Here is a 282,748-nt window from a genome sequence, read left to right as displayed (position 1 = left end):
CCAGCAGCGTCGAAGATCGGTCCACGTCGAGCCGCCGCGCGCCAAGGATCGAAGCCGCCGCACGCCAAGGATCGAAGCCGCCTTCAGTCGGGAGTCGCAAGCCGAAGCCGAAGCCCATCGCGTCTGCAAGCCGAATCGTGGCGGCCAGCCGAAGCCGAATCGCGTCGCTTCGTTTCGACGCCGAGCAGCCCCCGTCCGCAGCCGCCGAGCGAAGCCGCATTTAAGCCGGACCACCGCAACCCGTCGCGCAACCCGAGTCCGGAAGTCAGCGTCACTCTGCGCGAAGATCAGACCCGACCGAAGACCCGCTCCGCGACCCGAGCCAACGCGCGCCGTATTCCGGAAACCGACCCGCGCCCGCGTGCACCCGCGTGTGAGCCGCGCCGCGCGCTTCTGCGTAGCCGAGCCGCGTCTCCCTCCTGTTGCAAGCCGAGCCGCACGCGTAGTTCCTGTCCAAGCTGAGCCGCGCCTGTCTGCACCGCGAGCCGAGCCGATCTCCAGCCTCCAAGCCGAGCCGGTTCCTGCCCTATTTTCCAGCCGAGCCGCCAAGCTTATTTTGGCTCCTCCCACCTATTTTTGGTAAATTAAGTATTTATTTTGGGCATTTCCCCAATACGACCCAATGTTTTGGGCGCTAAATAATTTAATTTGGACTAAATTAAATTATTTTTCCTAAGGAACGTCTTGGACCGAGTAACTGCTGCAGCGGGAGATTTTCTTCAGTAGGGGCTCAACCACTGCAACCTTTTCTGGGGTAAGTTATTTCAACCGAGTTTTAACCGTTAGCCGTTGGTGACTTATTTACGAACTTTGGCGTTATTAAATATTTAGGATCCCGTTGCTTGGAAAGCACACGTGTCTTGCGGTTAGGACTCGTCGAGTGAATCTCCAGGTAAGAGATTCTACTACTAGTTTCATGTTTGAAGTATGAGACTGTGTATGCCCTATGTTGCATATTGAGGATTTGACAGTATGATGCCTGAAATAAACGCTAGTATGATGCAAATGACGATATAGTTGTGCTATAGCCTGTTATGTGTGGCAAGATCCATTATGCTTACGACGAATGTCGGGACGGAGAATGTAGAAATGATTATGTGACATGTTATATGCTGATGCCATGTGTATGTATACTGCAATTAGGGTACCTGTTAGCTTGATTCTGTTAGAGTCGTACCTGCATGGGTGTCCTTCGGGATCACCACCTATTGAGGACTGTGTGGTCCGACGGGACGCCAGTCTAGCATGATATAGACATGACTCGAGTGACTCGACGGGGTCCTCGCATCCCGACTGTCCTAGGTGTCCCCGGGCACCGAAGACCAGAGTTACGTTCCTACGGGAGCGCATGATTGCACGTGTTCGGGAACGTGCCAGAGATTGGGTACCAGTTATCAGGACTCTAACAGGAAGTTAACAGGCACCTAGTGGGACTAGTAGTGGGTCCCTTACTGAGTATTTTTATACTCATTCTCTCCATTTTATGTTTTCAGGTAGAGGACGAGGCAAGGGCAAGGGCAAACTGGCGAGCGACCCGAAGTGAGACCGAGGAGGGCCATAGGGACTACCGCTTCCGCTTATTTCTTATTTCAGATTTTAGCATTTGAGTTTGAGTATTTTTTTTATTTTTCACTATCTTTTATGTAGATAGGGCCCGAGTAGGATTTCAGAACGTTTTTACATTTTTGCACGACTACCTTGTTTATGCTTTTATAAATGAATTTCTTGAACCGTATGCTCTTAATAAAATTTTATGACTTAAACCACTTGTTCTATATTGAGTAATGACTTCGATTCAGTATAAGGAGTTGGGTCGTTACAGTTGGTATCAGAGCACAGTGTTTTAGGTTCTGTAGACTGACCTACGATGTAAGTCATTTTTGTTTTTGGTTTTACTTCACCCTATGGCTATACGGTCCTTCGGCACTCGCCAGGTATGTCTAAAGCCTTGCTAATGTTAAGATTACAATTTTGCCTGAATAGTCTAAGACCTAGATATAGGGTGTTAAGTTCTTGTGGTGAGAAGTTTGTTGGTGAATTTTAGGGAGAATGCCGCCACGTAGAGGTACACGCCGAGGAGGTGGTAGGGGAGGCAGAGGAGCCGGTCGTGGCCAGCCGGAGGCGCCACCTGTTGCACCGGCAGTCGACCCAAACGCACCGGTCACCCAGGCGGATCTCGCCGCAATGGAGCAGCGTTATCAGGACATGCTGCAAGCTGCTTTGGCGCCTTTCCTTGCCGCCCAGCAGAACCAGGCCGCCCCTGTTCAGGCCGAGGCCGCCCCTGCTCAGGCCCAGGCCGCCCCTGTTCAGGCTCAGGCCGTCGCTCCTCCAGCCCCTGAGGAAGCTCAACCAGTACCAGTTCAACTGTCGGCCGAGGCGAAACACTTACGGGATTTCAGGAAGTATAATCCCAAGACCTTTGACGGATCCATGGACAACCCCACAAAGGCCCAAATGTGGTTGACGTCCATAGAGACTATTTTCCGGTACATGAAGTGCCCAGAAGAACAGAAGGTGCAGTGTGCAGTCTTCTTCTTGGAGGACAGGGGCACCGCCTGGTGGGAGACCGCGGAGAGAATGCTAGGGGGCGATGTAAGCAAAATAACATGGGAGCAGTTCAAGGAGAACTTCTATGCTAAGTTTTTCTCCGCCAATGTGAAGCACGCCAAGCTGCAAGAGTTCCTAAACTTGGAGCAAGGCGACATGACGGTGGAGCAGTACGACGCCGAGTTCGATATGCTGTCCCGCTTTGCTCCCGATATGGTAAGAGATGAGGCTGCCAGGACGGAGAAATTTGTTAGAGGACTCAGGCTAGACCTTCAGGGCATTGTCAGAGCCCTCCGCCCAGCCACGCATGCTGATGCACTACGTATAGCACTGGATTTGAGCCTGCCTGAGAGAGCCGATGCGTCTAAGGCTGCCGGCAGAGGGTCAGCCTTGGGACAGAAGAGAAAGGTTGAGACGCAGCCTGACGTAGCACCGCAGCGAACACTGAGGTCAGGAGGTGTCTTCCAGAGACACCGACGGGAGCTTGCAGCAGCCGGGAGGACTCTGAGAGAGCTACCCGCTTGTACTACCTGCGGGAGAGTCCACGGAGGTCGTTGCTTGGCTGGAAGTGGAGTCTGCTTTAGGTGCAGACAGCCGGGGCACACTGCTGATATGTGTCCTCGGAAACCCTTTGAGACGACACCGCCCCAGCCTTCTGCGGCCCAGCAGGGGAGAGTTTTCGCCACTACCCGGCAGGAGGCCGAGCGAGCTGGCACTGTGGTGACAGGTACGCTCCCAATTTTGGGGCACTATGCTTTTGTGCTATTTGACTCTGGGTCATCCCACTCGTTTATATCCTCCGTTTTCGTTCAGCATGTGGGTTTAGAGGTAGAGCCTTTGGGTAGTGTTTTGTCGGTTTCTACTCCATCTGGGGAGGTCCTGTTGTCCAAAGAACAAATAAAGGCATGTCGGGTAGAGATAGCGAATCGTATGTTAGACGTGACCTTGCTAGTGTTAGACATGCAGGATTTTGATGTGATACTAGGCATGGATTGGCTGTCAGCCAACCATGCCAATATAGACTGTTATGGCAAGGAAGTTGTTTTCAACCCTCCCTCCGAGGCTAGTTTCAAATTCAGGGGGGCAGGTATGGTATGTATACCCAAGGTCATCTCAGCCATGAAGGCCAGTAAACTACTCAGCCAGGGTACTTGGGGTATTTTGGCAAGCGTAGTGGATGTGAGAGAGCCAGAAGTTTCCCTATCCTCCGAACCCGTGGTAAGAGAGTACCCCGACGTTTTCCCAGACGAACTCCCAGGACTTCCGCCCCCCAGAGAGGTAGACTTCGCCATCGAGTTAGAGCCGGGCACTGCTCCTATCTCGAGGGCCCCTTACAGAATGGCTCCAGCCGAACTAAAGGAGTTGAAGGTCCAATTACAGGAGTTGCTGGACAAAGGCTTCATCCGGCCCAGTGTGTCGCCTTGGGGAGCCCCAGTATTGTTCGTGAAGAAGAAGGATGGGTCAATGCGCCTTTGTATTGACTACCGAGAGCTGAACAAGGTGACAGTCAAAAACCGCTACCCCTTGCCCAGGATTGATGACCTGTTCGATCAGTTGCAGGGAGCCACCGTCTTCTCCAAGATCGACCTGCGATCAGGCTATCACCAGTTGAGGATTAGGGACGGTGACATCCCCAAGACGGCCTTTCGATCGAGGTACGGACATTACGAATTCGTTGTGATGTCTTTCGGCTTGACTAACGCTCCTGCAGTATTCATGGATCTGATGAACAGGGTGTTTAAGGAGTTTCTAGACTCGTTCGTCATAGTCTTCATTGACGACATCCTCATTTACTCAAAAACTGAGGCTGAGCACGAGGAGCACTTACACCAAGTTTTGGAGACCCTTCGAGCCAACAAGTTGTATGCCAAGTTCTCCAAGTGTGAATTCTGGTTAAGGAAGGTGACATTTCTTGGCCATGTGGTTTCCAGTGAGGGAGTTTCAGTAGATCCCGCAAAGATTGAAGCGGTGACCAACTGGACTCGACCGTCCACGGTTAGTGAAATTCGAAGTTTTCTGGGCTTGGCGGGTTACTACAGGAGGTTCGTGGAAGACTTCTCACGTATAGCCAGCCCGTTGACCCAGTTGACCAGGAAGGGAACCCCTTTTGTCTGGAGCCCAGCTTGCGAGAAGAGCTTTCAGGAGCTCAAACAGAAGCTAGTGACTGCACCGGTCCTGACAGTGCCCGATGGTTCGGGAAACTTTGTAATCTATAGTGACGCCTCCAAGAAGGGACTAGGTTGTGTCCTGATGCAGCAGGGTAAGGTAGTTGCTTATGCCTCCCGCCAGTTGAAGATCCATGAGCAGAACTACCCTACCCATGACTTGGAATTGGCAGCTGTGGTCTTTGCACTGAAGATATGGAGGCACTATCTGTACGGTGAGAAGATTCAGATTTACACCGATCATAAGAGCCTGAAGTACTTCTTCACCCAGAAGGAGTTGAACATGAGGCAGAGGAGGTGGCTTGAGTTGGTGAAAGACTACGACTGCGAGATCCTATACCACCCAGGTAAAGCGAATGTAGTGGCTGATGCGCTAAGTAGGAAAGTTGCACATTCAGCAGCGCTAATCACCAAGCAGACCCCCTTACTCAGGGACTTTGAGAGGGCAGAGATTGCAGTCTCAGTAGGTGAGGTTACCGCACAGTTGGCTCAGTTGACAGTCCAGCCAACCTTGAGGCAAAAGATCATTGCTGCTCAGCTGAATGATCCTTATCTGGCAGAGAAGCGTCGCGTGGTAGAGACAGAGCAAGGTGAAGGCTTCTCCATATCCTCTGACGATGGCCTTATGTTTGAAGGACGCCTCTGTGTGCCGGAAGACAGCGCAGTTAAGACGGAGCTTTTGACTGAGGCTCACAGTTCCCCGTTTACCATGCACCCTGGGAGTACGAAGATGTACCAGGACTTAAGGAGTGTCTATTGGTGGAGGGGCATGAAGAGGGATGTGGCAGAATTTGTCAGTAGATGCTTGGTGTGCCAGCAGGTGAAGGCACCTAGGCAGCATCCAGCAGGGTTGTTGCAACCCTTGAGTGTGCCAGGGTGGAAGTGGGAGAGTGTGTCGATGGATTTTATTACGGGACTGCCCAAGACCCTAAGGGGCTACACGGTGATCTGGGTCGTGGTCGACAGACTCACGAAGTCGGCCCATTTCGTGCCAGGGAAATCCACTTACACTGCCAGTAAGTGGGGGCAGCTATATATGACAGAGATTGTGAGACTACATGGAGTACCCGTATCCATCATTTCAGACAGAGACGCCCGTTTCACATCGAAGTTCTGGAAAGGACTTCAACTTGCATTAGGTACGAGGTTGGACTTCAGCACGGCATTCCACCCTCAGACTGATGGTCAGACAGAGAGATTGAACCAGATTTTAGAAGACATGCTGCGAGCCTGCGTATTAGAGTTTTCAGGAAGTTGGGACTCCCATCTGCATCTGATGGAGTTTGCCTATAACAACAGCTACCAGGCTACTATCGGTATGGCACCGTTCGAGGCTCTGTATGGCAAGTGCTGTAGATCCCCTGTCTGCTGGGGCGAGGTTGGAGAGCAGAGGATGCTAGGCCCCGAATTAGTGCAGACGACCAACGCAGCCATACAGAAGATCCGAGCTCGTATGCTGACAGCACAGAGCAGACAGAAGAGTTATGCTGATGTACGACGTAAGGATCTCGAGTTCGAAGTAGGAGATATGGTCTTTCTGAAGGTTGCACCCATGAAGGGTGTTCTGAGGTTCGCGAAGAAGGGGAAGCTGAGTCCACGCTTCGTAGGGCCGTTCGAGATACTGGAGCGGATTGGCCCCGTGGCTTATCGCTTGGCGCTACCCCCATCCCTTGCTGCAGTGCACGACGTATTTCATATCTCCATGCTGAGGAAATATGTCGCAGACCCAACACACGTGGTGGACTTCGAGCCACTACAGTTTAGCGAGAACTTGAGCTACGAGGAGCAGCCTGTCGAGGTCTTGGCAAGAGAGGTCAAGAAGCTTCGCAGTCGAGAAATCCCACTGGTCAAGATCCTTTGGCAGAACCATGGAGTGGAAGAGGCCACGTGGGAGAAAGAAGAGGACATGAGAGCCCAGTACCCCGAGCTGTTCGAGGATTAGAACTTTCGAGGACGAAAGTTTTCTAAGGAGGGGAGATTGTAACGCCCCGCCAAATTTGTCTTCCCTTTTTATCGTCTTAAGAGTAAAATTCTTGAAATTTCTTTCGAATTGAGGAAATTTTTACTTGTGATTAATGAAGATTTAGAGATTTTTGTGGGTGATTTAATTTGTTAAGTTGGTTGTTATTTGGACTAAAGTAGGAAGAAAAAAAAAAAGGGGGGATAAAAGAAATAATATTTATGTTTTTTATTTAGTATTAATTCTTTTATAAAAGGGGGCTTTGGAAAGCGTGTAGTTCACCTCTTCCCCAAGAAGTGAAAAAAAAAAAAAAAGAAGAAAACCCTAAATCCCAATCTCCCCCGCCGCCGCCGCCGCCGCCGCCGCTAGTCAACCGCCGTAGGTCACCACGCCGGTCTCCCAGCAGCGTCGAAGATCGGTCCACGTCGAGCCGCCGCGCGCCAAGGATCGAAGCCGCCGCACGCCAAGGATCGAAGCCGCCTTCAGTCGGGAGTCGCAAGCCGAAGCCGAAGCCCATCGCGTCTGCAAGCCGAATCGTGGCGGCCAGCCGAAGCCGAATCGCGTCGCTTCGTTTCGACGCCGAGCAGCCCCCGTCCGCAGCCGCCGAGCGAAGCCGCATTTAAGCCGGACCACCGCAACCCGTCGCGCAACCCGAGTCCGGAAGTCAGCGTCACTCTGCGCGAAGATCAGACCCGACCGAAGACCCGCTCCGCGACCCGAGCCAACGCGCGCCGTATTCCGGAAACCGACCCGCGCCCGCGTGCACCCGCGTGTGAGCCGCGCCGCGCGCTTCTGCGTAGCCGAGCCGCGTCTCCCTCCTGTTGCAAGCCGAGCCGCACGCGTAGTTCCTGTCCAAGCTGAGCCGCGCCTGTCTGCACCGCGAGCCGAGCCGATCTCCAGCCTCCAAGCCGAGCCGGTTCCTGCCCTATTTTCCAGCCGAGCCGCCAAGCTTATTTTGGCTCCTCCCACCTATTTTTGGTAAATTAAGTATTTATTTTGGGCATTTCCCCAATACGACCCAATGTTTTGGGCGCTAAATAATTTAATTTGGACTAAATTAAATTATTTTTCCTAAGGAATGTCTTGGACCGAGTAACTGCTGCAGCGGGAGATTTTCTTCAGTAGGGGCTCAACCACTGCAACCTTTTCTGGGGTAAGTTATTTCAACCGAGTTTTAACCGTTAGCCGTTGGTGACTTATTTACGAACTTTGGCGTTATTAAATATTTAGGATCCCGTTGCTTGGAAAGCACACGTGTCTTGCGGTTAGGACTCGTCGAGTGAATCTCCAGGTAAGAGATTCTACTACTAGTTTCATGTTTGAAGTATGAGACTGTGTATGCCCTATGTTGCATATTGAGGATTTGACAGTATGATGCCTGAAATAAACGCTAGTATGATGCAAATGACGATATAGTTGTGCTATAGCCTGTTATGTGTGGCAAGATCCATTATGCTTACGACGAATGTCGGGACGGAGAATGTAGAAATGATTATGTGACATGTTATATGCTGATGCCATGTGTATGTATACTGCAATTAGGGTACCTGTTAGCTTGATTCTGTTAGAGTCGTACCTGCATGGGTGTCCTTCGGGATCACCACCTATTGAGGACTGTGTGGTCCGACGGGACGCCAGTCTAGCATGATATAGACATGACTCGAGTGACTCGACGGGGTCCTCGCATCCCGACTGTCCTAGGTGTCCCCGGGCACCGAAGACCAGAGTTACGTTCCTACGGGAGCGCATGATTGCACGTGTTCGGGAACGTGCCAGAGATTGGGTACCAGTTATCAGGACTCTAACAGGAAGTTAACAGGCACCTAGTGGGACTAGTAGTGGGTCCCTTACTGAGTATTTTTATACTCATTCTCTCCATTTTATGTTTTCAGGTAGAGGACGAGGCAAGGGCAAGGGCAAACTGGCGAGCGACCCGAAGTGAGACCGAGGAGGGCCATAGGGACTACCGCTTCCGCTTATTTCTTATTTCAGATTTTAGCATTTGAGTTTGAGTATTTTTTTTATTTTTCACTATCTTTTATGTAGATAGGGCCCGAGTAGGATTTCAGAACGTTTTTACATTTTTGCACGACTACCTTGTTTATGCTTTTATAAATGAATTTCTTGAACCGTATGCTCTTAATAAAATTTTATGACTTAAACCACTTGTTCTATATTGAGTAATGACTTCGATTCAGTATAAGGAGTTGGGTCGTTACATTCTGTTTATAACTTACAAATTTTATTTGAAACCTTTGTGAATTTTGGATTTGATGACTTGAGATTTTATTCAAAACTTTTGCAACTGTGATTTGAAACAGGGCCCGATACCGTTTTGTTGTTATATTCCTAACGTTTTAAGAAATTGTAGCTGGTTCATTATAAATTTTGTGTTGTGTGGTCGAGTCGTAGTATTGAGTAATGACCTCAACTTAGTCCGGAAAGTTGGGTCGTTACAGGATATATATCAAATATTATCTTTAGCATAATTTTAGGGATTCAAACTAACAATCTAAAATTAACTTGTAAAATTTTGATTCAAAAATTATGTTAAAAATTTAAATTAAAACTAACAGTTTATGGTGGAAAATAATGTTAAAATATCAAATATATATTATGTATTATTTGTGTCTATTTTTTGATAAATAATTTGAAAAATAAAAAATACAGAATAGTTGAATTTATCTTTGGAGTTATTTAAGGGATACGAGATAAAATTTGAATTCAAATTAACGATTTTAGAGGATGTATAAAATGTAGATTGAAATTGTTATTAAAAATTTGTAATATGTATTATTTAATATATTTTTTTATAAATAATATGAAATATAAAAATCGTGAGTTATTGATTTAAATCCTAATAATTAAGGGATATTGAAACTAAAATCATATATTCAGGGGATGTTGGTTCGATCTTCTGCAACAATAGAATTTTTTTTATTTAGCTAAGATTTACCAAAATTGATTGTGTTTACAAACGTCTATGCTTCGTGATAGTTTGATTAATTTTTGGACCTCAACAAATATAACAATTGTCATTCGTAATCGTAGAGGGTTATACTCGGGATTTTAAAATATTTTTAAAAATTTGAATTAAAAGTAACATCAAAAATTAGATTAGGATTTATATCAAATATTATCTTTGGCATAATTTTAGAGATTCAAACTAAAAATCTAAAATCAACATGTAAAATTTGGATTTAAAAATAATGTTAAAAATTTGAATTAAAACTAATGGTTTAGGGTGATAAATAATGTTAAAATATCAAATATGTATTATGTATTATTTGTCTATTTTTTTTTATATAATTTGAAGTATAAAAAATGCAAAATAGTTGAATTTATCATTGAAGTTATTTTAGTGATACGAGGTAAAATTTGAATTCAAATTGACGATTTTAGGAAATGATATAAAATGTAGATTGAAATTGTTATTAAAAATTTGTAATATGTATTATTTAATATATTTTTATAAATAATGTGAAATATAAAAAATCGTGGGTTACTTGATTTAAATCCTCATAATTAGGGGATGTTAAAATTAAAGCCATATTTTTAGGGATGTTGGTTCAATATTATGCAACAATAGAACATTTTTGTATTCGTGCACCGTGATATTTTGTTTGATTTTTTGACCTCAACAAATATACTTTTATAAGAGCAATTGCCATTCGTAGAGGGGTATACTCGGGCCAAAAAAGATTGGAAAAAATAATCTAGTAGGCGGTTTTGCCATAAATCAAAATAATTTTGGGATTTGTTATTTTTCTTTTTGTTTTTCCTATCTAAGATTTTGCTATTTTGACAGTTTTCTCTTTTTGTTAATTAAGTTTGCAAAACTTAAAAACAGTCGAAAGATACTAAATTTTAATAAGTTTTTTTTTTTTTTTGGTATTTGTTGCAACTATCCCATATAATTTCTACAATTTTAAGATTACAACATTTTATTATAAAATATGGTATATTATTCATTCAAAAAAACACACACACAACAAATACAAATCTTCCAAATCATATAATACTCACCTAACTTGAGATCGGATATGATGATGCCCTCGACAAAGTTCGCTTTCTTGTTCCTTATGTTCTTCATTATATCTTAGGTATATTAATCCATTTTATTGTTTATGGCCAATATTTCTTTTTTCTTTTTGCAATAGTTATCTTATTGTATGACAATTTAACGATTACATTACTACAGAAACAGTATTCGTGTTGGATGCCAGAAATGTTGTAAACATTCCATGCAAAAATCGTATCGATTGTTCTGATTCATGGGATTGTGATTGCAAGCTCAACCTATGCTTTTGCCACCCACATGGATTGGAAAAGAAATTTCTTCATGAAGCCTCTCCCGAATATTTGGAAGAAGAAAAGACAACACCGCTCCTTAAAAATTGAATGGAAAATATTAACATATATTCTCCATTCCCAATTTAGATCATACACCCACATGGATTGGAAAGTTAAATTTCTTACGTCCATTGTCAGATTATGTCAATATCATTTAGCCAAATACACTTTACTCATTCTATTGTATCTGTTTATATCATCTGTCTATGACCGTCACTACAATATAACAAGGAACGCCCTTGAATCGTTTTGAAACAAATTTCAAACATATATAACTCTAAAATTGAAACTGGAATTCAAATTGAAAATTTGAAATTCAATCTCAAATTCAACTTCAACCTCAAGTTTAATCTTACATTCTAATAACACTAAATTCGAATGCAATACTAAAACCTACAACTAAATCAAAATTTTAATACTAAAATAATTTGAAATCTAAAGGCTAAAACTAATTTGAAATCTAAATACTAAAAATAATTAGCTAAAGCAAAGTAAACCACTTATTGGAAAACAGAGCGGAGGTGGCAGATGACGATGAACGAAATGGAGTGTCGACAATTGCTCTCCTTCTTGGACTCTCTCTCAACTCTCTCGACCTTCTCCTTTTTAGTTCTGTGAATTACAGAATGTGAAGTTGTTTTTATAGAGGAACTCTCGACATTTAATGCGTATATTATTATTTAAACTAAATTTTTTCGCGACGTCTCCTTGCTCGATGTTGTGGAAGTCTCATCCTTTATTGGCGTTTTCTATTCGACGTCGTCAGAGCTCGACACTATTCACACCTTCTTCAAGGCATCGCAAAAAGGTCTTTTTATGCTGAACCATTTTTCCGATGCATGTTTCTGCGTTGGCAGAGCTCTAATTTTTTGTAGTGCTTTTTCGTTTGGAGAATAAAGCATATTCTAAGCCTATGGCCCTTAAAACGAGGATGATTTGAGTAAAAAGCCCAAATCAACCTCTTTGGTCTCTATCTTGGCCAAGGATGAAGTTGACCTTAAGCCTCGAAATTTGATGTACAAGGTATGTCAAATGTGTGTCATACCCCATTTAGCTTAAGGGATAATCTAGCTTATATGCGATTAAGAAACTCATATCCAAATCCTAGTTTGATTAAGATAATAAACCCCATATCAAGTCCCCTAAAGCTTTGACTCCATATGATATATATAAGATCTTACTTATTCTCTATTTTGAAGTCTACATTTGTGACTGTAGCATTAGAGTCCATTTTTCTTTGTTTTTCATGTCCTCTTTTATCCAAATTGTAAATTATAGATCTATTTTGTATGTCTACCACCATTCAACAATATAATTCAAGTGTATCATCAATTATATCTTACAACAATCGACATTGAATCAACTGTAACTTACTTTTGAAATAAAGCATACATGTTTCCTTTAATAAACATAATATTTCAAGTGTATAAGTCATACATAAGATATAAAGTGTGAGCGTATCAAACATCAATCGGTAAATACTTAAAGTAAGACATGAATGTATCAACGTTACATGTAACACCCATCAAGCATTTCAAGTGTATCAACAACGTATCTAATACCAATTAACGGTTAATCAAAAGTCATACATTTTAACCATAAGAGAAATTTTGGACCTGTCATTATTTTAGTTCTGTTTTAGTATTTCAAATTTATAGCAATTGATGTATTAAAAGTGTATTGAAAGAAAAATTCTACTTTTAAGCCTGCTCATAAGGAATTTTGTTGCACTTGGTTTTGCTAAGTTTAATTTGCAAAACCTAAAACCTAAAAATGGTAAAACATATACTAAATTTTAATCATTTTTGTTTCGTTATTAATTGTTCCAACTATCCCATATAATTTCTTCCATTTTAAGCTACAACATTTTATTATAAATTATGATATATTATTCATTCAAAAGCACACAAACAAATACAAATCTTCCAAATCACATAATACTCACCCACTAGACATTTGATATGGTGAAGTCCTCAACTAAGTTTGCTCTCTTGTTCTTAATGTTATTTATTATCTCAGGTATATAAATCCATTTCAATTGTTTAATAGTTAATTTTTTTTTCTTTTCGTGAATGTTATCTTATCATATGACAATTAATAATTAAAATATTTTTCAGAAACATTCGTGGTAGATGCTAGAAATGTCGTAAACATTCCATGCAATAGTCGTATTGATTGTTCTGATCCATGGGACTGTGATTGCAAGCTCAACCTATGTTTTTGCCACCCACATGGATTGGAAAAGAAATTGATTCACAAAGACTTTTCCGAATATTTGGGAGAAGAAAAGAGAACACCGCTCCTTAAAAACTGAATGGGAAATATTAACATATATTATCAACTCCCAAAGTAGATCTACCTACATAGCTCATAAATCGATAGAAATGTATTTTTACTACAATACACATAAATAATATATGACTATATTTCTCTACAAGAGCAATAATATATGACGCATAAATAATCAATTTATCAATCTTATGTACACAAAATAAATATCTTTTTTATTTTAATTACAAGAACACTCTCTCAAAGTTTTGTTGTATTATTCACAACCTTTAACTCCGCTTGTAAACTAGATAATACAATAGAGAATTTAGTTAGAGTTACGAAACTCGAACTTAAAAGTGTTTAAAATTGTGACACTTTGAAACTAAATAGAAAAAAATGAAAAGATCTTAAGAAAAATGGTTAATTAGGCTTTGAGCCAAAGTAGCACGATTAGTCGAGACCAACAATTTTTTATTACCAACGAAGGTTTAATCAACAATCAATCATTTTAAACGTAAGAGAATTTTGGACCTTTTTGATTATTTTAGTTTTTTTTTTCTTTTAGTATTTCAAGAGTATAAGCAATTAAAAGTATTTAAAACTTTGACACTTTGAAGCTAAATAGAAAAAAAATGAAAAGATCTTAAGAAAAATGGTTAATTAGACTTTGAGCCAAAGTAGCACGATTAGTCAGAGACCAACCATTTTTTATTACCAACGAAGGTTTACTCAACAATCACACATTTTAAACGTAAGAGAATTTTGGACCTTTTTGATTATTTTAGTTTTTTTTTCTTTTAGTATTTCAAGAGTATAAGCAATTAAAAGTGTTTTGAAAGAGAAATTATACTTTCACGTAGGTCTTCGCATAACGATTGTTGCATTTAGTTTTATAAGTTTCTTAATTTTGGGTTGGACCAACTTTTTTCGGTTTTGCTAATTAGTTTGCAAAACAAACGTTAGACTTTTAATAATTTTGTGTTATTGTTGTAAATATCCCATATAATTTCTACCCTTTTAAGGCTACAAAATTTGATTATAAATATGGTGTATTATTCATTCACAAACACACAAAACAAATACAAATCTTTCAAATCATATAATACTCACCAACTAGAAATAGAATATGGTGAAGGCCTCGACAAAGTTCGCTCTCTTGTTCTTAATGTTTTTCGTTATCTCAGGTATATCAATCAATTTTACCTGTTTATAGCCGACTTTTTTTTCTTTTCGCAACAGTTTATCTTATTGTATGACAATTTAACAATTACATTACTTCAGAAACACTGTTCGTGTCAGATGCCAGAAATGTTGTAAACATTCCATGCAAAAGTCGTATTGATTGTTCTGATCCTTGGGACTGTGATTGCAAGCTCAACTTATGTTTTTGCCAACAAAATGGATCAGAAAAGAAATTTCTTCACAAAGCCTTTCCTGAATATTTGAGAGAGGAAAAGACAACGCTTCTAGAAAATTAACATATGTTCTCCACCCAAATTTAGATCCTAGCTCATAAATCGAAAGAAATGTATTTTACTATGATACACATAAATAGTATATGACTATATAATTTCCCTACAAGAACAGTAATATATGACAGGATAAATAATCAATTCATCGATGTTATGTTTGTATACTCTAATATTAATATCTTCTAGTGATCTCAAGGTTGTGTATTGTTATTAGATGAATTCAAACTCGAAAGGGACCTGGAACTTTAGAAAACAACTTGATTTTCATATTCAAGTCTACGAAGAAAAAATATAATTACACTATATCTATAAAGATTGATAACAACATTTTGGAATTAATCAAATTCGAGATCACATAGATGAATGTATATTTTGGTTCATGGTGCTATATTTGAAAATACCCCTATAAAAAATAGAAAAAAATCGTGATTTTGGGAACTTTCCATTATGATCTTTATCTCTCCCAAATGATTTGTTTTTCTTAAGATATTCAAATTAATTAATTCTACGACATGAACTTGCAAATGAAACTACATTGTAGTTATCTATTTTCTTTCATTTTCCTACTATGATTTGTGTCCTTTAAGTACATAGGTTGAATTTAAGTGTGTTAAATCAATAAGATAACAATAATAATAATAACCTAACAACTCAACATAAAACATTTCCTAAAAAGATAGGTGATGTTAGAAAAACTTCTCACTGCTAATGTAGGAATAATATAGAAATTAAAAGAAATCAATAAAATTAGGAAACACAAAAAATTTCATTGAACACTCTAAAACTATAGAACAACTACGATCCACACGAAAAAAAACTGTTATGTAAGAAATTTTTACAACCACATATAAAATAGTTCTCTTTTTTATTTTAATTACAAGATTAATTTCTCAAAGTTTTTCAATCATTCATCTACGTCCCTTAGTGACTTTGCAATGTCATTCTTGCTTTTCTTGAATGTTTCAAAGAAAAAAAGTTGTCCCCACAAACCAACATGTGTTCTTTCAGCATGTTTTTTTCATCACTCACAACCAATCTTAGAAATAGATATTTGAAGACCACTCAACATAGAATTACTCCAAGTTGAACACACATAACTTTGAAATTTCTATGATTGAACCACCGAAAAGAAAGGTACACCTTGTGAGTATCTGTAACGCTCCGAAAATTTAAGGTAAAAAAATTTTCTCGTTTTATGTAAATTATTCAGAATTCTAAAATGTTGGTAAGTTGATATAATAATAATATAATATTAATTATATTATTATTATTAATATTTATTTTATTTGTTATAATATTAATATTAGAATTATTATTATTATTTAATATTATAGTAATGTTATTAAACAATAACATTATTATTACATAATATTAAAATTATTATTTATTTAATATTAATATTATTAATATATTATTATTATTACTTTATTATTATTATTATTTTTATTTAATATATATATTATTATTTATTTTAAATTATTTAATATTAATAATTTTAATATTTATTAATACTTATTTCGTTTATATATATATATATATATATATATATATATATATATATATATATATTTAAAAAAAAAAAAAAAAAAAAAAAGAGAAACCCTAAAACGCGCGCGCGAGCCCCCCCCCTCCATTTTCGTTTTCTCTCCCTCGCGCCGCCGCCGCTCCTCCTCTTCCTTCTTCTTCTTCCGTCATCGCAACCCCATCGTTTTCTTTCTTTTCTCTTTTCCCTTCCGTTCGCGCACATATCCGTCTCCGTCTCCGTCCGTGTGGTGGTCGTCTGCCTTCGTCTCCGCCTCTGTCCACGAACGTCGAAGCGGATTCCGCCGCGGCCTCCATCTATTTCCGATGCTCTCTCTCTCTCCCTCTTCATCTTGTGCACTCGAACAAACCGTCCTTCCATTTTCGTCGTGTTTTTCCCTTCCGGCCGTCGTCGAGTGAGAACAGAGGGAGGACCGCCATCGCCGTGTTGATTTTGTCCGTCGTCGCGCGCAGCCAAGGTGATCGTGAAGCCGTACCCGAGTCGTGAAGCCGTACCCGAGCCGCGAGCCGTACCCGAGCCGCGAGCCGTACCCGAGCCGCCATCCTTTTCCGAGCCGAGCTCCAAGCCGAGCGAGCCGCGAGCCGAGCCGCGAGCCGAGTGAGCCGAGCCGAGCAAGCCGAGCCGAGCCGAGAACCAAGCCGAGCCGAGCCGAGCCGAGCCGAGCCAAACCGAGCCGAGCCGAGCCGAGCCGAGCCGAGCCAAGCCGAGCCGAACCGAGCCGAGCCGAGAACCAAGCCGAGTCAAGCCGAGCCGAGCCAAGCCGAGCCGAGCCGAGCCGAGCCGAGCCGAGCCGAGCCGAGCCGAGCCGAGCCGAGTCCAAGCCGAGCCGAGCCGAGCCACCTAAGCCTTCCTTCCTCCACTTCGGTTCACGGTGAGTCTTCGGTAAGGGTTGTTTTGATGAATTCCCTAATGTTACCTCGTCCGATTCGAGTTTGAATGTTGGATTAAGATGTGGCCCTACTTTTCTCCCTTGAAGGTAGTACAGAGTTGACGCTTAAGTCCTCGGGTTCCGCGGCAGCCCTGGTTGGAGAAAGCTTCCTTTCCTTGAGTAAGTCAACGGATAACCTTTTTAAAACAACTGCTACTAACGTCATCAACTAAAACCGTTGTGTTTTCGTTTAGGTTGATCTGTTGAGCGTGGATTCAATCGAGAGGCATAACCGAGTATCAGGTAAGGGTTTTCCTACTACTGGACCCCGAGTCCAGGCTGAAAACGTAGTAATTCACAGGGAATTACACGTTAGTGACTGTACTGAATAACTGTATGCGTGTTGGCTGTTAAATACTGATATTATATGCTGTCTGATGTGAATATACTGTGACTGATAATTGTGGATTGAGATTTTATGTTGATGGACCTTGAAGTTATGGTTCAGTATGTAGTAAACACCGGTCTGGATATGGTTCATGGAATTTGGACGGGGATGGACCGTGAGTCCGGTTTTGGTTGGTTAGTCGATTGGACCTAGGGTTTTCCCTATTGGTGTGTGATTCGGTAATGCATATAACAACTGAGGGTGTAGATGTTTAAACTTATACTATCTGACTGATAAAGCCTATGGCGGGACTGTGATATGAATGCCGTTGGGATGTGATTGATGTAGACAGTTTAGTTTGGACTGAGGGGTAACGGTTAGCTTCATCTATGGGGTAGTGTGCCTTACGGATATGTGCATCCTTCGGGAGCACTAGACTGATATGTGCATCCTTCGGGAGCACAAGACTGATATGTGCATCCTTCGGGAGCACTAGACTGATATGTGCGTCCTTCGGGAGCACTAGACTGATATGTGCGTCCTTCGGGAGCACTAGACTGATATGTGCATCCTTCGGGAGCACTAGACTGATATGTGCATCCTTCGGGAGCACTAGACTGATATGTGCATCCTTCGGGAGCACTAGACTGATATGTAGGGTACCCCCGAATAGGAAGTTAACTGTTGTCCCCTAACCGGCCCAGTAGTGGGTCCCTTACTGGGTATGTTTATACTCACCCTTTCTCTTCTTTAACTTTTCAGGTAGGGGTACAGCGAGGGGCAGACCGACGAGAGGCAGGAAGGATGCGTGAAGGCCATATGGACGCGTCCGGTTTTCTTTTCGCTTCCGCTATGTATTTTGTCAGAATATTTTGACTGTGATTTTGGACTGGTGACTTGACATTTTATTTTGTGGTTTTCTTGAATTATTTAAAAATAGGGCCCGAAACTGTCTTTTGTAAGGTTTATACTGTTTTAATGAATCGTATCTGGTCCGTTTTAAAATTTTATGTTGAATGGTCGGGTGTTGGTATTTGGTAGTGACCTCAGCTTAGTCCGGAAAAGTTGGGTCGTTACAGTATCGGTAGTAACTGTCATTTCTTTTAAGCCTTTCTCAACATTTATTTCTTGTTCTCAGAATCTGAACTCTCATTTAGATGTAATATCGATTTATTCACAAACCCTCTTAAACTCGAGGCGTTACCTTACGAGATCGAACTTAAGAGTGTTTACAACTAAGCCACTTTGACATTAAAGCTATAATGTTTTATAACGTTTGGTCCTTGTTATAAGTGAGTTTTTAGTTAAATGGTATAAGCAACACAACAAAGAAGGGAAAACTATCAAGCAAAGAAAATAATAGTAAATAGAAAAGCAACTAGGTTGAGTGGACGAAATAGTCCGAAGGAAATGAAAAATGGTTAATTTGGCTTTGAACTAAAATAGCATGATTAGTCTAGGCATGCCTTCTTCAATCATTTGGTGAATGGAGGGTATTCCATTCGATTTGGACCTCAAAAGGAGGATGATTTGAGTAAAAAGCCTACACCAATCACTTTGGACTCAATCTCGGCCAAGTTTGGAAATTTGATGAACAAAGCATGCAAATGTGTCCCACTTAGCTTAAGAGATAACCTAGACTTATTTGAAACGATTATTTAACTCATATCCTAATCCTAGTTGGACTAAGATAAAATTCATATCAAATCCCCTACAAATACATCATTTTATGACTTTATAGGAGATATCTAAGAACTTCTAACTTCTTCTCTATTTTGTAATTCACGTCTCTGACTAATCAGAGCGCATTTTTCTTTGTCTTGCAGGTCATGTGTTATCCAAATTGAAAATTATAAATTAATTTCGTATATGTCTACTACCACCACCATCATTATATATAACGACAAATCAACATTCAATCAGTTGTAACTTAATTTTGAAATAAAGCATAAATGTTTCCTTTTATAAATATGATATTTCAAGTGTACCAGTCATATATAAAATATAAGAGATGAGTGTATTAAACATCGACATGAACGTACACATCAACATTATATTTAACATCTATCAATATTACAAGTGTATCAACAATATATCTAATACTAATCACTACTTAATCAACCATCACACATTTTAAATTTTTGACCTTTCATTATTTTAGTTTTTTTTTTTTGGTATTTCAAAAGTATAGTAATTAAAAGTAGGGGTATAAACGGGTCAGGTTGGGTTAGGAGACATTCTCAACCCAATCCATATTTTTGGGTTGGTTGGGTTGTTAACCCGAATAACCCGAATTAAGTTTCCAACCCAACCCAACCCATAAAATATGGGTTGTTAGGTTGCATTATTATTATTATTCATTTCTAAATTTTAATGTTTGTAAATGAAAATCATCAAGCATAAATCAAATATGTTTTGCATCAAGTTAAGCAAAAAAAAAAAAAAAAAAAAAAAACTCTCGAAACTGATAAAATTGTTTAACTTTTATTAAATAAATAAATAAGAATAAAATATGATATTGAAAGATTATGTATAAAATAAAATACTTTGTTTTTTTTCCTAAAATGATAAAGATGAATCAAAAGATATTTGTATGAAATATATTATTTTACTTTTTTTCCTAAAATGATAAGTCAAATATGATATTAATAAAATACTTTGTTTTTTTTTCCTAAAATGGATTTTTTTTAAGATAGATACTTTCATAATAAATTATTTTTTTAAAAAAATAATAATAACAACAATTATTATAAGATTTTATATTATTATTAAAAGTATATTGAAAGAGAAATTCTACTTTTACGTCTGGTCGTGAGGAATTTAGTTGCATTTAGTTTTATGACTTTCTTAATTTTGGTTGGGCCAATTGTCCTTTTTATTAAGTTTGCAAAACTTAAAAACGGTAGAAAGATACTAAATTTTAATAAGTTTTTGTTTTGGTATTTGTTGCAACTATCCCATATTATTTCTACCATTTTAAGCTTACAACATTTTATTATAAACTATGGTATATTTTTCATTCAAACACACACACACACAAATCTTCCAAATCATATAATACTCACCCAGCTCGAGATCGGATATGGTGATGCCGTCAACAAAGTTCACTCTCTTGTTCCTTATGTTCTTCATTATCTCAGGTATATGAATCCATTTGATTGTTTATGGCCAATATTTTTTTTTCTTTTTGCAATAGTTATCTTTGTAACGACCCAACTTTCCGGACTAAGCTGAGGTCACTACTCAATACTAAGACTCGACCACACAACACAAAATTCATAACGGACCGGTTACGATTTCTTAAAACGTTAGAAATAATACAAAAAAACAGTATCGGGCCCTATTTCAAATCACAGTCACAAAAGTTTCAAATAAAATCTCAAGTCATCAACTCAAAATCACAAAATCAAATATTCTAACAAAATACATCAGCGGAAGCAATAAGAAAATCAGACGCGTCCATATGGCCTTCACGCATCCTTTCTGCCCCTCGTCGGTCTGCCCCTAGTTGTGCCCTTACCTGAAAAGTTTAAGAAGAGAAAAGAGTGAGTATAAACATATCCAGTAAGGGACCCACTACTGGGCCCGTTAGGGAACAACAGTTAACTTCCTATTCAGGGGTACCCTACATAACAGTCTAGTGGTTCCGTAGAACGCACATATCAGTCTAGCGCTCTTGAAGGATGCACATATCAGTCTAGCGCTCCCGAAGGATGCACACATCAGTCTAGTGCTCCCGAAGGATGCACATATCAGTCTAGTGCCCCCGAAGGATGCACATATCAGTCTAGTGCCCCCGAAGGACGCACATATCAGTCTAGTGTTTCCGAAGGATGCACATATCAGTAAGGTACACTACCCCATAGATGAAGCTAACCGTTACCCCTCAGTCCATACTAAATCGTCTACCACAGTCATACCCCATCAACACTCATATTACAATTTCGCCATAGGCTTTGCCGGTCAGATAGTATAGGTTTAAACAACTACACCCTCAGTTGCTATACGCGTCACCAATTCGTACACCATTATGGTAACCCCTAGACCCAATCAACTAACCAACCAAAACATGATTCACTGTCCTTCCCCGTCCAAACTCCATGATCAACATCCAGACCAATGATTACTACGTACTGAACCGTAACTTCAAGGTCCATCAACAAAAAATCCCAATCTACAATTAGCGATCGCAGTACCTTTACATCAGACAAAAGTATAATAACAGTGCTTAACAGTCAACACACATACAATCATTCAGTACAGTCACTAACGTGTAATCCCCTGTGGATTATTACGTTTCCAGCCTCGATCCGAGATCCAGTAGTAGGAAAACCCTTACCTGATACTCGGTTATGCCCCTCGATCGAGTCCGCGCTCAACGGATCCACCTAAACGAAAACACGAAGGTTTTAATCGATGACACTAGTAGAAGTCATTTTAAAATGGTCCTAAGCACATCCGTTGACTTACCCGAGGAAAGGAAAGCTATCTCCAATTTAACTTGCCGTGGGACCGTAAACTTGAGCGTCAACCCCTATTACCTTCAAGGAACGAAAGATAGGGCCCAGTCTTACTCTAATATTCAAACTCGACACGGTTATGGCAACACTGGGTAAATTACCAAAATGATACTTACCAAAGACTCACCGTGACTCGCAGTAGAGGAAGGAAGGCTTAGGTGGCTCGGTGAACAGGGAGCTCGGCTTGGCTTGGAGGTGATCGGCTCGGCTCGGCTCGGGTCGCGGCTTGGGTTGGTCGGCTCGCGGCTCGGCTCGGCTCGGTTCGGCTCGTTGCTCGGCTCGACTCGGCTCGGCTCGATCCTCGGCTCGGCTCGGTCCTCGGCTCGGCTCGGTCCTCGGCTCGGCTCGGTCCTCGGTTCGGCTCGGTCCTCGGCTCGGCTCGGCTCGGCTCGGTTTTCGGCTCGGGTACGGCTCGCGGCTCACACTCGGCTCGATCTTCAGCTTGGATTCACGGCTCGGGTCGGTTTGAATGAGGGTTCTCGGGTCGGGTCGGCTTGATGGGAAAAATTCGCGACTGATGGAGGTTCGCCGTCGGTTGCTCGACGAACGACGCGGCGAATGGCGGCTTGACGTCGGCAGACGTGGTCGGATGAAGGACGCACGGCGGCGTCCGGTTACGTGAGGCCGAGAGGGATATCGGAAATGGGGCGTCGCGATGGCTGTTCGATTGCGAAGACGGAGACGACGACGGGCGACAACCCCAGAGATGGAAACGGAGATGAAGTCGGAGACGAGGATGGAGGCGGCGGCGTGAGCGGAAGAGAGATGGTGGCGACGGAGCTGAAACGAAAGGAAGGAAAAGTCGGGCTGCAGCGGCGCGAGGAAGAAAACGAAAATGGATGGGGAAGGAGGCGCACGTTCTTAGGGTTTTTTTTAAAAAAAATAATATTATATATATATATATTAAATAATAATAATAACAATATTATTAATTAAAATTTATAATAAAATATTAATATTAAATAATTATAATAATATTAAATAATAATATCAATATTAATATTAAATAAATAAAATAAAAAAATATTAATATTAAAATTATAATGATAATAATACCTAATAATAATAATATAATTAATATTATGTTATTATTTTATCATTTTACAAAATCTCAAATTTCCGAAAAATTCACATAAACTGCTAAAATTTTACCTCGAACTTCGGGGCGTTACAATCTTATTGTTTGAGAATTTAATGATTACATTACTACAGAAACAGTATTTTTGTTGGATGCCAGAAATGTTGTAAACATTCCATGCAAAAGTCGTATCGATTGTTCTGATCCATGGGACTGTGATTGCAAGCTCAACCTATGTTTTTGGCACCCACATGGATTGGAAAAGAAATTTCTTCACAAAGCCTCTCCTGAATATTTGGGAGAAGAAAAGACAACACCGCTCCTAAAAAATTGAATGGAAAATATTAACATATATTCTCCACTCCCAATTTAGATCTACCTACACTGCTCATAAATCGAAAAAAATGTATTTTTACTACAATACACATAAATAATATACTATATTATATTTCTCTACAAGAACAATAACATATGATGCATTAATAATCAATTCATTAATCTCACGTCTAGATACTCTAACATTAATATCTTCTTGTGATCCAAAGATTGTGTATTGCTATTACATAAATTCAAGAATTATAATAACACTATACCTATAAAAATCTGATAACAACATTTTCGAATTAATCATATTCTCGATCACATTGATGAATGAATATTTTAATTCATTATGCTATATTTGAAAATCTCCCTATAAAAAATAAAAACGAAATCAAGAATAATTTTTGGAACTCACCAATATGATCATTCATTATCTCTCCCAAATGATTTGTTCTTTTTTAAGATATTAAAAATTTATCCTAAAATATAAACTTGCAAATGAAACTACTCTGCAATTGTTCATAGATGAAAAAAAACAACAATAACATAACAACTCTACCTAAAACAACACAATTAAGAAAGAGGGAAAATTTTAGGTAGAACACTCTAAAACTATGAAAAAAAAACCACGGCCCAAACCAACCTTAAGAAAAAAAGGGTTAATTAAACTTTTAGCCAAAGTAGCTTGATCGGTCGAATCTAACCTTCTTCATTTAGTGAATAGAGCATATTCCAACCTATTTTGGCCTTAAAAGAAGAGGATGATTTGAGTAAAAAATCCAAACCTCGAAATTTGATAAAAAAAAAAAGGCATGCCAAATCTGTGCCCTAACCCATTTAACATATTTAGGACGATTATAAAATTCATATCCTAATCCTAGTTAGACTAATATAAAACTCATATTAAATCCCCTACAAATACATCATTATGACTTCATACGAGATATCTAAGACATGATATTTTAAATGTATCGGTTTTTATAATATATAAGACATGAGTGTGTATTAAACATCAATCAATAAATACTTGAAACATCAATCAGTGAGTAAATATTTGAAGTAAGACATGGATGTACATATCAACATTATGTTTAACATCGATCAACACTTCAAGTACATCAACAACATATCTAATACCAATCAACGCTTAATGAGCAACCACACATTTTAAATTTTGGACCTTTCATTATTTTAGATTTTTTTTTGGTATTACAAAAGTATAGTAATTAAAAGTGTATTGAAAGAGAAATTCTATTTTACGTCTGCTCACAGGAAATTTTGTTGCATTTAGTTTTATGACTTTCTTAATTTTGGGTTTTGAGCCAACTCCCCTTGGTTTTGCTAAGTTTGCAAAACCTAAAAATGGTAGACATATACTAAATTTTAATCATTTTAGCTTTCTTATTGTTGCAACTATCTCATATAATTTCTTCCACTCTAAGCTACAACATTTTACTATAAATTATGATATATTATTCATTCAAAAGCACACAAACAAATTCAAATCTTCCAAATCATAATAATACTAACCCATAGTCATTTGATATGGTGAAGTCCTCGACAAAGTTCGCTATGTTGTTCTTAATGTTTTTCATTATCTCAGGTATATATATAAATCAATTTCAATCGTTTATGAATAATATTTTTTCCTTTTCGTAATTGTTATCTTATTGTATGACGATTAACAATTAAAATATTTCAGAAATGTTCGTGGCAGATGCTAGAAATGTTGTAAACATTCCATGCAATAGTCGTATTGATTGTTCTGATCCATGGGATTGTGACTGCAAGCTCAACCTATGTTTTTGCCACCCACTTGGATTGGAAAAGAAATTTTTTCATAAAGCCTCTCCTGAATATTTGGGAGAAGAAAAGACAACACCGCTCCTTAAAAGCTGAATGGAAAATATTAACATACTCTACTCCCAAATTAGATCTACTTACACATCTCTAAATCGAAAGAAATGTATTTTTACTACAATACATATCAATAATATATGACGCATCGATAATCAATTCATCAATCTTATATCTATATACTCTAACGTTAATGTCTTCTATTGATTCAAAGGTTGTGCATTGTTATTTGATGAATTCAAGAAATATAGTTGCACTATATCTATATAAAGATTGATAACAATATCTTGGAATTAATCAAAGTTTGGATCTCATGTATGAACATATGTTTTTGGTTCATTATGCTATATTTGAAAATGACCCTATAAAAAGTAGAAAAAAAATCAAGATTTTTGGGAACTTTCAATTATGATCCTTCATTATCCCTCCCAAATGATTTGTTTTTTTAAAGATATTCAAAATTATTGTACAATATAAACTACACTATAATTGTCTATTTCCTTTGATTTTCCTACAATGACTTTTTGGTTTTTCTTTATGTACAAATAGTTGAATTTAAATATGTTATATCAATAAGAAATAAGAAACCATATGTAACCTAACAACTCAACTTAAAGCATCCAATTGGAAAACAAAAGGAAAGATAATTTTAGAAAAACTTCTCACTATTAATGGAGGAATAACTGAGAAATTAAATGAAAACACAAAAATAATGTAGGTAGAACACTCTAGAACTATAGAAAACCCACGACTCATCGGAAAGAAAACTATCATGTAAGAAATTATTACAACCACGTAGAATAAATCTCTTCCTGATTTTAATTACAAGATCACTCTCTTAATATTTTTTTTGTACTATTCACAACCTTTAACTCTGCTCTTAAACTAGATAATACAAAAGAGAATATAGTTAGAGTTTACTAGACTTGGACTTAAAATGTTTACAACTGATACACTTTGAAACCAAAAGCTAGGGGAGATATCCTTTTCATAATGTTTGAATTTTTTTAAATAAAAACAGGGAAAGCAATGTCTTAAATGTTCCTACCTAAGTGATAAATGTGATTCCTAAATACAATTGTTTACTAATCCCCAAATACTCTATAATTAAATATTACTTTGCACCCACAATAGAATATTCTACTTTCCTCCAAAATAGAAAAAAAACCATCAAATCTTCGTCCGTTCGAGCCTTCATCACTTCTCCTTGGCTTCGTCACTTCGTCCGTTCGCATCTTTAAATCTTTATTCGTTAGCTTCGTTCGTTCGCCTTCGTCACTTCACTTCGAGTTCGCTTCCGTCCCTTTCTTTTCGCTTCCCATCACTTCGAGTCTGAAGAACCAACGTTCGTCCGTTCGCTTCCCTTTGTATTTTGCATTCGTTCGTCCGCTTCCATTCGAAACATCTTCAAAGGGGATTTCTACCATTTTCTGCCGTTCGTTCAAAGGCAATTCAATATTTTCTGTCCTTCGTACACAAACCACGACAATCGTATCTTCAACATTTTCTGCCGTTCAACTTTTCCTTCAAAGGGGATTCAAAGTCCTCAAATTTTTGTGAGTTCTTCAAATTTCCTTCAAAGAAAATACAGTGAGTTCCTTTTGTCCCATACCTTCAAATCTTCGGTGATTGAAAATAATTGACAAAATTATTCAAAATGTGTGAAAATAATTAACTAAAAAGTATTGTGCTAAAATATTATTAAATTGGCAAGATTTAATTTCAGCAAATTTGTAGGACAATTGCATAATCAATTTGAATCATCCCTACCATTGTATTTTAAATTATTGTTTCATAAATAATGGAAAATAATGTTTAAAATTTGAATGGAGTGGGATATATATTAGAAATATATCAAATATTATCTTTGGCATAATCTTAGGGATTCAAACTAACGATCTAAAATTTGGATTTAAAAATAATGTTAGAAATTTGAATTTAAATCAACATGTAAAATTAGGGTGGGATATATATCAAATATTATCTTTCAAACTAATAATCTAAAATTAAGGTGTAAAGTTTAGATTTAAAAATAAATTTTAAAACTTTGAATTGAAACTAATGTGAAAAATTAGGGTGGGATATATATCAAATATTATCGTTAGCATAATTTTAGGGATTCAAACTAACAATCTAAAATTAACTTGTAAAATTTTGATTTAAAAATAATGTTAAAAATTTAAATTAAAACTAACGGTTTATGGTGGAAAATAATGTTAAAATATCAAATATATATTATGTATTATTTATGTCTATTTTTTGATAAATAATTTGAAAAATAAAAAATACAGAATAGTTGAATTTATCTTTGGAGTTATTTAAGGGATACGGGATAAAATTTGAATTCAAATTAACGATTTTAGAGGATGTATAAAATGTAGATTGAAATTGTTATTAAAAATTTATAATATGTATTATTTAATATATTTTTTATAAATAATATGAAATATAAAAATCGTGAGTTATTGATTTAAATCCTAATAATTAAGGGATATTGAAACTAAAATCATATATTCAGGGGATGTTGGTTCGATCTTCTGCAACAATAGAATTTTATTTTTTATTTAGCTAAGATTTACCAAAAGTGATTGTGTTTACAAACGTCTATGCTTCGTGATAGTTTGATTAATTTTTGGACCTCAACAAATATAACAATTGTCATTCGTAATCGTAGAGGGTTATACTCGGGATTTTAAAATATTTTTAAAAATTTGAATTAAAAGTAACATCAAAAATTAGATTAGGATTTATATCAAATATTATCTTTGGCATAATTTTAGAGATTCAAACTAAAAATCTAAAATCAACATGTAAAATTTGGATTTAAAAATAATGTTAAAAATTTGAATTAAAACTAATGGTTTAGGGTGATAAATAATGTTAAAATATCAAATATGTATTATGTATTATTTGTCTATTTTTTATATATAATTTGAAGTATAAAAGATGCAAAATAGTTGAATTTATCTTTGAAGTTATTTTAGTGATACGAGGTAAAATTTGAATTCAAATTGACGATTTTAGGAGATGATATATGTAACGACCCAACTTTCCGGACTAAGCTGAGGTCACTACTCAATACCAAAACTCGACCACACAACATAAAATTCATAACGGACCGGTTACGATTTCTTAAAACGTTAGAAATATTACAAAAAACAGTATCGGGCCCTATTTTAAATCACAGTCACAAAAGTTTCAAATAAAAACTCAGGTCATCAACTCAAAATCACAAAACCACATATTCTAACAAAAAAACATCAGCGGAAGCAATAAGAAAACCAGACGCGTCCATATGGCCTTCACGCATCCTTCCTGCCTCTCGTCGGTCTGCCCCTCGCTGTGCCCTTACCTGAAAAGTTAAAGAAGAGAAAAGGGTGAGTATAAACATACCCAGTAAGGGACCCACTACTGGGCCCGTTAGGGGACAACAGTTAACTTCCTATTCGGGGGTACCCTACATAACAGTCTAGTGGTTCCGTAGAACGCACATATCAGTCTAGTGCTCTCGAAGGATGCACATATCACTCTAGTGCTCCCGAAGGATGCACACATCAGTCTAGTGCTCCCGAAGGATGCACACATCAGTCTAGTGCTCCCGAAGGATGCACCTATCAGTCTAGTGCTCCCGAAGGATGCACATATCAGTCTAGTGCTCCCGAAGGATGCACATATCAGTCTAGTGCTCCCGAAGGATGCAAATATCCGTAAGGCACACTACCCCATAGATGAAGCTAACCGTTACCCCTCAGTCCATACTAAACCATCTACAACAGTCACACCCTAACGACATTCACATTACAGTTCCGCCATAGGCTTTGTCAGTCAGATAGTATAGGTTTAAACAACTACACCCTCAGTTGCTATACGCGTCACCAATTCGCACACCATTAGGGAAAACCCTAGACCCAATCAACTAACCAACCAAAACCGGACTCACTGTCCTTCCCCGTCCAAACTCCATGATCAACATCCAGACCAATGATTACTACATACTGAACCGTAACTTCAAGGTCCATCAACATAAAATCCCAATCTACAATTAGCAGTCACAGTACCTTTACATCAGACAAAATATAATAACAGTGCTTAACAGTCAACACACATACAGTTATTCAGTACAGTCACTAACGTGTAATCCCCTGTGGATTACTACGTTTCCAGCCTCGATCTGAGGTCCAGTAGTAGGAAAACCCTTACCTGATACTCGGTTATGCCCCTCGATCGAGTCCACGCTCAACGGATCCACCTAAACGAAAACACGAAGATTTTAATCGATGACACTAGTAGAAGTCATTTTAAATGACCCGAGGAAAGGAAAGCTATCTCCAAACAAGCCTGCCGCGGAAATCCGAGAACTTAAACGTCAACTCCTTAATACCTTCAAGAGATGGAAGATAGGACCAAAGCTTATTCCAATATCCAACTCGAATCGGATATAGCAACCTTATGGAAAATCATCAAAACAATCCTTACCGAAAACTCACCGTGACCCGGAGTGGAGGAAGGAAGGCTTAGGTGGCTCGGTGAACAGGGAGCTCGGCTTGGCTTGGAGGCGTTCGGCTCGGCTCGGCTCGGCTCACCCTCGGCTCGGCTAGGCTTGGCCTCGGCTCGGCTTGGCTCGACTCAACTCGTCTCGCGGCTCGGCTCGACTCGGCTCGCGGCTCGGCTCAACTCGGCTCGCGGCTCGGCTCAACACGGCTTGCGGCTCGGCTCAACTCGGCTCGCGGCTCGGCTCAACTCGGCTCGTGGCTCGGCTCAACTCGGCTCGCAACTTGAAACACGGGTCGAACTGGAAACGGGTTCTCGGGTCGGGTCGGCTGAAATCGGGCAACAACGACAACGAACCTTCGGGCGTTCGACGACGGAGATGCGTCGCGGATGTCCGACGACTGACCCTACTTCCACGCGGCGGAGGGCGACGACTCAACGGCGGATACGGTCGGACGAAGGACGCACGGCGGCGTTCGAGTGTTTGAAACCGAGAGGAGACCCGAAATGGTAGAAAGCCGCGGCGGACGAACACGATGAGCTGACGACGTTGCCGATGCTGGAGGCGGAAATGGAGACGGAACGTGGCGGGGGAGATGGAGACGCGTGCGGAAGAGAAAGATGGAGAGATGGCGGCGGCGGCTTTGTGAAACGCTGAAGACGATGAAGGAGAAGAAGAAGATGAGGCGGCTGGGCTGGGGGTCGCGCGCCTTTAGGGTTCTCTTTAAAAAAAATTATTATTATATATATATATATATATATATTTATATGTAAAACAAAATAATTAAATAATATAACAATATTACTATAAATAATAAAAGATGGTATTAAATAATAAAAATAAAATTTATAACACCAATTTTAATTATAAGTAATTAATACAATATTAATATCACATAATTAATATGATAAATAATAAAAAAATAAAGGCATTAATATTAAGTTTAAAATGATGGAAATTAATAATAATAATACGTTAAATCATATTATATTATTATTTCATCATCTACAAAATTTTAAAATCCCGAAAATTCACATAAAATGATAAAATTTTACCTCGAAATTTGGGGCGTTACAATATAAAATGTAGATTGAAATTGTTATTAAAAATTTGTAATATGTATTATTTAATATATTTTTATAAATAATGTGAAATATAAAAAATCGTGAGTTACTTGATTTAAATCTTAATAATTAGGGGATGTTAAAATTAAAGCCATATTTTTAGGGATGTTGGTTCAATATTATGCAACAATAGAACATTTTTGTATTCGTGCACCGTGATATTTTGTTTGATTTTTTGACCTCAACAAATATACTTTTATAAGAGCAATTGCCATTCGTAGAGGGGTATACTCGGGCCAAAAAAGATTGGAAAAAATAATCTAGTAGGCGGTTTTGCCATAAATCAAAATAATTTTGGGATTTGTTATTTTTCTTTTTGTTTTTCCTATCTAAGATTTTGCTATTTTGACAGTTTTCTCTTTTTGTTAATTAAGTTTGCAAAACTTAAAAACAGTCCAAAGATACTAAATTTTAATAAGTTTTTTTTTGGGTATTTGTTGCAACTATCCCATATAATTTCTACAATTTTAAGATTACAACATTTTATTATAAACTATGGTATATTATTCATTCAAAAACACACACACAACAAATACAAATCTTCCAACTCATATAATACTCACCTAACTTGAGATCGGATATGGTGATGCCCTCGACAAAGTTCGCTTTCTTGTTCCTTATGTTCTTCATTATATCTCAGGTATATTAATCCATTTTATTGTTTATGGCCAATATTTCTTTTTTCTTTTTGCAATAGTTATCTTATTGTATGACAATTTAACGATTACATTACTACAGAAACAGTATTCGTGTTGGATGCCAGAAATGTTGTAAACATTCCATGCAAAAATCGTATCGATTGTTCTGATTCATGGGATTGTGATTGCAAGCTCAACCTATGCTTTTGCCACCGACATGGATTGGAAAAGAAATTTCTTCATGAAGCCTCTCCCGAATATTTGGAAGAAGAAAATACAACACCGCTCCTTAAAAACTAAATGGAAAATATTAACATATATTCTCCATTCCCAATTTAGATCATACATAGCTCATAAATCGAAAGAAATGTATTTTTACTACAATACACATAAATAATATACTATATTATATTTCTCTACAAGAACAATAATTAATATTTGACGCATTAATAATCAATTCATCAATCTCACATCTATATACTCTAACATTAATATCTTCTTATGATCCAAAGGTTGTGTTTGCTATTACATGAATTCAAGAATTATAATAACACTGTGTACCTATAAAGATCTGATAACAACATTTTGGAATTAATCATATTCTCGATCACATAGATGAATGTATATTTTGGTTTTCATTGTGCTATATTTGAAAATATCCTTATAAAAAACAAAAAAGAAATCAAGAATTTTTGGAACTTACCATTACGATCATTCATTATCTCTCCAAAATGATTTGTTTTTCTAAGATATTAAAAACTTATCCTAAAATATAAACTTGCAAATGAAACTACACTGCAATTGTTCATAGATGAAAAAAACAACAATAACCTAACAACTCTACCTAAAACATTGTTGGAAAAAAAAAGAAAGAAAGGTAATGTTTGGAAAAGCCTATCACTACTATTGTAGAAATAATTGAGAAATTAAAAGAAAACAACAAAATTAAGAAATACAAAAATTCACGTATAACACTCTAAAACTATAGAAAAACCACGACCCACTAGAAAGAAAACCATTATGTAAGAGATTGTTATAATCACACAGAATAATTCTCACCTTGATTTTAATTACAAGAGCACTCTCCCAATTTTTTTTTTTTTTATTACTTACTGCCTTTTAGCACTCCACTTTAAAAATAGATAATACAAAAAAAAAATTTAACTAGAATTACGAGACTCAAACTGAAAAGTGGTTACAACTAAGACACTTTGAAACTAAAGCTATAGAGCTCTCTTTTTACAATGTTAGAAACTTGTTACGGGTGATTTTTGCCTAAAGGGTATAAACAATGCAACAAAGACGGAAAAACTAGACAGAGAGAGGTATTTACAGCATCAAATGTGTAAGATTTATGATCGTGAACATAGGGAAGGTTAGCTCTAACCATTGAAATATTTAGTGCCTTGAAGTTGCTAGGATCCAACATTCTTTTTTACAAAGTTACCTTATTAGAATTCTAAAGATTAAATTGTTTATTTTGATATTGCTTGTAGAATGATTGAAGTCATCAGATTGAAAACTAAACGATTGTGTAGATAGCCAGGCAATCATTGAAGGTTGAAGACTGAAAAGACGTTTAAGATTTCATATTTAAGTCTTGTATTAGGATCTTGTTTCATGTACTATTGTAGAATGTATATATAAACACAATATTAAGTTTTCATTTTTTGTATACAAATGTAAAGATAAATATTATAGTTTCTAAAATAATATTAATTTTATTGACTTGTTGGAGTGAGAAAAAAATATTTATCTATATGGATTCAATGTTGGTTTATAAAAAATGGACAATAATACATGTAACGACCCAACTTTCCGGACTAAGCTGAGGTCACTACTCAATACTAAGACTCGACCACACAACACAAAATTCATAATGGACCGGTTACGATTTCTTAAAACGTTAGAAATGTTACAAAAAAAAACAGTATCGGGCCCTATTTCAAATCACAGTCACAAAAGTTTCAAATAAAATCTCAAGTCATCAAATCAAAATCACAAAATCAAATATTCTAACAAAATACATCAGCGGAAGCAATAATAAAATCAGACGCGTCCATATGGCCTTCACGCATCCTTCCTGCCCCTCGTCGGTCTGCCCCTAGCTGTGCCCTTACCTGAAAAGTTTAAGAAGAGAAAAGGGTGAGTATAAACATACCCAGTAAGGGACCCACTACTGGGCCCGTTAGGGAAGAACAGTTAACTTTCTATTCAGGGGTACCCTACATAACAATCTAGTGGTTCCGTAGAACGCACATATCAGTCTAGTGCTCCCGAAGGATACACATATCAGTCTAGTGCTCCCGAAGTATGCACATATCAGTCTAGTGCTCCATCAGTCTAGTGCTCCCGAAGGACGCACACATCAGTCTAGTGCCCCCGAAGGATGCACATGTCAGTCTAGTGCTCCGGAAGGATGCACATATCAGTCTAGTGCTCCCGAAGGATGCACATATCAGTAAGGTACACTACCCCATAGACGAAGCTAACCGTTACCCCTCAGTCCATACTAAACCGTCTACCACAGTCATACCCCATCATCACTCATATTACAATCTCACTATAGGCTTTGTCGGTCAGATAGTATAGGTTTAAACAACTACACCCTCAGTTGCTATACGCGTCACCAATTCGCACACCATTAGGGAAAACCCTAGACCCAATCAACTAACCAACCAAAACCGGACTCACTGTCCTTCCCCGTCCAAACTCCATGATCAACATCCAGACCAATGATTACTACATACTGAACCGTAACTTCAAGGTCCATCAACATAAAATCCCAATCTACAATTAGCAGTCGCAGTACCTTTACATCATACAAAATATAATAACAGTGCTTAACAGTCAACACACATACAGTTATTCAGTACAGTCACTAACGTGTAATCCCCTGTGGATTACTACGTTTCCAGCCTCGATCCGAGGTCCAGTAGTAGGAAAACCCTTACCTGATACTCGGTTATCCCCCTCGATCGAATCCACGCTCAACGGATCAACCTAAACGAAAACACAAAGGTTTTAGTTGATGACTCTAGTAGAAGTCGTTTTAAAAGGTTCGAAGCGACACCCGTTGACTTACCCAAGGAAAGGAAAGCTATCTCCAAACAAGCCTGCCGCGGGACCCGAGAACTTAAGCGTCAACTCCTTACTACCTTCAAGGGAGAAAAGTAGGGCCATATCTTATTCCAATATTCAAACTCGAATCGGATGTAGCAACATTAGGGAATTCATCGAAAACAATCCTTACCGAAGACTCACCGTGGCCCGGAGTGAAGGAAGGGAGGCTTAGGTGGCTCAGTGAAACAAGGAGCTCGGCTTGGCTTGAAGGCGTTCGGTTCGGCTCGGCTCGGCTCGGCTCGGCTTCGGCTTGGCTCGGCTCGGCTTCGACTCAACTCGGCTCGCGGCTCGGCTCACGGCTCGGTCCTCGGCTCAGCTCGGCTCGGCTTCGACTCAACTTGGTTCGCGGCTCGGCTCGCGGCTCGGTCCTCAGCTCGGCTCGCGGCTCGCGGCTCAGCTCGGATCGCTACTCGACTCGGCTCGCGGCTCGCAGCTTGGCTCGAATCGCTACTCGGCTCGGCTCGCGGCTCGCGGCTTGGCTCGGATCGCTACTCGGCTCGGCTCGCGGCTCGCGGCTCGCGGCTTGGGTTGGTTTGATTTTCGGCTCGAAATGGGTTCTCGGGTCGGGTTGGATGAGATCGAGCAGCCACGGTTGGTTTATTATCTTCCGGCGAACGAGGGCGGCGGCGATTCGTAGACGACGCACGAGGCACGACACTGAAAGGAGGGGATACCACCTGCGGTTGGGACAGAGGCGGCCGGCAGGTCTGTTGTTGTGTGAGGCCGAGGAGGGATCGGAAATGGATGGGCGCGGCAGACGAAGGCTGGGGCGGTGAGATTCCGACGATGGAGACGAAGGCGGTAGTACTGGCGCTGTCGGAGAATAAGGAGAAGGTTGAAGAGGACAGTGGTGGCGTTGTCGGATGGAGAAGAGATGAAGAAGAAGGAGAAGGAGGAACAGAGATGGTGGCGGCGCGAACACAGCGAAGGAGAGAATGAACGGAAAAGAGAGGGGGGCCTTCGCGCCTTAGGGTTTCCCTTTAAAAAAAATTATTATTTTATTATATATATATATATATTAAAACAAAATAAATATAATTAATATTAAAATATTAATATTAAATAATTATAAAATAAATAATAATATATATTAAATAAAAAATAATAATAATTTATAATAAAACATTAATACTAATTAGTTATAATAATATTAAATAATAATATTAATATTTATATTAAGTAAATAGTAAAAGGAAAAATATTAACATTAAAATTGAAATGACAATAATACCCAATACTAATAATATAATTAATATTATATTATTAAAATTCACTTAAAATGCTAAAATTTTTACCTCGAGCTTCGGGGCGTTACATTCTTCCCTCCTTAGGGAACTTTCGTCCTCGAAAGTTTTACCCCTCGAACAGCTCGGGATAACGAGACCTCATGTCATCTTCTCGCTCCCATGTAGCCTCTTCCACCCGGTGATTCCGCCATAAGACTTTAACCAAAGGAATTTCTTTATTCCTCAACGTTTTCACCTCTCTAGCCAGCACCTCAACGGGTTGTTCAGTATAGCTCAAGTTTTCATCAATCTCTAGTGGCTCGTAATCCACTACATGGGATGGATCTGGCACGTACTTCCTCAACATAGAGACATGAAACACATCGTGAACTGTCGAGAGTGATGGTGGCAACACCAAGCGATAAGCCACAGGGCCAATCCGCTCCAGAATCTCAAACGGCCCAACAAAACGGGGACTCAGCTTTCCCCTCCTTTCGAATCGCAAGACACCTCTCATAGGTGCTACCTTTAAGAACACCTTGTCCCATACCTCAAACTCAAGGTCCTTCCGCCTCACATCTGCATAACTCTTCTGCCTACTCTGAGCGGTATGCATGCGTGATCTAATCTTCAATATCGCTTCGTTAGTAGACTGAACTAACTCAGGACCCATCAATCTCTACTCACCCACCTCCCCCCAGCAAACCGGGGATCTACAACATTTGCCGTACAAGGCCTCAAATGGTGTCATGCCGATAGTAGCCTGATAACTGTTATTATAGGAAAATTCCATCAAATGTAAGTGGGAGTCCCAGCTACCTGGAAATTCCAATGCACACGCTCACAACATATCCTCTAAAACTTGGTTCAGACGCTCAGTCTGACCGTCAATCTGTGGATGGAAAGCTGTACTAAAGTCCAACCTCGTGCCCATAGCAGTCTGTAAACCCTTCTAGAATTTGAAAGTGAAACGGGCATCTCTATCAGAAACAATCGACACTGGCACTCCATGCAACCTCACTATCTCAGCCATGTACAGTTGTGTCCACTTACTAGCAGTATAGGTGGATTTACCCGGAACGAAGCGTGCTGACTTGGTAAGTCTGTCCACCACAACCCAAATCACTGTAAAACCCCTCAGGGTCCTCGGCAGTCCTGTAATGAAAGCCATGGACACGTTTTCCCACTTCCATTCCGGTATACTCAAGGGTTGTAATAAACCCGCTGGTTTCTGCCTTGGTGCCTTAACCTGCTGACACACCACGCATCTACTAACAAATTCTGCTACCTCCCTCTTCATGTTACGCCACCAATAAACCCGTTTCAGGTCCTGATACATCTTTGTACTACCTGGGTGCATGGAGAATGGGGAACTGTGAGCCTCAGATAATAATTCTGTCTTAACCGCACTATCTGACGGCACACAGAGGCGTCTCTCAAACAAAAGTCCCCCATCAGAGGATATGGAGAACTCAACCGCTTGCCCTACCTCGGCTAGGCCACGTTTCTCAACCAAATAAGGATCGTTACTCTGAGCATCAATGATCCTTTGCCTCAAAGTCGGCTGTACCGTCAACTGGGCTAACTGCATGGTGACTGCCCCCACTGACACTGCAATCTCAGCCCGCTCGAGATCCCGATGCAATGGGGCCTGTCGGGTAATAAGTGCTGCTGAATGTGATACCTTTCTACTAAGAGCATCAGCTACCACATTTGCCTTGCCTGGATGATAAAGTATCTCACAATCGTAATCCTTCACTAACTCAAGCCATCTTCGCTGTCTCATATTCAATTCCTTCTGAGTAAAGAAGTATTTCAAGCTCTTATGATCCGTGAAGATCTGTATCTTTTCACCATATAAGTAATGCCTCCATATTTTCAACGCAAAAACCACTGCTGCCAACTCTAAATCATGTGTAGGGTAGTTCTGCTCATGACTCTTCAACTGACGAGAAGCATAAGCGACCACCTTACCCTGTTGCATCAAAACACAACCCAAACCCTTCTTGGAAGCATCACTATAAATCACAAAACTGCCAGAACCATCAGGTACAGTAAGAACCGGTGCGGTAACTAGCTTCTGTTTAAGGTTCTGGAAACTGTCCTCACATGCCTTGCTCCAAACAAAAGGAGCTTCCTTCCTGGTCAACTGAGTAAGAGGAGTAGCTATACGAGAAAAATTCTCCACAAACCGTCGATAATAACCTGCTAAACCCAGAAAGCTACGAACCTCACTGACTGTGGAAGGTCGGGTCCAACCGGTGACTGCCTCTATCTTAGCTGGATCCACAGAGACTCCAGCCCTAGAAACCACGTGGCCCAGAAAGGACACCTGCTTCAGCCAAAACTCGCATTTCGAGAACTTCGCATACAACTTATTATCTCGAAGTGTTTGCAAAACCATACGTAAATGCTCCTCATGTTCGGCCTCCGTCTTGGAGTATATCAAGATATCATCAATAAACACGATCACAAAAGTATCTAGGAACTCCCTAAACACTCTGTTCATCAAATCCATAAACACTGCCGGAGCATTCGTCAAACCAAAAGACATCACAATAAACTCGTAGTGTCCATACCTGGAACGAAATGCTGTCTTCGGTACATCACCATCCTTAATCCTCAGCTGATGGTATCCCGACCGAAGATCAATCTTAGAGAACACTGTGGCTCCCTGTAACTGGTCATATAGATCGTCGATCCTGGGCAAGGGATATCTATTCTTCACGGTTACCTTGTTCAACTCCCTATAGTCAATGCATAGCCGCATCGATCCATCCTTCTTCGTAACGAATAAAACTGGCGCACCCCAAGGTGACACGCTCGGTCGAATGAATCCCTTATCGAGCAACTCTTGCAACTGCACCTTCAGTTCTTTCAGCTCTGCGGGGGCCATTCTGTAAGGGGCTCTGGATATAGGAACCGTGCCCGGCTCCAACTCTATGGAAAACTCAACCTCCCTGTGCGGAGGTAACCCTGGAAGTTCCTCAGGAAAGACATCCGGATAGTCCCTCACCACCGGTTCTGATGACAGGGATACATCGGCCTCTCTAGTATCCACCACGCTCGCTAAGATACCCCAAGTACCCTGACTGAGTAGTTTACTGGCCCTGATGGCTGAGATTACCTGAGGCAACGACCTTGACCCTTCTCCCTTAAATTTAAAACTGGCCATCGAGGGAGGGTTAAACGTTACCTCCTTACGGGAACAATCTATACTGGCGTGGTTAGCGGCCAACCAATCCATACCCAGGATTACATCAAAGTCGAGCATATCCAGGACTAACAGCGTTACTTCAACTACATGGCCTGCTATCTCAATCTGGCATGCTTTCACTTTTTCATCGACAACATACACTCCCCGGAAGGAGTAGATACTGATAGAACATGGTGTAAGGGCTCTACCTCTAAGCGGGCATGTAACACAAACGCGGAAGAGATAAAAGAATGCGACGATCCCGAATAAAACAAAACTAAGGCGTAATGCCCCAATACTGGAAGCGTACCTGTCACCACCGTGCCTGCCTTCTCAGCCTCAGTCTTGTTGGTAGCAAAGACTCTGCCCTTGTGTGGAGCACCTGCTTCCTGATTCTGTGCGTTCCCCGTGAGTCTCAATGGGCATCTATCAGCTGTATGACCCTCTTGCCTACACTTAAAGCAAGTCCGGGTTTCGAATAAACAGCGGCCCAGATGGTACTTTCCACAAGTGGTACACAACGGCTTCCCTCTGGCAGCTTCCCCTGCCTCAAAAGGTTTCTGCTGGAAGTGGCGAAACTCACCACCTGATCTGAAGTTCCGCTGTGGCACTGGAACAGGCTGCTGCTCAACCTTCCTCTTCTGTCCCGATGTTGAACCTCTACCAGCGGTCTTAGACGAATTAGCCCTCTCCTGTAAGCTGAGATCCACTGCCAGGCGCAGTGCATCCGCATGAGTAGTAGGTCGGAAAGCTCGAACCAAACCCTGAATGTCCAGTCGGAGGCCTCTAACAAACTTATCAGCTCTGGCCGCCTCGGTCGTTATCATCTCGGGAGCGAAGCGGGATAACATGTCAAACTCCGCATCATACTGCTCCACTGTCATGTCACCCTGCTCTAAGTTCAGGAACTCCTGCCGCTTGGCATCTCTCAAACTAGCAGAGAAGAATTTCGCATAGAAACTCTCCTTGAACTGCTGCCACGTGATCTGACTCACATCACCACCTAGCATTCTCTCTGTAGTCTCCCATCATGCAGTACCTCTGTCAGTCAACATGAAAACAGCACACTGAACTTTCTGATCCTCAGGGCATTTCATGTAACGGAATATGGTCTCCAAGGACGATAACCACAGCTGAGCCCTGGTGGGGTCCTCCAAAGACCCATCGAACGTCGTGGGATTATACTTCCTGAAATCCCTCAGGTGCTTAGCCTCTGCTGACAACTGATCCGGCACAAACTGGGGCGCAACTGGTACTGGAGCCGGAGCTGGGGCAGGAGCTGGTACTAGGGCTGGCGCAGGAGCTGGCGGGGCAGGCTGCTCCTGCTCCCGCATCTGCATAATCAAATCTCTAAACCTCTGCTCCATGGAAGCTAAATCCGCATGAGTAACTGGCGCAGCCGGGTCAGTGGCTTGGGCTACAGGCTGCACCTCAGGCTGAACACGTCCTGCTCCCCTTCCTCGGCCTCCTCGGCCACCCCTACGTGCACCTCTCCTTGGCGGCATTTCCCTAACAACCACCATTGATCCCTTTAGTCATAAATGGTAATTAACTTCACATTTTACTTAGGTAAGGTAATGCATATAGAGTTATACATATAGTTTCATGAGAGCGTACCTGACGAGTGGCAAGGATCGTTTTAGCCATACGGACACAAAACACAGACTCACATCCTAAGTCAGTCTACAGAACCTAAAACTTAGGCTCTGATACCAACTGTAACGACCTAACTTTCCGGACTAAGCTGAGGTCACTATAATTTATAATAAAACATTAATACTAATTAGTTATAATAATATTAAATAATAATATTAATATTTATATTAAGTAAATAGTAAAAGGAAAAATATTAACATTAAAATTGAAATGACAATAATACCCAATACTAATAATATAATTAATATTATATTATTAAAATTCACTTAAAATGCTAAAATTTTTACCTCGAGCTTCGGGGCGTTACAATACAACAATTAAATAAATATAAATTTCTAAAAATGGACAAAAATAAGCCTTTAATGTCGGTTTTAAATTGACATTATTGGCCTCTTTAATGTCGGTTTTAAAACGACATCATAGCCCAATCGACATTAAAGGGCTTCAATAACACTATCAAAGATGTCGGCTTAAAACCGACATTAAAGGGCTTCAATAACACTATCAAAGACGGTTGAAAACTGACATTAAAGGCCTTTAATGTCGTTTTTAAACCGACATTAAAGAGGCCTTTAATGTCGTTTTTAAACCGACATTAAAGAGGCCATTAATGTCGTTTTTAAACTGACATTAAAGCCCAACCGACATTAAAGACCTTTAATAACGCTCTCAAAGATGTCGGTTGCCAAGTGACATTAAAGCCCTTGAATGTCGGTTTTAAACCGACATTAATGGTCAGATTGCTTCTAGTGTTGTTACGGGTGATTTTTGCTTAAAGGGTATAAACAATGCAACAAAGACGAAAAAACTATCATGCCAAGAAGACAATAGTTAAATAGAAAACTAACTAGGTTGAGAGGATGAAATGGCATTAAGCAAAAGGGTCTATTAGGCTTTGAGCCAAAGTAGCCCGATCAATCGAAGCTAACCTTCTTCGTTTAGTGAATGGGGTGTATTAATTCCAACCTAATTTGGCCTTAAAAGGAGGATGATCTTAGTAAAAACCCAAAGCAATCATTCTGGTCTTGATCTTGGCCAAGGATGAGGTCGAGGCCAAGCCTCAAAATTTGATGAAAAATGCTTGCCAAATGTGTGTGACCTGGCCCATTTAGCTTAAAAGATAACCTAGGCTTATTTGGGACGATTATGAAACTCATATCCTAATCCTAGTTGGACTAAGATAAAACTCATATCAAATCCCCCACAAATACATCGTTTTATGACTTCATATGAGATATCTAAAAACTTCTAACTTCTTCTTTTTTTTGTAGTTCACGTCTCTAACTAATCAGAGCTCATTTTTCTTTGTCTTACATGTTCTATTTTATCCAAATTGCAAATTATAAATTAATTTTCAATATGTCTACTACCACCACCATCATTATGTATAACGACAAATCAACATTCAATCAGCTGTAACTTACTTTTGAAATAAAGCATAAATGTTTCATTTTATAAACATGATATTTCAAGTGTATCGGTCGTATATAAGATATAAAATTTGAGTGTATTAAACATCGACATGAACGTACATATCAACATTATATTTAACGTCTATCAACATAACAAGTGTAACAACAATATCCAATTACCAATCACTACTTAATCATTGCTTAATCAGCAATCACACATTTTAAATTTTGGACCTTTCATTATTTTAGATTTTTTAGTATTTCAAAAAAGAATAGTAATTAAAATTTAAAAGTATTGAAAGAGAAATTCTACTTTTACGTTTGCTCACAGGGAATTTTGTTGCATTTAGTTTTATGACTATCTTAATTTTTGGTTTTGGGCAAACTCCCTTTAGTTTTGCTAAGTTTGCAAAACCTAAAATCTAAAAATGGTTTTGCTTTGTTATTAATTGTTTGCAACTATCCCATATAATTTCTTCCACTTTAAGCTACAACATTTTACTATAAATTATGATATATTATTCATTCAAAAGCACACAAACAAAATTATATTAACCCACTAGACATTTGAATATGGTGAACTCCTTGACAAAGTTCGCTATGTTGTTCTTACTGTTCTTCATTATCTCAGGTATATATATAAATCCATTCCAATTGTTTATAGATAATATTTTTTTCCTTTTCGCAATGGTTATCTTATCGTATGACAATTAACAATTAAAATATCGTTCGTGGCAGATGCCAGAAATGTCGTAAACATTCCATGCAATAGTCGTATTGATTGTTCTGATCCATGGGACTGTGACTGCAAGCTCAACCTATGTTTTTGCCACCCACATGGATTGGAAAAGGAATTTCTTCATAAAGCCTCTCCCGAATATTTGGGAGAAGAAATGACAACACCGATCCTTTAAAACTGAATGGAAAATATTAACATATATTCTCCACTCTCAAATTAGATCTACTTACACAGCTCATAAATCAAAAGAAATGTATTTTTACTACAATACGTATCAATAATATATGAGTATATTTCTCTACAAGAACAATAATATATGACGCATAAATAATGAATTCATCAATCCTATATCTATATACTCTAACTTTAATATCGTCTATTGATTCAAAGGTTATGCATTGTTATAAGATGAATTCAAGAAATATAGTTAGACTATATCTATATGAAGATTGATAACAATATCTTGGAACTAATCAAAGTTTGGATCTCATATATGAATGTATATTTTTTGTTCATTATGCTATATTTGAAAATACCCCTATAAAAAATAGAAAAAAATCAAGATTCTTGGGTACTTTCCATTATGGTTCTTCATTATCACTCCCAAATGATTTCTTTTTTAAAGATATTCAAAATTATTCGATAATATAAACTAGCAAATGAATGACACTATAATTATCTATTTTTTTTTTTCATTTTCCTACCATGACTTTTGTTTTTTTCTTAACTACAAGAGTTGAATTTAAGTATGTTAAATCAATCATAAAGAAAACTCATATATAACCTAACGTTAGAAGAACTTCTCATACTATTGTATGAATAATTTAAAAATTAAACCAAAACAACAAAATTAAGAAACACAAAAATTTATGTTGAATACTCTAAAACCATAGAAAACTCACAACCCACCATAAAGAAAAGGGGCATTTGCAAATATAGGTTAATATCAAACATACATAAAATATACATTTTGCCAATAAATAATTATGGAGTGGAAAGTTAAATTTCTTACGTCCATTGTCAGATTATGTCAATATCATTTAGCCAAATACACTTTACTCATTCTATTTTATCTGTTTATATCATCTGTCTATGGCCGTCACTACAATATAACAAGGAACGCCCTTGAATCGTTTTGAAACAAATTTCAAACATATATAACTCTAAAATTGAAACTAGAATTCAAATTGAAAATTTGAAATTCAATCTCAAATTCAACTTCAACCTCAAGTTTAATCTTACATTCTAATAACACTAAATTCAAATGCAATACTAAAACCTACAACTAAATCAAAATTTTAATACTAAAATAATTTGAAATCTAAAGCCTAAAACTAATTTGAAATCTAAATACTAAAAATAATTAGCTAAAGCAAAGTAAACCACTTATTGGAATACAGAGCGGAGGTGGCAGATGACGATGAACGAAATGGAGTGTCGACGATTGCTCTCCTTCTTGGACTCTCTCTCAACTCTCTCGACCTTCTCCTTTTTAGCTCTGTGAATTACAGAATGTGAAGTTGTTTTTATAGGGGAATTCCCGACATTTAATGCGTATATTATTATTTAAACTAAATGTTTTCGCGACATCTCCTTGCTCGATATTGTGGAAGTCTCATCCTTTATTGGCGTTTTCTATTCGACGTCGTCAGAGCTCGACACTATTGACGCCTTCTTCAAGGCATCGCAAAAAGGGCTTCTTATGCTGAACCATTTTTCCGATGCATGTTTCTGCATTGGCAGAGCTCTAATTTTTTGTAGTGCTTTTTCGTTTGGAGAATAAAGCATATTCTAAGCCTATGGCCCTTAAAACGAGGATGATTTGAGTAAAAAGCCCAAACCAACCTCTTTGGTCTCTATCTTGGCCAAGGATGAAGTTGAGCTTAAGCCTCGAAATTTGATGTACAAGGTATGTCAAATGTGTGTCATGCCCCATTTAGCTTAAGAGATAATCTAGCTTATATGCGATTAAGAAACTCATATCCAAATCCTAGTTTGATTAAGATAATAAACCCCATATCAAGTCCCCTAAAGCTTTGACTCCACATGATATATATAAGATCTTCTAACTTATTCTCTATTTTGAAGTCTACATTTGTGACTGTAGCATTAAAGTCCATTTTTCTTTGTTTTTCATGTCCTCTTTTATCCAAATTGTAAATTATAGATCTATTTTGTATGTCTACCACCATTCAACAATATAATTCAAGTGTATCATCAATTATATTTTACAACAATCGACATTGAATCAACTGTAACTTACTTTTGAAATAAAGCATACATGTTTCCTTTAATAAACATAATATTTCAAGTGTATAAGTCATACATAAGATATAAAGTGTGAGCGTATCAAACATCAATCGGTAAATACTTAAAGTAAGACATGAATGTATCAACGTTACATGTAACACCCATCAAACATTTCAAGTGTATCAACAACGTATCTAATACCAATTAACGATTAAACAAAAGTCATACATTTTTACCATAAGAGAAATTTTGGACCTGTCATTATTTTAGTTCTGTTTTAGTATTTCAAAACTATAGCAATTGATGTATTAAAAGTGTATTGAAAGAGAAATTCTACTTTTAAGCCTGCTCATAAGGAATTTTGTTGCACTTGGTTTTGCTAAGTTTAATTTGCAAAACCTAAAACCTAAAAATGGTAAAACATATACTAAATTTTAATCATTTTTGTTTCGTTATTAATTGTTCCAACTATCCCATATAATTTCTTCCATTTTAAGCTACAACATTTTATTATAAATTATGATATATTATTCATTCAAAAGCACACAAACAAATACAAATCTTCCAAATCACATAATACTCACCCACTAGACATTTGATATGGTGAAGTCCTCAACTAAGTTTGCTCTCTTGTTCTTAATGTTATTTATTATCTCAGGTATATAAATCCATTTCAATTGTTTAATAGTTAATTTTTTTTTTCTTTTCGTGAATGTTATCTTATCATATGACAATTAATAATTAAAATATTTCTGAAACATTCGTGGCAGATGCTAGAAATGTCGTAAACATTCCATGCAATAGTCGTATTGATTGTTCTGATCCATGGGACTGTGATTGCAAGCTCAACCTATGTTTTTGCCACCCACATGGATTGGAAAAGAAATTGCTTCACGAAGACTTTTCCGAATATTTGGGAAAAGAAAAGACAACACCGCTCCTGAAAAACTGAATGGGAAATATTATCATATATTCTCAACTCCCAAAGTAGATCTACCTATATAGCTCATAAATCGATAGAAATGTATTTTTACTACAATACACATAAATAATATATGACTATATTTCCCTACAAGAACAATAATATATGACACATAAATAATCAATTTATCAATCTTATGTACATAGAATAAGTATCTTTTTTATTTTAATTACAAGAACACTCTCTCAAAGTTTTTTGTATTATTCACAACCTTTAACTCCGCTTGTAAATTAGATAATACAATAGAGAATTTAGTTAGAGTTACGAGACTCGAACTTAAAAGTGTTTAAAACTGTGACACTTTGAAACTAAATAGAAAAAAAATGAAAAGATCTTAAGAAAAATGGTTAATTAGGCTTTGAGCCAAAGTAGCACGATTAGTCAGAGACCAACCATTTTTTATTACCAACGAAGGTTTAATCAACAATCACACATTTTAAACGTAAGAGAATTTTGGACCTTTTTGATTATTTTAGTTTTTTTTTTCTTTTAGTATTTCAAGAGTATAAGCAATTAAAAGTGTTTTGAAAGAGAAATTATACTTTCACGTAGGTCTTCGCATAACGATTGTTGCATTTAGTTTTATAAGTTTCTTAATTTTGGGTTGGACCAACTTTTTTCGGTTTTGCTAATTAGTTTGCAAAACAAACGTTAGACTTTTAATAATTTTGTGTTATTGTTGTAAATATCCCATATAATTTCTACCCTTTTAAGGCTACAAAATTTGATTATAAATATGGTGTATTATTCATTCACAAACACACAAAACAAATACAAATATTTCAAATCATATAATACTCACCAACTAGAAATAGAATATGGTAAAGGCCTCAACATGTGTTCTTTCAGCATGTTTTTCCCTCACTCACAACCAATAGATCTTTGAAGACCACTCAACATAGAATTACTCCAAGTTGAACACACATAACTTTGAAATTTCTATGATTGAACCATCGAAAAGAAAGTTACACCTTGTGAGTATAAGTAGTAACTGCCATTTCTTTTAAGCCTTTCTTAACATTACTTTCTTGTTCTCAGAATCTGAACTCTCATTTAGATGTAATATCGATTTATTCACAAACCCTCCTAAACTCGAGGCGTTACCTTACGAGATCGAATTTAAGAGTGTTTACAACTAAGCCACTTTGACATTAAAGCTATAATGTTTTATAACGTTTGGTCCTTGTTATAAGTGATTTTTTAGTTAAATGGTATAAGCAACACAACAAAGAAGGGAAAACTATCAAGCAAAGAAAATAATAGTAAATAGAAAACCAACTAGTTTGAGTGGACGAAATAGTCTGAATGAAATGAAAAATGGTTAATTTCGCTTTGAACTAAAATAGCATGATTAGTCTAGGCATGCCTTCTTCAATCATTTGGTGAATGGAGGGTATTCCATCCTATTTGGACCTTAAAAGGAGGATGATTTGAGTAAAAAGCCTACACCAATCACTTTGGACTCAATCTCGGCCAAGGCTCGAAATTTGATGAACAAAGCATGCAAATGTGTGCCATTTAGCTTAAGAGATAACCTAGACTTATTTGAGACCATTATGAAACTCATATCCTAATCCTAGTTGGACTAAGATAAAATTTATATCAAAACCCCTACAAATACATCATTTTATGACTTTATAGTAGACATCTAAGAACTTCTAACTTCTTCTCTATTTTGTAGTTCATGTCTCTGACTAATCAGAGCGCATTTTTCTTTCTCTTGTAGGTCATGTGTTATCCAAATTGAAAATTATAAATTAATTTCGTATATGTCTACTACCACCACCATCATTATATATAACGACAAATCAACATTCAATCAGCTGTAATTTAATTTTGAAATAAAGCATAAATGTTTCCTTTTATAAACATGATATTTCAAGTGTACCAGTCATATATAAGATGTAAGAGATGAGTGTATTAAACATCGACATGAACAGTACGTATAACCATTATATTTAACATCTATCAATATTACAAGTGTATCAACAATATATCTAATACTAATCACTACTTAATCAACCATCACACATTTTAAATTTTTTACCTTTCATTATTTTAGTTTTCTTTTTTTTTTCTTTTTTTTTCTTTTTTTTTTTTTTTTTTGTATTTCAAAAGTATAGTAATTAAAAGTAGAGGTGTAAACGGGTCAGGTTGGGTTAGGAGACATTCTCAACCCAATCCATATTTTTGGGTTGGTTGGATTGTTAACCCGAATAACCCGAATTAAGTTTCCAACCCAACCCAGCCCGTAAAATATGGGTTGTTACGTTGCATTATTATTATTATTATTATTATTATTATTATTATTATTATTATTATTATTATTATTATTATTATTATTATTATTATTATTATTCATTTCTAAATTTTAATGTTTGTAAATGAAAATCATCAAGAATAAATTAAATATGTTTTGCATCAAGTTAAGAAAAAAAACTTTCGAAACTGATAAAATTGTTTAACTTTTATTAAATAAACAAATAAGAATAAAATAATATATACTATATTAATTTGGGTTGAGTTAGATTAACCCAATTTTTCAACCCTCCAACCCGAGACTCAACCCAATCCGAAAAAAATTAAAATTTTCAACTCAATCCGACCAACATTTTAAACTAACCCAACCTAACTTAAGTAATATGAGTTGGGTAATCCAAGTTGTCGGGTTACTCAAATTATTCTTATTCTTAAACCCCTAATTAAAAGTGTATTGAAAGAGAAATTATACTTTTACGTTTGCTGACAAGGAATTTTGTTGCATTTAGTTTTATGACTTTCTTAATTTTGGGTTTTGGGCCAACTCCCTTTGGTTTTGCTAAGTTTGCAAAACCTAAAACTTAAAAATGGTAAAACATATACTAAATATTAATCATTCTTGCTTTGTTATTAATTGTTGCAACTATCCCATGTAATTTCTTCCTTTTTAAGCTACAACATTTTGCTATAAATTATGATATATTACTTATTCAAAAGCACACAAACAAATACAAATCTTCCAAATCATATAATACTAACCAAACTTAGACATTTGAATATGGTGAAGTCCTCATCTAAGTTCGCTCTCTTGTTCTTAATGTTCTTTATTATCTCAGGTATATATATAAATCCATTTCAATTGTTTATAGATAATTTTTTTCCTCGTCGTGATTGTTATCCTATCGTGTGAAAGTAACAATTAAAATATTTCAGAAATGCTCATGGCAGATGCCAGAAATGTCGTAAACATTCCATGCAATAGTCGTATTGATTGTTCTGATCCATGGGACTGTGATTGCAAGCTCAACCTATGTTTTTTCCACCCACATGGATTGGAAAAGAAATTGCTTCACAAAGACTTTTCCGAATATGTAACGCCCCAAAAATTAAGATAATTTATTGGGCGTTATTTTGAATCCATTTAATGAGAATTATTTGATTTAGGTGGGAATTTAAATTAATTAAATATTTCTTGGATGAATATTTAATTAATTAGAGGTTTTGGCATGTGGTGTTTGTTAAGTTTTTGTTTAAATGGTAGGTTAAGAGGATTAAGTAAAGTTGTGGATTTTTAGTGTTGTTGAAGTTGAATTTAATTAAATAATTATGGATGTTATTTAATTAAATTGTCGGGTGAAAAGTTTGTTGGAGATTTAATAATTATATGTATATGTGGAAATATATATACAATTATTATGTTAAAGGAAAAGATAATTGTATTTTGGAGAAAGGATATTTATTAAGAGAGAAAAAGTAAAATAATTATATTTTGGGAAAATATAATTATTTGTAAAAGGATAATTACTTTGAAGAAAGATAAATAATAATTAATTATTGTGAAAGATAATTAATTATTTTGGAGGAAGATAAATAATAATTAATTATTGTGGAAGATAATTAATTATTTTGAAGAAAAATAAATAATAATTAGTTATTGTGGATGATAATTAATTATTCTGCAGAAAAATAAATATTGATTCTGGAGTGAAGTTGTTATGGTTGGGTTAAGATAATTCATGTTGGAAGTTATAAGTGATTTATTGGAAAAGATTTGATTGATTAAATTAATTGAGGACTTAAGTTAATTTGAGATTTTGGAGGGAAAAGTTAGTTTTGGTGGAATTGTAATTAATTGAGTATATATATATGGATATATATATTTAATTAATAATATGAAAAAGTGAAGTTAATTACATGATGGAATATAATTATATTTGTTTAGAAAAGAAGATAATCCATAAGGAGAGAGATGATTGATTTTATAGGACGAAAAAGATATATATTTATTTATAAGAGAGAATAATTGTTTAAATAAATATATATTTATTGTAGATTTTGGTGAGAGAAAAATAATAATAATAAAGAAGTATTATTATTATTATTAATGGTTATAAATGCCTAAGATTAAGGCATTTATTTAGGAAAGATAATGGGAATAAAGATATATGTATATTTTTTGGTATTATATATATATATATATATATATATATATATATATATATATATATATATATATATCCTAAAAGGAAAAGGAAAAGGAAATAATAATAATAATAAATATTATCGTTGTTATTTGGATCTATAAATAGCATTGGAATGCTTAAGTTAGAAAGTAAAGGAAAAAAAAAAGGTTCTTCATCTTCTTCTCTAAGATAACCCTCTGTTGTCGTGCCGCCTCATTAGTTGAAGTTAAGATTGGTCTCTTTGGAAGCTTGAGGATTTAAAGTGATGAGTTTTTCCATCAAGGATAAGATGATTTTTCAACCTCCATCTGAGTAACCTTGGTAAGCCAATGAAATTAAATTAATATTTTATTAATTTAATTTTGGATCTATTTGGGGTTTCTGTAAAGGTTCAATTGGCTAAACTTTTTAAGATCTAAATCTTGGATTTTTCCCAATCAACGTTGAATTGGTTTCAACCCCAATTTTTAGAAAGTTAATTAATTTGGGAGGATTTTTGGATGTTAGCCAATTGCTAATTTCATTAATTAAGATACTAAGTTTTCCTTTTATGATTAGGATCAAGTTAATTGGAGAATTTTTACTGTCAACTAGGGAGTACCTTGTTTGGCTAAAATCTCCAAGTAAGAGATTCTCCTACTAGACCTTCGAACTGAATTTAAGAGACCGCATGTAATTATGATTATGCATTGATGGTAGCTAAAATGCATAACTTGATGCTACTGATAATGACTGTCATTGTATTGATGTTGATGATGACGACTGAGATTATTATGTTGATGATTGATGATGATGACTGATGTTATGTTAATGACTGGTAGATTGATGTTGATGATTGTTAATGCATGATATATTAATCACATGATTAAGGACGTTAAGATTAATGCTCATGTCATATTATGATGTTATGCTATGCTACATGCTATGGATAGGGTGTTTTGTTAACTTTTTCTATTAGAGTCGTACCTGCATGGGTGTCCTTCGGGATCACCACCTATTTAGGTCTGTGTGGTCCGATGGGACGCCAGATTAGCATGGATATTGATATGATTCGAGTGATTCGACGGGGTCCTCGCATCCCGATTGTCTTAGTGTTACCCCCGGGTTCACTATGTCCTAGGTGCTCCCTCGGGACACCGAAGACCAGATTTTCGTTCCTAGGGAGCGCATGTTGCACGTGTTCGGGAACGTGCCAGAGATTGGGTACTATTTTCAGAACTCTAATGGGAAGTTAACAGACACCTAGCGGCACTAGTACTGAGTATATGTTTAATATTTCAGGCGAAGGTAAAGGTAGAGGAAAGCTCGCGAGCGACAAAGAAGGATCCGTGACATGCCATATGGGGACTCAGTTTTGCTTCTGCGTTTATGTTTCAGTGTTTTAATATTCCGTTTTTAATGAAAATTTATTCTTCTCTCGTTTCAAAAAGTGTCTCTTGTCATTGTTTCTTTTTAGTAACGACCTCAGCTTAGTATAAAGAGTTGGGTCGTTACAGAATATTTGGGAAAAGAAAAGACAACACCTCTCCTTAAAAATTGAATGGGAAATATTAACATATTTTCTCCACTCCCAAATTAGATCTACCTACATAGCTCATAAATCAAAAGAAATATATTTTTATTACAATACACATAAATAATATATGACTATATTTTTCTACAAGAACAATAATATATGACGCATAAATAATCAATTCATCAATCTTATATCTATATACTCTAACGTTAATATCTTCTATTTATCCTACGGTTGTGTATTGTTATTAGATGAATTCAAGAAATATATTTACACTATATCTCTATAAAGATTGATAACAACATTTTGGAATTAATCAAAGTCAGGATATCATATAATGCATGGATATTCTGGCTGATCATTATGCTATATTTGAAAATACCCATATAAAAAATAGAAAAAAAATCAGAATCCTTGGGAACTTTCAATTATGGTCCTTCATTATCCCTCCCAAATGATTTTTTTTTCTAAAGATATTCAAAATTATTCTACAATATAAACTAGTAAATGAAACGACACTGTAATTGTCTATTTTCTTTCATTTTCCTATAATAACTTCTTTTTCTTAGTACTAGAGTTGAAATTAAGTATGTTAAATCAATAAGAAAAAAGAAACCATATATAACCTAGCAACGCATGTAACGTCCCAAAATGGAGATAATTTTGGAGTTAATTATTTTAGTTTTGTTTAATTAGATTTAATTTATTGGGCATTATTTTTTAATCCATTTAATGAGAATTATTTGATTTTGTGGAAATTGAAATTAATTAAATATTTGTTGGATGAATATTTAATTAATTTAGAGGTTTGGCATGTGTTGTTATTGAGATTGAATTAAATTAAATAATTATGGATGTTATTTAATTAATTGGTAGAGTGGATATTTATTTTGGAGAAAGATAAATAATAATTAATTATTATGTAAGATAATTAATTATTTTGAAGAAAGATAAATAATAATTAATTATTGTGGATGATAATTAATTATTTTGGAGAAAGATAAATAATAATTAATTATTGTGGAAGATAATTAATTATTTTGAAGAAAGATAATGGGAATAAAGATATATGTATATTTTGGTATTATATCTATATCGGAAAAGGAAGTAATAATAATAAATATTATTGTTATTATTTAGATTTATAAATAGTATCGGAATGCTTAAGTTGAAAAGAAAAGAAAAACGAGAAAGGTTCTTCATCTTATTCACTAAAATAACCTTCTGTCGCCGCCGCCTAACTAGTTTGTAACGACCCAACTCCTTATACTAAATCGAAGTCATTACTCAATATAGAACAAGTGGTTTGAGTCATAAAATTTATTAAAATGCATACGGTTTAAGAAATTTCATTTATGAAAAATTAAACAAGGTAGCCATGCAAAAAAAAAAGAGTGTAAATGCGTTCTGAAGTCCTACTCGGGCCCTATCTACATAAAAGATGGTAAGTAATGAAAAGTACTCAAACTCAAATGGAAAGTCTGAAATAAAGATAAGCAGAAGCGGTAGTCCCTATGGCCCTTCACGTTCTCACTTCGGGTCGCTCGCCAGCTTGCCCTTGCCCTTGCCTCGTCCTCTACCTGAAAACATAAAATGGAGAGAGTGAGTATAAAAATACTCAGTAAGGGACCCACTACTAGTCCCACTAGGTGCCTGTTAACTTCCTGTTAGAGTCCTGATAACTGGTACCCAATCTCTGGCACGTTCCCGAACACGTGCAATCATGCGCTCCCGTAGGAACGTAGCTCTGGTCTTCGGTGCCCCGGGGGACACCTAGGACAGTCGGGATGCGAGGACCCCGTCGAGTCACTCGAGTCATATCTATATCCATGCTAGACTGGTGTCCCGTCGGACCACACAGTCCTCAATAGGTGGTGATCCCGAAGGACACCCATGCAGGTACGACTCTAACAGATTAAGCTAACAGGTACCCCAATTGCAGTATACATACACATGGCATCAGCATATAACATGTCACATAAATCATCTCTACACTCTCCGTCCCGACATTCGTCGTGGCCATAACAGCTCTTGCCACACATAACAGGCTATAGTATAACTATATCGTCATTTGCATCATACTAACATTTATCTCAGACAACGTACTGTCTAATTCTTAACATGAAAAGTCGGGGCATACATGGTCTCATACTCCTAAACATGAAGCTAGTAGTAGAATCTCTTACCTGGAGATCTACTTGTCGAGTCCTAACCGCGAGGCAGTACGCTTTCCAAGCGACGAAGTCCTAACTGTTTAATATGCCAAAATTCGTAATTAGGTCGCCAACGACTATCGGTTCAAGACTCATTTGAAATAACTTACCCTAGAGAGGTTGCAGTGCTCGAGCCCCCCCTGCTGAAGAATTCCCGCGCTGCAGCAATTACTGGGTCCAAGACGTCCCTTAAGGAAAATAACTTAATTTTAGTCCCAAATTAATTTAATTGACGTCCGAAGCATGGAGTCTTACTGGGAAATGCCACAATAATTAATTAAATTACCAAAATTTAGGTGGATGGAGCCAATTTGGTCTTGGCGGCTCGGCTAGAAGAAGACAGGGACCGGCTCGGCTTGGCGCAGGCGCAGCTCGGCTCGGTACAGGAAGCTACGCGTGCGGCTCGGCTTGCAACAGGGAGGAGGTGCGGCTCGGCTACGCGGAAACGCTCGGCGCGGCTTCCCACGCGGACGCGGCTCACACGCGGAGAGGGCTGGACGCGGCGCGGCTTCAGTTTCGGCTTCGGGCGCGCGGACGTGGAGCGGCTCCGGGTTCGTTCGTCGGCTGGAGGCACGCGTGGCGGATCGGCTTCGAGTGGCGGCTGCGGGAGACGGCTATGCGCGGATCGAAGCGGCTCCCTTCGGCTCGATCGGAGCGGCGCGGCTGGCTGAACTTCCCAGATCGACGCGGCGCGGCGAGCTTCGGCTGCACGGATCGGCTTGATCGAAGCGACGCGACGCGGCTCGGCTATCCTCCTGATCGGAGCGGCGCGGAGTCGGCTGTCCTCCTTAGGTCGAAGCGGCGCGGCGAGTTCCGGCTCGGCTGGCGGCTGCGGATTCGGCTGCAGACGCGCGGAGGATGGTTCGGCTTCCACTCGGCTTGCAGACGCGCGGTGGATCGGCTTCGGCGCTTGCTTGAAGCTGGCGGCGGCGCGGAGAGTGGCGGCGGCTAGGGTTTTCTCCTTTTTTTTTTCTTCTTTGGGGAGACGAGGAGTCTCACGTCTCCCAATGCCTCTTTTTAAAAGAATTTCCAAAAATAATAAAAGAATTTAATAGCCCCCTTTTTCTCTCTCCACCCTTGACCCTTTCCAAGGCAAATAATTAATTTGCCACTCCATTAATTGACTAATTTACCCCTAACTTCAATAATTAATATAAAAGAAAAAAAACAACTTTAGTTTAATAAGAATAATATTAACCACACTTAATATTGATATTAATGGTCAAAACAACAAAAGAAAACCGAAATTGTTGGGCGTTACATTAGTTATGATTGGTCCCTTTGGCAAAGCTTGAAGATTTAAGTAATGAATTTTCTCATCGAGGTTTAGATGATTTTTCAACCTCCATTTGGTTAAGTTTAGTAAGCTAAGGTAATTAAATTAATAATTTTTTAATTTAATTTTGGATGTAAATGGGGTTTCTTTAAAGATTCAATTGGCTATTTTTTTTATTTAATCTTGGATTTTTTTCAATCAAGGTTGAATTGGTTTCAATCTTAAATTTTGGAAAAGTTAAAATGGGAAATTTTAGATACTAGCCATTGGTAAATTTTATTAATTAAGTTATTGATTTTCTCTTACTGTTTTTACTGTTTAGGATTTGTTTTAATTGAGAAATTACTGTCAGCAAAGAAATATTTTTAGCTAATCTCCAAGTAAGAGATTCTACTATTGGACTTTCGAACTAAATTTAAGAGACTGCATGTACTTACGATTATGCATTGATGGTAGCTAAGATGCATAATGTGATGCTATAGATGATGATTGATGTTATATTGATGATGATGACTGATATTATAATTGATGATGATGACTGATATTATGATTGACGATGATGACTGGTATGTTTATGATGTTTATGATACATGATATATTAATCACATGAATAAGGACATTATGATTAATATTCATGTCATGTTATGATGTTTATGATGATGTTACATGCTTTGGATTGTGGTGTGTCTGTTGAGCTTTTTACCCCACCTTTATTGTGATCCTATCTATGGGGTCACTCGCACGACTAGAGGTGTTCCTACGGAATCACTCACATGATTTAAGGGTGTACCTACGAATCACATACACGGTTACGGGACAGTTATATTGTGTATACGGGGTCACTCGCACGACTAGGGGTGTTCCGACGGGACCACTCGCATGATTAGGGGTGTACCTACGTATTACATATATGTTTATGGAGTGTGTACCTGTGATCACTCGCACGACTAGGGGTGTTTCCACGGGATCACTCGCACGATTTAAGGGTGTTCGTACGGTCTCACTCACTCAGGTGTGCTCCATTGGACACACGACGTTATGATTATATGTTTCTAACGAAAAGTTAACAGATCACCTAGCGGGACTAGTAGTGGGTCCCTTACTGAGTATATTTTTATACTCACTCTTTTTTATGTTAAATATTTCAAGTTAAGGTAGAGAACTTAAGAAGCTAGCGAGCGACAGGAAGGAATCCGTGGCATGCCATATAGGGACACAATTCAACTTTCGTGTCTATTTATACGTTTTTCAATATTTTTAAATGTTAAACATTTTACCTCAAATTCTCCTATTTATTTGATTTTATTTTCTTTAAAAATTGTTAGAACCCGAGGGTTACGTTTCCAAATTATCTTTTTTGTTGGTTTTGGATAAATCTTATATTTTGTGAAGATCTTGATTTTATATAAAAATTTACTCGTTTGTCTCTTCAAGAAAGAGTAAATTGTTATTCGTCTTTTTCAGTAATGATCTTAACTTAACCTAAAAGTTCGGGTCGTTACAACTCAACTTAAAGCATTGTATTGGAAAACAAAAGGAAAGGTAATGTTAGAAAAACATCTCACTATTAATGGAGGAATAATTGAGAAATTAAACGGAAAAAAAAAAAAAAAACCCACAACCCACCGGAAAGAAAACTATTATGTAAGAAATTTTTAAAATACTTTTAATCATAATTGTAGGTGATTTTGAAATCTTTTTTAAAATTTCTCTCTTTAAACCATTTAGAATATATATATATATATATATATATTTTTTTTTTTTTTGCTTTAAAATTATTTCTTTTAAACTCAAAATTAAATATATATTTCATAAGGTTTCCTAATTTACTTTTTTTTATAATAACCCATGTCGATTTCGCTAAAAAAATCCTACGATGTAATTTAGAAATTTCTGAGAGTTCGTTATTTCTAGATTTTTTAGGTGAGGGATCAATATCTTTGGGAGTCCGAGATTTGATCTCGAGAAAAAAATAAATTTAATCAATGTTTTAAAAAAAACTTTATTCGAAGACTAACCTATGATAGAATTTGAGAAATTGTAATAATTTCTCATTCTCTTGAGGTAAGAAATTTTTCCTCAATATAGTCTAATTAATGAGTGTATCCCACTTATTTTATGGGATCATTGCTTCAAGTATTGAAGTGGTGAGCAATGAAATAAGACATAATTTTTTTAAAAAAATGAACATTACTCAAGACATAAAATTTGGCCACCGTTTTCTAAACGGGTGTTATGGGGTGCTAACACCTTTCCCGTACACAAATGACTCTCAAACTCAACTCTAATTTTTTCGTAGACCAGTTTTTTTATTTTATTTAAAATGATTTACTTCATTTCGGTGTTCAATCCTACCATAAAAAAAATTGGTAAAAAAGATTGGTGGCAACTCCCTTTTTTTCTTTTTTAAAATTAAAACCTTTTTAAGTACATCGGTCGCTCCATGTCATCTCGGATACGTGGCGATAGTGTATATATATATTTTCTCAAGGATAATCTCAAAAAGATAACAATATAAGATTCCTAAGGTAAAAGAGGATCTTTTATCTTTTTGGAATTAAATAACTCATTAATAAAAGATAATCTCATAAAATCTTTTTGACAAAATCCCAACAAAATAAAAATAAATTTGTAAAAATGGACCCAAAAACAAGGGTTTAATGTCGGTTTTAAACTGACATTATTGGGGATCTATAATGTCGGTTATAAACCAACATTGTTGGCCTCTTTAATGTCAGTTTTAAAACAACATTGAAGCCCTACCAACATTAAAGGGCTTCAATAACACTACCAAAGATGTTAGTTTAGGCCTTTAATATCATTTTAAAAACGACATTAAAGGCCTTTAATAACGCTAGCAAAGACGTCGGTTGCCAACCGACATTAAAGGTCAAATTTCTTCTAGTGATCATATATAAGATATAAAGCATGAGTGTATCGAACATCAATTGGTAAATATTTGAAGTAAGACATGAATGTATCAACATTACATCTAACACCCATCAACATTCCAAGTGTATCAACAAAAATATCTAATATCAATTAACGCTTAATCAACGATCATAAATTTTAACCATAAGAGAATTTTGAACCTTCGGTTATATTAGTTCTTTTTTAGTATTTCAAATATATAGCAATTAAAAGTGTATTGAAAGAGAAATTCTACTTTTACGTCTGCTCGTGGGGAATTTTGTTACATTTAGTTTTATGACTTTCCTAATTTTGGGTTGGGCCAATTGTCCTTTTAATTAAGTTTGCAAAACTTAAAAACGGTAGAAAGATACTAAATTTTAATAAGTTTTTGTTTTGGTATTTGTTGCAACTATCTCATATTATTTCTACTATTTTAAGTTTACAACATTTTATTATAAACTATGGTATATTATTCATTCAAAAACACACACACACAAATCTTCCAAATAATATAATATTCACCCAACTCGAGATCGGATATGGTGATGCCCTCAACAAAGTTCGCTCTCTTGTTCCTTATGTTCTTCATTATCTCAGGTATATGAATCCATTTGATTGTTTATGGCCAATATTTTTTTTCTTTTTGCAATAGTTATCTTATTGTATGAGAATTTAACGATTACATTACTACTGAAACAGTATTTGTGTTAGATGCCAGAAATGTTGTAAACATTCTATGCAAAAGTCGTATCGATTGTTCTGATCCATGGGACTGTGATTGCAAGCTCAACCTATGTTTTTGCCACCCACATGGATTGGAAAAGAAATTTCTTCACAAAGCCTCTCCCGAATATTTGGGAGAAAAAAAGTGTAACGACCCAACTTTCCGGACTAAGCTGAGGTCACTACCAAATACCAAAACTCGACCATTCAACATAAAATTTAAAACGGACCAGTTACGATTCATTAAAAGCATTAGAAATATTACAAAAAGACGGTTTCGGGCCCTATTTTAAACCAATCATAAAAAGTCTCAAATAAAGATTCAAGTCATCAGTTCAAAAGCACAAGTCAAATATTCTGACAAAATACATAGCGGAAGCGATAAGAAAACCAGACGCGTCCATATGGCCTTCACGCGTCCTTCCTGCCTCTCGTCGATCTGCCCCTCGCTGTGCCCTTACCTGAAAAGTTTAAGAAGAGAAAAGGGTGAGTATAAACATACCCAGTAAGGGACCCACTACTGGGCCCGTTAGGGGTCAACAGTTAACTTCCTATTCAGGGGTACCCTACATAACAGTCTAGTGGTCCCGTAGAACGCACACATCAGTCTAGTGCTCCCGAAGGATGCACATATCAGTCTAGTGCTCCCGAAGGATGCACGCATCAGTCTAGTGCTCCCGAAGGATGCACACATCAGTCTAGTGCTCCCGAAGGATGCACACATCAGTCTAGTGCTCCCGAAGGATGCACACATCAGTCTAGTGCTCCCGAAGGATGCACACATCAGTCTAGTGCTCCCGAAGGATGCACACATCAGTCTAGTGCTCCCGAAGGATGCACATATCCGTAAGGCACACTACCCCATAGATGAAGCTAACCGTTACCCCTCGGTCTATACTAAATCGTCTACCACAGTCATACCACAATCATCAATCATTTTACAATTTCTCTAAAGGCTTTACTGGCCAGGTAGTATAAGCTTAAACCGTTACACCCTCTGTTGTTATACGCGCCAACTATTCGTATACCATTATGGGAGAGCCCCAAGACTCAAACAGCTAAATAACCAACTGAACTCACTGTCCTTCCCCGTCTAATCCCATGATCATCGTCCATCAATCTAAAATTTCAATCTACAATTAGCGGTTGCAGTTCAGTTACATCAGACAGAAACATAATAACAGTGCTTAACAGTCAACACAGATACACTTATTCAGTATAGTCACTAACGTAAAATCCCCCGTGGATTACTACGTTTCCGGCCTCGACCCGAGGTCCAGTAGTAGGAAAACCCTTACCTGATACTCGGTTATGCCCATCGATCGAATCCACGCTCAACAGATCCACCTACGAAACACGAAGGTTTTAGTTGATGACTTTAGTAGAAGTCGTTTTAAAAAGGTCAGAAGCGACATCCGTTGACTTACCCAAGGAAAGGAAAACTACCTCCAAACAAGCCTACTGCGAGACCCGAGAACTCAAACGTCAACCCTGTACTACCTTCAAGGGAGAAAAGTAGGGCCACAACTTATTCCAATATTCAAACTCTAATCGGATGTAGCAACATTAGGGAATTCATCGAAAACAATCCTTACCGAAGACTCACCGTGACCCGGAGCGGAGGAAGGAAGGCTTAAGTGGCTTGGTGAAACAAAGAGCTCGGCTCGGCTTGAAGGCGTTCGGCTCGGCTCGGCTCGGCTCGGCTTGGCCTCGGCTCGGCTCGGCTTGGTCTTGGCTCACAGCTCGGCTTGTGGCTCGGCTCAACTCGGCTCGCGGCTCGGCTCACTCGGCTCGCGGCTCGGCTCGCGGCTCGGCTCGCGGCTCGGCTCGTGGCTCGGCTCCCTCGGCTCACTCGGCTCGGCTTACTCAGCTCGGCTCACCCGGATTTGTGTGTGGCTCGGACTGGAAGCGGGTCTCGGGTTAAAGGCGGGTTCTCGGTCGGGTTGGACGAAAACGGCAGCCACGGTTTGAATGGTTTCTCCTCCGGCGGACGACGGCTGCGGCGGCTTCGCAGACGACATACAAGGACGGCAGCTGACTGCTTCGTGGAGAAGCGACGAGCGGCGGCAGCTCCGTTGTTGTGTGAGGCCGAGAAGGAATCGGAAATGGATGGGGAGCCGCGGCGGACGACGGTGGAGATTTGAAGCTGCCGACGATGGAAACGGAAACGGAGATGGAGATGAAGAGAGATGGTGACGCGTGCGGAAGAGAGAAACGGAGAGAGTCGCGGCGGAAGAGAAAGACGGAGAGGGTGGCGGCGGAAGAGAAAGTCGGAAAAACGGGGGGGGGGGGAGGGGGGGGTGCGTTCGCGCGCGCCTCTCTTAGGGTTTTCTTCTCCTCTCCCTTTTTTTTTATATATAAATATATATATATATATATATATAAATTAAATAATAATAATTATTATTAATAATAAAATATTAATATTAAGTAATTATAATAATAATAATTATTAATATATATATTATATAAAAATAATAATAATTTATAATAAATATTAGTATTAAATAATTAAAATAATATTAAATAATAATATTAGTATTAATATTAAATAAATAAGAAAAAAGTTATTAATATTAAAACTAAAATGATAAAATACCTAATAATAATAATATAATTACTATTATATTATTATTTTATCGTTTTACAAAAATCTTAAATTGCCGAAAATTCACATGATTTACTAAAATTTACCTCGATCTTCGGGGCGTTACAAAAAGATAACACCGCTCCTCAAAAATTGAATGGAAAATATTAACATTTATTCTCCACTCCCAATTTAGATCTACCTACATAGCTCATAAATCGAAAAAATGTATTTTTACTACAATACACATAAATAATATACTATATTATATTTCTCTACAAGAATAATAATATGTGATGCATTAATAATCAATTAATCAATCTCACGTCTATATACTCTAACATTAATATCTTCTTGTGATCCAAAGGTTGTGTATTACTATTACATGAATTCAAGAATTATAATAACACTATACCTATAAAGATCTGATAACAACATTTTCGAATTAATCATATTCTCGATCACATAGATGAATGAATATTTTAATTCGTTATGCTATATTTGAAAATATCCCTATAAAAAATAAAAACGAAATCAAGAATAATTTTTTGAACTTACCAATATGATCATTCATTATCTCTCCCAAATGATTTTTTTTGGTATTTGTTGCAACTATCCCATATAATTTCTACAATTTTAAGTTTACAACATTTTATTATAAACTATGGTATATTATTGTAAGCCTCATTTCGTTCTCTTCTACTTTATCTATTTATTTAATATCTCCTTAAGATTTATTCGTGTGATCAGAAAATTTTAGAACTACAGTTATGGAGTTTCAAAACTTAAATTGTTTTGTATAGGTGTTGAAAAGAATGAAGGAGGGTAAAAAGGAAGTTTAAGTTTGAAGAGATGGGCATTTTTGTCATTCCCTTTTTTTTATTAAGCTTTTATAAAAAAAGAAAGAAAAAAAAACAGACAAGATTTTTCTTCTTCTTCTTCTTCTCCTCCTTCTTTTTCTTCGTCTTCTTCATTCTTCTAGAGAGACCGACGACACCCCCCTCTCTTTCGAAAATCTCTTCGTCGCTGACCAAAGAGCTGCCACCATTTCGTCTCTTCTTGACCATCAAAACCAACGGCCACCCGATGTTCGTTTATGCGCTACCCATTACTAATTTTTGAGCTCCAAACGCCGGGTTCGTTGAGCCACACACCGACCAGCCGCCGCCCAACCATCGAACACCACATTGGTTGCTACTTTGCGTCGTACTGGGCCACCCTCTGTCATCGCTAGCCTCACTGAATTTAGAAGTTGAGGTCAGTTTTAGTTGTTTGACGAGTTTTGTGGTTTGGTTTAATTGAAGATCTATAATACTCAGTAGCTTTTGGCTTCGAATGACTAGTTTTTATCACGTTTGATGTAAGTTTGAAGAGTTGTCGTGTTGATTAGCTGTTGTCCAGCGGGTTCGATAAGGATTTTGTCAAGATTTAAGTAATTAGTAAAGGTGAGATTATTATGTTTGTGAATAGAGTGTTGGATAAGATTCTATGCTTTATGGAGTGGGTCTTGAATACCCATTAAATTTAAGTGTTAAAAATTGAATAGCCCATGATGGTGGATGCTTGTTTTCGAATTAGGAAGTCGATAGGGTGCTGTCCATTAAGATTAAGGCTACTTTGGTAAGTGTTTCGTAAGATTTTGGGTAATTTCGGTAAGTTTTGTGAATACCCATTAGTTTTAACATAAACTTGATATTACCCATAAGGTTATGTATGAAAGATGGGAGGTTCTGTGAAATTGATTAGAAAAGAAACTTCTTCACAAAGCCTTTCCTGAATATTTGAGAGAGGAAAAGACAACGCTCCTAGAAAATTAACATATGTTCTCCACCCAAAATTTAGATCTACATACATAGCTCATAAATCGAAAGAAATGTATTTTACTACGATACACATAAATAGTATATGACTATATAATTTCTCTACAAGAACAGTAATATATGACAGAATAAATAATCAATTCATCGATGTTACGTTTGTATACTCTAATATTAATATCTTCTAGTGATATAAAAGGTTGTGTATTGTTATTAGATGAATTCAAACTCGAAGGGGACCTGGAACTTTAGAAAAGAACTTGATTTTCATATTCAAATCTACGAAGAAGAAATATAATTACAATATATCTATAAAGATCGATAACAACATTTTGGAATTAATAAAATTCTGGATCACATAGATGAATGTATATTTTGGTTCATGGTGCTATATTTGAAAATACCCCTATAAAAAATAGAAAAAAAATCTAGATTTTGGGAACTTTCCATTATGATCATTATCTCTCCCAAATGATTTTTTTCTTAAGATATTCAAATTAATTAATTCTACAACATGAACTTGCAAATGAAACTACATTGTAGTTATCTATTTTCTTTCATTTTCGTACGATGACTTGTGTCGTTAAGTACAAAGGTTGAATTTAAGTGTGTTAAATCAATAAGAGAAAAAATAATAATAATAATAACTAACAACTCAACCTAAAACATTTGAATAGGAAAACAAAAAGATAGGTGATGTTAGAAAAACTTCCCACTACTAATGAATTAAAAGAAACAATAAAATTAGGAAAAACAAAAAAATTCGTAGAACACTCTAAAACTATAGAAAAACTACTAACCATACGAAAAAAAATATTCTATAAGAAATTTTTACAACCACATATAAAATAGTTCTCTTTTTTATTTTAATTACAAGAATAATCTCTCAAAGTTTTTGAATCATTCATCTGCGTCCCTTGTGACTTCGCAACGTCATTCTTGCTTTTCTTGAATGTTTCAAAGAAAAAAAGTTGTCCCCACAAACCAACTTGTGTTCTTTTAGCATGTTTTATCCTCACTCACAGCCAATCTTAGAAATAGATCTTTCAAGACCACTCAACATAGAATTACTCTAGAACACACATAACTTTGAAGTTTCTATGATTGAGCCACCGAAAGGAAAGGTACACCTTATGGGTATAGGTAATAACTTTCATTTCTTTTAAGCCTTTCTCAACATTACTTTCTTGTTCTCAGAATCTGAACTCTCATTTAGATATAATATCGATTTATAAGTGATTTTTTAGTTAAATGGTATAAGCAATACAACAAAGAAGGGAAAACTATCAAGCAAAGAAAAAAATAATAAATAGAAAAGCAACTAGGTCGAGTGGACGAAATAGCCTTTAAGGAAATGGAAAATGGTTAATTTGGCTTTGAACTAAAATAGCCTGATTAGTCTAGGCATGCCTTCTTCGATCATTTGGTGAATGGATGATTTGAGTAAAAAGCTTGCACCAATCACTTTGGACTCAATCTTGGCCAAGCCTCGAAATTTGATGAACAAAGCATGCCAAATGTGTGTCATTTAGCTTAAGAGATAACCTAAGCTTATCCAGGACGATTATGAAACTCATATCCTAATCCTAGTTGGACTAAGATAAAATTCATATCAAATCTCCTACAAATACATCGTTTTATGACTTCATATGAGATATCTAAGAACTTCTAACTTCTTTATTTTGTAGTTCACGTCTCCGACTAATTAGAGCGCATTTTTATTTGTCTTACAAGTCATGTCTTATCCAAATTGCAAATTATAAATTTATTTTGTATTTGTCTACTACCACCACCATCATTATATATAACGACAAATCAACATTCAATCTGCTGTAACTTACTTTTGAAATAAAGCATAAATGTTTCCTTTTATAAACATGATATTTTAAGGGTACCAGTCATATATAAGATATAAGAGATGAGTGTATTAGACATCGACATGAACGTACGTATCAACATTATATTTAACATCTATCAACATTAAAAGTGTATCAACAATATATCTAATACCAACCACTACTTAATCATCCATCACACATTTTAAATTTTGGACCTTTCATTATTTTAGTTTTTTCTTTTTTTTTTCTTTTTTCTTTTTTTTTTTTTTTTTTTTTTTTTTTTGCATTTCAAAAGTATAGTAATTAAAATTATCGATGTAAACGGGTCGGGTTGGATTAGGAGACATTCTCAACCCAATCTATATTTCTAGGTTGGTTGGGTTGCCAACCCGAATTAAGTTTCCAACCCAACCCATAAAATATGGGTTGTTGGGTTGCATTATTATTATTATTATTTTTTTTCGTTTCTAAATTTTAATGTTTGTAAATGGAAATCATCAAGCATAAATCAAATATGTTTCACATCAAGTTAAGCAAAAAAAAAAACTATATATATACATACACATACATATATATTAATTCAGGTTGGGTTGGATTGGGTTAACCCAAATTTTCAACCCTCCAACCCGAGACTCAACCCAACCCGAACAAAATCAAAATTTTTCAACCCAATCAAACCCACATTTTAAACTAACCGAACCTAACTTATATAATGTGAGTTGGTTAGTCGTCCAAGTTGTTCGGTTACTCAGATTATTCTTACACCCCTAATTAAAAGTGTATGGAAAGAGAATTTCTACTTTTACGTTTGCTCACAGAGAATTTTGTTGCATTTAGTTTTATGACTTTCTTAATTTTGGATTTTGGGCCAACTTTCTTTGGTTTTGCTAAGTTTGCAAAACCTAAAATCTAAAAATGGTAAAACATATACTAAATTTAATCAGTTTTGCTTTGTTATTAATCGTTTGCAACTATCCCATATAATTTCTTCCACTTTAAGCTACAACATTTTACTATAAATTATGATATATTATTCATTCAAAAGCACACAAACAAATACAAATCTTCTAAATCATAATTATACTAACCCACTAGACATTTGAACATGGTGAAGTCCTCAACAAAGTTCGCTATGTTGTTCTTAATGTTCTTCATTATCTCAGGTATATATATAAATTCATTCCAACTGTTTATAGATAATATTTTTTTTCTTTTTGCGATGGTTATCTTATATTATGACAATTAACAATTAAAATATTTCAGAAACGTTCGTGGCAGATGCCAGAAATGTCGTAAACATTCCATGCAATAGTCGTATTGATTGTTCTGATCCATGGGACTGTGACTGCAAGCTCAACCTATGTTTTTGCCACCCACATGGATTGGAAAAGGAATTTCTTCATAAAGCCTCTCTCAAATATTTGGGAGAAGAAAAGACAACACCGCTCCTTAAAAATTGAATTGAAATTATTAACATATATTCTCCACTCTCAAATTAGATCTACCTACACAGCTCATATATCGAAAGAAATGTATTTTTACTACAATACACATAAATAATATATGACTATATTTCTCTACAATAACAATAATATATGACGCACATAAATAATCAATTCATCAATCTTATATCTATATACTCTAACGTTAATATCTTCTATTGATCCTAAGGTTGTGTATTGTTATTAGATGAATTCAAGAAATATAGTTAAACTATATCTATATAAAGATTGATAACAACATTTTGGAATTAATCAAAGTCTAGATCTCATATAGTATATTTTGGCTGATCATTATGCTATATTTGAAAATACCCATATAAAAAATAGAAAAAATCAAAATTTTTGGGAACTTTCCATTATGATCCTTCGTTATCCCTCCCAAATGATTTGTTTTTAAAAGATATTCAAAATTATTCTACAATATAAACGAGCAAATGAAACGACACTGAGGGTGTTTGAGTCTTGGGGCTCTTCCATAATGGTATACGAATAGTTGACGCGTACAGCAACTGAGGGTGTAACGGTCTAAGCTTATACTACCTGGCCAGTAAAGCCTTTAGGGAAATTGTAAAATGATTGATGATTGTGGTATGACTGTGGTAGACGATTTAGTATAGACCGAGGGGTAACGGTTAGCTTTATCTATGGGGTAGTGTGCCTTACTTATATGTGCATCCTTCGGGAGCACTAGACTGATGTGTGCATCCTCCGGGAGCACTAGACTGATATGTGCATCCTTCGGGAGCACTAGACTGATATGTGCGTCCTTCGGGAGCACTAGACTGATGTGTGCATCCTTCGGGAGCACTAGACTGATATGTGCAACCTTCGGGAGCACTAGACTGAGATGTGCATCCTTCGGGAGCACTAGACTGAGATGTGCGTTCTACGGGACCACTAGACTGTTATGTAGGGTACCCCTGAATAGGAAGTTAACTGTTGTCCCCTAACGGGCCCAGTAGTGGGTCCCTTACTGGGTATGTTTATATTCACCCTTTTCTCTTCTTAAACTTTTCAGGTAAGGGCACAGCGAGGGGCAGACCGACGAGAGGCAGGAAGGACGCGTGAAGGCCATATGGACGCGTCTGGTTTTCTTATCGCTTCCGCTATGTATTTTGTCAGAATATTTGACTTGTGATTTTGAACTGATGACTTGAGTTTTTATTTGAGACTTTTTATGATTGATTTAAAATAGGGCCCGAAACTGTCTTTTTGTAAGATTTCTAATGCTTTAATGAATCGTAACTGGTCCGTTTTAAATTTTATGTTGAATGGTCGAGTTTTGGTATTTGGTAGTGACCTCAGCTTAGTCCGGAAAGTTGGGTCGTTACACTATTTCCTTTCATTTTCCTATGATAACTTTTATTTTTTCTTAAGTACAGGAATTGAATTTAAGTATGTTAAATCAATAAGAAAAAAGAAACCATATATAACCTAACACCTCAACTTAAAGCATTGTATTGGAAAAAAAAAAGGAAAGGTAATGTTAGAAAAACTTCTCAATATTTATGGAGGAATATTGAGAAATTAGAAAACACAAAAATGTATGAACAATATAAATAATTTGCAAATGAAACTACACTGTAATAATCTATTTTCTTTCATTTTTCCTACGATGACTTGTGTCTTTATTTTAAGTACAAGAGTTTGAATTTAATGTGTTAAATCAATAAGAAAAAAAAACAATAACCTAACAACTTAACCTAAAACATTTGTATAGGAAAAACAAAAAAAACAGGTAATGTTAGAAAAACTCCTCACTACTAATGTAGAATGATTGAGAAATTAAAAGAAAACAATAAAATTAGGATGTAACGACCCAACTCCTTATACTGAGCCAAAGTCATTACTAAATGTAAATAACATGATTTAAGTCATAAAGTTTAGTTAAAATGAACAAAACCTAAGAATTTTATTTATAAAAATCAAATCAGGGTAATGTACGAAATATAAATAAATATTAAAATCCTACTCGGGCCCTATCTACTTTTAAAGAAATGAAATAGTAAATAAAGAAGAAAATAAAACTCAAGTACTAAATGTTTAAAACGGGGTGTAAGCGGAAGCAAAAATCCCTATGGCTTGCCACGGTCACTTCTGGTCGCTCGCCAGCTTGCCCTTGCCCCTACCTCGGCCTCTACCTGAAAAACATGACATGGAGAGAGTGAGTATAAAATACTCAGTAAGGGACCCACTACTAGTCCCACTAGGTGCCTGTTAACTTCCTATTAGAGTCTTGAAAATGGTACCCAATCTCTGGCACGTTCTCGAACACGTGCAACATGCGCTCCCGTAGGAACGAAAATTTGGTCTTCGGTGTCCCAGGGGAGCACCTAGGACATACTGGTTTGTAGTGAACCCGGGGGAAGCACTAAGACAATCGGGCTGCGAGGATTCCGTTGAATCACTCGAATCATATCTATATCCATGCTAGACTGGCGTCCCGTCGGACTACACAGTCCTAAATAGGTGGTGATCCCGAAGGACACCCATGCAGGTACGACTCTAATAGGCTAAGCTAACAGGTACCCTAACCATAGCATACATATACATAATATCATCACGTAATCACATCAGTCTAATCATCATCTCACATCTCATCACAATATCCAACATACAGTCATAACAAGCCACGTCATCACATTACCATGCCATCATATAAAACCACATCATCAGTCACATCATGCTCTCATTAATTTACATGTGTTATACAGTTTAGTCTTTAACATGCATAACTGGAGGTGTATTCGGTCTCATGGTTCTAGTCATAGAGCTAGTAGTAGAAATCTCTTACCTGGAGATTTGATCGACAAGTCCTAACAGCAAGAAAAGTGTGCTTTCCGAGCAGCGAGGCCCTAAATGGTTAGGAACAACAATTAATAACCTATCATTCATGGAAAAGAAGTCCAAGAGTCGTTCGAAGCAACTTACCCAAGATCAAAGTTGCAATAGTTCCCTTTAAGTCGAGAAATCCCATGCTCCAACTTCAAATGGTCCAACCGGCCCTTTCAGAAAAATAATTTAATTTAATCCAAAATAAATTATTTAAAACCAAAATTATTCTTCGTTGGATATGCTAAAAACCCAACCAACTTACCAAAAACTTACCACTGACACTTGGGGAAAGGACCAAAAATTGGGTGGCTCAAAAGGGCTTGGCGGCTCGGCTGGACAAGTAGGGATCGGCTCGGCTTGAAGAAGGCGTCGGCTCAACTTGGGCAGAAGGCGCGGCTCACGCAGGCATGCGACTCGGCTAGTGATAAAGGCGCGGCGCGCGTGCGGTTCGGCGCGGAGAGGGGCGGCTCGGGTCGCGGGTCGGGTTGTCCACACGCGATGATGGAGGAACGGGCACACGGGTCACGATTCCGAGAATCGGACGATGGCTTCGACGGCTGGGCTTTTACAGTGCTCGACAACGGCTTGCAGGCGGCGGAGTTCGGCTGGCGAGATGCGGGTCGACTTCCGATCCGCGAAGGCGATGGCTGGAGAGTGCGGGTCGGCTTCCGATCCGTTAAGGCGACGGCTGGAGAGTGCGATGAGTGGCTGGGCTGCGCGGCTTCGCAACCCTCGACTCGGACGCGACGGTTGGCGGAGAAGCTTCGGCAGCGCGACGGCTGCGATCGGCGGCGAGGGCGGCTGTGCGGCAATTTCTTTTAGGGTTAGCTTCCCTTTTCCTCTTTTTCTTTTGAAGAAGATGATGGATTTTTATGGTGCACGGATCCCAAAGCCTTATTTAAACACCAATTAACCCCACCTTCTCTCTCCTCCTCCAAATCTCACCAAATCCCCATTTTCTCTCCTTTTAAAATAATTCTTTCTTTCTTTTCCCCAATTAAATCCTCACATCTCTCTCCTCAACCAACCAACCTTAATCTTCAACAAATAACTTTACCAAATTTATTTCCAAATAAAACAATTATTATCCAAATCAAAATAATTATAACTCTAAACCTTAATTAATCACAAAGTCAAAAATAATCAAGTTCCTCAAATAAATTCGAAATTTCCATAATTACACTTAAGATAATAAAATGAAAAATCCAATCTGTTGAGGCGTTACATAGGAAACACAAAAAAATTCGTAGAACACTCTAAAACCGTAGAAAAACTACAACCTATAAGAAACAAAACCATTATACATAATAAATTTTTACAACCGCATAGAATAATTCTCTTTTTTATTTTAAATACAAGAATACTCTCTCAAAGTTTTTGGATCATTTCCTTTGTGTCCCCTGACCTCGCAACATAATCCTTGCTTGTCTTGAATGTTTCAAGGATTAAAAGTTGTCCTCACAAACCAACACGTGTTCTTTCAAAATGTTTTGTCCTCACTTACAACCAATCTTAGAAAAAAAAATCTTTGAAGACCATTCAGCATAGATTTGCTCCAAGTTGAACAGACTTAACTTTGAAGTTACTATGATTGAGCCACCAAAAAAAAATAGTGTACATTGTTAGTATAGGTAGTAACTTTCATTTCTTTTAAGCCTTTCTCTACCTTACTTTCTTGTTCTTAGAATCTCTCTCATTTAGATGAGATATCGATTTATTCATGAATCCTCTTAAACTCGAAGCGTTACCTTATGAGATCAAACATAAGAGTGTAGTTACACCTAAGGCACTTTGACACTAAAGCTATAGGCGCTCTCCTTAATTTTATAATGTTTGGTAGTTGTTATGAGTGATTTTTTATTTAAAGGGTATAAGTAACACAACAAAGAAGGGAAAACTATCAAGTAAAGAAAATAATAGTAAATAGAAAAGCAACTAGGGCTAGAGGTAGAAAATGGTCTTAAGGAAAATGGTTAATTTGGCTTTGAACTAAAATAGACTGATTAGTCTAAAGCTGCCTTCTCCATTTGATGAATGGAGGGTATTCCCTCTTCTAAAAAGGAGGATGATTTGAGTAAAAAGTATAAACTAACCTTTTTGGTCTCACTGATGGAAAAGTTCATCACTTTAAATCCTCAAGTTTTCCAAAGGGATTAATCTTAACTAAAACTGGTGAGGCGGTAGCTCTAGAAGGTTATCTTAGTTGAGAAGATAAGAATCTTTTTTTTTTCTTTTTTCTTTTTCTTTCCAACTTAAGCATTTCAATACTATTTATAGACCCAAATAATAACAATAATATTTATTATTATTATTTCCTTTTCCTTCTAGGATATATATATATATATATATATAATACCAAAATATACATATATCTTTATTCTTATTATCTTTCCTCAATAAATGTCTTAAATGCACAAAATCTTAGGCATTTATAACCATTATTAATAATAATAATAATAATAATACTTATTTATTATTATTATTATTTTCTCACCAAAATCTACAATAAACATATATATTTATTTAAACCATTATTCCCTTTTCTAAATAAATATATATCTTTTCTCGTCCAATCAAATCAACAATCTCTCTCCTCATGAATTATCTTATTTTTCAAACAAATATAATTATATTCGATCATATAATTAACTTCACTTTTCCAAATTATTAATTAAATATATATATATATATATACTCAATTAAATCCAATTTCACTAAAACCAATTTTTCCCTCCAAAATCTCAAATTAACTTAAATCCTTAATTATTTTAATCAATCCAATCTTTTTTCCCAATAAATCACTTATGACTTCCACCATGAATTATCTTAACCCAACCATAACAACTCCACTCCATAATCAATATTTATCTTTCTGAAGAATAATTAATTATCTTCCACAATAATTAATTATTATTTATCTTTATCCAAAATAATTAGTTATCTTCCACAATAATTAATTATTATTTATATTTATCCAAAATAATTAGTTATCTTCCATAATAAATAATTATTATTTAACTTTCTCCAAAATAATTAATTATCTTCCACAATAATTAATTATTATTTTTCATTCTCTAAAATAATTATCCTTTTACAAATAATTATTTTTCTAAAAGTTAGGGAGATTAACCATTAAACACAGAAGATTTATTTTTCTAAATGTTGGTCGTAGGTGTTTATCTTAAACTATATTATTTTATAAATTCAGTTTTTCAAAATTTATTTTAGGTGATTGACCAACACATGATCTTTTTTTCAAAACAACTTAATTTTTTCGATCCATCTTGGACGAGATCGATATTGAGATTTAGCTAAAGATTTTATTCTTTCGATTATTTTGGCTTCTTGGTACATCTGACCATATTACACCCACCGAGATTCGGGTGAAAAAAATCCAAATGTTATGTAATCTTTCCAAAATTTAAAAATCACACTATCAAATATTACGCAATTTGAAAAAATTTTAAAAGATAAGTCGTAAATTAATTAGATAATCAATAAATAAATTTAGAAATGACTTGTAAATATAAATTGTAAATAAGATTTGCGAGATTCTATATATAAGATCTGAGGTAGAAATATTATAGCTCTCAGGTTAGGTATGACTTAAAAAAATGTTTTTCTTAAATCATTTTTATTTAAAAAAATTTATAAAAGGTGTTTAAAATACTTCAAAAATTATTTTTTTTACAAAATCACTTATTTTTTAAATTAAACATAGTTTATTAATAAATTTAACTTTTAATCAATCCAGCCTAAAAAGGGTAAATTCATTTTAATAAAAGAAAAAGTGTATAAAAAATTTATATATATTATTGAATGATCATAATTTAATTTGAATAGGACCAGCAAATTCCAAGAACTTAATGAGAAATTATGAAAACTAAAATCAAGAATCACAATTTCCAAAGTAATTTCAAAGTAATTATTTAAGTTCACCTTCAAACGTCCAAAACTCCTAAGAAAAAGTCCCTATAATGTCTATTCAAAATTCATATTTAGTGGATTTAATTATTTATAGTTATTTTCTGTTAGGACTATGGAGTACGTCTCTTCGTTTGCATTATGAAAACATTCTCTCTTTATTCTGCGGATGATGTGTACTTAACACATTGGCAATAAATAACTACGTATGTTTGTATGTTAATCTCCTTTTTACGTTCTTTATATTCTCTACTTGTTGATTTCATAACACACACAATATTTAAAGAGTTGAAACAAATCTAACAATCATCAAAACGTCTTTAAACCTACCAGACAGTCGTTATAACATTTTACCAAAGTAATTTTACGTAAATGTTAACCTAAAAACCTCCAATTAACATTGTGAGTTTTATATTAGACTAGAGGTAACTAATTAAATCATGACTAATAAACTTAGAACAAACTTTAGATCTATCAGATGATGATATAGAGAAATTAATATGCACAAATGCTAAAGCATAGAATCAATCCTTCTATAATAAGAGGATTATTTTTTATTTTATTGAGAAAATTGTAATGGGTAGAGAGAATATTAATTGTTGGAAGAGATCATCAAAAAAAAAATTGGGGGAAAAATGTAGAAATATTAGCATATAATCCAAAAGGAGCAACAAGTGTAATACCACTTGTATCATAGGTTTCAAATAACCATAATCTTTTTGATGTGTAATTAAAGTAAGCTTCTCTTGGATTTAAACTAATTGAACCTCTTAATTCTTCTCCTTCTCTAATACCTCCAATTATACATTCATTCATCTGCATATTATAAACATCTATAATTAAAATTATATCAATCATTTTAAATTAAATTGTTTATTTAGACTCGGTTTCATAACTATTATTTTAAAAACCATTTATACTAAATTATTTATTTTATTAATTTTTTTAAAACGTGATTTCAAAATTTAACCTAATTTTTAAAAACTTGAAAAATTAGACATAAATTGATTTCATAAATGCTTTTTTAACATCTAGATTTTTTTGCTCTTTTTTTTAAATTTTGAAAACTAAAAAATATTTTTAAATTTTATTTATAAATCTTATTATTATTTTAACGTGGGTAAGGATTTAACTCTTCCATCTAGAAAAATATATTAATTATAACAAAAAAATTGAACATTTTTAAATAAATCTAAAAACTGAAATTATTTTTAAAAAATGACAAATTTTTCATAGTTCATTTAAGTTTTTTAGTTTGTAAATAGTTTTTTTTTTTTTTTTTTGTTATTCATAAAAAAATTTCTAAAATCAATAATTGGAAAGAAATAGTGTTAATTTTCAAAAAAAAAAAAAAGGTATTGAACAGAAAAGATGTAGAAAATAAACTTGCTTGTACTAATTCTTAATTAGTATACCAAATATAAAAAGAAATTAAAATAGCCAATATCTTAAAAAAAAAAAAAAACTAAGTCAAATTTTGAAAATAAGTTTAAAAAATTAGTCTTTCAACTTGGTTCAGATTTCAATTCATGTACAAAAGAAAATTATATGTTTGATTAAAAAAAACAAAATTACCATAGTTAAAAAAAAGAAATCATTTTCTTTTTACCATTTGACTAAGAATTCAAATCATAAGAAATTTAGAAGAAAAAATGCAGGTATAGTTATAACATTTCTCTAATTTGCACGATAAATAATATGAAAAGATAAAATACCTCAGTAGTGAAAACAATTTCTCTATCGGGAAGAATGAACTTGATTTTTGAATTGGTAACCCTAAACGGAACTATCACAAATCACATAGAAAAAAAAATAATTAAATAAACATCTTTAATTCAAGAAATACAAGAAGAAAGATTATATATAAAACTTACCATAGATTCTAGTATCGTTAAAGATTACTACAAGACGTCGAAAATCATGTAATTTAAAAGACACAAATGATCCATAATTGATTTTTCGTTTAAGCTCGTGAGGATAATATGGTTGCCATGTATCTAAGTATCGTGGAGAAGGATCAAGTTCAAAACCTATCGGAAAAAAAGAAACAACCAAGAATTATTATTCTTTGATCTTGAAAGTAAAAAGATTATAGTGAACCGATTAAAAAAAACAAACTTAAAAACGACTTACAAGAAGAACAAAATTCCAAAGTCATATGAGAGCGAAGATCAGTAAGACAAAAAGTGAGGAAGTCATAGCCACTTCGTTTGTGGTGCGTGAATTGGGAGTAAAATTCCTCAATGGAGAATTTAACGGAATGGTTTTGGTCACAAAAGAAATGAGTAAAGAATTGGGGTAACATCGTCAAGGTAATGATAGAAGGAGGGCAAAAATGAGGGATAAAGATTGTGAACATGCTGGGATTACAATGGATGTATGCAAAGTAAGCGAATCTATGCATTATTGAAACCATGTCGGCGAATGGTTCGAAAGGATTCATATCAAAGATCAACATCTGGTGATGTGATTCTGAAAACTATGGAAGAAGGAGAAGAAGAAGAAGAACAATGGAAGTACAAAAGAAGTCTTTTCCTTTCACCCTTCTTATACTATTTTTTGTACTTAAACTGACTTTTAAACTAAAATTGTTGTAATGGATTATTTAAAATAAAATAAAGATTTTATGAGTTTCATATTCTTGTTTGTCACATTTTTTAATAACCAAAACAACATATAAGAAATAATCGTAATTAATTTATTTAGGGTCGGTTCGAAATGACTTAAGAAAATGTTTTCATTTAAACATTTTTTTCTAAAAACTTTTTGAAAGAAAAATACATGTGCATTTGGCAATTTTTTTTAAAAGTCTTTTTAAGTAAAAACTTGTTTGATTTGTAATAAAGTAAAAGATTTTATATATATATATATATATATATATATATATATAATTTGTCCATGTAGATTTTGATAAAAGTTTGACAACGATCACCAAGGATGGTGGTTTGAGGTGGTTGGGGATCGTCTTTGTAAAATGATAATTAGAGGTTGGAGACAGTTGGTCAGTGGAAGCCAATCACAAAAAAAAAATGGTTGTTGGTCGTTGGCCGATAACAATCATATAAAAAAATTGACGAAAGTTGACCGGTAATGGTTACCATAAAATATTTGACTAAAATAAGTCAACAACGATCACAAAAAAATGACCAACAAAAATTGATAGGCAACAGCCACGAAAAAATAGTGAAAGAAAGTTGACCGACGACAGTTAAAAGAAATGGTTGTCGAAGGTTGGTTGGTGAAGATAGCTGAAGGTGTTGGTCGGATTGTTTCATATAAATCAGGGAGATTAACTATTAAACACACCAAGTTTATTTTTCTAAAAGTTGATTGTAAGTGTTTATTCTAAACCACGTTATTTTATAAATATATTTTTTTCAAAACGGCTTTTTTTTTTCAATCCATCTCGGACGAGATCGATACCAAGATTTAGTTAAAGATTTTATTTTTCCGATTATTTTAGGTCTTCTTGGTACATTTGACCATATTACACACCACCGAGATTCGGATGAAAAAAATCCAAATGTTATGTAATCTTTCCAAAATTTAAAAATCACATTACCAAGTATTACACAATGTAGAGAAATTTAAAAAGATAACTAGTAAATTATTTAGATGATCAATAAATCAATTCAGAAATGTCTGTAAATATAAATTGTAAATAAGATTTGCAAGATCCTATATAAGATTTGAAGTAGAAATATTATAGCTTTTAAGTTAGGGTATGTTTGAATTGATCTAAAAAAATGTTTTCTTAAATTATTTAAAAAAATTTGATAAAAAGTATTTAAAATATTCAAAAACTATTTCGAGTGTTCTCTCTGATTCTTTTTTCAAGATCACTTATTTTTTAAATTAAACGTCTAAAAAACTGTTTCAAATATATAAACCTTACATATTATTGATAAATATTACTTAAAAATTATAATATTATTTTTTCTGTTTTCCTAGTAACAAAATATTTAGTATAGTTTATTAATAAATTGAACTTTTAATCAATCCAGCCTAAAAAAAAGTGTAAATCCATTTTAAGAAAAAAAAGTGTACAAAGTTATATATATTATTGAATGATCATAATTTAATTTGAATAAGACCAGCAAATTCTAAGAAGTTAATGAGAAATTATGAAAACTAAAATCAAGAATCACAATTTCCGAAGTAATTTGAAAGTAACTATTTGAGTTCACCTTCCCTATAATAGAATGCCTGTTCAAAATTTTGATTTAGTGGATTTAATTATTTATAGTTATTTACTAATAGGACTCTAGAGTACGTTAAGAAAAGTACACTATACAAACTCTCTAACTCAACCACGTCATTTGCTGAACATTCTCTTTTTACTTTGTGGACAATGTATACCTAACACACTGTCAGTAAAACCACGTACATTTGTGTGTTGATCTCCTTTTTACATTTGTTTTTCTTTTTTTAAAAGGTACTAGTGAAGGGAGCTAGAGAAGAGCTACCCTATCACAATTTTTATCGCCATAAAGGAAGTACAAAGGGTTGTCCCTTTACACAGGTAGACTACAGAAAGCATTTATGTTCAATGCAATTGAGGCTTGGCTTTAGTTTTTGAAATTTTTGCTTTTTGAGGACCAGCTCCAGAGAGGGAGCAGATATCTTCCCATGAGTTCCGGTAGGTTGTATCTTTCTCTGTGAAAATAAGTTTGTTTCTCCCTACCCATATTGTCCATAAGGTAGCTATGGCCGCATTGAAACTGATGATGTTCTTCGCACTACTACCTGTTAATCTGCATAAGCTTAGACAGAGGTCTTTGATATTTGTATTAGTCACAGGAATATCCGTTTCAGTACTCCATAGTTGCCAAAGCTTGTGGGCTTTAGGACAGTGTATGAATAGATGATTTATGTCTTCATTTGAGGATCGGCAGGAAATGCACCAGTTTGGACTGAGGCACATGTTCGGGTTCCTTTTTTGGATATTGTCCATTGTATTGAGTTTCTGGTGTATCATGGTCCAGACGAAGAATTTACATTTTTGTGGGATGTGTGACCTCCAAAAGGTGTTTGAATTCATTTTCCCAGTTAATCTCCCATGAGCTTGAGTTTTCCTCGAAAGCTAGATCTTTTGTTGATGCTACTATGTACAAACTGTTGTCGCTTGGTCTCCAAGAAGGTTTGCTTTTTCCTTTGTCGCTACATATCTGAGGCAGACTAATTTTGATGGGTTGTCAAACTTGGTTTTCCCTATCGTTTAATGGTCTTCTTGGATTAATGTTCCACCCGTCTGTACTTTGGTCCCAGACTTCCTTAACTGTGACATTTTGTAGTTTCGAAAGAGCATACAGTCTAGGGACTTGGTGGGAAAGGGGGATATTATTGTACCAGTTGCTGTGCCAAAAGGATAGGAAGGAGCCATCATTGAGAATCCATTTTATTTTTTATTCAAACCAGTCCTTCCATTTTTTAATGACATTCCAAGGCGTCTTTGCACTACAGTTCTCCTTTTTACATTTGTTGTATTCCTTACTTGTTGATTTCGTAACACACGCAATATTTTAAGAGTCAAAACGAAATCTATCAATCATCGAAACATCATCAAAAATGTATTTATTCTACTAGACAGTTGTTTGTAACCTTTCACTAAAACTCCAATATCCCATCCTCAAAATACCTAAAGTAATTTAGTTTAGCCCAACTCCCATATACTATAGAAAATAAAATGTTAACCTAAAAACCAACGATATAACTCCAAAGAAATTTACAAATTGACTTATACCCAAATATCAAACTGTTACAATATTACTACTATTTTTTAGTAACAATTATCATTCATTGCGAGTTTTATATTAGATTAAAGGTAACTAATTAAATCACAATTAGTAAACTTAGAACAAACTTTGAAGATCGTATAGAGAAATTAATATGCACATAAATACATAAATACTAAAGTAGAAATAATATCCTTTTATAAGAGGATTAATTTTCTTTTATTTATTAAGGAAATTTTAATAGGTAGAGAGAATATCAATGGTTCGTAGAGATGATATCAAACTAAAATTTGGGGAAAAAATGTAGAAATATTAACATATAATCCAAAAGGAGCAACAAGTGTGACACCAATTGGATCATAACTTTCAAATAACCATAATCTTTTTGATGTGAAATTAAAGTAACCTTCTATTGGATTTAAACACATTGCACCTCTCCATTCTTCCCCTTCTCTAATACCTCCAATTATACATCCATCCCTCTGCATATTATAAACCCATAATTAATATTGAACCAATCATTTTGCATTAAATTGATTATTTAAACTCGGTTTGATAATTATTTTTTTAAGAACCATTTATTGCTAATTTTATTATCTATTTTTAAGAATCAAACTAAATTTTGAAAACTAAAAAATTATTTTTTAATTTTATTCCTTAATATTATTATTATTATTTTAAGGTGGTAATTAAGGATTCAACTCTTCCATCCAGAAAAATATACTAATTATCATTAAAAATATATATTTCATAGTCGACTTAAATTATTTTCTATAGTTCGTGAATAGTTCAATATTTTTTTTTATTCATACAAAATTTTGTAAAAACAATAATTAGAAAGAAATGGTGTTAATTAATTTTCGAAACAAAGTTATTGAACAGAAAAGAGGTAGAAAATAAACTTGCTTGTACTAGTTCTTAATTAGAATACCAAATATGAAAAGAAAATAGCCAATATTTTCAAAAATTAAACTAAGTCAAGTTTTGAAAATAAATTTAAAAATTTTGTCTTTCAACTTGGCTATGAATTCAATTCATGCATGTACTCAAGAAAAGGATTCAAATCAGTGCAAGAAATTGACAAAAAGGTTATATGTTTGATTGAAAAGAAAAATTACCATAGTTTTGAAAGGCCTTTTTTTTTTTTTTTTTACCATTTGATCACTAAAAATTCAAACCATGAGTAATTTAGGGGAAAAAATGCACATATAATTATAACATTTCTTTAATTTGCATGATAAATAACATGAAAATGAAAAGATAAGATACCTCATTAGTGAAAATAATCTCCTTATCAGGAAGAAAGAACTTGAATTCTGAAATGGTAACCCTAAATGGAACTATCGCAAATCGCAAAAAAAAACAATTAATCAATTAAACATAATCTTTAATTCAAGAAATAAGATAGATTATATATAAAACTTACCATGGGTTTTAGTATTATCAAAGATTAGTACAACATTTCGAAAATCATGTAATTCAAGAGACACAAATGGTCCATAACCGATTTTTCCTGGAAACTCGTAATGATAAGATGGTTGCCATGTTCGTAACAATTGTGGAGAAGGATGTACAAAACCTTTTGAAAAAAACGAAGAGTTATTAATATTCTTTAATCTTGAAAGTAAAACTATTATAGTCGATCGATTAAAGAAGAAGACTTACTAGAAGAATGAAACTCCAAGGCCATATGGAAGCGGAACTCAGCAAGACCAAAAATGAGGGATTCATAGCCAAGTCGCTTGTGGAGCACGAGTTGGGAATAAAATCCATCCATGGAGAATTGAGCGTAATGGTTTTGATCACAAAAGAAACGAGTAAAGAATTGGGGTAACATCGTCAAGGTAATAATAGAAGGAGGGGTAGATTCACGGATAAAGATTGAGAACATGTTGGGATTACAATGAAAATATGCAAAGTAATCGAATCTATGCATTATTGAAACGATGTCGGAGAAAGGTTCGAAAGGATCCATATCAATGATCAACATGGTGATGTGAGATTGTGAAAATTATGGAAGAAGAAGAAGAAGAAGAAGAAGGACAATGGAAGTACAGAAGAAGTATTTTCTTTCTTGGAAACTTTGAATGATAACTTTACTTCCCTTTCATTTCACCCTTCTTATACTATTTTTTTGTACTTAAACTGACTTTTAAACTACAATTGTTGTAATGGATGATTTAAAATAAAATAAACAAAGAACATATAATTAGAAATAATCATATAATTAATATTGGAAACTTATTTAATTTAGATGATTTATGAATATACCAACAAAATATTCTAATTTGAAAAATTCCCATCTGCCTTGGATGAATTTGGCCACATACTTTCCTCATGAGTTTTTCTTCACACATTATCATTGTTAACACATTTGCATGAGTTTTTTCTTAAGAAAAGAGAGAAAATTTTGATTTTTTAAGTTTTAAATTTCATTACTTTTGTATTTAAATTCAAACCCAATTGGAGAGGAAGAGCTCAAGAAATTATATGCAAAATGGGTTCGTTCATTTCCCCAAATCCCCATTTCTTCAAGATCATTCTTCATCAAAATCTCACCCAACAAAAACTCGTAAGTAATCAAACAAACAAAATCTTCAAATCACATTCTCTGGATTACTATTTTTGTTCATCAACTTTTCTTTAATTCAATTATCTCTCTTTTTTCTTCGCATGCAGGATCTTCCAAACAAGTTCGTCAAGAACAATGGCGATTCCCTGTTATTCAACCACGTCGCTCTTTCCCTTCCCGACGGCGCTAAATGGAACTTCCAACTCATGAAACTAGACGGAAAGTTCTGTTTCCTCAGAGGATGGCCGGAGTTTGTAAAGTTTTATTCCATTCAACCTGGATATTTCCTCGTGTTCCAGTTGAAAGGAATTTGTTGTTTCAATGTTCTTATTTTCGATACTTCCGCTACCGAAATCGATTATCCAATGCGTCGACAGCCGGTACTCATTCCCAAAAGCGAAAGCGAAGATGAAGAAGAATCTGTCCATATACTACATGAGGCGGCTTTGAAGAAAAGAAAAAGAATGGAGAAGAAAGAGAAAGAAACATCCGCCTATTGCTCGTTGCGGAAGATGAAGAAGAATATGGAGATAAAGATAATGAAACATCGAGAATTCACACCTCAAGTATTCAGCGATGAAGATGAAGATGAAGATCTAGAAACAAATTACTCACCTAGACAAACTAATTACAGAGGATCAGGTTGTTCCACTTAATTTCTAAGTTTCATTTGAATTTCAAGCAATCAGTACTATATAGTTTGATAAATGATTTCAGCTTATAACGAGAGCGAAGACGGCAGATCCAGTCCGGAATCAATGAGACCAATGAATCCACGGAAGGCGCCGCAGGTATTGACGGAGAATCAATTGGTAGTCCTGAGGAGAGCGAGTTCATTCAAATGTAGAACAAAGAATCCTTCATTCATGGTGACAATGAGGCCTTCCTACATCCAAACAGGAAATTGTCTGGTAAGAACAGAACAACGCTTCGAATGCATCGAGTGTGTGATTTGAGAATAGTTATTGATGAATGCGTGATTTGCAGAGCTTGCCAAGGATCTTTTCGGAGAGATATATAAAGGAATCGATGGACGTGAAGCTGGAGGTGGGAGATGGGCGGATTTGGAGAGTGTGGTGCGGGGTGCGGTGGGCGTTTACACGGCGGCGAACGGAGTTGAAAGGCGGTTGGAAGAGATTCGCCGTTGATAATGAGTTGGAAGAAGGGGATATTTGTGTGTTTGAATTAATGAACAAAACCCCTAAAGTCCATTTCCACGTCACCATTTTCCGTCTTCCAAATCCTCAATGAAATTTCAACACAAACAATGTTTAATGTTTAATCTCTAATTAATCTTATATCTAATTGCACTCTTAAACTTTAGTATTTATATCATAAATTCATATGTTTGTATAGAGAACTTTAAACGATAATACATGACTCAATGTTTCATTAACCAAGAATAGGACACGATAGCGTCCTTTACAAAACTATTAATTATTTTCGCAATCATAATACTATATGAAATATTTTAAGTGACTCAAACTAGAGAGAGATGCGATCTTTGTTGTTATTTGTTCACGAACGTCACAAGTGAAGAGAAGTAGTAGTAATTCTAATTATTCTTAACATCTGTCTTACCTGCAAAAATGAACTTCAACTTTCACTACCTACGAAAAATATATATATATATATATATATATATATATATATATATATATAAGTAAATTATAATAACTCGAATGATTTTACTATCAATCTTAAAAAGACTCAAATGATAATAAATTTTCTAACTTAAAATTTAATCTCTATGATTTAATAAAATCTCTTTAAAGAGTTCGAAAGGATGCTAAACATTAGTTCCACATCTACGACTATCAATATAATGGCTACCTTATAACAATCATGTTTGACATCATATATTATACTTATTTTATATAGTTTGAAGTCATATCGTTGAATAATTTGGATTAAGTATTTGTCTAACCTAACACAAATTATTCTAAATAGGAGCATTTTTTAATATTGAAAAAAAATTAAAACTATTTGCACAACATAACAAAATCTATCCATTTTTTATAATCAATTTACATTTTTCTTTTTCTTTTTTACTATATTTTGTAAATAGTTTTCATCTCTTTTTTCTGACATGTAAACTTTCGGTTTAATCCCTTAATTTGTTGTTATGATGCATTTTTACATCCATTTGCCCCACTCCCAACCTTGGTTTGACCTTCTCCAAGTCTTTTTTCTTATTTTTTTACTTTTAAGAAACAAAAATCATGTATGTTTAGTAACCGTTTTTGTTTTCGATTTTTTAAAAATTTAAAAACCTTGTTTGATAATTTTGTTTGTGTGTTTTTTAAAATCCAAATATATTTTGATGGGTTTTTTAGTTTTATATTTGGGGTTTTCTTAAAAATATAATAAGCCAACAAAATATTTATAACAATTTCAAAAATGGGAAAAATACACCGTCTCAAAATGAGAAATACCAAAAATACTCCAGTCAACAGGCGATTAATCAACTACAAGCGTACGTGCAATTCTTCTTCTAAACGATCATGATATGCAATCATGTAGGAAATTATGACACACAGTCGTATTGGAAATGATACACGATCGTATAGGTAATATCAATATCGACCACACACGCACGTGTAGTTTTTCTTCTAAATAATTGTAAACCAATATCATTTAAATATTGGTACACAATCATGTATCAAGAGCTAAAAGATCATGTACAAACTCTAAAACGATTTTTTGTTCAGGATCGTGTACCAAAAGCTTTTATATTTGGTACACGTTCTTGAACCAATATCGTTTAACTTTGTTACACGATCATTTAGATCTGGAAGATGAAGTATATGAGAGATGACGAAGATCATTTATAAGTAAAAATTTGAAGAAATGAAAAAAGAAAGATATAAAAAGAAAGAATAATAATAATTGTAGAACAATAATCATGATTTCAAAAAAAAATAAAAGGAAAATTGCACTAGAAGAGAAGGAACAAGGAAGAGCTTAGAGCCAAATTCAAAAAAGTGGAGGGCAAACTTGAAATACTTTTTAAAAAATGATTGACTCCATGGGCTTTTCAATTTTGTTACACGACCTTAAATTATTTGTTATTTTATTATATTTATGAAAATTAACCTTTATATTTTTTATAAAAATAAAACCAAACTTTTCATTTGCAATATTATTTTTAATCAAGGATATATAATGGGCATTTTTAAAAATAGCAAAATAAAGTAAAATATTTACAAGTTGTAGCAAAAAAAAATTATTCTATCAATGATAGAAATTGATAGACTTTTATCATTGTCTATCAATGACACTGATAGAAGGATATCAGTGTCTATCAATTGTTTGTTATTGATAGAATTTGAAATTTTGCTATAGCTTATAAATATTTCATCAAATTTGCTATTTTTTACCATTCCCCTATACATAATTTATTTTTCAATGTTTTTAAAATTTGCATATGAAAACGGATTTTCAAAAACTATATTTTTAAAAGGAAAATTTTTATAAATATAGCAAACTACTCAAATATTTACGACCCGTGTAACAAAGTTTATAAAATTAGTCATTTTTTAAATATTTTAGGTTTTCTCTTCCGTTTTTCTTCTCCTCTTCGTTGCGATTTTTGTAATTTTTTTCTATTGTCTTTATTTCTTTCCTCTCTTTTTTTCGCCGCGATTTCTTTCCATGGTCTTCTTTTTTCCTCTTTTTTTACGTCGTTTAGATTTGGATAACCAAATTTGATTTCTATCATCTTTCTTCATCTGTTTTTTTTCGCTACGATTTCTTTCCATCGTTTTTCTTCTTTTCCTCCTCTTTTTTACATGTACAAATCTAAACGACCAAATCTAAACGATCGTGTATCAAATATATTATGTGTGTTATTGACGGCATAGTCGACGGAGCATTTTTTGGTATTTTTCTATAGGCTTTTTCCCTTTTCGAAATTATTCTATACAATGTAAATATTGGGTCGCTTTGTTATATTTTTTAAAAGACCCTTTTACAAACTAAAAGTTAATTAGTTTTAGCTTTTATTATTATTGAATTCCTTCTCCAAAATTTTAAACCAAAACTTTAGCCCACAGCTCATTCCTAAACTATTAATTATTTTGTAGACCATTTAATTTAATTTCCATGTTATTCTCAAATTTGACTTTTAACTCCATCCTTCTTTTTCTTACTAATTTTTTCAAGTCCATTCTTCATGATTATATATTATTTACATTTTTGTATATACTTTCATTCTCTCCTGTTATCCATAGGAATTCTCTTACTTTTTATGTTCTTTTTTGTATTATTACGAAAACGTTTACGTATCTATAGTGAAAAATATAAAAAATATCCCATCAACCATAATCGTTTAGATTTTGGATATATTTTGTACGCGTTCAAATCTAACATTTTTTTCCAGTTCTTTTATATATACTACACGAAACGACTAAATAAATGTTTGAAAAAAAAATAGAGCTCTTAGAATTGATATGCGATTTTAAATTAAATAACAATTAAAAAAAAGTGTCGAAAAAGAAAAAAGGAAGGAATATTTTTTAAAATAGTCAACTTCATGCATTTTTCCATTTTATTATAAGGATCATGAATACTTTAACATTTTCTATATTTATGAAAAAAATTTGTTTACTATGTGTTTGAGATCTCCGGATTCGTCTCCATATAACCAAATTTTATCAACTTTGTTCATCCTTCCTCAAATTCCTCATCTATCCAAGTGAAGAACAACAAGAAAGAAGAAAAAAAGAACTTCCAAAAACAAATTATACAAACGTTTCTAAACCCTATATTTCATTCCAAAATAAAGATGTTATTCAAACAAGTTGTGTAGTTCATATACCAGAAGAGCATACCTGTAGAGACAGATGATGATTGCACGTTCGATGGCTTCAAGCCGGGGACATCTTCCGGTGGCACGACGACACCCGGCCAAGGGCGGCAATGGCAGTGCTTCCCCTTCTCTACGCTCTTGTAGAGACCAGGAAGGTGGCGGCCACACCCCTTCCATGTATATTTGCTGCAATCCTTACAAACCACCAGCATACACATCTCTCTCTCTTTCTCTCTTCTCTCTCTCTCTCTCTCTCCCTCTCTTTTCTTTGTGTTCTAAAGGCTAATCAATTTTCAAAAGCAATTTAACAAAGCAAAAAAGCTTTGGGAATATCGTGAACTTTCCAATGCTTAAGTATTCCTTTTTTTCTTCCTCTAATTTCTTCTAAAAATTGTCAAACACTAAACACTATGTGTGAGGATATGGTTTTAGACTTAATTAGACATTTAATTGCTTTATTTTATTCCCAATGGCCCCTTAGTTTATTCCAATTTTTACAGAATTGCACCTATATGGAATAATAGAATAATGATTTTAGACTTTGTTTGACATTGGGGTATGTCCAAAATTAAGGTTATGAATTAGTGTTGCAATTTATTAATTTGTTTTGTATGAATTTGTTTGATTAAAAAGATTAGAACAAACAACTTTATCCTTATCGATTAAAATTTGTTCCAATTTAAATACAAATATATATAGAGAGAGAGAGAGTAGATAAATAGAAAGGAAATTGATTTGTTCGAGGAGATACAAGTCTTTGGAAAAATGATTTTAATAATTAAGTGAGGAATATCAATTTTGAGATACTGAAATTAAGTAATGGGGATTTGGAATTAGTTTTTAGGTGGATATTTAATATCTATGGTTGATTAGATTATTCATGATAGCTTCCAAATATATATATTATATATACAGACAGACTATTGTATATTTAAATTTAGATTTACTATTGTTTATTTGTAAATTGAGTTTTCATAGTATCCAAAATGTAGATAATTCAATTATCGATAATAAGATAATCTTATAGTATCTCATATATATATATATATATATAAGCTCATATATATATATATATATATATATAAGCTCAGTCATCTCAACTAAATTAATATATTTATAGCCACTCGATGGAATTAGATACTAGAAATTTCACAAATCAAACTTATATGATTTGAAAACCACAATATGCATGATTACTTATTACCAAGAGATTAGTCCTTTGAAATTTATTGATGGAAAAGAAAAATGTACCGATGATGTTAACAATATGGAGGTCAATTCCTCCATAGATATCATGAGGAGAAAAATGAAGAAATATGAGTATACAATCCCATAGGAGCAATCAAAAGCAAACCATTGGGATCATATGAATTGAATAACCAAATCTTTTTCATGTGAAAGCTTTGTAAAATTCCATTGGGTAAAGACTAATTCCACATTTAATTTCATCTCCTTCTTCAATACCTCCAATTATGCATTCTCCTTCCTACCCAAACAATAATACCAAACACAACTCGTTCATACACATATTTTTTTTTAACTTTAATCTATAGATTTGAGAACAAAACAAATATATATATATATATATATATATATACACGCACACACACACATATATACCTTGGTTGTTAGGATATTGAAGAGTGATATCACTTTGGTCATTAGGCATAGAGAAAGTGAGTGAAGAAACTTAAAAAACGATTGACCAAAGACTTGAGAATGCAAACCGTAAAACCCAGATGTATTAATGCTGGAATGATTACTAAATCTATGATTTAAGGAGTCTGGAAAAACATGATGATGATTCAAGTGTAAAATTCTAGTAGAACATAATACAAACATACATGAAAATCATAACACCCAAAGGCAGGAAGATTTTCTTTTTCCTCTTTCTAATCTAGTTTTGTTTTACTGCTCTATGCACTTTGTTCGAATATCTGATTCTCAAGACGAGTTCAAGAACATTCAGGCGGAACTACTGTCGCCTTTATCTTGTGATGATAAATCTTTTGCCAGTTTCTTCGTTGGGTTCGAGTCATTAGACTCTGAATTTGTTGATACTCGTTTCACTCCTCTTCCAACAACACCAAGGTGCGTCACGCCGTTCGTGTGGGCAGTTGAGACTGTTGGAGAGTCGAATCCTCCATTGCTGTTAGCTGAACCCATTTGTGAGGAGTTGAACACTGATGGAACTGGAGGTGTGATCTTTTCGATATTTGGCTTTGCTGATCCAATACCGAGGATCTCTGAGAGAATTGACATTGGGTTTGAGGCCAGCTGTTGAAGATCTTCAAGCTGTACAGAGACAAAAAATTGGTTAGTTTTTTGGCATTCTTTGTCGAAGTTTGTTTCATAAGTTATGGTATACACTCGCCTTCTTTTCTAGCTCAACCAAAAGCCCAGATAGAGTTTCAATCTCAGATTGTTTCTCCGTTGCAGCATTTTCGTTGTCAGTCTGGGAGCCATTGGAGGATAGTGGGATCTCTGGTTCTGACCCTGATGTAGACGAAGCTGTCGTTGGTACAATGAGACTCTTTACTTCGTCAGTGAGCCGCACCACACGTGACTTGCAAATTGATATTGCCTTCTGGCAATATGAAATGGCTTCCTGCGGCTGAGAACCAAACTCCAAACACAAGCATACACGGAAATTTCTGGAATTTTTAGATTAAGGTAGCAAAAGACCTCACGTGAAAGGAAGTAATCATATCAAGTCAAAACAAAAACAGAAAACTCTCTTTTTTTTTTTTAATGAGAAACATGCAATGTGTATAAAACTCACTCGAAATAGTACAATAGGTAAAAGCATAGATTAACAACCTCCCAGAATTTATAAGCTATTTATAAAAACAAATTTTAAGGACGGGTACCTTGAAACAGGGTTTTTTTTTTCCCTTTTTATTCCTTTGTTCTTTTTGAAATTTAGTAAAGAATATTTGAAATCTGCGTTTTAAGAATATATTAGATTCTGTTTACATACTTATATAGCCTTTAGAATCTGAAAGAGGGATACAGTTCAGCAAGCTGTCGATTGTCAGGTTCAACAAGTCTTTCTAAAATTGATAACGCTTTCTGGTAGTCACTGAGGGAAGTTCCAATGTCCTCTAGAAGATGGAGAAAAAAGAAACAAAACTTTAAAATTGATGGATAAACCGCTTACTATTGGAAGAAAAAGAAACACAAACCACTTGAATGCATATCACACCAGAGGAAATACAATGCACGTGTACCTCTTTCTAATGCAACTTCTGCCAAGGCTGAGAGTATGTCCACTTTCTCCATAGTGTCAGCTGAGTCTTTTTCCACGATTGCTCTGGCAACATCTAGCATTTTCCAAGCTAAATCAAGGTCAGATTCATCTTCATCTGCATCTGCCAAGTCCTCAGCATCACTATCATCAGTTTCTTCTTCATCCTGATCCTTCTTACTGACTGTCTCGGAAACTGTCTCAAAAAAAAAAAAAACAAAGGAAAATGGAAGATCAAAAAGTTCCTCACAAGATTATCTTTTAAGACTTCTGTGTTTAAAAACACTTTTCTATAAGATAGTATCTTAAAATGAAAACCAGAAATAGCATAACATCGAAATGAAGCAGAACAATGTTAATACTCAACCCTATCTTTCAGGTCCTTGAAAAAATGTGAGCACATGATAACTCCATTCAAATTTGATGTGCTATACGTGCCTCTTCACTTTTGAAAACCAACTTTGTCGTAGTAGAAACTGTTTGAAACTCAACAGATTCATAGTTCATGCATGTAAATATCATCTATGATAGAAGTACACATTATGCATTACAACATCAAACAAAAACTTTGATAAAGGAGAAATATGCAATTTCTTTTTGATGCATCAGTAGGTATCATCAAATGTACGCAATTGAACTTATGAAAACAAGAAACAAAAAAATCATTCAAATGTTGTCTGCACATCAATGCAGTGAACTACAAGCCCCAAGAAATTTGTTCTACTCAAACTGCAAAAACAGAGTGATTCGAAACAAAGACTTTTTCTTTATAATTAGTAGATATCAATCATCAGTAGGTATCAATCACATGATCTTTAAAATTCATCAGTCTAAAATAATGTATCAGTGATCAGCATTTTCTAAAGCACTAAGTGAAATGACAAAATGAAAATGATGCATCGAGCCACAGTTGAGATGCTAAAAAAGATGCAAGCGTGGATGAGGTCGTGCTTGACATCATGTAGAAAAGTATTCTTTCTAAATATCAAAACATTGAAGACCAAAAAATTTATAAAATGTTCATGTAAACACTTTGTAAATAGGTAAGCAAAGGAATCGATAGAGATACCATCATCTGATATGAAAGTGAAAGGAGGAAACAAGAAACTAAAGTGCAAGGCAATTTTCCATAAAGACATGTATGTTCAAAACACAAAATGTCCACTGCAGTCAATATACAAGTTAAATGATCTCCACAGAAGGCAAGATAACCCATCTACCCAATGTGAGCTGGAAGCCTACCAACCAAATATGTGGGTGTGCGTTTTAAACAAGGAATGATGATAGCCATCGATGATTAACAAGTATATGCTTTCTAACTCTAGAAAAATCCTGCTGTTCACAAGAAGAATAAAGCAAGTCGTCACATCCTAATGTCCATAAGAAAAGCTATAGAGCTTGTAACATCTCAGGATGGAAATACATACTATACATTGAAAGATTTGAAATACCGTTATGAAAAATAATGAATCTTTTCACTTCCAGTTGAAGTGCTTCAATGAAACTTAGACACCATAAAACCAGCAGCACTTTTTTCATGCTCAGTATGCTTAAGCATCACTAAATTCATCACTGAGATTACCAAGAAATACATCACTGATACCAAGATAAAATAAAACCAGAAGCATGTTGCTGTTACTCAATGCTTAAGAATATAAGATCCTCACTCTTCTTTCTTTCTTTTTTTTTTTATTTTTTTTTATTTATTTATTTTTTTTTATGAGAAAAGTAACGACTTTCGTTTAGGAAAAATGAAAGAAGTCAAATTGAAGTGGGAACCTCTTCAAGTAAGTCAAACATTAGAGGGGAATTCATTAGACAAAAAACATGAATGTAAAAACAAAAAAATATCCAAGTAAATGAAAGGGAAAAGCATGATGAAGACACCTACCATCATCTGTAACCCCATCCACCACTTCAGCATTGCTGGAAACAGAAGCTTTTGATGATTCACCATTAACAGCACTCTTTGCAGATTCAGCCTTGTCAGATTGACCTTCCTTCTTTGGGACAGCTCCCAGTGGGTCTGCCTCCTCCTGGGCTTTGTACAATAAAGCACATCCATATTTGTAGTACAATTTGACACATTCTGAAGCCAGTTCACCATAATGCGCAGCTCTGAAATGAAATATTTTCAAGATTATTACAAGTAAAAGAAAAAAAAAAGATTCGATGGTTACAACTTACGACAAGCACTCAAACTAGAAGTATCCAAATGCAAGTGATTTAAGAATCTATTTAGAACCTAACAAGAATGAACAACATCCCAGACCATGATTCTTCAGTGATCCTGACGAGCAGTTGATCTTCAATAGAAAGAAAGATGAAGATTCGTCGAAGTAAAAAAAAAAACAAAAAAGAATCTGGAGCAAGAATATACCCCCCCACCGCTAAAGAAGAGCGAAATAAACCCAGGAGGAAAATCTTGAAATTGAGTAAATGGTAATGGAAAAGAAATGATCCAACAGGGAGGCTTCAAAATTAACAAAACCTCAAGTTTGATCTTCCCTCAAGAATTCAATTCATAATACCAAAAAAGGGAATTGAAGCGATGGTGAAAAATAAGAAAACCCTAACCGAATCTCAAGGGCACGGCTGAAGCAATCGACAGCCTCATTGAAATCATTATCCTTCATGGCCTTGGATCCCTTCTCAAGCAACTCTTCCGCCAGCTCTAACGATTTCTCCCCGCTTCCATCAGAGGTCTGAGCAGTGGGTTCAGTAATGGGCTTCTTTTCATTCGGAGAATTGCAAGACGAGTCGAGGCCTCCTTGAGCAATGGACTCAGTGGTGACCTCACTGACGTTGAGAGTTTCGTCAAGTTTGGGTTTGTCCACCGTCACTGAGACCTCCGATGGTGGATCCTCGTCGGCCATAGGTGTATTAGAGAAAAATGGAGGTTTAAGCAGAGAATTCCACACTTTGAGCTTCAAAATCCTTTTTGGGCGGAAACGCGACACCTAAAATAATAACTCCCCTTTTATAGCTAACTTGTAATTAAAAAAAAAAAAATATATATATATATATATATATCTCATAAAAATTTAAGTATTTATGTATTTTCCTTAAATGAGTATTTATTTATTTTTACTTTTTAAAAAATATTTATGTATTTTTATGTTATGCTCTAAAATTTGGGTAATTTTTATGGATAAAAAATTTAAAACTATTTACCAAATATATTATAGGAAATTAAATAATTTTTTTTGCTATATTTTATAAATAATTTCAAGTTTTTATTATATTTAAAAATGATAAAAAAAAAAACTATAAAAAGTTTTTATGCTATTTCATTTATATCTAATAGATTAATTAATTTTCTCGAAATTTTAGATTTATTTGAAAAGAAAAATTAAAAGTTCAAGAATCTACTAGATACAAAATTGAAAGTTTAAATATCTATTAGATATTTATAAAAATCTAGAGATTAATAAACACAAAGCAATAAATATGAGGCTTTGATCTTTTAGTAATCTTTTTCATTTAGTTCTTTGATTTCCAAGTCATGGTGTATACACGATGAAATTGCATCCTCAAAATTCTAACGAGTTTATTCTTGATTCGGTTAATGGAGATAGTCATGGAGAATATAGTTATGTAATATGTGTTCATGAGTTTAATGGACAGTGTATAGTTCATGCTTATGAAAAATGTGGTATTAAATAGCATTGTTAAGGTTTCGTTTGGATTGAGGGAATCAGAATGGAAATAAAAGAGGCAATGCTTTTGTTTGGTACATTATTTATGTCCATGAACTATACGCTTCCAAAATGACGAGTTTTCTTCTTTGTCCGGTCTCTTTTTTTAATACATGTTTTATTTTTTTATTTAATATATTTTTAAAATTAATTCATTTGAATTAATTACATGAGAATTAAATTTGTGGCTTGTAAAATTAAATTATAGTGTATGCATTTAACTACATGAATTAACATATACTTCCTTCTTATTTTGATTTATAAATTAGTTTATATTTACACATATGGTCATATTTATTTTTAAATAAATGCTACTTTTAAAAAAATGGTAAAGGATTGATGCAGTAAAACTATTAATTAATTAATTATATTATTTGTAGTTAATGAATGATTATTATGGCTGATATAATATGAATTTATTTATTAATAGTTTTATAATTAGTTTATTCATTGATTAGTTAGAATTTATTACTTATTTTATTGATTAATACATCATAATTATATACATTCATCAAATTTATCATATCAAATTACTCATTTTTACTAATAGTTTAATTATATTTTTATTTGATTGTTAAATAATTATCTTTCTCAGATAATTGAATTTTGTTTATTGTTTATCAATTAATATATTAAAAATTTATAATGTTTTTAGGATTAATTTTATAAATAAAATATAAAAGAATTTATTCCCATACACATTCATATGCACAAGCAAATACAGACATGTCTAATTCTTAGCAATCCTATCCTAAGATTTATTATTTTCAGGTATCCTTAAATTATCAGGAATCTTGTTTCCATCCCAATTCCCTCAACCCAAACGGTTCGTAAGAGTCTTATTGTCCATTCTTTATTGAGGTCAATTGGTGTTGACTTTTGTTTTCTATTGTCCTTACAGTGGTGCACCCTGATAGTGTGTGAGTTGTTATGGTTCAACAAAACTAGGTGACATTTAGGTTCTTTAGAAAATTAAACGTATTGTTTTTCACTGATTTCTTTTACTAAACAATCAATATATTTATGGGATATTTTTCAAGATATATATTATTAGGTCGTGGTTCGAGTGGGTTATGTATATGTTTCCAACTTTATGGGAGAATGTGAGTCATTTGGGATGACCTTATTTCAGTATGTACAACTTAGGAGTCTTTTTAGAATTGTGATCGAAGATTTTAACGCAATCCAAACTCTCAAATAATATTGTAGAGGTAGTCATGTGGCTCAAGGGAAGAAATGAAGGATTTTGATATATTTTGATTCAATTTGATTTTTTGGAGGTTTGAGAATAACGCAATTGGTTTACTTCGAACAATGGTTAAAATAAGTTTGATTTAATTCTTAGACAACTAGATCAATTTAATTCTTAGACAACCAGGTCAACTATTCTTAAACGATGCTTGAGACCTCTGTTCCACCTCTCTCATGCCTGGGGCATCTTGCCGTGTGCTAGTAGTTGATGTTGGTGTTCGATTGACTTGTCGTTTGCTCTTAGGATCTCTTTTGACCCGAGAAATATGATAATGCTTATAAAATCACTAGAATTGTATGCTCATTTATCCAAGTTTTAAACTAGCCATATACAAATGCAATTAATTACTTAGGGTTCGATTGAATTGACTTTCAAAATATTTATAACTATTTCTGGCACTTTTAAATATTTAGAATGTCAATTTAAACACACTCTTAGTCTCTTAAAGGTAAGATAGTTGAATAGGCATTGAATTCAATTCACTAAGTAGCAATTACAACTTGGAGTGCAATTTTGATTCATATAATTTAACTTCTTTAAGATTGAGTAGACACATATAGTCACATGATAGATTATGTATAGATTTAGTTGTGCTAAGTAGGTTACCGGCTATGAAGCTCGATATCCAAAAGACTTATGACTATATATCATTGAATTTCCTTTTCATAAATTTGTGAGTTCAATATAGATCACTTCTTATACCACCTTTGTTATATAATCTACTTAAGGATATTTTTTCTAGTGGAGGCTATGAAAACAAGTTGAAATTACAATTATTGTGCTCATTGAGAGTAACATAAATTTTTTGTTCCAAAGTCAAAGAAGAAAATTTTTTAAATTATAGTTCTAAAGCTATGAAATGTGTTACCAATTTATTAGGTTAAATATATATTTGATTCATGTATGTTCAAGTTCATTTTATTTGTATACCTTCAATTATTTTTTCTAATTAAATTTAAAAAATGTCATTGCTATTAGTTACTATTGATTTTTCTATAAAAAAAAAATTAAAGTATTAGCATTATGCTGATAAGTTTTAGAAATATATTCAAGTGATAATTTACCTACACAAAGTTGATTATGATTGAAACGATTTTCATAAAAAGTTGTAGTTTTTTAGTACTATGTTGTAGGAGGATAGACTTTCTTCCTTAGCATTTATCATCCGGTTCTATTGGAGTTTGATTTGTGCTCCTATTCAATAGCTTCACTTCACGCCTTGTCATAGGTTCCTTAGGGTTTCTTTACCTTCCAAATAGTAAGTTAAAGCTTCGCACCCTCATTTCTTACATTCTTCCTTTTCTTTTAGTAGGTTTTGATGATGAAGAAGAAGAAAGATAGACAAAGTTTTTTCTATCTAGAAATTGAATGATGAACCTATGTAATTGAGAAATATAGAATATTTGATATAAGGAATATGAGCTAACGAGTTCTTGGTGAATGAGTGAAATTGTACTAGTTCGATGTGAATCTTTCTTAATTTATGATACATTTGATTGAGAATAGAGAATCTTTTCTTTTGGTTCATCTTTGATTTGTCTGTTAATGCTTTTATCATTAATGAGTTCAACTGAGAACGAAACTGCTCCTTCGAACTTCTCCTATGACTCCGACTACATCTTATTCCTTGCCTCCCTTCTTCTACTTTATTTCCTCTCCTTTACCTTCTCTTCGTGCTTGCTTCCAAATAGTAGGTTCCTTTCGAGGACGCTTTTTCGTTTCGTTAACTCAACTTTTAAAAAGTTACATTTCTTTTATGTTACAAATAAAACTACACAATACATACCATAACTCAACCCAACTAAATTTAGCACTTCCTTCTTATACCAACTGGACTCATCACAAATATATCAATTCTTACACTTGAAAGTTGAAACACAAACACATTTTCTCCCAAACATTTGATTGCTTCCAATAAATTTCCTCCACCATTAAAAGTTACAAATTAATTACATAGAAAACAAATCACAAAATAACAAAAAAGAAAAAAAATGTAACATCTTGAGATTTAAAAGACCAAATCAAAATTACACACAAAAACTAAGTAAAAACTAAATTATGTTGAATGTTTACTCTCATAGTTGCTTTACCTAAGTTAATGGGTAGATTAACATCAAATTTTGACTAAATTTAATAATTATTCATCAAACATTATTACAACATTTAGTTAATTAATAATTATAATCACAAGAAAGCAATTAAAAGAAGAAAAAAAAAACTAAATTTCATAAAAATACACATTTAATTTTAACTCTGCCCTTCGGGACCCAAAATACCGTTAACAATCGACGTAGCAATGAGAACTCCAACGACCTCAGCTCCGGCGACCGCCCCGGCTTGCGACAGCGCTCCGAAACTCACTGCCGTCTCAATTTCTTTCTCCGCCGTCTCAATCTCTCTCTCCGCCGCGATAATCCCCTTCTCTGCCGTCACAATCCCTCGCTCCGCCGTCTCAAGTCCTTTCTCCGCCGCTTCAAATCCTTCTCTCACGATCTCCTCCGCCTCCTCCTCCACTTTCTTCAGCTTCTTCCTTAGCCCGAACAAAGGAATGTCCTCCGCCATTGACGGATTCTCTCTCCCCACGACCGCCGCCGTCGCCGTCGCCGTCAGAAACAATAGTGTCTGTCGCCGCGTTCTGCTAGCTGAGAGAGACTCTGACGGCGGTTTCACTGCGGCGGCGCGGACGGTGTTGCTTAATCGGCATCGTGGTCGGAGGAGTTGGAGAGCGGGTGAGATTGCTGTGGAAGCCATAGCTTTTTTCTGATCCTTTCAACATGATGATGCAATAATAGCGGTTCGTTTTTCCATTACAATTTTAGGTACGATAATACCCTTTCCTTGAACCGCCAAATATCTGCCACGTCAACAAATGGAAGGATAAAAGTGGGATTTAGCAAAAAGCGTATTGGGCCGAAGCCCATTAACATAATTTTGGGAAATTTACTTCCGATTTCAATTTGTTTCTTCGAATATTTTCACGGAAACCCTAAAAGAAGAGTTGGATTTTGATGTCGGACAGAGAAGAAACCGATTCGGACGCTCCCGAGGAGTTCACCGCCGAGCAGGTTGCTTGATTTTAACTTTCTGTACTTCTCTTTGCTTCTTGTCAATGGCTCCTTAACGATTCGGAACTTTTTTTTTCTTTGCAGGGAGTACAACAGGATGAAGAGATTAGAAAAGTTCAAAACGAAAGTAAGGCTAGGTGTGTATTCAATCCGCATTTCCCATTAGTATATTGTATTCGATGTCGAATCTTGTGTTTTCGTCGTTCTTTTATTGATGATTTTACTGAGCTGTCTTTTGTTATATTTGATTATCCGTTGGTGCTATTTGAAGTTGTTTCTTTGAAGTGATTTGCCTTAGGGTCGTTGAGAATACAGAGGAGTTTCTTCTTCAATTGTCGGTTTTGTAAAAAGAAAAAAGGATTGTTTTTGTGTAAGGTTTTATTTTGTAGGTCTTTGTGGTGAGAGGAATAAGGGAGAATCAATAGAGGATTAAGGGAGTTCTTCTAGCTATATTTGGTCCCTTATTAGATTCAATGTTTCCTTTTGGGTGTTGGTAATTAGGCCTTTTTTGTAATGATTTTTTGTAGGTCTTATTTTACTAAATCGGAGCTCCTTTTTGTAGTTTGACTATCTCTCATTTGTGGGTTTTATTTTTGTATGCCATTGCATTCTACCATTTTTCTCCAGGGAAGTTCAATTATTCTTAAAGAGGCAACAATTTGTTGGCTTGCCAATGATATGTTCATAAAGTTGAAGTGGTGTGGGAATGGGGAGTAAGGTGCATAAAATTGACTTGAACATTGATTACCTTATTTTGCTCTGCTCTTATCAGTTGATTAGTTTTATGTATTCTTTCGGCCTTTGGCATATTTTGGCCTTGGGCAGTTCAGCGTTTCCTTAATGGGCTGCCTTCTCTTTTTTCATAGTTTGAATTAATAAGAATCAAACTTTTTTGGTCACACCTGATATGATAATTTTTTTTAATTGAAAACAAACAACGATCATGACAAGTATCCAATGTAGTACATTGCCAGTAGTTGGCTAGGATGGCTTATTGTGTCATGTCCATTGCTCTGGGGTGGACAATTGTTGTTCTTTCTCAGAATCCAGTGTACTTGGAACTCTTACCTGCCCGATATCCTAAACGCTTGTGTCTGGTTATTGTGTTATTTTAACCATATATAACCTTATTTTTGTAGGGTTATTCGTGAAGGAAAAGAACGTCGTAGACTATGGGCTGAAAAGAAAACACCACGCCCATCTAAAAAGGGTGAAATCGTTGAAGATTTAGCAGAACCCCCTAGAAATGACGATAAAGTTAGCAAGTTGGGAACACTTCCTAGTAATATAGTCCAACTGCTTGTAGACCGTGAGAAGTATGTCTCTTCTCCTCTATTCATGTATTGCTGTGTAGATCATGATTTTGCCAAGTGACTAATATGGTATTCTCTCCATCTATAGACAAGTTTTCTCATCAGACCTGGGCGATGAAAAGCCTGCAATTAAGCCAAAACAAAAGAGGAAGAAGACCAAAAGCTCCTCCGGGTAAGGGACCAGACCTGATTTAGAATGTCATACCTATTAATTTTAAAGTACCTTCTGATTTTGAATGGCCTCTTATTTATTTTAATACAGGATTGAAACGGTTCTCTTAAGTGAAAGAACACCATCTCATTGTTTACAGAACTCCTTGGAATTTTTGAAAAAAAGGAAAATGAATGTTGCAAGATCATCAACGGTTCTCAACAATCCTAACCAAGCGTTCCGGCTACTTTCTTCATCTGGCTTACTAACGAAGAAATAACATTTTTGTTTCCTAGTTTATTTATTGCATCCATGTTAGTTTCAACAGCACAATGTAAAATTGTATTCGAGAATTGGTTGGCGAGAGCTACCAAGGTTGTTGAGTTCTTGTAGTGGTCATACCATAGTAGAAATTGAAAATGATGGGAGCACTGATGTTTTGTTAATTAATGATTTTCATTATGTTGGTTCGATTACTAGTGGCTTGTCTTTGTATATGTTTAATTTTTTTTTAAAAGCCCATTTACCTAAGAGTGTCGAAATAACTAAAAAAGAAATGTATACTGTTGACGACAAGCTCTTGACTTTGGTAGGCTATAAAATCATGTTTGCTTTAGGGCGGCCTTTGCATCACGGACTCTACAGAAGGTTTGGCTCTAGAATCGTTATTTTGTTCAACAAATCTACTCCCTTAGGTGGGACTTGATTTCCCATTGCTTGCATGGTGTGGTTCACTCCCACACACAATTGTTTCTTTATGAAGAGATATCCAACTTTTCAACGTTGTAAGATAGCTCACGAGCTATCTCCACACTTTGAAGCTGCCAGTTCTGGTATCTTTTGTCTCTAGGACGTCAATTCTTGTCATCAACTCTAATGAACAGTCTGTCTAAGCAGCTAGCTACGACATCAATTCCTTTGACTTTCTGATAAATTTCTTGTAGTCGAGTTTCCAAGGTGCGAATGCTGTTAAGGATTTTCTTTGGATAGAGAAAGTATCTTCTAGTCCAATAATTTGTCCACTTTGGACCAACTTAGTTGCTATATTGTCAATGTCAATTGTTTTCTCACTTTTATGGGTCGACTTGGCTCTTATACCAATTGTTACAACCATATTCTGATACGCATACTTTGCAACCTCCACTCCCATTTACCACTTTTAGTTATAGAGAAAATGATTTTGAAAACGTAGTTAGACAAAAAGTTTTCATAAACATTTAAAAAGCGACTTGAAAACAACGTTGATAGTATATTATAAGCATTTTTTTTTGTGACCATCACCAATACATAAAAAAATAACGAGGAGTCACTCAGAACAAAAAATACACAAAATGTAAACTAACACAATAAAATACATAAGATAAACAAAAAATACACTAAATGTAAACTAACACAATAAAATACATAAGATAAAAAAGAAAAAAACATGATAAGGTTGTAACTGCAAAGAACTAAACTTGTAAAAATATGACCATCATATTTAGAGCGGTAAATATAGACATGTTAAGGTGGTTGAAATTTTCCAACAACCACAAATAACTAAATTTGTACAAATATGAGTAATTTAGATCCACAAACAACATTTTATATACTATACAAATTAGGCAAATATTAATGGTTATATTCTCATAATATTAAAGTTAAAAGTTCAAGTGTTTCTCTCAAATAACTATTCTATAAACCTAATATTCTTAATTGTTAGTGTGAGTGGCTAAGAAAGAATCCGTTTTTCTTTTCAAAGATGATGAAAAAAGCTCAAAAATCGAATGTTCCTTGTAGAACGAAAGAAAAGAAAACCCTTGGCTCTTGGCGGGAGGTAATGGTCCGTCATCTCTAGTTCATTGCTGGACCCTAGTTTCCACTTCTCTCTTCAATTCCATCTTCTTCCCTCAAATCTGTTTTCCTTTCTCTTCTCTTCATCTCTTTAACTTCCCACAAACTCCACTCCCTTATGCAAACCACCTCCTTCAATCCACTCTCAAGTTCCCTTCAATTTTCACCCCCATGGACTCTCCCCGAAACCCATTTACCTATCGCCACTGGGGTCCCCAATACACTCTGTTTTCGACCTCGAACTGTTACCAGGTCTTTGAGAACTTGCTACAGAGCCGATGATGGCGTCGATGATGGGCCCGGTCCCAGTTCCCCTGTTCGTTTGCCCCTTGTGCTTCGCCGGTCCGGTAGGGTTTCTCAGTACGTGTGGGATGGGTTTTCTCTGCAGTTGGTTGGCTTTGATGGTGGTGCTTCCTCTGTTTCTTTTGATTTCGGCGATGGGTTTCGTACTCTGTATAGAGTCTCTGTTTTGGCTGTTAAAGATTTTTTTATTCCTAAGAATGTCAGTGAGCATTATGTAACTTATGTTAAATGGAAGCTTTTGCATCGGATTTTTAGCTCCGCTCTTCAGGTCATTGCCACTCAGGTCAGTGGAAGGTCCGCTTTTGGTCTAACTCTGTTGTACTGAAAAGTTGAAACTTTTATTAAGTTTTCTGGTTGTGAGGAAGAAATGAGTGATGTTTGATCATTCTCTGTTTTATTTATTTCTTATAGTTGGTTTTAGAATTAAGTAGCATGCTCAATATTGGAATAATACTTCATACTTTTCTTTGTGACAAACAACATTAAAGCTTGAGGCTTTGAGTTTATTCGGATGACAGAAGCTTGAATTGTTTGCTGATGTGTGGGTTGAATTGTTTATCTGAACAATGTTTGTTAGTTTGAAATTTCTGATATTATACATGTCCAACTCCTGTTTTAATGATAACCATTCTGTTCAGATTATAAGGGAAAACTGTTGTTGATAGGCAATGTTTCGGGCTATAGGAGTTGGGCATAGTCGCTCTCTAGCATCTGCGGCAGCCCTTAATTGGGTCCTGAAGGACGGACTTGGACGGTTAAGTAGGTGTCTTTTCACTGCTAGTATAGCATCTGCTTTTGATACAAATTTGAAGGTTTGCTTCTTGTGTTAATTTCTTGTGAACTTGGAATTTTGTTCCAAGATCTTCCTTGGAAGTGTGGTATATGTGTTACTCTTCTACCTCTTTGTTTGATGAACAATTTGTTTTCTGTTTCTCATTTCAAGAGAGTCAGGTTTTCGACAGCTGTTTTATTCAGCTTAGGCATTGGAGTTGAGTTGCTGACTCCGGCATTTCCTCAGTACTTTTTGCTTCTTGCATCCATTGCAAACATCGTGAAGCAAATAAGTCTTGGATGCTACTTATCAACTGCTGTAAGGATTCACAATTTTGTCAGTGATAGGAAATTTAATCTGCTTGTTATGTATTATATATTTAGCATGTTTTTCTAGAAAAATCGACCACCACTCTGTATGGTAATAATTAACATTTCTTTTTCTGTTGTTGCCTGTTGGTACAATGTGTTTGTTGGTTCACTCTATATTTTTCTTTTTTTCGTTGAGAAAAGTTACTCCATGCTGTTGACTACGTGGTTGCATTGTGCTTACAGTTCACCCACAATTATAGTTATCTAGTTTATATATTTTGAAGAAAGTGTGTATCCTTTTTCCTTATTTATCTGTTAGAACCTCTGCCATGGCAACTTGATAGACAATGGGTAATATCCGCTACATTCAACCCTTGTGTTCATCCTTTTTTTTTCAGTCATATTAAAAATATTGGGGCTACTTTATTCATTGCTTTGTTTTTAACTTCTATGTCCGTACTGGATGTTGTCGCCTATATTATTGAATTTGAATCCACATCAACCGAAGTATTTGAACTTAAATGTGTTGAAGTTTGTACAATCTGTATGGATTTGTCTAGAGATATTCATTTGGTTAATTTATGAAGTTTCTGGAAGTCTTTCAGTTTGAAAATGTCTAATTATGTTAGCAAAATGTTCTAGAAAGTTTTGTTCCAATAGATGTTATTCTTCTTGCTTCACCACTTTGGATTTTATCATCTTGCATGTAATCAGTCTGCTGTTCATAGAAGTTTTGCCGTGACAGATAACCTTGGTGAAGTTTCTGCTAAGGCACAGGTCCGCTATATTCCTTACGAAAACACTGATCACAAATTGTTTGCATCCATTACATTTATTCATTCAACTATCCACTTTATGCAGATTCAATCAGTGTGCTTTGACAATCTAGGTCTTGTACTTGCGGCTTTTCTTAACTTCTTGACCAAGAATGACCAAAGGTTTTGTTCATCATTATCTTTTAGATTTCATTTCTATTTTTCTTCATTGAGTTGCAAATACTCGGAAATTATCACTTCATGTCTATTTTACCGTTTGCACTACTTGGTGCAGTTAACTTAATTTTGGAATTTTTCTCTCCATGGTTTTTAACACACCATTTTTGTGTTAGATTGCAGGCAGCTTTACCTTTTGTAGTTTACCCCATTTTTGCTGCAATGGATCTTTTTGGAACATATCAAGGGCTTAAACATGTCCATTTGCAAACACTAACAAAGGTTGGTTTTGTTTTATTCAACTTTCCTGGATATTTGGAGGCTAATTAAGTGTTTGATTTGCATGTTTACATCATGGTATTGTTGAATTCTTTGTTCTCCCTCATAAAATTGTATTCATGAATGTTGATTGAGACTGGAAGGGAGGTCCGAAGTAGATTTTCACTCATTGTCTCGATGACTTGAGTTTTGATAGGGTATTTTTCAAGCGAAACACTTCATGTATAAAAAGTTTCAAAGTCATTTTGAATATAGCAAATATGATTTTATAGCCATTTCAAAATCAATCTCAAAACATGCTCCAATTGCCATGACAATTGTAAAGTACGTCTTTTCCTATTCTAAAAGTATTAGAAACTTAATTAAAGTGGAACTTTGTTTCTCTGACCTTTGATTTCTTCATTTTCAGGATAGACTTGAGATCATATTAAGTAATTGGATCGAGCGAGGATATGTACCTACACCTGCAGAAGTAAGTGAGAGGGAAGGAATTGATTTACTATGCAGACAAGGTGATTCCTTATCTCTTTAATAATTCAGTATACATACATTGTTAACAAATCATAGAGCTACGTTGTGACAAAGAAGCACACTCTAATTTAAGTTTTTAACTACCTGAGTTTGTGTTTGATACATGTTAAACACTTGGATACTCTGACACTTTTGGACAGTTGCTTGCACAATGGATGTGCTTAACTAGACACTAGTTATACAAAGTCAATATAGGTCCAATGTTATCAGTCGCGTATTGAACACTTGGTTTTGTATAAATTTTGAGAGCAAAGTGCATCAAACTTATTTTCTTTATGCATATAAATGCACAAACCTACTGTCTTTAATTTTTCTTATGGTATGAAAATGATATATATTTCTTAACAATGTATATTTAGCACACTCCTTCAATTCATAAATTTTCCTGCTTTGTTATCCTTTTCATCTCATGTTTTAAAAAACCAAGCCAAGTTTTGATTACCCAAAGTAGTTTTAAAAACTTGTTTTTGTTCTTGGGATTTGACTAGGGATTCAAATGTTTCCCTAAGATTGATGGAAACCATAATAGAGAAATTTTGAGGAAACCGACATTAGTTTGAAAAACCGAACAAAACCATTATCACGACTTTACTTGAACTTGATCTATTCTCTAGGTTGTACAACTCCCACTGTTCTAAAGAAAACAAAATTGTTATCAAACACGACCGAAAAGACATTCTTACCATGTCCTAGATTTAAAAAAGAAAAATGTTCATGTGACCATGTCTTTTTCACATCATATTTGTGTCTCGAACCCATAAGTTAATATAATCTCAATATTCAGGCAAGGATTCATGGCCAATCAGAATAGGTTGCTTGAATCTTGAGGCTCATGTACCCAAACTGTCAATCCTGGCAATGAGATCAGTATGTAGCAAAGACTATTATTTTATATGCATGGATGCCTTCTTCAGGGGTTCAACTACAAATACAGTAAGTATATCTACTTCTGAGATTAACCTTTAAAAGCATTCCACATTCATTTTACTGACTTTTTCACTTCTCCTGTTCGCAAACATAGCATGGCATCCTTCTTTGTCTCCGTGAAGGGGCTCGTGCGGCAGATATATGCATCGGGTTATTGCAGGTAATAGAAAATTGATTTGATTAGCATTTTTGCTTTAACACTACTTGTCAAGTTTTAGAACCTTAATATCAAAACGTGATGCCACTGTATTCCTTTACTCAACATGCTTAGTGAGGCTTTGATCTTCGATCCTGATTATCTTAACAAATCTCGATATGAATAGGCATGTTTTATCCGGAAAACAATTGTATCAAACACAAGGATTTGGGAAGAGGAAATTGTGAAGGGTAATGAATTTTCAGATGCAATGGCTAAGGAATGGATTAATTTGGTTGAGGAGAGCAAGAAATATGCCGAAGAAAATGGTTGCTTTGTGCTTCAACAAATGTCGAGCTTAGGATGGGCTGTTAAGAACGTTTTGCTCAGTACAAATGAACAAATAAGATACAGTTTTGTTGATGACCCATGATTATGGAAGAGAGATTCCCTATCATAAGTTATTACTATAAATTTGCTTCATTGATAGTTTATTATTTTGCCCATACAAGGACACTTTTATCTAGGGATAGATTTAGAATTTGTTAGTTACTTTTTCTTTTTAAATGATTGATTTATATCAATTTTGTAATTGTTTACATAAATCTTAAAATGAATAAAATTATAGCTAAAATATGCATTTTGTTCATATCTAAGGCCCTATTCTGTGGCATACGTAGAAGGCTGCATTTCCTCGTAGTAGCCACAAGTGATTGTTAGAGAGAAAACGTTATAAATAGTTTTATTTTACAACTCGAATGAGGCTAGTGAGGAAGAGCTAATGGAGAAAAGTATTCTTGGAAGGAGTCTTGACTTTATTTCTTGTGTGTTTAGTTGATTATACATTCTAACATAGGTTCGATAACACCACATGGGTCGGATGATCTCTTATTGAAAAATGAAAGTAGGCCAGAAAAAGCAAGTTGGAGGTTAAGGTCACAAGGGACGACAATGATGAACTTGTGCAAGATTTGATTGTCAACATGTTGATTGATTTTATATTATATTTTACAATATTTTCAATGAAATCTCAAATAAAGAATTTTAGCCTATTATGGAAATGTACTTTTCTAATGTTTCCATCTTTTTACAAAGTTTACAAAACCAAAATATGAATTAAACAATAAAATATAATTAGACAAATCAAAATTTATGCACAAGTCTAGTACAAGGAAATCAACACCAACATTTAGTACAAGGAAATCAACACCAACATTTCACTCTCACAACCATAATGCAAATAAAAAAAAAGAATTATTGAAGTAAAAAAAGAATGAAATGAATTTAATATTGTAATTTGAGTTTGAAAGTTTCAATTCAAACATGAATTTTTGATTACATTATAATACGTAATAATCTCAGTACGAATACTCAAACATTCATTTCGTAGGTGTTTGTACACCACTAAAAATCTCATTAGCTATCTAACCAAAAAATTAGTAGCAAGAACACAACACTTAACAAATGGGGCCGGAATTTCATGAATTTCTTTCAATTTATTATTATAAGAATTGTTAAGTTAAATTACAATTATTATTCCAAAACTCTTTACAATTTGTGTTCAATATATCTCCTTGTGAAATTAAACTCTCAATTTCAAAAGGGTTAAAGTTGATATTATCATACATAGTTTCTTTAAACGTTTAATGAGTCGCAATTTAAGTCGCATCAAATTAAAAGTTTAAAGACTTTATTACACACTTATAAAACTTTAAAAGACGTAACTGTACAAAGTTTTTTAAAAAAGCCTTTTGATTATTGTTTTTCCGAGTTTAAAAACTTATTAAATACAATATTGGAAAGTTTAGAGAAATTTAATACTAATATAACCTTTTTAAAATAAGAAATATATTCGTATCGAAATTGTAACGTTTTCAAACCTAAAATCCGAGATGATATAGATTCTGTAATGCACCACCAACCGCTTGAGATACTTTCAAGATTGAACAATGCTTTGATAGCAATGTATTGAGATAACTGAAAACCAAAACAAAAAATAAAATTCAAATTTGAGTATGTAAAAAATTTCTCAATCGAAATGAACAACTTTTTGGAATTTGATTATGATTTCTAAAAGAAAAAAAAGGGGGCAAAACGATTTCTTTTCTTAAAATAAATTCCTATCCCTTCGATTTCATTTAATCATAAATCTTGTATTATTTTTGTTAGTGTTTCGTATATGTTATTATGTATTTTTAATTTTTTTTTCATTATATCAACAAAATAATAAGTTTTTTTTCTCTTATAAAAATCGGTAAAATATTTATATTGTATAGAATAATTTCAAAAATGGAAAAAAGGCTACAAACCCATAATGAAAATACAAAAAAAATGTACAAATCAACACACGTACCAATATCTCAACAATTTTTTTTTCAAAATTCTGTACTAAGATCTTTTATATTTAATACACGATCTTGAACCAAATAACACTTTGAAAAAAAATAATATAAGATTTATGATTGATTGAAAACAAATATCATGATTTTAAAAAATATAAAAAAAATTTGTAAAAGAAGAGAAGAAAGAAGATCAAAAGGTATAACAAATCTGGAATATTTAAAAGAAAAATTTGTTTCATAGGTTAGGATTTAAAAATTAATCAAATAATAATTTTCTTTCACACAAATGTTAAGAAATCATAAATCAAATGTAAGAAATGATTTTTTTTAAAAAAAATTACTTTGTCAAATTTAACAATTTTTTTACAATTTCCCATTTCAAAATCTCAAAACTCTCCTCTTTAATTTTTTTTTTATTATTTTAATTAGAAAATTTAAATGCGAATATTTTTAATTTTTAAAATTGAAATTATACAAAAATGACATTCACAAGCTTAGAAAATCAACTACCAAAATTTAGCAATCTATCATTAACACTAAATAATATATATTTTTCACATAAAGTATTACAAAAAATAATTAAAAAAAAAAAGAAGACATTTACATATCCATAAATATTTGTACAGAACGAATAATTTTGTAGCGTTAATTCTAATTTCATCTAATAATAAGTAAATGAGTTTTATCACTAAAAATAGAAAATCCACTACATTTTCATTTCTTTCTTTCTACATTTATCAACAAAACTACTTTTCTTTCCCTCTTAATAAACCCTCTACCACTCAATAATATATAATAGGTCCATCCTTTTTTTTTTTTTTTTTCTATATCAAATTTCTAATTTATTGCAAACTTTGAAATTTGATAACTTTTTTTCAATTTTTGTTTATTAAAAAAATCACATGGTAATTGATTTAAAAATTAATTTTTTTTATAGCAAAAAATAATAAATTTAACAAAATATTTACGAAATATAATAGAATTTTAGGTTCTATCAATGATAAACATGTTTGTTCATATTGATAGACAATTATATAAGTTTATTGATGTTTATCGTTAATGGAATTCAAAAATTTATTATATGTGGTGAATATTTTAGTTTACTTTTTTATATTTAAAAATATCTTTAAACAAATATAAAAAATAGAAAATAGAAGGGTTACCAATGGAGGTTTGAATGTTTAAAAAATTTAATAAATATGGACCTATTAAACATTTTTAAAAATTTTAGAGGCTTAATTGGAGACAGATTTCAAAAGTTTATGAACTAAATGATAATTTTGAACAAAATTATTACTAACCGTAAATTTTGTGTAATGAACATATTTTAATTCTTTTTCTTTTTTGTTACTGTTCTCGAATAACGAAACTGGGAGCATTTACCAAGAGTCCGGCGGTCGGAGAGCATTCCGGCATGAAAGACGGCTGTTTTTGGAAGGCCGCCGGTGGTTGTTCCGATACTCTCCACATCTTCACCGACTTATCCAAACTCCCACTATAAACAATCCACCGCCGTTCACCTTCACCGGCTTCACTGTCCTTCTCTACGGCCAAGCATTTCACCGGCCCGGTGTGGCCCGTCAACACCGACAAACAAATATGTTCTGCAGCCGTCCTCTGCCAAACGCAAATCCCCATATCCGCTGAGCCACTCAACAATAAACGTCCGGCGGTAGCTAAACAGAGTATTGCAAGCTTATGACCCCTCAAAGCACCGCCGTGGGACAACGATTTCTCCCTCTCCCAAAAGTTAACAACCCCGTCGGAGGAACCACAATAAACGAAAGTAGCGTCATCGTTGACAGCTAGAGCAGTAACCGCACATTCCTGTTTAACCAAAGTTTGTGAGAAAAAATGTTTTGTTCCCTTCCCCTGAAGCTCCCTCCGCCACACCTTAACGCTACCGTCGGCTGACCCGGTGTAAACCAATCCATCGATACTTGAAACCAGAGTGTTAACAGCATCGTCATGAGCCTGAATTGACTCCAAGCATTTCGAATCGGAAACTCTCCAGACCTTAAAAGTTTTATCCCATGAAGCAGAGTACAAAAACGATTGATCCTCGCTTAAACTCAGTGACGAAATCGCATCGAAATGTTTAATCCAGAGACTCCTCCGTCGTCTCCCTTCCACATAATTACTGGGTTTCATCGAACATTTGATGTAATCGCCTAAAGTGGGGAGAGTCCCAACTCGTTTATGAACACTTGGGTCACGACTCGAGATTTTCCAGACCCGAACCTTACCGTCTTGATGACCGGTGAAGATCTTTCCCCCGCCGATTACAATGGATTTAACCAAACCGCTATTGGATTTAAAACCGGAAAATTCCTTATGGTTCTTCCAAACACGTATGTTCTTGCTGTCGGATCCGGTATAGAGAAGGTCCCCTACAGCGGCGAGAGAGTAGATATGACCCTCTTCGCGGACGAGAGAACCCATAAGGATATTGGGGAGGAAGGAAGTGTCGTCAGCGGGGGAAGGTAAGGCATCGGAGTTCAAATGGGAGGACCATGGGGATCTGGTGAAAGGAGAAGTAGAAGCGGGTTCGAAGAAGGAATGGTCGGGGTCGGGGTCGGTGTCCATTAAAGGGAAAATGGGTTGGTTGGCGGTGGCGGCGGCAGTGGAGGAGGAGGAGGAGGGAAAAGGGGAGATGTCGGAGTCGTCGAAGGGGGATTTGATGAGCTCGTTGGAACGTGGGATGCTGTTGCTGTTGTTGTGTTCGTAGAAATCTCGGGCACCTCTGAATGAGCCTCCGCCGCCTAGCATTGCGAGATTCTCATAAAAAAGAATGGAGAGAGAGGGAGAGGGGGAGAGAGAGAGAGAGAGAGGGATTTTAGGTTTTGTATAAAGAGGATGAAATCGGAGATGGAGAATGGAATGTGGAAACCATAATTTCTTAACATAGAAACTTCGCCAACTAACATTGTGAAGGACAAAAAGTCAGGACGTTAGGGAAGGAAGGGAAAGGACAACCCATTGTTCATCAAATTCTATTTTTTTGGTCAATTATTTATAATTCTATTTATCTATTTTTAAAATTTTATTATATTTGAATTTTTTTGGGTAAAATTTGAATTTATCCATTTGAACAAATAATAGTTTTATCCATTAAAATTATAATTTTTGATAAATTTATCCTCCTAATTGAATCAATCTATACTATTTATTACGATTACATTCGAAAATTTGAAAATTCAAAATTAGATTGTCTTTTATTGGACGAATAAAATTTTGTATTGTTTGTTTGTTTTTTAAATTATATACATGAGATTGATAGTTCAATCTAAAATACATGTTAAAAGAAAGAAAAGTTATTTCAAAAGATAAAATTTATGAAAATATTTATAAATTTAGTAAATATCATAATCTATTTGCACGATAAATTGCTACCTGTATTGATATAAATAAATACGTATAATAACCTATTTTTGATAAAGTGCGATGTTTAATTATATTATATAAAAATTTTTGTTCTTATTGCTATATTTTAAAAATAGCCTTAAAAAAAGTGTAATTTTGTTTAACACCAACAAATTAAGCATTAGGAAGACGGAAAATGGCGACTTTAAATAAAACGGCGTCGTTTTTCTCCATCAATTCAAACACACAAATATCGCCTTCCTTCAACTCATTATCCACCGCGAATCTCTTCCAACCGCCTTTCAACTCCGTTCGCCGCCGTGTAAACGCCCATCGTACTCCACACCACACTCTCCAACTCCTCCCGTCGCCGACCTCCAGCTTCACATCCACCGACTCCTTTATGTACCTCTCTCCAAATCTCCTCGGTAGGCTCTGCAAATCAAATTCATCAAAATTATTCTGTGTTCACTCTTTTTTCAATCCAAGTATTTTGTTCTTACCAGATAATTTCCTGTTTGGATGTAGGAAGGTCTCATCGTCACCATGAATGAAGGATTATTCCTCCTCGATTTGAACCTGCTCGCTCTCTTCTTAACCGCTAATTGATTCTCCGTCAATGCTGGTGGCGTCTTCCTTGGATTCATCGGTCTCATCGATTCCGGACTGACTCGGCCATCGTCTCCCTCATTATACGCTGAAATCGGTAGGTATTGTTATATTCATCCAATTTTAGATCTGGTTGCTGAAATTCAAATTAAATTTCAAAGAAATTAAGCGCACAAACCTGTTCCTCTGTGATTACTCTGTCTCCGTGAGTTATCCGTTTCCAGGTCTTCTTCATCTTCATCGCTAGTGATTCCTCGATTCTTAGCGATCTTCACTTTCGCATTCTTCCTCATCATCTTCTTGAGTCCTCGCAATGAACGATAAGCCGGTGTTTCCTCCTCTTTCTCCATTCTCCTCTTCTTCAAAACCATCTCATTCAGTATCTGAATAGATTCCTCTTCATCTTCGTTTCTGCTTTTCGGAATAATATCCAGTAAACCACGAATTGGATAATCGATTTCGGTAGCGGAGGTATCGAAAATGAGGACATTAAAACAACAAATTCCTTTCAACTGGAACACAAGGAAATATCCAGGTTGAACAGAATAAAACTGGACGAATTCCGGCCAGCCTCTCCGGAAAAAGATTTTTCCGTCTGATTTTTTGAGTTGTATTTTCCAGTTTGCGCCGTCGGGAAGGAAGAGAGTGACCTTGTTGAATAACATAGAACCGCCATTGTTCTTGACAAACTTGTTTGGAAGCTCCTGAGAAGAAATTAATAGATCTAATTAAGTAAAGAAATGAAGTAATTAGAGAATGTGATTCATCGTTTGTTTGATTGATTACTTACAAGCTTTTGTTGGGTGAGAGTTTGGTGGAGAATGACCTTGAAGAAATGGGGATTTGGGGAACTGAAGAGATTAGCCATTAAGAAGATTTTGGAAATTTTGAGTTTCTTTCTGTGGTATGAATTTGAACAATGGAAATACAACAAACTGTTGGTTTTTAAGTGATCAAAGTCCTGAAGAACTAATTTCAAAATCATGAAGAGAATGAAAATGTGAAGAAAACTCATGAGGAAATTATGTGGTTCTTCATTGAAACTGAATGGGAAATGGGACTCCAACAACTAAATAATAATAATAATAACAATGATAACAATAATAAAAATCACTTTTCATTAGTTTGATTATATTTCCAAATAATTACCTTAACTATCTTATAAACTTATCATCTCTAATGTATTTGTAAATACCATAGTCTCATATTTTAAGATACCATCAAACAAACTTACATGAGATAATTTGTTTCTTGAAAAAGTGTAGATAGTCAAAATCTTGAAAATTATAAATGTCTGACATCTAGATTACCATGTTTGTTTTGTAGGAATATTTTCGTAGATATCTAAGATGTCTGTGTGAAACAATTCCTCACGTTCCTAAGCATAACTCTAGTTCAATCCTTTACATTGGAGTAATATAGAAAGTAATCTTGGTATATTTTTAGATGCATTTCTATGTCATATTTAATTTTGCTTGTGGCTTGAATATTAGAATGAAAACTTAGAGGTGTTACAGAGTTAGGTTGAGGAATGGGTTTAGTAGCTTTCTTTAGATAGACCCAACATATTTGTTTCGATGGAAACATGTTTTTATCCCAAATAAAACAGCCTTTATTAAATAATAAGATTAACCCAACACAATCATGTTAGTAAACTATTATAGTCAGGTTGCCATAGGTTCATGAAGGAATCCCAAAATATCACCTTAAGAGAAAACCCACTAACCTTAAAGTACAATTTTGTTATATTATTAGTCGAAAGATTAGGATAAGAGAGAGCATATATGAGGGTTCAAGAATAAGGAATGGAGGGAGCACGAAAATTAAGGCCTAATTTTTTACTCTCCTTCGTAGCTTATTTTATGAAAGCTATATATATATAAAAGAAAGAAGAGATTTATTCTAGTGAGATATAATGGTTTGTATAGAAGAAAACTGAGTGTGCAATTTATGTATCAACGAGCAATATGGTTGGAGATGGTCATCTTAACCTTATTCGTAGAGAGATGTTTCTAATAGTCACGTAAATTTCTTAGATTAGGTTTTGAATTTGCACTCTCAACATTGAAATTGTAAATTATTTTGTATTATAGAATAAAGTTTCGTACTTTGTAATAATATGCGTATATATACCTAAGACATAGACTTAAAAGTATGTAGGATAGTAAAAGGATTCTTTGTGCAAGCATGTCTTTGGCTTTCATGTTGATAAAAAATAAGATACTTTTCAAGTATTTTTATGTCTAACAATACAAAAAAAAAAAAAAGGGGGAGTGTATACTTGAAATAAAATATCGCTCTTGGTAAGTGATTAAGGAGATTTGGATAATGACAAAATCGCATAATTCATCTAATAATCATTGATTGATTGGATAACAAGGTAGGGTAGCATATACTCAAGTTAGATGTTAAATATATTCGAACTTAAAATATTATATAATTGATGTGCATACACTTTTTTATGTTAAGGTATAAAATAGTGTAACATGTGTTTTATGCCACATGTTCACAATATATGACCACATTGACTAGTAGATTACTACTACTTTGTTATGTGAGAGACTATCGAGATTAAAAATTATCTATGAGTACTTTTATGGCTTTTTATATGGGATAGAAAATATTTGAAGAAACAGAGAATCATTTCTAAGTGTCACATATTGTAGTGTATTCACTAGTGGACTGACAAAAAATGATGCATGGCTAATGATTTCATACATTTCATCTTGGGTAATGAGAAGGATCATTAATATTTAAAAGTTAATAAACTAACCACCTTATAATTATTGAGGAGTTTTTCATTCTCTTTCTTATTCAATTCTTTTGGTTGTGGAGTTTATTTTATCTATCACTTTTCTTTACAAATCTTGAGCCGAGTCTTCTTTTTTTTTTTTTAATTAATCATTTTCTATATTTCCTAATTTGTTTATTTATTTTACAGAAGCAACAACTGAGTACTTAACATTGCATTTAGTTACCATTCAAGATGCATAAGTTTTTTAATTTTGTAACAACTATTTATCCTCATGAGTATAATTTGTAGCATACACATGAGAATTAAATTATTAGAAATTTGAAAGTATATGTACAAATACAAATTGTCCCTGTTATGAAAGTTAGTAAATAAATTTGTTTTAAATATAGCAAAATGAACTAAAATATTTATAAAGATATAACAAAAAAATCTATTTTTAGAATCTATTAATAATAAATATTGTTAGAGTTCTAACTCGGTCTAAACATTGGTAGATTATTAAATCTTTATATCCCTAATCATAATGATACAGATTCAAGCCATTGTAGAAATATGTTCAACTCATACCCTGCCCTCACAGCTAGAGATAGCATGCCCAGCTAACAAATAAGTCGCAACCACAGTCCTTCAACACCATAATCAAAATAAACATACATTAATCGTACCACAAAGTTCCATATATATGATCAAGTTACATAAAAACACAAAACCCTAAGACAAACAAAATACATGATTACCCTATTTCCAAAAAGGCACCCAAACTTGATATATATAGCTGATCAAGAAGCTGTAAAAATTTCAACTTTGAAAGAGATTGTTGTACAGTTTTTTCCAGTCATTTCAAAAACACAAAAATCTCCAACTGTTAAGTAATTGTCTCGAATAGAACTCTTCCAACCATATTTAAAGTAAGTCATCCTTTGCATTTTATAAGGAGTCCAATAAAAGCCACAACCACCACTCCACATTCTTCCATCTGATGCTTTGAGTATAATTTTTGTGGTAGAATCTTCCACATGCATGTCAGCAAAACTTTTTGGTATACTCTTTCCATAAAATGAAAAGAAAAAAAAAAGAAGTTAAAATATGTTATATAAAATATTCAATGCTTTTTATAGCAGAAAAAATGAAGTTAAATTTGCTTACAAGAGATTTTGTGCGATGAATGTGTGAAGGCCAAACCTTGCAGATGAAAGAAGGATTCAAAGTCATGGATTGAAATCTGTTAGCTTTCGCCATCGCCCTTGCTTGCTGGCTCCCCGTCGACGGCGGCTTCCACCTGCTGTTCGTCGGTTTCTTCACCCCAAAGCTAAGATCACCATCCTTGAAATCTATGAAATAAAAGTTAGATAATATAAATAAATAGTGCAAAGCATGCATGGAAAAACATATATACCTTAGGTAAACAATTAATAAAAAAAAAGGTGTTCTTAGGCAAAGAAACATACCTAGGTCAAGATCATCATCAAAATATGTCTCCATTTTTACCCTTTCCTTAGATTTATCGAGACTAATTTTCTTTACGGGATACTCAATTTCCGTGGCAGTACGATCAAAGATGACGACATATAAACTCGAAGATTGGTTTTCATATTTGAACACAAGAAAGTAGCCACTTTTAACAGAATAAAACTCTACAAGCTTTTCCCAACCATAATGAAACCAAACTCTTGTTCCATTATTACTCTTTGTCAACCCAACATTCCATTCTTTGCCATCCCTCACTTTGAGACATACTTGATCCTTTAACAAAGCTTGTAGGCCATATTCTCTCACAAACTTTCTTGGGATTTCCTAGACATAAAAATTAAAGAAACACATTTGTAGAGTTTAACATGGAAGGAGATAATTACAAAAGACATAGATATATATAGATAGAATTTTTTGCTTACAAGTTTTTGTTCCTTGAGAGCATCATCAAGAACAACCTTAAAAAAGTGGGGATTGTGCAATAATGCTTTATCGGGTTGTTTAACTATGCTGTTTGGTTGGTGATGGGAGGAAGAAGCCATGAGTTTGAACTATGCTTGAGGAATAAGAAAAAGTTCAATAATTTTTTCTATCTATATTGACTAAGAAATGAACTTTAAAAAAGTGTGGTTGCATGCAAATTGATTAAATAAACTAATTAAACACTAACAGCTAGATTATATTAAGTTTATTTAATGGAGAATCTTTATTTGTGTGCTGTCAATTTATGGGAATATCAAGAGATTAGGTGAAGTGCAAAAAGGTTGATAAAAATCTTGTTTATTAAATGTTGATTAGAAAGGATATTGAACATGTTATTAATGATGTTGGTCTAAACCTTTTCTTCAATCTCAACACATCTTTTTAGTCAATGAGTCTTCTTCTATAAACAAACAATTACTACTTTTTTTTTCTATTTTTTATATCTTCATGTTATTATTTTTCCTTATTTGTCTTTTGTTTCTACTTCATATCTTCTCCACTAAATTCATTTTCCCTGTTGGTTTGTTTGCTTTTATTTTTTACAATTTTTTTATCTCATCATTAATTCTCAAAATCCACTCTCTCTCTCTCTTACTACGAGAAATTTACCTTTGTCCACGACAAATATGTCGACACCCCTAAAGTTTGTCGGTAGAAGTGGTATACGCCAACGGATTGTGTTAGCATCGGTAATAAGTAGAATCGCCGACGGCAAAAATTATAGCGTTGGCGTAGATAGGTTTTTACTGACGACATATTTTTGTATTGTCAGCATATGTAGACATATGCCGTTGGTGTATTATGGCCGTCGGCTTAGGTGGACAAATGGTGATGGAATTAAAATTACCGTCGCCTGTTCTTTTAAAACGAAAGTAGGGTTTTTCTTCTTTCCAATTCTATTTCTTTCTCCAAATATATGCCGCCGCCGCCGAAGAACTTCTCTATAGACGTTTTTTTTTGCGACCAACCCCCACAAGTCTCCATCAATCGCCGTCGTTGGAGTGCCTTTATTCCTCTCTTTTTTTCTTCTTTCTCCGATTCTTCTTCGTAAGTTCAAATTTCCCTTCTTTTGATTCTTACTTTCTTGTCAATTTATCATTTTTTTTTTCATTCTTCTATAATTCATATGCCTGTTCTTGTTTCAATTTCAACTTCTTAGAGTTTTGTTTGCATTGTGTTCCTTGTCCTTTATTTTATTTAAGAATGCATACATACCTTTCTCTCCTTATTTGGTTATGCTTAAATGGGTTTTTGTTGTTTAAGAATGCGTACATACCTTTCTTTCCTTCTTTGATTTTATTAGAAAAGCAGTGGATTGATGAGTGTAAATGGAATTTATATATTTTTGTTTTAATTCTTAGAGCAAACATTTTAGAACCAATAAATTATAATTTTATTTAACAACTAAGTTCACATAATTACTACTCATAATTGACATACAAATTTAATGATTTTTGCTCTTAAAGATGTTACATAGAAGGTTGAGTACTGCTGAATCCAGTTCATGATCATCATGTTTTAGTTACTTTTCTTTTAGATATAATAAGCATGTGTGGTATAAAATGAATTTTCTTGTAATAAAATTGCATCAAAATTTAAGATCTTGAGAATTTTTCTTTAGAAATTTTGACACTTTCTTCCCGTTTTTAGAATTAGCTACGTTAGCTCAATTCAAAGTTTTCGATTTTATCATCCACACATAATTGTATTTGTTTCACATACTATTGTGATCATTATTTTCTAGTGAAGCTATGTTCTACTACTTTTTTTTTTTTTTTTAATTTTAAGGTTATCTTAAATTAGAAACTCTTTTATTCTCAAAGCAATTGAATTTAAAAAGATTACAAAAGAGAACTTATCACTAACTAAAAAAAGCTTTTATTAAATTTTCTCATTGTTTAATTTTAAAATTAAATTGTTTTGAGTTTATTTTTCTTTCTTTTACCATCTAAATCTTCGATTTTAATATCATTTTACCTCAAAACATATTTCTAAAACTATTTTTAAATTAGTACTAATCTTGCAACAACATTTACAGAAACATCTACAGTAATATAATATACAATCTAAATAGATTTATTTACAATGATGATTAAAAACAATTAATCACTAATTAAGCTAAATTTAAAGTTCATAGATTAAATTGTTATACATTATAGAGACATAAAATGATTATGACCATCTTACGTTTATTATTATTATTATTACTGAGATTTGTAGCTTATGATAAAGAGTACAATTATTCTTTTAGTGGTGTTTGATACTTATTTGGCTACATTTTAAACATTTTGTAATTGAGTTTTAACATTTTTTTTCAAACATTTGAAGCTATAACTTTTATATCTTTTTCTCAATGCCCTTCAATTTGTTGTTTTCAAAGGACAGCAAAATATTTGGTGCACATCTACTCATTGCAAATGTAAGCTTGGTTTTTTACGGTTTGAAAGAATTAATCAAACAATTTATGGCGTCACAAGAAGGAACTTCAAAAAGATTTATGAACATAGGTTTAGATTTTAAGTTTAGATTTGTTTTATTGAATACGGGAAGAAATATAGTTTTCGTTTTGTAAGTTATTGTTGTTTTTATTATTGTTTTGGTTATGTAAAGTTTGATTATTTAGTATGTAGTTGTTATTGTTTTGGTTATAGAGAAAAATACGTAACTTGTTATTCTAAGTTTATTTTTCAAGAAATTAAAGTACGTAAAGTTTTTGTCAAATATGTTTATTTAACAAATTAAAGTTTTTGTTAAAATATGTTTACCATGTAAAATGTAAATTATAATTAGTTTATTAAATATGTTTCTATTGTTTTTTTTTAATTTGTTTTCCGGTTCAACTTTCTATTGGAGATCACTTCAAGTAAATTAGAAGTTTATGTAGTATTTATGTATTGTTGTAATTTTTGTTATTTTGGACAAATTCATTGTTTTGGCTTATATTAATCGTGTAAGAAACAATTTTAACCTCTATTGAAACATTAAATAAATTTTAGTATTATCTATTTCTATAGTTTGAATTGTGTTTAGGTATAAACCAAAAGAATTGTGGAAAAACAATACAAATGTAAAAAGATAAACCAACTATTTTTTGAAGATATGCCAATGATTTTTGTCATCGACAAAAAGTGAATTTCTTGTAGTGTCTTCGTTACCAAATACCCTAAACCATATTACCACCAACTCATGCATAGATGCATGTTGCATTCACCCATGTTTTCTTAAGCTAGAAAATTCTCAATTTTATACACTTAAATTTTGGATTATAGCAATTTTAAATCTTAGAAGCACATCCAGATGTCCATCTAGTAGGAATGTTCGAGTGCACCTATTGATCCAATGTATTTTAAAGAAAAGAAATCTTAAAATGATAATTTTATCGATTAAACTCATGCGCTTTTACAAGTGTATCAATTTAAATCCTCAATTGAGTTATGTTTGGATAAACATACCGAAAACCCTATAATTTTTAATTTTTAATTTAAATTTCTAAACTTTCTTAAATAAATCAATTTACTTTCGATTTAGATTTTCTTTAAAATTCGATCAGGTATAAATTCTAAAGTTCCAATTTGTAAATTGAAATTCGAAGAAATCTATGCATTCACAAATATAATGCATTAATAAATTTCAGATATAATATAATCCTAATAAAGGTCATAAATTGATTATTCCTATAACAATTTAGAAGTATACAAAAGAAATTAAACATCTCATACAATATTTTTCATACTAAATTCAAAGGAGGGAATAATAAATTGATATACATGAATGTCCAAGATTTAAATTCATATAATAATAAAAGAAACCATTGCAAATGAAAAAACTTTTAAAAATATTTATAAATGGAGCAAAGTTTCATAGTTTATTAGTGACATATTATAGAAGTTTATTATTGTCTATTAACCTCTTTGAATGAATATAGTCTCATCTAATCAACATTATTGTTAATTATTTGAAGTATTATATATAGGATTTGTAACGATTAAGATCTAAGGAAAAAATGAAAAGTTGATATGTAATAATTAATTGATGTTAATTACTAGAATATGAAGGGTCAACTTGATACAATTAATTGATATAACTTGTTCATGTAAAATATGAAAAGTTGGTGTGTTGAACATTTATGAAAGAAGATAATTATCTATATACCAACATATGCAACACAAATTAAACCCTATTGAAGACTTTTAGAAAAATAGGGTTTAATATTTACGGCTCAAATAACATACATATATATATATAAATAAGTGTTTATTATTATTAATTAAACTCATGTGATTTTACAAGTGTATCAATTTAAACCCTCAATTGAGTTACGTTTTAATAAACATTATTATGAAAAACTTATAATTTTTTATTATTAATTCTTATTTCTAAACTTTTATAAATAAATCAATTTACTTTTCATTTATATTTTCTTTTAAATTCAGGTATAAATTCTAAAATTCCAATTTGTTAATTGACATTCGAAGAAATGTATGCATTCATGAATGCATTAATAAATTTCAAATATAATCCTAGTAAAGGTAACAAATTGATTCCTATAACAATTTAGAAGTATACTTGCAAAATTAAACACATCTCATGCGATATTTTTAATACTAAATCCAAAAGGGAGGAATTAAATTAATGTTCAAGATTTTTTATTTTGAAAGAGAAACTAACGACGATTAGGAGGTTCACCCAAGCATTTCTAGTAGATGGACACCTTTTTAGCATCCTCATCATCTCCAATAAATATTATTCAATAATTAAAGTGCAAGGGGAACATAGTTCTCAAAGAGTACAAAACAAAAGGCTCGAGAGAAGCCCATAGCAGAGAAAATCAAAGGAAAGCAGATAAATTTAAAGAAATAATAGAAGAAGATAGTTCGAAAAGAGCTTGCTTTTGGAAGTCCACAGGCTAGTGAGATTGCAAATATCTTCTTAAATGTTGAGAGTGCTATAATATCCATTGTTGGACTCTCCAACCAAATGGACCAAATAACTGCCACCAGAAGATTAAGGCAAATCAACCCTTTTTTGGACTTTGTATTTAAGGAGAATATATGGTCACAGAGGCTATTCTAAGTTATCAAACATTTAAGACCAGCCAATCAAAGAGTTGATCCTATTCCAGAAGTATTGTGCTGTGGAACAAGTAAGGAAAAGGTGTTTAGTGAATTCACTATTCGATTTGAACATCACACACCAGTTTGTGTTTGGGTTCAGGCACATAGATTTCAATCTCATTTGGATCAAATTGATAGTAAGGACCCCATTTGCCGTAGAGACCAGAGAAAGACTTTGCATCTCCATGAAATTTTAGAATTTCCAGAGATTTTTGTAGGGAGAGGTATCATCATTCACATTTGGAGAAGCAGGAGCCACATGAAGATGGCAAATTTTAACAGACATAGCCTTCAAGATTTAAATTAATATAATAACAAAAGAAATCGTTGCAAATTACAAAACTTCTAAAAATATTTATATATGTAGCAAAGTTTCATAGTTTATATATTAGTGATAGATAATAACAGTCTATCATTGTCTATCAACATCTTTAATTCATTTAAACTGATAATAGTCTCTCTTCTAATAACCATTATTGTTTATTTGAAGTATTATATATAACGATTTGCAAGGATTAAGATCTAAGGGAAAAATGAAAATTTGATATCTAATACTTAATATATTGATGTTAATTACTAGAATATGAAGGGTGAACTTGATACAATTAATTGATATATAAACTTTGTTCATGTTAAATATGAAAAGTTGGTGTGTTAAAACATTTATGAAAGAAGAAAGATAATTATCTCTATACCAACATAGCCAACAGCACAAAACCCTATTGAAGATTTTTAGAAAAATAGGGTTTGATATCATATTGATCTTAAAGCTGATTTGAATTGAAGGCATATAATTAATGAACCCTTAATCATAATAATTACCTTACCCACACCACTCCAAGTCCAAACCTCTTTGTTAATTATTAATTTAATAGCATAAATATTGTTCTTCTTTTGTCCCTTCACAATCCCAATTTCAAATCAAAAACAAAAAGAAACAACAAATTAAAGCTTCCTATTGCCATGGCTTCCTCGTCTTCCTCAATGCCCCATTTCTTCAAGGTTATTCTTCCTCAAACCCTCACTCAAAAGAAGCTCGTAAGTTTTTTGATTAATCACGAAATACATATTTTGGCTTGGTTTTTGAAAACACAAGTGGAATCATTTTTAAAAACAAAAAGTCCAAATGATTATCTAAAGGAGGAGTTCTTAAGTTTCTGATCTTTTTGTTGTTGTTGCCCTTTTCAATTCAGGAAGTTCCAAAGAAATTTGTGAGAAAATATGGAGAAGCTCTAAAAGCTGAAGAGGTATGGCTTAAGATAATGGTGAGTGGAGCAAAATGGAAAGTTGGATTAAAAAAAAGTAATGAAAAAGTATGGTTTGAAAAAGGGTGGGAAGAGTTTGTAAAGTTTCATTCAATTGATTATGGTCATTTCTTAACATTTAGATATGAAGGCAATTCTTGTTTTCAAGTTGTTATTTTTGATCAAACTGCCACAGAAATTGAATATCCAATTTCTTTCAAAAACCAGTTTGATAACAAAAAAATGTTTGAAGAGAAAAGGAAATCAGTTCAAGAAACATTGCCTATAAAAAGAGAAAGGAAAGAAGTTCATGAAAATGAATGTGTTCCTCAAACTTTGTATAAAAAGATGAAAACAAGTGATGAAGTTGGTGCAAATAAAGTCATATGGAGATCTCATGAGCTTCAAGAAGTGGAGATGAAGAAGAACACAGAAGACTTGAAAAGTTCTGATTTAAAGAAAGGTAAGTGTATTAAAAAAAAAAAATTGTATCAATCCAACTTTCATAACGTACACTTATGTTTAAACATTCATACTCTATTTGGTAACCTTTTTAGTTTTTGATTTTTGAACATTAACTCTACCAATATTTCAAAAGCAAAAACAAAAAAACAAGGTTTTAAAAAAATGTTTTTTTTTTGTTTTTGAATTTTACTTGGATTTTTTAAAATATTGGCAAAACATAAATAATCAGATGAATATTTGTAGGCTTAATTTAAAAAAAAATGAAAGAAAAATCGTTGACAAACTAAGCCTCAATTTTACATTTAATTTGTTTTAGTGTTTACTGTTATTTTTCATTGATTATTTTTGTATAAATGTAACTCTAAGAAGCAATTTTTTCTTATGACAAAATGATAAATAAAGGGAAGATTTGGAGTAAGAGATCATCAACCATTTTTGCAAAAGCTTCAAAGTTCAAAGAAATAACTACAAATCCTTCTTTCATGGTCACTATGGGACGTTCATACCTTCATACAAGTAATTTGGTAAGTTATCTTTCAAAACTTTTGTTTGCCTGTAAAAATTCAATATAAATAAGGTTAGGTTAAAATTACTCCAAAACATGTTTTTAATTGCGAGTATTGAAATTTTCCTTGAATGTTTTGCAGAATATTCCAACAGGGTTTGCAAGTACGTATTTGAAGGAGACCAAAGACTTGATTCTTTATGTTTCATCAGATGATCAAAAGGTTTGGAAGATTTTGTGCGTTGAACGTTGGTTGTATGCTAGATCATGTCAAAGGTTTGAAATGGCTAAGGGTTGGAGGGAATTTGCTAGAGATAATAGCTTGAAAGAAGGTGATATTTGTGTATTTGAGTTGATGAAAAACATTCAAAAAATGTCATTATTTAAAACTACCATTTTTCGATTTGGTTCGTGAGAGGTCAAGGTATATTGACATGACAAGCTTGAATTAATTTGGAGAGACAATCTTTTGTTTAAGGATTAATCAAGTTGAGATGCACCGATGCATGTATCGATCTTACTTATTTTGTGTTTTTATTGTTGTTATAAAGAAAAGAAATTTGGTTCTTCCCTCTTTTGTCAATGGAAATCAAACTACTCCATTCCAATTGATTTTCTTCTTTTATGTATTACTAGTAAACAACAAGTTTGCAATTTACATTGTTAAGATTTTAGTCAAAAAAAAAAAAAAATTAATGAGATTCTTTTTATTATTAAAGGATTATTTAAAAAAGAGACTAAAAAGATATTTTTTTAAAAAAATAAAAATCTTCCTCATAAATAGGAATATTTTATCTATATCTTTTAAATAAGATTTCGAATATTTTATAGAGTGGTTATATATTGAAGCTCTATGCTTGTTCGTGGTGAGCATTACTAAATATTCAATTTGAAAGCATTCTTTCGACAGAAAGGTTTCGAAAATACATCAATTACCTTTTTTTGTGATGACAAATAACTGAATATCTGCCGGTGATCTCACTGTGTACGAGTGGATAAGAAATATGAAAGAATACTAAAATAGTTGAACGATGGTCAATGAATTTTGGGGAGCCTGAATCCTTTAAGTTATATTGTACTTAAAGATAGTCATATACATAAGAAGAATGTTTCTTATTGTATTGATTGACAACTTTGAATCTTAATAATATTTTTTTATCTGAGCTACGAAACTCCCCACGTGGTATTCTAGGCTACCAAAGTTCTTTGTGTTATTTTTCTTCTGTAGTTTACTTAGCTATTCCTATTGTTATTTACTTCAAAAGTAATTAAATGACTTTTAATTATCTCACACCGTTTTCCATATGTGAAAATCACACACGAAAAAATTATAGTTTTACCTTAACTTTATAAAATTGGAACAGTCATTTTAATATTTATATTATTTTTATATTCATATAGTCGAAAATGATCTTGTCAAGTAAAGAGACAATTTTGTCATCTTTCAAATGTATCTTTGGATTTGATTCGTTGGCACAATTCAAATTCCATTTCTTAACATCTTGAGCTTAGACGTTGCAAACTTAACTATATAATCTATATATATCCAAATAAAGTAGAAGATAGAAAGGTTGCTAGTTGTATAAATAACATATAGCATTATGTAATATCAGTTATGGAAGATGGAAAAGTTACATCATGTAATATGGGTTATGGCCCTAATAACATAGAGCATTATGTAATATGGGTTATGGAATCAAAAAAAAAAAAAAAAAAATTTTAAATAAAGAGATGAAAAGTTAGGGAAATGTAACTTCTATCTTGTTGAATGTGAAAATGATCACAAACATTAAATGTATGTGAAAAAATTGAAATCTAAAAAAAGTTATAGTGAAAGGGTAAAACATATACCAAAATCATATTTATTTTGAAATTATGAAATTATAAATGTGAAATCATAATTTTTTTTAATGATTTTGTAGGTAAAAAAAAATTAAAGAAAAGACTTCAATATTTCTTGTTTTACACATTTTATTATCTGTATGTATACTTAATAAATTACAACAATATTTACATTGTTTTAACAAAATCAAAGTATAAGTCACTCAATTACCATTTCATTAATAAAATAGCTTTAATAAAAAAAAATTAAACGAAGAAAAAAACAAGAGCAATATTTCCATGGTTACATTAAAAAAAAGATTCTCAATATATTACACGATTTAAACATAAAAAGCATAGACATATGTATATGTCAACCATGAATTGGTTCAAGTTTCTCCAACTTATATTGTATACTAAAAGAAAACCTATAAATGAAAGAATATACACAACCATACTTCTATATAAAAAAATAGACAACAAAATTAAAAAAACAATTAGAAGATAATAGAAAAACATGATTTGATTTCTTTTTTACCTTTAGCATTTTGTTGTGATTTGTGAACATGAATAGAAAAAAAATGGAATATTTATACCCAAAGATTTGAAAAGGTATAATTTGAAAGGTTGTAAGAGATACAAAATATTTAATATGAGAAGTGAATGTGAATACTTAAAAGGAACGAGACAATAATTACAATAATTAATTTCAAATTGAAAAATAAAGTTAAAAGACAAGAGGAAGAATTTGAAAGATTAAAAAGATATAAAAAAGTTAATACGAGAAGAGAATGTAAATAGTTGAGAGAAATGAGACAATAATTACAATAATTAAATTAATAATTAATTTCAAATTTAAAACTAAAGTTAAAAGGCAAAAATTATAATAAAACCAAAGTAGTAAACAAGTAAATGAATTAAAAGAAAGGACAAAAATGGGAACAAAAAGTTTTTCTACTTTCATCATTTTATATATACTATATATATATATAATAAGAAAAGTTGTTTATATATCCTCTTTATCCATCATATCCAGTCTATCAATTGAATTATATTCATCAAACAACCATCATCCATATTAGTATAATTGATGGGATTCTAGTAAAATTATGCCAATGTACATACAACAAACAATTTGTTAAATCCCTTGTCAAATTAAGCTTAGCACTAGCTTGGATGTAATTGATATGACTTCTATATTAGAGATCGAAGATTTGATTCTCTATCAGCACAGTTGTTATACTAAAAGAATCGTTAAATCTACTAAAAGAATTGTTAAATCTCGTTTATCTTCCCAATAGGGATAGTTTATTATTTAACTTGAGTGTGAATCTTATTCAGTGGGTTAATTCCTTTTGTTTTGAGTTTTTCTTTTAGCCTTTTCTTTTAAAAAAACAAGAACCCTACTAAAAGGAACATGTATACACCAAAAGTTCCACATATGATATCAAATGCATATAAACATCTAATTAGATTACATAAACATTAACATCCCAAAGCTAATCAACCTCCAAAATTATAATAGTAATAGTAATAATGTACAGAAATGGCTTTGGAGATTTTTTGCAGAACAGAAGCCTCTTCGGAAGCAAATATAGCAGCAACAAGGCCCCTTGAATCTCCATAAAAAATGGTGTTAACTGGTTCCTTGCTCAAACAAAATGGAAAATCGACGATGGGAAAAAAAAAACATCTTTTTGGCACGGGCTTTGGTCTGACATTGCTCTTCTGGCTCAATACAAACCAAAATTATATGCCTTAACCACCAAGAAGCATGGAAGCATTAAAGAAATGTGGAATCAGAATAGCCTTGATTGGGATCTACACCCCAGAAGAACTATGAGAAGCGTAACGGTCAATTCAATGTGGCTTCTATAAAAAAATGCTATACAGGATGAAAACAACATTAGCCCCTCGGTCTTCAAAAACATATGCAAATCCAGGCTTCTCAAAAAAATGTAAATTTTTTTATGGTCCCTCCTTCATGCATGAGTATATTAATACGACTGATTTTTCTTTCATAAAAAAGAATATATATATATATACACATATATATATTTCATCCAGCTCATTTTTCACTCATTTTTTTTTTTTTTTTTTTTTTTTGTCATGATTAGAATGTACCAAAAAGGTTTGTAGAGATGCATATAGAAAAGGCCATGGAGAGCATTCTTCAAGTTTCCGATGGAAGAAAGTGGGAAGGTAGTTGTTTCTATATGAATAAAATGATGAAAAAGAGGGCTGAATTGGTAAGCAGTTGGAGGAAGTTTAAGAAGGACAATAACTTGAAAGTTGGTCATTTCTGTGTTTTTGAGATGATCGCAGAAAGTAGTACGAGAATCTCTTTCAAAGTTGAAATGTTTCGAGCTTCTTGATCAACCAAATCTATTCTCGAACAGTATGTGCAATGGCGTGGAGCCAGTAGGAGGTGTACGAGGACATTTAACTAAGTTGGCCCATCTTAACAACCAAATCAACTTGGAAAAGAAAAGGGCCTACTACTGTTATGTTATTTTGGAGGTTGATTAATTATATTTTGGATGTTTTGAGAAATTAGAGAGCAATGCTTTTGTAACTTTAGATTCTGTTTTATAGATGTATTTTTATCCTATCATATGCAAAACCTATGGTATTATATATGTTTCTTTCTGTCGTTGTTTTGAAAAGTGAACATGCAAATCACTCCAGCAAAAGAAATAAAGAGAAAGTTGCAAGAAAGCATCGGGTGAAATAGTAGATTTGAGGAGAGGTTGAATTTTTGGGGATCAAATGGAACCCATGCATGGACCCCAACCACGATTACCAATATGGTATACAATGTGCCAAATTTGAAACGTGGTAGCCATCTAGTGCTTGAAATTAAATTGTGAAATGGGTACATGATTTAGGGTGTTTTGTAATGACATTGCTTTTGGCATTGGGACGGGATGAGAGTGCTATAGATATATCAACCTAGTTATGAATTAGTTAGATTTTGGATGAATTTGTCAAATTGGAGGGAAATGTCAAGTGAACCGGTTTTTGAAAAAACAAATGCGAATGATCATTAGTTGACGTCAAATTTGAGTGAAATTACCAAGATACACTCGTATGAAAGCAAGAAAGCAAGTCTTGCCCTCAATTGTCTCACTCAAAATGTTGTTGCTCTCATGCAAACTAGGTGCCATCTGGTGTTGCTCTCATCCAAAGTCTCGCTATCGTTCATCATGCTCTCTCAAAATGACTCATGGTGTCGCTCTCTCACTTTGTCTCTCTCTCTCACTTTTCCTCATTCTCACTTAAAGTGTTGGATAATTGATGGTCTTTCTTAGGCTTTGTTGGAATGTATCGGATACGTACAACTGTTAATTGAGTTGAGCTTATGTTGACGATAAAAGTAATTTTGACAATAGCAAAAATGATTAGTGTCAAAATCACTCCCAAACACTCCCATTCTTATCGATTGTCCCTTCCCTGTATATGTTTGTAAGTTTTTTTTTTCCACCTCGATGTTCTCCACTTAAATTCATTACATTTTATTTTGTTTGTTTTGCTTTTCTTTCTTCATTATTTCTCTCTGTACAACACTGCCATTTTACCTATTTCGTTCATTTACTCTCTCAACCACATTCACCATCTTCTTCTGATCTCTTCATTAATTCTCATAATCCCCTTTCTTTCTATTTTCGTTAAAAACCCAATACCCTAAACCAACATTATCCCCAACTCATGCATCATTGCATACACCCATAATTTTCTTTTCTTTTCCTTTTTTAGTTTTTGGAAATTCAATTTATATTAAGGAAATTTCTTAAACAAGAGCTTCCCTTCATGGCTTCCTCTAGTCATCCAAAGAATGACGTCATTAGACGACCTTGTAAAGCATCGGACAATCCCCATTTCTTTAAGGTTGTTAGTGCTAGGGCTCTCAAGGAACAAAAACTTGTAAGCAAAATTATATTACTCTTGATATCCAACGTCTCTTAATTGTTACCTTGTTTGACTTATTTGTCTTTCCATTTTAAGTACTATATAATGTTTTTTTAATAGGAAATCCCAAGAAAGTTTGTGAGAGAATATGGTGTAAAAGCTTTTGCAACTAACCAAATATGTCTCAAGGTGGCAGCTGATGGTAGAAAGTGGAATGTACGTTTGACAAAAACTAACGATGGAACAAGAGTGTGGTTTCATGATGATGGTTGGCAAATGTTTGTAGAGTTTTACTCTGTTGGATTGGAGTATTTTCTCGTCTTTAAATACGAACGTCAATCTTCGAGCTTTTACGTTGTTATCTTTGATCGTACGGCTACAGAAGTCGAATATCCAATGAAGATCATAATTTGTATCGATGATGCTGAAGAAAAGGTAAAAAAGGAGACAAACATATCTCAAGGTATGTTTCTTGTTTGAGGTTTGATGTTGATGAAAAACATCAAATGTTTATTCTTTTATAATAATATTTTATAAAACTAGGCTCTTTTAATATTGACTTATAAGATTGTTTTTGGTCTTGGTTATATTAAAGTTAAACGTTTGAAATTTTAATAACTTAACTAATACACTTCAAATAAATACTAATAATTCAAAAGTACTTCTACACATGTCTAACTGATAACCCTTTTAGAAGTGTACTATTTTTTAAGCCAAGAGACGGTCTTTATTCTGTATATTGAACTATTTTTTTCTAATACAAAAGATTTCACTCTATCGTAAACTTGTAGCTAACACACTGTTAGTAAATTACACAAATCAATGTTCTTTTGGTGTGTTGTTTATTTGTACCGATCAATAATCAACAAAGAAAAAGAAACCTTAGATTCCAAAATTGGCAAAGTTAACTTTGGTGCTGTAGAACTGATGGACAACAAGAAGAAGCTACGGTCGACGACAACAAGCCAACGAGAAAAGGCAATGGCAAATGCTACCGCTTTCCAATCTATGACTATAAATCCTTCGTTCTTGTGCAAGATGTCACCTTCACACATTCATCGATCTCTTGTAAGCCAAATTAACTAAGTTTTCTTTCATAAAAAAGAATATATATATACACATATATATTTCATCCAGCTCATTTTTTCACTCTTTTTTTGTCATGATTAGAATGTACCAAAAAGGTTTGTAGAGATGCATATAGAAAAGTCCATGGAGAGCATTCTTCAAGTTTCCGATGGAAGAACTTGGGAAGGTAGTTGTTGTTTCTATATGAATAAAAGGATGAAGAAGAGGGCTGAATTGGCAAGCAGTTGGAGGAAGTTTAAGAAGGACAATAACTTGAAAGTTGGTGATTTTTGTGTTTTTGAGATGATCGGAAAAAGTAGTACGAGAATCTCTTTCAAAGTTGAAATTTTTCGAGCTTCTTGATCGTCCAAATCTATTCTCGAACAGTATAAGCAATGGCATGGAGCCAGTAGGAGGTGTACCAGGACGTTTAACTAAGTTTGGCAGATCTTAGCACCCAAACCAACCAAATCAACTTGGAAAAGAAAAGGGTTTACTACTGTTATGTTATTTTGGAGGTTGATTAATTATATTTTACATGTTTTGAGAAATTGGGGTAATGTTTTTGTAATTTTAGATTCTGTTTTATATATGTATTTTCATCCTCTCACATGCAAACCTTTTGGTATTATGTGTATTTTCATCCTCTCACATGCAAACCTTTTGGTATTATATATATTTTTCTTCCTGTCGTTGTTTTGAAAAGTGAACATGCAAATCACTCCAGCAAAAGAAATAAAGAGAAAGTTGCAAGAAAGCATCGGGTGAAATAGTAGATTTGATGAGAGGTGGAATTTTTAGGGACCGAATGGAACCCATGGACCCAACCACGATTACCAATATGGTATACAATGTGACAAATTTGAAACGTGGTAGTCATGTAGTGTTTGAAATTAAATTGTGAAACTGGATACATGATTTAGGTATTTTGTAATGGCATCGCTTTTGGTATGGGGCGAGATGGGAGTGCGCTAAAAAGATGTCAACTTAGTATTGAACTAGTTAGATTAGGAAAAAATTTGGACAATGTCAAGTGAACCAGTTTTTTAAAAAAAAGTTGTCAAATGACCATTTGCTGACGTCAAATTTGAGTGAAATTACCAAGTTACACTTGCGAACAAATAAAAAAGCAGCCTTGCTCTCAATTGTCTTACTCAATGGTCTTGCTCTCATGCAAACTAGGTGTCTCTCGTCCAAATGGTCTCGCTCTCTCACTTTTCCTCACTCACTCTTGAAGCGTTGGATAATGGATGGTCTTTCGTAGGCATAATTATTGGAAAGCAGTGGGGTTGGCTTTTAATTGTACTTTTGTGACTTTATCTTGCAAGGTCTTACAACTATTTTCCAAATTCTAAATTTGAAACGCAAACTCCAAATTATTATAGGTTGTGCTCATTATTATATTAATAAATGTTTGTTAGAGCATATGCAAACACAATATTTTCATGTAGGGGAAGACATCTGATGACTGTGGTAGTGAATATCGTCCTTCCACCTCCTATACCATTCTCTATAGCATTCTCTAAACTTGTAGTTCATGCATATCTTATTCCAATTATGGATGAATACCTTTGATGATTTGAGACTTCTAATTCATGTATGTATTATTTGAAGAATTCAATGGTAACATGTATACCTTATTCCAAATGATCTTTTATCTTGTCCCTGCTTTGGTATCTTGCAACAATCAAATTCTAAGAATTCACTGTCACACAGATATAGAAAATATAGCATGTTTTGTGCATATTCAATAAAAAAAACACGTTTAAAACTGATTTGGAGTTGAGCGTTTCAAGACTATGGAAAAGTTGTTAGAAAGTGCAAGATGCTCGAGAGATGTTGCGAGATAAAAAAAAACAATACCAAGAAAACTATCTAAAATATGTCTAAACTCACCGTAAATCTCATCAGATGCATATAAAATGATTTGGAGTTGGACACGTTGGAAAGTTACTGCAATATAATTGTAAGATTAAAAAGAAGTAGCTAAAAATTTACTAAAAGATATGTAAACCACTATATAAATCACCTAAATAAGTATATAATTGATTTGGGATTGGACATGTTCAAACAAGTAGTCCCTACGTATCTCTCGGGGCTATGCAAATTCTTTTACTAATTGGTAAGGCCACTCTCAAGAATCCCAAAAGTAACACTTGAAAATTTTCAGCTACCCTTTCTTCAATATGCAACAACATGACAACCTATCCCAAGCTACAAAATGCGGTTGAACAGAAAATTAATATCTACATTATCACATGATTCACATTCCTCTCTATTTTCTTCGTTCCACCTTATATGATATCAAAAATTTAGAATCGAATATCTATCAGAAGTGTTGAGCTCTCCAATCTATTGTATTCACTATCATCATCATCACTTGAAGAGTTGTCAACTTGAGAATCCCTAGTATCATCACAATGTACTGTATAATTTGTAATCGAACTAATATCACAAGTGTTGAGCTCTCCAATCTACTGTATAATTTGTGTCACTATCATCATCATCACTCGAGGAGTCGTCAGCTTGAGAATCTTTAGTAGGAATTTGGGGCTCGGCTCTACTTTGTTCTGCTGATTTTTTGGTCTTTAACTCCATTTTCTTCCTCTTCAACAATTCTACTCTCTCCCTGTAGGCCCTGTCAACAGAAAAAAGTTCGGTCCAATCAAAATGAAGATTAGAATAACAAGAAAATTATCGTGCTTCACTTACTTCTGTTCTAAGGTTTCAGCCTCCTCTATCATTTCGGCAGCATCGATCTGTTGTACATAAAGCAACGAATGTATAATAACTCTAAGCCAATGCCATCAATCAACTTATTGACAGAAAAGGATATAAGTTGGGTATTACCTCCTCCTCTTCCAAACGGTCATCCACCTCTTGCAAATCTTCTTGGATCAACTTTTCAAATTCCTTGTATTCATCTCTGACAATGCACAACAACAATAAATTTCTGTAAAGCTCTTGTAAACACACTCAAGCTCAAGCTCCTATTGAATCCCATGCCATAAACTATAAACTATAAACTATAAACTGTAAAGAGTAAAACATGCACAACAACAATAAATTTCAGAAGAACAAGAAAGTTGCCATTTATCCCATGGATTTGGATTCAATAAGATGAGATCATTCCCTTACAATCTACAGGGAGAACCCCATTTAGTGTTCTCTGATACGTGTAGAAATAGAGGCATACTTATAATTATGGAAATGTAGTAAGATTTAAATGGAAATCATTTCCACAAATGCTCCACCATGCAAATCTGCGACCTAGTCTTTCACTCTTCAAGATTGAGTGGCAGCACAACCAATGGTCAGAGACTCCACAGCAAAATTTAAGAAAATAAATGTTTGTTGGAAAATGCAAAATCAGTGAGAACACCAAGAAATGTCAAACAGAAGAAAGATATACAATTCCTAACAACACAGCCAATCATCAGTAAGCTATTTCCAAATACTCTCCGGTTGAAATTTATACCCAAATAAATATTGGAACAAATGAGACATAAAACCAAATATAATATACCAAGGAATATAAAAACGCTAACCTTATAGCAATTGAACATGATAGAATTGCTAGATATAATAAAAGGATGACAAACACTCAAGATACCAAACTAAGCATAAAAAGTTGAAAGATGCATATATAACAAATGGGATGATGAAGAACCTACTTGACATCAGGCTTAACAAGTTTTATCCCATGTGCACGCAAATCAGCCTCTTTGTCATCAAAGAAACCCTCGGGCAGAGCTCCCTTTATTTGCTTCCCCTCTGAACCAGCATTCATAGAAGATTTCTTATTAAAGTCACTGGCCTTTGGAATCACCTCTGACTGTGCAATGCTACCACTACGTGAATCAGTTACAATATCCTTTCCTGGAAGGTTGCAGATAAGATTAATCAGGCATGTAGGAAAGTGCGCCAATGCAAGACCAAATCGACATGAAAGAATGATGGTGGTGGAAATTTCTCGTTATTTCCATAGAATCATCACTGCTAATCAAAGAAAAAACTTCAGAGTAGAAGCAATTTCAAAAGATGGGGTTCACCTATTAAATGATAGAGACATAGAAGCAAAATTTATGAGTTTCTACCAACAGCTCTTTACTAGAAGCAAGATAGTGGTGCCACAACTATATTAAATTCCTTTGTCACTACCCTCTCTCGTAAGTTCACAAAGGGGATATATATAATAATAATATGCATTCATACATCTAAAGTTTCAAGAATACCATATTTAAACACAAGCAAAGTATCTCGTGCAAGCCTATATCTTTACCAGTTTTAAGCCTTTTGGCATTCTGGTCGAAAAAATCTGAAGGAAGCACAGATGATGACGGACGTTTTGGTAACTCTGACGATGTCCCAGTCATTTCTTTCTTTGAATCTAATGATCTGTTATTAGGAAGTTCAGCATGGGCCTCGGCTTTAATATTTTCAACTCCAGACCTGCCTGCTGCACTGGCTTTGAGATTTTGTATTGCCTGATATTTACAGTAACTTCTATCAATAATAAGTTCGACCACCCTTTCAAAAAAAAAAAAAAAAACAAGTCCGACCAAAAATCGGCTCAAATTTGGCTGGACGAGGATTTAAAACTTTAAGCTCCTTATCAAGAGCAAATAGAGGAAACACAATGGCAACAGGGATAAGTAATAAATAAAATGAATAAACTAAAAAAAAAAAAAGAAGAGGAAACCATCTTATTAGAAGATTCTTGAGAAAAGAAAGAAAGTGAGCCTAATCTTGAATACCATGTAGCAATAACATGAAGTAATAGCAAAAGAAATGCTTGTAACCCATAATGGGACTAAGGCTAGCATGTGTATACTGAAAGGAAAGCCACATCTGACAATACAATAGGATATCCAATAACAGGAAAAATACAGAGGAAAAATGAGAAGGAAAATACAAAAACAAAATACTAAAATGTGTTACGCTAACAGATTGGTTCTATCTCTCCAAGGAATAAGATAATTTGTATGAAAATTCCCAGGTATCAAGAGCTTGTCTATTCTCTTATCGTATTTCATTGCTCCTTGGAGCAGGATTTGTGGGGATACTTCAACTCCCCCTTTTAATATATTTCTCTGTTGCCAATATTATTGAAAAAAATATATATCTAAAAAGAAGAATGAGAGATAGGTGAAGCGTCATCTCATTCATCAACCTCAAAGCTGAATCATCTAATATCCAATCATTCATCATTAGAAACCTAAATGAACAGTTACCCCTTAAACATTGTATTTTCAAATTACAAGCAAAAGGAACCGGTCTTTCTAAATGTAGAAAAACCTATGTGCCCATGAATAATATATTTAAACAAGATTTGAAATGGTAAAGCATCACCTCATGATGTCTGCGAGAAGATTGGTGAGCATCCCAGTAAACTTCTGATTTCAAGACCATGTCGCAAACCCTACAGACAGGTTGGTCCAATTCATTGTACCTGTTTATGAGTTTTAAAATATTAAATGATGAATGGAAAAAATTAGCCGCAAAGATTAACAGCCGTACAGTCTTCCCCAATATAGGTTGGTTGGATTATAGTTAGAGTTAAGCAGCCATTATCATAATGTGTTTTAAAAAGCTCTCTCGGGTGCGCACCTGGGCTAAATGCACAAGTCTTGCGCCTCGAGGCTCACAACATAAGGAGGAACGTCTCATGACCACGGCTGTTGTGAAGCTCCAAGGCACAGGGCTCAAAGTCCTGCACCTTGGGGATTTTTCATTAATTTTAATATAGAGAAATAAAGTCCCTATAAAGAAACACTTCGATCTACTAAAAGAAAAAGAGAACTTTGAACTCAGCTAAATGCAAAACTAATGTGAGAATTGTATTCCATTAGAGCTTGAGATGCCCAAGGGCTGTCCTGATTCCAAGCCTTGTTAGTCTTTGTATATTTCTATTGTACTTTGAGCATTGGTCTTATTTCGTTGAAATAATAGAGACTTGTTTCAGTTTTACAGAAAAAAAAGAAAAAAAGAAGTATTCCATCAGAGCATAATTTCTGATTGGTAACTTCCTCCTATGAAAGTCCAACCAGTCTACTGCACTACACAAATCAAAATCGGAAATAAAAGCAGAGAAAAAGGAATTAGAGGAGAAATCCGTATCAGACCTTGACACTCCCATATTCATCAATATTTACCTGACGAGAGGAGAATCAATGCGCTTATCCTTCTTTTGGGCGTTCAATTTAGCACGAAACAATGCCTTTCTCTTGGCTTGAGCATCCATTTTGGCCTTCTTTCTTCCTTCTTACAGACCTAATTCAGAGTGTAATATAAGTTACATAACATCAAAGCTCATGCCCCATCTTTTTTTCTTCTTTATTTTGGTTCAATAAAACACCTGACAAACAAATTCGAACTCGAATCTTGAAATAACCCACCGCGTTTAACAATAATATTGTCGAGCAAGAAATTCGAGTACAAAAGGCTTTGCTGAAATCATTTCTATTGTTTGTAATGAATTTACAAGATATATAATGAGAATTTGAAGCCAAACGGAGTGTGGGTAACTGTTGAAAGCTTACCCCCAAGCTAAAAACTTTGCTGCAAAACACGCCGAGTCGTCAAAACGTGATGCACAATTTGTTGTTCACGCCGGATGCTCAAACGGAGGAAATACGATACCACGAGAGTCTAGGCAAAGCCGTTCGACGTCGGGCTCACAAAGCAAGTCAGATTCGTGGGTGAACGTGGACCACCGTGGATTTAGGCTACCGTCGTCACTGCCTAACGCCTGTGGCTGCTGAAGTGTCGCCGGAGAAAAAGATTGAGGAAAAGGGTAGGATCGGCGGCAGTTCGAGGGAGAGGGGAAGAAGGTGAAGGCTAGAATTCCTTTTTTTCTCCTCTTTTCACTATTTCCTCTTCTTTATTATGAGTTTTTTTTTTCTCCCAACTACAAATGGGTGAATTCATTTTTGTCAATTATTACATGATATACGAGTTAGTTGAGTTTCGTTCCTGTTTATTAGTCTATGGCTTAAGTAATATAAATCGATTAATCTAAAAAGTTGGTCCTAGTCGATCACTTTTGTCATTGTTCTACTCATGTTATGTAGTCATGATGACTTATGGATCTACCTCCAAATTTGTAATTAAGACATGTAATCTGATTAAGAAACGAAAAGTGGTCAATTCGACTATGGATCGGTCATATTTACTTTAATTTTATCCTTATTTTTTATATTACCATTATTTTGAGACAAACCGGTAAAGGTAAAATGTGACAAATTTATAATTCTAAGTAAATGCAATCTAACTAAGTTTGTGATCTTATTATGACTAATTCATAATGAAATCTTATTGCGATTACACTTGTTTTCATTATGGATTAGTAAACATGTTATTAATTTAGAATCTAGAGAACATGAATTCAAACTCTAACGGGAAAGAAAAAAAACATAAGAGATAAGTTTTGTCGTAAATTGTCTTCACTTTATTGTTTCTATTAGAACAATAAAAATACACATATGTTAAAAGAAACTTTTTCTCAAAATTGTTTCTATATACATTTTTGTTTAGTTTGCTATACATTAAAAATGTTTTAATCAACAACGAATTACTATAAATTACCACTTATAAATTAATGTTATAATAATGACCATTGAAGTTGGTCGTTTGGGTAGTTGTTGGAGTTGGAGGTGGTAGATGTCAGACATGGTCGCGTGGTAGTAGTGGTCAGAGTTAGTCAACAACAATGGCAGAGGTCGTCACCAAAGTTGGGCACCAACAGTGGTAGTCAAAGTCGATCGGCAGAGGTGGCTAACGGAAGTTGATGATACTCATGGCAACATAGTAGAAATGATGTAGATGACTTTAAGGCATTTGATAATTTTAAAGTTATAAAAATTGGATAGATACTAACTATTAAATACATAAAATTGTTTTTTTTTTCAAGGTGTATTTATAACACCTTTTCAACTTATTAAATTAAAAACTGAGTTGTTTTGGAAAAAAAATTCATGTGTTCGATAACCACCTAAATAAATTTTGAAAAAAAAAATTATATAAAACATGTTAATTTAGGATAAACCCTCGAAATAAACTCATAGAAAAAGAAATTTAAAGTGGTTAATGGTCGACCTCTCTTTAATTTTGTTGGAGAAATTTCAACTACATCTCCAACGATTGTCTCTGATCAACCCAGCCACCACACCTACGATGGTCACTCGTGCCAACTTAGGAGAGATCTTTGATTCTGAATCTGACGATTTACGCACGTAGAAGTTCTTGTTCCATCCATGTCCGCCGTTGAAAGCAGTTGTTGAAGGAGAAGTTCTGAAAGCCTTTCTGATCAGCGTGGCACTCTTGTTTTTTAGTGCTACATACATGGTAATTCATGTTCCCATCTTTCTCTTTTTCCGTTAATAGAAAGATGAAATCAAGGGTTTTGAGGTGCATCTCACCATGGGGAAAACCGCGGAGTGGGAAATGTCCATTTTTCCCTAACTAAAGCCAGATCCATTGAGGCGGTTCCAACTTCCATTCAGCCATCCTCAAATTCAAAAAGGATGTTTTCCGATCTTTATTTGACAGACAGGAATGAACCGCTACGTGGGGATGATTGCTGGCCAACTCGAGCCACCATTGTTCATCACGGATTCTACCTAAAAGGCCACCATTGCTGGTTGTTTTTTACATAAATATTGTGGTAAATTTAAAATTCAAGCCTTCTCTATGTTCAAGTGATAACTTCCACGTGTGGTTCCTTTTCTTAAACAAACAACTAGTATTTGGCTAAATTAACATATTATGTTGCAAATGAGATAACTAGTATACTTGTTTCTTCGATTTTCTTTTTCATAAATGTTACACAGGGTAAAAATGTCATTTTGAATTATGTATGAGTCATAATAGTTTTCCAGAAAGTTTGATATTACGTTTAAACTCTCGTCTATTATCTCGTTAATGCTCTCATTGAAAATACACGATTCCGTGGAGTCATCAAAATACACAAGCATATAGCTTTTTGGTTCTTATATGTATGCTCATTTTTAAATCTATATGTTCCTCTACCCAAAACAACTCACATGCAAATTTGTTTGTTGTATAAAAACAGAAAATTTGAAAATGTTTTTTTTTTATATTTAATATGTCCTAGTTGGTTTGATCGAGGTAAAATATGAGCAGATGTTGACAATTGTTCTCTTTATCATCTTGTCTACTAAAACAAACTCACATGCAAATTTGTTTGTTGTATAAAAACTGAAAATTTGAGAATGTTTCTTTTTTATATTTAATATGTCCTAGTTGGTTTGATCTGAGGTAAAATATGAGCAGAAGTTGACAATTGTTCTCTTTATCGTCTTGACTACTAAAACAAACTCACATGCAAATCTATTTATCGGTAATAACTGAAAATTTGTGATTTTTTGATATTCCATATACTCTAGTTGTTTTGATAAAGTGAATGCATATTGCTAATGTTCAACAATATGTCTCTTCGATATAGTTAACGATATATTACAAATCTATTTGCGTTACATATACCTTCAACGACATGAACATTATTGTTAACTATATTAAGTAGTAAATATGTGTAAGTAGATAATAGGGACAATATATGGATTAGTTTATTACCAAAATCCGTTGTAATATATCTTATAAACCTAAACAATTTATTGATATGGTATGGTCTATACATACAGATTGATATTCGAACTTACCAAAGAGGTTTGATAAAATGTCTAAAACAGCCTAAATTGACGCAAAAGATTTGATCTTTTTCCATAAACATTGAAATGGGAAAATAATAGTTCCAAAAATATGACCGTTAAGATTTTAAATAGATCGCACTAAGAAGAAGAAGAAGAAACCGAGAGGAAGAGGAACGCCGTAAGCAGAAATGACAGAACCCTCATGCATTGAGAAATCCCCAATTCCAAAACCCTCATCGGAACCACTCCAAATGGAAATCGACCATCCTTCCGCCCCCCAAATGTCGGAGATTTCTCAGTACGAGCAGTCCAGAGAGTTGAGAATCAGAGAAAACATGGAGCGCATGCAGAAGCTCGGGATCCTTGACCTCTCTCTCAAGCTCAAATCCTCAGCTCCCTCAAAGCAAAATCGCCGAAAATCACTTACCCCTAAAGCTTCTCCACCTTCCTTCGACCTCCCGCCGCCCGGACCCCTCCGCCGATCATCCAGGTTTTCGCCGAATCCTTTAATCTCTCTTTCTAACCCCTTTTCCTTCAATCCTTAATTTGGATACGCATTGGGGGTATTAGTTTTTCTTGCTTTATTCGACTTTCTTTCTTCAGTATTTTTCCAGTTTTCTTTTCTCTTTTTCTCTTAATTTTTTCTATTATAATTTTTAGGTTACAGAATGCGACGCCTGTTACTTACTCTGAACTGCGAATGGAGAGGAAAAACAAGTTCTCTGAGGATGAGGATGCGATTCTTGAAGACGGTTCGAGACCGGAGATATACACGGAAGAGCATGAGAAGATGTTGGGTTGTACAGAGAGGAGTTGGACGCTATTTGTGGATGGTTATGGTAAAGATGGGAAACGAATTTATGATCCAGTAAAGGGAAAGACTTGCCATCAGTGCAGGTTCGTTTAAAAGAAAATTTTCCTAATTTTTCAATGGAAATCTGTTGCTTGTGTGATCTTATTCTTTTTGTGCATCGTTTTCTAATTTTGTCACTGATATGTATATATTGGAATTAGCAGCTTTGTTAGCTAATGAAAATGTATGATACCATTTGTTATGTTTTTATTTAATGGGAAATTGTAAATTTTATATTTGCAGGCAAAAAACATTGGGGCATCGTACTCATTGCAGCAAATGTAACATGGTTCAAGGACAATTTTGTGGTGATTGTCTGTATATGAGGTACTCTCTTGATAACATTCATTTTTACTGTTGTATCTGCAAGTGAGTCTATACTCTCTCCTTTGAATTGTTTGGAGAATATGGTGTATGTTTTTAATCGAAGACTTTTAGAATGTTAGTTCTTTCAACACATGTAGAACTATAACATTGCTTGTAAAGAAGATAAACTTCACTTTTCATAGCGGTGTGCTGTCTCTTATCTTTGGATGCATAAACCTTCTAAACAACTATTTGGTTAGCTTTTTGCGAAAGCAAGAACAACTTTGAGCTCGGCTTTTGAGCATTGAAACTGATACATGGGTGGACTTTGTATTGGTGTTACCATCATAGTATTCCTATTATTTTCCCACTCTTGCAGGTACGGAGAGCACGTTCTTGAAGCCCAACAAAACCCAGATTGGATTTGTCCCGTTTGTCGTGGAATTTGCAACTGCAGTTTATGTCGCCAAGGGAAAGGATGGCTTCCTACTGGGCCTTTGTATAAGAAGGTTGATTTCTTATGATCTTATCTTTAATGTGTATCATCTCCTTGTATTTTTTGTTTTACCTTGCTGCTGAGGTCAATAGTTTGAACTGTATAGATAACGAGGATGGGATTCAAGTCTGTTGCGCACTTTCTCATCCAAACCAAACGTTCACAGCCAAGTTCAGAGGAGAATACTACTGATCTTGCTTCTGCAAAGAGGTCGTTGTCCTTCACAGATTTTGAAGTTAATCCTGATGCCGCTACTAAGGTTAATGATGATCTCCTAGAAACAATGGAGCCTCAAGCAGTGGATGTATCTGAAAATGAGAAGAAGAATATGCTACAGAGTATCTCCAATAACGAGATTAAAGATCATATTTCTGTTAAGAGGTCGCTGAGCTTCTCAGGCCTGGAGCAGCAGGGCTCAAAAGACGCTAATCCTAATCATCTCAACCATGACGAACTATCACAACATCAATCTGCAAACCATGAACTTGGTGAAAACATCATTGATGAGAAAGAGAAGGAAATGGATTGCCACAAGAGAAAGAATGGTGATAACTACTGTCCTGATGAATGTCCATTGACCGAAAAGAAACCAACAATTACTGTAGAATCAAACACCATGGATCTGGGTTGTAGTACAGGCAATGACCACGAGAAAGAATCATCGGGAGTTCAAACAACAACATCGTCAACAGACCAAAGTGTGAAGCCTGATATTAGTACCCACACAAGCTCAGAAAGTATAGCTGAAGAATGTCTCCAAGAAGGCGGGATTCAAGAAAGTAACGGTAAAACATCAGATGAAGAAGGGTCAAATAGTTTGTCAAAGAAAAAAACAAAGGCCGGAGCAAAAATTTCAACCTCTTCAGAGGTAAAATCTTTAAGTAGCAATAGGGTTTTGCGGTCTAGGTTCAAAGCAATATAGTGCTAAATTATGTGTTTTAGTTTTGACACCGAAGTTTTGAGGGTAGTAACTTTTTGGGAACTCAAAAACTTGGTGTGTTTAAGCTAGGGAAGCAAGGAGTACTGTGTGATTTTTGTAAGTTCAATAGTTTTTTTGGAATCTTCCTGTATTTTGGTTTAAGTTTACAAATCACAGCTCCTACGGTTGAATCGGTCCTTTGAATCTGATGCGATTTCCATCTGTAATGTGGCAAGAATGTAAAACAATTTACCTCAAAATTTCAGATGAAATGTTACCATTTCTCAATGAGAATAGCATCAGATTGAATCTGTTACTTATTTGGCTAGCAAATTTCTTTTTAATTTTGCAATTTGATTAGATTTAAAGTTCGTGTTTGTAATTTAAATTCATTATCATCATTTCGTTACCATCCTTTATTATTAATGCGGAAAAAAGTTGGAGAAATTTTCTTGGTCACTTTTATATAGCCTTCCATTTCCTTCTGAAAAAGTCAAACTTCGACTCTAAATTTGTCCTTAAGTTGGAATTTAAATTGTCTTTTAAGTACTATCCTATAGACTAACACGTGCGAGTTTTGTTAACTAACTACACTTGGGAGTTTGTTTGTTTGCCTTGCTCAAGGCTTGACCACTTTATTTGATCTCTTTCTCTCGATCGTTCTTCATCGCCCTCATTGATTGATTGAACGGAATATTGTTGCTTTCTGATTCAAAGTGATAGACTAATGTGATCGAACCACCGTAGATCTTTGTGTTCTCTCTATCTCTTAATCACGTTGCTTCATTTCTTCTTGTTTTTGCTAGTATGCTAATTGTTTGCTGTTGGTATCATATCTCTTGATACAAAAATCAAACAAACAGCTAGGCAAGAATACTAATGAGGACTTTTTCAATAAAGAGAATGCATGATAGGATAACTTGCAATCATTTGCAAGAAAGGTCCCACTAAGTATGAATTTCCAATTTTAAGACATAAAGACAAGCAATCTATGAGAGCTACACCCTAAACGACCAAAATGTACATCAAGGATATGAAATAGTGGTTAGTAGTCCTTATGGTTTCTCCAGAGATTAGAGATTGTTGGTGGATTGATTATGAATTGTACTTTCCATATGACCCTCTCAGAAGGTTTACTTCATTGGAGTAAGGGTTTGATGGAGGAGAAGATATGGTTGGAGGACTCTTTTATATCATCTAATTAATATAACTATTAGTTTAGATCAGTCTTAATTGATACTCATACTATTACTAATGTTTAGAGTATCAATTTAGACTGTTTCTTTTGTCCAACTTTTTATTATGATTCTGACTTTTGAATAAAGCTGATGATATCAAAAGAAAGCTCCATTTTATCATCATTCCACTTTTAGAGAAAGTTGACTATGGAGACTTTTAAAAAGGAAAAAAAAAAGGTTTACTGTGAAAAGCAAATCATTGCAGACATTGTAGGACGATCGGTGGATGTAGTGAACAAAAAGTAAGTACTCTTCTTTTGGTTCTGACAAATCCATGGGACATGAGAGAGGATGAGAGAAAAATGCCCTTCACTGATACCCAAATGCATAAGGGCAAATTTGTCATTCCCTAATTTCATAGACTACTTGTTCAATTGCAGTTGACGTTGGGGTGAAGGGTGAGACAACTAAGAGTGCAATTTTCATCTCCCTCATCCTTGGGATGACGTCGCCTGACCCGAATCGATCTCTAAATGCAAAGGTCTAAGTTCGGTCCAAGCCTAAATTTGTATGAAAAACCTAAGTTGAGAGAGCAAGTACGTTGTTACTAAAAAATTTTCTCACGTATATCTCGTTTGTATATGTCTATTTCTTAAGGACCAATCCTAAAATACTCAAATGCAAAAGTACTAATTGTCGAATCGAATTGTAATGTGTCTGGATGGGCTTCAACGTTCAATGTGCGTATCAAACTCTCGTTAATAAATTCACACATCGAGAATATTTTAGATCGTCGAAGATGTACAAGAAGTCAAAATCATTAAAAAAAAAAAAACAATTCGCGAGTATTGAAAAAATAAATATTTCTCCAATTCACGAATGTTTTTCTTTCTTTGGAACAACCACCTTGGGATATGGACCCAAGCTAAGGAAGCCCCATCACATATGTATATCTCGAACAAGAAGGGGAAAGTCTTGTAGGTCATGATAGTCGAACTTAGATAACTCATTTTGTTACACGAAGGGTAGTATAGGCCTATATAGTCAATTGATATGTTATCAAACTTACCTCAAACGTTTCCCACTAATATGTAAAACCTTATGAGTACAAGTCCTAAGGGAGTGTTGTGATGATACTATAATATATAGGAGAACCACGCTTCTATCACCGGAGGTACATCTTATGTGTTATAAATTCTATATTGCTTTAATTAATACTAACTTAAGTATCAAAGCACATCGAGCATAACACTAACTTGAGTGGATGACCAAGGGTGATTCAACCTAGGACAACAAAAACCATAAAACTGGAGTCACTTGAGTAGAATTACGCAAAAGGGAAAATAGCAACTTAAACCCACAGTTGAAAAAGCATTGGATTGTGTTTGAGTCTATTTAGAATTAGATTAAAATCATAAGGAAATTAAATCTTCTTTTTGGATTTGATTCTGTTATTGGAGTCTTGACAAACACACTATCAAGTTCAAATATATGAATGGCCTAAAAGTAGGTATAAGCCACACTTTTGTATGAGTTTAAGAACAAACTTGATCTATTACACAACTTATTAAATCATATATACTTTGCTCTTTTCTATGAGTTCCCAATGACAACATTGAAAAATCTTTTAAGATCTTTCAAATAAATGTTAAAATCTAAATTCACAAATTTTTTAAAAATAAAAGTTCCCTCAATAAACCAAAATATTTACAAAATTTCATACACTAATAAATTATATTGATGGATTTTAAATATTTTTGTAATTTAAATAATTTTTAAAACATCGGACTTTTTTCTCTTTCTTATTAATTTATAAAAGAAAAAGAAAATTCGAATTAAAGAAGAGGGAAATGTGAAAAGGAGTCTTGATGCCACGTGTCAAAAATGTATTAGTTGCAAACAAAGATGATAAAAAGCGTTTGAAGTTTTATTTATCAATTTGAACCACGTGTTTAACTATTATTGGTCCAACACTTTTGTTGACCGGTCAATTCTTCGCCAAAAACTTTTTGTTAAAACTTCTAATTTCCAAACACTATACTATCGAACACTCCATAATTAATACTAAACTTGTTAATGAGAAAGAATTAAATTAGTTTTATCTATTCAATGATAATATTAGTTAAATAATTTGAGAGTATGAATCTTAAAAACATAAAATACCGAAGAAAAAAAAAAGTAGTTTCTTCTGTTACGTTCTTCAATTATTTCTATTAGTTTTCTTATCCTTTTCCTCAATTATTTTTCTATTGATTTCATTTTCCTTTTCCATTTACCTCTGATTTTATTTTAATAGTAGGAGATTTTATCTCAAAACTAATTTGCTACAAGGAGTAGCTCATCTATATACTATGTAGTGTGTGAGTCTCCTTAATTTTTCTAATATGAGACTCTTAATATCTCCAACTATGCTTTACTATTGTTTAATCTTTTGGTAAAAAAAATTTCTCGACTAATCTTGAGAAATTTTTAGGTTGTTTTTCATTTGCTAAAATTGCATTGGTAAGTGAACCTATACTACAAACACAATGAAAAATTATTTTACGGACAATAAAATGAATGATGTTATATGTATATTCAACGAAAGAAAAAAACAAAATAAAGAGAGATTAAGAAGAAAGAAAGAATTATTAAAGAAACAAAAAGGAAGAACAAGAAGAAAAGAGCAAGGGAAAAACTCCAAGCAATACCGACCTCACGTTTGCTAATATTCTTAGTCATGTTTTGTCCACAAATGGACAAATCATGGAACTTTCTCCTCCTCCAACCCTAACAAAAACAAAAACAAAACAATAATTTCAACTTTTCATAAACAATTTCATCTTTCCACAACCATATAATAATAATAATAATAATAATAATATAATCACTCTTTCTAATGTTTGATTTCAAAATGAGTTTAATCCAAACTTTAGTCTGTAACGATGAAGTTCGTATTATATCAAAATTGTAATACAAATTTAAATCTTAATAATATTTAATTTAGGTAGGGATTAAATCAATTTCTTTTTGTCGAATTTTACAAAAGTTTTTTCTTTAAGTCTCAAATGATTTTTTTTTAAAAAAAAGAATTTTACTACTCTCTACCTAATTTAAAGGTTTTCTATCTTTTCAAGAAAATGTATTATTATGTACGATTTCAAAAATTTAATATTCTTTTGAACTACCTTTTATTAAGCTTAGCTGGCTATAAATTTTAAAATCTTTTGTAAAATATAGATCTTTTTTATCTATCATGATGAAAAAATTGTAATTAGCAAATGTTAATTAATGATTTTATGTTTGATACCAATTTTATTGTTAGATTTATGGTTATCAATAATAATTTTTTGGAGTTCATTTGAGTTTTAAAAAGAATATAAAAAAAAGTATTTTTTTAATCTTTTTAAATTTAACTAAAAATTTTCAAAAAAGGTAGAAAATTTTAGTATAAAATACATATATATATATATATATATATATATATTTTTCTAATTAGATTTATTTTACTATTTTTAAAAATATCTTAAAACGAAATCATTATTGAGTCATTATCAAAAACCACAAAATTTCTTTATTCAAGAAAATTCAAATTAGACTTTTTTTTCCCCTTAGTCCTTATACTTTTCTCATTTTGCAATTGAAAAGGGAATTGAAGTGGATTGCTTTAATCATCACTACCTTAAGAATAATCCCAATTATTGTATACTACATTTACTATCCTTTTCAAAAATAATTATAAATAAATAAAATTACATTACTATCATTATCCTTTCTAGTTTGAAATCTTATGTTCCAAATACTACTTTTTAAGTATTTATGAAGATTCAATAAAAATGGTTACTATTTGACACAAAAAAATTCTTCTTCACGTACTAAATTTATATTTTAACCAAAATATTGCGACACTTTTAAGTTTTTGTCGATGCATTGCATTAGTTAATAGAGATCCAACATTTTTAATTTTAGTCTATAGTATCTTCTCATTATTTGTGTCTACAGATTACTAGTTGGTTTGTATGATAAAAGATAGCTCAAAACAAAACACAGTTCATTCAAATCTAATCTAACGTATCAATCAAGAAAGGAAAGTAGAGAGAACCTTAAATCTATAGACCTTATCGTCGAATTGATGAACACTTTAGAATGAAGTTGTGATATGATGCGATTCAAAATTGATGTTTGGATGAAGTGTTTTGAATTCGATTCATAATATCAAACTTATTACGTTTTCACGATCATCAAAATCATTTCCATTCCACTGTCCATATCTGTTACTTCTAAATTTTTTTGAAAAAAAAGAAAAAATAAAAGAAAAATAAACTTGGAATCAACCAATTAGTGGCATTGGTTGGACAGAAAACAGCTTTTTGTCAATCCTCAGCTGATATTTGACTTTTTTTTTTTAATCTGCCAATTTCAGAGATAAATTTCTTTTTGTTTAAAGAGAAAAAGAAAAGTCACAGTGGGGTCCCTAAATCACATAGCCAAAAATCATTCAATGGGTAGTAATAAAGATAAATAATTCAAACTAAAGTTGATCTTTTTCTTTTTGAACAAAATTAAAGAAAAATCATTTTCTTCTGTCTCTTAAGGCACTGTGTTTTTGTTAACTATGGTTGCTTGAGAGAACACTTGAAGAAATACAGCTCCAATGAGGCTTTTTGTTTTTTTTATGAAATGTTAATGCTCTCTGTTCATCTATTTAATGAAGAGTGGCTCTGAATTGAAAATGGTGTAAATGGGTATTTGATTTTGAGGCTCAATTGAGTTATTTCTGTTCGGTTTGCACTTACTTCGAGTGTTACTGCAATTTTTTTGGGATCCGGGTCCTGTGTTTTTAGGGTTTGACTCTCTAAATAATTAATCTTCTTCTTCTTCTTGGGGTGAGGCTACTTTTGTTTTCACAATTTTTTTCCTGGGTATTGTTTTTTTTTTTTTTCAAATTTCCTTTATGGGGATCTTGGATTTGATGTGGGTTTTCATTTTCTCATCAGAAAGAAGCTTGTTTTAATGGCGGAATAAACCCACATTGCTGTGTTTCATCTCAAGCTTTAACTCTTTCTTCATTAACAAATTGGGTTTGATGCATCATTCACTATGGAAGCCTCTATCTCACTGTGCTGCTTTGATTATGGATAAAAAGAGTAGAAAAAAAGATGGGTCGGATTCAGCGATGGATATCAAGAAACACAAACTGATTCTTCGAAAACTTGAAGAACACAAGCTTAGAGAAGCTCTTGAAGAAGCTTCTGAAGATGGGTCTCTCTCCAAATCGCAAGATGTGGACTCTGAACCATTGCCTAACGATGACAACAATGGCCTGGGCCGATCTCGGTCGCTTGCTAGACTTCAAGCTCAGCGGGAGTTCCTCAAGGCCACAGCTATGGCGGCCGATCGTACATATGAATCTGATGATGACATTCCTGATCTTCATGAAGCTTTCTCTAAGTTCCTCACAATGTACCCAAAGTATCAGTCCTCAGAGAAGATTGATCAGCTTCGGTCGAATGAATATTCTCATTTGGTTAAGGTATGTCTTGATTACTGTGGATTTGGCCTGTTTTCTTATGTTCAGAGTCTTCATTATTGGGAGTCTTGTACATTTAGTTTGTCTGAGATTGCTGCAAATTTGAGTAATCAAGCTCTTTATGGTGGTGCTGAGAGAGGGACTGTAGAACATGATATTAAGAGTAGGATTATGGATCATTTGAACATACCTGAGCATGAATATGGCCTTGTTTTTACTGTTAGTAGAGGTTCTGCTTTTAAATTGTTGGCTGAATCATACCCTTTCAATACCAACAAGAAATTATTGACTATGTTTGATTATGAGAGTCAATCTGTGAATTGGATGGCTCAATGTGCAAGGGATAAGGGTGCTAAGGCATATAGTGCTTGGTTTAAATGGCCAACTTTGAAACTTTGCTCTACCGATTTGCGGAAACAGATAACGAACAAGAGAAGGAAGAAGAAGGATTCTGTTGGTCTGTTTGTGTTTCCTGTTCAGTCTAGAGTGACGGGTGCTAAGTATTCATACCAATGGATGGCTTTGGCACAACAGAACAATTGGCATGTTTTGCTTGATGCTGGGTCTTTAGGTCCAAAGGACATGGATTCACTTGGTTTATCGCTTTTTCGACCAGATTTTATCATAACGTCGTTTTATAGGGTTTTCGGGTACGATCCTACTGGTTTTGGATGTCTTCTGATAAAGAAATCAGTGATGGGAAGTTTACAAACTCGGTCTGGATGTACTGGCTCCGGAATGGTGAAGATAACTCCTGAGTATCCCATGTACCTGAGTGACTCGATGGATGATCTTGATGGGGTGGGCCAATTTGAAGACGACCAAGTTGCTGGGGTTGTGGATAAAACATCCGAAACTCGTCAGGGATCACAACTGCCCGCTTTCTCTGGTGCCTTCACGTCTGCTCAGGTGAGGGATATTTATGAAACAGAGATGGATCACGATAACAGCTCTGACAGAGATGGAACAAGCACCATACTTGAGGAAAGTGAGACTATTTCTCTTGGGGAGGTGATGAAGAGCCCAGTATTCAGTGAAGACGAATCATCAGATTGTTCAATTTGGATTGACTTGGGACAAAGTCCCTTAGGATCTGATAATGGAGGTCAATTGTACAAACAGAAAATTGCTTCTCCCCTGCCTCAGCATTGGTTAAAAGGAAGGAAGAACAAACTACTCTCACCTAAGCCAACTTCTAAGATCCACAGTGAACCAACATACGACAATGAAAAAGAATTTAACTTCAGGCCTTGTGATGAACAACCTGTGCTATCTTTTGATGCTGCTGTTCAGTCAGTCTGCCAGGAACTGGACTGCATCGAGGAGGTTCCCGGAGATTTATTTGCAGAAACAAGTACTATGCCGGCTAATACCAAAATCAACTCCAATAACAGAGTTGATACAGAGATCCATGAAGTAACAGAAGTGAGTAAACCACTTTCCAATGGTTCCTCGAAAAGTTATACGATGAACAATGGATTTCATCTCGACATTTCTACCTCCGATTTTCGTTATCGTGGACTAGAAAATGGTACAACATCAGAAATATGTCCGGAGGTGAAGGAGAGTGCCATTAGAAGGGAAACAGAAGGTGAATTCAGGTTGTTAGGGAGAAGGGAAGGAAGCAAACATGTTGGTGGAAGGTTTTTCGGTTTGGAAGAGAGTAATATGCAAAGCCGAGGAAGACGAGTTTCTTTTAGAATGGAAGAGAATGGTAAGGAGCACTTAAGCCATAACATTGATCCTGGAGAAGTATCGGTGACGAGCTTGGATGATGACGATTACACCAGCAATGGGGAGTATGATGATGAGGAAGAGTGGAACAGGAGGGAGCCTGAGATTATATGTCGACATCTCGATCACATAAATATGTTAGGTCTGAACAAGACAACACTTCGACTTCGATTTTTGATAAATTGGCTTGTGACGTCGTTGCTTCAACTAAAGTTTCCCGGTTCTGAAGGAAGCAACAAAGTGAACCTAGTCCAAATTTATGGACCAAAAATAAAATATGAAAGGGGAGCAGCAGTAGCTTTCAATGTGAGAAACAGAAACAGGGGACTAATCAATCCAGAATTTGTTCAGAAGCTAGCTGAAAGAGACGGCATATCCCTTGGTATTGGATTCCTCAGCCACATTCGGGTTTTGGACAGCTCGAAACGGCAATATGGTGTTTTAAATCTTGAAGAGTCATCCCTGTGCAGGGAAACCAAAAATGGCAGACGTGGGAAGCACGGATTTGCACGGCTTGAGGTCGTAACAGCTTCACTGGGATTCTTAACGAACTTCGAAGATGTTTACAAACTGTGGGGATTTGTAGCCAAGTTCTTAAATCCTTCCTTTATCAGAGAGGGAACACTTGCTCCTGTTGAAGAAGGTTCTGAAACAACTTGAAGCTGCAATTGCTATTGATGATTTGTTCATAGAGTTAAAGGAATCGATCATTTTTTTTTTAATTACTTGTTATATTGTTTGGAGAAGATAGAAATTATTTGAATTTCCATCTGCTAGGATTCTAGGATGCCTCTTGAATGCAAGCAGAAAGCTGTCAATTTATGTTTATAATTGGGTTAGATTTAGATTCTGTCTCCTTTTGAGACTATTGTAGAGAGAGAGGGAGCTTTGGGAATTTGTCATCTTGAAGAGGTTATGTAAACTTTTGGCTATTATTCCACATTTACACATTGGCCATATTTGTTAATTTGAATGAAGCCTTTTCTTGCTTGCTTCAATTTTTCACTTTAATAATGTTCATCATGGCACAATCTAAACAATTATTGGTTTCTATAGATGAGTGTGGGCAATAATTAGTGTAATCACTACTTCCATTTAGAACAAGGGGGAGTTTTTATGGTTGGACTTAACTACTTTTGCAGGTATTCATCATTTCAATTATGTTGGTTGCTATTAATTAGCTATGTTTGAATGTTTTCTTTCTTTTTATCAACCTCATTTTGTGGTAAGGTTTAGGTATTTCATGATTGGAATTGGATATTTATGTGACATGATTTTGAATGTTTTGTTAATTAGTTGAACTATATATATATATATATATATATATATATATATAAAATTTATTTATTGGTTTTTTCGTTGAAATATACTTTCATATATCCATATCGAATAATATAATTTCATCTTTTAATTTCTTGATCGATAATACATGTTTTATGCTAGTTGAATTATGCTTATGTTGACATGTCTATAGTTTCAACATCGTAAACCCTAAACCCTTTGTAAGTCCTTTTTGCAAAAGAAAAGTTGACCTATGTACTTAACCATTCACATTCGATGAAAAATATGACTAGGTTTCTTAACGAATGACACATAACGGTCAAAATGGAGTTGAAGAAAAGTTCTTCGAACGCTTTTCCAACTTTCTCCAAAAGATTTTACCATCGATAAAAGGTCAAAATTCCTACATCTTTGGGTAGCTTGGATTTGTAATTTGTAGTGCAACTTGTTTGTTTTTTTGTCTTGGTTACATTTGCTATAAATAAAGGAAAAGAGAAGGGTGTGATGGTATGGTAGGTTAGCAAATAAAAATGGCATCCAATTAATTACTTAGGAAAGTTATGTCAAATGAACAGCTGAACCAACCTTCCTCTTACTTGAACTTGTTGCCAACTTCTTCATTTGCATATAAAATAAATAATATTGGCTTTTTAACTTTTATAATATCTTTATTAATATATCCAATAGAATCTCTCCACCTAAGTATAAGTTTTATGGTCTAAAATCAATAACCAACAACAAAAAATAATGATAGAATCACTCTAAACCAATGGGAACATATCATTCAAATATTTGTTCAAAATCAATTAATAATAATCATAGAAAGAGAAAAGCAGTTTTTGGTCATTATTTCAAGTTTTGTTTATGCTCTTTTTTTAATTGACCCTATTAATTTCCTCTCATTTTTACGATCGAATTCTTATTCAAAATTTAAAAATATAACAACTTTTTAAGAAACTATTTCTTTTGTTTTAAATTTTGACTTTGTTTGTAGATAATTGATAAAAAGTAGATAAGAAATGAAAAAGATTAAAAGTATAAGTAACGTTTATTGGATTAGTTTTCAAAAACAAAAAAGAAAATTCAAATGATAACAAAATAACGATCTAAATTATCTTTCAAATCTTGGTTTTTCATGTTACCTATGCTCTTGATATCTTCTCTGAGTCACTCATTAGTGCCAATATGTAAAAGAAAAATAAAATAAAACAAATTGTTTATGTCCACCAGCAATAAATAACACCAAGTGAGAGGTTTGGTTTGTCCTCATTGATTGGGAAATAATTCTGATAAACAACCCTATCAAAGTTAAAAACTTTACACCAAAAAGAAAAGTCAAACCCAATATATGACTTTGATTCAAACAATTAACTTGAATAATTTAACTCTTTTTATATATATATATATATACAAATAAATCCTCGTGATCTTTATGGTAGAGATCATGATGAGAGGTTGTAAAATGGGTTTGTTGATTGTTGGTTTGATTTTGATGGAATGTTTGTTGAGTAATAATGGAGTTGATGGGGCTAATAACAACAAGAAGAAGGCTGTGGGAGCTTCATTTATCTTTGGTGATTCATTGGTTGATGCTGGAAACAATAACTATTTGCCCACTTTGTCTAAAGCTAATCTTCGTCCTAATGGTATGGATTATAAGCCTTCTGGAGGCAAACCTACTGGCCGATTCACCAACGGCCGAACCATTGGCGACATCGTCGGTATGTCCCTCTCCCTTACGAAATTTCTGTCTATTTCTAGTTAGATTAGAACTACTTCTCAAATATCGATGATTAAGTCTCTGTTGGGTAACTATTTGAGATTCGGTTTTTAGTCTTTATATGTTTTCTTTAGTATAAAAAAAAAACGAGAGATTCGAAATACATGTCTTGTGGTCCTATACGTTAATTGTTCTATGCTCTCGTTTTATCCAAATTAATAAAAGTAGATTTTATAGGAATATGAATAAAAAGGAATCAAAAAGTATTTATTCATTAGTAATAGTCATCGGTACGCCGTTCAAGTTTATAGATAAAGATAAATTTAACGTTGTATATTGTTTAACAATTATTATTAGAATAATTAGTATTGATATGAGTTGGTTGGTTGTAGGTGAGGAGTTGGGAATACCAAACCATGCAGTGCCATTTCTAGACCCAAATGCCACCGGAAAATCAATATTGTACGGCGTTAACTATGCTTCTGGTGGCGGAGGAATTCTCAATGCTACCGGAAGAATCTTCGTATGGATATTTCTCTAATCCTTTTTCATATTCCTATAACACAATTTCTTTGACATTTTTTGTTTTCACAATCTAGATATATTTGAATATTTACTAAATCGATCCTAGTCGATTAGTACGATAACTTGTGTAAATCGATCTTAATTTTGTTAATGGGTAGGTAAACAGGTTGGGAATGGATGTTCAAGTTGATTTCTTCAATGTAACAAGAAAACAGTTCGATAAAATGATGGGTGCAGAAAAGGCAAAAGAATATATTGGCAAAAGATCCATATTTTCCATAACAATTGGAGCCAATGACTTCTTGAATAATTATCTTCTTCCGGTGCTTTCCGTTGGTGCTAGAATCTCACAAACCCCCGATGCTTTCGTTGATGATATGATCTCTCATCTTAAAAACCACCTCACTGTGAGTTACTCATCTTATTTTTATTTCGTTTCGTAACTATTTGATTTTTTTTTGTTATTGTATTTATATTTTTTTTCTTTTGAATTTTAATTACCATAGCTTTTATGTATTACTCATCAATTTTCATAAATATTTTCTTTTGTTGAGTTTACAAAACATCGGTGTTTAAAAGTAGATAATGAAACAATTAATAAAACATATATAAGATGAGCGTTACGAGCTTAGTTGTCGAAAATCATAAGTCGGGTCTTAGGTTTCATGTGTTTTAGAGAAGATTTGATCAAATAAGAAAACAAAAATACAATTATTATTATTTTTTTTTTTATAAAATTGCTCTTTTTTCTATGTATATGTGAGTGTAAAATTAGAAAAAAGTGTGTTAATGAAAATAGTGTATTTACCAAATAATTGATTTATTTGATCTATTTTAGAAAATTACGTTTGTTTCTTTCCGATGTTTCTTTAAACTTTTCATTTTACCTATAAAGAAAAGGTTCGAATTTTAACTAAGCCAAATTTAAAATAACACAAAATCACATTTCTAAAATTGAGTTGGTTTAAATTTCTAAAAACATTTTAAAAAGTTTAGGCATAATGAAGCAAGAAAATGGTTACCGAATCTAAGTTTAAAGAAAAAATTATAAGTTTACTACTTAAGAAAGGAATAATAAAGCCAAAATGGTTACCAAACATAGTCCATAAACACGAAGGCTCATTCCACTCCTAAATGAAATATTTTTGATTTGTTTTGTTATGTATTGTATTGATGTATGAATTGTTTGGAGTGATGATGGTAGAGACTATATAAAATGGATGCTCGAAAATTCGTAGTGGGAAATGTTGGACCAATAGGATGCATACCATACCAAAAGACCATAAACCAATTGAATGAAGATCAATGTGTTGATTTGGCCAACAAATTAGCCCTTCAATACAATGCCAAATTGAAAGATTTGCTTGCCAATCTTAACAAAGATCTTCCTTCCTCCACTTTTGTCTATGCCAATGTCTATGATCTTGTCATGGACCTCATCGTCAACTATGACAATTATGGTAACTATACTTTTACTATACCACACTCTCTCTCTCTTGATTAATAACATGTCAGTGTATATATATATATATCGTGATTCTATATATTGAAATTTACACGGTTGTATTAGCTAAATATATAATGCCATGACAATGCGTCTAATTACTAAATTATATATTACATACAACCACTGTAAAATTAGTAATCACCATGTATAATTAAGCACGAGAAGCTAAAATAGCTACGCTATTTTCTTTTTTATATCCCGTGAGTGTTCAGGTCAATTTACATGCACATAGACTAATCTCACGAGACAACCCACCTAATCCTACAACATTTTAGTGTTAATAAAACTCGTAGGAAATTAATTCATTTATACCACTAGGTCAAACCATGATTGTTTAAAATAATTAAACTATAAATTTAGGTTTTATTTAGTAAACATTTGGTATTGGTAATTTTGGAATTTAGCTAAAAATTCAATTATTGTACCATTAATAAATATGAAATTAAGCTTAATTTTAATAAATCGATAGCCAAAAAATAGAAAATGAAAAATGTTACCAAAGAGTGTCTTTAAGCATTAATGCATAATTAACCATCATAGGTTTCTGCTAAGATGTGCATAACTCGACTAACATAATATAGTACCTTTTACTATGTCAACCTTAAAACTTGAGGTTCCATTCTCCCAATTCATACATATTTTAATCATATGCAACAAAAAATGTAGGATATAACTCAAGTACTTAGGGATCTATATATGTATACCTTTTCATTATAGTGTGTATATATAAGAAGTCTTGTGTATATATACATATGAAAAATGAAGTTTACAAATTGAAAGAGTGTATATATATATGTATAATTGATAGGATTCAAGACAGCAAGCAGAGCATGTTGTGGAAATGGAGGGCAATTTGCAGGAATAATACCATGTGGACCTCAATCAAGTTTATGCAGTGAGAGATCAAGACATGTCTTTTGGGATCCTTATCATCCAAGTGAAGCTGCCAATCTTATTATTGCCAAGAAATTGCTTGATGGTGATCATAAATTCATTTTCCCTTATAATCTTAGACAGCTTCGTGACCTTTAAGAATAATCTCATATATATATGTTTCAATTCAAGAACAACAAAGGATTAAATTTGACTTTGAGTTTATATATATAGATATATATTCATCATATGTATGGTGTACTATAACATGTTTTTGCATTGCCTTTAAACTTGTTTGACGATTTGCCCCCATGGTAATAATGGGTTGCTTTTCCTTTCATTTTTCTTTTCATATTGCTATCATCTCTTGTTTTCCTTTCGCATCTTTTTTACGATTGAGCTACAACCTATACACATCTTTACAATTTTGTATAATATATATGTGGTGTACTTTAGTCATAGCTCATGTGACTTTATTTTAAGATTCCATAGTGAACACTCATAAGATTTGTACGAGGATTATGTATTCTTCTCATGCTTAATTGATCATTATGTGATAATCTAATATGATTTGATCAACTTAAGTCTCGGTCTGACATGACTGATTTAGGAGTTGTACGTAGCATATTTTCTTAGACCTTAAATTTCCCACTTAAAGTTTAGGGGGACGTTTGGAGCGAAGAGTAACTTATAATAGTCTGAAAACTATAATAGTCTTAGTATTATAATAGTCAGCGTTTGGGTACAAATTATTATCTCAACTTTTGTTGAAGTTGCTTTCTTTTGTGGTGGTTGCTATTGGGAGTTCCGGTTTGGCTTGACCTTCTAGAGGGTGCGAGGAAGAGGAGAAAGTAGAGTGAGAACATGTATTATCATAATACTATATGATTGAAAAATCTCAATTCTAGTATTAGGAGGCCAAACATGAAGTGACAGCTGGTTAAAATAGTTCGCTCCATTCCTCTATAATCTTAGGGCAAACAACCCTAAGAATACTAAAGATATCCTTAGACATTTTGAAACGAATAATTTAGAACAAAGGAAGAGATCTCACACAAACAAACTTTATAAGCTTCACCAAAACTAATAATAACAATTTAAAAGAGGAAGACAGACTATTTGATAACCTAAGACTCTGTACCAAACCCAACATGAACCTCATATAAAACATCAAAACTTGATCTTTTTTTTTCTATTTCTGTATTTACCTTTCTTTAGAAGAGAAGACAGCCATAACCATGACCTTTATGTGCCCCTATTTTTGCAAGTTCTATATGTGTTTCTCATGGAAGCACATGGGTTCAATGGCGTATTCCATCACATGCACACCAGTCACCTTCCTACGGCTGCCGGCAGCCACCCACGGCAACGGTGGCCACGACGGCTGTCCAGTGTGCAAGAGATGGAATATACCACAAACCCATGTAAATAAATCTATAACTAATGAGTATAGATTGGAGAAAGCTCTTCAATTTGATACCCCTTTTATATAGAAGAGAGAAGAGAGAAGAGAGAAGTGAGAGAATGTTGAATATGATAATTTCTTTAGAGGAATAGGTTTGACTTACTGTTTACTTTTTTTTTTTTTTTTCTCTCTTTATGTGAAATCACGTGTTTGAATGAGTACAAATTTGATGAAGCTTTTAATAAGTACTTTAAATATATGAATTTCTTGGTTTTAGTATTCTTCAAAAAATGTGAAACCAATTGAAAGTTTCTAACCATAGTGGAATTATGAGTTGTATTGTTATATTAACGACAACACTAAAGCCATCTGTGAAAGATGAATGTCTTTTTACAAGAATACTTAGTTGATTGTGGAGACTATACTTATCTTTGTATTACTTTTTCGAAAATATTTATGAAATATAGTATAAATCTTTAGGTTATATCGGTGATAGATATCGATAGAATATGAAATTTTGTTACGTTTTTGTAAATTTTTTAGTTCATTTTGTTATATTTTGAAGATATCCCTAATCAAATTTACCATATGATAGATAGATTATTTTTGAAAAAAGTTAATCTCTTTTTTAATATGTGAAACGAAAATGGTAGTTTGAAATATTGGTGTAGGAGAGGCTTCAAGTAGTAGTCTTCACTTATATATTTATTGGTCTTTTGTTTTTTTTGCTTATTGGGTCATTTCACTAATTAACGATGGTTTGTCTTGTATTTAGCTTGATTTTCACGTTTGAATTTTTAGTTAATTTTCAAAAAACTAAAAGTAGTTTTTTATGTATAAAAAACTGATATGTGAAGTGGGAGAGTCTCCAACGTTTGATCTCAATCGAGTTTGATAATATAAGTATTATGTTAGTTAAACTACGTAGGGATAAATTTTAAAGATTAAGAGTAGTGGTAAAATCCATTGCAAAGTTGATAACTTATTTTCAACGATTCAGCAGTTTAAAGTTTTAGATAATATAATATTAATGAATTATCTAAAAAAAAATTAATATAGAGATAGAATCAAATATCGGTAGATTTGGTATTTGGCATGGTTAAAAAGTAAAAAAAAAAAAAAAGAAAGAAAGATTTGGTATTTGGCTATGTTTTGTCTTTTGTAAAGTTGTAATGTGACATTCCATATCGTCCTAGTAATATTCTTTTGGTCGGCCTCTACTTTTTACATATATATACACACGTTTACCTTCATGTTCACTATTGAAAATTATTATAAAGGATAAACATATAGAAATTATTTATAAAATATGGTAAAACTTCAAATTTTATCAGACAACTGCCAATACATTGATAGACATTTATAGACCGATAGATAAATAAGTGGTTTCTAAAATCGTGGTTTTTAGTAAAAATATATTGTTCCAAATATTTGAAGAAGAAGACGTGTTTAATAAGCAAATTATAAGTTTATTTCCCCAAACTCACATGTAACCCTGTTTACATGTAGAACATTGAGTTAATGTATGTTTTTGACTTTGGAAGAATGGAACACATCTCTCTACTATAAACTTAAGGAAGTGAATATAAGTACTACCATCTTTGAAATGTAGTTTTATCGGTAATAAACGATGTGATATCTTCAATAATTCGCTTAATACTTGAGACTCGCCATTTACTCCTTGCTATTTCTGATTGGCCCATTTTCTACTTCATACTCACTCTCCCTCTTGATACTTCATGCACAAACCGATTCTTTCTACTCGTTACTCTATGTACTTCCTTCCACACAAACCTCTTCCTGTTTCACTTATAAGAAGAGAGTCTTGTGCAATATCAAAAAGAGACCCTAAACATTAGACCATATTCCATAAAAACGAAATTGAAATTGAAATAAAAAAGGAAATAATATACATAATCTTACTGATTGAGAGGGACTCCATGAGTGATACGTGTTTGAAAAAAGTGAGGAAGGGAGGAAGAAGCGAGAAGAATTAGGAGAGCAAGTGCAAATTTCGAGAGCAAGTATTGAGCGTCAAGGGTTTGTGCTTCGAAAGAATTGTAATTCACAATAAATTCACCTTGTGATAACACCCATTAAAGATTAAAAACTTTTTATAACGATTTTTATTTTCTTTAGCTAAATTCTAAAAATAAAAACATTATTATAAAAAAAATATAAAGATAGGTTTATAGAGTTAAAAATGAAAATAAAAATCAAATAATTAGCAAAGAAGATTGAGATTAGAAAGAATAAGTAAAAGAGAAGACAAATTGTGAATGGGCCTCTCTTCCTCCTCATGAGCGCCGTGGGCTTCTTCAATCTTCTTACAACTCCGGCGCCCATTTCTGCTTCCAATCCTCCGTTGCGATTCCTCATTTCTCAGCGTCTAAAATCAACTTCATCTAACTGCAACATCTCGGATGCTTTCATTTTTACTACCCTCCAGACTCCATCACTCAGAACCGCAATCTCTTCCATGGCGGACTTCGATTATAGGTTCGATCATCGTGCCTATTCTTCTGTTTTCACCTCAAACTTTTCAATTCTTTTTCTGAGTCTTATAGATTGTCTTAAATTTTATCGCTTGGTGATGTTGATATGCAGCTTTGTGAACCCAGCTGTTGCTGAAATTATTGTTGTAAGGCACGGTGAAACAGCTTGGAATGCCGATGGGAGAATTCAGGTTCTGCGTCATTTGCAAACCTATAAAATTTCCTTTAAATGAGTTTAATTTCTTAATTAGTTCATTAATTAATAACGGACGATCAAGTAGGGATGATGATGTATTGAAGCTTCTGTTATGAGGAACAATTTATCGGGTACAATGGCCTCCAAAGTTTTGGTTTTTCTTTTTTGTGTGGTTTAAAAACCTACAATGGCTGGGTGCAATAAGCTGGGAGGGGGTCGTTTCACAGGACTTATAGAAGGGGGGGATCCTGTCAAGATTTAGCAGCTCGTTAATAGGGAATGTGAGCAGCAAAGATGAGGACAACAATAGAGTCAATCATGACGAGAAATTGGGGGAGTTTAGTTTGAAATCACGGTGGAGCTTTCTCTAGTGAGTGGTGAGTTGTCAAGCGCCATGGCAAGGATAAAATGTTTAAACAAGTTATGGAATTAGCACAGTATTTGAGTGTCAAAGTGGAATTCAATATTAATTAGGAAGGAAATGACTTTACAAAGATTTAAACTCATGACCTCTTGCTTTGATGTCATGTTCAATCATATCAACCCAAAAGCCTAAGCTTATAGGTTTTTGGTAACTTTGATTTTACATCAAAACTCTAACTATAGTATGTATCTTTGACAAAAGATTAGAGGTTTCGAATCTTCACCTCCAAACCATAAACTAAGATCCTTATAAAATTTTTGTTGAATCGAATTCACCTATTATAACTTTTGTCACGCTTGTTATCTTGAATGTAAACTGTGCTTCTGATCATTTTCTCACTTCAATTTCGGAAAACACTTCTTTTCCTATCCGTCATCTGAATTTTATGTTTTAAACAGGGACACCTGGACGTTGAATTAAATGAAGCTGGGCGACAGCAAGCTGTTGCAGTGAGTTAGAACTATCTTATTCTCAACGTGTAACATAAAGGCTGTAGAACTATATATGCATATGCATAAAGTGGTAGTTTGAACTCTTCATTTCTTGGTTTGCAGGTTGCTAATCGGCTGGCCAAGGAGCCTCCACTCTCTGCTGTCTACTCTTCTGACTTAAAAAGAGCTCTTGAAACAGCACAGATAATTGCCACCACTTGTGGTAATCTTGAGGTATGACTTCTATCCAGCCATTTATTAAGTCACGACTCTGCACTCAATTTTTCTGCTCTTTGTTCTCTTTTTTCTTTTCTTCTCTTCCCTTCTCACCTATTAGTAATTGGATATAGCGGCACTCACTTCCTAACAGAAAACAGTTGGTGGTCACTAACACTATGTCCTGAAATCAATGAAATAGCTTTGGAAATTTTTGGGCTTTGAGTCTTCTTCTTAAGTTTTACCCCAGTATACTCATTAATTGGTAATAAGTGAAATTTGACTACTTATTTTTTATTTATTATTATTGGAAATTTACTTGGAGATCACTTTTAGGTTATTACAGATCCTGACTTGAGGGAAAGAAATTTAGGAGATCTTCAGGGTCTTGTGTACCGTGAAGCAGTCCTAACAAACCCTGAAGCTTCTGAGGCTTTGAGGTCTCACAGGTCAGACCAAACAATTCCGGTAAGTAATATTATTTTATGCATTCATCAATAGTAGGTATCTAGAAATCACTGGAGCTATAAACAGGTTATTCATTAAATAAATTACTTTTGGAGATAAAGAACATTATCGAAAGTCTACTCGTAGTAGCACATAAATAATTTTGCTAATAACTGGATTTATCTTTTTGTCTCCAAATTTATCCAGTATGCATACTTTGAAAAAGTATTTAGTTGTGAGTTGCTTTTCTTTTCTTCTAATTTTAGCAGGTTAAAGTACCAGAATTTGACCGCTTATGTTATGATGCGGAGCTAAATTATTTGTACAGGATAACCAAATTCTTTTTGTTACCTTTTTATGTATAGTACCCCTCATGTATAAAAATTCCAGAAATGAGAAACAAAAGTTTCATGGAGAAAATTAAATGAATGCGCTAGGACATAGAAAATGAAAAGCCAACCAAAGGAGTCCAAACTACTACAAGAGTTGAGGCCAAATAGATTAGTACAGAACATGTTAGTAACCGAGTTCCTCAAAAAGGTGTTATATTAATGACCTCTCAAACCTCTCTAAAAAGTCTATTGTCTCTATAGACTTTTGACCCTGGACTGGGGACCGCCATGGATCGGACCTTTTACAGACCCTCAATCTCCCATACCTCTATTACGTGGCTAATGAGGAAATTGACAATACTAGAAAATATGTTCAAGGCTCGTCTCTACACATGGAACACTACAAATAAATCTGTGGAACTCCCAACTTTTGCTTCCAAAATGATTTGTGATGGCAATGTTAGATGGATGTTTAAGTTGATAACTATCGTCCATTACTGGAGCCTTTCTATGCAGCTGAGTATAAAATTAGATCAATAGTGGAGAGATTAGACCGTTAGTAAATGTCTTTAAGATTTTGCATCTACAATATTCTGGTTCTGGCACATAGGATATTTACTGGAATTATTTACTTTACTATTGCTCCTAATGCAGGGTGGTGGAGAAAGCCTTGACCAACTTTATCAGCGTTGCACATCGTCATTGCAAAAGATTGGAAATAAGCATAGAGGTAATCACTCCCGTGGCTGAACATATTACCTCTCGACTAAGAAAAAAATAATCAAGTATAGGAATAAGGAGGACAAACAAGTTGATTCAAGTTCAAGTTCTCTTTGCAGTTGGAAAGTGCTCAATTTGAGGCTGAGCTTCTTTACTAATATTTGCCCGTTTAAAGCACAGGGCAACGAGTAGTTGTGGTCTCTCATGGTGGTACGATCCGAGCGCTGTGGAAACGAGCTCATCCTCACAGGCATGGAGGTGGAGGAAAGATACTGAATACATCCGTGAATGTATTTCACTTGTCTGATGGAGATAAATGGAAGATAAAAACATGGGGTGATGTTAGCCATCTTGACCAGACAGATTATCTGCAATCTGGATTTGGAGGAGATAAAAATTCTGGTTAGGTAGACACGGTTCCACGTTACATTATATTGTGTCATGTCGGTGTCATTTGATTCAAGCACAGGCAAGTGAGAAATCATTTGGCTAGTTTGAGCATTAACATGCTCAGTCCTAGAGAGTTCATGCAAGCCTGCCATTATCATACCATATTCCGACCAAAATTAATTATGTTACATTATTTTTTTTATTGTAATAACTTCTAAAATGTGGAGAAAATTCAGACTAATCTCATATTAAGGAAGAAAAATAGTTACATACAAGTTTGACTTTGAGAAGGGCGTATTACTATGCAGAACAGATCGCGAACGTTTTAATTTGTTCTTTCTTTTGCTAGCATATTTAAAGTTTTGAACTCTAATTATGAACAACTTGTGAATAATTTACCTCCTTGTTGTAATTAAATCCTTGGACACAACTTGTTTTAGTGTATAAGAGTTTGCTCTTGGACTAATGAATTAATTTTTTATCATTCCAACTTATAACAAGTGCTTTATAAAGTCTTATTATACTTAACAAATGAATAATTAAGGATTGATTTCACTTCAAGAAAATTTGACACCTCATATTTTTTTGAGTAATTTTATCTTATTACATCATTGACGAAGTTTGCATATTTATTGAGAAATTTTATCTTCTGTTTTGTACGTTCTATAACTTCAAATATATACTTTCTAACTTCTTCTTCAACATATTAAGTCTAAATTAAAATATCAAAGTGTAATGTTGATATACCTAATAACACTTTAAAGTGGACTTTTGAAGCTCAATGGGATCTGGAATGGCCCATTATGAGTCACATTGACTTAGATATGGGATCCATGAATAGTTCATGAATCAAGAACGAAGAGAAGAGTCAAAGTACAAATGCAGTATTACTTACAAGCCTACTTTGCAACATAGGATCCATGGCGCAATGGTAGCGCGTCTGACTCCAGATCAGAAGGTTGCGTGTTCGATTCACGTTGGGTTCAATAAATAACTTAACTTTTGTCTAGAGTGATGGATGAAATTTAAAATTTTTGGTCCAAATTTATACAACTTTGAGAAATTCATGATGAAAAAATGTATTTCTCAGAAAAAAAAAAAAAATCAAAAGTATAAAAAGAAAATGATAAAATAGAAACATTAGTGTTAGAGAAAATGATGTGTGTGGCATACAATGACACACTGAAAAAAGGGCAGTTGGCAGCATACACAATGATCCAACACCAGATTTTATTGTACCATTAGGGCCACTTGCCCATACACCCAAAATTTAAATTAAATTATATTAAATAAAAAACTATGATGATTTTTTTCCCAACTAAGATTAAAATCCTTATAAAAAGAAAAACATAAATTGTGACAAATTTGAATTTCTAACGATTTAGTTAAATAATAAAAATATGAGTTACATTTTTGACAACAAAATCAAGAGATATGGGAATAAAAGTTAGTGTTTTAACTAAAAGAAAAGAAATTGGAGTAATTTTTGTATAGATAAAAATAAATATATAAAATGATATATAGTGGGGAGCTAAATAATGAAGATGGTGGCTAAGTGGAAATAAGTATGGTGAGCTCTGCCAAAAGCTTTATAGTTTGATTTTTGTTTCTTTTTCTTTTTCTTTTCTTCTTAAAGGAACCATTTGGTTTTATTATTATTACTCTTACTATCATTATTATTCTTACCACTAACCAAACTTTTCTCTTACATAAACTCTCTATACATATAATCTAATCTAACGTAAGCATGACCTATATGTATTGTTCATGAAGTTTTTTCTATATATAGAAAATTTCGGATTCTATTAGCCTAAAGTATCGTTCAACCAGGACCCTTCTCAATACCAAACCAGTTTTGTAAACTCGTACTTTGGCCATCTATTAAGTAGAGTCCTTCTAATGAACCTTGATTATGTAAAAACTATTCACTATATGAAGAATATGTGGTTTCAAACTATTCTTAAAGGTCAAAACGTGGAGGGTTTTGTTCTTGACATACAACCTTAACCTTTCGAGTTTCTTACTAAAGTTGATGGAGAAATTACTTTTGCCTTTATTATCAATTTTGTGTATAAAGAGTGGAACACTATTAAATAAGCTTTATTGCAATGATCACTGGAGTTATCTCTGACACACATATAAGACCAACCAAGATATTTGAGTATGTTAGCTATATAAAAGAAACTTTTGAAAACCTAAAACTAGCAACTAATTAAATCCTAATGAATTTAATGATCTAATGGTATAAAAATATATTCAAACTTGGATATTGAATATTTATAGATTTTGTTTCTTTCATTAAAATAAGAGGAGAATGCATTGATATCTTCTTCGATCTACACTACTTTCATTTCTCTATGCTACGAAATCAACAATTAAGCAATATATAGAAAAACATAAAGATGAACATACAGATATACATGGTTCACTAAAAGTGTTTTAACTACATCCACGGACAAAGGGAGGACAAATATTATTAGAGAGAGTAATATAATACGACGTCACTTGGTTATAAATTTTATATATGCATTTCTCTTAACTCCACAATCAGAATCATAAATAACTACATGTGCACAATTATTACAAAAACTACTGGGTTGTTTGTAGTGCCACGTAACGAATTCAAGTCATTCCAATACTCTACTTTCCATTTCCAATGAGTAAACGTGTAGCTTAAAAAATCAAACAAACTAGTATGCACATGCTTCCAAATATAGTGATGAAAACTCTTTATCCAAAAAAGAAAGGAAAAAAAAAAAGTCAACAAAGTTGTTTTACTTGTTTGAACCCATCCATTAGACCATAGATTCTCCATTCATTATTTTTTCCCCTTTTCTTTTTTAGTTCAAAATTAGAAAACACCATAACATTAATTAATTCAATATAAAAGTATACCTATTAAGCATATACTATAATATGTAACCTTTCTTTTTTTAAAGATACTCAGATACACCTCATCTAAAATAATGAATTTCATGTGGATTATTAGGTTCTGGGTCCCATTCAAGAATAAAAGATGAAAAGAAAATTGTTTCCAAAGCATGACTTCAATTCTTCACACTTTGACAAAAAAAAAAGTGTATAAACAAATAACAATTCTATTTACTATATATATATATAGATAAGTTGTACTTTTAATTAACCTTGGAAGCTCTATTTGATTTTAATTTTTGTTTGAATTTTATAAATATAAATTCTAGGAGACCTTTTTAGGAGGTAGAAATTCTGGATATCAAAGTTCAAATAAGAATAAGAATAAGGCTTTCACTCGACAACAATGATAAATTTGTATAAATAATAATAAAAAAAAAGACCTAAAAATTGATCTGGTGCATTGGTGCTTGTCATGCACATCTCAATATCTAAGGTAGAAAGTGAAAGAATGTATGTGATGTAGGATTTGCGAGTGAGAATTGACTTATCCCTCCCTAAATTGTAACGATGTATCAATAGGAATTCTTGATTTAGGTTATCCTTCATAGGGTTTTAGAGTTTCCTTAAATCATGGCTAGACCGATCTTTGGTTGGTTGGAGTTGAGTAGGTTTCTCCTATGCCCTTTTTGAACTTAGGCAAAATGCTTCAAGCCATATCCCACTAGGTAGTTTATTAGCCTCGACCTCAACTTTAGTCGAGATCAAACATGTTGGTTTGGGTCGAGACTCTAGTAAATGCTCTTTCTAAGCTTACTTTAACTCGAACTTTGTTACTTTCTTAGCTATGTGGCAGATGTCAATAATAGACAAAACCACCCCTATTTGTTTATTGTAAATGATTTTATTAAGGAAAAAATCCAAATTAAGTATTTAAAATAATAGCAAATGGAATTAAAAAAAAAAGGGTAAACTCTGTCTTCGGTCCTTTTCAAAAAAAAAGATAAAAAAAAAGCAAAAAATAAAAATAAAAATAAATGTTTTTTTCCCTTAAAAAATGAAAAAAATCAGAAATGAATGCCACGTGGATGAAATGTGGCAAGCTTATTAGACCTATCACTGGCCCCCACGTAATGAAATGAATTCTACGTCAGATATTGTGGTAATAAGTTTTTTAAAATTTATAATTTTGTGGTACAAAATGAATAATAAAAATAATATTAAATTGGACACCGAAAAGTGAACTCAACGTCGCTTCCTTTTTATCATTTTGTGTGGATCACTCTGTTTGTCTGAGTCTTAAGAACACTTCCAATCATCAGAGACAAATCAAGATTCCGGTTGGTGGGTTTTTTTTTTTTTTTTTCTTTTTTTAAAAACATTTCCTTTGAAAGTTCTTGAGGAGGTTTGTTATTGTTTCTAAAGAATCCTGTTCAAATATCCATTCTTTGTTTTTTGGAGATAATGCTTTGATTCAGTACTACGGGGGACTTTTTGAATTTCAATTTTCTTGTTTCCTTTGATTCTTCTTCTTTCTGTTTGTTTTCTCGGGGAGGTGTCAAATGGGTCTTTGCAACTCTAAACCCTCCCCAAATTCTGATCTGTTTGCTGAGAAATCTGGTTCAAGAACCCCCAATGAAGGGTCTAATTCGACACAACCAAACTCTGTTACCGCCATGGGAGGAGCTTCTCCTTTACCGCCGAGTTCTGAAAATGGTAGAGATGGGAGGAAGACGGGGAATAGGAGGAGCGAGATTCATGAGATGGATAATGTGAAGAAATCTCCGTTTTTTCCGTTTTACAGTCCTAGCCCTGCTCATTACCTGTTTTCTAAGAAGTCTCCGGCGAGATCTCCGGCGAATGCTAGTGCTAATTCGACTCCAAAGCGGTTTTTTAGGAAGCCATTTCCGCCTCCGTCGCCAGCGAAGCACATTCGTGCAGTTTTGGCCAGGCGGCATGGCTCGGTGAAGCCAAATGAGGTGTCGATTCCGGAGGGGAGTGAAGCTGAAGGGGTTACTGGTTTGGATAAGAATTTTGGGTTTTCGAAGCATCTTGGGAGTAAATATGAGCTTGGAGAAGAGGTTGGGAGGGGGCATTTTGGCTATACTTGTGCGGCGAAGTTTAAGAAGGGTGAACTTAAAGGCCAACAAGTAGCTGTTAAAATCATTCCCAAGTCCAAGGTGTTTGATCTTTTTCTTCTTCACTATAGATTTGTGCTCTGTAATCATCTTAGATTTTGTGAAAATGTTGCTTCCTTTCCTCTCAAAATGAGGAAACTGGTTTTATGTTTGGATCAATTGCTTGTTTATCTCTTTGTTCTTGAGATGGTGGTGAGGGATTATGCTAACTTTTCTTTTTCAGATTCCAGCTTGGAGCATTCTTCACCTTGAGCTTAAATCTAGCTGCCTTAAGAGCTTGTTAACATGGTTTATAAAAACTGGCTTATGCTTATGCGTCTTCTGGCTTTCCTTTTATGCTTCAAATATTCTGCTAGTAACCATGTCCATTTCATATATGTATTGTTTTGATAAATTATGTTAACGTACTGAGTAGTTCCATTTTTCTTGGGGTCGTTATTTTAGTTGATTCTGTGGCATCCGGCCTCTCTTTTATGAATTTATGAACTCAAGTGCAGACGCATCTATTCTTTTCTTGTAGTGAGTGTGTCCTAAAGTTGAGAGGAAAAAATAAAATGATGTTTTTTCTTACTTGAAGTGCTTTGGCATGAGATTCTAGCTTCTGAAATGCTCACATAAGTCTTGAACCTTTGCCCGGATTTAAACAAGTAGTCTTTTACGTTTTGCTTTTCAGATTGCAGTATGTGCCATACTGAAGTTATCGTTGATCCTAATTGTTTGACTTGTATTTTTCCTGGTAGATGACTACTGCCATTGCCATTGAAGATGTCAGACGGGAAGTGAAGATATTAAAGTCATTGAGTGGTCACAAGAATCTTGTAAATTTCTATGATGCATATGAGGATCATGACAACGTCTATATAGTAATGGAGTTAGTTTCTTCGCTATCATATTCCTCTGATTGTTGTCGAAATTTCTTTCATTACTTTAAGGTTTGGATGAAGCTAAATCATGCCTTACTCGGGTTTCAATGGGTTAATGCATTTTCAGGTTGTGTGAAGGAGGAGAGCTCTTAGACAGAATTCTAGCAAGGTACTCTTAGTCTTACTCGGGTTTCAAGTGCTATAACGCAAAGCATTTTTGGTTGGACCATAAAGCTTTCATTAATTTACTGATGATCTCTCGAATTTTCTTTCACATTAGGGGTGGTAAATATACAGAGGAGGATGCAAGGGCTGTAATGACGCAAATATTATATGTTGTAGCTTTTTGCCACCTTCAGGGCGTGGTTCATCGGGATCTCAAACCTGAGGTGCGTTATACAGAACACTGTGTGTGTTGTAAACGAAGAATTTCAATATTTCATTTTTATTCTGCAAATGAAGAAAAATAAAAGAAAATATCGTTTTGATTCTCCTAGACTTTGTAGGCAAATGGAATCTCATTTATTTTCTCAGATTTAAGGGATAATCATATATATTCATCTTTAACTTTCACTATATATAGTGAATAAGCTTAATAATGGATGTTTGGTGTACTGGAATTGAATTTGGGTTATTTTATCAGTTTGTCTTAAGTTGCAATTTTATTTTATTTTGAGAAACAGTGGTTTCAATTCTAATTCAACGCATAGTTTCATATGTGACTTCCTTGTTCATTTCTACTTCATGAATTCATGGCTAAGCACACTTTATTGGTGGATCAGAATTTCCTTTTCACTTCGAAGGACGAAAATTCGCCATTGAAGGCAATAGATTTTGGATTGTCGGATTTTGCGAAACCAGGTTTTCCTTTTATTTAGTTACAATATAATTAATTTAGCAACTCCAAGGATTGAAAAGTAGTTTATGTCCTTTAATTCCATTGGCAGATGAAAGGCTCAATGACATTGTTGGTAGTGCTTATTATGTAGCTCCTGAAGTGCTCCATAGATCTTACAGTACTGAGGCAGATGTCTGGAGTATAGGTGTAATTGCATATATTCTTCTATGTGGAAGTCGTCCATTTTGGGCTCGATCAGAGTCCGGCATCTTTAAAGCTGTCCTTAAAGCTGATCCCATCTTTGATGAGCCACCATGGCCTTCTCTATCTTCTGAGGCAAAAGATTTTGTTAAGCGCTTGTTAGTTAAGGATCCGAGAAAAAGGATGTCTGCTGCTCAAGCCCTGAGTACGTGCTTCATAATTGTAGAAAAATATCTTTGTTTTCATAATTTCCTCTCTTATTTATCTTTTCTACACAGGTCATCCATGGATTAAAAATTCTATGGATGTAAAAGCTCCTCTTGATATACTAATATTCAAACTCATGAAGATTTATATGCGGTCATCATATCTTCGAAAAGCTGCTTTGAGGGTTTGTTTTCTTTACTCTTAGGATTTCATGCATATCCGTCTGCTGTTTTCCCATTATTTTGCTAACTTAATATTTCTTTTTTCTTTTGGCAATGTGGTAGGCTGTGTCGAGAACGTTAACTATAGATGAGTTATTCTATTTGAAGATGCAATTTTCGCTCTTGGAGCCAAGCAAAAATGGCACCATAAACATAGAAAACATCAAAGAGGTCTATATCCTTTTCTTTTTCTTTTTTCTTGTCTTTCTTCACCATGATTTTCCGTTGGTTATGTTGATTTCTCTTTTACTTCTGGTCAGGCTTTGATGAAAAACATAACGAATGGAATGAAGGAATCAAGGATACCTGATTTATTGACTTCGGTATTGTGTTCAACTCTATTCCTTGAGTCTATATCCTTCAAGCTCGTGTTGCTTATGCTTTGCTTTTTGTGCAACAGCTTAGTGCATTGCAATATAGGAGAATGGATTTTGAGGAGTTTTGTGCTGCTGCGGTAAGTATCCATCAACTTGAAGCTCTTGATAGGTGGGAGCAACATGCGCGTTATGCTTATGATCTGTTTGAGAAGGACGGAAACAGACCTATTGTTATCGAGGAACTGGCATCGGTATGTTTGATTTGCTTGTGTGATGAAACAGAAATAGTTAAATCTGTCGTAGAAATGCTCCATAGTTCAAGTTTACAGTTTCCTTAGTGTTTTATAAATGGTTTCAAACACGTGGTTATAGAAATCTTGAAAATTTTTCACTATTGAGATTTACGTAGAATTGGTAGACAACTTGTTCTGTAGTTTTACCAATCCAATTGGAACAGGCATTGGTGTCTTTGAAGTTTGATATTGTGAACTATAATCTCTGTATTGCGAACATTTCAGGAACTTGGCCTCAGCCCTTCTGTGCCTGTTCATGCTGTTCTTCATGACTGGATTAGACATACCGACGGAAAATTGAGCTTCCTAGGGTTTGTCAAACTGTTACACGGACCTTCTAGTCGAACTCTGGCAAAACCATCATAATGTCTATGACTCAAATGTTTGAAAAATCATCAAGAGTATTGGTTGCTCTATCAATATTCCATCAGCTATATAGTGGTGAGATCCCAGTTGTAATATGATTTAGGGTAATTTTCCCACCTCTTGAGTGTGGTAATTGAATCAAATGGCCGAGTCGAGAAATACTTCGATTTCCATTTGGCCCTGAGCTTGTGGATACTCACGACAGGGTTGACGATCCGACCTCTCATTGGTATGTGAAGTGAAAATGTAGGAGTTGGAGTTCTTTCTCACTGTATTTGTATAGGTTTGAGTCAAAAAGTGTGTGTTCACTTGCAAGTGACGATACTCCTCAAAGGTTTTCAGAGGATGGCACTTGCATTTCCAGACATTTAACTTCTGGATTGTAATTGTGAGCTCTTCTTCCATTCCACTCAATAGTATGAATAGTGTCTTGATCTATAACAATACCTTCTCTCTCTCTGTTCCCATTTACTTCTAATAACATTCATTTTAACATTTAAATTAATTCGATTATACTCAAGTCTCTAGGTAGATACTTGACTTAACAACCATACTGGAATAGGATTTGCTTTATAAGATTATGCAACTGTCTTTGAGTTCTAAGGTAGATAATTGAACTACTTTTACTAGAAAATATAACGTTTATTCTCTCACCCCTCTTGAATGTATTGTCTGTCTGTCGTCTTCTTTTGTGAATTTCTCCTTTGAGTTTTACCATTTTCTTTGGTCTTTCTTTCTCCATTGTCGGAAAGTGTTTGCTTTTGGTCTTTGCACTTATAGGATCAAAAGTGATTTGTTTTGTGGATAGGGTGCAGATTGAGTTGAAACAAGAAGTAGAAGCCATTCAAGTCAAATCAAAGATGACAAAGTAATGTGATTCTTGTTAAAAGATTGTAATGGCAAATCCTGGGCTATGTTCCTAGATGGGTCATTTCACTAATAGGGTCAAGTTGTATTGTTCAATATTGAAATATAATCAACCAAATTTGTCAAATCAACTTCAATTTGATAGCTGATGAGTTCAAAAATTAACTTCTCACCAGACATTAGTGACCTCTTCTCAAGATTTGAATCAAAAAATTGCCGGTTGGTTGGAATTTGATTTTGTTTTCATTACTTCAACTAGTTTCATAGAATATTTTTTTAGATTGTATTAATTAAAGTAGTAAAGTCAAAGTTATAGTTTTTCTTTTGTTATGACAGTTAGGGTGGGGGATTTTTCAACGAGACCACGAAAACAAGAGATCTCAAAAGCTAAGTGAATGCCTTCGTAAAAGACTGAGAAGTGGTCAGTCAACTTTTTAGTGAACCCATGTTTTCATTTGATTTGGACCAAGGTTTGGCTATTTATTCAAAGGGACAGCATTGACCCCTCTTTTATAGCTTCAAAAGAGTCCCATTGGCCATTTTTAAAAAGTTCCATTCTCTTTTTAATTTTGGAGTAATTGGTCAAAGATTGTTCTAGTGACTCGAAACCCATAATCCCAAATTGGTCAGGGATTGTACCATTGGTCAGAGAAAGGTTGATGACATTTACAAACTTTTCTACTATTGTAATCATGCTGATTTGAACACAGCTTGAACTCGAATACTAATGTTTCTAGTGGATATTAGGTTTGAATTCTATTTTCCTCATCTGTAACATAATATTCTAAAAGAATTGATCATTGATGAATGTCAACCATCCCCTTCTTTACCCCATATTGTTATTCCATTTGCTCTTCTCTCTTTTACCATTTCATTTAGCCCGTGTCACGTGTGGAACGTGGAGGTAACCAGGACCGTCCCTATCTTCTCTTCACATAACAAGGACGTTAGAATGAACTTCAAATTCAAAATCTAATAGGGGGATATGTTGAATGTCTACGTACAGCATTGTTATTGTCCCTTGATGGCATCCTTTGGCGCTTCTCTTTACTCTTAAGAGGCTGTCTTGCAAGATGAACATGTCCTTGATTCTTTGCACATCCTGATAAATGCAATGGAAATATATGGTAATATTCAATCTTTTACTTGATCGCAGTAAGCTCCTTTGCTGTTTTTATGGCGAGTAGAGGCGAGAATTGATACCTTTGGTTTGAATAATTTTTCTTTTCTTTTTCTGCATTGCTCGTAAATCCCGAGCAGCCGCGCCTCTTCTGTGCTTCTCGGCAAGAACTTGAACTCTTTCAGCTTCATCATTCCAAAGCTAAAGAAAACAGAGAAGAAAATGCAAAAATAATGAATAAAACTCTACATTATACGTCACGCGGTTCCATTTATCGTCAATTGGAAAGAAGACGTAAAGGTACAAACTTTTACAATTATATTTTGTAGAACTTTAGCTCTGACATAAATTTGGAAATGGGGCAGGTCTTGAAGTTAACCCACTTCTTGAAAATGTAAGACACAATGAACATTCTTTTGTTAGTAAATTCATATTTACATGCATGCAGCCACGCACTTCACCAATAATGACTGAGTTAAAAATACCAATGTGATTTAAATTTTCATCCACAGGACAAACCTCGATAGCACAGATGCTTTTGAATGTAAATTAAATATATTTATGTAGAGGAGTAGTTACCCGTCTGAAAGTCCTTAGTTTATAGAGATTTCGACCCTTAACAAGCAGAGGATAAAGGGGAGGTAATTTCCTAACTCCCCTGATCCACAAAACTTCAACCTAGCATATTAAAGTCACAAGTGTTGAAAACATGAGTCCCAAATGGAAAGATATATAAGCCAAAGAACATAGAAAAGAAAGAACTTACTGACTGCTACATAATCATTGCAGTGAATATTAGATGCAAACAAATTGACTTTAAACTGCATAAACAATTTGCATCACAGTATGGAGATTGGAGAAAACGATTACTTGAGCAGAAAAGCAGCCTTACAGTAAAAGTATGCTGCTGTTTGCTTGCACCATAGCTCTCCTTTACTACCCTCCCTGCTACAGTTCTCTTCCCTATGAGCCCTCCATGCCTAGTTACTTTATCAAACCTATTAAGAAGTAAACTACAAGAATTAGAAGTATAGTCCAAAATATATAGCCCAAGAATAGTGGTGGAAGAGTGGCTTGTTTGGGTACTTTGCATAAACTTTCTGAGTGAACAGAACAGTATCCCCCCTACAAACATCACCTACATTGATGTTTTAGTTGAATAATTAGAGCCACTAAAAGAGATCAAATATTAAAAAAATAGAAATACTATGACAAATGAACAAGCAATCACCAGTACAATTGACAACGAAGGATGACCTTGGATATTGAACTTCACCATTTCCATCTTTCAACCTGAGATGGAGGGGCGAATAAGCAAATATGTTTTGTCAATAGTAGTTGTACCTGATAATAATTGTATAATTAACTCTTTGTGAAGGATTGAATGGGTGGTATATGATTCTTCCGGACTCCCCACTCTTTTTGCTTAATAAGTTCGATACAATGGTGCAACTTTGCAGAAACCCAAAAAGAATACAACAGAAGAGAATTCATAGGATAGAGATGGATTATCAAGAATTTTCTCAGCAACAGATGGAAATGCGGTATTGGGTCAAAAAAAATGAGGTTGCTGCCTTCTGGTTTGATATGCTTCAACACAGAACACTTGGAAAATAAAAACTCCAAAAACCAGGAAAAAGAAGAAAAGAATCCTTAAATGGATTTGAAAATTCTCCAGATACCATTCGTCTAAAAGTATTCAACTTTCGATCTATGCAAGTCCAAGGAACATAATGGACACTCGACATTTAGGGTATGTTTAAAATACATTTCAAGTGTTCAATTTAAAAGATAAGTCAATTTGAAAAAAATTGAAGTTTTTAGTGACCACTCAAAATAGCTTTAAAAGTATATTTCAAACAATTTTCATCAAAAAGAATTTAAATAAAAATGAGTTCTTTGAGGAACACTTTTTTCTCAAGTTAATCCAAACAAACTCTTACTAAAATACACACCGGTCATTTCACTACATATCATGATATGATCCAATGCTGAGCTCCATCTGATTGGTAGGTAGTGTGCTTCAGTGAAGGGGAGTTGATTTAGATAAGAGGTATACATATAGATAACAATTTGAGGGGAGACTCAACAGTCCTATGTGCGACATAATATTGTTGGGAATCCAACTAAAGTCTTACATCGGCTAAACAAAAGAAAGATCATGAGATACAAGTGAGGGTTTATATCATACCAATGTAGAGAATGTAGAGGTAAATCATCCCTAACAAGTGGTATCATAATAAATCCTCATTCAACCGAAAATCTTAAGCTTATGAGTTACATTATATGTAATTATATCAACAACTCTTACTCAACAATCACCTCACTTGTAAGCTTGGAAATTTATAAAAGGTCCAACAACTAGAATTAACATTAATTGCAGAGGAAATAATGATATCTCGTGTTAATTTTAGAGAATTTTTTTCTCTAATAATCCAAGAATGGGTGAATACAATACAAGAGAAATTAAAAGTAAAGAAATTCAAAGATAAAAGAATTAATAGAAACACAACTATAATCGAAACAAATATACAAAACCTACATAGATGAGTTCATAGCAGTTTCCTACATGAACAAATACTAACAATGGCAATGATTTCTGTATCTTTCTTGAGCTTCAAGATCAAAAATTCGCGTACCTCCAATGTTCCTTGACTCTTTGAATACATACGGCTTTAGTCCCCGCTATTCTCAGCCTATTCTCCCGTAAATAAGCTTTGCAATCATTAAGTGTTAACGAATCCAAATTTTTGTTCTCTGCAAAGGAAGATGTTACAAATTTGATAAATTCATTGCTCTTCTTCTAACAGATCAAATCAAATGTCTGTCCACTTCTTAACCTTTAGTACAAATCATCGTTTTCATTCTTTCAATCGACGTTTCAAACTTCGGCTCAAATTTCAACATAATGGCGAGTGAGTGACCAAAGGAAAAAGAAGAAACGATCTGAAATTACCTTTAAGGAAGCGGATGACTCGCTTGGATAGAACACCTTCATCGCAACCATTGTCACTCTCTTCATCATCAAACTCTTCTCCCGATTCCCCTTCGTCATCGTCCTCTTCCGAATTCACATCGCCATCGTCTTCGTCATGGAACTCCTCTTCCGAATCCCCTACGCCATCGTCTTCATCATCATACTCCACCGATTCCTCTTCGTCGTCGCCACAGAAAATGTCGTCGTCCGACGACGACGAGATACAAATGACTGTCCGTTTGCTACCCCTTTTAGACATTTCCTTGCGAAGTAGACGTAATTTGGTAAAACTAATGAAATATTTTATCACAATCCAAACATCATCCAAATTTCTACCTTTACTCATCTCAATCGTAAACCTACCTGATCCGACAATATTTAAATCCACAAAAACTTACAAGAAATAAATTCTTCAATAATATTTAGATTTAAAAAAATCTTACGACGTTTAAGTTTTTTGAACGAAAAAAATACGTAGTTCAAATATTTGCTTCCTCATCCATATTTTTATGGGTCGAATAAAGTTGATTGAACACCTATATTATGTTAATACTTATTACATATAAAATGTGAATAACTTACCCAAATCTTTGCTTCCTACTTTCCAAACTATAACTAATAATAGTTGTTATATATCATATAAACTAATGTACATTTAATTCTTAGTTTCCATAACTTTTAAAATTTTTTTGGAGGTATCTTTTATAATTCAGCTTAAAAGAACATTTCCCCACGTTTAGTAATTTTTGTTTTTGTTTTTGTTTTTGAAAACCTCGTGGTTGTAAGTACACTCAAATGTAAGTAGAGTTAAATTCTTGTTAGCAATGTGATTCAATTGTTTTCCTCCTTTTTGCAATAAGAAAATTGTACATATTATAATAAACCGGTTGTCATAAGTCTTATAGTAAATATGCATGGTGCCCCTTGAAGAATTATTTTCAAAACTATTCATTTGTGTTACAATTTACACCTAACAAAACTATTATTTGAACACAAAAGACATCAAAAGGCTACTTCCTTTCATATAATTTCCACTGCATTAAATCTCCAAGGAAATATATTTTCAATTTTTAAAAAAATCATAAAAAAAAAAAAAAACACTTTTAAAAGAAAAAAAAAAAACTTTTCTCAAACTGTTTTTGGTAAGCACTCTTGCATTCTTGTTAAGAAGAAAGAAACAAAATCATGTTTTTAAAAACTATTTAGTTTTCAAGATTTTGACTTGATTTTGAAAATGTAGGTAATAAAATACCGAAAGAAACAAAAGTGATGTTTGAAAGATACGTTAGCCATAAATATTATTCTATTAATCTAACACTTCAACTACTTTGTGTGCAATATTAAATATGATAAAGTAATTATTGTATTCAATTAGAAAGTTTCGACAATGATCATAATAGAAAAACAAATAGTCCTATCTTTTTAATGGTAGTATACAAAATTAAAAGAAGTGTAAAAAGTTAAAAAGGTAAGGAAAATAGAAAATGAATACAAATCGAACTCAAAACGTTAAATGCAAAATATCAATAGGTGTCAAGAAGACAATATAAATCGACTCCATTCCTCTAACAAAGAGATCAGGCCCCATGAATTCATTCGTTAGATCATTAATTTCCATCTCTAATAAGATAATATGCATTGAGGAATTAGCAATCTGGAATTTAAAATGGTGACAATGCCTCAGACTCATGCAAAACAATTCACCACAAATTAGAAAAATTAATTAAGAATAAAAGAGAGCACCGTCCACCGACACTCCCGCGTAATTCGAGCATCGATTTAATGGTTAAAATATAATTAACAAATAATGATAATAATAATAATAAAGAAAACAATCTTGAATTTATATAATCAGATTCAGATATAAAAAGTACACATCATTATCATAATTAAATAGCCAACTAACAAAACGACGTCGTTTTCCACACCCTAGATTGCGGAACGAAAAAAAAAGGTAATATTAAAATAAAGAAAACCCCAGAACTACATGTCGTCTCTGTTGTCGAACTTCAAAAGCAGTAAGAAAACGACAAAACAGGCAGAAATTAGGAATGGGGTTTTGGGGGGGGGGGGGGGATACGACGGCGTTTTACAAGAGAGAGAGAGAGAGAGGAGAGATCAGCGTCGGCAGCGAGTGATGGCGGAGCAGCCGCGGGAGTAAGGATTGACAGGGCCACGAGCTTTGTAGCAGTTGTGAGTGTAGTAAGGACGGCCGGAGCGGGGTGGGCAAGGGATCCGGTTGGCGGAGAGGGCACCGTAGGAAATGTAGTAGTGGACTCGCCTCCAGAAGAGAGATCTGCGGGGGTCTTGTTGTAGGTCGAGATCGTCGTCGAGGTCGTCGTCGGTGGGGGATTGGATGAGGGAAGTGGTGGTGGGCCATTCGAGGGCGTCGGCCATGAGTTTAAGGGATGTGTCGACGGAGAGGTGGGCGGAGGAGGAAGAGAGGAAGAGTAGGAGGAGGGTGAAGAGGAGGAAGAGGAGGGATTTGGAAGCCATTGGAGATTTGGGGAGGGGAGAGAAAGAGGAGATGGGGGGGTTTAGAGAGAGAGATGAATGTCACATGAAGATGAGAAGAGAGTGAGAGTGTGATTGGAGTACAGCTGTTGTTAATCAATGCCCACCTCTTCACTCCTTCCCTACGCGTCCCTCCATTTTTTTTCTCTCTCTTTATTTATTTATTGAATTTTTAACGTCGGTTTTCAAATATAACTTAACATCAAAATATTTACGCTAACAAAAACGAACAACTTATTAAGTCCGTAATCTTAATTTTCATTCATAAATTTTAGATTTGTTTTCTATATTTCAAACAATTCACCACTTCCTTTTTTTTTTTTGGTGATTTATTAATTTTCTCTTCTAAATTTTTTCGGCTCATTTTCCATATTCTTTTTTCTTATGTTTTTATTCATCTTTCTTCCTTTTTCTCTTTTATTTTTTTAGCTCATCTTACAGAATATTTAGATCATTTAAATATCATTTTGATATGATCTAAATGATCATTTATCTACTCAATACGACCATTTTGCATTGTCAACTCGATTGTTTTGCATTGTAACACTGTTATTTAGATTTGAAGCTCTTTTCGCATCGTTTAAAGAGAACTATACGATCGTGTGGATATAATCTAAACGATCGCTTACCATAGTCAACACAATCGTTTAACATGGTTAACACGATCGTTTAGATTTGAAACATTTTTTCGTCGTTAAAAAAACTACACAATCTCAATACAATCGTGTATCATTTTCTACACAATTGCGTATTATAAACGTTTAGAATAAGAATTACATACATACTCGTGGCTGATTAATCGCTTGTTGACTGAAGCATTTCTTTTGTATTTCTCAATATGGATCTATGAACTTGTTTCGTTTTCAAAAGTATTCTACATAGTGTAAATATTTTTCCGGTTTGTTATATTTTAAAAAAACCACAAAAATAAACTAAATGTACCACAAAATTTTCAATTTTATTCAATATTTTATATATTTTATTAGTAAATATCGATATCATATTTGAATTTTAATTGGTAGGGACATTGAAATTTATAGAATTTGTTTAGATGAGTAATGAAGTTGTTTTTACTTCAAACCTAAATGGTTAGTATTTTTATTAGACTAGATAGATAGATGGTATATTGTATTTTACGAGTTTGGTCCCTAAATTTTGTACCTCTTATTCTATTTCGGTTGTAACTTTTTGAGTGAAACAAACATAAATTAAAAAACTAATTGTTTTCTTTTCTCCAAAACTGCATTTCCTTCCTGCTCTCGACCCTTTATTTATTTATTTTTTCAAATTGGAATCTTAAATAAAATCACAAAATATGTGAGGCACTAAAAAATTAAATTTGTATGTAGTTAAATTGAATTTAGAATGACAATAAGTCTAAAATGGTGACGATCAAAATCTTGAAGCCAAAGTGACCTTTTGAGTTCTTCACTAAAACATAAATTTACCATTTAGTCTTTAATTAAAAAATTAAAACTTTAGATTATTAAGGAGGATTGCCTTATTTAGTAGTCTAGGTCTACCAAATATAGAAGCTAAGCAAAATAAAATTTAAATCTATAAAAAGTGTTAGATATATTCACGAATACACCAATAGATCTATGGATTTTAATCCTTGCTAATATTAACATTTCAATGAGTTTTGTTAGTTCTTTTTTTTTTTTTTTTGTGTGGGAAATGGTAAAAATCATGTCACTATGAAATTAATATGATGGTTACGTTGAAGAGTAAATGATTCACCCTTCTAAAAAGTCAGTCGTCGTTCCCTTGGCCTCTATTCCCGGCATTCGACACCCAGTTCTGACCACCCTCCCTTCAAACTTTAGCCATCCTCACACGGCCATTCTCCTCTCACGCCAATAGTTTGCTCGACACATTTTGTGTCCCGACAAGTTTTACGCTTTTCTGCACCCTTTTATTACTAGGTTTTTAACCAAAAAAGAAAAAAAAAACAAATAAGAAACTCGGTTGATTGCATCAAACCTTCCTAACCGGTGAAACAGTTCAGCCAGTCGGCTTTGTTGGTTCGTGGGGTTTGATTTTCCAATCTAATAAACCGATTAAATCAGTTTCGAAACTCATCTTAGTTGAAAACCATCTCCAACCGATGCTCACCCTGTAAATTTGTATAATATTCATTTTAAAGATCATTTCACCAAACTTAAAATGCATTTGAATGGACTCTCTAAAAGGAATATCTATTAACAAACAAAAAATCCAAACCGAAGCTAATTCTTTCGTCACGATTTATTGAGATTGAAGTGAGAGAATCAAGGGAGATGAAATTATTTATTTGTATTGAATGTATTTTGAGGCAAATGAGCTGAATAATGCATGTCCCTTAGTTGGAATTTTTTGTTCATTATTCAAAGGGCCAATTTATGATCTTGCCTACCTCCATAATTATTTCTTTCTTTATTTATTTTAAACAATTATTACTAGATTTCATAACTCAATTAAATAATAAAACCTTAATTTCTTTAAATATCTTTTTATTTAGTGGAATTAAATAATTCTATTAGATAATTAGATTTATATATATATATATATATATATATATATCTTAATTAACTTGATCATGGATGTAGTTATGAGTTATAATCTCTAATAAAACTTTTCTTTCTTTACTCGGGTCTGAAAGGAGCTGTCAGACAGAGTAACTACTAAACTAACTATAAATATTAAAAATTATATAGTTTTCTTTATATATAAAGACGATAAGGTTGAGGAGGGCTCGAGCCCCCTAGACCTATACTAAATCCATTGATGTTCGTGTACACGTAGTTAACATAGTGTTTGTGAAACTATATAAATATTTATGTGTCAGTTCTTTATAATTTTTTGTTAATCTTTATTCGACAATTTGATAATAAAAATATTAGTTAAGTGGGAGGCATACATCGTAAAAAATTGGTTTTAATTTACATTGATACAGTACTCTAATTAATGAAAATTGTCCTGAGTGATAAAACTATTAAAAATATTATCAAATATAGTAAAATGTTATTGATAGACGTACGTCAATATTAGACATTGAAATATTTATCATTGTACATTATTGTCTATTACACGTAAACATAAACATTTTATTATATTTATAAACAACTCAACAAATAATATAAAATTAATAAAATAGACATATCATTTAAAATTTGTCAACTTAATATGCCACATCATTTTTTCAACCGACAAGTTAACTCGGGTGACTTGTTTACAAGTATTTTCCAACCTCATGGACTAATTAAAGTATCTTTTAAAACTTCAAAAGACCAAATAAACACCAACTTCCTTGTTATTAATAAATATCATTTGATGGGTAATGATGGTTATGCTAATTGGGTGTCCACCCAGCGGAGATACATTGTCGCACAGTTTTTGACGCCATCTTGTATCTTTTTCTAAAATTAAGCACCAACTTTAGACTGCTATAACCATATTAGGGTATTTTACTCTAAATCTCAAGGTAAAAGAACAAATAAATCGTATCACTGATTTTTCTATCAACATCTTCCAACACACACTTCATATTTATTTATCAAAACTATGTAATTATTTATTCATTTAGGTGCATTATTTGTGCTTGTATTAGTGAAGATTTGGGGATTGAAATAGTGTGTGAGATTGGAGTTAAAAGGTTGGGAAAAGTAACACATTCTCCATCCCATCCCAAAATCAAATCAATGAAAGAATATTCTATCCTACCTCCAACTAATTTGAGAATCTTATTGGCATAGAAAATTTAATACTTATCCACCAAAAAAGAAAATTGATATTTATAAGAAAGGTTTTTGGATATAAAAAAATGATCTAAACTTACATATAAACATAATAAAAGTTTTTTCATATAGACATGTATCACTTGAATATCAATAAATATATATTTGAGTCAATATAGTAATGATATAAAGTAAGATTTTGTTATATCTATAAATATTTTCAAAATTTTATCATTCTTTAAAAAAAGAATAATTAAATTTATGAAACAAAAGAGAGGATACAGTGAATTATGTTTTTCTTTCTTTTTTGATGTATCGGAAAATAATGCTCTTAGAATTCCTAAAGAATGATGCATGATGCATTTTCATGAAACTTTTTTTCTAACAAAAGACTAAAAAACAAAAAACAGCAACTCAACCAAACGCAAAAAATTTCTTTTCAAATCAAAGAATACACAAGAGGAAGCAAAAGTTGCTAAAGCATAGAAAGATTTTACGAGAGGAAGCCAAAGTTGCTTAAGCATAGATAAATTTTTTCTTCTCTACAGACACAACAAAAAAATAATATTCTCCATAAAAATAATATTCTCCATAAAACCACTCGTTTTACTATTCGCAAGAACTCATTTTAACGGAAAACGGTAACAACAAAAGTTTGAAGATTAAACTAATAATTCAATCTAACTATAAATTATTTATTTAATTATGAATCAACCACAAACGTAACATTAATGAATCCACATTAGAAGACAACACCTTTTTGAATGCTTGAAATTATATATTTTGACGATGACAGACAAGAACAAAAGGGCACAAGTGGTTGTAGGGGTTAGGCAGTACTGAGTCTTAATTTTCTTTCTTGATGAAGCAATTTTGCAAACTTGGTGAGAGCATCCTCATTGCTACCTTCTCCATCAACAATCTCATATTTTCCTGTTTCTAAATTAACCCTTGAAACTGGTTTCTTTAGTAGATCCTCTCCAATCTTCACAAGCTTTAGTAAATTTTCTGGAGTTGCTATATCCACTAATGCAGCATCCCCAGTTAATGAGTCCTCCTGTGTTCATATATATATATATACATAAATATCTTTCATCAATCTTTCCCTTTTCAAATCGATCGCGTTATGAATTAATTGGCTTTGAGACAAAAGTAGGAAAGTTAAGTTAATTTTACCTGAATTCGAAGATAGTTTTGTTGAGCATTTGAGGATTGAAAAAGAGTGGAAACATGGTAATCAACCATATCAGAACTAGCATCAGAAAAGAAGTCAATAATTGGGGTTGAACCACCTTGAAAAATCCAACTAAAAGCTCCCCATTTTGATGCTTGTGTTGCATTATATTTCTCTTCATGTTTACCCAATCCAGTCCCTAGAGATAGAACAAGCATCCTTCTTGTATCATTTGCTTTAATTCTTGAGTTCTCTTTCTGATGATGAATTGCTATCTCCCTATTTATGTGTGTTATGGCTGCCAATGTCTGTCAAATTTAATTAGCTATCAGTACTTTTAATTAATTTAGAAATTAAATGATAATCATCATTTTTGTTATGCTAAAATAGAGATATACACTCACTGCATTTTGAGCCATTTATAACACTATCATCAACATAAAAAAAAAAATTGGAATAAAAGAAAATAAATATCACAACATTTTGAGATTAAAATTGTCTATTTTAGCCAAAAACAACTATAAATATATAATGAGAGAAGTTTAGAAAGAAAAAGAAAAAACATATATTTTTTTTTTTATGAATCGAAATATGTTTTTTCTTTTTTATGAATCGAAAAATATTGAAACTATTTAAGCAAAATAACTTAAAATGAACTAAAGAGAATTTGATAAATTTTGCTATATTTTGTAAATAGCTACAACATTTTTGCTATTTTTGAAAATGCCCATTTACAAATTCTTAATCAAGAAATTTTCATATTTTATCTTATCTAAACGCTTGAATTTTTAAATAATAATTTCCAAGTTAATGATAATTAAGTAGTTTCTTTTTTTAAAAAAAAGAGTAATTGCATTGGATAGATAATTAAATGTATAGCAACATTCTTAAGAAATTTCAGATGTATATAGCAAAATCTACCATTAGTAGACTCCGACTACTAATGACAAGGTCTATCATGGTAAGATTTTGAGAACTAAATTTAAATTTTGACATATTTATCATTCATTTTACATTGTGTTATATTCACATGTACTCTTGATTCTTTATTTAAATATTTGCAATGTCCTATATACTACTTTTCTTAATCATTTGAGGGCGTTTAGGGGAAGGATTGATTTATGGAAGAGTTAGTGTTATGACAATTTTAGTCTTATAACAGTCCTGGTACTATGATAGTATGCGTTTAGGGGAAAGATTATGATAAGAAGTGTTATGATAATATGCATTTGGGGAAAAGGGTTATGATAGGTAGGTGTTATGATGTTTAGCATATTTTTTAAAATACTCCATAAGGAAGTAGATCCAAATCATAATTGTGTAGTTTAAACTTCAAGAAACGGTATTATAATTTTTTAAACAAAACATCTTTTTTAAAAAAGAATTCCATAAACCAAACAAAAATTAACAACACATAACGTCCTTATTAAGATAAAATCGAGAATATTTAATTAACATAAACATCCTTCTAATAGATATGGCACATGGGACAATAAGGATAGTGACCCAAATGGGGAAGAAAACAAATCTATTTGCCCTATAGAAGAAATTAAACTAAACAATAGGAAGCATCCTCAAAGCCAAGGGAATAAATAACTAATTAGCTAAGGAAAATTAGCAAAAGGCAACAAAAACTTAATTTAACATTTTGTAGAATAGAGAAAACAAAATATTATTTTTTTTTTTTATCAAAATATGTATATATTATAATGTTAAATGAGCAAAGTGATGGGTTGGAAATTGAAACCTTCCTACCCTTCTTTTATTATCATTACAATTATTAATTGGGGCCAATTCCAATTTCCACAAGATCATCCCATCTAATTAACCTTGATCAATTTGGGAGCATTGTAAACAACTTCATCAACAATAACCTTCTACTTGATCCCCCTCTCATAAACAATAGATTCACTTGGTCAAATCTACGGAATCCTCCTACTTTTTCTCGAATCGATAGATTCCTTTACAATTCTTCTTGGGAAAGTCTCTTCAGTCCCCACACAACAAGGACCCTCCCAAGTTCTACTTCAGACCATTTTCCTCTGGTTTGTGAAGATTCCAACCCCAAGCTCAGTTGGGGTTCAGTCCCTTTCCGTTTAAACTCCATAGCCCTTAATGATCTAGATTTCAAAAGAAACATGGGAAGATGGTGGGAAAATTCGATCCAAGATGGTCACCCTGGATACTCCTTCATACAAAGGCTAAAGTCTTTAGCTAATTTTATCAAACCTTGGCAAAAGGAGAAGCTAAACTCTTTCGCCTATGCTAAAGATAGTATTATAAGGGAAGTGGACTCTATTGACAAGAAGGAATTGGATACTCCTTTGTCTCAAGAAGAAAGTGATCGTCGTCTAGCTCTTAAAGCTGATCTCAGCGAGCTATCTCTCAAGGAGTCCCAATTCTGGTACCAAAGGGCCAAAAAGCTTTGGCTTAGGGAGGGAGATGAAAACTCCTCCTTCTTCCATAGAATTTGCACAGCAAAACAAAAGAGAAATTTTATTCAAGAAATCCAGGATGAAGAAGGTTTGATTCAAAATACAAACAACAGTATATCATCAGCTTTTATAAAATTCTTTTCAAGGCTTTATAGAGGTCCCACAAAAAGTGATCCTTTTTTTATAGACAATCTAGATTGGAATCCGATTGAGCATTCTGAGGGGTTAAACCTTTGTGCCCCTTTTCTGGAAGATGAGATTAAAGGGGTCATAAACTCTTTAGATGGAAAGAAGACCCCTGGTCCAGATGGTTTCCCTATCTCCTTCTTCAAATCCTATTGGTATCTTCTAAAAGAAGATATCATGGACATTTTCAAGGACTTTTATGACAAAGGTGTTATCAACAAGAATATGAACAACACCTACATCGCTTTGATCCCAAAAAAGAAGGATTATTCTAATCCTAAAGACTTTAGACCAATCAGCCTAACAACGTCCATTTATAAGATCATTGCTAAAACCCTTTCAAACAGGTTAAAGACCTCCCTTCCTGATACCATCTCAGGAAACCAGCTAGCTTTTGTCAAGAATCGCCAAATTACTGATGCTATCCTAATGGCAAATGAAGCTGTGGATTTCTGGAAGGTGAAGAAGATTAAGGGTTTTATTTTGAAGCTTGACATTGAAAAGGCTTTTGACAATTTAAATTGGGATTTCATCGATTTTGTCCTGGAGAAAAAGAATTTTCCTATCCTTTGGAGAAAATGGATAAGAGGATGCATAAGCAATGTCACTTACTCAGTTATTGTCAATGGAAGACCCCAAGGTCGTATTAAAGCCAACAGAGGTCTTAGACAAGGTGATCCCCTTTCCCCTTTTCTGTTTGTTATTGCTATGGATTATCTTAGTCGTCTTTTATCTCATCTGGAAATTTCTGGTGCAATTAAAGGGGTCTCGCTCAGTAGCAATTGTAACATCTCCCATATCCTCTTTGCTGATGACATTCTTCTTTTCATAGAAGATAATGATTTTTTCTTGAATAACCTTCGAATGGCCTTATCTTTGTTTGAAAGAGCTTCGGGCCTCAAAATAAACTTATTGAAATCAGCTCTGGTGCCAATGAATGTGTCTGAGACTAGAGCTAAGGAATGTGCTTCGTTTTGGGGTATATCCTGCCATTCTCTCCCCCTCTCCTATTTGGGAGTTCCTCTCAGTGGCAACCCAAAATCCAGACTTTTTTGGAGCAATGTTGAAGAGAAGATCCAAAAAAAGCTCAATAATTGGAAATATGCTCAGATATCAAAAGGAGGAAGACTCACTTTAATAAAGTCTACCCTTAGCAGCCTTCCTATTTATCAACTATCTGTTTTCCAAGCCCCTTCCTTGACGTGCAAAAACATTGAAAAATTCTGGAGAAATTTCCTTTGGAAAGGTAATAACAGATCAGAAGGGTCTCACTTAATCAACTGGACTAAAGTCACGAAATCTAAAGAGGAGGGTGGTCTGGGTATCTCAAGGCTTCATGTGACTAATAAAGCCCTCTTAACTAAGTGGCTCTGGCGTTACCTCTCGGAACCTAAAGCTCTCTGGAGGAGACTGATTCAATGCAAATATAAAGGCAAATACCCAGGAGATATTCCATCAAACATCTCTTCTAGCACTTCTAAAGCCCCATGGAGATCTATCATTGACAATATTGATTGGTTCAGAAGTAACCAAAGTTGGGATCTAAATAATGGAGATCAAATCTCCTTCTGGTACTTTAATTGGTCTCTAGAAGGTCGCCTCTTAACTGCTTATCCGAGACTTTTTGCTCTTTCGCTTGACAAAGAAATCACAGTTAAAGATGCGTGGAACACTCTCGATAGCCAATGGAACATAAGATTCAGAAGAGAGCTGAACGATAGAGAAAGAAGCAAATGGGCAAAAATTTTAGAGATCCTTCCTACTCCGAGATATAATAGTGGATCAAGCAAGCCTACCTGGACCCCAGACAGCAATAACTCCTTTTCCATTGCATCTGCAAAAGTCTTGATCTCTCGGCAGCTGGATCAATCTCCAGGGGACCCTCGATCAAAACTTCTTGAGATTATATGGAAGTCCACCATTCCAATGAAAATCAAATTTTTCATGTGGTGCCTGATACAAAGAAGAATAAATACGATGAAGGTTGTTCAACAAAGAATGCCCAATATTTGCCTTCAACCCAACTGGTGTGTTCTCTGTAAGAAGGATAGTGAATCAGGAACCCACCTCTTTCTCCGTTGCGAAGCTGTGAAACCATTATGGTCCTTTCTCCAGAATGCTTTCAGCTTGGTTCTCAGCACCGACGATCTGGAGGATGTGTTCTCCTTTTTCCGGTCCCCAAATTGCTTCAGCCCGAAACGCAAGGTCGTGTTTTGTGGAATCATAGCCTTATTTTGGGAAATTTGGTGTGAAAGAAATCTTAGAATTTTTGGATCCCCTAGCTCTCATAAAACAACTGCCAATATGTGGGAGGAATGTAAAATCCTTATAGGCAATTGGTGCAGTAGGGACTCTTACTTTAAAAATTATTCGGCTGCTACAATTGCTTTAAATCTTAGCAACTTTTGTAACTCTTAGGCTTTTCTCTAGCCCTTCATTAATAAATTTGTGTGTCTAGAGTGGTCTTAGGTTCATCCCTAAGTACTATCTAGCGGTTTCCTTTCAAAATTTGGGAGCATTGTACACTCATAATTGTGAATACATATTTGTTAACTAAGGAACTTTAAATTACAAATACGGGTATTGTAAAAAATGATAAATTTAACAAAATATTTACAAAATATAGTACAATTTCAGATTCTATCAATGATAGACATGATAGACACTGATATATTCCTATCAATCATATTGATAAACAATAATAGAAGTCTATCATTGATAAAATTTAAAATTTTGCTATATGTTGTTAATATTTTAGTTTATTTTACTATACTTACAATTAATCATCACGGATTTAGTAATTTTATAATTTTCAAATATTAGTTTCCTACTTTATAGTTTATACTCAAATTTAATTGTACCAAGAGATTTATTATCTAGTTTGAAACACAGAAAACCTTTCAAGTTTTTGAAACCTTCATAAGATATGAGAAATTGGTTGAAGTATTTTTTGGAAAAAAAAAAAAAATCTTGGAATCCATTTGTAACGCCTTAGGCCTAGAATTTGGATCTTCGACATTTCCCTTCGACCTGACAACATCGTCTTTATTGTCTTAAAGACTTATTAGGTGAAATGATTCGAATACTTTGTACTCACTCATATGCATCTTATGAAAATTCTCAGGAGGTTATCCAACATAGAATTGTTTCAAGCTAAACACGCTTAACTTTGGAGTTTTTATATGATCGAGCCACCAAATTCTTAACCTTACTTACTTTTATGTCATCAGGATCTCTCTCATTCAGATATGATATCGGTTCGTTTATGTGTCCCTCATAAATTCGGAGCGTTACACCGTTGACACCTTATTATGTATTTGTCATGTGGTTATGGTATTTACGTGACAATTCTACTATATGTATTCCTCCCTAATTAAATACTATTCCCTTTCTTCGTGGACATAGCTAATATACTATCAACAAATCGTATAAATTTGTGTGTGGATTCTTTATTAACCGGATAAGTTTGTGAACTCACAGGATTATTAACTGCAATGGCACCATCAATGACGTCGTAAGTGCGAGTGGCGTTTGTTACATCGTCCTTAGTTTCAAAGAAATGGGGCGGCAAGAACGTGGGCGCCGCCGAGGTGGCCAAGCACACATCCGCCAGCCTTGGATTCCTTAATGCATTTATTTTTGCCTGCAAAATTCACATCCCCACTTATTATTTTCATTTTTTACAAAAAAAAAAAAAAAAAAAAAATTTAAATAGATTTAATTTAGAAAATGTCATGTGAAAAATTTTAAATGATTGGTTACAAAAACCCCATCTAAATTTTCAACTCCATGATTAAGCTTTTTGCAGGGATGTTTATCGTAAACATTTTTAATCATATTTTGTACTCAAGGAAGTTTTATACCCAAACACGAGGTAGAAAAACATGTTACAATTGTAATAGCATGGATCGAGAAATAATCAGTAGAGGTAATTGAAACTAAACTCAACCACGTAAATGTGAGGGCCAAGTAATTTCTCAATGTGTGTTTCTATAAAAAGAAATCACATCTTTTAATGGTTAAAAGAATTTTTGTTAACACTTCAAAATCCTTTTTGAGTTCATGGGAAACTTTAGAAAGCATATAATAACTTAAGAAATATAGACATAGGGTTTTAGTTTTTAAAAACAAACCTAACAAATATATATTTTAAAAAAAACAACTACGGTGTTTATTAATTTAAGTTTAAAAAAAATTAAACGTTTATCACACCGAATTATAAAACTTACATCATTAGTGGTGAAGATGACAGGTTGAAGAATCTTGATATCAAAAGCTGGAATCACAACATTTGTCAATGTTTGTTTCAAAGTCAAATCTCCCACCAAATCATTCACCACTCTTCTCAGCTCCTTCCCATCATACTTAGGCCCTATGGCTTGTCCAAACAAATTGAAAACTCCACCAAGAAAATGCCTTAACACCAAATAAACAAAACACAGAATCAAACTCAATTCCCCTTAAGAAATTACACCTAAAATATGTCTCTAAAACAACACCGACACACCTTCTTTGAGGAAAAATATTTGGAGTCTCTTTCATGTAAAACTCCGAAATCTTGTTCGCTGCAAACAACGGTCGGTTGTTGTTGTTCTTGTCTGGAGCTGTAAGCATAGCTGTTACTAATCCTCCTGTACTTGTCCCCGCAATTACGTCGAAGTAGTCTGCTAATCTCACTTCTGGCCCATCCAATTCCTAACAAAGTCGACTCAAATATTCAAAAAAAAAAAAAAAAAAGAACTTTTAAATCATACGTGTTCGAACAATGGAGAATGTAAAAATTTGCTTGTTTGTTCACACCTGAAGTTTGGATTCTAGAAAAGCAAGGATGGTTCCGGGGATGATGCCTTTGACGCCACCTCCGTCGATGCTTAGAATTGTTATGAACTCCGCTTTCTCAAAATTAGGATTCATCTTTTAGTTCTTTTTTTTTTTTTTCTTATGGAAGATGTTGTGGGAGGTTTGTGTAATGAGGGTTATATGGGTGAGTTCTTCAATTTTAAGCTTATGGAAGAGAATGGGTGTTTGGAAGTGGTGATGTTTAAGATGCCAAGAGGGATGAAGAATAGTTAATTATTAATATGAAGTATTTAATTTCAAAGGAGGGTATGATTCCTTTCGTCAAGATTGGTGACTAGTTGGATAATCAATACTATAATAAATAATGGTTAGATGAGTGTCCTATTTTCTAGGCCATCAATCTCTCTCAAGAGGTCTACCTTCTTTTTCAATTTTAATTAAAAGTTTAGATCTATTCAACTTTTGAACTTTAGTACTTATTTGTTCTAATCATATGTTTTAAAAAAATGTATTTAGATATGACAGAGCTTAAAAAACCAGTTTCCATTAAGAGACAAATGTTTGAATAATCACATCTATCTATGCATGTTATTAAAGAAAAAAAAATTAATCAAAAGATATGTTAACACTAGAAGAAATATGCCCTTTAATGTCGGTTGGAAAAAATGAAAATGGAACTTTAATGTCGCTTTTTGAAATGCGGATGTTTAATGTCGGTTTAAAACCGACATTAAAGAGAGAGCTTTAATGTCGGTTTAAAACCGACATTAAAGGTATAGTTAATTTTTTTTTTTTTTATTTTTAAAAAACTTAAGTACCTTCTCTCTTACTTTACTCTTTTATTTCTCACGATCCCTCGCCACACGATTTCTTCCCTCTCCTTATCAATTTCTTCCATCTCTTCTCAATCTCATTTTCAACCTCTTCTCCGACGAATAGTCACCGCGCACACAATCGTCGTCCCTCGTGTCCAGCCATCGCCGCGTCTGTTACTGTTGTGCTCGTTCGTTGTCTGTTCACAGTCCTCATTCCTCACGTTTGCGCGTTCGTGCCTGCCCTCGCTACCACCGTTCCTAGCCCTTTCGTCGACCACTAGCTGCTAAAAAGCTTTTCCCACTCTTTCACGACTTCATCGATGTTCTTTCTTCTCGTTCTTGCTGTGAAATCTCATTTTCAATACTTCAATCCTTTTTTTTCTTCCGTACAAAATTGGAGAACATAGTTTCATCCCAGGTTAGGGATTTTCTTTTATGTTAAAGCACTTGAGTGTGGTTTTATCCTTTTAGGTTTAATATATACACATATGTTCCCTTAACTCTGGAAATTGCTGAGCTTTCTTTTAGGTTTATTCTTTTATGGAACTGAACGCAACTGCTGAGCTTTCCTATTGGAGACGTTCGTATGGATTGTTTTACGAACGTTTTTCCAACGTTTTACTATTGTTTTTCCAACTTTCCTATTGGAAAAAGCATCATCAGCGCATGAATTGTTTTACATGAGGAACAGAATGTTGAAGGAAGGAGATAGGAGACGTTCGTACCTTTTACCAATTGAATAAAGAACAATTGAATAAACTAGAAACCTGTATCTAATTTTGAATAAACCTTTTACCAATTTTGGCTTTAAAATGTACTTTTTTTTTTAATTATTATTGTTATGTTTGAACTGTAGAAACCTGGTGCTCGAGTGTTATATCTAGGTGCTGCGTCTGGGACTACCGTATCTCATGTCTCTGATGTTGTTGGCCCTGTAAGTAGTTAGTTATAGAGTATATGTAGTAGTATTTTATAAAATGATGGTGCCCTTAACTGTTGCTTTGGTTTGCAGACTGGTATTGTGTATGCCGTGGAATTCTCTCATAGAAGTGGTAGAGATTTGGTCAACATGGCAAAGAAGCGCACTAATGTTATACCCATCATTGAAGATGCCAGACACCCAGCCAAGCTTTTATCTGATTAATCTTCTTGGAAGTGGTAGGTGCGATGCAATTCACTTTTAGTATATTGTTTTCAACTCTGGTTTTTTTTTTTTTTTTTTTATATATAATTGGATTTGTTGTTTATCTTTTGTAATTTTCTTTAGGGTTTTTACTCTTGGCTCGAAGCTTTTTTTTTTTTTTTCCCTTTTGTCTTATTCCCATTGGTATAGTTAGTTGAGTTACTGGGCTGTTGGAAGTTCTTTTCTTCCTCTTCCCTTTTGTCTTCTGTCTTTCATTTCTCTTAAGCTGTTTTTCTTATAAAAAAATACTATATATCTTGGGTTTTTTTTCAAATTCCTTTGGGTTCAAATTATTAAGCATATGACGAAATACTCGGATTCCCCTTCAAGACTTCTTGAATGATGCAACTTTCGAGTGTCCGATGCTTCCAGAAAGCTCACCTCTCTATTTTCTTCATTTTGATTAGTTCTGAAATTATATTTTCCTCATACTTCTCACCGTGTTTTCCTTTACCAATTTTGTTTTCATTGTTTTATAATGTTTTCCAAATAGATGCTATCAAACCAATCAAGCATTCTTTTTTATGTTATAGATCCCTTGCCGCTTCTGATCGGATTGGAGATTTTAAGTTACATTTCATTCTTCCTATTACTTTCATTGAAGTTCTTTTTTTGTTATTCTTTTTTTTTTCATTGCCATGTCATTGTTGGTTGGATTGGAAACATCTGTTTTTTAGTCAGTAATCTTTTCCCCATTTATTGTTCTCTCAGCATTTATAGCAATTGATTCTGAATTTGAGTCTTCAATACTAGTCATAACACCATTATTCTCACCTGTACATTAGGACATTTTCATACTCACATCTGCCATCGTATACCTCTTTTTGGGTATGTTCGAAAGCCATGATCTTTACTAATTATTTTTGGAATCAGATGATGAATCTAATTATATCAACCACTCTGTGGGTTATTCAAGATGTGCTCTCTTTCTATAGAACCTAATCTGTCTAAATCATCCCTCTTTATAAAACATTTCATAGTTTTCCAACTATTATATTGTTCTTACTTTATACATCATTATTTATTTGCGACAGTGATCTACTTTGGATCTTATTATATGGTAAGTTCAGATCTGGAGGCTTAGATTCTCTATGTAGGTTCTTTATTACTTATTTGTTGTTTAGTTATGTGATTGTACTACATACCTATTTATTCATATTTTTGGTCATCCTGCAAGTATTGTTCAAATGGGCATTATGCTATTTATCTGCCCACGTTTTTACATTTTGGGCTCTTTCTATTTGCTAAGCATGTGATGAATTACTCGGATTCCCCTTCAAGACATTTAGAGTGATGCACAACCCGAGTATCTGATGCAACCAAGTACATCTTGTTTTGATATAACCCTTCATTGGTTACCAACAATTGGGTTTTTTTTTGGGTTTCCTAGATATTTCCAACAATTGGGTTTTTTTTTGGTAAATTTGTGTTTTGTTCCTTTATCTTGTGTACATTTTTGCTTTCTATTGTCTCTTTTCAATCACCTTGTTAGCCTGTTTTTACTCTTATCTTGTACTCATTTCTTAATTAATGAGAAATGTTGTTTCCTTTATAAGATATAGATTTTCCATATTATTGCTAAAGCTCATTTCTGTCCTTGATTAATCTAAATCTGGTTTCCCTTTTATAAAATTTCTATGCAGACTAGCACACAAGAATTTTGTGATATATTCCCCTTGCTTTATGATAATGTTTTGACTTAAAGTTAATTCTGTAATGATGCTAAGTACAGTATTTTTGCCTCTATATTATTCTTAAAGGCCATTACTGCTTTGAAGAAAGGAGCCTACTTGCTCAAGTATGGAAGAAGGGGGAAGCCAAAGTTTTGTCCTTTCCGACTTTCCAATGTGAGGGATAAAACTTGGCCGGAAAGTACCTATTGCAAGTATGGACAATAGTGGAAAGATAACATGGGCTAAGCATAATGAAATTCAAACAGTAAACATCAAAAGTGTGGGAGCAGACTTTGAGGTTTGGAATGGTTTTATTTGTAACCTTTTATTGATCATTAAATTGTTTCTGGTGTGGCCTTAGTTGTGTGCTTTTTTTGCTTCATAGGTTACTGATGGAGAGAGATTGCCTTTAGCTGTTAAGGAGATGGGAACTTGTGATCTTTATCCTCAAGTAAGTTATTTTACATCTGCGTTTGAATTCTCTGTATATTTTGTCATGAATTGGCTGGATCTATTCCTTTATCTTATAAAAAACCTTTGATTGTAGCCTCCAGTGATATTTTAATGTTTTCAGTATATATAATGTTTATAGATGTGTATGTCAATATGTTCTTGGCCCCTTTTTCTGCTACTGTTATGTTTTATTCTAAGTCAATGAAGTTGTTGAGTCTGAGTTCAATTCCCAATTATAGTTTCTTGTAGAGTTGTAGTTACTTGATAGTTACATTAATTCATATACCACGGGTAGAATATGTTTGGCTACCAATTCAAGTTACATATCAAAGAAGGGGCAAAAAGGTCAGTGGAGGTGAAACCACACAGTCTACCAATTAATTATTACTATTATTTTTACTGCTGGTCTTATCTCTCTCTCTATATATATATTTAATTGAACTTATTTCTCTATTGTTTCAGAACCATACATGCTGTCTTTTCTGTGACAGACTGTGTGGATGATTTTAAGGTTGCCTGCCTGAAAAACGACTTTTTGGGGCATTTTGATGTTTTTAATCCTTTTCTTCGGTCCCCATTACTACTTCAATAGGCTAAAAAATTTCATATTTTCTTTGTTTTTGATTGGTTGGTACTTGGTTATTGTGGATTACAGAGCCTGAATTAATTTTTATTATTTTAGTGCTGTGAAGTTAACTTCACAGCATTTTTTAACTCTGGAATTATCGTATTGAAGTGCTGTGAAGTGCTGGAAGTGCTGTGAAGTGCTGGAATTATCGTGGGAAGTGCTGTCAATTTCGTGGGAAGTGCTGGAATTATCGTATTGAAGTGCTGTCAATTATTTTTCTTTTTCCGTTAATAAACAGATGTATATATCATTTTTTTTTAAATGTGAAAAACTGAGCTATCATTGCACTAGAAGAAATCTGGTCTTTAATGTCGGGTGGAAAAAATGAAAAATGAGCTTTAATGTCGGTTTTCAAAAGGCGGATGTTTAATGTCGGTTTTAAACCGACATTAAAGATAAAGCTTTAATGTCGGTTTAAAACCGACATTAAACATCATGTTTTTTAGAACCGACATTAAAGGTCTTTTTATTTTATTTTTTATTTTTTTAATTTTGTAAAAAGTTGAATTTTTCTCTCTCTTACTTTACTCTTTTCTCCTTTCTTCTCTACCAAACCCTACGAAAGAAAGGCTTTCTCTCAACATTTCTTCCCTTTCTTCCTTTCTCAATCTCATCAATTTCTTCCCTCTCTTCTCTGATTAGTTGTCGTCCCCACCATCACAGCCATCTCTCATACCCAGCTTGTGCTCGTTCGTCGTCGTATTTCTTGTATCATTTAAAAAATCTTCATTCTCTCACTTTGCATCTAACCATTAGGATGTGGCGCAAAATTTCCTGTTCAATGGCATCGACGAGCTTGAAAGCAAAAGGTTTCTGAATTACTTTCCGGAGTTTCGCTGCGAACATGGTACAATCAACACGAAACGTAGTATGGCAGGAAAGTCTTACGAACATCGACCTTGGGATGAAAGAGGTGAATTTATTGGAGATACTATCAAAAGTTGATGTTAGTTCTCTGCCTTACTAATGTTTTTGGTTAAGTAAATTGATGTAGGTGTAACTTGTACGTTAGACTGAGTTCAGAGTTTGTTAAGTTATTGTTTGCACGCAAGTAGTTGGATGCACTGCCATTGAAGTGATCAATTTTTCAATGAGCCACAACAATTTTTGGTTTGTTCTATGAGCTCATCCAGTATTCAGATTTTATGTTTATTTTGCAGCATGTCTTTATGAACTATTGTACTTTTAGTTGAATATATATATATATATATATATATATATATATATATATCTGCGTCACTGGCCTTATAAGGAGAAGCATCGAAATGGGGAAGAAGAAGAAGAAGAAAAAAAAAATAGTAAAATTGACAGACCCATGTTGCTGGAAAGAGACATGTGGATGCTGGTTTTAACTTAGAAAACAGAAAAGAGGAAATTTTATTATCATCAAATTGAATTTTGGATGAACCAATCATCAGTTGCAATGTAGTGGCCCTACTTTATTTTCGCCCTTTCAATGATCAACAAGTCAAATTGTGTCATTTTCCTTATGATTTTTCTTTAGGAAAAAGAGTTTTTAAATGGAGATAAAGTAGAAAGTTCAGTACTAATTATATTAGAAAAGAAAAGAAGTGCTTAGGACCATGTATATAACATCATCTTTTCAGTGAATAATCATTAGTATTTTAATAATGGATATGAAGTTGCTCAATATAAGAAAAGGGACCAGCTGTAAAACAAACTCCATTTTGCCATAAAATGTATATTATCCTTTTATGTTAAAAGATCCCAAAAAAGTAGTGTTAATCTTTTTATTTGGTGGGATTCCTAGATGTTTGAGCATTTAAATCCTCGTATGTTATAGTGAATGGATGAATAATAGTTGATTACAGCATGAAAAATGACCATTTCTAGATTGTGTGAGCGTTTTGTTTGGTTTTTTAGTATTATTTTTGTGAATGTAGGTTGTTCAAAAGATGCAAACTCCTAAGGAATGTTGGTTTTAACATAGGAAACATTTTGTATCATTGTATTATTTATTTCTTTTGCCATTAAACTAAAAGGTTTTGGTTAATATTTATATTCTTCATCTAAGACTTGCTACTATTCTGGTATATAGGTGATTAAGGGGGTTTCCCATGTACAAAGTAGAAGAATGGGCAGTAAACTGAAGTTTGAACTTGAGAGATTTCTCAATTTTGATTTGTGTTCTTCTCCCTATACTCAAACAAATAAACACAAAGAAGGACGCTGAGCTAGAAACAGAGGCCATGGTAAAAGATAGTATTAGATTCATCAACTTTTGGTGTTATATTATTAATTCTGATTTAAATCTGAATTTGTTATTTGTTTGCAATTGGTATATGTTGCTAAAAAAATCAACATCTTTTAGTCCTTTTTGCTTACTTCTCTTACGCTGTTTGGTACTATCCTGCTTGGACATTGAAATTGCATTTGTATTAGTGCATATTTTTATGTTCTTTGATTGCTAAGTCTTATGAATCAAAATTTACTTATTAATTGTTTTAGGTTTCGTGTCTTAATGTCAGGTTCTGCTGTGATTTCAGTTTTCTGTTGTGTTGGCGCACTTGCTATAATGGGTTCTCCACAACATATTGACAAGGATCTCCTTGTCTAGTGATTATGTGAGCGGCAAGTCAAATCTGGAGGTCCTAGTGGTCGACCCGAGAAACTTCTTGAATGTGGGTTCGAACTCCTATTACATACTCTAACCAATTCTTGGCTTGGAAGTTATTCATACTCTCCCACTCACCAACTTCATTGTGTTGCTTCAGTTTTGCTACTCACGGTGGGTTCTTTGAAACTTGATCATGATTGACAGAGTTTACTGGATTAATAAGGAAAAACTCATTAAGTTCATCTTAGACTGTCAGTTTGTTAAGCCAAATCTTCTTTATCTAGATTGGATTTATGTATAAGGGGTAATTATATTGCTTTTAACGAAGTTAACTTCCATAACATAACATAACTATTGAAAGTTTCAGGACACAGAAAATGATGGTATTTCAGACAGATCGGATGGTGCTGTTGATGTCTACCACACGTGCTTGAACAGAATTTTCTTGAGCAAAAAAATAGTATCCTCCAACGCTATCGATTGAATTAAATTATTATTCTTTCAGAGATTAGACGATGCATGTCATGGAGGGATTTTAAGGAGTACATTGATTTGAACACCAACTTTGTAATTGTTTCACCTTGTTTTTCTTTGTAGATGTCTGTTTCATTTTAAATTTAGTGAATGGCAATACTTTTATGAAGCCTGACAATATCACAGGGATACTTGCTGTAGCTTACTATAGAATGAGTCATTTTATATGTAGCAGTTGAACATAAAGTTCCTTTACAATAAGAAATGAAAACGGGAAGACTTGTGTGGTCTATGAAATCTTCCTTTAGGTGTTAATCGGGATTTTGCCACCTGCTCCTTACAAAAAGAAGTATCATGTCCAAAAATAGACTAAAGTTCCTAGTGTTAGTTCCTAATGTTGGTATTCTAGAGTATCCAGCTTTGTCCTATTGTTTATCCTCATAAAAGATGTAGATCAACACAAAGATAATTTATATTTTTTTCTTGCAGAGACTTGCCTCTGATTTTCTAGACAAGTATATATTTCTGGCTGTTGGAAGAGTGGGTTCGAGCACTGATCTAATTGCTCAAAGAGTTGAGTATGTTCATGAACCTCACAAGAGAAGTCATTTATTGGACCTTCTTCACGCACAGAGGGCAAATGGTGTGCAGGGCAAGGTATATGTTCCATATTTTTACATCATTGTGAGGATTTGGGTTGATCTAGTTTTCGTTTTTAAATAATAATCACTTATTTTATTAATTGATCTCTAATTGACTTGTGCACTCCTGACCTCATATTTCTAGGAAAGGATATTAAATCTTAGGCATTGATCATTTATCTTTTTCCCAAATTGCTAAGGAAAGAAGATTCTTATATAATTTCTGTATTGACAGCAATCTCTTACTCTGGTTTTTGTGGAGACAAAGAAGGGAGCTGATGCTCTTGAACATTGGTTATGCCTCAATGGTTTTCCTGCCACTACCATTCATGGTGATAGAACACAACAGGTTAGTACGTCAGTTTTTGGCATATTTCATTCATCGAGAAATTGTGAATGCTCTGCTCCATCAATACATGGTTTTCTCCCCTTATCTTTAAATGGATCCCTTATTTTTAAGGTGGGTCTATAGGTCAGTGGTAGAGCTATAAACCTCAAAAATAAATGAAAGGAACAGAAAAAGGAAATAAAAAGGAGGAAGGAGGAAGAAGTAGCTTTTAATAGAGGAATTCTTGGTTCTTTTTATGGTTTAATTTGAACTTGGGAAAATTACTAAAGTTTTTTCTTTTATTGGACCTATTGGTAACATCAATGGAAATGTTTAAACCTCTATTTGAACGCTTGTTTCTCATTAAACAAAAAAGAAAGGAAAGAAAAACCTACTCGAACAATTCATTCCACAAAGCTAATTTCAGTTTTGAAACTAGTATTCCATAAGGAAGCTATTAATTAAGTTGATTTGGATTTTGCATTGTAGCCTGTTTTTGGCTAGTTAGTTCAGGGTTAATCTCAACATTTTGGAATCTAACACTTCATAGAAAGTCCTGGTCAGTCTGAGTGATGAGATTTCTTTCTAATCTACACCTGCACCTGCTCTTCTACCTAATTGATTGATTTCTTTGCATAGTTCTTTTTTTTGAACTCTTGGACTCACATGTAGGTTTTGGTTTGTGATATGTGGTTTGCTTGCTTTGAACGACCTTTTTTTCTCTTAAATAAGTTGGTTTCTGTTTTTTACATTTTTGTTTTGTTTGTGATATGGGTACTTAGTTACGTAGGTTTCGGTTGCGAGGACTTGCAATTATAACTAGGTCATAACATTGTTACTTATCAATTCAACCATCTTGATGTCTTTTACAGGGAGCTATCACTAAACAAATGACTACAATAGAAGAAATGGTTGCAAGTGAGTACAATTAGCCAGACCCTCCTCTTTATGACAAGATCTTGAAGATGGTCATTTGTGAAGCGTTCTAGTTTGCTATTAGTTTCAGTTTTAGTTATTGCTCTCTCAATATATTCTTTTTCTTTCTTTCTTTCTTTCTTTTTTCCAAAGGATGATTAGTGTATAATAATTAAGATTCATAATTTCTTTGTCTTTGGAGCCAAGTTGTATATAAATGTACACATTATTAAGATTTCATTTTGTATATGTACAAGTAAAAGATTTTATTTTTAACTATTTGGTGTCATACAAAATGGACAATAATGCAAGGATTTAATAAAAATAAATTTGAAAAAACGATATTAAAGACAGCTTTAATGTCGGTTAAAAAAAAAATTAAAGACATCTTTAATGTCGGTGGAAAAACGACATTAAAGATGTATCATAAGTGACATTAAAGACATATTTAATGTCGGTTATCCACCGACATTAAAGATAAACCGACATTAAAGGCCTTCAATAACACCTTCAAAGATGTCGGTTTATAATCGACATTGAAGGCCTTTAATGTCGGTTTATAACCGACATTAAAGATGTCTTTAATGTCGGTTATAAACCGACATTGAAGCCCAACCGACATTAAAGCCCTTTAATAACGCTCGCAAAGATGTCGGTCGCCAAGTGACATTAAAGGCCTTTAATGTCGGTTTTAAACCGACATTAAAGGCCAGTTTTCTTGTAGTGTTGATATGGCAGATATACGGGGCCCTTCGCATGTTTGTGAAAATGCATTTAATGTGGAATTCCAAAATACTTATAGACGGCGGAGACAATGAAATTGTGGCAACATCTCTGCTTGAGGCCAGTAATTTATTGGTTCTCAAGGTATTTCATACTTCACAGACTTCTTATTCACTGGGTCAGGGATATATTTGTTTACCTATCTGGTGCAATTAGTGCTTCTGGTCTTGGTATGCATTTTTCTTCCAATTATTTTGTTCTTACCTGGCAGGTTCAAGTAGTTTTAATGAAAAATTGTTAATATACCGCAGCTTCATCTCAACTGAAGGTTGAACATATTACATTACACTATTGTAGATAAATTAAAGTTTTCTGTTGTGCTTCGGCTATGTATCGTTTTTCTTCTTCTTCTTTTTTTCCATTTAAATTGGTATCTTAGTTTTATCTTGCATCCTTTGTGGGTTTTCGTTATTGTATGTGATTGCCTCCATCTTTTCTTGATGAAAGTTTGGTTATTCATAAGAGGAAAATTTTCCATTATTGCAACTCACCATGTTTTGTACTTGGTTGTGCAGGCTGCACCGGTGGAGTGGGTAGGGACATTTTTTCTTTGCGCTACTTATGCTTACGTTGGACTACAATAAGCTTTACTTTTCAGCTTATTGTGTTGATGTTGCTTATTTCTTTATAGATTGATATTGGTTTTCAAGCGACCGTTGAAAATTGAAGACTGAGAAGGCATTTAGGTTTTTTAATTATTTAATTCTTGTATTAGAATCTTTTTTCATGTACTATTGTAGAATGTATATATAAACATAATATTAATATTTTATTTTGTGTATTCAAATGTAAAAGACAAATGTTATAGTTTCTAACATAATATGAATTTCATTGATTTGTTGGCGTGTGAAAAACATATTTATCTACATTGACCCAATGTCGGTCTATAGGACAATAATGTAACAATTAAATAAAAATAAATTTGTAAAAATGAAAAAAAAAAACTAGGCTTTAATGTCGGTTTTAAACCGACATATCAGAGTTCAACCGACATTAAAGAGCTTCAATAACACTATCAAAGATGTCGGTTGAAAACTGACAAACCGACATTAAAGAGGGCTTTAATGTCGTTTTTAAACCGACATTAAAGCCCAACCGACATTAAAGGGCTTCAATAACACCATCAAAGATGTCGGTTGAAAACTGACATTAAAGGCCTTTAATGTCGTTTTTAAACCGACATTAAAGAGGCCTTTAATGTCGTTTTTAAACCGACATTAAAGCCCAACCGACATTAAAGACCTTTAATAACGCTCACAAAGATGTCGGTTGCTAAGTGACATTAAAGGCCTTTAATGTCGGTTTTAAACCGACATTAAAGGCCAAAATTCTTGTAGTGTAATTCGTGTAGATGAAAAACTCGTGGGTTGATCCAGCTAATAGAGAATTACAATGCAAGAAACAAGAAATTAAACAATGCAAAAAGAGCTAGAGATAAGCCCAAACCAAATTCCAAGAGTTATACAAAAACTTGAAGATTTAAAGCTATAGAGCTAACACTGTAATTGTTAAAGAGCTGTGATCTGCTACAATATATCCGGGAAGGGCTTGAATGTTTTCCCAAAGCTAGCTCACAACAGAGGATTCATTCTTGTTTTTCAAGATTTTGTTGTTCCTCTCAAGCTAAATAGACGAATGGACCAAACAATGGTGTTGAAAGTAATTAATAACACCTTTCTTGTTTTTTTTCTTTTTGTTTTATGCCACAAATATATGTCCCCGCACAGAGAAAGCAATATTATTATTGTTATTTCGCCAATAAATCACATGCTCAACCTTTTCCCAAAACACTTTCGAAATAGCTCTGAGTGATTTTGGGAAAGAATGCACCAATTTGAGTTGAGATTCCCAATGTGGAAGCTGTCCTTTGAAGTTTTTTAGCTGTGTTTTGAATCTCACATGCACTCATATATCTTAAATTTTCAACAAAGTTGGGTTAAGTTGAGGATTATTATGTTATTTGAACTAATATAAAAATTCAAATTTAATATGGAATTGAGTGAAACTCAATCAAAACTTGTGAACGCTTACTTATGGGGTGAGAGGGTCTCACACTTGAAATCCTAAATATGTTGTATTGAAGAGCTCTCATACATAGTTTAGAGAAGCAGTGTTGTGGAAGAAAGGATTAGATTCACTTTGATTTTCAATCTTAATGTCTAGTATATATCTTTAATTTTCAAACATTTTATTATGTGTAAGAGCTCCTGTTGGATGCAAATTGATATGTTAGAAATCTACAGACACCAAATTGAGAATCTATAAACGTACATATTAGATAGTTTAATTAAAAAATTTAACTTAAGAATTAGGATAGACAAATTTAGAAATCCCATCACCCCAAACTTCGAACTTTATGTAAATTTGCGTCTCATGCGAAGTTTTGAATTCGCTATTGCTCATAAATTACTCTTAAAATACATCAGAAGTACAACGACTACAAGAAGAAGAAAAAGAGAAAAAAGAATCTAACTCCCAAACTCTAATAAAAAATTACTAAGTAATTAAATATCCAACCAATAGCTCAACCGTTAGTAAACAACGTAAATATATGTATGTTTGAGATCGTTAACAAAACCTTCAAACAATGAATCCCAACATCATTTTATTTTCAACACTAACATGACATAAAACTAAAACAAAGTTTGAAATTGATCAGATGATTTTGTTTAAGACAGAAAAATTCGAGAAACAGTGTCAAGATTTTAAAATTAAGGCCTTGAAATGTTCGTATAAAATTGAAAGGATAGGTGTGGTGGTGAAGGGCAGTGAGGGGTCAAAATTTATGAGCCGTGGACTAAACAAAGACCAATTGAAATGAATTTCTGGGTCACAGATCTACCCTACCAAGGAAAACGTCGAAGTCTCAATTAAATGTCTTGTCAAAATAAATCTAGAGAAGCTTTTCATAAACTATGAGGGGGCGTTTGGGGGAAGGGTTGGGTTATGGAGAGTTAGGGTTATGATAAACCTAGGATTATGATAAGATGTGTTTGGAGGAAGAGTTATGGAGGAAGTGTTATGATAAAATGTGTTTGGGGGAAGGGTTATGAAGGAAGTGTTATGATAATGTTTTGATAAGATGTGTTTGGGAGAAGGGTTATGTGGGTAGGGTTATGATAGATTAAGGAAGAGTTAAGGAAAAGTTGAAGAAGGTTTAAGAAGTGTTGAAGAAGGGTTTGAGGAAGGGTTAAGGGGCTAAAACTAGGGTTATATAACCCTTCCCCCAAACGAGGGTTGGATTACATAACCCTAATCCCCATAACCCAACCCTTCCCCAAAACGTCCCCTGAGGGTTAATATCATCGTATACGAATTATATTTTTATTGATATGTCGATATTTACACGTTTCAATGGATTCGATATCAATATGACAGGTGAATTATAGGAAAATCTACAAATAAATCACAAAAAAAATATACATCAAAATATCATTAATATAAATATATAAAGAAAAAAAAATATCAATTTAGATCAAGAACTAGTAATTATATAAATTTAAATTCTAAATTTTGGGAAGTTGTATCAATTCAAATCTCAAACTAATAATTGTATCAATTTACACCTTAAACTTTTATAGGTGTGTCAATTTAAACTCTGAACTTTTATGATTGTATCAATTTAAACCTCTATTATATTTTATTTGGATATATTTATGAAATCAGTTGAGAGTTTAAATTGATACAATTATTAGTTTGAGTTTAAATTTATACAATTCCAAAATTCATTTGATACAGTTAGTTTAGAGTCTAAATTGATATAACTCAGAGTTCAGGTGTCAATTGATATTTTTTCTAAATTTTAATATAAATAATAGTCGTGTTTACTTATTTGATTTTTATTGATTCACTAATTTGAATTTTTTGTTTGTTTTAATTTTTTTCAAATATCCATTGAAATCAGATTTTTATCTATATTTATTTCAAAATTAAACCTTCCTACAATTAAGACTTTGATATTGATAATTGATATTTTATATTTTGCAAATTATTTAATTCATCAAAGTCTTGGAATGAATTACAAATGTTAAATCTTAATCAAGTACTCTCTAATCTCGAAGCAAATTTATTTCTCATTCTTTAATAGGTTGTGACAATTAATTCTCATAATGTGTTTCATCTTTTTAATTTTAGTATAAATGAGTCTAGATAGAAATCTATCATAGATAGACTTTATTATGTTTACATTTTTTAAATGTTGTTATATATTTAATAATTATTCATAAAATTGCTATCCATTGTAATTATTCAACAAAATAAGGAACTGCACATGAGAGACGATGTGTCTCAAAACGAAAAAGTGTATCTTTGAACCGACAAACCAAACTCTAGGGATGATTGACGATCTACAATCTTGAGGGTTACAGTCTTCTTGGCACTATCGATAGATTTTGAAAATATTAATGAAAATAGATAATAAAAGAATTTAGAAAATCAAGGTTGATAATAAAAAAATTTAGAAAATCAAGGTTTTGTTTGGTAACTAATCTATTCTTTGTCTTTTCAATTTTTGAAACTTAAGTCTATTTAGTTTTTTTTAACCCTAACTAGTTGGAGTATTTCTTAATTACACGAGTTGAATTCTAGTAAAACTTTCAAAAACGAAAATAACTTAGTAAAAACAACATCTTTTAGTTTTCAAAAGTTTCCGTGGCTTTTGAAAATATGAATAGAAAGTAAACAAGAAATTTAAAAGTGGATAGGGTTTATTTTATAGGCTTAATTTTGAAAATCTAAAAACCGAAAAGAGAAAATCAAATTGTTATTAAATGAGACTTAAAACAATAGTTTTTAAAAAGATAATCTTGGAATTTGGAATTTAAAGTTCGGCTAGAATTTTAAAATTAGGCTAAAAATTCCACTCTTGTATTTAAAAAAAATGGCCGTAAATCATTGTGAAACGAAGAAACATGCTTAATGATTAGTTTTTTTTTTATAAAAAAAATATAAGATCATGTTTGGTAATCATTTTTTTTATGTAAAAATAAATCTATGTTCTCACACGGCGGTATTGCATTTTTTAAATTATGGATAAAAGTAGACAATAACACGTGAAATTTAGAGATGATAGAGATGTTTGTAAATTTAAACTTTAAAATTTTAAAAAAATGAATTATTATGAAATAACGTCGAAATAGTTACTAAACAAAATTCAAATGATTATCAAATGAGACCGTAAAACTTTTGGATATGCACGACATGTATCTAGCTAGAGTACAAACTTTTTATTTGAAAAGCAACCTTTGGAGCTATTCCCTTGGCACAAAACTGAAATATATATGTATATATAAAACAAATAAAGCTAACATATCAACCCATTAAGCAATTTTAATGCATACAAAAAACCAAAAATGGATTCTTCAACTATTTAATTTATTTATAGGGCAGCCCTTAGCAAAGAACTGAAATATATATGTTATATAAATAACATCATTAAAAAAAAATCACAGTACAAAATCGAGTATACCAGATAGATTTTGAACCCAACAAATTCATACATTATATCGTCTTTACATTATTTTTTTAAGACGGTTTTACACACTCTAGTAATTTGAATTTATTTTCTTGAGTAGTTATTCTTCCGGATAGAACGACAAACTATTTTTTGTTTTTTTTATGGAAGCAACAACCTTGTTCACAAGATCAACAAAACTATATTTTGTGAAAATAAAACGAACTTCTTCAAAGACTTTAATATATAAAGGAAAGAAATTTTTTGAGAAAAATGTTTTTGAAAAATGTTCTTGAAGGCGCGATTTAAAGGAAGAGATGTATTCATAGACTATTCGTGGTCATTCTAATAGTATCCTGAAACTCTTTTTCGAATTAGTTATTTTTGAAAATACATGTTCATTATGACACAACAACACAATTCTTCGTGAAGAGTCACATACCATTTAGTTGATTAACATAATATTAGTGTTAGCTAAAAAAACACTTTCGGTGACTCGATTTTTACGTAAGTAATAAATTGAGACATTTTTAAATATAGCAAAAAGTTAAAACGACTATTTATAAAATATAACAAAATCTATCAAATTTTCCATGGCTCATTTAGTATGATATTTAATATTTTGAAACAATTTAGTCCCTCTAGTTTTCATTTTTTTTAAAAAAGATACATATGGGTCGGTGGGAGCACCCGAGCATCTCCACTAGGTGGACACCCCTTAGCGCCCTCATCATTCCCGTTTCATTAATATCGGAAAAATCGTTACAAAGCAGGAAATAATACAAAAGGACTAGAGTGAAACCTAAAGATGACCCCAAGTTAAACAATAGTTTTCATTTCGTCATGTATGTTTTTCATCCTTCTGGTAAACGACAAATCCTTTCATTAATTAAAGGTTGTGTCCTGTCCTTTATATGAAGAAGAACACATGGAACTTGAGAAACCAAATTAATTTTATTCATATGTCGTTCAACTATGGCGTAAGTAGTTAATGGGAAGGTGCGTGTGAGAGTGGGAGCATCAGCAAATGCATGTGGGTTTTGTACCAAAGAAGAAAGGTTACATCGAAATGGATTGATGGGTCTTTTGGCTGAGATGATGAAATTTACACACATTTGGTTTCAAACCTCAAAAACTTAGATCAAAATCCAATGTAGGTTTAAATTACCGATTGATTTAATAGTATATATCGATGGTTCGAAGAGTTTGAACATAAGACTTTCTAAACCTCTTATTAAAATGATAGTATGACAGTAACTAATTAAAATGGAAAAAAACTTTTCATTTATTTATATTTTTATGTACAATAAGATTGAAACTAAATTTATGAAATAAACCTTGTAATTAACAAGATTTAAAATTTTTGTTTCATATACCGTTAGCATGGAAAAAAAAAATAGTTGGAAAAACCCATTTTTCAAACTAAAATTATTAGAGGGGTCTTTTAAAAAATATTACAAAGTGACAAAATATTTACGATGTATAGAACAATTCTAAAAATGGAAAAAGCCTATAAGTCCACAATGGAAAATACCAAAATGTCCCGTTAACAATGCGCGCAATATATTTGGTAACGTACGTAATATATTTGGTAAACGATCGTTTAGATTTATTCGTTTAGATTTGGCTCGATTTATTTTTTCAATTCTATTGTTTAATTTGGTTACACGATTGTTTAATTAATTGTGTTACAAGATCATTTAGATTTGGCTAAACTATTTTTTTTTCAAGATTCTTGATACACCATCTTTTAGATTTGGTTACCTTAATCCAAACAACATAAAAAAGAGAAAGAAAAAAAGAAAGATGATGCACACAATGAAAAAAAGAAAAAGAAAAAGAAAAAGACGATAGAAAGAAATCAGATTTTGTTACCCAAATCTAAACGACGTACAAAAAGAAAGTCGATAGAAATAAATCAGATTTGGTTACCCAAATTTAAGTAAAAAAAAAGAAGAGAAAAATAAGAAAGATGGAAAGAAATCATAACGTAAAAAAAAAGGAGAGTAAAGGAAGAAAGACGGTAAAAAAAATAGAAGAAAGATGGAAAGACAAACTTGAAATATTTAAAAAATAGCTAACTTGATGAGTTTTGTTACCCAAACCGTAAATATTTCAGTAGTTTGTTATATTTATGAAAAATTTTCATTATTTTAAATGAATATCATAATTAACAAGATTTAATAAAATCTTAAGAAAAATGTGTATTTCATGTATAATATATACGTAGAAAAAAAATAGTAAAAAACGTAGGTTATAATAATTTTCGTTCCAAATGCAGACTATACATTATAATAGTTTACAACTCAAACACTAACATATTATAACCTCATAATGTTATAATCTAACTCCTCGTCCCAAATGTCCTAAAATATTTTTATAGATTATAGATTTTTTATCACAATGGGGAAAACGTGAGAAAAATTATGGACCAAACCCTCACAAAAATGGATGGCCCAAACTTGATCAATAACTTTTTTGTATTTAGTGCTTATCATCACTTTACATTATTTCTCATTTATTTTGTGGGTAATTATTTCATTTTCATTAAATCATCAATTTTGTCTTTTAAATTTCAAATTGGTGTTCATTTTGTTATTCATAATTTTTCAAAATTTTTGGACTTTCAATTATATGTTAATTCAATTTTAAGCTTTTAAAAATATATCAATATATCTTTGGTAATTGTAAATTTTATAAATTTTGAAGAATTCATCTAATCTTTTCAACGGATTATATTTAAATTCACATATCAATTAAATAGAAATTTAAAATTTTAGATTATATAAAATAAAATTGTATATCTAAGAGATGTTTGAATATATTAACTCGGGTATTAAAAAAAAAAGAAAATACAATTTTAAGACGTATTTAAAAAAATTATTATTAGATACAAATTAAAAGTTTAATGATTTATTAGATATTTATTGTTTTCCTCTTTAGTCTAGAATTAATTTTTTTTTTATCTCCATTCCTCCAAATAATTGTTTTTTTCCCTCCCTCTTTCCAACATGTTTAAAAAACCCTATCCTTATTGTCTTCTTTCCATCTCCTCTCCTCCACATGTTTGCTCTTTGTTTTTTTCCTTCTTCACTCTGGGTATGTTTAGGACGGGTTTTAGAGAGAAAATGATTAAGAAATTGGGCCAAACACAGTTTGACTCAAAGATTATAATAAATGGAAATTAGGGTTATCCACACGTTTATTCTACGTCTTTTTACTTCGGGTTGGAAAATATTATAAAAAATGTTTTAGATATAGAAATTTGTATTGATTTGCTGTACAATTGAAATGTTTCTGCTAATGCTAAATTCGAGAAAGGATGACTATTAAGATTATGAACTAAAAATTTCAAACGTGTGTTTAACTCTAGCTGGGAAAACAAATTTAATGATTAGGGGCCATTGGAGATTATTATTGACAAAATTAAAGTAATATGGTTGTTGAAGAAGGTGTACATTTATAGAACTGAGAGGATAAGTTGGTTGCTGGGGTTGGTCAGTAGAGTTGGTTTCTTTGCCTGATAGCTCAAGGTTGTTCATATAAATTGGTGCCTTCACGATTCTCAATTGCACTGTAGATTGAGAGATGAAAATAATTCCTTATTGGCCTTTTTGTGATCTTGAGTTGATCTGCATGCCGTGCATGTCATTCAACTCTGTTCTGATTCTTTGTATAGATTCCTCTTAAATGTCTCCTCAATTTTAGAGTTTAGAGCCACGAGGTTAGATCCCTTGTGTGGGTTGCACGAACTAATAGAACCAAAACAAGACAACGAAAAATAAAAACAACTAAAATTACAGCATAAATTAAAATCAGTGTTACAATCTTCTCAATGAGACCAGTTACCAAAACCCACGGTGAATGATGACCAAAACTAACGATTGAAATCAGGGACAAATAAATTGGTTAGCAATCACCATATACCACCGCAACGCCCATCGATCACTTCCATCGCTAACTGTGATGGAGAAGCGATGGATAATGATCAACAGCAACATCCAATTCAATTCAAGTATAGAGATATAAATGATAGTTTACTAAATTCAAGTAATTTGGTAAGAACACCATCAACCATGACGTTTCCTTTCTTATTTCTTTTTAAATATTGGAACATATTAAATATGAAGCAAATTTTAGTTTAGATAAGTAAGTGGGGAAGATATTATTTTGGCTATGGAGATAACACACATTAGGAGCACGTGAAACATAACAAATAAAAGAAAAATAACTGAGAGTTTCTTTTGGTTATAAAAGACCCCTTTGGGAACACATTATCCCAAACAACTCAAATTGCAAAAGCAACATATTCTCTTTTTCTCTCCTTCCTCTCATAGACCCATCCTTTCGATTTACCAATAAACATAATGGCAGCTAAGTATGAGAAGGGAGAGAAGATAACAATTTTAAGTATAGATGGTGGTGGCATTAGAGGCATCATTCCCGGAACTATTCTAGCTTTTCTTGAGTCTAAACTTCAGGTAATAACGATATATACTTACACAGTTTATTATTTTTCTTTAAAAAAAAGGTTTGACTTAAATTAGTGAAAGTATTACTCATCTATACTAAACTCCTTACGAACTTGTATGAAAATTTTTGGTTTTCATTGATTGGACGATACCATTTGGATAGGAATTGGATGGACCAGATGCAAGAATAGCAGATTACTTTGATGTAATTGCTGGTACAAGCACAGGTGGTCTGGTTACTTCCATGCTTACAGCTCCTAACGAGAATAATCGACCTTTGTACGCTGCGAAAGATTTAACCCGCTTCTACATCGAACATGGACCGAAAATCTTCCCTCAAAGAAAGTTAGTAGTAATTTTCTTCTCTTTTCAACGAATAAGAAGTGAGTTATTTTAGTTTCCTTAATTATTATACTATAATTGAGTTATAATAGTTTATATCGGTAGTGTAAATTACTTTAGTTTAGGGTAGCAAATTGTAAGTTTTTGAAATAGTATCTACCGTAAATAATAGAAATCTTTTAAATAGTATTTACTGTAGCGAGAGAGATAGTTACTGTACTCGTACCGTTTTCGTTTGCTGATATCGATGTTTTATTGGTGTGAAAGCAGTCATTTCTTAAGTTCAATGGTGAATATGTTTGGAAAAGTTATGGGCCCAAAGTACGATGGGAAATACTTGAGATCATTGATAAACAGATTGCTTGGAGATATAACACTTAAGCAAACACTAACGGAAGTCATTATTCCTGCTTTCGACATTAAGCTTCTTCAACCTGTGATTTTCAGCACACTCGATGTAAGAAAATTTAATTATAAACGGTTTGATAAATATAATTTATATTCCTTAAAATTTTTTTTTCAATTATTAACAAATTGGAGGAATTATTAATTATTCAGGCTAAATGGGATGCGTTAAAGAATCCAAAACTGGCTGATGTTTGTATCAGTACCTCCGCCGCTCCCACTTTCTTACCTGGTCATGAATTTCAAACTAAGGACTCTAAGGGAAATACTCGTAACTTCGATATGGTTGATGGTGGAGTCGCTGCAAATAATCCAGTAAGATCGACCTAATTTCCCACATTATATATTTTGTTAAATTTGTAGTTTACTCAAGTTTAAGCTTTTGGATTGAATTATTGGTGATTTTAAGACTCGTTTTGGTGAATGTCTAACTAATATATATATGTGTATTGTGATGGTCGATTGTTTAGACATTGGCTGCATTGACTCATGTGACAAAAGAGATGAGCATCTTGAGAAACAGAAGTGAACTTTTGAAAATAAAACCCATGGAAGCAAAAAGGATGTTGATCCTTTCTTTAGGAACTGGTGTGGCTAAAAATGATGAGAAGTATAGTGCAGCTATAGCTTCCAAATGGGGCATGCTTGGTTGGATCTATCATAGAGGAGCAACACCAATTGTTGATATTTTTAGTGATGCAAGTGCTGATATGGTGGATTATCATATTTCTAGCATCTTCCAGTCTGAACATAATCAAAAAAATTATCTTCGTATTCAGGTATACAATAATTATAATTAAATCAAATCAGAGTATATATTTATTAGTTACATTTTAAAACCAATTTATAAAATTGGAGGAGAAATTAATCCACGTATTTGATAAGGATACTGTGTGGTATCTGCATAAACAGGATGACACATTGAGTGGTGATGTTTCGTCAGTGGATATTGCAACCCAACAAAATTTATTAAAGCTCATTGAAGTTGGAGAGAATTTATTGAAGAAACCATTGTCAAGGGTAAATTTGGAATCTGGAAACTTTGAGCCACTTGATGGAGAAGGAACTAATGAAAAAGCACTTGCAGACTTTGCTCAAATGTTGTCTGATGAGAGGAAACTGCGATTGAGCCCTTGAGGCTATCTAATACCCATTTCATCAATTTATGCCCTTTTTTTCTGTCTTCCATGGATTGAAGCGTCACTTCTTTTAAGCATTTCATACTTCAGTCCAATAAATTGTAAAACTATTTATAATATTTTTTTTACACCATGTTATTGTTTTTATTTTCTGACTATTCAAGAAATGTATTTTATATTTCATCGTTTCTAGTTTTAATCGATTCTATATTGTTGAGTGGTCTCTCAAAACTTTTATACAATGCATGTGAATATATATGGAGATAAGTTTCACTCTTAGAAATATTCATTGACAAGTATAAGACAAGTGAATATGGATTTGGATTCGTGAATCGTGGACCTAGTTTGGTACACAGAGCCCTACCAATCCAGCTAGATGGATAACAACACTCTCTTGAGGGCAAAAAAAAGTTTTAATTTCAATTTTAGAAGTCCAAGTAAAGGTTTTAATATACATGTCCTACAACTTATAAGACATTTTACGTGACAAAGTGCTTTCCACATATTGCAGAAAGAAAGAGACATTTTTTTTTTGATCAAGTTATTTCTTATATCCGTGACAAGTCATTCCCAAGAAATGACAACAATCTGTTTTAATTTCTTTGTGATGTCATCCTTATATTGAGTTGTAAGTTTTGTTTTCTTTAAAAGAGAAAAGATGATAGAGAAGAGTTTGATGGTGAAAGAAGAGAGAGACTAATGTTTTTTTAGATAAAGATACTTTGTTATGGTGTTTTTAAGCAACCATAACAGGATTTCATTAAAACCGAATTAAGAGAGAGACTAATCTTGGGTGGTGAAGTATGGTTGTAAATTAGGTGAAAGGAGATTAAGTCTTCGTTTGGGATTTTGCTTTTCTGGGAGAGTCGAAGGAAAGTTCAGAAAAATTATAACAGTTCTACATGTTTGTTGGTAAAACACAATATTCATTAATTTTTTAAAAATCACTTTTTAGTTTCTTCTTATCTTAAAAATTTCCTCCCATGATTTTTTTTTTTGTAACATAGGCACAATTAGTCTGTAGACATAAAATTTTAGATGATGATATTCAAATCATATAATATTGTTAAGACAAGCAATAGTGACAAATTCAAAATTTCATGTAAAAGGCGCAACTTCTAATTAAAAGTTAAAATTTTAACCATTAATGTCTAAATTTGTTTCATATAAAGTTCTAGAATTTAAAAAAAAATATATGCTAAATCACTAACATTTCTATTTGTGTGTCTAATTTATAGAGTTCTAATTTGATTACATCTCTCTACTCCACATCAGAACCACAGACAAGATACTCCCTTTTGAAAATTAAATTCTAATGGGTCTTTACTGTGTTGCCTAAAAATTTCTATTCATAAAGGGAATCAAAGAGAATACAACAACATTGACCCAAATATTTACAACAATCTTTCGAAGGCTAGTATTTCAAAAGAGTGTAAGTTCTTCATTTGGTCTTTTATTCACGAATGCATCAACACAGTTGAGTTTCTCCAAAAAAAAGACTTCCAAATTGGAGTCTAAAACCAACGTGGTGTGTTCTTTGCAAGCAAGTTGATGAAGATATAAACTATATATTTGTTTACCTCTTCTCTTTCAACTAGTTTCTATGGGGATTTCTAAAATTCACTCTGAATTGGAACATCAATTTACAAAACACTGCTGCCCATTGTAAGTTCTCCATTCAAATCAAAATTCCAAGAAGAAAATTATCTGTTTCAATTTGGCTACTTTCTCTGTTTGGTCTATTTGGAAAGATAGAAAAGTAGGATTTTCAATGACCAAGACAAATCTACTTCAGAAGTGTGGGAAAATATCTGCATGCTCACTGGACTAGCAGATCTCCTCAATCAACATCTACGATGCTAGCACCAATAGCTTTAAATTCACTTTTCATTAATTTGTACATTATTGGATTGTTTGGGCTTCTCTCTAGCCTTTTTTTTTTTTTTTTATTTCTCTTTGTTTCATATATTCTTTTCTTATTATTAATGAAGCGAGAATGATGATTGTGCTAAGAAAATGTCTACCTAATGAAGATGTCGGGATGCACCTATTGACCCATCATATCTTTTTTTTTAAAAATTATAGTACCAAGCATTTTTTTTTAAAAAAAGAGATAACGTAAAGGTTGACTACAAAATTAAATTTTAATGTTCAATTTTTTTAATTTTTTATTTTGAGGTTCAATTAGAAAAAAAAGATTTTTATCTAACATGATGGATGGTTAGTTGTTAAGTATTTTAATATTTACGAGACTTTTAGATATTAAATTGAAAGTTTATATATCTATTAGGCATTTTCAAGAGACTTATTAGAGTTAGAAATAGAAAGTTTCATTAGTCATAATTTTAAAAGGTAAGGACTTGCCTTTAATGTAATTTCTTTACCACAACAAGAAAGAAAAGAAAAGAAAAAGAAAAACTTGAATTATTTAATTTTAAAATAATGGTAAAAGTAAATAATAAAATAAAAAAAATAATATGTGTAAATGATATTTAAGTACTTTGATTTTCAATAACTAAAATTCAATAACCATGAGCCTAAAATTTTAAAAATATTTATACACAAACATAAACGCACATGTGAGAGAAAGTAAAATTGAAATTAAGTTTTCTATGTCCTATATATACGTTAGTAATTTAAAGAAATGATCATTGGTTAAAGTAATGACAAAAATAGTGTAGTATGAAATGGGATAGAAGTGCAAACTATCGTAAAAAATAGAATAGTATGGATTTACGACTTCCTTCAATCGCTGGCAAAATATGGTTTAGTTTTCCAAAAACTTTAATCATGTCCTTATTTTTGTCCTAATCTAACCAAAGTTATTTTGATTATTATGCTCATTTACGGTGAACCCAAATTTTTATGCTAACTTGCATTAAAAATTCCTCCACACATTTTTTTTTAACACAAACATTTTAAATTTCTTCTCCATCCTTTTTTGTTGAGAAAGAAACCAAAGAAGGTCAGCATGTGTGTCTAAACATTCCCACTAGGTGGGCACCCTTTTAACACCCTCATCATCTCCGTCCTTCTTCACCCTAATTCACTTGCATTATATTACTTACTTTTCATCACACTATAAAGTAATTAATTAGGAGGATTTTTATGGTCTAAATTTTGAAACCATACTGATAACTTAATACATAGTTGAAGGATGTGTCTTGGAACATGAAAGCAGTTAATTAGAAGAGTTGCTATCAGATTTGATATAAATTTTTTAAGTTAAAAAAGAAAAAAAAGGAAGGAAAGTTGTGTATTTTTATGTAAAAACCTTTTTCTTTAAGCTTTCAAGGATTATTTTTTCCTCATGTTTGTAATATGACCATGGTTTTGGTACAAATAAAATGCACTTTCGTATAATTTTACATTTAAAATTAAAATTTATATGAATTAAAAATTTGATTTACAAACTGCACATGCCAATACATGACACCCTACATGTCAGACGGATGTGGCAGTCAACTGAAACGTTGATTGCCACAGAGGATAACATGTGAGCGAAGTCGTGTACCCCCTACACGACTGGGTACATATGACTCCAGTCATGAGTCCTCGATCCGGTCCACGATTCCAGCCCATAGATGTGTACCAGGTCCATGATTTCGACTCGTAAAAGTGTACTCGATCCACAATTTATCCTGGTCGTGGATCAGATACACGATTTCGCAATACTATTTTTGTCATTTCTTTTCTGTCTACAATATTTTTGACATTATTTTTAAAAATTACATTATTAAAAAAATCCATATTTTTTATAGAGAAATTGTCAAAAATAACAAAATGGACAAAATATTTAAACTCTATAGTAAAATCAAGTATAATGAATTTTTGTCTTTTAGTGGTTTTTTTTTCAAAGAAATGTAAATAATTTATTTGTTTATATTATTTTTGAAAACCACAAAAAAAAAAAAAAAATCAACCCACTAATTCTATTAGTAGTCTATCAAAAAAAGAAGCATTTTTAAATATAGCAAAAAATTTAAGAAAAATTATAAAAAAATAGCAAATTTAACAAAATATTTACAACATATAGCACAATTACTGATTCTATCGATAATAAACATTAATAGGCACTGATAAGCTTCAATAAACGACATTAATAGATAGTGATAGAAGTCTATCAGTTTCTATCATTGATAGAATCTAAAATTTTGTTATAGTTTGTAAATATTTTAATTTATTTTGCTATTTTTAAAAATGCCCCAAAATTTAAACTATCGACAAAAATAGCAAAATTAATCAAATTCTATAGAGCACATAAAAAAAATGTATATTTCTTTATTTGATAAATATTTTCAGTTTTCTTTTTATCCATGAGAATCTCTCTTAAAAGAATATATATATATATATATATAGAATTATATATTATTAAATGACTTTCAGTCGATTGTAATTTTATAATTACCAGTCCATATTAAAGTACTTATGTACACACATTATTAAATCACTTCCCTCTTCTCTTAGTTGAAGGAAAATAGAAAACACATATTCTATTAAATGTGTGAGTGTGACTTAATAATTATATTATTAAATTTCGAATTGCCTAAGATCAATAAAATTGTGTAATAAATCTCTCATTAATCGAGGAGGCAATCAAGTAACATATGTATATATATATATATATATATATTTTATCTAACTTAGCAAAGCTTCAAAATTAGATTGACTACCTTGAAAGAAACAACCAACACAAGAAAAGAAAAATAATAGAACCAAATAATATTTATAAAATATTGCCAAATTTAATAGAAGTTTATTATTGACATATTTTGAAATTTTACTTTATTTTATAAATATTTTCATCATTTATCATTTTAAATAATTATCCTTTAAAAAAAATCCGAATCAACTGTTATGTTCGGTTGCTCCTATTTCTTTTGTTTATTTGATTAATTGTTTAGTCTTTTTTTTTATCCTAACTAACCGGAAGATTTATTGTTTTGGCTTGTTTGGGGTTGGATTTTCTGAAGTTGTTGGTTTTGCGCTTTGTTGTAGGTCTTTATGTGTACACTAGAAGAAATCTGGGCTTTAATGTCAGGTGGAAAAAATGAAAAATGAACTTTAATGTCGCTTTTCAAAAAGCGGATGTTTAATGTCGGTTTAAAACCGACATTAAAGCAGAAGCTTTTATGTCGGTTTAAAACCGACATTAAACATTCTCCCTTTTTTAAAAGTGACATTAAAGCTTATTTTTAATTTTTTTTTAATATTGTAAAAAGTCAATGGTTTCTCTCTCTTTTTTTCCCCAATTTAATTCAGCAAAAACCCTAGGGTCGTCTTTCCCTCCCATACGTTCTTTCTTTTCTTTTTCCCTTTCTTCTTCCTGTCCTTCCTCCACCCAAGCTCGTCGACCGCCAATTTCACGCACAGATGATGTTACGCACAAGCTTCGGTTGACGTTCCACCACCAGACGTTCACGCACAGACGACATTCGACCATCACAGACGACGTTCACGTACAAGCTTTGGCCGCGCCACCACAGGGATATCAATCGACTTGTCGGCGTTCAAGGTTTACCTCCATCTCGAATTACCTTCGACTAACTTGATTTTGAAGTTCGTATGAAGCTACTGTAGCATCTTCAATCTGCCTGATTATAATTTCTTATACAGATCCTGCTGGTTCGGCTGTAGAAGAAAGCAAAGAAGAGGCAGATTCGCGATCTGTATTTGTTGGCAACGTGAGATGAGATCTATGGTCTTGATATAAGCACGTTATTCTTCGTGTAGTTGGTCAAATGCTATTTCACAAGCATGCTAATCTTGATAATATTTCTTTTGCAACCTGACAAATTTAGTTTACACTACTTGCTAAGTTGTTTTGTTGTTAATTTCTGTAGATGAGCATATCCTAGGCGAAGATTAGGTTTACGTAGATGTCACTTGTTCCTGCAAAGCAATTGCTGTCTTAACTTACACCTTTAATCTATGTCCAGTCAAATCTAATTAGGGTTTGATAAAATGGTTTTGGGTTCCTTTTCCTTTCTTATGGTATTGAGGGTTCTACGAGCTCAAGTCAGAGATATTGCAATCATGTATCACTTGAAGGCTTGGAAGCGAGAGTTTTTAGATATATTATTTTGATCCCTGCGTTATGTGCGCTATTTGGACTCTTGCTACGTTTAGTTTTAACTTAAAGGGTTAAGTATTGATGTATCCATTTTACTAGAATTCTTGCCCTAGGTTTTTCTTTTTTCTTTATTCCTTTGTTATGTTGTGGATGTGCTTCTTCACCATGTCAGAGTAGATGTTTAACTTGTTTGTCTCGCTATGATCGCAGGGTCATTCATTTTACCCGAAGTTCTCAGTATTTGCTCTGGGATGATTGCAATATAATTCTATTAGGAAAATTACTTATTGTGTCATTAAGATTGTATTCAAGCAGTAAAAGAAAGAAAATTTATGTGTGTTTGAAACAAATTGAAGGAAAAAAAGATCAAAATAAAAGAAAAGAAGTTTCTCTTGTTTACAGAAAAGAGAAAAAAGAAAAAGAAAGAGAAAGAGAAAAAGAAATATTAAAAAAAAGAGAGTATAAGATGGAAAAGAAACCTTTGTAATTGATAGGGGGAAACTGAGTGACCGAAAAAAGGAAGAGGAAAAGGAATGTGAAGATTGGAAAAACAACATTGGTCGATTTAGTTCATTTGATCCAAAAAAGTATACATTATTGTGAACTTAGGTAAGGATGGATGGAAATGTGAACTAAAGAATGCATTCCTAATGGTTTTTGGTCGATTTAGTTATTGTGAACCTTTGTAATTTCTTCTGCTTATTGCAAACCAAGGATGCATTCCTAATGGTTTTTGGGTGCATAAATTGTTTTTTACACTAGGTTAATATTGAGATAGAGCTGATCTATTTAGTTGTTGATTACAGGGCTAATCGTCCTCAAAGCTACATATCAAGGACCATAGGTTGGGACCAGTACCCCCATGGTAGATGGAGTGATTCTAGAAATCCTTCATATGGGGCATTGACTGACTATCAGGTATGAATAACGAACTAGAACTTTTAATACATAATCTTTGTGAGTGCCGTTCATTAATACATGCTCTATGTTTATATTAGTTATATGTGTGAGAGAGAGAGAGAGCTGTAGGGAGGAGATTTCCTTTTACATCCGACTTCTTGTTGACCGCCAGAAAACATCTACATTAATTCAGGACTTAAAAATTGTCTTTGATTAGTCTGACACCATAACATAATCACAATATAATTCTGTTGAGTCGAATGAAGCTTATGATTTTAGGAAAAGATAATTTTCTAGAAAGTCAGTAACAACTCCTGTTGGAAGCTTTTGGTAGACTTTTGCCCCCAAATAACGTGTTAGTTTTTAGTGTTATTATTGCCAAGCTGGTTAGATGATTTGTTAGAAGTTTAATCAGAGTTATTTTTGCTTTGTTTTCCACTTAAGTTTATGCGGCCACGGGCACGTGACAAGAAGCTTCTTGAGGAATGGGCACTCCCATTGAAAAGCATTGAAGATGTTTATGAGGTACTGTTCCTAACCAAGAGCGTAGAGAAATTTTGTTACAACTGCTAGCGATCAACTAGTAATGTTTAGACTTTTTTTGTATCAGAAATTTATGAAGTACTGCCTTGGAAAGTTGAGAAGCAGTCCGTGGTCTGAATTAGAAGGTCTTCAGGCTGAGACAAGGATGATAAGTGAACAGCTTGGGAAAATTAACATGAAAGGCTTTCTTTCTATCAACAGCCAACCAGCAGTTAATGGAGAAAGATCTGATTCTCCTTCCGTAGGTAAATACAAGTTAATGCATTTGTACAATTAACTTTTTTGACAGCCCAACTGACCAAGTGTTTGAAAAAGTAGGAAAAGTACTTCAAAACAAAAACTGAACTAGATATTAATAAAAATGAAAGACAATATATTATTTGCCAAGTTACATATTGGAGGGAGTAAATTTAATATCCCCAAGGGAATGAAGCCCACTTCAGTTTCTATTCATATTCTTCTTGAAATCAGAAACCTGTATAGGGCCCATCTGTCAAAAGACAGTTAATGGTCATTTGAAGGGATGAAACACGTGTAGATGGTATGTAAACTTTAACCACGAATATAACATCTTAACAATACAATCATCATGCATGAGTCGCCCTTGTGTAGTGTAGGGGAATTATTATTTTCTTGTTGGAAAATTCAACACTTGGTCTCTACTCTTTTTGTAGTGATCTCATTAGGTTCTAACTTCTGAAATCTGTGCTAAATGGTGGCAAAATGTTTAGTAATCTGACCAATGTTGGGATGATTGATAATGATTTACAGGATGGGGTGGGCCAGGAGGTTACGTTTATCAAAAGGCGTACATTGAGTTTTTCTGTTCCAGGGAAAAGTTGGATGCTATTGTTGACAAATGCAGGGCCCTTCCATCTCTCACCTACATGGCGGTGAATAAGGAAGGAATTTGGGTATCCAACGTCACTCAAAAGGATGTGAATGCTGTAACATGGGGAGTTTTCCCAGCCAAAGAGATCATCCAGCCAACCGTTGTCGATCCTGCCAGTTTTCTTGTGTGGAAAGATGAGGCGTTTGAGATTTGGTCAAGGGGATGGGCTGCCTTGTATCCTGAGGGCGACTGGTCCCGAAAATTGCTTGATGAGGTTGGTACACTTGCTATATCTTTTCAGTGCTCAATTAATTTTGGTTTAATATTTCCTAAAAAATAACATCCAATGTTATGTGTGATTGAAAGGCTTAATTAGTAAAAAGATTAAATGTTGTTTTATCTACAAGGTTATTAATATATATAATGATAGAAGATGAGAAGGTATGTGGAGGATTATTATTGATGACGAAGCTATGTTATTTGTTTCAGATACAGAGCAGCTACTACTTGGTGAGTCTGGTGGATAACGATTATATCAATTCCGACCTCTTTGCTATTTTGGAGGACTTCTGAGATGAGCTCTGCTATTCCTTTCCATGATTCTAGCTTTTTGAGCATCATCATATTTTTCTCCCTGCTCAGGTTTGTTGATTTTTGAGCATCTTGATCTTTCCTCTGCATGCAGTATCTTGACTTGTCCAACTCTAAGGCCAACCCCACTAGCAAATCTTGCTGGTTTGGATATGTGAAGTATAGTTACCTTGCCCATATTAGATTGCCTTGGTTTCTACTTTTCAACGAGAAAAAGTTGCTAATAGAATAAAAGAAAAATAGTTGAATGGTCAGATTATATGACTGGATGAGCTCACCTAGAAATATATATCTCGTTTGAGTTTTGCATCTTTAGATGATAGTCTCTGTGTCTTGTTAAAAATAGGGGAAAAAATTCCGGCCCCTGGTTGGGAAAGAAAGAATAATCCTATTATTATCGTAACAATATGTTTTCTTTTATGCTTTACATGTTCATGAAAAGATTCCTTGCTTTGTTGTGACCATTTATATGGGGTTGTTTTGAGAAATGGCAGGTCCACATCGACGAGATGTTAATGAGAAGAGAGATTGTTTGTTCTGATATTTTGATATTTTGATATTTCTACTAGCAACTAGGTCATAACATTGTTACTTATCAATTCACCCATCTTGATGTCTTTTACAGGGAGTTATCACTAAACAAATGACTGCAATAGAAGAAATGGTCTCAATATATTCTTTTTCTTTCTTTCTTTTTTTTTTTTTCCAAAGGATGATCAGTGTAATAATTAAGCTTCATAATTTCTGTGTTTGGATCCAAGTTGTATATAAATGTCACATTATTAAGATTTCATTTTTTATATGTACAAGTAAAAGATTTCATTTTTAACTATTTGGTGTCATACAAAATGGACAATAATGCAAGGATTTAATAAAAATAAATTTGAAAAAACGACATTAAAGACAGCTTTAATGTCGGTTAAAAAAAATTAAAGACATCTTTAATGTCGGTGGAAAAACGACATTAAAGATGTATCATAAGTGACATTAAAGACATATTTAATGTCGGTTATCCACCGACATTAAAGATGAACCGACATTAAAGGCCTTCAATAACACCTTCAAAGATGTCGGTTTATAACCGACATTGAAGGGCTTTAATGTCGGTTTATAACCGACATTAAAGATGTCTTTAATGTCGGTTATAAACCGACATTGAAGCCCAACCGACATTAAAGCCCTTTAATAACGCTCGCAAAGATGTCGGTTGCTAAGCGACATTAAAGGCCTTTAATGTCGGTTTTAAACCGACATTAAAGGCCAAATTTCTTGTAGTGGTAGGACTATTGCTTTTGTAAAAAAACAAGCTTTTTGACCGAATTATGCATTTGATCTTCAAGGATTATGTTGATCATTGAATTTGTATCTCTAAACATTAATGAGTTCATCACACGTGATATCTTGCTATTATGATAGTAAGTGGTTGAAAAAGTAGAAGTGGAGGGATAGTAAAGGGTCAAGAGAATGCTTGATGCTCCTTTATGATATCTTATTTAGAGGGAACATGCATGCTCTAGCAGACATGAGATGAAATCAATGCAGAATAATCAAAGGACGTTGTATCTGTAAAACTTGGAGATTGACTGTGTACAAAATTATTTTATATCATGTTGATGTTTATATAGTTGATATTAATCTTGTAGTCATGAACTATTTCATAAGGCAATACATGATCTCTTCTTGAGTTTGAGATCTCCCAAATGTAGATGTTGTGACATTAAATTGGGTCACACCAATTCTCTTATGTTCTGGTTATTGTTTTTGTTTTCTGTTATTCATGTTGTTACTTCAATTATTAACCTTACTGTTAGCATAAGGCACTAAGTTAATTGCACGTTTTGTGCTGTAAACTTGTTTCTAAAAGAATTCAAATTTAGGAAATATCTTTTTAGAGATATTTTTCTTTTATAAAAAGAAACAATTTCTATCACGTGTCATATACTACAAAAATCGAGAAATAATTAAAGAAATAAAAAATATTATCCAATCTTATTTCCCCTCGACAATGAGAATAATATTATTGTAAAAACAATTTTTTTTTTAACACAATACATGTTAGTTGTTGGTTTAGTTTGACTTTATATATACTATAAATGCATATATAAACAAATTTTAATTAATAAAATCCTTCAAAGTTAAATTTATATAATTTTCATGTAATATAATTGTGGAAAGATTAAAAGCACATAATAGAGTGATTAAAATAGTATCTAAACTAAAATAAAAACTAAGATAATTACCATGCACATTCTTTAAATTTAAAGTATAAATTAAACTAATATGATCTATCAATAATAGATTTTTATTTACGATAAATTCTAAGAACTATATTTAATCTTTTTGTATTATATTTGTGAATATTTTAGATACGATGTTCTGTACCAACTTAGTTAATTAATTATGTGACAATGTGAATAATGTTTGCTAATGTTTGAGAATATTAAATTGGAGCCAAATTCAAATTGGCAAGTGGGAAATATAATTTTGGTGATAAAAAACAAAAGAATCACGTGAAACATAAAATAAAAAGAAGAGTGGGAAATTAGCAAAGTAATATAATGAGGCTCGTATTTTCATGAAACAATAGTGTATAATTTAATTTTAAACTTAGGTTTGTCTCTTTTTTTTTTCCCTATAAAAAGACCCTTTGGAAATAGGAAATCTTACACATGATCTAAAACTCAAGTTGCAAAGAGCATCATATATTATTTACTCTTCTGTTTTCTTTCTTTTTTCTTTTTCTCTCCCTCTCAGAAACTCTATTCCTTTTCAATTTAGAAATACAACATGGCATCTGATGGCTGTGTGAAGGGGAAGAGGATAACAATTTTGAGCATAGATGGTGGTGGCATTAGAGGCATTATCCCTGGAACTATTCTAGCTTTTCTCGAGTCTAAACTTCAGGTAATCACAATATGTACATGTCATTATTTTGTGTTTAAAAATATAGTTCAACTTGATTACAAAAAATTGAATGTTGAGGATCCCGCGATTAGGGATGATGAAGTATTAGTTGGTCATAATTGGCTTTCTGACCAAACTGATGCTGATCTGATCATTGTCGGTTTAGTAAATATTCAAACTGACTCCAACTACAAAAGAGTATAAACCAAGGTCGGTTCATCAATTGGTTTAAATCTTTAAAGTATTTTTTAAAATGTTTTTGATTGATTTAAGTTAGTTGTTTTTTTTTTTCGGGTCTATCATACTCACCTTCTATCTACGATGAAAAAATGAGGAGGGATCTAATTACTTCTCCCACCCATAGACAGTTAAGCTGTGAGATATAATATCATTTTTATTATCTAACATGGTATCAAAGTCAGTCATGAAGTCTCAAGTATTGACCATTCATTAAAAAAATCAAACTAAGAATGGTGATATTGAAGAGCATATTAAGGGTAGTTACATACTGATCCTCCCATTGTGATATAAATTTACGTACTGAAAATTTGTATTTATGGTTATTTGGATATGATACACTTTTGGGTAGGAATTGGATGGTCCAGATGTGAGAATAGCAGATTACTTTGATGTAATTACTGGTACAAGCACAGGCGGATTGGTTACCTCCATGCTTACTGCTCCTAACAAGAATAATCGACCTTTGTATGCTGCAAAAGATCTTACCCGCTTCTACGTAGAACATGCACCTAAAATCTTCCCTCAAAGAAAGTTTGTATTTTTCTTCCCTCTCTTGAATATAAATCTCAATCTCCAATCATTTTTTAGACACATTTTCAAATTCCAAAGTTTTTTCTTATTATTTTCCTCTTTAACTAAAGTCAGTGTCTTATGATGTAAACACAGTCATTTCTTGAGTTCAGTGATGAATTCATTGGGAAAAGTTACGGGACCAAGATATGACGGAAAATACTTGAGGACATTGATAAACAACTTGCTTGGCGATATAACGCTCAAGGAAACACTAACACAAGTCATCATTCCTGCTTTCGACATTAAACGTCTTCAACCAGTGATTTTCACCACAGTCGACGTATGCAAATTATCTCTTTGTTATCTGTTCCTTTTCTTTTTTTAAATTTTTTTTTAGTGAATAGTTATGCTTTACCTGAATATATGTGTTCCTTTTTCCCCCAAATGAAGTAATTAATTAACCAAATTGGCATTTATATATCCAGGCTAAATTGGATGAGTTAAAGAATCCAAAATTAGCAGATGTTTGTATTAGTACTTCTGCAGCGCCAACCATCTTACCTAGTCATGAATTTGAAATTAAGGACTCCAAAGGGAATAAACGTAGATTTGATATGGTTGATGGTGCAGTTGCAGCCAATAATCCTGTAAGTATATCTTTCTCTTAGTCTTTTAATGGCCGTATGATATATATATAAATTGATATTGTAATTTTTGTAGACATTAGCTGCAATGACTCACGTTCGAAAAGAGATGAGCATATGGAAAGAGAAAAGTGAACTTATGCCAATAAAACCAATGGAAACAGCAAAAAGGATGTTGATACTTTCATTAGGGACAGGTGCACCTAAAAATGAAGAGAAATATAGTGCAGCTGTTTCTTCAAAATGGGGTATGCTTGGTTGGATTTATCACAGTGGATCAACACCTATTATCGATATTTTCACTGATGCAAGTGCTGATATGGTGGATTATCATATTGCTAGCGTCTTCCAATCTGAACACCATCAAAAAAACTATCTTCGTATTCAGGTATACATATATATATTGTAACGATCCAACTTTTCGGACTAAGCTGAGGTCACTACTCAGTACTAAGACTCGACCACAAAACACAAAAACTCATAAAGGACCGGCTACGATTCATTTAAAAACGTTAGAAATATTACAAAAGCAGTTTCGGGCCCTAGTTTAAATCACAGTCACGAGAGTTTCAAATACAATTCTCAAGTCATCAAACTCAAAATACAAAACCAAATATTCTAACAAAATATATCAGCGGAAGCATAAAGAAAACCAGACGCGTCCATATGGCCTTCACGCATCCTTCTTGCCCCTCGTCGGTCTGCCCCTCGCTGTACCCTTACCTGAAAAGTTAAAGAAGAGAAAGGGTGAGTATAAAATATACCCAGTAAGGGACCCACTACTGGGCCCGTTAGGGAACAACAGTTAACTTCCTATATAGGGGTACCCTACGTAAACAGTCTAGTGGTTCCGTAGAACACACACATCAGTCTCGTGATCCCGAAGGATGCACGTATCAGTCTAGTGACCCCGAAGGATACACCTATCAGTCTAGTGATCCCGAAGGATGTACATATCGGTCTAGTGATCCCGAAGGATGCACGTATCAGTCCAGTGATCCCGAAGGATACACCTATCCGTAAGGTACACTACCCCATAGATGAAGCTAATCGTTACCCCTCAGTCCATACTACACCGTCTACAACAGTCACACTCCGACAACATTCATATTACAAATTCGCCATAGGTTTTGCCAGTCAGATATTATAGGTTTAAACAACTACATCCTCAGTTGCTATACGCGTTTCCAATTTACACACTATTGTGATATTCCTTAGATCCAGTCAACTAGACAAATCAGAATCGGACACATAGTCCTTCCACGACAACACTCCATGATCAACATCCAGACAATAAACTACCACACACCTAACCTTAAGATTGTAAAGTCCATCAGCATACAATTCCAGTCCACAACGTAGCCCATTAACATAACTACAATATACAGAACATTCGGGCATCGGTGTCTATCCGTAAACAACTCCTTACACCCGATGGCACACAAGATACAACTAGCGGTCACGTTACCTTTACATCAGACAAGAGCATAGCAACGATACTTAAAAGTCAAACATACATCCATTTATTCGGTACAGTTACTAACACGTAATCCCCTGTGGATTACTACGGTTCCAGCCTCGATCCGAGGTCCAGTAGTAGGAAAACCCTTACCTGATACTTGGTTATGCCCCTCGATCGAGTCCACGCTCAACAGGTCCACCTAAACGAAAACACAAGAGTTTAAACGATGACACCAGTAAAAGTCACCTTTTTAAATCATTCGAAACAACAACGTCGGCTTACCCGAGTAAAGGGAGCTATTCTTAAATGAACTTGCTGTGGGACCGTGAACTTGAGCGTCAAACGCCTATTACCTTTAAGGAATGAAAGATAGGACCCAGTCTTACTCCAATATTCAAACTTGAAACGGTTATAGCCACATTGGGTAAATTACCAAAACAGTCCTTACCGAAGACTCACCGTGACCCGAAGTGGAAGAAGGAAGACTTAGGTGGGTCGGTGAACAGGGAGCTCGGCTTGGCTCGGAGGTGATCAGCTCGGCTCGGCTCGGCTTGGTTCAGCTTGGCTCTCGGCTCGTGGCTCGCGGCTCACGGCTCACGGCTCAGCTCGGCTTGGCTCGACTCAGTTCAGCTTGGCTCTCAGCTCGCGGCTCACGGTTCACGGCTCACGGCTCAGCTCGACTTGGCTTGGCTCGCGGCTCGGCTCAACTCGGCTCGCGGCTCACAACTCGGCTCGGTCTTCGGCTCGACTCGGCTCGCAGCTCGTGGCTCAACTCGCGGCTCGCGGCTCGCTCGATTCGGATTCGTGGCTCGGGTTGGCTTCGCTTCGCGGCTCGGGTTCAAATCCTTTCTCCTCCCGACAACGACGGCGGTAGAAGGCAGCCCCCTTGGTGTTCTGTCTGCGTCGGGAACACGGGATGAGGAGGGAGATCTGTCGGCGGTGGCGAAGACGAAGAGAGAGAGAGACGTCGGTCGCAGATGGTTGGACGCCGATTCGGAGATCCGTCGGAGATGTACGGGTACGAAGACGGCGGTCGACGAAGACGCGTGGATGGCGGCTGCGTTCGCGTCGACCGGGAAAGAAAGAGAAGAAGTGACGGCGTGCACGGAAGAGAGATGGTGGGAGGCGGCGGCGGTACTCGTTGGGTGAAGACGAAGGAAGAAGAAGATGAAGTCGATGAAGGGGGGGGGGGGAAACGCGCGCGGCTAGGGTTGTTTTTTTAAAAAATCTTATTATATATATATATATTAAATAATAATAGTAATAATAATATTAATATTAATATTAAATAATGATAATAATAATAATAATAAATAATAATAATAATAATAATAATAATAATAATAATATAATTAATATCATATTATTATTATAGCCATTTACAAAACATTAAATTTAAAGAAAATCGTATCCCCACAAAATGATAAAATTTACCTCAAAAATTCGGGGCGTTACATATATACTTTAAACACCGTCTCATTTCATCTATATATTATAGAATATATTACATTTTGGATTTGTACACACAGGATGACACATTAACCGGCGATGTATCATCTGTGGATGTTGCAACCGAAGAGAATTTATTAAAGTTGATTGAAGTAGGAGAGAATTTGCTTAAGAAACAATTGTCAAGGGTTAACTTGGAATCTGGAATGTTTGAGCCACTTGATGGTCATGGAACCAATGAGGAGGCCCTCATTGAATTTGCTGCAATGTTATCAGAGGAGAGAAAATTACGATTGTCTTCTTGAGACCCAATTCCATTAATATTTCATGGTTTTATTTATCTTTTTTATTTGATACTTCTTTGTGTTTAATCCTTCCATCTATGTGTATTGAGTTAGCAATAAAGTTCAAAAGTATTTCCTTTTAAAAAAAGAGTACTTTTTTCGGACTCTTTTATTTTTGGTGAATTACAAATATCTAGACCATATAATTCTCTGTCTTTTACATATTAGAAGTGTATGCGTATAAATTGCATTAAATCTTTAAACAAAGTCATTACATTAATTAATATTTAGCCATCATCATAAAAAGATAACACAACGTTATTAAAGACTCCTTGGATAGGGTAAGAATTCTTGATAATCCATCTATTGTAATTTGTCTGTCAATCATACAACAATAAGAACTCGTTAAGAAAAGAAGGGATAATAATAGTGTGTTTATCTATTAATCACTAAATCCAAATAAATTAATAAATAAAACTTTGGAAGAAATTGAGTTTGATTGAAATAGACCAAGAGATGACATTCTTTTTACATAAAGAAAAGTAGAGAAGATGAGTCGTTATAAAGTTGCAAAGAGTTAAGTAATCATCGCTACAAATTTAGTTTTTCTTGATGAACATAAATTTTGATTTCTTGATGGTCATAGCAACATCAAGAAAAATATTTTTCTTGATGAATGGTTATCTTGACGGTCTTCACCATCAAGAAGTGATCTCTTATTTTGTGGACACATGCAAAAATGGTACAGTATGTGAGTTTTTTGTCGCAGTTTTTGATGGTAAAAAACCATCAAGAAAAGCATTGCTTAATGACCAATACATATAAAAATTATCATATATTATTTGACGGGCATTGCCCATTAAAGAAAACCTTTCTTGATGGGCACGAACCATTAAGGAAATATGCAATTTATTTTTCAAATTGTTATTAATAAATTATTTTTCAAATATGCAATTCTTGATGGGCAACGACCATTAAGGAACACTTTTTTATGCATGGGCAATAACCATCGAGAAACTTAATATACAATTAACATTTGATATTTATATTAATTGTTTCACTTCCTTTTTTCCATATATATTTTGTTATTTTATAAATGTCATTTTCTATAAAAGTTTTTGTTTGTGAAAATTTCCTTTTCTTATCCCGCTTAATTTTTTTCAATTCTCTAGTGAAAAAAAAAATTATAGTAGCAACCAATCCCTCACATTTTAATATAAAATATAATAAATAAATAAATAATAATAATAATAATTAAAAATAAATAAAGAAAAGATTAAACGTGAGGGATGGCATGAGGTAAGCAGCCTCCCTCATGTTTACCCTAGCGTTTTTTAATTTTATTTTTTCAAAAAAATTCAAGTTTGATGGTGATATCTTGATATCTCTTCGAAGTTTGACATTAAGTTGCAACAATTTAGCAATGGTTGCAATATAGTTGATTGCAAAAATATTTAAAAAGGTCATTTAAAATTTTTAACAATTTTAACAATTACTTATAACATTTAAAAATGTCACAATAAATAAATAAAAATACCTCTATTTAGTAATATAACATCGTATATACCACCCACTGTTGCAACAATTTCTTTTATGTGTTAAGTATATTTTAATTTATACTTTTTAACTTTATTTTTTTAGAAAAAAAGTTGATATTATATTGATTAAACCATTTTTTCTACATAAAAACATTTACCATTTTAGTTAGAAAAGAACGGTTATCTTCAAATTTTGAATTTTCCAAATGTATATTTAAGCAAAATAGGTAAATTTGAATTTTTCATATATTTATTTTAACAAAATAAGTAAAAGGGTAAATGTTAACTCCTCACGTTCTTATTTTCAGACATATAGTACAACACCCACCCTATTTTTAGACCTAGCATTTTTAATTTTCTCACTTCCAACCTCTTTTCATGCATTCGATTTCTCTTAACACCAAAATATTTTCATCCCCAGGTTTTTGATACTTTCGTATAGGTTTACCAAATTCTAGTTTATAATTTATTTTCTTAATGATAGTGATCTTGATTCTTAGTGTTTTTTATTAGAGTTTTTAATCTCCTTTTTTATTGTTGATACAATATGTATTTAGGTTGTGATGATTTATAACTGGAATTTACTTTCTTCTTTGATCTCTGCCAACTCATCGCGTTCCTACAATTCTTTTTATTCACGTAACTCCTTTGGTTTCATAGCGTCGGGAAAGCAGACGAGGCTTTCCCGACGTCGTGGTTTGCATCGGGAAAGACGACGTCGGGAGAGGCTTTCCCGACGCGTGACCAACACAGTGTCGGGAAAGCCTATCCCGACTCACTTCTCCCGACGTCGAGGACTGCGTCGGGAGATCCTTTCCCGACATATTTTTCACTTCCCCCGACGTTTTTCGGCGTCGAGAAAATCCCGATTTCTTGTAGCGATATTAGCATATAATTCTATGATTTATAGCTAGAACAATTTTTCTCCCTTTAAACTAGACAGACAACACTAAAAGAAAAGTTATTATATATTACCCAACTTCTTTTATTTATATATATGTTTAGAAATATTAATTAAAATTACAAGATTTCACATATTTCTTTTTTTAGAGAAGGATACTTTGTTATGGTGTTAAAGAACAACCATAACAGTATTTCGTTAATAACAGAAGTATTAATAGAAGTTACAAAGGCTGGAGGATAGCCTGGTAACTAATTAGTTAGAGAAAACATTGAGGTTGAGAGCTATAGTGCTTTGAGAATAGTTTTTGAAAGGAGCTTCTAGATGACTATATGCCAATCAGGGTGGAGATGTTGTCCCAAGTATTCCAAAAAGTGGAGGATTATTCTTTGAAAATTTGGTTGTTTCTCTCCATCCAAATTGTCCATAAAGTTGCCGCAATTGCATTGAATCGGATGACTTCTTTCATGCCGTTGTTTTTTAGAGCACATAGATATGAGCATAAGTCTTTGACGTTTGTTAAAGGGATTGCAAAATTCAGTTCTTGTTGCAGCTTTATCCAGAGTTGTATTAGCACTAAGACAAGAGAGGAAAAGATGATTGATGTCTTCGTTTGCCACTTTAACATCTAACACACCAGCTTGGGTTGGGATGGCAAGAAAGATTGCACATGTTTCTTATTTAATAGTATATATAAAAGCCTCAATGTGCAGAAATTTTTTTGTAATATTTAAAGATTTGAAAGTTGAAAAGTTTTTGTAACATTTTTTTCTACTATATAAAAGGCTTTCTTGATTTTTTTCTACCAATATTGTTATTGAGAAATTTGGATCCATCCAATAGATTGTGTAATGAGATAAGATTGGTATGTCCATTATTTAACAAAAATATTATGAAATAGCAATGAGTGATCATGCAAGAAAACAAGTTTTTCTTTAATGAATACCATTAAGCTCACAAAATAACAATGGATATTCATTCAAGTTCAAGAGAAAACAATTACCGGTTCATTTATGATTTGCAATGACAATTAACAAAGCACAAGGACAAACGATTTTTATATATCTTCCTGAAAAATGTGTTTTCTCATGGACAACTTTATGTTGCACTATCTAAAAGAATTTCAATGAAAATAACAAAAGTTTGGATCAAGCCCATAGATGACAATAAGTCACCTTTAAATTATACAAAAAAAATATTGTTTATATATTTTTTTTTATATATGCAAGTTTTACATTTAAATTCTTATATTTTAATTTAATTATTGTAACACATCTTCTCACGCACATCTAATTCTATTAGGTTTTGAATTTCGTACCTTTAAATATAGCACATCCTAAACATATACATGCAATATTTACTATAATCTAAAGTTACGCATTATACGTGTAATACACGTGTCTTTTACTAGTAAAAATAAAAGTGTATACTTTAAACTTGAACATAATTCAATTGATATAAAGTTTGTATTATCAGCTTTGGGATAAGAAGTTCGATTTCTCCTTCAGAATATGCTTCAATATCCAACACCTTTGAAAAAGATAGAAGAAAAAAAGAAAAAAGAAGACTTAGACTAGTGGGAAAACCTAGTAAAGTATTGAGCTTGTTTATGCACGATCGAAGAATGACTTAATTATTTTTATTTTGAAACATGAGGTTGTTTTCCCTATAAAAGACCCCTTTGGAGATGGGATGTAATATCTCACACATAATACCAAACTTCAATTCTCTCTCCATAATCTAACACTTTCCTTTCACTTTACAAGTAGAACACATGGCTGTTTCTGAGCTTGATTCTGGAAAGGGGAAATTGAGAACAATTTTGAGCATTGATGGAGGTGGCATAAGAGGCATTATTCCCGGAGTTATTCTAGCTTTTCTTGAATCCGAGCTTCAGGTAATAACATTCATACATTTCGATTTTTTGTTAGGATCCCACCTTGAGAAAACGGAGAAATCTAATTAACTATTTCTATAGAACTCATGAGTTACTCATCTAATCAAAACTAAAACTAATATATGTGTGTGTGTGTGGTACCAAGTCCATGAAATCCTAATGAGCAATGACATGACATGTTAATTAGTATAGTTACAGGTAAATCATTGTCCCTATATACATTTAGTTTGTATTTTGATTTTTGGTTATTTGATACACTTTTGAGTAGAAATTGGATGGAGAAGATGCAAGAATAGCAGATTACTTTGATGTAATTGCTGGTACGAGCACAGGTGGTTTGGTTGTCTCCATGCTTACAGCTCCCAACAAGAATAATCGACCTTTGTATCAAGCGAAAGAAATTGTCCCTTTCTATAAAGAAAATACACCAGAAATCTTCCCTCAACCAAGATTGTTAAGAACTTTTCTTTTATCTCTTTAATATAATTTGAAAAGCTAGCTTTAACTAACTTTTTTACTAAGTTGGTGTTTTATGGTGTAAATAATGCAGTCATTTTTTAAGTTCATGGACGAATAAGTTTTGGAAAGTTATGGGGCCAAGGTATGACGGAGAACACTTGAAGGACTTGTTAAAGAAAAAGCTTCGAGATATAACACTCAAGCAAACTCTAACACAAGTTATAATTCCTACATACGACATTAACCGTCTTTTCCCTGTGATTTTCACTACTGCTGAGGTATTACAAAATTATTTACTTATAATTGTTGCTTTGACAATAATAATATGCATTAATTCCTTTTTCATTTCTCCTAAATGAACTAAATTTAAAAATAAAATAAAATAAACATTAACTCATTCGTTCAGGCTAAAATGGACGAGTTAAACAATCCAACATTGGCTGACGTTTGCATCAGTACCTCCGCTGCACCAACTTACTTACCTTGTCATAAGTTTAAAATTGAAGGAAATAGCAATGAATTTCATATGATTGATGGTGGAGTTGCAGCGAATAACCCTGTAAGTTCCTAATTCTCTCCCCTTATTAAAAAGTAGTAAAAATAATGTTTCTGTGTTTTGAATTGATCATGATCAATTAATTAATTAATTAATGTGTTGATATATATTTGTTTTAGACATTAACTGCAATACTGCATGAGAAAAAAGCGATGATCATCCGGAGCCAATTAGAAACTCAGAAGAAGAATAAGGAAGCAAAGTTAAAGATGACTCCAAAAAAGATGTTGGTCCTTTCTTTAGGGACTGGTTCATTCAAAAAAATTGGGAAGTATAATGCAGATGATACTGCCAAATGGGGAAGTTTGGGTTGGGTCTGCAAAAATAAAACTACACCTATCATTGATATTTTCAGTGATGCAAATGCTGATATGGTGGATATTCATCTTGCTACCATGTTCCAGTATGATCACGATCTTCATAAAAACGATGATGATAAAAAGGCTAATCGTCGTAAGAAGGATTATCTTCGTATTCAGGTAATATAAACAACCAATTGACAATAACACAAGTATTACATGTATGAGTACTTATGGATATGAATAAAAACTTTGATGTATTTACTATTATTATTTTGTACATTACAGGCTGCGGACTTGAGTGGTGATGAATTATGTTCCGTGGATATTGCAACCGAAGAGAACTTAGGAAACTTGGAAATTGTGGGAGAGAAGTTGCTGGATGAAACAGTGTCAAGGGTAAATTTGAAAACTGGAAGGTTCGAGAAACTTCCTGCTGAGAAAGGAACCAACAGAGAAGCCCTTATTAAGTTTGCCAAACGTTTGTCTATGGAGAGGAAGCTACGATTGTCGGATTGATGATGAAGAAGCTTAAGCCAATTCCATTATATTTCAAACATTTCAAATATGCTTTTTCTATTTTGCTATCATTTTCTGTTTTATTTAATTTCATGTATGTGTGTGTTTAATCCTTTAATTTCCATGTTTTAGTACAATAAATTATTGTAAAAGTAGTCTTTTATAAAGACTATATTTTATGATGTATCCTTTTTTATTTCAATAAAATATAAGTATGTCATTTCCTTTTATTATTTCCAAGGGTCTTTTACACGTGTTTTCATCTATTGACCTCTCGTTTGATTGTGCTATAGGATCATTCTCATCTATTCATCTTCTTTTCAATTACACAACCAAGTCTTGATTATAATATATGGATGGCAAAAAATGATCACTCTGTAGTGGTTAATCAATGTTGTCAAGATCTGTTGATGAAAAATGATTTAAAGAACTGGTGTGGTGTGGTGTGGTGTGGAATAAAAATAATGGTAGATTTGTATTTTTGCTAAAATTAATTTTGAAACGTTTATTTTTAATTAATTTTTTACCGTTACCAACCGTTTCGAGTGTTTTGACAGTTACAAATGTTTCTTAACTAATTTTACACCATTTATCACGTTGAACCTCCGCTATATATATAGCACTCAAAATATATATAGCACACCTCTCTCTCCTTTCAATTTCTTTCTCGTATTCCCTCTTGTTTTTCGTTTTTAACACTACAAGAAATCGAGACTTTCTTGACGCCAAAAAGGACGTCGGCACAAAGAACGTCGGAAATACCCTTATTTCCGACGTCGGACAGCCGCGTCGGAGAAAACTCTATTCCCGATGCCACGCACAATGCGTTGGGAGTGGTGTCGGGAAAAAGGGTATTCTCGATGCGTCAAGCACGCGTCGGCCAAATGGCGTCGGGAATAAGGCTAAATTAAATTTAAAATACACCTTATTCCCGATGCCATGCACAGTGCATCGGGAACGGCGTCGGGAATAAGGGTTTTCTCGACACACTATTGCGCGTCGAAAAAACCTTTTATGAGCGTCGAGAATACCCTTATTTCCGACGCCATAAAGGGGATCTCCCCACGTTTTCGTGCTGCGTCGGGAGATCTCCTTTATAAACGTTTCAGTTCTGTATTATACAGAACTGAAAACGAAAAGGAAAGGAGAAGAGAGAAACGAAGATTCGTCGCCGTCCGTAGCTCGCCGTTGTCTGTTCCGTCGTCATTGTCGTCCCTCGTCGCCGTCTGCCATCTTAGGTAAGTTTAAATATAAAGTTTGTTTAGTTTAAATATAAGTTTTAGGGTTTTTTTTTAAGAAAATTGTTTTGGAATAGATTTTTATTTGTTACATGTATTTTTGTATAGAATGTGTGTAATTTGTGGTAGAATTGAAATTTGAAGGGTTTAGGGTTTAGGATTTATAGTTAAATTGAAAATTGAATTGGGGGAGGGGGGTTATAGTTAAATTGAAAATTGAATTGGAGGGGGAGGGGGAGGGGATTATAGTTGAATTAAAATTTGAAGGGGGGTTTAATTAATTTGAAATTTAGGGGTCAGCCACTCTCTGAGGATGAGATATGCGATCAGGTGTTAGGTAGACGACCAGGCTACTCAAAAGGCCTTGGTTGGGGATCCAAGTCGAAGGTCCGCAGGACGACGAGTGCGAGCAGTTCCTCGACATCTTGTCCGCAATCCACACAAAAAGAAATTGAATTACAAGCTAAAGTTAATGAAACTTTGGAACGGATTGAAGTGCAAGATAGAAATCACCAAGCGTTAGCTTCACAAGTGGAACGAATGCAAAAGCTGATAGAAGACTTCACTTGTGCACAACAGGGGCCACCACGTGATTCCTAGCTTTGCGGTACGTATATATGTCTCCATATTATTCTTAAGTTTTTGCAATGATAATATACAGTGAACATACTGATATATGTACTAAACTTAGTTACTTTTATATCATTGTAGGACCGAAGGTGTAGAACGACGCGTACGGGCCTCGTTGGGAGACTTTTTGTTATATTTGCGTTTTTTTGTATTATGAGGAACTACATTTTTTGTATTAAACTTACTAATATTTTTTGAACTTATTCGTATTATTAATTTTAAATTTTTTTTTAATTTGAATTTGTATTTCTTAATTTATTAATTTATATTGAATTTGTTTTAATTTAATCCAAAACGTCAGGAAAAATATTTGAGCAATCCGAATGTCGTTGTGAATGTTTGAGCAAAATATTTTAGGAAAAACAAATTAGAAATTACATATTTAAAAAATATATATAAAAAGGAATTCCTGACGCAATGAAACGTCAGGACTAGGATGCATAAGACACGTCGGGAAGGGTTTCTCGACGCACAAAAGACATCGAAAAAAAACGTCGGAAGAGGCATTTTTGACGCCTCTTTGGCCGACGCATGTCACGGCGTCGGGCGAGGCATTCCTGACGTCGTGTTGGTACGACGTTGGGAATGCCTCTCTCGACGTTATTCTCGATGCCGTGAAAACGTCAACATATCCTTTTCCAAAGTTTTTTTTTCACTTTCCCCGACATTTTTGTGCGTCGGGAGTACCCCCGTCTCTTGTAGTGTTAGTTTTTCGAGTAACTAAGTATCTAGTGAGTATGTTCGTTTAGGGTACACGAGTTGGTTCTCAGTCTGTAATGGGATTATAAATTACAAATTGCTTATTACTTGTTGATATTCATCTTGTAATGAGATGATATCTCTTAATAAAACCTCTCCCTAACTAGTTCTCACAATGGATGTAGACTGAATTTAATTGTCGAATTACTATATATATCTTTGTGTTAATTTGTTATTTTTTCGCTTTGTGTTACGTTTCTGCTGGCTAGCTATTGCATTATGTGTGTTGCATTGTGTTCTATAATTTAGTACAGAAATTTCTAATTAACAACAATTCTTCTCCTTTTAAACTAGTGTAAAATTTTTAGTTTTTTTTTTAAAAAGATGATAACATGAGAATACTAAAACAGAAATTATCATATTATCTAACTTCTTATATATATGTTTAGAAATCACCCTCAAGAAGAAACTAATTAAAAAAACTACAAGATTTTATATGCATTGCACGTGTTTTTTTTGTGACTAGCAAAAATAAAATTTTGTACTATCAACTTGAACATAGTTCAGCTTGTATTATCAACTTTGAGATAAGAAATTGGATTTGTACGGCCCCATGCGCAAATATAATGCCTTTGCAGAATATTAAAGAAAAGAGAAAAAAAACTAGAATCACACTAAATATTAAAAAAAGACTTAGAGTGGGAAACCTAGTAAAGTATTATATGCTTGTTTATGCACGATCGAAGAAGGGCTTAATTATTTTATTTTGGAACATGAGTTTGTTTTTCCTATAAAAGACTCCTTTGGTGATGATATAATATCTCACACATAATACCAAACTCCAATTCTCTCTCCATAATCAACACCTTCCTTTCCTTTTACAAATAGAACATATGGCTAATTCTGAGCTTGATTCTGGAAAGGGGGAATACAGAACAATTTTGAGCATTGATGGAGGTGGCATTAGAGGCATTATTCCCGGAGTTATTCTAAAATTTCTCGAGTTTGTGCTTCAGGTAATAACAACACTTGCATTTTGATTTTTTTTGTTTTTTTTTTTTTATAAAAAGCTAAGGTTGAAGTTGACTTTCAAATATTGAATAATGTTAGGATCTGAGATCACATTGAACTATTTCTACAAATGAGTTATTCATCTAATAATAAGAACTAAACTAATGTATATACAAATATATTATATGTGGCACCGAAGTCTATAAAATTCAAATGTTACTTAGGATAGTTACAGCTTTTTCATTAATCGTTCCTGTAAGTTTAATTTGTATATGTAAAATTCTGATTTTTGGTTATTTGATACACTTCTGGCTAGAAATTGGATGGAGAAGATGCAAGAATAGCAGATTACTTTGACGTAATTGCTGGTACAAGTACAGGTGGTTTGGTTGCCACGATGCTTACAGCTCCTAACAAGAACAATCATAAACAACCTTTGTATGCAGCGAAAGATATTGTATCCTTCTATAAAGATCATGCACCAAAAATCTTCCCTCAATCAAAGTTGCCACTGTAATAATTTTCTTTTCGCTTAATTTATATGATTTTCAATTTGGGAAAAGCTAATTTTGGTTGTGGTTTAATTTCCCTTCACTAAATTGGTGTGTTTTATGGTGTAAACACAGTAAGTCTTTAAGATCAGCAACGGATGTTTTATGGAAATTTTGGGGTCCAAGGTATAAAGGAGACTACTTGAAGGATTTGTTAAAGGAAGAGCTTGGAGATACAACACTCAAGGAAACTATTACACAAGTTATAATTCCTACATACGATATTAACCGTCTTTTCCCTTTGATTTTCACAACTGCCGAGGTATGAGAATTATTTACTTATAATTGTTTGACGATAATAATAATAGTATGTATTCCTCAAATGAACTAATTAGCATTAGATTAACTTGACATTATTCGTTTCAGGCTAAAATGGACGAGTCAAAAAATCCAAAATTGGTTGACGTTTGCATGAGTACCTCCGCAGCACCAACTTACTTACCCTGTCATGAATTTGAAAGTAATGGAAGTAGTCGTAAATTTAATATGATTGATGGTGGAGTTGCTGCGAATAATCCCGTAAGTTCATTGAAAAGTAGTAAAACTAATGTTTGTTTTTAATTGATATCATGATTAATTAATCAATTAATAATGTGTTGATATATATTTGTTTAGACATTAACTGCAATACTGAATGAGAGAAAAGAGATGATCCTCCGGAGACAATTAGCAACTGAGAAGAATAAGGAAGCAGAATTAAAGATAACACCAAAAAGGATGTTGATCCTTTCTTTAGGGACTGGTTCATTTAAAAAAGTTGGGAAGTATAACGCAGCTAATTCTTCCAAATGGGGACTTTTCGATTGGGTCCAAAAAAATAAAACTTCACCTATCATTGATATTTTCAGTGATGCAAGTGCTGATATGGTGGATATTCATGTTGGTACTATCTTCCAATATGATCATGATCTTCATAAGAATGATCCCGACAAAAGAAATCATCCTCGTAAAAAAGATTATCTTCGTATTCAGGTAATAAGCCAATTGACATAATCTATGTATTTATGAGCTAGAACAGTACTTATATCGATCATTAAAAACTTTGATGTATCATTATTGTTTTGTACAACAGGCTGAGAATTTGACTGATGAATTATGTTCTGTGGATATTGCAACGGAAAAGAATTTAAGAGACCTGGAAACTGTGGGAGAGAAGTTGCTGGATCAAAGAGTGTCGAGGGTAAATTTGAAAACTGGAGAGTTTGAGGAACTTCCTGATAAGAAAGAAAGCGATGGAGAAACTGTTTTTGAAGAGTTTGAGGGACTTCTTGTTAAGAAAGGAACCAATAGACATGCCCTCATTGAGTTTGCTAGACTTTTGTCTGCGGAGAGGAAGCGACGATAATCCAATTGAATAATGGTGAAGAAACCAATTCCATTTCAAATATGCTTTTTGTATTTTGCATCCTTTTCTGTTTTATTTAATTTCATGTACGTGGGTGTGTGTGTGTTTAATCCTTTAATTTCCATGTTTTAAGTACAATAAATTATTGTAAAAGAGTAGTCTTTTAAGACTATATTTTATGATCATGCATGTATCCTCTTTTATTTTAGTAAGTTATTGTTTTCATCTGTCTTTTACCAGTTTTCACATCTATTTATCTCTCTCGTTTCATTATGCAATAGAATCATTCTCATCCATCTTCCTTTTAATTACATAACCGAACCAAGTCTTGGTCATAATATGGATGGCACTCTCTATATAGTAGTTATTGCCAACATGAACAATCTGTTTATGAATTAATTAATAGATTAATAAAGTACATGCATACATACTATTCATGTACTCTAGGAATCCATCTATCTTGAAATTACAAATGTATCTACAAACGTTTCATCCATAATGTATCTAGCTTATTAATTTCTTAACAAAACGAATGTCGAACTCTTCGCAAGGATGACCTCATATACTGCCCTAAACACTGTTTAACAACTTCTCAAAATTATGAACTTCTATGATTGTGGTTTAGTTCACCTAAATGAAGTTCCATGCACAACCGCTTCCTCTTCCAAGAGAAGTACTCTATGAAAAATAAGAAATCTTGTTATAAAGGGTAGAATAGAAATTAAAATAAATAAAATTTTGAGCTTTTGTATTTTGCTATACATGCAAATTAGGTAACCTTGAAGATATATTTACAAATTATATAAAAAAAGTTTTAGAAAATTTAAAAAAGGTAGACCAAGAAAGTTGGCTTGTATCAACTTAGAAAATTGAAGGTTTATTGTTATTATCATTATTTATTATTTTTTTTTTTTTGTCTTTTGTGGGAATGCGTCATTATATGTTGGTCATGCTTACGCCAATATATCGGAGGAAATATTTTGATCTAAAATTGAAAGATAAGAGTTATTGACTTTTTTTTTCATGTTATTTCCAATCATATTTTGTTTCATATGAGTCCATGCAAATATTTATTTTCTGTTTTTTTAGGTAAAGAATAAAATCACTCATTTCAAATTTATATATATCATTAGTTTGGTTACCATTTTAAACTTTTTTAAAAGAAAAAACTATTTGAATAGTACATGTTATAAATGATGAAAATATACATAATTAAATGAAATAAATAATTTGAGACAATGAAAATGTGATTGTTTACTCATAGAGGATGATCGACTGATTTAGTTTTTTTTTTTTTTTACCAAATTATAATTTTTAGGTCAATTGCATTGATTATTTTGAGATTAGAGTTTTTAGAAACATTGAAATTTATGCTTTTTTATTTGATTTTTTAAAAAATTTTAGTATAACTTATTCGTCTTATAATTTACGATATGTTTAATTTTTTTTTTTGTTAAAATATGCTTAATTTATTATATTGTGTTGAGATTTTGTCAAAAAGATTTTATGAGATTATCTTTTATTGATAAGAAATTTAATTCTCAAAAGATAAAAGATTTTTCTTTATTTTAAGAATCTTGCATCAATATCTTTGTGAGATCATTCTTGAAGAAATATATATATTGCGGAACCTATAGGTTTTGGTGTGTAGAAGATATATAAGAATTCCCTAAAGAAGATCAGTAGAGGGTCTGGTCGCAAAAGCTACGAACATAAAGAAGGTAGTGCGATCTTTTATCTATGGTATCAACATGTTGATCTATGATGATTCTCATGATGAGTAATGTGAAAGACGAAGCTGTGATCAATGTGGTCACCTTAAACGCAGGGGGAGTATAAAGACATTGTCAAATAGATTCATTTATACATTCAGGGGGAGCCTGGAGTCTAAAGCTAATAAGCATGTTATAATAGTCATATAGTTGAACATAGATCATATGCTATATCGATTTATATTGACTAAGAGTGAATCTTAATAATATATATATTTGTATAGTATTAATTTTTTTTAAAAAAAGATATGAAATGGGTCAGCAAGTGCACCTAGACATCTCTACTAGGTGGACACCTCCATAACACCCTCATTATTTCTGCTTCATTAATATAAATCAATAAGTACAAGAAGGAAGAGGGAAACCAAAAGCAAGAGCTAGAGAAAAGCCCAAGAAAAACCAAAAGTCGAATAATTAAACAAAAGCAGAAAGATTAAAAGAGCTGCTGGAATAATCTTTAAAAAGATTTGATCTGCTCGTCTAGTGGCCCATGAGAACTTTTATATCTTCCCAAATTTCAATGAGTGATTTTTCCTTCTCCTTGAAGATCCTATTGTTTTTTTTTCCATCCATATAAACCTCATAGTAGCAGCCACCAAATTGAAGAGGATAGATTTTTTCCTATCTTTTTGATAGAGAAGACAAATGTTTTTGCACAGGAGAGTGGCTCAATGAAAGTTGTTCTTCAATTTGGATAAGTCTTCCATATTCTTTTTCCAAACTTTCTAAGCAAAAGTACAAGAAACGAACAAGTGGTTTATATCTTCATCAGCTTCTTTTAGAATTAAAAAAAAAAGAGAGAGAGAATTCACATGCGTTGTTGATGATGTTTATAATTAATGAATGTTCTCCTTTTCTCTCTTATATTTTTCTGAAGAGACAATATTTCTTCCTTTTCTCTCTTATATTAATGAATGAAGATAAGAATATATTTATACAGTGGTAAACCTTAGAATGATGGAAATGTAAATAATAAAATAATAGTAAAGACCCAATACAATTTATGCAAGTGTAAGCAAGTCATTGGTAAAGGAATCTTCCTCCAACTAATTTTTAACCATTTGAATGTTCTGGAATTTTTTGATAATTTCGTGAGGATGTTGAGGTGGCATTTGTTGAGGATCCATGTGTATTGCTTATGTGGCAACCTTCTCTAACATTCCCCCTCAAACGAGAGGGTAATTCAATTACCCCGAGTTTGGACCTCAAATAATGAAAGTGAGAATTGGTAAGAGGCTTTGTAAGACAATCTGCCAATTGATCTGATGAAGGTATATATTGAACTTCAAGTGCACGGCGAAGAACTTGATCACGAACGAAATGCACATCTATCTCAATGTGCTTAGTTCTAGCATGAAAGACAGGATTGGGTTGCAAGCGCCTCTGCACTAATGTTATCACACCACAAAATAGGTTTAGTATGAATTGGAATAGAGAGTTCAAAAAGTAGTTGTGTGAGCCAAATAATTTCCGATGCAGCACGTGGTAATGCATGATATTTCGATTCGGTGCTTGAACGAGCTACAACACTTTATTTCTTTGAAGACCAAGAAACCAAATTATTACCTACAAAAAACACAGTATGCAGCAACAGACTTACGATCATCAATATTTGAAGCCCAATCAGCAACAGAGAAAGCTGTTATAGACAAGTCAGTATTTGGTTAAAATAAAATGTCATAATGCTTAGTACCACTGATATAACGAAGTACCCGTTTAACAGCCTGCCAAGGAAGACCAGTAGGTTTCTGCAAAAATTGACTAAGGTGATTTACTATATAGGATATGTCTAGTCGAGTATTAGTGAGATACTGAAGAGCCCCAAAAGTACTTTGATAAATAAACAGATCCTCTAAAGGTATGCCATTAGTAATGGATAAATGCTTGCCTAGGACACTCGGGGACGGTGCTGGTTTTAAGTCAGTGAGCTGATGCTTATGAAGCAAGCCTTCAACGTACTTTTCTTTATTCATAATAAATTCGGACTCAAGATAATGAATTTGAAATCCAAGAAAATAGTGCAGAGGCCCAAGGTCCTTTAAAGCAAATTTAACATCCAACATGGTTATCAATCTACCAATTTCAACAGAATTATTGCCAGTAACTATCACATCATCCACATAAACCAGGAACAGAATGACACAATTATGCTTTCTGAAGATAAAAAGAGATGAATTAGATTTGGAGTTGATAAAACCAAGCTTTAGAAGTTCATTGGTGAGAGCAGTATTCCAAGCACGAGGTGCTTGTTTCAAACCATATATTGCATTATTCAATTTGCAAACATAGTTGGGAAAATTAGAGTTAACATACCCGGAAGGTTGAACCATGTAAACATCCTCTGTTAAACTGCCATTAAGGAAAGCATTATGAAAGTCGAGCTGTCTTAAATACCAATCTTTCGAAACTACCAAGCTGAGGACTATTCGAATGGTTGTAGCTTTAACGACCAGACTGAATGTTTCAAAGAAATCAACACTCGGGTTTTGATGAAATCCCTTGGCAACAAGCTGTGCCTTATACCGTTGGATCGTCTCATCTAAGTTCCTCTTAATTCGAAATACCCACTTACTACCAATCACATTCAAATCTGAAGATGATGGAACTAGGTGTCATGTTTGATTTTTGACTAGAGCATTATACTACTCATCCATCGCTTCTTTCCAAGAGGGAGTAGCCAAAGTATCCTTAACCTTCGTCGATTCTGTTAATGACCGGTCAATCAAGGACGTGGAGAGAAGGGTTTTTGGTTTGAATATACACTCTAGTTTGGATCAATGTGGTCTCCTATTTTATGATATTCGTCACCTTTTTCATTGAAACCTATATATAAAGTAACAGTGTTTTGTCTGACTTTAAGGTAGTGATTTTTGAACAACTTTATATTGTCCAGCCGTCGAAAATTTTCACATTTTTCAAGAAACTTCTCTAGTTACATGTTTGTCGATCTAAGTACAAGAGGTAGCAAACCGCCCTTCGTGATTGTTGTATAACGAAATTCGAGTTTGGTATATCCTCAAATATTTAAATCTACGTGGGTTCAATCGTTACATGTATTGACCCTCGAGTTTTGCAACACAGGTTTAATCGTATCAACAGTTGTAACGATCAATATATGAAGAAATTCGAGTTTGGTATCCTTTCATATTTAAATCTACATCGATTCAATTGTTAGATATGTCGACCCTCGAGGTTTTCAGTTGACGATAAAGCAGAATTACCAAAACACCTCATTCATTTCTGGGGAATGGTCGAACATGGGTGCCTAACTGTAGAGAATGGTGTTCGACTGTAGACCAAAATTAATGATTCAATTATATATATGATGATTTAATTTCTTCGGGGTCTTCAATCATGTGAATAGCACGATGAAATCAACGAATTATAGAATAGATATTGCCTATTTTTTGTACACAAAAGAGGGAGAGTGCGAGCGAAGGAGCGAGCTTATATACTTTTTTTTATATCGTTTCATTATAGTTGACTGAGATGGAATTTAAACACTTGGAAACAACTGCATGAAAAAGATATAATGTCAAAATATTTCATTACGCAATGCTTGGCTCCTTATCTCCGTAGTTATAGCATATATCTTTGCCAGGGTTTTTCGGGTCTTGCAAGCACATGCTATATTCATGAATGATCCATCTGCATGTGGTGCATTTCCCTGCATCCCTTTTGTCGTCAAAGATATTGAACCAGTAGATTTGGTGTTGTCCAGTCCATGTGAAGCTGCAGAAAAACAATGTCGTCCCCACGAGGTTGGGTCTGAACTTGAACGAGTAGCCTTGTCCAAGCGGAAGGACATGGACTCCTAGGTCATCGTTCTTGGATTTGCAGTGAACGGTGACAGGAATGCCGTATTCAATTTGGTTGACGATTACGACTGTAGTTACTGGTTGGATGAAGATCGATCCTTGAATTGCACGTAGGTTACATGAAAACAAAATTAGCAAAGATAGTGCAAGTGTTGGAGATGAGCCCATTTTTAAGGCGTCGGTTGAAACACAAAGGAAGAGACAAGAATATGAGGCTTTATACCTTTTGTCTTGTATTGGTATGATTGGGACGTGATAGAAATAGTGAATATATATACATAGGGTCTGTGCAAAGAAAAAAGTTGTTTTCTCGTGTGTTGGTAAAGAATGGTGTATATTTAAACTATAATTTTTACTGTCGACGTTGTTGTTTAAACGTTTGTGAAAAATAAGAAATGAGTAAAGTTACCTTTCGTTGGCATAAATTGAGACTATTAAGTTGGTGAGGCAAAAAAGGAAGGGGAAGGACATTAAAACAGTAAAACGAATAAAACAAAAAGAAAAAAAAAAGAGCCCATATTGCAACCTTGTAAATAATGAATACTTTAGTTTTATGTAGATATTATCACATTTCTTGAAAAAAAATAAACTGTTGTTGAAGTTAAATTGTTCGTGGTAATGAAAGAGAGATTTCGCGTAGGAAGTTTTGAAATTTAACAAGCAAAGATTTTCTATATTTTGTGTTACATGTCTTGTGTTTTTTTTTCTTTGACATATTGATTCTTATTATTGTGACAGTATGCTAAACAAATTTTAAAATTAACAACGAAACATTTGTAAATTCATTTTTTATTGTTAAAAATGTTGTTATTATCTTGGGTAGCACGTAACCACGTTACTGTACTATATCAAACTTATCTTTATTTTCTATGCTCAAACATTGTAAAATAAACTGAGTGTGAAATGCTGTTACACCCATCCTATATGGGATCTATTGAAATTCTATGGACGCTCTCAGAACAAAAGATCTCGAAACTTGTCAGTTCTTCCCTTCTTAAGTTTTAGGAAATGTCTACAATTGGTTCATTCTTTCGTAAACTGTTACGTTGAGAAACCCTCCCAAAGGTAGTAGTCTTTAGTTCATACACTCTAGTTTGGATCAATGTGGTCTCTTATTTTATGATATTCGTCACCTTTTTCATTGAAACCTATATATAAAGTAACAGTGTTTTGTCTGACTTTAAGGTAGTGATTTTTGAACAACTTTATATTGTCCAGCCGTCGAAAATTTTCACATTTTTCAAGAAACTTCTTTAGTTACATGTTTCTCGATCTAAGTACAAGAGGTAGCAAACTGCCCTTCGTGATTGTTGTATAACGAAATTCGAGTTTGGTGTTGTCCAGTCTATGTGAAGCTGCAGAAAAACAATGTCGTCTCCACGAGGTTGGATCTAAACTTGAACGAGTAGCCTTGTCCACGCGGAAGGATATGGACTCCTAGGTCATAGTTCTTGGATTTGCAGTGAACGGTGACAGTGGTAGCATCTTCCCGTCTGAACACCATAAAAAAGACTATCTTCGTATTCAAGTGTATATATATATTTATATACTTTAAACACCATTTCATTTCATCCATATATTATAGAATATATTACATTGTGGATTTGTACACACAGGATGACACATTGTGGATCTGTGGATGTTGCAACCGAAGAGAATTTATTAAAGTTGATTGAAGTAGGAGAGAATTTGCTTAAGAAACAATTGTCAAGGGTTAATTTGGAATCTGGAAACTTTGAGCCTCGTGATGGCCATGGAACCAATGAAGATGCCCTCATTGAATTTGCTGCAATGTTATCAGAGGAGAGAAAATTACGTTTGCCTTCTTGAGACCCAATTCCATTAATATTTCATGGGTTTTATTGTCTTTTTTATTTGATACTTCATTGTGTTTAATCCTTCCACGTATGAGTATTGAGTAACAGTAAATTTTAGAAGTACTTTTTTTTTATTTAAAGAAAAGAATACTCTTTTTAGAGTTTTTTTTCCCTTGGTGAATTACAAATATCTCTAGACCATATAATTCTCTGTCTTTTACTTTACATATTAGAAGTGTATTCCATTTTTAGTATAAATTGCATTTATTAAAACTTTAAACAAAATCATTGCATCAGAACTCTTGATAATCCATTGAAGTATTTGTCTGTTTATATAATCATACAACAGTAAGAACTTTTTAGGAAAAGAAGTCGAGAGAAGAAGGGAAAATAGTGTTTGATTGAAAGAAATTAAGTAGAGAGAAACTTTTGCTTGAAACAAATAAATAAAAAATAAATAAAACAAACTTTGAAAGAAATTAAGTTGATTGAAATAGACGAAGAGACGACATTCTTTTACATAGAAGAAAAGTAGAGAGAAGATGAGTCGTTATATAGTTACAAAGAGTTTGGTAACGATGTACATTTCAAAATTTCAAAACTTTTTAAACTAAAAAATTAGTTATAATTAAAAAGTAGAATCATAGATTAGGGAGTGATCTAAACAAATGCATGAACACATTCCATATTCTACCTTCTTCATATTTTATTTACATCTTTTTTGTGAAATCTAAGAAAAAATACAGTTAAAAATGTGTATGAAAAGTTATATAAAAGATATATTAGACAATCTTTTTGTTTATTAGAGAAACACTATTTTGTTTTAATTATACTTTTTTTTTTAACGGGAAACGGTAGGTCAGCAGGTGCACTCGGGCATCTCCACTAGGTGGACACCCCCTTAGCACCATCATCATTCCCGCTTCATAAAATATATCATCATCAAAGGTACAATAAAGCAGGAAGAAAAAAGTCAAGAATGAAACAGGGCAGATAAGCAGCAAGCAAGAGGGCTAGAGGACACCCCCCAAAAACAAAAGATACAAGCAAAAAGCTAATTATAAGCGTGTAAGTTTAGAGCTAAAGAGGAAGCTTGGTAAATGGAAAACAGATGTGATATGCTGGTCCAAAGTCCGAATATTGCTTTTATATTTTCCCATATTTCTGTTGCAGTCTTTTTTTTTTTTTTTTTTTTTGTCATTGAAAATTCAATCAAAAAATTACATTGCTTTTATATTTTTTCCCATATTTATGTTTTAATTACACTTTAATTGAGATCAAAAAATTATTAACCTAGAATTTTACGACAACTCCAATTACCCCACGTTTTTGCTATTCCTACCATTATTTCTAGAAAAGGAATAGCAAAGAAGAAAAAGAAAAAGAAAGAAAGAACGAGTTGATAAAGTGGTCGAAAAAATAACAAACATTAAATTTAAAAATAAATAATCTCGAAGGTAATAGTAAAAACCACAAATTTTCTACCACTTTTCCTTAAATAATTTATAAAGTACTTGTTTTTTCTTCCTTCCTTTTTTGGAAAGGTGTTATATTCTTAATTAATCCCAAATTGGGGTAGTTAAGAAAAGACTACCACAAATCTTTCCTTAAAAAGGTAGACCAAGAGAGTTGACTTGTATCAAATTAGAAAATTGAAGGTTTATTATTATTATCATCATCATTATCATTATTTATTAGGGGCTCTTGCAAATATGACAATTATAGTATCATAAATTAGGCTCATAGCACATCATTTTTTTACATTTGCTAAAATAGCAAAATTGAAGTCCAGCCCGCATTTTAAAAATACGAAATTACGAAACTACCCTTCAGTCATTACTGATACCAATATATACGGTTGATACACCAATATGTACTGTTGATACACCTGATTTGTTTTGCTGATGTACTCCTCGTACACTTTTTTTTTACTCTCTAATACTTCATTGATACATATTATTAGTTTAAAACACTTGATATGTTGTTGATACATTCGATCAATTAAATACACTTGAAGCACTAAGAATGATCACTTTATATATCGTTGATACACTTGTTATTGTTTCCTAATACACTCGATAGATTTAATACACTTAATCACTTGCTAAACTTCATTGATACATATTATTAGTTTGATATACTTGATATGTTGTTGATACAGTTGCTCAACTGTTGATATACTCAATCAATTAAATAGACTTTGATGTACTAAGAATGATAAGCTTTATATATCGTTGATACACGTTATATATCATTGATACACTTGTTATTGTTTGCTGATACACTTGATAGATTTAATACACTTAATCACTTGCTAAACTTCGTTGATACATATTATTAGTTTGAAACACTTGATCTGTTGTTGATACACTTGCTCAACTATTGATACACTCAATCAATTAAATACACTTGATGCACTAAGAATGATACATTTTATATATCGTTGATACACGTTATATATCATTGATACACTTGTTTGTTTGCTAATACATTTGATAGATGTAATACACTTAATCACTTGCTAACCTTCATTGATACATATTATTAGTTTGAAATACTTGATATGTTGTTGATACACTTGTGAAACTGTTGATACACTCAATTAATTAAATACACCTGATGCACTAAGCATGATACACTTTATGTATTGTCAATACAATTATTATGGTATGTTTACAATCTTAATAACATGTTGAACATCATTATCGCCTATAGTCAACAAATTAAAACTAAAAGTTCAATACATGACTCAACTTGAATTTCAGTATGAATCAAGTTCACAAATGAATCAAATGATGATATCACTCCATCAACCAAAACACAATTTGTTTTGTAATCCACATAGTAATGTTGCTCATCCCATTGACCACTCTGAAAAACCATTACTGCCAATTTAACCATAACTACAATGAACTGCAACAATTTTGGGAAAATAAAAAACACGTAGTAAGTATATCAGTCAACTAATACATATAATATAAGTATATCATACCGCTGATATAAAAAACTGATACAAATTAAAAAAAACAGAACCGAACGTAACTAAATAAAACCAAACTGATCTACGAAGTTCCTTTCGAAAAAAGATATTAGGAAAAAATAAAAGAACAAATAAAAGAGATGAGGAGGAACAAATCGTAGCCCGAATTTTAATAAATAATATATGAGCAATTCACAGAAATAATATTAGGGCTTCAAAAAAGGGGAAGAAATCCATACATAATTCTTGTTTTCCCTGAAGAAAAAATGAGGAGAATAGGAGAAGAAGACGAGGAGAAGATGATAAAATAAAAAGCCGACGAAGAGGGAGAAATCTAAAAGAACGAAACCGAAGAGAGAAGAGAAGGACGGTGGAGAAGAACGGTAGAAAAGAGGCAGAAGAAGACGAGGAGAAGAGAAGTAGATGAATAGGAGAAATGGTGAAGAAGAATGACAGAGAAGAGAAGAAGAAAACAAAAAATAAAGGAGAACAATAAAAAAACGAAAGAGGAAGAGAAAACAGCAGAGAAGGGCAATTTTGGAATAATGAAAAAAATAAAATAAGAAATATCAACCAAAATTAAAAAGTTGCTATATTTGCAAAATTGAAAAGGTTAGTGCTAATATTGCTAAATTAGATTTTTATTGTGTCCCCAATGCAATTTCCCTATTTATTATTTATTTCGTCTTTTGTCTTTTGTGGGAAGGAATGCTGTCATTATACGTTGGTCATGCTTACGCGAAAGTAAGGAAGGAAATGTTTTGATCTAAAATTGAAAGATGGAGTTATTGATTTTTTTTTTATGTTATTTCCTATCATATTTTGTTTCATATGAGTCCATGCAAATATTTCTTTTCTGTTTTTTTAGGTAAAGAATGAAATTACTTATTTCAAATTTATACATATATCATTAGTTTGGTTACCATAGTACGTGTTTTTTTTTTTAAGAAAAAAGTGAATAGTACATGTTTCATAACGATCATAATTAATTACATTAAAAAAAAATAGTGATGTGAGTCCCCATTTAGTAGTCACAAAATTTGTTCCATGAGAGTCAACGTTTATCAGGGAGATCGTAGATTTGTTCATATTGACATTTAGACTCGAGGCAAGTTCAAAGAGATGGATGGAACAAATCTCATATTATCAATTGTATCATCATATATGATGATCTTCAATAAACAGTAAAATGTCATTAGCAAACAAAAGATGCATCCGATTTTGATCTTCAGCATTTTTTTTTTTTAACAAAACTATAATTTTTATGTTTGATTGCATTGATTATTTTGAGACTAGAGTTTTTAGGTACCTCTTATAATTTACAATATGTTTAACTTTTTTTAATTGGTTAAAATATGCTTAATTTACAAAAATATTGATTTATTAATGAGTTGAAATTTGGGATTATTCAAAACTATTATTGAAATTTATTTATATGAATGATTGAATTGAGAAGGATTTATATATTTAAGAACAATTTTTAAAATACCTTTGTCAATCATTATTTTTCCAACTACTTTCTAAAATAACACCATTCTCCCAATGTTATTTGAATAAAAATAAAGAGGGAAGACCAAGGACTTAATTACTTATATTCACAAATGGGTCATCGCTAAGAGCAAGATGAGCTTTTCCATGTAAATTTCATAAATCGTTGACCTCATTTATGCTTTTTTCACCCATATATATTTTAAATTGTTTTTCTATCTACCCTATTTTTATCTTTATTTATTAAAATAACATTGATTTTTTTTTTTTATGGAAGTATTAAATTGGCAAGTAGGCAAGTGAGAACGATATATTTTTCTATGTTAAAACAAAAATAGAAATAATAATAATAATAATAATAATAATAATAATAATAATAATAATAATAATAATAATAATAATAATAATGTGAGATGAAACACTAAAAAAAAGAAAAAATAAATAAAAAAGACTCAAGTGGGAAAGCTAAGTAAAATATTAGTAGCTTTGTTTGACGTTTATGCATAGTTTTAAAATGTCTTAATTATTTTGTTTTGAAACATGACTTTGTTTTTTCCCTATAAAAGAGAATGGATAACATACACATATACTATAATCCCAAACTCTATAATAGATCTCTCAATAACTCCATCCTGCTTTTGTTTTACAAAATAATTCAACGCATAATATGGCTTCTGAAGTTGATTACAGAAAGGGGGAATACAGAACAATTTTGAGCATTGATGGAGGTGGCATTAGAGGTATTATTCCCGGAGTTATTCTAGAATTTCTCGAGACTGAGCTTAAGGTAATAACGATACATACATTTTAATTTTTGGTTTCTTCTTTTTCTTAAAAAGCTCGAGTTGACTCTAAAGTATTTGAACATTGTTAAGATCATTTCTACTGATAAGCTATAGAGATCTTATATTAATTATTTTGGGACGTTTGCAAAAATAATTAAAAAAAAACTATGATAATAGAACTCATATCACTACATTTTCTAAATTGTAAAAGTAACAAATTTAAAAGCGCATAGTCCTCTAATAGCGTCTGATCTATAAAAAAAGATGTGTTATGGACTGTTTTATTTTTACAATTTTTTTGTGATGTGATGTAATTTTCCTAACTAATTTCTATAGAATAGATTGAGTTTTATTCCTCTCGTAGTTAATTTTTCGTGATGAGACGAGGTGTCATTTTTATCTAACATGGTATTAAAGTCCATGAAATCCGAATGAGCAATGGTATGCCATGTTATGGATAGTTACTCCCTCTACCTGGACTTCGAATAAGATGTTCCTAAGAAACTGAATTGATAAGGGTAGGATGTCAGTCAAGCAACTGACATGGAGGAGATGTTATTAAAGATGTTCATTTCTGTCAGACATTATAGATGACTTTGACATCAGTTTTCGGCTATCACTAAACACCTTTAATAACATCTTCTTCAACATCGGTCTAGATTTGATATTGGTTCACTTCATCAGCCAATGTTAAAGGGTGTCTGACATTTTTTTTTTTTTTTTGTTCTATCGAGCAATATTTGTCATTGTTTATTAGCTAAACATGTTTAAAAAAATGCAAAAAAGAAAAAGGCATCTACAAGTATAAGAGAAAGTCATAGCCTACAACTAGAAACCCAAATATATACAAATGAAAATATATGAAAAAAAAAAACCTAAAGAGAAGAACTGATGTGTTTCGAATTAATTTCAATCAATTTGGTCTAATAACATTTATTATTTGTGTACCTATTACATTTTATGAATGAAAGCAACTTTTCATATGGTATATCGAGTTTTATAAAAGAGATTGTTTGTCTTTCACTATATGAATATACACAAAGAAAGTGTTGGTGCAAATACTGGAAGGGCCGTACCTCAACGGTCAATAAGAATATTAATACGAAAATCTGTAATACCTCAATGGGCAAGTCAGTTTATTCTTCACCTCGCCACGCCATGCTTTGCTCGTGATCCGAACGGACAGACGGCAACGGCACGCTCATGTGGAGATATCAACAAATCCATATTTTTCTATATTCTCATCCCTTCTAAAACATGGTTATCCATAACTTATATGCGATTTCACTATCATCGACTACATTTAAACCATAACTCATAAAGCTCGACGATGTTGAACGAAGCAAAGCAGAGAGCCGAACAGAGATGGTGAAAATGACACGTGTGGATGTGTGAGAGAAAAGGGGTTAATTTTTTTTTAAAAAAAAAAGGGTTCCAACAAGTGCGAAGAAATTTAGGAATGAGAATTTTTAATGTCGTTTTAAACTGACATTGTATCCTCTACTATAACGTCAGTCGAAAACGGACAATAAAATCATTTTTTCTTTTTCATCTTGTCTGACATTATACATCCCTGCTTTCTTTCCAATGTTAAATGCATAACATCTTGTAGTGATCCAATAAGTTTATATTTGATACACTTTTGACTAGAAATTGGATGGAGAAAATGCAAGATTAGCAGATTACTTTGATGTAATTGCTGGTACAAGCACAGGCGGTCTGGTTGCCTCCATGCTTGCAGCTCCTGACAAGGACAATCATAATAAACCTTTGTTTGCAGCAAAAGATATTGTCCCCTTCTATAAAGATCATGCACCAAAAATCTTCCCTCAACCAAAGTTAGTAATTAATTTTCTTCTCCTTCATATAATTTTCAATTTGCAAAAGCGCTTGATCTCCTAATTGTGGTTTAATTTCCCTTTACTAAACTGGTGTTTTTTATGGTGTAAACATAGTTATTTTTTGAGTTCAGTGGTAAATAAGTTTTGGAAAGTTTTGGGCCCAAAGTATGATGGAGTATACTTGAAATCATTGTTAAAGAAAAAGCTTGGAGATCTAACACTCAAGGAAACGTTAACACAAGTTATAATTCCTACATTCAACATTAAGTATCTTTTCCCTGTCATTTTCACTACAGTTCAGGTATGAATAATTATTAACTATAATAATTGTTCTATGTATTAATCCTTTTCCCCCAAAATTAAATGAACTAATTAACATTAATTAATTTTGACAATTCTTCAGGCCAAAATGGATGAGTTAAATAATCCAAAATTGGCTGACCTTTGCCTCAGTACCTCTGCAGCACCAACTTACTTACCTGGTCATGAATTTGAAATCAAGAACTCGGAAGGAACAGTTCGTAAATTTGATATGATCGATGGTGGAGTTGCAGCGAATAATCCTGTAAGTCTGATCTCCCCATTGAAAAGTAGTAATTAAAAAATGTTTTGGTTTTTTTAATAATGGATGAATTTAATTAATTAATGTGTGTTGATACCGTTTTAGACATTAACTGCAATAATGCATGAGAGAAAAGAGATGATCATCAGAAAAGAATTAGAAAGTGAGAAGATCTGCGAGGAAGAAGACGTATGCGATAATATATCATCAAAAAAGATGTTGATCCTTTCTTTAGGGACAGGTACACCTAAAAAAAATGGGAAGTATAGTGCAGCTGATTCTTCGAAATGGGGAGTTTTGGGTTGGGTCTACAATAATGGAACTACGCCTATCATTGATATTTTCAGTGATGCAAGTGCTGATATGGTGGATTATCATATTGGTACCATCTTCCAGTATGAACATAATGTTCATAAAAATGATAATAATAAAAGGGATCATCTTCGTAAAAAGGATTATCTTCGTATTCAGGATGATACATTGACTGGTGATTTAGCTTCTGTGGATATTGCAACCAAAGAGAATTTAGAAAACCTGGAAAAAGTGGGAAAGAATTTGCTGAAGAAAATAGTTTCAAGGGTTAACTTGACAACAGGAGATTTTGAAGAACTTCCTCAAGAAAAAGGAACCAATGAAGATGCTCTTATTCAGTTTGCTAAACGTTTGTCACAGGAGAGAAAACTACGATTTGCCAATCAATGATCAAGAAGCCAAAACTATTCCATTTCAAACATGGCTTCTTTTTCTTTTCATTTTCTGTTTTATTTCTTGTGTGTGTGTTTGTAATCCTTTTCCATATTTGAGTATTTCAAGACTATGATCTTATCCTTTTTTTTTTTTTGTTATTATTATTATTTTAATCAATAAATTATAAACGTGTCACTTCTTTTTACACCATATTGTTGTTGAGGAGTGATGATAGTAGTCTTAACACCTTGTATCTCGTGTAGTGTGTTGGTATTTCGCCTATTCAGAATGCCTTCTTTGGTCAGCTCGTGTAATGGTTAAATCGTCAAGTGAACACCTTGCCAACTCGCCTGTTGTTTGGTCAAAATGCCTAATGGTAAAACGTCTTAACAAATCGCCTGATCAAAAAAATGTGTACTGCAAAACAAAAAAAACAAATTAAAAAGTGGGTTGAGTCGCAGATCTCGCTCTCTTTAAGACGTTTCACGGCTCTGTTCCTTTGGGCAAAACAGTTTCGATAACCTCGTCATCTCTAGGGTAAAACAACCTCGTTCTTCAATTAGTTTTGTACTAAAACTAATCGGAATTCACAACAGTCAAATAGACACTTATTGTTCGTTTAGCTCCAAAATCTCATAGAAATAAAGTTTGATAAAGAGTTTTTTCTTGTTTTTCTTGTGTTAAAATGAAGAATGAAAGGAGTTTATATAGAGTGAGGAGGTAAAGAGACGTTGGAAGATAATTTGGAAAATTAATTTTTAAAATGTTTGTAATTAAGGGGAAGGTTATGTTGGAAAATTAAATGTAAAACGGTAATAAAAAATAAAACGTTTGATTCTTTAATTATGCAATAAAGATTATGTCATTTATTCTATCTATCTCGCATGACCATCTTTTCTAGGATGTCAGCATGTACGATGAGATATTTTAGTATTTCGCATAGCTAATACTATTGCATAGTCATGATCAACATCACATAATTCGATAACTCTATCACGTAAGACTCTCAAAACTATCAATCGCATAGCTTAGTCCTTATTGCATATCATCGCATGTTGTGCAGTGTTATTACGTAAAAGAATTTTCATTCAACAGATATTGTTTCTTATTTTTACATATTAGGAGGTGAATATATCATTTCATTTTGAGCCAATCGGGGTCATTATCAGACTGTCCAAAGTCCAGTCCAAATGATGAGGGGTATTGCAACCTCACCGGCCTATGGTCTTCTAAGTGAGCGATAGTTTAAGATAATTGAAAAGTGAACCATTAAAAAAAGCACTCTACTTTTATTCCATATTGAAAATTTGTAAATAGTAATAAAGTAAAGTGGAAGAAGGATTAAACACAAGACATGAATTATTATGAAGCCATGGAAATAATTAAATTGAAAAAAGTTGAGTGTCAAGGACTCAAACGTAGTTTTCTCTCATCGGATAACATTTTAGCAAATTCAGTAAGAGCTTGTTCATTTGTTCCTTGGGCATCAAGTGGTTCAAACTTTCCGGATTCCAAATTCACCCTTGACAATGGTTTCTTTAGCAAATCCTCTCCAACATAGATTAGCTTTAGCAAATTCTCTGCGGTGGCAATGTCCACAGATGATACCTCACCACTCAATGTGTCATCCTGTTTGTGCAAATCCTCAATTAAATGAATTATAATCTCAACCTTTTTATTAACTATACACAAATAACTAAACGAAGAATAAAGAGCTATATATATAAATATATATACCTGAATACGAAGATAATTTTTATGACAATGATCAGACTGGAAGATGCTAGAAATATGATAATCCACCATATCAGCACTTGCATCACTAAAAATATCAACAATTGGTGTTGCTCCTCCATGATAAACCCAATCAAGCATACCCCATTTTGAAGCTTTAGCTGCACTGTACTTCTCATCATTTTTAGGTGTACCTGTCCCTAAAGATAGAACCAACATTCTTTTTGTTTCCATGGGTTTTATCTTCAAAAGTTCACTTCTGTGTCTCAATATACTCATCTCTTTTGTCACATGAGTCATTGCAGCTAATGTCTACACAATCAAATTTAAAAAGCATAGCATAAAATTAGTAAAAGAGAATTTCGCATTCGTTTCGATGTAATTAATGTCGTAATAATAGTAATTAAATGAGAAAGTTTTACAGGATTATTAGCTGCAACTCCACCATCAACCATTTCATAGTTTCGAATATTTCCTTTGGAATCTTTGGTTTGAAATTCATAGCCAGGTAAGAATGTTGGTGCAGCTGAGGTACTGATGCATACATCCGCTAGTTTTGGATTCTTTAACTCACTACATTTAGCCTAAAATTGTCCAATTATTGTTAGTTCAATGTGGAACAAAAACTCCTCAATAATAAAATTTCAGATTTTATCACACTGATATCAGCTTTCCAAATATTTCATACATCGATTGTAGAGAAAATCACAGGCTGGAGAAGCTTGATGTCAAAAGCTGGAATAACAACTTGTGTTAGTGTTTGTTTTAGTGTTATGTCTCCAAGCAATCCCTTTATCAATGACCTCAAGTATAGTCCATCATATTTTGGACCCATAACTTTGCCAAAAAAATTCACCAATGAACACAGGAAATAGCTGCACAACATAATATTCACCATATGTATAAAACAGCCAATTTAGTAAAAGATGTGATTGCTAAAGTTAGCTTTCAAATTGAAAATCATATAAGAAAAAAGAAAGAGAGACAAACTTTCTCTGTGGGAAGATTTTTGGTGCATGTTCTATATAAAATAGGGCAAGATCGCTTGCAGTATATAGAGGTCGATTATTCTTGTCAGGAGCTGTAAGCATAGAAGTGACCAAACCACCTGTGCTTGTACCAGCAATTACATCAAAATAATCTGCTATTCTCACATCAGGACCATCCAATTCCTACTCAATAGCAAAAAGTTAGAAACAAGTAATACTAATTAAAGTAAAAGCATTATCTAATCGATCTAAACTTGAAAGGATAACTATTTAGTTGGGTTGTCTCAGTTCATCTTCTAATCCTTATCTTACCTGAAGCTTCAACTCGAGAAAAGCTAGGATGATAGAAGGAATAATGCCTCTAATACCTCCTCCATCGATACTCAAAATTGTTATCTTTTTTCCTTTCGTAAAATCAGCTACCATTGTTTACAAAAACAAATAGAGAAAGAATGAATGAGTTGTTTTTTGCAATTGGATTGGAGGATAGGGTATGAACAAAAGGTGTTTTATAAAGGGAAACAAAGTATGTGAGTGTAAGAATAATACTCCACAAGTTTCAATAACCCATTCCCACCCTATCGTTTTCAGTATGTTTCACGTGACCATATAATAATTTATCTCATAAAATTTAGTAATATAGATTTAAATTTCCACTTGGAAAATATGTCCAAATTTTATTTTACACACAAATTTAATATGGGAAGTGACACATTATATTCTAAAGAACATGTTTGTGAAATTTATATATAATATTTGCTTTAATTTTGTAAATACTACTTTTATTGATTTTGATATATTTGAAAATTCCTAATATCATGAGTGAGACCTACTCACGAGTAAGGTTGGAGCATATTGAATGATTTGTTAGACGTATTTAAAAAATAATACCTATAGTTAAGGTGTGTGTTATGGAGGTGGATTAATAATTTATCATATTAAATTATGTTATTATATTGAGCCTATTACGTGATCTATTTAATTAAAGCCCTAGATTCCTAATTGACTACCGACAAAATGAGTAGAAGCTTATTTCATGATTGATTAGGGTTTAATGGGAGCCCTAATTGGACTAATATATAAAGACTTTTAGATGTCTTGGATCTCCAATACGCCAAAAAGGGCATTTGGAGTTTTGGTTGAAGAAGACTATAACCCATCTTACAGTCATCATCAAATTTTCAATAGAATCCGGTATGCAATTTAATCTTGACAATTTATCATGAATGATCCAATTTTATATAGATGTAAAGTAAATCGATATTATTTTTCCTCTATTTTATAATAATCATACATAAATTTAGTTTTAAATTTTGAAAAGAGATCGAAGAACATTACTCAAAATAGTTTTTGAAAAAACAGGTTTACAAAATAAGGAATAGGATAAATACTTGAAGTGCCGACTTGTAAGAAAAAGATCTCATAGTGTTTAATGATTAACCCCTCCCTAATTCCTATAATTCTTTATTATTACGAAAATATTAAAAAAAAAGAAGAAGAAAAAAAACCCTTCTACCTCACTTTCGAGATAAATTTTACCTCTATTGTTTCTTTGTACTAAAAAAACTAAACGTTCGAAGGATTAAAATCACATAGTCCAAGATATATATTTTAGGGTTTTTTCTTTTTTCTTCCGTTGTATTGTAGCCTAGCTAGTAGGACAAAACTAGTATTTTCATCCTTAAAAAAAATACATCTCAATATGTAGAAATCATATTATGAAATGGAAACAAATAATTGAAAGAGATGGGAGATTTTGTCCAAAAAGAAAATATGGCCATATGCTATGCTATCCCTAACTCTGCATCACACATATCAATGTACAATTTTAAAATCATTCACACCTTCGTATTACTTTCTTTTCATTACATATGTTGTATATGTTTCATAATTTTTTTTATTAAATTAAATCTTTTTTATAATTTCTTTTTCCAATTTTGAAAAAGTGAAAAAGATAGAGATGTTTTAGATAGAAAAGTAACGTAATGACACGTAAATAAAATTTTAGAGACACCCATACTTTTCTAGAAAAAAAATATAAACCATGAATTAGGTTTATAAGAAGAAAATTAGATAGAGATATGTTTTAAATAAAATATTAATGAAGTTTCGTAGTGCCTTTAGAATACATTCCAAGTGTTTAGTTTTTAAAAGAATAAGTAAGTTTAGGAAAAAAATTTGGAATGTTTTGACATCAACCTCAAATATATTTTAAATATATCTTATCAAAATAGTTTAAATAAAAATATTTTTTTAAAAATCCATTTTTTTCTTGAATTAAATTATATATATATATATATATATACTAGTTTGAAAAAGAAACGAAAGTTGGATTAGGGTTGTAAACATAACCCAAATAACCTGACAATCCGAACTACCTAACCCTTATTATATATGTTGGATTGGATTAGTTTAAAATATGTGTTAGGTTGGATTTGGTTGAAAATTTTGTTTGTCTTTTTCAGGTTGGGTTAGGTCTCGGGTTTAAGGTTGAAATTGTAACGACCCGACTCCTTATACTGAATCGAAGTCATTACTAAATATAGAACAAGTGGTTTAAGTCATAAAAATTATTAAAACGCATACGGTTTAAGAAATTTCATTTATAAAAATTTAAACAAGGTAGTCATGCAAAAAAAAAAATGTGTAAAAGCGTTCTGAAGTCCTACTCGGGCCCTATCTACATAAAAGATGGTAAGTAATGAAAGGTACTCAAACTCAAACGTGAAAATCTGAAATAAGAATAAGCGGAAGCGGTAGTCCCTATGGCCCTCCACGGTCTCACTTCGGGTCGCTCGCCAGCTTGCCCTTGCCCTTGCCTCGTCCTCTACCTGAAAACATAAAACGAAGAGAGTGAGTATAAAAATACTCAGTAAGGGACCCACTACTAGTCCCACTAGGTGCCTGTTAACTTCCTGTCAGAGTCCTGTAACTAGTACCCAATCTCTGGCACGTTCCCGAACACGTGCAACATGCGCTCCCGTAGGAACGTATCTCTGGTCTTCGGAGCCCCGGGGGACACCTAGGACAGTCGGGATGCGAGGACCCCGTCGAGTCACTCGAGTCATATCTATATCCATGCTAGACTGGCGTCCCGTCGGACCACACAGTCCTCAATAGGTGGTGATCCCGAAGGACACCCATGCAGGTACGACTCTAACAGATCAAGCTAACAGGTACCCTAATTGCAGTATACATACACATGGCATCAGCATATAACATATCATATAAATCATCTCTGCCCTCTCCGTCTCGACATTCGTCGTATAGCTATAACAGCTCTCGCCACACATAACAGGCTATAGTATAACCATACCGTCATTTACATCATACTAACATTGATTTCAGGCATCGTACCGTCCAATCCTCAACATGCAAAATTGGAGTATACATCATCTCATATTTCTAAGCATGGAGCTAGTAGTAGAATCTCTTACCTGGAGATTTGGTTGTCGAGTCCTAAAAGTAAGAGGAGGTGTGCTTTCCAAGCAGCAGGGCCCTAAATGGTTAAAGACAACAATTAAACCGAACTTTCAAGGAACAGAGATCCAAGAGTCGTTTGAAGCAACTTACCCCAAAATCAAGGTTGCGCTAACTCCCTTTAAGTCGAGAAAGAATCCCACGCTCCAACACCAATTTGTCCAACCGGCCCCCTTTCAGAAAGATAATTTAATTCAACCATTAAATTATTTAAAGAAACTAAAATTCCTCTTCGTTGGGTATACCAAATCCCAACTATCTTCCAAAACTTACCAAGGAACGTGGGGGAACGGCCAAAATTTGTGTGGCTTCGAAAGGTAGGGATCGGTTCGGCTTGATTAGCTGGAAGAGCAAGGATCGGCTCGAGTGCAGGCGCGGCTCGGCTCAGTAGTAGGCGCCGCTCGGCTCGGCGCAGGAGCTGCGCGCGTGCGGCTCGGCTCGGCGCAGGAGTTGCGCGCGTGCGGCTCGGCTTAATTGGTTGGACACGACGCGGCTGGGCTGCGCGGGGCGATCGGGTCGCGGGGAGCTTCGGCCGGGTCGGGTCTTCGTGCAACGTGGCGCTGACTTTCGGACTCGGGTGGTGCGACGGGTTGCGGCGGTCCGGCTTAAAACCACGGCTTCGCTCGGGACGGCTCCAGACGGAGGCTTCGGCTGCTCTGCGTCGGATCGAAGCGGGGCGACTCGGCTTCGGCTGGCCGACACGGCTTCGGCTTGCAGACGCGCGGGTGGTTCGGCTTCGGGCGGCGACTGCGAGAGACGGCTGTGCGACGGACGCCCGGCGTGCGCGGATCGACTTGGACGGATCTCCGACGCGGCTGGGAGGATGGCGTCGGCCCGGTGGCGTGCGACGGTCGTTCGGCGGCGGCGTGGAGAGTGGCGGCGGCTGTGGTGGGAGCAAAGTGGGGCTAGGGTTTTCTTGGGAAGGTGATGAGTTTCACGCCTCCCAATGCCCCCTTTTTAAAAGAATAAAAGAATAATAAAAAGATAAAATAAAACCCACACCAATTTACTTTCTTTTCTTCTTTTATTATTAATTTCTTTTCTACTTTAGTCCAATGGCAACTCTCCTCTCTCTCTCTTCATTAAAGCCACCATTGACCCTTTCCAAGGCATTAATTAATTTGTTGCTTCACAATTAATTAATTTATTTCACCCTTAAACCTCAACAATTAAATAACCAACCAAGGAAAATTTTAACCTTAATTAAGTGTAAGTCAAAATAAATCTCATTTCATAACCACTTAAAAAAAAAATACTCTTGAGATGAACAATGGAACTCTAATCTACTGGGGCGTTACAACCTTCCCTCCTTAGGGAACTTTCGTCCTCGAAAGTTCTAATCCTCGAACAGCTCGGGGTACTGGGCTCTCATGTCCTCTTCTTTCTCCCACGTGGCCTCTTCCCCTCCATGGTTCTGCCAAAGGACTTTGACCAGTGGAATTTCTCGACTGCGAAGCTTCTTAACCTCCCTTGCCAGGACCTCGACAGGCTGCTCCTCGTAGCTCAAGTTCTCGCTAATCTGTAGTGGCTCGAAGTCCACCACATGTGTTGGGTCTGCGACATATTTCCTCAGCATGGAGATATGGAATACGTCGTGCACTGCAGCAAAAGATGGGGGTAGCGCCAAGCGGTAAGCCACGGGGCCAATCCGCTCCAATATCTCGAACGGCCCTACGAAGCGTGGACTCAGCTTCCCCTTCTTCGCGAACCTCAGAACATCCTTCATGGGTGCAACCTTCAGAAAGACCATATCTCCCACTTCAAACTCGAGGTCCTTACGTCGTACATCAGCGTAACTCTTTTGTCTGCTCTGGGCTGTCAGCATACGAGCTCGGATCTTCTGTATGGCTGCGTTGGTCGTCTGCACTAACTCGGGGCCTAGCATCCTCTGCTCTCCAACCTCGCCCCAGCAGACAGGGGATCTACAGCACTTGCCATACAGAGCCTCGAACGGTGCCATACCGATGGTAGCCTGGTAGCTGTTGTTGTAGGCAAACTCCATCAGATGCAGATGGGAGTCCCAACTTCCTGAAAACTCTAGTACGCAGGCTCGCAGCATGTCTTCCAAAATCTAGTTCAATCTCTCTGTCTGACCATCAGTCTGAGGGTGGAATGCCGTGCTGAAGTCCAACCTCGTACCTAATGCGAGTTGAAGTCCTTTCCAGAACTTCGATGTGAAACGGGCGTCTCTGTCTGAAATGATGGATACGGGTACTCCATGTAGTCTCACAATCTCTGTCATATATAGCTGCCCCCACTTACTGGCAGTGTAAGTGGATTTCCCTGGCACGAAATGGGCCGACTTCGTGAGTCTATCGACCACAACCCAGATCACCGTGTAGCCCCTTAGGGTCTTGGGCAGTCCCGTAATAAAATCCATCGACACACTCTCCCACTTCCACCCTGGCACACTCAAGGGTTGCAACAACCCTGCTGGATGCTGCCTAGGTGCCTTCACCTGCTGGCACACCAAGCATCTACTGACAAAGTCTGCCACATCCCTCTTCATGCCCCTCCACCAATAGACACTCCTTAAGTCCTGGTACATCTTCGTACTCCCAGGGTGCATGGTAAACGGGGAACTGTGGGCCTCAGTCAAAAGCTCCGTCTTAACTGCGCTGTCTTCCGGCACACACAGGCGTCCCTCAAACATAAGGCCACCGTCAGAGGATATGGAGAAGTCTTCACCTTGCTCTGTCTCTACCACGCGACGCTTCTCTGCCAAGTAAGGATCATTCAGCTGAGCAGCAATGATCTTTTGCCTCAAGGTTGGCTGAACTGTCAACTGAGCCAACTGTGCGGTAACCTCACCTACTGAGACTGCAATCTCGGCTCTCTCAAAATCCCTGAGTAAGGGGGTCTGCTTGGTGATTAGCGCTGCTGAATGTGCCACTTTCCTACTCAGCGCGTCAGCCACTACATTTGCTTTGCCTGGGTGGTATAGGATCTCGCAGTCGTAGTCTTTCACCAACTCGAGCCACCTCCTCTGCCTCATGTTCAACTCCTTCTGAGTGAAGAAGTACTTCAGGCTCTTATGGTCGGTGTAAATCTGAATCTTCTCACCGTACAAATAGTGCCTCCATATCTTCAGTGCAAAGACTACAGCTGCCAACTCCAAGTCATGGGTAGGGTAGTTCTGCTCATGGATCTTCAACTGGCGGGAGGCATAAGCAACTACCTTACCTTGCTGCATCAGGACACAGCCCAGTCCCTTCTTGGAGGCGTCACTATAGATTACAAAGTTTCCCGAACCATCGGGCACTGTCAGGACCGGTGCAGTCACTAGCTTCTGTTTGAGCTCCTGAAAGCTCCTCTCGCATGCTGGGCTCCAGACAAAAGGGGTTCCCTTTCTGGTCAACTGGGTCAACGGGCTGGCTATACGTGAGAAGTCTTCCACGAACCTCCTGTAGTAACCTGCCAAGCCCAGAAAACTTCGAATTTCACTAACCGTGGACGGTCGAGTCCAGTTGGTCACCGCTTCAATCTTTGCGGGATCTACTGAAACTCCCTCACTGGAAACCACGTGGCCAAGAAACGTCACCTTCCTTAACCAGAATTCACACTTGGAGAACTTGGCATACAACTTGTTGGCTCGAAGGGTCTCCAAAACCTGGTGTAAGTGCTCCTCGTGCTCAGCCTCAGTTTTTGAGTAAATGAGGATGTCGTCAATGAAGACTATGACGAACGAGTCTAGAAAGTCCTTAAACACCCTGTTCATCAAATCCATGAATACTGCAGGAGCGTTAGTCAAGCCGAAAGACATCACAACGAATTCGTAATGTCCGTACCTCGATCGAAAGGCCGTCTTGGGAATGTCACCATCCCTAATCCTCAACTGGTGATAGCCTGATCGCAGGTCGATCTTAGAAAAGACAGTGGCTCCCTGCAACTGATCGAACAGGTCATCAATCCTGGGCAAGGGGTAGCGGTTTTTGACCGTCACCTTGTTCAGCTCTCGGTAGTCAATACAAAGGCGCATCGACCCATCCTTCTTCTTCACGAACAATACTGGAGCTCCCCAAGGCGACACACTGGGCCGGATGAAGCCTTTGTCCAGCAACTCCTGTAACTGGACCTTCAACTCCTTTAGCTCGGCTGGAGCCATTCTGTAAGGGGCCCTCGAGATAGGGGCAGTGCCCGGCTCTAACTCGATGGCGAAGTCTACTTCTCTGGGAGGCGGAAGTCCTGGGAGTTCGTCTGGGAAAACGTCGGGGTACTCCCTCACCACTGGTTCAGACGATAGGGAAACTTCTGGCTCTCTAATATCCACTACGCTTGCCAAGATGCCCCAAGTTCCCTGGCTGAGTAGTTTACTAGCCTTCATGGCTGAGATGACCTTGGGTATACATACCATGCCTGCCCCCCTGAACTTGAAGCTAGCCTCGGAGGGAGGGTTAAAGACAACTTCCTTGCCAAAACAGTCTATATTTGCATGGTTGGCTGACAGCCAATCCATGCCTAGTATCACATCAAAATCCTGCATGTCTAACACTAGCAAGGTCACGTCTAACATACGATTCGCTATCTCTACCCGACATGCCTTTATTTGTTCTTTGGACAACAGAACCTCCCAGATGGAGTAGAAACCGACAAAACACTACCCAAGGGTTCTACCTCCAAACCCACATGCTGAACGAAAACGGAGGATATAAACGAGTGGGATGACCCAGAGTCAAATAGAACAAAAGCATAATGCCCCAAAATTGGGAGCGTACCTGTCACCAGTGTGCCAGCTCGCTCGGCCTCCTGCCGGGTGGTGGCGAAAACTCTCCCCTGCTGGGACGCAGAAGGCTGGGGCGGTGTCGTCTCAAAGGGTTTCCGAGGACACACATCAGCAGTGTGCCCCGGCTGCTGCAAGCTCCCGTCGGTGTCTCTGGAAGACACCTCCTGACCTCAGTGTTCGCTGCGGTGCTACGTCAGGCTGCGTCTCAACCTTTCTCTTCTGTCCCAAGGCTGACCCTCTGCCGGCAGCCTTAGACGGATCGGCTCTCTCAGGCAGGCTCAAATCCAGTGCTATACGTAGTGCATCAGCATGCGTGGCTGCGCGGAGGGCTCTGACAATGCCCTGAAGGTCTAGCCTGAGTCCTCTAACGAATTTCTCCGTCCTGGCAGCCTCATCCCTTACCATATCGGGAGCAAAGCGGGACAGCATATCGAACTCGGCGTCGTACTGCTCCACCGTCATGTCGCCTTGCTCCAAGTTTAGGAACTCTTGCAGCTTGGCGTGCTTCACATTGGCGGAGAAGAACTTAGCATAGAAGTTCTCCTTGAACTGCTCCCAAGTTATTTTGCTGACATCGCCCCCCAGCATTCTCTCAGCGGTCTCCCACCAGGCGGTGCCCCTGTCCTCCAAGAAGAAGACTGCACACTGCACCTTCTGGTCTTCTGGGCACTTCATGTACCGGAAAATAGTCTCTATGGACGTCAACCACATTTGGGCCTTTGTGGGGTTGTCCATGGATCCGTCAAAGGTCTTGGGATTATACTTCCTGAAATCCCGTAAGTGTTTCGCCTCGGCCGACAGTTGAACTGGTACTGGTTGAGCTTCCTCAGGGGCTGGAGGAGCGACGGCCTGAGCCTGAACAGGGGCGGCCTGGGCCTGAGCAGGGGCGGCCTGGGCCTGAGCAGGGGCGGCCTGGGCCTGAACAGGGGCGGCCTGGTTCTGCTGGGCGGCAAGGAAAGGCGCCAAAGCAGCTTGCAGCATGTCCTGATAACGCTGCTCCATCGCGACGAGATCCGCCTGGGTGACCGGTGCGTTTGGGTCGACTGCCGGTGCAACAGGTGGCGCCTCCGGCTGGCCACGACCGGCTCCTCTGCCTCCCCTACCACCTCCTCGGCGTGCACCTCTACGTGGCGGCATTCTCCCTAAAATTCACCAACAAACTTTTCACCACAAGAACTTAACACCCTATATCTAGGTCTTAGACTATTCAGGCAAAATTGTAATCTTAACATTAGCAAGGCTTTAGACATACCTGGCGAGTGCCGAAGGACCGTATAGCCATAGGGTGAAGTAAAACCAAAACAAAAAAATGACTTACATCGTAGGTCAGTCTACAGAACCTAAAACACTGTGCTCTGATACCAACTGTAACGACCCGACTCCTTATACTGAATCGAAGTCATTACTAAATATAGAACAAGTGGTTTAAGTCATAAAAATTATTAAAACGCATACGGTTTAAGAAATTTCATTTATAAAAATTTAAACAAGGTAGTCATGCAAAAAAAAAATGTGTAAAAGCGTTCTGAAGTCCTACTCGGGCCCTATCTACATAAAAGATGGTAAGTAATGAAAGGTACTCAAACTCAAACGTGAAAATCTGAAATAAGAATAAGCGGAAGCGGTAGTCCCTATGGCCCTCCACGGTCTCACTTCGGGTCGCTCGCCAGCTTGCCCTTGCCCTTGCCTCGTCCTCTACCTGAAAACATAAAACGAAGAGAGTGAGTATAAAAATACTCAGTAAGGGACCCACTACTAGTCCCACTAGGTGCCTGTTAACTTCCTGTCAGAGTCCTGTAACTAGTACCCAATCTCTGGCACGTTCCCGAACACGTGCAACATGCGCTCCCGTAGGAACGTATCTCTGGTCTTCGGAGCCCCGGGGGACACCTAGGACAGTCGGGATGCGAGGACCCCGTCGAGTCACTCGAGTCATATCTATATCCATGCTAGACTGGCGTCCCGTCGGACCACACAGTCCTCAATAGGTGGTGATCCCGAAGGACACCCATGCAGGTACGACTCTAACAGATCAAGCTAACAGGTACCCTAATTGCAGTATACATACACATGGCATCAGCATATAACATATCATATAAATCATCTCTGCCCTCTCCGTCTCGACATTCGTCGTATAGCTATAACAGCTCTCGCCACACATAACAGGCTATAGTATAACCATACCGTCATTTACATCATACTAACATTGATTTCAGGCATCGTACCGTCCAATCCTCAACATGCAAAATTGGAGTATACATCATCTCATATTTCTAAGCATGGAGCTAGTAGTAGAATCTCTTACCTGGAGATTTGGTTGTCGAGTCCTAAAAGTAAGAGGAGGTGTGCTTTCCAAGCAGCAGGGCCCTAAATGGTTAAAGACAACAATTAAACCGAACTTTCAAGGAACAGAGATCCAAGAGTCGTTTGAAGCAACTTACCCCAAAATCAAGGTTGCGCTAACTCCCTTTAAGTCGAGAAAGAATCCCACGCTCCAACACCAATTTGTCCAACCGGCCCCCTTTCAGAAAGATAATTTAATTCAACCATTAAATTATTTAAAGAAACTAAAATTCCTCTTCGTTGGGTATACCAAATCCCAACTATCTTCCAAAACTTACCAAGGAACGTGGGGGAACGGCCAAAATTTGTGTGGCTTCGAAAGGTAGGGATCGGCTCGGCTTGATTAGCTGGAAGAGCAAGGATCGGCTCGAGTGCAGGCGCGGCTCGGCTCAGTAGTAGGCGCCGCTCGGCTCGGCGCAGGAGCTGCGCGCGTGCGGCTCGGCTTGATTGGTTGGACACGACGCGGCTGGGCTGCGCGGGGCAATCGGGTCGCGGGGAGCTTCGGCCGGGTCGGGTCTTCGCGCAACGTGGCGCTGACTTTCGGACTCGGGTGGTGCGACGGGTTGCGGCGGTCCGGCTTAAAACCACGGCTTCGCTCGGGACGGCTCCAGACGGAGGCTTCGGCTGCTCTGCGTCGGATCGAAGCGGGGCGACTCGGCTTCGGCTGGCCGACACGGCTTCGGCTTGCAGACGCGCGGGTGGTTCGGCTTCGGGCGGCGACTGCGAGAGACGGCTGTGCGACGGACGCCCGGCGTGCGCGGATCGACTTGGACGGATCTCCGACGCGGCTGGGAGGATGGCGTCGGCCCGGTGGCGTGCGACGGTCGTTCGGCGGCGGCGTGGAGAGTGGCGGCGGCTGTGGTGGGAGCAAAGTGGGGCTAGGGTTTTCTTGGGAAGGTGATGAGTTTCACGCCTCCCAATGCCCCCTTTTTAAAAGAATAAAAGAATAATAAAAAGATAAAATAAAACCCACACCAATTTACTTTCTTTTCTTCTTTTATTATTAATTTCTTTTCTACTTTAGTCCAATGGCAACTCTCCTCTCTCTCTCTTCATTAAAGCCACCATTGACCCTTTCCAAGGCATTAATTAATTTGTTGCTTCACAATTAATTAATTTATTTCACCCTTAAACCTCAACAATTAAATAACCAACCAAGGAAAATTTTAACCTTAATTAAGTGTAAGTCAAAATAAATCTCATTTCATAACCACTTAAAAAAAAAAATACTCTTGAGATGAACAATGGAACTCTAATCTACTGGGGCGTTACAGAAATTAATTTGGTTCAATCTACCGATCAGATTAATAATATATATATATATATATATATATATATATATATATATATATATATATATATAAATTAGTCACAATCAGATTTTAAAACTCAGGGCAAAGTTGCCTCAATCGCGAGATCACCCCGATTTTAAACTCCGAGAAATGTTGCATTAGGAATGAAAAAAAGAGCATTACAACCCTACAACCCAACCCAAAACCTATATTTTACGGGTTGGGTTGGGAATACTATTCGAGTTATTCGGATTATCAACTCAATCAATCTAGCTAAAATATATGGGTTGGATTGAGAATGCCCCCAACTCAACCGAACTCATTTACACCCCTAAATTGGATCCACCTACAAGGAAATAAGGTTAAAAAAAAAGATAAAATTTATGAGTAAACGTTAAGTTGGATATATAGGTAAAAACGAGAGATAAAGAAAAATTATAGTGAGAAGAAAACTTATTAAGAAAAGTTAGCTAAAGAAAAATGTAGCAAACTCGCTTTCTTTTATATTTTAAATTTTGTGTAATTTTAATTTTACAGTTATTATAGTCCATAATAATAAATTGACATCGATACTTATATCTTAAATCTTATTATTTATAGGTTGGGATGACTTCTTGTCATTTTATATAGGAATACATTTCTATCAGTGATAAACTTTTATCTCGTTAATAATTGATTTATCTTATGTACATATATCATCCATAGACAACTATTCCTTAATTTTTCATGTAAATTTATTAGTGCAATTTTTATTACTTGTCTTATCGAAAGGACTCTTACTTTTTCATCATGAACATCGTTTTATCAATGATATATAGAATATAGTATATGAGTAACACTTGTTGATATGACATACTATCATTAGTCTACATTGCTAAACTATCAATGTGACACTCAAATTTATTAGTTTTAGTTTTTTTATCAATATAATCAACTCACAAAATTTGGGTTAAACAGACCGAACCGGTTGGATTGGACCCATTAACCCAGTTGCCAGTTAATCCGATTTAAACCAAAACCGTAAAACGAATATGACGAAATCCTTCGCCAGAGCTGGACGGCAGTCGACTAATGGCTTCACTGGACGGATGGCGGCGGTGGGTCCGGATACCAGCGGCGTAGCTTTAGCAGGAGCAACGGGGGGCGTTGGACACCTCCGGGTACCTGCAGGGGAGAGCGTGTACTGTGGCAGAGGAGTTGTTCACGACAGAGTTAAAAAAATCAAGAAAAATATATTTTTCTCTAGGGCTCTGGTACCATCTCAATTATGGTATTTCATCGATTCATTTGTATATCTTACAACTGGAACATCTAGAATATATACACATACAGAAAAATGGAATAGTTTACTCTCTTTTCGATCAATTTGGAGTATTTTCTGACCAAGGTCCTTGTCTTGTTTGGAAGTTTCAGTAGTAGCAGGTACTTGTTATCGGAAGGCTTATGTTTCTGTAAATACCTTATTTTTTTGGTCATTCCATGCATTTTTGTAATAGATTTTCTTTACTTCTGAGCAACTATGTGGTTATCTCTGCCATTCGTAAAAGGATTTATCAAAATATTTCCTGTAAATGCTTGCATTCCCTCCATCAATACAAACGAGAGAAACCCATTTCACGATTCAGTAGAAACTCAAGGAAGGGAACTAAGGTAGTTAAGAAGGAAGAAGTAATTCCAAGGGTTTACACTAGAGATACTTTGAGTAACATATGCAATATTCTTAGAAATTGCTCATGGGCTTCTGCTCAAAAACACCTAGAGATGCTCCCTATTAGATGGGATTCTTATCTCATCAACCAAGTTTTGAAAACTCATCCACCATTGGAGAAGACATGGTTATTCTTCAATTGGGCTTCTAGGCTGAAAGTCTTCAAGCATGACCAGTATACGTACACGACGATGCTGGATATATTTGGAGAAGCTGGGAGAATTTCATCCATGAATTATCTATTTCAACAGATGAAGGAGAAGGGGATAAAGATAGATGCAGTTACATACACATCGTTAATGCACTGGCGTTCAAATTCAGGAGATGTTGATGGAGCTATAAAGGTGTGGAAGGAAATGAAAGCCAATGGCTGCCATCCGACAGTAGTTTCTTATACTGCTTATATAAAGATTTTGTTGGACAATGGCCAAAGTAAAGAGGCCACTGCTACATACAAGGAGATGCTTAAAACTGGGCTGTCTCCAAATTGTTGTACTTACACCATTTTAATGGAATACCTTATTGGAGAGGGTAAGTTTCTCTACCCTTGCGTGTTAGTGAGCTTCAGAATTTGCTGTTTATCAATTTTCTATTTGTTCCCATTTTTTTCTATGTAAGGTTAACCTGTTTCTTCACTTTACTTTCAGGTAAATGCAAAGAAGCCCTTGATATTTTTTCCAAAATGCAAGATGCTGGAGTATATCCCGATAAAGCAGCATGCAATATATTGATTCAGAAATGCTGTAAATCAGGGGAGAGGTTAGTAATGACACAAATCCTGGAGTTTATGAAAGAGAACCGCTTTGTGCTTCGATACCCTGTGTTTGTTGAAGCACATGAAAATTTGAAAAGTTGTTCTGTTGGTCATGCCCTACTCAGGCAAGTTAATCCTCATATAGAAATTGAATCAATCAGTAAGGGTGAGGTTTTGGATGTTAGTACAGGTTCTAATACTGTTCCTCCCAATGTAGATAATGAGCTTTTAGCAATGCTGTTGAAAGATAATAAACTTACTGCTATTGACCACATGCTCATTGGGATAGTAGATAAGAACATACAGTTGGATTCTTCAATCATTTATTCCATCATTGAGGTGAATTGCAAAAGTAATCGACCCAACAGTGCTATGTTGGCTTTTGATTACTGTTTAAAAAACGGTGTTAACATCGGGAGAAAGTTGTATCTTGATTTAATTGGGATTTTGATACGATCTAGTATATATCCAAAGCTGTTGGAAATTGTTCAGGAAATGTACACGCAAGGGCATTGCCTTGGACTCTATCATGCCACGCTTATACTCTATAGTCTTGGCAGAGCTGGAAAACCTCAATATGCAAGGAAGGTTTTTAATATTCTGCCTGAAGAATTGAAGTGCACGGCAACTTACACTTCTCTGGTTGATGCTTATTTCTCTGCTGGAAGTTCTGGTAAAGGGCTTAAAATTTTTGAAACAATGCGAAAGAAAGGATTTACACCATCTTTAGGCACATATAATGTGCTATTAAATGGTCTTGCGAAGAGCGGTAGAGGTGTTGAATTAAATATTTATAGAAGGGAGAAGAAGAGTTTTGAGATTAGTCATCACTCTCGTCTCAATAGAATATTAGATGATGAAAGGATTTGTGATCTTCTTTTTGGAGAATTGGTATCTTGAGGGAAATTGGAGGAAGAGTGGTGTGTTTGGCCCTAGAGTTTGGAAGTAGGAAGCTGTGAACGACACTTTGTGTTTGACCCAAGAACTTTGTGAGCTCACCACTAAAAAACATCAATTTTATACCTTATCAACTCCTTAAATTATGGGCCCCAGGAGTTTACAACTCTCTGCTCTCCATTATTCAACTCCTCACCCCAAACACCTCATGAAAGAATTTGTGAACTATGCAATTCTGACTAGAATGTTGCCGATCTCAACATCTTCAGCGGGGTGAGAGTTTTATCTATTGCCACTTGATGATTAGTCGATGTAGGCAAGGTTATAATCAGTCGATGTAGGCAAGGTTACTCATCAGTCGATGCGCCAAATCCAATGGGGTTCCATTACAGACCTTGATCACTGCCTTCAGTCGGAACGCCAGCATGTCTGTGGGATCCAGATGAGGAGTTGGCCCACCCAAAGTTGGTATGGGTAAGAGCTTCATCACGAGTCTTCAGTGTTGGAATCTTGGGGTTGCTCCAACTGCCAGTTATGATGAGGGCGTTTCTTAGAATGTACTTCTGTACCAAGCGAGATGAACGCTCGACTATCCCATCCTACACGGACCAATTTACTGCCTTGTTCTCGCTATGAGAATTTGGCAGCCTAGCTGAATCGGGCACCATCTTGAGGCAGAAGCAGTCAGGGCACCATAAACATGCCATGGCAATCTTAGATTTACTCATTTCCAACACTTGTATTCCTACACATCCGTACACCATTGTTCCCTTCCTCCGCCCCAAGAGTTGCCTTACACCCTATTTTGATGGCAATGGCGATGTTAAGTCATGAGTTTTCCTCTATTCAGGGCAATTCCATTCCGCTTTGTTCTTCTATTTGCTCTCTCTGGTCTGCATTAGTTATTTCTATACATTCTTATTCCTTTGAGGTCAATGTTAATTTCAGGTTTAGGAGTGTATTTTTTTGGCTGATGATAATTTGAATTGGCTTTATAGTTTAGGGGGTTTTTAAGTTAGGCTTCAAGATCAAAAATTTTCCTGCCCAACTAATGCCTTCATGTAACTAGAGAAGATGGGAAAAAAGAACTAAACCTAACACAGTCTTAACTTTTTCTCCCTTCTTCTTTTTTCTCCCTTTTTCTTCTGAAGAGTATTATGTCAATTACCGCTAAACTAATAAAGTTTTAAAATGCCAATTTATACCACATCCTCAATTTTTGTTCTATTTCTGGTTTCAAAAAAAAAAAAAGACAACAAATGTAGGACAAGAAGTGTATTTTGGTCAAAAGAATGAAATCAGCATAAAGCGATAAGACATTATTTTTTTGCTCATTTTCTAATTATAATGTTTAAAGAAATTATAGAAAAATTATTTTGAATGACGAAACTTTTTAAAATTTTTTGAAATCATTTACAAATATAGAAATATCACAATATATCTATAATAGATCACGGTAGACTACTATCGGTCTACGAATAGATTATTATAATTTACTATATTTTGTAAATATTTTAGTTCATTTTACTATATTTGAAAATATTAAATTATATTTTCTTTTAGGTCTATGACACTAAGTTAAGAAAATAGAATAAAGAATACTTAATCACATACAATATGTTAGCAAACAAAAATTTTGTGGTTTGAATTATCTCAACTCTATCGTACTCAAAATAAATAAAAAAGAAAAGGGTAATTATAATAGGTAGCAATTTTTAGAATAATTATTAAGTAAATAGCAATATTCTTAAAAAATTGAAAATATAGTAAAGTCTATCAACGATAAACTCTCATGGTTTATTAGTAATAGACCAACATTTGTTATATGATCTATGAGTGACAGACTCCGATAGATTTTGACAGATTTTCTACCTTTGTAAATTTTTTTAAAAATGTTTCTATATATTTAATTATTTTGAATGACTATATTTGCAACTATTCCAAAAGAAAAAAAAAGCCTCTAAATCCAAGAATCGTTGATGAATGAAAGAGGGATTTCCAAAAAAAAGAAAAAAAAAAGTTTAGTTGTTACCAACTACAAGAACAAGGGTAACTCAAGGACCTTTCTTCACTCAATGTCAATCTCAATAATTAATCCATCAAATTTGAAGATATTAGAAAGCAAGGTAAGCAACTCTCTTTGCCTTGGGATCATAGGAATACAGAATGTATTCTTTCATCTCCATCTCCATCTATAGAAAGAACAATTTTCCAGCAGTTTTTCTTCTGTTCTCTTACTCTCTAATCTCTTTCTAAACAAAAATTTCTTCACTCGTTCGACAAAATAGATCACCTTCCAAGATTCAACCTTGTGAATGAGTTTTGTCTATTTTTGTAGAAGTTTTAAATATTGTTGAGGTCAAAACCTACCTACGAAATAACGAATCTAACCTTCACGTAACAACAAAATGTTGATCAATTTGTAATTTGAAAAAAGGAAACCTGTAACACAAAGAAAAACGGTTCTAACGCTAAAGTTACCTTGCATCTAGTTATAATTATGTATTTATAGAGAGAATGACCTTAAGATTAGGGTGATATATAAATTTTTTTCTTATCTTATTCAAATTAGGTTCGTATTTGATTGGCTCAACTCGTCGAAGTTCAAATCCGCCTATAACAAGTATATATGAATGAAAGTTTTATTTATTTCTTATAAGATGAATGTTGAGTCATATGTTATGGGTTCAATTATTCATTCTTAAATAAATGATTGAGCAAATTGCCATTGGATGAAACCTATAATAATTATACCATAATGGTCTAGATTTAGCAAAAACTTTATCTTGGAAGGAATTTGTATACAAAAAAGACCCCACTTAGATGATGCAAAATACTTACATACATACATATATATATATATATATATATATATATATATATATATATATATATATATAACCCTTAAGGTGGAGATAAGGGATTTTGTTTAGAAACCCAAAACTTGATGAACTTAATTAGTCCACCTCATTGCAATATATATGGATAATTAGTATAGAAAATAATATTGGCCACTTGCTTCTAAATGAAAACTTCTAAGGTAAGCAATGTAGAGAAAACTTTTAAAAGATGTACTTAAGGGTGTGTTTTGAGAAAGTATTTAAATGTATATTTTACTAATTAAATTAATTATAATAGTATTAAAATAACATTAATTTAACAAATATTTTATGAATCAACAAATTAAATTAGTGAATTATATAAATGAGAAAACTTTTGGTTAGTCTCTATGAGGTAAGAAAGACAAAAATGGTGGAGATTAGGTTGTTTCCATATCAAAATTTTCATGAATGTTCAACTTTTTTAGATTTAGTGAATTGTTTTATAGATTTTTTTACACCAATAATATATACCCTTCTCTTAAAATCTCATATAGTAAACATTATTACTATTTGATACCATATATAATATTTCAAAAACTTATTTCTCTTTTTATTAATATTTCATTTAATAACTTTTGGTTTAGAGCTAAAAGTAAAAGTAGGGGAGGCAAGGTGGGTAGTTCATAACACCAAATGAATGATTTTTGTACCATAAATAAAAATGCAAAGGGTTGCAAGAAACCAACTCTTCTTCTTTCTAGTCTCCGCGTTTTCGCTATCGTTGTTTCTAAGCTATTTTTCATTTAGTTCTAATTTGATTTTCAGTGAGTACACATGAGAGATCGAGTATTGTGTTATCTTTGGAAAGCAACTAACTTCTTACGATTTAGTATTGTAGTTTTAACGCTCTGTATTTATTGTTTTAATTTATATTAATAATAATTTGGTACGTTGGCTATTGAAATATTTATTTAATTATTCTCCATTCTCTTTCTGCTTCTCCAATTGCAAATATGAAAGAAAAACATGAAATCTAATTTCTACTTTTATTGTTCCAATCATTGGTGTATCCAATGAATATGTACATGAGTGATATATCTAGTACACTTTAAAAATATATATTAGTTCATTCATATATATATATATATATATATATATATATATATATATATATATATATATATATATATATATATATATAACAATTAATACATATAACGGTTTTATATAATTAAGATGTCAAATTCATCTATCAACAATTATTCATAAAATAATATTACACTTCGTCCGCTTAAAGTTAGAAACCTTAACACCTTTTGAAATTACTCATATTTATTTAAATTAATCAAATGAAGTTAAAAACTTAAGGTCCAAATTAATAGAACCAGACAAATTTTATAAAACGAATGAAAACGAATACCGTCTAAGTAGATAATGCATCTTATCTAGTGATCTCTCTTAGCTAAAAAATCCAAGAGTTATATTCTTGAGATCAATGACTTAGATTTATGGGTTTCAAAGCTTTTAAATCTTTCATTGAAATGAATATGGAAACGAATCTTTTTAAGCATTTGTGTGGGACTTTTTGTTCCATTTCAATTATATCTCACACTCTCCATCGAGTCTCCACAGCCCTAACTTTATTGCCATCAATTTGTTTGTATAAATTCCACTAAGCTTATTCTTTATTCCTATTCTCAATCTCTAAATTTTAGATTGTCATGTCCATAAATATTGTCACACTTTCACATTATCTAGTAGGGGCATATTGGAAAATCAATGGTGTGGCATTCTCTAATACGAAGATAAATAAATTTTCTTGATTTTCTACCTTTAGTTTGCTTGTCAATCAATCAAAATGAATATAACTCAACTAGCATAGTACTTGTATTATCGGTGTTTATCAATGTCACTGATAGACAATGATAAAAATCTATTAGAATCTATTATTGATAAAATATATGAAATTTTTCTGTATGTTGTAAATATTTTGGATCATTTTGCTATATTTGAAAATACCCAAAATTTTGGTATTTTTATCCCATATTTTCTTTGTGTTACCTCTAGCGATAAAATTTCATACTTTATATATGAAATAGAGGTAATCGGCCACATAGTATAATAGTGACATACAGGATGCATCAACAATTGCAAGAACAAGAAGAAATCAAAGAGATAAACAAAGATAGATTAAGCACAAGGTTTGGTAACCTAGTTCGGTGAAATACCACTATGTTCGAGAGGCAGTGTGCTGGTTGAAAGATGTTTTTTACTAAAATGAAGTCAAACAATTACAACATTGTACTTACTTGTAAACATGTGACAAGTACAGTGAAACAAAAGTATAACTCAACTCAAGGAACGAGCAATTAGGATCTCCCTAATTTGGTGTGAGATCGACAACTCCTTTTGATCAACTAAGAAATTTTCCACTTTTCTTGTAAAAAATTCTTCATGCACTTGATGATGAACTCAAACTTTCCCCTAAGTTAGAAAATCCTTTCTCTCACAAACCTTGCTTCAACGACAAACATACCAAGAGGGCAACTTATTAAAGATATCAACTATACTTTTGAATCACTTTTCACATGTTCACCATAAAAACTAAACTTCTTCAAACAAAATAGTAAAGAGCATCAACCCTAGGCAAGAAAACAACTTACTCTTAATAATAAGAAGAAGAAGAAGAAAAAAAGAGCACAACAGAAGAGGTAATAGACTCATTCAAATCTTTCATAGCTTAAATAAGCTAAGAAAATAATCCTTAGAAAAATAAAATCATAAGACAGAGAAATAAACGAAAATAAATACTTTGAAAAATATCAACAACCTCGTAGTGTAATTGGCTAATTTTGTCAAAGTCAAAACTTGAGTAGCATGTTGTGCTAACATGTTAAAGACATTGTCAAGAACATTGGTATCAACAAAGCAACACATCTTTAACAAAATATACTTTCCATATATTTGTGATTTGTAGACTTTCGTGAATTTATTTATTCTTCTACGATATATATTTTCTTCTTTATTCTCTTGCAAATAATATTTATTCTCTCCAAATTAAAAATATATTTCAAAAGCAAATCATATTTATATGGTGATCTTATTCATGTTTAGGGGCTAAGCACCTTATTAGAAAAATTTGTATATTAAATGTTTCGAATTTAGGGTTTGTCTAAGCCTCAACTTTCATGTATTGATATTGAAAATGCTTATACCAAGTCTTTGAGACCTTTGGTTAAGCAACCATTAATGTAAAACTTGGGAAGAGTTTCATTTTGATACAGTATTCATGGAGAGTCTTTGCATGGTGAATGTGAAGGGATCTCACTCTTAAATAGGAGCCTAAGCATTTTGTATTAAGAGAATCTCATACAAAGCTTGAA

At 34.0% G+C, this 282,748-nt stretch overlaps 30 protein-coding genes, 3 long non-coding RNA genes and 3 other non-coding genes across 59 annotated transcripts in view; 24 read left to right on the top strand and 12 right to left on the bottom strand.

Moving 5' to 3' along the window:
* The window catches only part of LOC127144002 (uncharacterized), a 9,175-nt gene extending 374 nt beyond the window's left edge, over positions 1-8,801 (top strand). Inside the window, exons 1-2 of the mRNA XM_051079383.1 lie at positions 1-3,274; positions 8,565-8,801. The exon at positions 1-3,274 is cut by the window's left edge and continues 374 nt beyond it. Of these exons, the coding sequence (XP_050935340.1) occupies positions 2,050-3,274; positions 8,565-8,614 (1,275 nt within the window). The 5' untranslated portion in view covers positions 1-2,049 and the 3' untranslated portion in view covers positions 8,615-8,801. The remainder of the gene's footprint in view (positions 3,275-8,564) is intronic.
* A 65,478-nt stretch (positions 8,802-74,279) lies between these two features.
* On the bottom strand, positions 74,280-76,271 carry LOC103497433 (uncharacterized). The gene is made up of 4 exons (XM_051079382.1): positions 75,901-76,271; positions 75,642-75,797; positions 75,483-75,553; positions 74,280-74,583 (listed from the first exon to the last, which is right to left on the bottom strand). The coding sequence occupies exons 1-4, from the start codon at positions 76,223-76,225 to the stop codon at positions 74,380-74,382; spliced, it is 756 nt and encodes a 251-aa protein (XP_050935339.1). The 5' UTR covers positions 76,226-76,271; the 3' UTR covers positions 74,280-74,379.
* Positions 76,272-79,683: 3,412 nt separating this feature from the next.
* LOC103497437 (uncharacterized) lies at positions 79,684-81,581 on the bottom strand. Its single transcript, XM_017046658.2, has 4 exons — positions 81,168-81,581; positions 80,929-81,081; positions 80,772-80,842; positions 79,684-79,984 (listed from the first exon to the last, which is right to left on the bottom strand). The coding sequence occupies exons 1-4, from the start codon at positions 81,490-81,492 to the stop codon at positions 79,781-79,783; spliced, it is 753 nt and encodes a 250-aa protein (XP_016902147.1). The 5' UTR covers positions 81,493-81,581; the 3' UTR covers positions 79,684-79,780.
* Positions 81,582-83,379: 1,798 nt separating this feature from the next.
* LOC127144001 (uncharacterized) lies at positions 83,380-87,413 on the bottom strand. The gene is made up of 2 exons (XR_007815499.1): positions 86,907-87,413; positions 83,380-83,655 (listed from the first exon to the last, which is right to left on the bottom strand). It is a non-coding gene; the product is annotated as an uncharacterized LOC127144001 (long non-coding RNA).
* A 1,184-nt stretch (positions 87,414-88,597) lies between these two features.
* On the bottom strand, positions 88,598-93,108 carry LOC103497438 (NASP-related protein sim3). Its single transcript, XM_008459631.3, has 6 exons — positions 92,709-93,108; positions 92,023-92,249; positions 90,115-90,327; positions 89,898-89,988; positions 89,259-89,538; positions 88,598-89,179 (listed from the first exon to the last, which is right to left on the bottom strand). The coding sequence occupies exons 1-6, from the start codon at positions 93,005-93,007 to the stop codon at positions 88,850-88,852; spliced, it is 1,440 nt and encodes a 479-aa protein (XP_008457853.2). The 5' UTR covers positions 93,008-93,108; the 3' UTR covers positions 88,598-88,849.
* Positions 93,109-97,188: 4,080 nt separating this feature from the next.
* Positions 97,189-97,857, bottom strand: LOC103497439 (uncharacterized). The gene has a single exon (XM_008459632.3). It carries the CDS (start codon positions 97,830-97,832, stop codon positions 97,329-97,331), a length of 504 nt encoding a protein of 167 aa, XP_008457854.2. The 5' UTR covers positions 97,833-97,857; the 3' UTR covers positions 97,189-97,328.
* A 158-nt stretch (positions 97,858-98,015) lies between these two features.
* On the top strand, positions 98,016-100,086 carry LOC103497440 (uncharacterized). Its single transcript, XM_008459633.3, has 5 exons — positions 98,016-98,146; positions 98,231-98,283; positions 99,286-99,462; positions 99,548-99,631; positions 99,722-100,086. The coding sequence occupies exons 1-5, from the start codon at positions 98,090-98,092 to the stop codon at positions 99,888-99,890; spliced, it is 540 nt and encodes a 179-aa protein (XP_008457855.2). The 5' UTR covers positions 98,016-98,089; the 3' UTR covers positions 99,891-100,086.
* A 1,262-nt stretch (positions 100,087-101,348) lies between these two features.
* LOC103497441 (protein root UVB sensitive 4) lies at positions 101,349-106,283 on the top strand. The gene is made up of 10 exons (XM_008459634.3): positions 101,349-102,029; positions 102,412-102,558; positions 102,690-102,836; positions 103,544-103,606; positions 103,691-103,767; positions 103,938-104,043; positions 104,450-104,552; positions 105,356-105,504; positions 105,593-105,658; positions 105,822-106,283. The coding sequence occupies exons 1-10, from the start codon at positions 101,562-101,564 to the stop codon at positions 106,065-106,067; spliced, it is 1,572 nt and encodes a 523-aa protein (XP_008457856.2). The 5' UTR covers positions 101,349-101,561; the 3' UTR covers positions 106,068-106,283.
* Positions 106,284-106,729: 446 nt separating this feature from the next.
* Positions 106,730-110,925, bottom strand: LOC103497521 (protein JINGUBANG-like). Its single transcript, XM_051079380.1, has 2 exons — positions 109,360-110,925; positions 106,730-107,611 (listed from the first exon to the last, which is right to left on the bottom strand). Exons 1-2 carry the CDS (start codon positions 110,743-110,745, stop codon positions 107,390-107,392), a joined length of 1,608 nt encoding a protein of 535 aa, XP_050935337.1. The 5' UTR covers positions 110,746-110,925; the 3' UTR covers positions 106,730-107,389.
* Positions 110,926-111,513: 588 nt separating this feature from the next.
* Positions 111,514-116,715, bottom strand: LOC103497522 (B3 domain-containing transcription factor VRN1-like). Its single transcript, XM_051079039.1, has 7 exons — positions 116,596-116,715; positions 116,152-116,497; positions 115,886-116,034; positions 112,599-112,652; positions 112,127-112,460; positions 111,843-112,036; positions 111,514-111,774 (listed from the first exon to the last, which is right to left on the bottom strand). The coding sequence occupies exons 1-7, from the start codon at positions 116,713-116,715 to the stop codon at positions 111,514-111,516; spliced, it is 1,458 nt and encodes a 485-aa protein (XP_050934996.1).
* Positions 116,716-122,300: 5,585 nt separating this feature from the next.
* Positions 122,301-124,504, top strand: LOC107991566 (B3 domain-containing transcription factor VRN1-like). Of its 3 annotated transcripts, none has more exons than XM_051079379.1 (4): positions 122,301-123,017; positions 123,243-123,477; positions 123,882-124,003; positions 124,127-124,504. In XM_051079379.1, exons 2-4 carry the CDS (start codon positions 123,258-123,260, stop codon positions 124,397-124,399), a joined length of 615 nt encoding a protein of 204 aa, XP_050935336.1. In that variant the 5' UTR covers positions 122,301-123,017; positions 123,243-123,257; the 3' UTR covers positions 124,400-124,504. The 3 variants fall into 3 exon arrangements, with proteins under 3 accessions (XP_050935336.1, XP_050935335.1, XP_016902166.2); XM_051079378.1 differs by having other exon boundaries at positions 122,301-123,035; XM_017046677.2 differs by having other exon boundaries at positions 122,301-123,477.
* A 5,111-nt stretch (positions 124,505-129,615) lies between these two features.
* On the top strand, positions 129,616-131,294 carry LOC103497525 (B3 domain-containing protein At3g18960-like). Its single transcript, XM_017046673.2, has 4 exons — positions 129,616-129,729; positions 129,835-130,177; positions 130,637-130,782; positions 130,885-131,294. The coding sequence occupies exons 1-4, from the start codon at positions 129,616-129,618 to the stop codon at positions 131,143-131,145; spliced, it is 864 nt and encodes a 287-aa protein (XP_016902162.2). The 3' UTR covers positions 131,146-131,294.
* A 1,509-nt stretch (positions 131,295-132,803) lies between these two features.
* LOC103497442 (protein ABA AND ROS SENSITIVE 1) lies at positions 132,804-137,701 on the bottom strand. Of its 3 annotated transcripts, XM_051079377.1 has the most exons (9): positions 137,325-137,701; positions 136,938-137,055; positions 136,393-136,495; positions 136,135-136,234; positions 135,065-135,269; positions 134,457-134,661; positions 133,633-133,708; positions 133,495-133,541; positions 132,804-133,420 (listed from the first exon to the last, which is right to left on the bottom strand). In XM_051079377.1, exons 4-9 carry the CDS (start codon positions 136,192-136,194, stop codon positions 133,234-133,236), a joined length of 780 nt encoding a protein of 259 aa, XP_050935334.1. In that variant the 5' UTR covers positions 136,195-136,234; positions 136,393-136,495; positions 136,938-137,055; positions 137,325-137,701; the 3' UTR covers positions 132,804-133,233. The 3 variants fall into 3 exon arrangements, with proteins under 3 accessions (XP_050935334.1, XP_050935333.1, XP_008457857.1); XM_051079376.1 differs by lacking the exon at positions 136,393-136,495 and having other exon boundaries at positions 136,938-137,140; XM_008459635.3 differs by lacking the exon at positions 136,393-136,495 and having other exon boundaries at positions 137,325-137,700.
* A 2,799-nt stretch (positions 137,702-140,500) lies between these two features.
* LOC103497443 (uncharacterized) lies at positions 140,501-143,347 on the top strand. The gene is made up of 5 exons (XM_008459637.3): positions 140,501-140,943; positions 141,114-141,350; positions 141,550-141,633; positions 141,992-142,121; positions 142,215-143,347. The coding sequence occupies exons 1-5, from the start codon at positions 140,642-140,644 to the stop codon at positions 143,028-143,030; spliced, it is 1,569 nt and encodes a 522-aa protein (XP_008457859.2). The 5' UTR covers positions 140,501-140,641; the 3' UTR covers positions 143,031-143,347.
* A 5,393-nt stretch (positions 143,348-148,740) lies between these two features.
* Positions 148,741-152,451, top strand: LOC103497444 (uncharacterized). Of its 2 annotated transcripts, none has more exons than XM_008459638.3 (2): positions 148,741-149,070; positions 149,182-152,451. In XM_008459638.3, exon 2 carries the CDS (start codon positions 149,271-149,273, stop codon positions 152,106-152,108), a length of 2,838 nt encoding a protein of 945 aa, XP_008457860.2. In that variant the 5' UTR covers positions 148,741-149,070; positions 149,182-149,270; the 3' UTR covers positions 152,109-152,451. The 2 variants fall into 2 exon arrangements, with proteins under 2 accessions (XP_008457860.2, XP_050935327.1); XM_051079370.1 differs by having other exon boundaries at positions 148,758-149,717; positions 150,135-152,451.
* Positions 152,452-154,157: 1,706 nt separating this feature from the next.
* On the top strand, positions 154,158-157,706 carry LOC103497446 (GDSL esterase/lipase At2g23540). The gene is made up of 5 exons (XM_008459639.3): positions 154,158-154,450; positions 154,842-154,972; positions 155,133-155,381; positions 156,179-156,434; positions 157,290-157,706. The coding sequence occupies exons 1-5, from the start codon at positions 154,162-154,164 to the stop codon at positions 157,511-157,513; spliced, it is 1,149 nt and encodes a 382-aa protein (XP_008457861.2). The 5' UTR covers positions 154,158-154,161; the 3' UTR covers positions 157,514-157,706.
* Positions 157,707-161,009: 3,303 nt separating this feature from the next.
* LOC103497447 (phosphoglycerate mutase-like protein 4) lies at positions 161,010-164,700 on the top strand. Its single transcript, XM_008459640.3, has 7 exons — positions 161,010-161,258; positions 161,367-161,445; positions 162,273-162,323; positions 162,429-162,539; positions 162,858-162,989; positions 163,955-164,030; positions 164,201-164,700. The coding sequence occupies exons 1-7, from the start codon at positions 161,059-161,061 to the stop codon at positions 164,425-164,427; spliced, it is 876 nt and encodes a 291-aa protein (XP_008457862.1). The 5' UTR covers positions 161,010-161,058; the 3' UTR covers positions 164,428-164,700.
* Positions 164,701-165,324: 624 nt separating this feature from the next.
* TRNAW-CCA (transfer RNA tryptophan (anticodon CCA)) lies at positions 165,325-165,396 on the top strand. Its single transcript has one exon. It is a non-coding gene; the product is annotated as a tRNA-Trp (tRNA).
* A 3,150-nt stretch (positions 165,397-168,546) lies between these two features.
* On the top strand, positions 168,547-173,230 carry LOC103497449 (CDPK-related kinase 5). The gene is made up of 11 exons (XM_008459645.3): positions 168,547-169,461; positions 170,160-170,290; positions 170,410-170,451; positions 170,563-170,671; positions 171,065-171,143; positions 171,230-171,526; positions 171,600-171,712; positions 171,813-171,920; positions 172,010-172,072; positions 172,150-172,317; positions 172,585-173,230. Exons 1-11 carry the CDS (start codon positions 168,844-168,846, stop codon positions 172,723-172,725), a joined length of 1,869 nt encoding a protein of 622 aa, XP_008457867.2. The 5' UTR covers positions 168,547-168,843; the 3' UTR covers positions 172,726-173,230.
* A 974-nt stretch (positions 173,231-174,204) lies between these two features.
* Positions 174,205-178,063, bottom strand: LOC103497448 (zinc finger CCCH domain-containing protein 62-like). Of its 5 annotated transcripts, none has more exons than XM_051079373.1 (9): positions 177,669-178,063; positions 177,352-177,469; positions 175,944-176,005; positions 175,799-175,850; positions 175,605-175,710; positions 175,292-175,390; positions 174,796-174,913; positions 174,597-174,694; positions 174,205-174,521 (listed from the first exon to the last, which is right to left on the bottom strand). In XM_051079373.1, exons 1-9 carry the CDS (start codon positions 178,033-178,035, stop codon positions 174,513-174,515), a joined length of 1,029 nt encoding a protein of 342 aa, XP_050935330.1. In that variant the 5' UTR covers positions 178,036-178,063; the 3' UTR covers positions 174,205-174,512. The 5 variants fall into 5 exon arrangements, with proteins under 5 accessions (XP_050935330.1, XP_050935329.1, XP_050935328.1 ...); XM_051079372.1 differs by having other exon boundaries at positions 174,205-174,516; XM_051079371.1 differs by having other exon boundaries at positions 174,205-174,694; positions 177,669-178,060.
* A 1,744-nt stretch (positions 178,064-179,807) lies between these two features.
* On the bottom strand, positions 179,808-180,185 carry LOC103497450 (protein RALF-like 34). The gene has a single exon (XM_008459646.3). The coding sequence runs from the start codon at positions 180,183-180,185 to the stop codon at positions 179,808-179,810; it is 378 nt and encodes a 125-aa protein (XP_008457868.1).
* Positions 180,186-184,593: 4,408 nt separating this feature from the next.
* Positions 184,594-192,799, bottom strand: LOC103497451 (patatin-like protein 2). 2 transcript variants are annotated; one of them, XM_008459647.2, is made up of 6 exons: positions 192,515-192,799; positions 192,222-192,409; positions 191,944-192,130; positions 191,193-191,357; positions 185,096-185,401; positions 184,594-184,976 (listed from the first exon to the last, which is right to left on the bottom strand). In XM_008459647.2, the coding sequence occupies exons 1-6, from the start codon at positions 192,626-192,628 to the stop codon at positions 184,749-184,751; spliced, it is 1,188 nt and encodes a 395-aa protein (XP_008457869.1). In that variant the 5' UTR covers positions 192,629-192,799; the 3' UTR covers positions 184,594-184,748. The 2 variants fall into 2 exon arrangements, with proteins under 2 accessions (XP_008457869.1, XP_008457870.1); XM_008459648.2 differs by having other exon boundaries at positions 192,222-192,422; positions 192,515-192,749.
* A 369-nt stretch (positions 192,800-193,168) lies between these two features.
* LOC127144000 (uncharacterized) lies at positions 193,169-194,457 on the top strand. Of its 3 annotated transcripts, XR_007815498.1 has the most exons (4): positions 193,169-193,747; positions 193,858-194,046; positions 194,186-194,263; positions 194,342-194,457. It is a non-coding gene; the product is annotated as an uncharacterized LOC127144000 (long non-coding RNA). The 3 variants fall into 3 exon arrangements; XR_007815497.1 differs by having other exon boundaries at positions 193,283-194,098; XR_007815496.1 differs by having other exon boundaries at positions 193,288-194,046.
* A 350-nt stretch (positions 194,458-194,807) lies between these two features.
* Positions 194,808-194,879, top strand: LOC127144121 (small nucleolar RNA snoR60). Its single transcript, XR_007815742.1, has one exon. It is a non-coding gene; the product is annotated as a small nucleolar RNA snoR60 (small nucleolar RNA).
* Positions 194,880-195,758: 879 nt separating this feature from the next.
* LOC127144120 (small nucleolar RNA snoR60) lies at positions 195,759-195,830 on the top strand. Its single transcript, XR_007815741.1, has one exon. It is a non-coding gene; the product is annotated as a small nucleolar RNA snoR60 (small nucleolar RNA).
* A 55-nt stretch (positions 195,831-195,885) lies between these two features.
* Positions 195,886-203,839, top strand: LOC127143999 (coatomer subunit beta'-1-like). Of its 5 annotated transcripts, none has more exons than XR_007815494.1 (5): positions 195,886-196,483; positions 196,571-196,636; positions 197,394-197,466; positions 202,941-203,069; positions 203,501-203,839. XR_007815494.1 is itself a non-coding variant. In XM_051079369.1 (5 exons), the coding sequence occupies exons 1-5, from the start codon at positions 196,400-196,402 to the stop codon at positions 203,650-203,652; spliced, it is 333 nt and encodes a 110-aa protein (XP_050935326.1). In that variant the 5' UTR covers positions 195,891-196,399; the 3' UTR covers positions 203,653-203,839. The 5 variants fall into 5 exon arrangements, 2 of the variants coding, with proteins under 2 accessions (XP_050935326.1, XP_050935324.1); XM_051079369.1 differs by lacking the exon at positions 197,394-197,466 and having other exon boundaries at positions 195,891-196,483; positions 203,501-203,518; positions 203,617-203,839; XR_007815493.1 differs by having other exon boundaries at positions 195,894-196,483; positions 197,375-197,466.
* LOC127143998 (DEAD-box ATP-dependent RNA helicase 52-like) lies at positions 199,809-202,288 on the top strand. Of its 4 annotated transcripts, none has more exons than XM_051079364.1 (5): positions 199,809-200,015; positions 200,212-200,411; positions 200,808-200,975; positions 201,195-201,308; positions 202,160-202,288. In XM_051079364.1, the coding sequence occupies exons 2-5, from the start codon at positions 200,364-200,366 to the stop codon at positions 202,217-202,219; spliced, it is 390 nt and encodes a 129-aa protein (XP_050935321.1). In that variant the 5' UTR covers positions 199,809-200,015; positions 200,212-200,363; the 3' UTR covers positions 202,220-202,288. The 4 variants fall into 4 exon arrangements, 3 of the variants coding, with proteins under 3 accessions (XP_050935321.1, XP_050935323.1, XP_050935322.1); XM_051079366.1 differs by having other exon boundaries at positions 200,212-200,714; XR_007815492.1 differs by having other exon boundaries at positions 199,810-200,015; positions 200,212-200,304.
* An 8,662-nt stretch (positions 203,840-212,501) lies between the features above and the next one.
* On the top strand, positions 212,502-214,994 carry LOC103497453 (patatin-like protein 2). 2 transcript variants are annotated; one of them, XM_008459651.3, is made up of 6 exons: positions 212,502-212,918; positions 213,073-213,254; positions 213,522-213,708; positions 213,810-213,971; positions 214,127-214,435; positions 214,569-214,994. In XM_008459651.3, exons 1-6 carry the CDS (start codon positions 212,805-212,807, stop codon positions 214,791-214,793), a joined length of 1,179 nt encoding a protein of 392 aa, XP_008457873.1. In that variant the 5' UTR covers positions 212,502-212,804; the 3' UTR covers positions 214,794-214,994. The 2 variants fall into 2 exon arrangements, with proteins under 2 accessions (XP_008457873.1, XP_016902154.1); XM_017046665.2 differs by having other exon boundaries at positions 213,519-213,708.
* Positions 214,995-220,203: 5,209 nt separating this feature from the next.
* LOC127143997 (methylenetetrahydrofolate reductase 2-like) lies at positions 220,204-224,516 on the top strand. 3 transcript variants are annotated; one of them, XM_051079362.1, is made up of 9 exons: positions 220,204-220,310; positions 220,412-220,479; positions 221,079-221,477; positions 221,675-221,786; positions 222,213-222,293; positions 222,379-222,556; positions 223,083-223,417; positions 223,633-223,785; positions 224,360-224,516. In XM_051079362.1, the coding sequence occupies exons 5-8, from the start codon at positions 222,216-222,218 to the stop codon at positions 223,714-223,716; spliced, it is 675 nt and encodes a 224-aa protein (XP_050935319.1). In that variant the 5' UTR covers positions 220,204-220,310; positions 220,412-220,479; positions 221,079-221,477; positions 221,675-221,786; positions 222,213-222,215; the 3' UTR covers positions 223,717-223,785; positions 224,360-224,516. The 3 variants fall into 3 exon arrangements, with proteins under 3 accessions (XP_050935319.1, XP_050935320.1, XP_050935317.1); XM_051079363.1 differs by lacking the exon at positions 221,079-221,477; XM_051079360.1 differs by lacking the exons at positions 220,204-220,310; positions 220,412-220,479 and having other exon boundaries at positions 220,553-221,477.
* A 1,883-nt stretch (positions 224,517-226,399) lies between these two features.
* On the top strand, positions 226,400-231,308 carry LOC103497452 (patatin-like protein 2). The gene is made up of 6 exons (XM_008459649.2): positions 226,400-226,638; positions 227,228-227,409; positions 227,545-227,731; positions 227,877-228,038; positions 228,112-228,423; positions 231,027-231,308. Exons 1-6 carry the CDS (start codon positions 226,522-226,524, stop codon positions 231,249-231,251), a joined length of 1,185 nt encoding a protein of 394 aa, XP_008457871.2. The 5' UTR covers positions 226,400-226,521; the 3' UTR covers positions 231,252-231,308.
* Positions 231,309-235,379: 4,071 nt separating this feature from the next.
* Positions 235,380-237,632, top strand: LOC103497454 (patatin-like protein 2). The gene is made up of 6 exons (XM_051079359.1): positions 235,380-235,566; positions 235,835-236,019; positions 236,117-236,303; positions 236,432-236,584; positions 236,701-237,060; positions 237,169-237,632. The coding sequence occupies exons 1-6, from the start codon at positions 235,444-235,446 to the stop codon at positions 237,397-237,399; spliced, it is 1,239 nt and encodes a 412-aa protein (XP_050935316.1). The 5' UTR covers positions 235,380-235,443; the 3' UTR covers positions 237,400-237,632.
* Positions 237,633-238,063: 431 nt separating this feature from the next.
* Positions 238,064-239,497, top strand: LOC127143996 (uncharacterized). Its single transcript, XR_007815491.1, has 3 exons — positions 238,064-238,637; positions 238,931-239,244; positions 239,349-239,497. It is a non-coding gene; the product is annotated as an uncharacterized LOC127143996 (long non-coding RNA).
* A 1,362-nt stretch (positions 239,498-240,859) lies between these two features.
* LOC103504165 (patatin-like protein 2) lies at positions 240,860-242,873 on the top strand. Its single transcript, XM_051079038.1, has 6 exons — positions 240,860-240,982; positions 241,294-241,490; positions 241,616-241,790; positions 241,895-242,047; positions 242,144-242,500; positions 242,601-242,873. Exons 1-6 carry the CDS (start codon positions 240,860-240,862, stop codon positions 242,871-242,873), a joined length of 1,278 nt encoding a protein of 425 aa, XP_050934995.1.
* Positions 242,874-255,339: 12,466 nt separating this feature from the next.
* LOC103497455 (patatin-like protein 2) lies at positions 255,340-258,709 on the top strand. Its single transcript, XM_008459654.3, has 5 exons — positions 255,340-255,535; positions 257,184-257,371; positions 257,489-257,675; positions 257,778-257,939; positions 258,042-258,709. Exons 1-5 carry the CDS (start codon positions 255,416-255,418, stop codon positions 258,636-258,638), a joined length of 1,254 nt encoding a protein of 417 aa, XP_008457876.1. The 5' UTR covers positions 255,340-255,415; the 3' UTR covers positions 258,639-258,709.
* A 1,183-nt stretch (positions 258,710-259,892) lies between these two features.
* On the bottom strand, positions 259,893-261,831 carry LOC103497456 (patatin-like protein 2). Of its 2 annotated transcripts, XM_051079358.1 has the most exons (6): positions 261,659-261,829; positions 261,348-261,529; positions 261,046-261,232; positions 260,780-260,941; positions 260,361-260,669; positions 259,893-260,252 (listed from the first exon to the last, which is right to left on the bottom strand). In XM_051079358.1, exons 1-6 carry the CDS (start codon positions 261,770-261,772, stop codon positions 260,028-260,030), a joined length of 1,179 nt encoding a protein of 392 aa, XP_050935315.1. In that variant the 5' UTR covers positions 261,773-261,829; the 3' UTR covers positions 259,893-260,027. The 2 variants fall into 2 exon arrangements, with proteins under 2 accessions (XP_050935315.1, XP_050935314.1); XM_051079357.1 differs by having other exon boundaries at positions 259,893-260,669; positions 261,659-261,831.
* A 12,362-nt stretch (positions 261,832-274,193) lies between these two features.
* LOC103497457 (pentatricopeptide repeat-containing protein At2g01390) lies at positions 274,194-277,421 on the top strand. The gene is made up of 2 exons (XM_017046644.2): positions 274,194-275,423; positions 275,540-277,421. Exons 1-2 carry the CDS (start codon positions 274,664-274,666, stop codon positions 276,544-276,546), a joined length of 1,767 nt encoding a protein of 588 aa, XP_016902133.2. The 5' UTR covers positions 274,194-274,663; the 3' UTR covers positions 276,547-277,421.
* Positions 277,422-282,748: the final 5,327 nt, after the last annotated feature.

This window comes from Cucumis melo, chromosome 11 (genome assembly GCF_025177605.1).
Source record: "Cucumis melo cultivar AY chromosome 11, USDA_Cmelo_AY_1.0, whole genome shotgun sequence".
NCBI classification, from domain to species: Eukaryota; Viridiplantae; Streptophyta; class Magnoliopsida; order Cucurbitales; family Cucurbitaceae; genus Cucumis; species Cucumis melo.
This window is presented reverse-complemented; position numbering and strand designations above follow the sequence as displayed.

Coding starts and splice junctions, on each gene's coding strand:
- LOC103497433 (XM_051079382.1), bottom strand. CDS start 76,225: ATGTTGATCTTTGATATGAATCCTTTCGAACCATTCGCCGACATGGTT. Junction 75,798..75,900: donor TTTGGAATTTTGTTCTTCTT/GTAAGTCGTTTT, acceptor TTTTTCCGATAG/GTTTTGAACTTGATCCTTCT. Junction 74,584..75,482: donor AAATTGTTTTCACTACTGAG/GTATTTTATCTT, acceptor TATAATATGCAG/ATGAATGAATGTATAATTGG.
- LOC103497437 (XM_017046658.2), bottom strand. CDS start 81,492: ATGTTGATCATTGATATGGATCCTTTCGAACCTTTCTCCGACATCGTT. Junction 81,082..81,167: donor CTTGGAGTTTCATTCTTCTA/GTAAGTCTTCTT, acceptor TTTTTTCAAAAG/GTTTTGTACATCCTTCTCCA. Junction 79,985..80,771: donor AGATTATTTTCACTAATGAG/GTATCTTATCTT, acceptor TATAATATGCAG/AGGGATGGATGTATAATTGG.
- LOC103497438 (XM_008459631.3), bottom strand. CDS start 93,007: ATGGCCGACGAGGATCCACCATCGGAGGTCTCAGTGACGGTGGACAAA. Junction 92,250..92,708: donor AGCCGTGCCCTTGAGATTCG/GTTAGGGTTTTC, acceptor ATTTCATTTCAG/AGCTGCGCATTATGGTGAAC. Junction 89,989..90,114: donor AGAAGTTGCATTAGAAAGAG/GTACACGTGCAT, acceptor TCCATCTTCTAG/AGGACATTGGAACTTCCCTC.
- LOC103497439 (XM_008459632.3), bottom strand. CDS start 97,832: ATGGCTTCCACAGCAATCTCACCCGCTCTCCAACTCCTCCGACCACGA.
- LOC103497440 (XM_008459633.3), top strand. CDS start 98,090: ATGTCGGACAGAGAAGAAACCGATTCGGACGCTCCCGAGGAGTTCACC. Junction 98,284..99,285: donor CAAAACGAAAGTAAGGCTAG/GTGTGTATTCAA, acceptor TTATTTTTGTAG/GGTTATTCGTGAAGGAAAAG. Junction 99,632..99,721: donor AAGACCAAAAGCTCCTCCGG/GTAAGGGACCAG, acceptor ATTTTAATACAG/GATTGAAACGGTTCTCTTAA.
- LOC103497441 (XM_008459634.3), top strand. CDS start 101,562: ATGCAAACCACCTCCTTCAATCCACTCTCAAGTTCCCTTCAATTTTCA. Junction 102,837..103,543: donor GATGCTACTTATCAACTGCT/GTAAGGATTCAC, acceptor GCATGTAATCAG/TCTGCTGTTCATAGAAGTTT. Junction 105,505..105,592: donor GGGGTTCAACTACAAATACA/GTAAGTATATCT, acceptor TCGCAAACATAG/CATGGCATCCTTCTTTGTCT.
- LOC103497521 (XM_051079380.1), bottom strand. CDS start 110,745: ATGCTAGGCGGCGGAGGCTCATTCAGAGGTGCCCGAGATTTCTACGAA. Junction 107,612..109,359: donor CTCCGACCGCCGGACTCTTG/GTAAATGCTCCC, acceptor TTTGGTTTTCAG/TTATCTCAATACATTGCTAT.
- LOC103497522 (XM_051079039.1), bottom strand. CDS start 116,715: ATGGCTTCTTCCTCCCATCACCAACCAAACAGCATAGTTAAACAACCC. Junction 112,037..112,126: donor GAGTAATCACAGAGGAACAG/GTTTGTGCGCTT, acceptor TACCGATTTCAG/CGTATAATGAGGGAGACGAT. Junction 111,775..111,842: donor TCCAAACAGGAAATTATCTG/GTAAGAACAAAA, acceptor TTTGATTTGCAG/AGCCTACCGAGGAGATTTGG.
- LOC107991566 (XM_017046677.2), top strand. CDS start 123,033: ATGGTGAGTGGAGCAAAATGGAAAGTTGGATTAAAAAAAAGTAATGAA. Junction 123,478..123,881: donor AAGTTCTGATTTAAAGAAAG/GTAAGTGTATTA, acceptor TGATAAATAAAG/GGAAGATTTGGAGTAAGAGA. Junction 124,004..124,126: donor ACCTTCATACAAGTAATTTG/GTAAGTTATCTT, acceptor AATGTTTTGCAG/AATATTCCAACAGGGTTTGC.
- LOC103497525 (XM_017046673.2), top strand. CDS start 129,616: ATGGCTTCCTCTAGTCATCCAAAGAATGACGTCATTAGACGACCTTGT. Junction 129,730..129,834: donor CTCTCAAGGAACAAAAACTT/GTAAGCAAAATT, acceptor TTTTTTTAATAG/GAAATCCCAAGAAAGTTTGT. Junction 130,783..130,884: donor CACACATTCATCGATCTCTT/GTAAGCCAAATT, acceptor TGTCATGATTAG/AATGTACCAAAAAGGTTTGT.
- LOC103497442 (XM_051079376.1), bottom strand. CDS start 137,026: ATGGATGCTCAAGCCAAGAGAAAGGCATTGTTTCGTGCTAAATTGAAC. Junction 134,662..135,064: donor TGCCAAAAGGCTTAAAACTG/GTAAAGATATAG, acceptor GCAACCTTCCAG/GAAAGGATATTGTAACTGAT. Junction 133,709..134,456: donor CTTGTTAAGCCTGATGTCAA/GTAGGTTCTTCA, acceptor GTGCATTGTCAG/AGATGAATACAAGGAATTTG.
- LOC103497443 (XM_008459637.3), top strand. CDS start 140,642: ATGACAGAACCCTCATGCATTGAGAAATCCCCAATTCCAAAACCCTCA. Junction 140,944..141,113: donor CCCCTCCGCCGATCATCCAG/GTTTTCGCCGAA, acceptor TATAATTTTTAG/GTTACAGAATGCGACGCCTG. Junction 142,122..142,214: donor CTGGGCCTTTGTATAAGAAG/GTTGATTTCTTA, acceptor TGAACTGTATAG/ATAACGAGGATGGGATTCAA.
- LOC103497444 (XM_008459638.3), top strand. CDS start 149,271: ATGCATCATTCACTATGGAAGCCTCTATCTCACTGTGCTGCTTTGATT.
- LOC103497446 (XM_008459639.3), top strand. CDS start 154,162: ATGGTAGAGATCATGATGAGAGGTTGTAAAATGGGTTTGTTGATTGTT. Junction 154,973..155,132: donor ATGCTACCGGAAGAATCTTC/GTATGGATATTT, acceptor GTTAATGGGTAG/GTAAACAGGTTGGGAATGGA. Junction 155,382..156,178: donor ATCTTAAAAACCACCTCACT/GTGAGTTACTCA, acceptor TGATGATGGTAG/AGACTATATAAAATGGATGC.
- LOC103497447 (XM_008459640.3), top strand. CDS start 161,059: ATGAGCGCCGTGGGCTTCTTCAATCTTCTTACAACTCCGGCGCCCATT. Junction 162,324..162,428: donor GGCGACAGCAAGCTGTTGCA/GTGAGTTAGAAC, acceptor CTTGGTTTGCAG/GTTGCTAATCGGCTGGCCAA. Junction 162,540..162,857: donor CCACTTGTGGTAATCTTGAG/GTATGACTTCTA, acceptor GATCACTTTTAG/GTTATTACAGATCCTGACTT.
- LOC103497449 (XM_008459645.3), top strand. CDS start 168,844: ATGGGTCTTTGCAACTCTAAACCCTCCCCAAATTCTGATCTGTTTGCT. Junction 170,452..170,562: donor TTAGACAGAATTCTAGCAAG/GTACTCTTAGTC, acceptor CTTTCACATTAG/GGGTGGTAAATATACAGAGG. Junction 171,921..172,009: donor ACATAGAAAACATCAAAGAG/GTCTATATCCTT, acceptor ACTTCTGGTCAG/GCTTTGATGAAAAACATAAC.
- LOC103497448 (XM_051079372.1), bottom strand. CDS start 178,035: ATGAGTAAAGGTAGAAATTTGGATGATGTTTGGATTGTGATAAAATAT. Junction 175,711..175,798: donor ACTCAGAAAGTTTATGCAAA/GTACCCAAACAA, acceptor ACTTCTTAATAG/GTTTGATAAAGTAACTAGGC. Junction 175,391..175,604: donor AACAGCAGCATACTTTTACT/GTAAGGCTGCTT, acceptor TTAATATGCTAG/GTTGAAGTTTTGTGGATCAG.
- LOC103497450 (XM_008459646.3), bottom strand. CDS start 180,185: ATGGCTTCCAAATCCCTCCTCTTCCTCCTCTTCACCCTCCTCCTACTC.
- LOC103497451 (XM_008459647.2), bottom strand. CDS start 192,628: ATGAATCCTAATTTTGAGAAAGCGGAGTTCATAACAATTCTAAGCATC. Junction 192,410..192,514: donor TTCTAGAATCCAAACTTCAG/GTGTGAACAAAC, acceptor CGACTTTGTTAG/GAATTGGATGGGCCAGAAGT. Junction 185,402..191,192: donor CCATTGCAGTTAATAATCCT/GTGAGTTCACAA, acceptor TAAATTTGACAG/ACATTGGCAGCCATAACACA.
- LOC127143999 (XM_051079367.1), top strand. CDS start 196,400: ATGGACAATAGTGGAAAGATAACATGGGCTAAGCATAATGAAATTCAA. Junction 196,484..196,570: donor GTGTGGGAGCAGACTTTGAG/GTTTGGAATGGT, acceptor TTTGCTTCATAG/GTTACTGATGGAGAGAGATT. Junction 196,637..202,940: donor CTTGTGATCTTTATCCTCAA/GTAAGTTATTTT, acceptor TTGATATGGCAG/ATATACGGGGCCCTTCGCAT.
- LOC127143998 (XM_051079364.1), top strand. CDS start 200,364: ATGTCATGGAGGGATTTTAAGGAGTACATTGATTTGAACACCAACTTT. Junction 200,412..200,807: donor TTGATTTGAACACCAACTTT/GTAATTGTTTCA, acceptor TTTTTCTTGCAG/AGACTTGCCTCTGATTTTCT. Junction 200,976..201,194: donor CAAATGGTGTGCAGGGCAAG/GTATATGTTCCA, acceptor CTGTATTGACAG/CAATCTCTTACTCTGGTTTT.
- LOC103497453 (XM_017046665.2), top strand. CDS start 212,805: ATGGCAGCTAAGTATGAGAAGGGAGAGAAGATAACAATTTTAAGTATA. Junction 212,919..213,072: donor TTCTTGAGTCTAAACTTCAG/GTAATAACGATA, acceptor CCATTTGGATAG/GAATTGGATGGACCAGATGC. Junction 213,709..213,809: donor TGATTTTCAGCACACTCGAT/GTAAGAAAATTT, acceptor TTAATTATTCAG/GCTAAATGGGATGCGTTAAA.
- LOC127143997 (XM_051079363.1), top strand. CDS start 222,216: ATGCGGCCACGGGCACGTGACAAGAAGCTTCTTGAGGAATGGGCACTC. Junction 222,294..222,378: donor GCATTGAAGATGTTTATGAG/GTACTGTTCCTA, acceptor TTTTTGTATCAG/AAATTTATGAAGTACTGCCT. Junction 222,557..223,082: donor ATCTGATTCTCCTTCCGTAG/GTAAATACAAGT, acceptor AATGATTTACAG/GATGGGGTGGGCCAGGAGGT.
- LOC103497452 (XM_008459649.2), top strand. CDS start 226,522: ATGGCATCTGATGGCTGTGTGAAGGGGAAGAGGATAACAATTTTGAGC. Junction 227,410..227,544: donor AAAATCTTCCCTCAAAGAAA/GTTTGTATTTTT, acceptor ATGTAAACACAG/TCATTTCTTGAGTTCAGTGA. Junction 228,039..228,111: donor CAGTTGCAGCCAATAATCCT/GTAAGTATATCT, acceptor TAATTTTTGTAG/ACATTAGCTGCAATGACTCA.
- LOC103497454 (XM_051079359.1), top strand. CDS start 235,444: ATGGCTGTTTCTGAGCTTGATTCTGGAAAGGGGAAATTGAGAACAATT. Junction 235,567..235,834: donor TTCTTGAATCCGAGCTTCAG/GTAATAACATTC, acceptor ACTTTTGAGTAG/AAATTGGATGGAGAAGATGC. Junction 236,020..236,116: donor ATCTTCCCTCAACCAAGATT/GTTAAGAACTTT, acceptor TAAATAATGCAG/TCATTTTTTAAGTTCATGGA.
- LOC103504165 (XM_051079038.1), top strand. CDS start 240,860: ATGGCTAATTCTGAGCTTGATTCTGGAAAGGGGGAATACAGAACAATT. Junction 240,983..241,293: donor TTCTCGAGTTTGTGCTTCAG/GTAATAACAACA, acceptor ACTTCTGGCTAG/AAATTGGATGGAGAAGATGC. Junction 242,048..242,143: donor GAGTTGCTGCGAATAATCCC/GTAAGTTCATTG, acceptor ATATTTGTTTAG/ACATTAACTGCAATACTGAA.
- LOC103497455 (XM_008459654.3), top strand. CDS start 255,416: ATGGCTTCTGAAGTTGATTACAGAAAGGGGGAATACAGAACAATTTTG. Junction 257,372..257,488: donor AAAATCTTCCCTCAACCAAA/GTTAGTAATTAA, acceptor GTGTAAACATAG/TTATTTTTTGAGTTCAGTGG. Junction 257,940..258,041: donor GAGTTGCAGCGAATAATCCT/GTAAGTCTGATC, acceptor ATACCGTTTTAG/ACATTAACTGCAATAATGCA.
- LOC103497456 (XM_051079357.1), bottom strand. CDS start 261,772: ATGGTAGCTGATTTTACGAAAGGAAAAAAGATAACAATTTTGAGTATC. Junction 261,530..261,658: donor TTCTCGAGTTGAAGCTTCAG/GTAAGATAAGGA, acceptor GCTATTGAGTAG/GAATTGGATGGTCCTGATGT. Junction 260,942..261,045: donor TGATTTTCTCTACAATCGAT/GTATGAAATATT, acceptor GGACAATTTTAG/GCTAAATGTAGTGAGTTAAA.
- LOC103497457 (XM_017046644.2), top strand. CDS start 274,664: ATGCATTTTTGTAATAGATTTTCTTTACTTCTGAGCAACTATGTGGTT. Junction 275,424..275,539: donor GGAATACCTTATTGGAGAGG/GTAAGTTTCTCT, acceptor CTTTACTTTCAG/GTAAATGCAAAGAAGCCCTT.